The 288,358-nt window shown below is 41.8% G+C and overlaps 3 protein-coding genes across 4 annotated transcripts; 2 read left to right on the top strand and 1 right to left on the bottom strand.

Moving 5' to 3' along the window:
* Positions 1–90,873: 90,873 nt before the first annotated feature.
* On the top strand, positions 90,874–99,522 carry PSMD7 (proteasome 26S subunit, non-ATPase 7). Its single transcript, XM_058528156.1, has 7 exons — positions 90,874–91,031; positions 93,161–93,252; positions 94,164–94,256; positions 94,996–95,093; positions 95,662–95,742; positions 97,691–97,782; positions 98,538–99,522. The coding sequence occupies exons 1-7, from the start codon at positions 90,958–90,960 to the stop codon at positions 98,980–98,982; spliced, it is 975 nt and encodes a 324-aa protein (XP_058384139.1). The 5' UTR covers positions 90,874–90,957; the 3' UTR covers positions 98,983–99,522.
* Positions 99,523–111,157: 11,635 nt separating this feature from the next.
* WWP2 (WW domain containing E3 ubiquitin protein ligase 2) lies at positions 111,158–242,588 on the bottom strand. Its single transcript, XM_058528152.1, has 24 exons — positions 242,528–242,588; positions 227,233–227,317; positions 220,566–220,713; positions 220,098–220,219; positions 192,241–192,378; positions 190,305–190,401; positions 167,799–167,926; positions 154,553–154,763; positions 141,281–141,370; positions 133,663–133,837; positions 127,550–127,604; positions 123,898–123,979; positions 123,182–123,310; positions 122,726–122,801; positions 122,365–122,436; positions 122,049–122,137; positions 119,770–119,929; positions 118,272–118,405; positions 117,600–117,740; positions 116,758–116,878; positions 116,304–116,408; positions 113,879–113,975; positions 113,625–113,697; positions 111,158–113,106 (listed from the first exon to the last, which is right to left on the bottom strand). The coding sequence occupies exons 2-24, from the start codon at positions 227,300–227,302 to the stop codon at positions 113,007–113,009; spliced, it is 2,613 nt and encodes an 870-aa protein (XP_058384135.1). The 5' UTR covers positions 227,303–227,317; positions 242,528–242,588; the 3' UTR covers positions 111,158–113,006.
* A 5,179-nt stretch (positions 242,589–247,767) lies between these two features.
* On the top strand, positions 247,768–258,509 carry NOB1 (NIN1 (RPN12) binding protein 1 homolog). 2 transcript variants are annotated; one of them, XM_058528154.1, is made up of 9 exons: positions 247,768–247,852; positions 247,954–248,086; positions 249,687–249,766; positions 251,756–251,827; positions 252,036–252,164; positions 252,264–252,470; positions 253,062–253,159; positions 255,513–255,657; positions 257,756–258,509. In XM_058528154.1, the coding sequence occupies exons 1-9, from the start codon at positions 247,790–247,792 to the stop codon at positions 258,023–258,025; spliced, it is 1,197 nt and encodes a 398-aa protein (XP_058384137.1). In that variant the 5' UTR covers positions 247,768–247,789; the 3' UTR covers positions 258,026–258,509. The 2 variants fall into 2 exon arrangements, with proteins under 2 accessions (XP_058384137.1, XP_058384136.1); XM_058528153.1 differs by having other exon boundaries at positions 249,636–249,766.
* Positions 258,510–288,358: the final 29,849 nt, after the last annotated feature.

Genomic DNA, 288,358 nt, shown 5'->3' with positions numbered 1-288,358 from the left:
ATAATCTTTCACTGAAAAAGCTTAAAGAGTGAGTCTCTGCAATAAGGATGATTATCTATATCATTTGGTTCTAAATTACTTAGATCATTTATATTTTTTTTAAGTTGAGAAAACCCTCAATAATTACCCCAACTCTACTTTCCTTTGCTAAGAGAAACTGTTCAAATATCGCCTATCCCTTGTTCTCCATAGAGAAGTATTAAGTCTATGGACCTCTGCTTTTCTTTGGACACACTGAAGCTGTCAAGGAAGGAAGGAGAGGAGGAGGGAGGGAGGAAGGAAGGAACGAAGGAAGATGGATATAGATATAACTATGATTATTCACAGGCAAGCTAATTTATTTTATTGACTGGTTGATTTAATTTCCTCTATAACTGAGAGGGAAGAGGTGATCAGAAAAACTAAAGCACTGAAGTCTAGATACCCTGAGCTGCTTGAACAGAAGCACACAGAAAGGTTGATATGACACCCAAAGATAAGCTGCCTCTGACACAATATGACACATCTAAGGTTTGGCAGGAATCTTGAAGGTCTTCACCTCTAAATTGTGGGCACCATCAGAGTAGGGATCAAGGCTGGTTTTGTTCACCATTGAGAGCCCAACATCAACACTTTGCCTCGCATGTTGTAGACACTAAAGTATATTTAAAGTTATTTCTCAGCAATAAAATTAAATAATATACAAAACATGTGGATGAATTTCAAAAACATGTTGAGTGAAAGAATCCTTACACAAAAGACACATACTGGATGATTTCATTTATGTGAAGATCTAGAATGGGCAAAACTAATCTATAGTGGAAAACAATCTCAACAGTGGTTCCCTGATTGGAGGTGAGAGACGGATGTGGATTGGAGATTGCCTGGGACGGGGTGTGAGGGAACCTTCTGAGGTGATAATAAGGTTCTACATTTTCAAAGAGGTTTGGAAAACGTAAGTGCATGCATTTGTCAAAACGCATAGAATGCTACACTTAAATTTGTGCATTTCATTGTATATAAAATTTACCTCAATAGAAATGTGATTTTAAAAAGTATAGTAAAATGTTGTTAATAAGAGAAACTAGGTAGTGGGTATATGGGAGTTCACTGTAAAATTCTTTGAACTTTTTTGTATGTTTGAAAATGTTCTTAATAAAACATTTGGTAGCGGGTGGGAATCACACGTTCTAAAAACACCTTGAAATGAAATGAAACTGAATTTTCCCCCAGTCTTCTACCTGATGCCTGAATTCCTCCCATGATGTCCTTTTCATATGGTCATTTACATCAGTGATTTCCAAATGCTAGTTGATGGACCAGCTGTATCAGAATTACCTCAGGTACTGATAAAAATACAGATTCTGAGCCCCACCCAGACCTACTAAGTCAGAACCACTGGAGTACTTTCTGTTGCCAATCTTCCTCTTTTTGCTTGAGGAAGATTCACCCTGAGCTAACATCCCTGCCAGTCTTCCTATATTTTCTACGTGAGTCACCGCCACAGCATGGCCACTGATGAGTGGTATAGGCCTGCGCCTGGGAACCAAACCCCGGCTGCCAAAGCAGAGTGCACTGAACCTAACCACTAGGCCACAGGGCCAGCCCCTGGAGTATTTTTAACAAGCCTCTCTCCCAGGTTTTCAGATTTGGAAGAGACAGATCTGGATTATATACAACTGCTCCAATGATTAGAAAGTGCTCTTTGGGGTTGGCTCATTTCATTTTTGGAAAGCTCTGTTCAAATATTTTTATCCTTCCATCAAACTAGAATCTCCCTCACTGGGATGTACCACTCATCTGTTCTTCTTATTTTGGGAGCCATGAACTGAATCCCTCTTCTTCGTTACTACCATGACACTTTCATTATTAGTGCTAATTGCATTCTATTAGGTAGCATGCTACATTTGATGTGCATTATCTCACAGCAGCCTTTCAAATTTCATATACCCCCATCTTCCTTCCTTTTCCTATACACCAAGCAGTCATGGTAGCTCTGACTTTTGGGAAGTTATAACACGGCTTCTAGTCCCCTCACCATCTCTTTCAGAAAGTGGTCACAAAGTAAACCTCAGACATTTTACTCTACTGTGAATGAGTTCATCAGATCTTTTTCTGGAAGTGGGTATTGACAAAAGTGGATTCTAAGCAACATAAAAAAGAGAGTCTGGGGCTGGCCCCGTGGCTTAGTGGTTAAGTGAGCGCGCTCCACTGCTGGCGACCTGGGTTCGGATCCTGGGCTCGCACCGACGCGCTGCTTCTCTGGCCATGCTGAGGCCGCGTCCCACATACAGCAACTAGAAGGATGTGCAGCTATGACACACAACTATCTACTGGGGCTTTGGGGGGAAAAAATAAATAAATAAAATCTTTAAAAAAAAAAAAAAAAAAAAAAAAAAAAGAGAGTCTGGAACCAAATGGAAAACAACTTTTGGCTACTTCACAGTTCTGCCTGACATCAGTCCTACTTAAAGGAAGATAATGTGTTCCTCTATCCAGCTGAATAAAAGATTTCAAGTGATCTGGAAAGCACAGTTTCTACTATTTACAATTTAGACATGTTTGACTGATATTTAAAATTAATCCTTTCAGCTGCCATATTCCACGAGCTAAAAAAAATATTTGTACAATATCTCAGTGTAAAATAACGTCACCTTGAGGTCTGTTTAATTTTGCTTTTCTGAATAATATGTTCAAACATTCCTGTTAAATGTAGAACTTTAAACAAGCTGGATTGAAAGATTTTTTAATAAGATTTGGGGGATGAAATCACCAAGTTACCTGTTTTTTTCTTTAGTCCACTTTAGATTTCTCAATTTTATAATTTTTATGTGAAGTATCATTGTACTCTGCCATGAATCAGATGGACAGTTTAACTATTTTGTACCATCAGTCTAACTTTCACAAATGTTGGTATTCTTGGATGGGACACATTTTTTTCATGAATGTGATGTTCTTGTTCATGTATTCATAACATGCTTTGTTAATGTATTCATAATGTTTCTTTAATTGCTAATTTCAAAATTGGAGTGTTTTAAATTTCCAGCATATTTAGCCACTCTTAGGTTGAACCATGAAATTGCCCACTTCTGTTGACCAAAATTGTTTAATCTAATACTCACTTAATTTGGATTTTAAAAGATAAAGCAGAAGTGCTATCAATTGGCAATTTTACTCCTTTTGCCTCTCACTGGAATAACTCTCAAGCACTTTCTTCTCTACTATGAACTAACGTATAATTTTCTACTAGCGATATTTGTTTTTTATCATCTTGAAAATGTATACCTGAATCTGCCTCTAAGAGTATCTTTTTACCATTTTGACTCAGCTATTCTTGAATAGTCACCCATCCCAACTTTGAGGAAACCACAAGTTTACAAGTTTACATGACGTTCAAAGGTAGGGTGGAAATAAAGGAGTTTTATATTCTTCCAAATATTCTTTAAATTCTACTTCAAGTGGCTTTAAGAATTTTTATAAAGAAAATGCTTATAATTCTCTCTTGATTTGGCATAGAACCCTAAGGAACACAGAAAAATTCAGTACCTGCAAAGATCAGAAATTGATAGCATAGAAAGAATTTTAAAAGATAAATAAAATCTTTCCATAAAGATATATACTTTGTGAATAACATCTGGATATCAAAAAGAAGATATGGACAAAAACTGCAGAAAAGAGTTATATTTCAGGGCCAGCCCCGTGGCTTAGCAGTTAAGTGCGCGTGCTCTGCTGTTGGCGGCCCGGGTTCGGATCCCGGGCGCGCACCGACACACCGCTTCTCCCGCCATGCTGAGGCCGTGTCCCACATACAGCAACTAGAAGGATGTGCAGCTATGACATACAACTATCTACTGGGGCTTTGGGGGAAAAAAATAAATAAAAAATTAAAAAAAAAAGAGTTATATTTCTTTTGTCAATATAAAAAAAAAAGTGTTATCTAGAATAATTTACTATTAAATATTCTTTTAACCAGTGCTCATAACTTACATTTTCCAACTTGGATTAAATATATATATTTTGCATCTTTTAATGGCTAATTCCTTCCCAGACCTCGCCAATATAAAATACTTTTTGTCTTCTATTTTCCCTGCTACTACCATTCATTTGACCCTCATGCTGTTTTATCCTATTAATTAAATTTGATACATACATACATTTCATCTACTATTTGAACACTCCTTAAGGAGAGAGAATGTGTCTTAAATATCTTTGTTTATCTCTCAAAGTCTTGTAAACTGGAAACACCCTTGCATACAAGAACACCTGTCTTTTGTTTAAATCAACTGTTTTTTCCCCTTAGACCAATTTAGTTACCTTTATCTGCATCTTTCCATCTCTGCTGCTATTTCTAAAAAGGCAATGGCTAAACAACATACAGTGGTCTAGGTGCAGGCACACCATAGCTTTATGTCAAACCTATAACTCAGTTGATAAACAGATTCATGCACTTAAAGCACCTGTGTTCTGTGTAATCCCAAGACGTATATAGGTCCTGCATGAAAAATTAATTAGGCATTAGCTCAAAATACCTACCGGCCAATGGAGATACTTCAGGTCTTAATTTTAGGAAGACAAAAGTATTTAATATTGTTAATCTTTCAGAACTATGGTAATAAGGCCCATGTATGGATTAAGTCACTTCACTAGAGAAATCCATTCTCTGTGGGAAGATATAAGCCTAGGAAATTCAAATTTTTTGTACAGGACCTAAAGGAATCTCCATGAGAGATACCTTTCAAATGAGCACACAAATGTGTTCTGTCTTAATTTCTGATTATTACTTTCAAGTAGAATATGGACAGATTTTCAAGGCTAAAATCTAAGGCAATTGTCCAGATAATTAAAGTCAAAAATCACAATAACCATTTAAGTAGTTGGAATAATCTAGTTATTATCTAGATGTGGAATCAAGGGCCCAGGGTTTAATTCCTGGTTCTGTCACTACCTTAAACTGGATGAACTTAGAAGGGTCATTTAATCTCTCCAAGTGTGCTTTCTCTCATCTAGAGTGAAGAAACTTCCACTACTTGAAAGAGATATTTGAAAATTAAATTAGAGCAGGGTTTCTCAACTTGGCACTACTGACATTTTGGGCCGCATAATTCTTTGCTGCAATTCTGTACACTGTAGGATGTTTAGCAGTATGCCTGGCCTCTACCCACCAGATGCCAGTAACACACACACACCAGTTGAAACAACCAAAAGTGTCTCCAACACTGCCAAATGTCCTTTGCAGGGGGCAGGGAGAGCGGGGCAAAATCACCCCCATCCCCCATTGAGAATGAGTGACTGAATTAAATGGTTTACATAAAAGCCTTCATTTATACATTGAATACATACTGATCACCTATTATGTGCCAGACATTGTGGCCAAGTCAAGTAAGATGTGATTCATGCCCCCAAATAGTTTACAGCCTAGTAGGGTAGACAGATAAACAAATCAGTGTTGTAGCCATGGCAGTTTGGGAACCCTTTGGGGTGGGGGGAGCATAATATTTAGATATTAAAGAGTAGAAGCCACAGGAATTGGTGACCAAATGGATGTGGGGAATGAGTAAAGGGAGGAGAGCAGAACAAAATGTCAACAATGGTTAATCATTATTTATTACCTAAGTCAAAAGAGTTTTCCCACAAAAACAAGAAGATTTCCAAGAAGAAAACTCACACCATGTAAATGTTCATAAACTAAATATTGACTTCAGTGTAACAGCTTTAATTTTAACCAATGGGGGAACGCACTTAGACAAACTACTCCATTTCTTCCATCCAATTTGCACCCCTATCCCCAGAATTCCTCCACCATAACTGCACTATCGAGGTCCACAAAAATGGGAGTAATGTGGTAAGAAACAATGTGCATCGTTTATGGTTTATTTCATTCACTGAAGAACACAACATTTTAACATAATCTAAGAGTTTTATTTGATATCAACTTTGAAAGCTCAAGTCAACTGCATCTGTACCACTACCAAAGAAGTAAAACCTAAACCAGGGTCAGAAACAGCCTTCCCCCCGTGTCAGTGGAGATGTGTAGCTTTTCAGAATGTCATCTGCATGTGAGGTCCGCACAGAGGTGACTCTATTACCTCCCCTCACTGTGAACAGCAGGGCAAACAACCATCCCATCAACTCATGGCGCTTTCCAGTTTGTGTGAAACCAGGAGAGTGCATTTTGGACACACAGAGCACAGCATTCATTAGAGGAGAGCTAGTTAGAGGCTGCTAATACGGTCCTTTGGCTTCTGGTCCTGCCGAGGTATTTGGAGGAGGTCCAAATGCCTACCCACATTGATTTCAGACAAAATGTTCTTTGCAAATATGTGTTACCCAACCCCCCAAAATATATGAAAGCCTTCCAGGTTTTAGAGTTTAGAATCCCCCCTCCATGGAATTCTGTGTGGAAATATCAAAATTCAAGTAACAAAGACAATTTTTGAGAGGATCAAAAATAGAAACCATTATTGGACTATAAAAACATTTTAGTTACTTAAGAATCCACATCTCTAAGAAAAGCAGACTTATTAAGCGACGTTTGCTCAATAGGCAATTTTCCCCCATCTAATTTTCATAAATAGATCACTTTGAAATGTATTTCCCCTAACAAAGACTGCACATTAACAACAAATGATACAACATGTTCAAATTTTAATTAATGTCAAGAGCTTTATTTTGCTTCCAAGCAACTTACAGAAACATGTTATTAATACAATTTAAGGGGGTAGGCATTTGTTTTCTATTTTTAAAGAGATGGTTCTAAAATTCTGGCTCTGTCAACATCATTTAAACATTCCTGTTCCATGCCTCAATATAATAAATTAAATCAGCATTTTAATTGTACCCATGTTTTGTGGTTCCTGGCAGTACAAAAAGATTCTCTGTGAGCGCACGACTTCCCCCCAAAAAACCCCACTGAGTGATTAATTACTAGTCTGGAAGATATAAATATGTCTCTCAATAAAGACAGTATGGACTGCTTGAAGCTCTGGCCTTATACGTCTCCGTAGGGCGCCTTAACTTAGCAGACATCCTCCTAATTCAAACAAGATTCTGGCTTTGGCATTCACGAACAGCTCCACCATGATACACTGTTCCTCTACTGAACGGTATATTTATTTTAATTAGCATCATTTTGTACATGTAAAAGAATCAGAGGGAAATTGGGCTTTTTGTGTATAAATATACAGAAATTTCAAGTATCTCTGCTCCTTAAGAAAGAACTGAGAACAATGGAAAATAACCTTGAGTTTTTAAAAGCATGATGTGTATACGTAACATTTTAGGTTACACCCTGACATTACTCATGCTTCATTCTGAGGTAAAGGTTTACAGCCAAGAGACCATAACTTTATAAATGAAGACATGAACCAGCAGGTCTATTTGGCTATGACCGAATGGAGAAGCTATCATGACCACTAAAAGGGAGAGGAGCTTAGAGAAAGGACTTATTGGCCACCTCCCCTTACCTCCAAATAGTAAAAACAAGAATTGATGGCATTTCTAGAACTGTTTCTACAAGACCAAAATAAGATGAGGAATTATACCAATCATTTGAACCAGAAATTGCAAGCAAAGTCAACTAACTTCAAAATAAAGATTAACACACGAAATCAAGACTAAAAGCTGGCTCTTTTAAATTGGAGAACTGTCATGTGTAGCTCTTTTATTTAATGCTTTGCATTCATGATCACTGCATTCATTGCCAGAACTAAACAACATATCTCCTTCACCCTTTCAGTATGTTTCTTAAGAAGGAGTGGGGGCAAGATCATCATATGTCATCCTGGCCGGTTGAGAAATCCAGATATCATGTTCCTAATCATCCTATTTAAACAAGATGGAAGAAAGGTTCCCTAAAAAGCCAATACACTTTCAGCCAAGAAAAAAAGTCATGTGTTCAGACTTCTACTTTGCTGCTATTTATATTTCTACCTGGCCTTGTCAAAGATAGATTTTGAGCATGATCATCACACGTAACTACAAGGATTAAATCACTCAGCAAACATGAGTCTGAATTGGAATTCTGCAGTAGATTGAAAAATGACCACAATATTTCAGCATCTCCCATCAAGAGTATATTTTCCCACCCTCTACATCAGGGCTGGTCTTGTAGCTTTGACCAATAGAATGAACAAAAATGGTGGTATACCAATTCTGAGCCTAGGCCTCAAGAGACCTTGCAGGTGCCATTCTCAAACTCTTGGAACTCTGTGCCCACCATGGGAATAAACCCAGGGTAGGCTGTTGGAGGTTGAGAGTCCATGTGGGAAATGGCCCTAGCAATCCTGGCTGTCCCAGAAGCAGCCATCATAAACCAGTCAGCCCAGGCAGTCAGCTGCAAAGACATCAGATGCGAAGACGCCTATTAATCAAAAAATAGACACTGAAACCTTGTTTTTAATATTAAAAAATTGGAAAGCTAAATACTCATCAATACTCTCCAAGGTAAATAGTGATTCATCCATATATACAAAACTATGCAAAAATTTTAAAGAATGTGATGGATTTGTATATACTGATAAGAAAAAATCAAGAAATGTCAAGTTAAAAAGGCAGGTCACCAAAAAATAGTGTAATACCATTTTTAAAAATAATAAGTATAGAAATGCATAGGAAAAAAGCTATAATGGTACAAACTAAAATAATAGCCATGATTAGTTAACAGGAGGAAGTACGGTTAAGGGAGTGAAAGACGACAATAATTTTTTTACATACAATATTTGAATTTCCCACAAGCACAGATTTATGTGATATGCATATAATTTGTTTATAATACACATACCTGGGCAGATTCAACTAAGGAGCCAAAGAAAGACGTGTGCCTTCCTGGAGGAAGTCTCTACTTTTATCCCGGTTCAAGGCAGCAGAGTGGTCGGCACTGCACACAGACATAAGCATGGATGAGCTTTGGGTGCTCCTGTAACATGACTTCCTCAATGGCAGAGAAGAGGAGATACTGAGCAGTTAGTTGTGCTGGGAACCTCGGGTTTAGCCTCTCAGGACCACAATGGGGCATCCTCCTGGAATCTGGAATTAAGAGAAACAAGTTGAGCCTCTGAAAGTTAAACCTGAAAATCAATGCAAACTGGATCAGAGGAGAGAGATGAGGTGCCACCAAATAACAAAGCTAGCAGTTACTAATCACCAAGCAATCTCCTGTGCCAACCTCTAAGGACTTGCACACACTATATCTCACTTAATCTTCATAACCACGCTTGGTTGTTTTTATTTTATGGAAGAGGAAGTGAGCTTAGAGAAATTAATAGCAAGGGTGCCATATCTTACACGTGGCAGTGCTAGAAATTGGAACCCAGCCCTGTTTAATTCAACACCTATGTTCTTAATTAACATGGTATTCTCTCTCCCATAACAGAAGCAGAAAGGCTTCTGGGTGGCCAATACTTGACTATATCCTTGCTGTAGTATTAATGTAGCTAAGGATATAGTGGGTCAATTAAAACAAGCATTGCTTAGCCATGGAAGCACAGGACAAACGGTTTCAGAGAAGCACATGGGAACAGGGCCAATTCAAATACTTCCCGGACAACAGGGACCCCAGTCCAAGGATCCATTTGGTTCAAGTAGCAGGTTGACTGGGCCACACAATGGGTGGACAAAATCAAATTTCTTAGCCCGCCAAGATAAAGGCCAGTGAGTGGACTGTGGATTCACCAAGGCACTGTCACCCCAGGAGGCCTCTTAAAAAACAAACAGTTCCTCCATGGGCTTTACATGAGCTTTTTTTTCCTATTTGGAGTTTCAATGGTCCTTTATATATATTTCCACTATCTTTTGCTGTTTTAGGCTCGTTTTGAATTCATACAATCTAAGTGATTAACACAAGGCATTGTTGAAGAATGTATATATCACATATCTGTCACAAACCTGGGTCAATTGGACTCTCCCCAGAGTTAATATATAAAGAATTGGGGCAAGTGGGGTGGGAGAGAGGAGTTGCAGGGAAGGGTGCTGTGTCCTTAAGCTTCAGAAAGGGATTTATAGAACAATTCTGGCAGGACACACTGACAGAGAATTCATGTCCACTTTTATCCGTTTTATATATTGAGGGTCTACATGAGACTTTTTGAGGAATGGGTTTCATTGTTTTAAACAAAAAAGTTTGGGCACCAATGAAGTAGAAGGAAAGGATGGCTGATGCTCTGTTCAGTCAGGTAATGACTACTGTTTCTTTGTAAATCAATTTGCAGGCATTCGTGGCTATGGCTGATTGAGACATGTGGTTGGGAATGGATTCCGACGAGTTCTCCAAAGTGGCTCTATCCAGTGTTATCCCAAGGGTCTGACTTAGATCCATAAAAGAGCACCCTAATTAAAACTCTCACCCCAAACTCTAATCCTAAATAGATGTAGGTCTTTTAAGCATTATGATGGGCACAAAGGGAATGCAGAGTTTTCTGGAAATGCTAAGCAATCCCTTTGGAATGGAAGCCCATATCAGGAGGCAAGGGTAGTTATCAATATAGGCTCCCTACCAATATAGGCTCCAGACTTGAGCCGTCTGCATTCAAACGCCAGAGCCACCCTGTACTAGCTGTGTGGTCTTAGGGAGGTTATGTAACCTTTCCAAGCCTCAGGATTTTTATGTGGAAAACGTAAACCACATAGGACTATTGTGAGGATTAAATGCCTGTAAAGTGCTTTGTACTGAGGCTAGCACAGAGTAAGCCTCCTCAAATGTTAGTTTATATATTATCACAGTAGGAACAAAGATTTGGTGATAGAACACAAAGTGGTTTGGAGAACAGAAAGCAGTACCACACAGGGAGGGCATGAAGTAAACGGAAAGTCGGGAATGCGAAGAGGGAAGATGGAGGACTAATGGAGATTTCATGATCTGCTACGGTTTCAGCTTCACTCTATAGGGTTGTTTAGTAATTCACTTGTTCAGAAAAATATATGCTAAATGCTTTCTCTGTGCCAAGCACCATTTTAGTGGAGGGAATAAGAAGGTAGATAAGGCAAGATTCCTGCCCTCGAGCTAGTTCATTTATTAGGAGACACAGATGAATAATCACAATCCTAGGAGAAGAAGGTTATAATAAAAGTATGCACAAAGTGCTATGGGAATACAGAGGATGGAGTGATCTTCCTAAAACTATATTAACAGTTATCAGAGAGAGGGTTGCCTAAAAAATGAAGAGAAATACTTAATAAATGTACGAGGAAGAGAAGAAATATCTCCACCCACCAGGAAGTTTAGAATAGCTGAGATTCTAACCTATTTGTACCTCCAGGCATCTGGTTGAGCCTAAAGCAATGGGCCCTAAAAATCTGCTTCCTCAGAGTCCAAAGGCCTCTTAAAGATACTACAGAGAAAACAGTTCCAAATACTTAGGGAGCCACCCCTGAAAGAAGTTTGATCCCTGAAGCCGATCATAGTTTTGACTCATAAGAGGAAATCTGGAGAGGAAGTGAACAAAAATTCTCCCTCTTGTGCACTTAAGAATTTCACAGTCACTGCCAGTTAAGGATGGAATGATCTGTGCATCCACAAATGGAAAGAAACAGGATGAGGATTACGAAAATTTTATGTAGTATAATGTTGAAGGGTGTGATAGGCTGAATAATGCCCTCTTGCCCAAAATGTCCATGTGTTAATGCCCAGAACCTGTGACTATGTTATCTTACGTGGTAATGCGGACTTTGCAGATGTGATTAAGTTAAGGAACTTGAGAAGAAGGAGATGGGACAGTGGAAGCAGAGGTTGGAGTGATGCACTTTGAAGATGGAGGAAGGGGCCAGGAACCAAGGAATGCGGACAGTCTCTACAAGCTGGAAAAGACAAAGAAATAGATTCTCCCACCTGAAGCCTCCAGAAGGAACACTGTCCTGCCAACACGTTTAGCCCCATAAGACTCATTTCGGACTTCTGACCTCCGGAACAGTAAGAGAATAAATTTGTAGTAATTTGTTACAGCACCAAAAGGAAACTAATGTGGGGGGAAAGGGCTTCCTCCAAAGACCTCAAAAGCCAAGCAAATACTTTATTATTCCTCTCAACATCCTAGAGAAGAAAAATAAAATGGAGAAAGAGAGAAGTTAGAGCAAGTCATCCAAGACCAAAACAAATAAATAGAACAGGGAAGAAAATACCAAGTTTAATACCCAGAGGGAAACCATGATCCTCCCAACTCCAAAAATGCAGCTTTCTAGAGGACTCCTAAGCTTCATTTGGAGGAGAGGTTCAGATCCCGCCTTGGGGAAGCCCGTGCATTTCATTTTGATGGTTTCTCAGGATCACAGGAAAGAAGACAGTGGCCCACAGCTGGTTATCCTCACGCCGAGCAGAATGATGTTTGTGCCACAGGGATCAGTACTAATTGACTCCACAGCCAGCAGTGCCCAGCCCCACCCCAAATAAAAAGAAAGCATTATCAATATTTGCCATAGAGATGGAAAGAAGAAATTCTCTTACCCTCCCAGAGCAGTCAAAGTTTGTGCTGACGTTCATGGGAGAAAAAGGAGAAAGCAAAGTCAGGAAGAAAACATCTTCATCACTCACATCCCCAAGCAGATAAACAGACTAGAACTCTAGGGAATGCCAAATTTAGTTCTCTGCATCATTCCCAACTTGCAGATCCCTTGCAAATACATTTAAATGCTATTATCAATGACATCACCTTCTAAAATAAACATCTTTTCATTTACGAATTTTCCCCCATTTTGACCATGTAAAACCTGCAAATTAAACATACACCAGGAGACGAAGGCAAAAGGCAGACAATCTCCAGCTAAGAAATTGGGGGGGGGGGGGGGGAATATATATATATATATATATATATATATATAGGGAATAGAAAAAAAAATCAACCTTTGATGAAATAATTGCTTCTGCTGTTATTTTTTGCTACTGCTTCAGAAATGTTCTCTCTCTCCCTTCCTTTCTTGTCTCTATAGCGAGGTGCCCTGCTGCTGCACAGATGAAAGGTCCAGTCTCTTTAAAATTTCATGCAGAGCTCTTCACAACATCGAAGCTTTAAAGGCTCATGGCAAATTCAACATATTGTTACACTTGATGGAAGGAGATAAAAATTACATGCAAACTATGCTGTATATTCATTGTCTGGAAATACTATAAAGTTACAGCTTCCCATATTTTACTAAGCAGTATGGACATATATATTCTGATTTCAATATTTAGAAACACAAAAGATGTGCATGGAGTTAGTATCGTAGCAGAAATAAGAAAGAAATTCAAACCACCTAAGGCTAAATTAGGGTCCTAGGATGTGTGAATAGTTTTATTTATAGTTTTCCCAAATTGTTTTAGATATGTGAAGCATATCTAAAGGATACAAAAGGCAGAAAAAAGGTTTTTGTGTATATCATGGGGTTCTTTACCCTAAGTTTATCTTTATTTTTATATCTCGATCAGATAAATATAGGGATAACTGATTTTTTATTTTTATGTATAAAATTATCCAAAAAAAAATTAAGAGCTAGAACTGAAGATATTGAAATGGAGAGCATGGTAATCTCAAAAGCAAGTTTATTGATCATTATTTAATTATAATAGGTGAACTGCATTTTAAAGTTTATTTTAAATTCACAAGTTAAACATCATTAACTATACATCTAAATTTTAGGCTTGTGTTTTATTGTAGCCATTTTTATATGGCCCCATTTAGCCAGACTCATACATTTGTATTCACTCATTCTCTCCTTCAAACATTTATTGGACATCAACCACATGCCAGGCACTGTGCTAGGTGTTAGGAATTAAAAAAGAGGAAGATGTGGTCCCTGGTCCAGAGGGATTACAACACAGTAGAAGGAGATGAACACAGTAAAGGTAAGTATGATAAAGCTTTGGGGGTCCCATGGCCGAAGTAGGGGATATCATGGTAGTAGCACAGAGTATTTGACTGGTTCCTCCTGGAGGAAGAGAAAAAGCTGTATCTGGGAGTCAGTCCTTGACCAGAGGCTTGGAAACCATCTAGCTGCTGATGAAATAAACCAAGGTAACGGTGGTAGAATTGAGGCAGAGGAGACAGATTTCAGAAAAATCAAGAGTAAAAACTCTACGGGACTCAGCTACTGATTAGAAGTAGAAAGCAAGAGCATGAGAGGAGTGTAGGATGAATCCCAGGTTTCTAATGTTGGTATCATTCACCCATTCATTCGTGTCAACAGTTATGTACTACCTGATAGACACCAGGCACTATTCTAAATACTGGAGACACAACAAAGAACAAATCATAAAAGAATCCAACCCACAAAACTTAGGACAAATGGAAAACTAGTCAACAAATGAGTAAGTACTATTAGGATAAGTGCTCTGAAGAAAATAAAATAGGGCAGCTTCAAGGAACAGAGAGAAGGCCAAGACGGATGTGGCATGGTGAACAAGAGGAAACCACAGAGGCAGGCAAGCCAGGCGAGATCACATAGGATTTATGGACCAGGTAAGGAGTTTGGATTTTGCTGTATGTGTAACGGAAAATTCTGCAGCCTTCAAGAGAGGAGTGATAAAAGATCACTGGGGAAATAGATTAGGAAGTAAAAAGCAATCAGAGAGTTCAACTCAAAGGCCCTTGCAGTGATCTAGACTGGAGATGATGGTGACTTGGACCAGAAAGGTAGCAGTGCAGGTGAGAAATCTTGGGTACCCTCAGGGCCCCTTTCAGAGGGAGAGTTGACTGGTCTTGCTAAGGGGTTGGCTGTGCAGGGTAAGGAAAAGAGATCAAGTTGATTCCTAGGATTTGGCTTTAGGGACTAAATGGATAAAGCAGCTGAGATGGGGAAGACTCTGGAGCAGAAGCAAGATGGGTGAGGGGAATCAAAAATTGTTTGAGGCATGGTAAGTTTGAGACACCGCTAGACATCAAAGTGGAACAGTCAGTTATACGAGACTGGAACTCAGAGGAGAGATCAGGGCTGGATATGAGTTTGGGAGTCTCTCAGTATGTAGATGCAAAGTCATGGGGTTGAGTGAGATCATGGTGAGGGAATGAGAGAGACTGTCCACAGATAAGAGATCCCTGAGGATCTCCCACATTGAGAAGTCAGGCAGAAAAGAAGATCAACGTCAGCAAAAGAGACCATGAAGCCACAGCCACAGAGGTAGGAGGGAAACCAGGAGAGTGAGATGTGACAAACGCCAAAGGGACAAACAGCTATGGGAAAAGCACTTAAAAGGTCAAGGAATATGAGGACATAGAAATGATCATTGGATTGGAAATCATTAAGATTGTTGGTGAGCTTAAAGAGTGGAGTTGAGAGGAAAGCAGACCTACGACTATTTTGAGAAGGGAATGAGATATAAGGAAGTAGAAACAGCTAGCATCAACAACCTTTATGATTCAAATTTTGTTGCAAAAGGCAGCCAAAAGATGGGGCCATAGCTGAGTTGGGGAGTGGAAAGATGTGAAGTTAAGAGAAGGAAGATGCCAGAGTATGTGTTTATGTGCTGATGGCACCTATGATGATTCTGATTAGCAGCTAGATTGCGATTATCTATTGCTGAATACAAACCACTCCAAAGCTTACCGGGTTAAATCATCCACCATTTTATTTGCTCACAAATCTGTGGGTCAAGAATTTGGGTAGGACTCAGCAGAGCAGTGACTTGGCTGGGACTGCAGGATTCAAGACTGCTTCACTCACTGTTTGGGGCCTTGGTCCTGGCTGGTGGCTGGGCCTGCTCCATGTGGCCTCTCTCTCCAGCAGGATAGCTTAGACTTCTTTACATAACAGATGGGCTCCCCCTCTATGGAAACAGAAGGTATAAGGCCTGCGCTTGGAAGTCCAGAACATCACTTCCATCACATTCTATTGGTCAAAGCAGGCCATAACACCCATCCAGATTCAAGAGGTAGAGAAAGAGACTCCATTTCTTGATGGGAAGTGCAACAACATCACATTACAAAGAGGGTGTGGAGCAGGGAGGTGTAATTTACTGGGGACTTTTACTGTAACAATCTACTACAGACACCCACTTAATCAGACTACCAGATTAAATAATACAAGACCCAACTTAAATAATACAAGCTTGTGTTACACCATAATTATCTTGTCCATATGTAAATGGTTCTTCTAAAACTGTATGAAAACAATTCATTTTCTTAATTTGGAAGAGACTTGCAATTTTATGATGCTATTAATTTGCTCAATAGACCATAAACATTAAAAAAGTAAAATTCAATCTCTCCCACTGATTCCCAGTCTCCGAGACCCAGATTCAGATCACAGCCGTTCAGTAAACTGAGGGACAAGACAAGAGGTTCTAGAAGAGTCTCAGGAAGTTCTCACCAACCTCATAGACAAATGGAGAGCAGGGCTGGAATAGGGATGCTCTTCTTGTATAGAGAGAAGCCCTTCCATACTCACTCCTTCCCTCTGAGTGATGAAGAGGCCACACCTACCACCTCTTCCCCTTCAGTAACTTTTCAAAGGTTTATTAGCTGATCACCATGTCAACAGAGGTGGCCAGGCCTTCAACCAGGATCTTGAATGGGAGGAGGAGTATAGGGCCAGGACTTCCCAAAACAGAGTGATAGAGAAGACGAGAGCCACTGCTCTAGTTCTTTTCACCATTACCAGAACTTCCAAAGTAACAGAGTCTGAATTAACGTGATTCTTATTATGTGTATTTATGAGACTTTCTAAAGCATATGTGGGACAGGCACATGGGTGGCCCTGTCCAGAATGGCTCTCCAGGCATGGTCCTTACTATGGAAAAATTCTATTCATGTCAGCCATCAAAATCAAAAAGCAGTATTTGATACTACTCCTAAAGAATTATTAAGGTTATGTGCAAGACTGACCCTTTCTGTGCCTCCTGTTCACCTAGGCCCTATTCACATAAACTACCTTGTAATGGTACCCCACAGAACCGTGCAGTGTGGCAGCTCTGAGTGTCAGTGCTAGATTTTAAACCCAAGTCTACCTACCTTAAAGCCCGAGCTACTTGCACTACACAAGGCAGTGATAAAACCAAAAGTGTGACTCTCTGATCACAGAAATTGAAGAATCAATTAGCTGGGTTAGGAGGCATCTGACTTTCGCAAGGGCTCCTGAAATCACCCACAGAGGAGGAGAGAGGTAGTAGAAATTGCCTTAGAGTTCCTTGCGCTCTCTTTCTGATTGTTCTATCATGAATGAGCTGTGTGACCTTGGGCAAGTCACTTCTCTTCTCTGGGCTCCATGTCTTCCTCTGTCATGGGAGGAGTTTCTATCACAGCTGATTACTCTGAAGACCAAGACTGTATATACGTGCTCACGCGTGTTTATACAAAGAGCACTTCAATCAAATGTATACACACTTTAAAGATAGATAAATATTTGCGATGAAAACATTACCATCAATTTCAATGTACTTTAAGAGTATACACTTCATGTTTATAAGTCTTTACTTTGTCCTACTATCTTCTAAACAACACTTGACAACATATTTACTTTAGTTTCAAATATATTTTTGTTTCAAATCTATATCTTTAAATTCTTGGCATCTCAGAATTTTTTTTTAATTTCCCAATGGTACTTTAAAACTTCACTTACATTATCTACATTATGAGGTGTTTCTGCCATTTTTCTTTACTACTTTTTCACCCCTATTACAGTTAGTAGAAGGAATTAAGGAACTATCCCCAATGCCAATCAGTGGTTTTATTATGCAACAGGACAAATGATTACATCTCTATCAACATTTATAAATATTAATATCAAAGCAGTGTGTGTATTTTACTGAAAATTCCAGGTGAAAGACAATTGAATAAAAGATAAAATAATCTCTAAAGATAACTTAGATATGATCTGAAAATCCCATGAATTTACAACTGCAATAAGTAATAATAGATGCTGGCTTTTACTGAACAACTATGAGGTCCCAGGCACGGAGCTAAAGGCTTTATGTTCATCGTATACTTTTAATTCTCTCAACCAGCTTTGCCTCCTCAACTTTCCCACTACTTAGCACATACAGAAATCAATGAAGCTTGTCCCACTGCTGGAGGCCTGAGGTGACAGGGCCAAGGGGATCAACATGTCAGACCTTCTGTCTGAGAGGCGCACCAATCTGGGAGGTTCTACCTAGGAAATTGATAATTTCCCCATTTTACAGATGAGTACACTGAGACGAGGCATTAAACAACTTGTTCATGATTTCACAGCTGTGAAGGGGCAAAGCTGAGACCTGAAGCCAAGAAGTCCCCAAACCTAGATTTAATCACTATACTCCAGTGCCAGCAGTGGGAAAGTTTATCAAAAATCTTCCCAATGATTAATGAAAAATTCAAAGAACAATGACTCTTACAGTACCCAGACTTCCCTAAAATCATGCCCTTTGAGAAAGCAGGACTATCTATGTTGTTTTCGATCACTAAACTTACAAAACAGTGCTACTGCCACTTCTCCAGCTCAGGAATCAGACCAAGTTTTGAGTCTTGAGATCTGCCCCGAAATATCCTGTGGGGTCCTTCTCTGCCTAATTCTCCCAAATCTTTCTTTGTTCTATTAGGAAAATATTAACAGCTTTGCCCCATATGAAGCTAACAACAGAAAAATATTATATAACTGATAATTCTGCAAAAATAATATTCACACAAACAGCTTACAGAAAAGTATAATTAAATTAGGGGGCAACTGAATAGGTGCTATTTATTTAAAAGTCTCCTTTAAGTTAATCAGATAATAAAGAACACACACCGAAAGAATCACAGAACTAGAATGTACCCTCAAGTTATATCACAATGAGAAAAAAATCTCTCTGAATAAGAAATTCAGGTTTATTTTAGCTTAAATCAGACCAAGGGGATTTAGGTTGCTTTTTTAATCTACTTGTGCATAATGATCTCTCAGATTAATCATACTGTTTAACAGAATATAGTTATTAATTAGACATGTCATTGCTTCAGGCAGAAAATTATTGGAAAGTAAAAAGGCCTGTATTCCAAAGGCTCGTAAGAGAAAGATTTCCATTTCTACCTTTACACGTCTCTTTCAGTTCCAATTCTCAGTGGAAATTCCTCAACGAATTCAGTCCTTGTAACACTAACATTTAGAAGTGTTTCCCATTTAAAAGATAGCTGAACGAGGGTTTGCCTTGTAAGATATTTTGTGTATTATTTATAAGGCAATTACATTTTCTGAGGGAATGTTGGTTCCCAAGAAAATCCTTTAGTGTTGCCCAGATTTTTATCATCTTCCATTAGGGATCTTAGTCAGGATTGAGGCATGAAAGAGAACAATTGGGTCGTCGCTTTTACCCATCAGGCTAGCATCCTCCAAAATATTCTCATTTTCATCTGGTTGGCTCTCACAGGTACATGGCTCCCTCTTCATTCCCATAAGCCTCAACTATTGTATCTGTGCCACTCTAGCCACATAGGAAAACTCTACTGCTCCTCATATTGGCCAGGACTCCATGGGGCTCTCTAGGGAACCCTACGCCAACATTTCTTTTGCTCCCACACTATGCTACATGCAAGAAACTTGTAGAATCATATTGCTTTCCAGAACTCCAGCGTAAGACCCAGGGCATAGGTATTCTTTGCACCCAGATTCCTCCAACTTATGATTTGGTCCTGTTGTCCATCTACCTTCACCCTCCATCCTCCCTTTACCTCTAGCCTCCTCACTCTGAGCATCCAAGCAAATGACCAAGCCTCCTATCTCACAGTGGAAAGAGCCTAACAAAGCCAAACTCCTTCAACTTCTGGCATGCCTACCAATGAATTTCCCCAGCTGTACAAAGTTACTCCCTTCACTTGTGTCCCTTATCTCATCCCACCCTCCTCTTCAGGAATCTCCCTCCATCAACTGCCTTCCTCTTCTGTATCTTCATCATGTCTCCTTTGACTCTTTCCCCTCAGATTATAAAATAAATATGTGGCTGTCATAAAAATACATACACAGCATCAGCAACAAGAACTACACAAAACTCTCCCTTGATTCTTTTAACTCACATCTTCCCTTCACAGCAAAGCTTCTTCAAAAAATAGTAAGAAGAATGTTCCAGACAAAAAGAATGTGTATGTGGAATGAGATGAAAGTATGTGTGGAGGATGAAAAAGAATATGGCCGTTCTAGAAACTTGAATGTCTAGGTGGGTGGAGAATCATGAGCAGGTGGTGGGAAGATAGACAAGGGCAAGACAACACTGGCCTCACGAGTCATGACGGATCTTAACCTACATCACAGATCTGTTTTGAAGATTAAATAAGAGTATGTACATTAAGTGCCTAGAGCATGTAATAAAACGTAGCTATTACTATTTTAAAATAGATGACTGACGTTCTTCTAACTTCATTAGGGTACCTTTCAATGCTACAGGAATGAGAACAATCCTTTTGTTATTGGGCTTGAAGTCTAACTGAGTATGCAGGATAAAGAGGAAATCTCTCAACTCCACATGCAGGGCTCACTTGGAAGCATCTGGAGACAGTAATGGATACACAGAGGATATGTGTAGTACAATCAATGTGCACTACACATAAATATGCAAAATAAGAAAAAATAAAATTTGCTCTGAAGCTTCTATTCTGGCAGATGGAGGTTTGGTGTATGGAGTGAGAAACTGGACTGGAAATTGTTAATTAAAGATAACCCCATCTCGCAGGACAACTAAATCAAAAGGTGATCCTTGACTGAATCCTAGACTGGAAAAAAAAAACGTGCTAAAAAGGACACCGCTGGGAGAATTGATGAAATTGGAATATGCACTGTAGATTACATAAAAGTATTGTATCAATGTTAAACTTTCTGAATTTGATGATTATGTAAGAGAATATCTTTGTTCTTGGAAAATACACAGAGGAAGACTAAGGAGTAAAGAGGCATGATTTATGCAACTTACTCTCAAATGGTTCATAAAATAATTATATAATATATATTACAAAAATTATATATATTAAAAATAATTTTATAGAGAGAGAGAATGCTAAAGCATAGGTAGTAAATTGGTATATCTGACTAAAGGGTACAGGGGAATTCTTTGTAATTTTTTTTTTTTTTTAACGACACTGGGGTTTAAGGGCTGGACCCTGAGCTCTCCTCTGGCCATCACTGCCTTGTAGCCTCTGTGGAGATGCTTCTTTCCCTCCTAGTCACTCACCAGTGCTTCCTGCTGAAGTCCTCAGCTGGTGGAACTTGTGGTCTGTTCTCCTGGCACTGTTGGGGCCCAGTGGGTTTCCCTATCTTTGCAGATGTAGCCTCATCTCAGCCGTTGCTTCTTGCCTCTGGATAATGCAAAAGGAGCTTCGGGAAAACAGAAATCCCTTTCCTTTCCCAACAAAGCCTGACTCTCAAGTCTGCTGTCTCACTGTGACTTCCCTCAAACTTAATTTGACCCTCAAAGCTGAGCAATGACTTGGTAGTTCTCATCTTTTGCCTGTCCCCTGATGCTCTAAAACCTGTGCTTTAGTGAAGGGTACAACCCACCTTGGTTTACAGGAATCAGAGACTTGCACTTCGATTTTCATGAAGACAGCTCTTATATATATTTTCCTTTTAAACAATTTAACTAGTCCCAACCTTTATTTTCTACTTCTCTATTTATTTTCTACTTCCCTAGGTGGCAGAACCACAGTTAACACTCTGAGTATAAAAACCCTCAGATCTTGATAGTCATCAACTACATTAAAAAGTGGCTATACTAAATACAAAATGCAATGTTGAGTAAAAGAAATGGGTAAAATTTATACAGATTTTCACAACTCTATTAATAAACTAAATGATGTGGTGATTCTTTATATAGTTAAAATTTCAATTTAAAAAATATACTTTGCAGGTACTACTCATTTTCACAATAATTAAAATTTATAAGCCACAGCTATTGCACTAAAGCAAAGCATAATACTGTAGCGTGAATCTGTGGGCCACCCCTGGCTCATCTACCACCCCCAATAATGGGATCAGGATCAAAATATTCATTTTCTGCATAAACGAAGTAATCATGACAGTTATAGATATGTATAGAAATTCTCTACAATGTTCAACAATTATCAATAGCCTAGAAAGAATTGAAGGAGGTAAGATTATAAGGATGTGCATAACAAAGTTTGGCTGCACCAGGAACATCTCCAACTCCCACGGTGAAAGGTGACCTGTGAGGCTTTGATTTGTTTGGGCCCTGGTTGACTATAAAGCCACAAAAGACGCCTGGACAGCAAGAAGAGGAAGCAGGAAGATGACATCTCTTCCACACATTTAGGTTGGTCTCATCACCTCTCCAGCCCCTATTCTGATGACCATATAAAGACCAGGAATTTTTTTACGTGTCATTTTATGCTTACAAATCTCATATGCAAAGAGAAAACTAAGAAGGATTTAAAACCTTGCTATTGTGGAGTAATTAATTTTAGGGTCTTTGATTTCCCTGGAAAACTTGAGGTAAAAAAAAAAAGAGGACTTTGTTTGATTTGTGTTAGGTGTGCCATTAATGTTGCCAGAAGGGCATTTATACTTTGAAGGGCTATAGATGCTTCTAGAAAAATGAAGTTAATAAAGATATAGAAGAAATTTTTACTTTTAGGTTAACTTGAAATACTCCATGGCCTCTCTCTTTGTATCCTACTTCTATGTGCAATTTCATGTAAACTTATTGAATATTTTTCTTATGAACTACCATAAGGCCTGAATAATATTACAGAACAAGTAAAAATTCTCTTTCTCTAAAACTAATGCCCAAAGAAAGCAGCCCAGTATTTCTCCAAATAACTTTTTTTCATAAAGAGTTTGTGGAAGTTTATTGAAAAAGAATTTTTTATTATATTTTTGAGTAACTAGGAATAAAGAGTTATAAGGAAATTTTCTTGGAGCTTTAACATTATAATTTATCATGACTCTACAAACATACATCTGTATATTAAATCTATATTATACAAGATTATGTATTTTAAATTATACACAAAATAGACTCATGCACATACCCTAAGATAAATAAACTTTACAAATCTACTTATATGTATTTTCTCTTTGTTTTTCTTTTACAAAAATTCCTGTTTTTGTATTCATACTATACCTGATCACAAGGTAACCTAAAGCAAGTTTGCTTTAATAACTTTTACACATTCATAAATATTTTTAAACCCCGTAAATGTTTAACATTAGTAAAGCACATCAAAGTACTGCTCTTTTCTCTGTAAATAAATCATTTCTAATCGAAAGACAGAGGTCGGGAGGAGGTGCATAGAGTAACAAAAATCCTTCTGGCCAGTGAATCAAAAGACATTCCTAGACATTAACTTCTCTTTCCAAATATGAAAAACATATTAAATATATATCTTATAATACGATGTTTTCCTCATGTTTCCTTTGGGTAAAATCTGTTGAGTGCGTTCCTCTTCACATTGTGCTATGGAATTCTTAGTCAACTTTGTCATTTTTTTCCCTCTGCAAAGGGCTGCCCGCTGGAAGGAAGCCAGAATTGCTGTGATATCACTCACTCAACCAAGACTAACCATGTTAAGTTCAGGCAAAAATGAGTTATAATGTAAAAGAAAAATGATAAAACATATATATAAATTATACATAGATATACACATACACACCACCCATTGCACTACTTCTAAAGAAAAACAGATAACTTCCAGCGTCTGTGTTTTGAAAAGAAGATAGGCTATGAAAAAAGACACAAGGTGTTCACAGGATGAAATGAACTTTTAGGACTGCTAAATGTTCCATGGTTTAAATTTTTTTCCCCAAACCCACGTGTTCATCTGTATCTATAATTAGGAGTGAAACAATAAGGGATTTTTCAAGTAAACCTTTCCTACAGCTGCAAACTGCCATGGTACTTGGGGGAGGGGTGCCAAGTGACTTGTATGTTTCTGGGCAGCCATGTCGAAACAAACAGCGCATGTGGGTGGCCATGTTGCTTACACTTGGCAGTACGTGAGTTAGTGTTATTAGCTACACTTGCATCTCACAAGCAAAGCAAGTCCTCTTGTTACTTCTATGATACCTTTCTCACATCTTTTTGCCATGCCTATCACCAAGCTATGCCAACTCATTACGTCTGTAGCTACCATTAATTTTTCTGGATAAACATCCTCATCGAATCAATCTTTTGCCACCTGCATTGTTCCACGTCGCTTCCTTTTAGCAGCACTAACTACTTCAAGAGGACAACTGCCACGACAAACATGATACTGAAGCAATCATTTGGTTCTGTGTGCACATTTTAATTTCATGCCCTACAGGGGGGAATCACTATCGGCCTTAAACAAAAATTGAGTTTTTAATGCTTTTTTGTTTTATACAATTTATCTTTCAAATAGTCTATTAGCTCTTTAAAAAAAAAAAAAAAAAGAAAAGAAAAAATGTTCAGTTGGCACTGGGTATTTCAAGGAGCATTCATTCCCCAAATCTAAATCCTACAAATATTTCCTCAATTGTATTTTTATGAAAATAAATGGAATTTCTCAAATGTCTCCTCCTTCACGGTATATCCTGTGGTTATCCCAGCGCAGTGAGACCTAACATGTTAAGCCAACCCTGTTGTGACTGTCAGAAGCGAGAAGCATTCAGTTTTTGATATCGCAGATTTAGATGGGTTTTAGAGAATGGCCTATAATTTAAATCTCACAGAACAAAAAGGACAAAAGTGGTATGGGGGTGGGAGTCTGTGGGAAGCTGTGAAGAATACAACTTAGTATGAGCAGGAGAATGTGTGAATGTGTGTGGACGATCAGGACTGGCCTCAAACCTGTCATGTGATTTTTGTTTTCCTTTGACATGGGCATTATCTTCTCACTGGCATAAACATCTAGTGAAACGTTGCTCTTTTCCTTTCTCCTGTGTATGTATGAAGGGTCTAAAATCATGAGTCAATGAAAATGAGCTGCCCTGCTTACTGGAGACAGTAGCCTAACACCACTAAGTCTGGCAATTAGAACCTATGATTAGAATCTAGAGGAGGGAAAATTGATGGGCAGCTGAAGACTAACTGCCCAGAAGACAAGGCAAACACTAAAAATCACCCACTCGTGGAACTTTTTTTAAAAGAGAAAAAAATAAATTTTTAAAATTATGTATAGAAGGTAAAGTAAAGCACTTTTTTCCATAAAGACGTTTTTTGGGAAATTCTATTTACAGCCCAGACTTTCCTGCCCTCTTGTGGAGAAAATACAGAGCTCTCTGAAATATAAATATGATGATGGCTTCTTAAAACTCGCAGATGGCTTTTCCGTGGTATATGTGATTTACTGTCGTGGTTGGATCCCCTGATGTTTACAGAGCTCTACTAAGCTGTTAAATGTTGTACCAAAATAAAATGTAAAATCTGAATAACAAAGAACTAAATCAGGTGTTAAGACTGCAAGAAACCATTTAATTTAGGACAAAGGGAAAATTGCAATGATTTGTTTTTAATAACACTTAGATGTATAATAAATATATTTTAAATACCCAGGAGAAGAGAGAAAGAGAAAGAGAACAGACTTTTCAAAGTAGCCATCAGAAAGCTCTCGTCCTGTTTCCCTCCTCCTACTCAATGGGCCATCAGGTCTCTCTGTGGGGGCTGCCACTGCACATTGTCATCTGGGCAGGACCAGCCTGTGACACAGAACACACAAATCCCATCAGCAATTCCTGTAAAATCAGAGAATTACCAAGTGGCTTTAGGTTGCTTTTAAAGAAATTTTGTAGACGTTGGTTTAAATTGACACAAGCAGAGGGGCTGGAGGCCCTGAGCCCTACATTCAAGGCCCAACTCTAACCAACAGCCAACTTACACTGTGGTTTAGGCACAAATCTACCCGCCACGCACAAGAAGATGTTAAATTTCAGGGCCGGCCTGGTGGCATAGCGGTTAAGTTCATGCACTCCACTTTGGTGGCCCAGGGTTCACTGGTTCGGATCCTGAGTGTGGAGCTACGCACCTCTCATCAGGCCATGCTGAGGCCACGTCCCACACAGAGCAACTAAGAAGGATGTAGAACTATGACATACAACTATCTACTGGGGCTTTGGGGAGAAAAAAGGAGAAAAGGAGGAAGATTGGCAACAGATGTTAGCTCAGAGCCAATCTTCCCCCCCCCCAAAAAAAAAAGATGCTCAATTTCATTTTGTTTATCATATGTTCTAAAATTATCATATGAAAGGTGTTTCAGTAAAAATCCAAAGTTTTTTTTAAGGGTTTTATGAGTCAGGTAGAAGAAAAGAAAAATTTATAATTGAAAAATTATCATGGAAATGTCTTAAAACTTCTGAAAGGCGGCATGATCTATTGTAGATAGAACTTTTTCCCAAGTTATAGACACTCAAATGTTCACTGGGCATTCCCCAGCATGGTGCTAAGCACCAGGGCAACACAAAAGAAGCACAAATCTTGACTCTCACCTCACATCACTAGACATTTACCCAAGTACTAACAGTGTGCAACTGGTCAGTCTATCGGGGAAACCAGGTACACGCAACAGCTGGGCAACAAGGTCCAAATGGGCAAACCAGACAATAATAGATGGGCCAGAGAGGGTAGGCTGGAACATCAGGGAATTCCCGGGGAGGAAATAGGACCTGGCCAGAGAGAGGAAGTTTGAAGAGAGAAGGAAGGGAGAAATCCGCTTCCCGCAGCACAAACTGGAGATGGCTTGTAAAAAAATTGAGCATGTTGGATTTGAAAGACCTCCATGACATGTTTCTCTAGGGAAAAAGTACCTGTCACAAAAGGAGGCAAGTTAGGTTGTCCAGGTAGAATGGAACCAGATTACTCAGAGCATGGACTGCAAGGCTCAAGTCTGGATTTCATCAATGGGAAGCCATGAGTGACATCTGGGTAGGGGTTTATTGATGACATTTCTGCAGATGATTCTGAAGAGAGTGCTTCCAGCGCCCTGAGAGTGGGGATGCTCCAGGAAGGGAGGCTGTTAGGTGGTTGTTAAAGTGATTCACGCTGAGCTTGAGGGGAAGCAATGAATCCACAAGCTGTTGTTTTAAAAGATAATTAAGTATAGTGACTGGTTGACTATAAGAAAGAGAACCAAAAAATGCCTGAGGTTTAAATCCCACGGAGATGGTGGCACATGGCCTTGACACAATCAAGAAATTGGGCAAAGAGAAAATTCACATACTTTATGTTCACTGCCATCTCTCAGATCAGCCTTACATGCTACTTTATACGAGTGGAAATTTTCCCTCCAAATTGTCTTTTAAAAATAAAGTTTTTCAAACTGCCTTTTAAAAAAAGATTCAGCAGAGTCTTTGAAAAAGAGCAGTCTTTGTTTCCATGCACAGAAATTGGAAGTTCTGGATGGCATCAAAATTTACCATCCATCATAATTATATACTCACAAGATTACATTAATAATAAGAATGCCAATAATTTCTCAATTCGTCTTCATTTAAACACTTATTGATAACCTAATCTACACTCAGCACTGTGCTACATGCTACAAGTAATTAAAAAATAAGGAAATAAAACACAGTTCCTGATCCCAAGCACTTTTTAATCTATAAGAGGAATAAGACAAGTACATAAACCACTATAAAATAAAGCAGAATGTGATCAACGCTGCCTTAAACAGAGTATGAATAAAGTACATAGAAAGTCAGAGGAAATAAATCATTTCAACTAGAAATCAGGGACAGGAGTATATGTTCTGGGTCTTGAGGGGAAAGCACATTCCAGGTTGAGAGAGAAGTTGCTTTTTTTTTTTTTTTTCAGACAAGAAGGTAGGAAAGCAAAAGTTCTATTCAGGGTACAAAACTAGATGAATCCTGAAAGATGAAACTGGAAAGTGTAGGCAATGGTCATTATTGCAATGGGCTTTGACTGGCAGATAAACGATGGCTAAGTAATTCCACAGAAAGGGCAGCCACTCAAGATTTCCAACAGGATTTTGGCATGATGGGATATGACCTGTATATAATTCAGCAAATTCAATATTCTTTAGTACATTAATCTGGCAATAAGGTGCCTGGGATAGGAGAAAGACGAAAAAAAGACTAGAATAGGTGAATCAGGGGTAACAGAAACAAGGATTATCTTGAGGAATAACTCGCTTAGAACAAAAGTGATAAATAACATGGATCATCTAATATCATGCTTTTGCCCAATACCTCCCATAATCTCAGTAGTAAGTAGGAGTGATAACAGACAGACTTCCAGCAGCATTTACATAAGTAAACACAAGCAGGATGCCTCTAGGCTACAGTTTTTCATTGGAATTCCCCATTCCCAGGCTCATCTTCCAACTAAGCTGCCAAAATAAATGGATATAACCTGTTGGCAGAGTTCAAAATTGAGCTAGTGAGGCCAATCCATGCACATGTTAGTGAACTTTTATTAGTGACTATCCCAGCCCAAACTAACATTTTCATTTTTATAACAGCAATTCTTCTAGAAGAATATAAATACTACTTATTGGTTAGAATACTATTCTCTCATGCTATCTGGCATTCTTCTCTCCATCTAGGATTAAAGCCAAAACATGAAAGTCATCTACTTATTCCTGTTAGCCCATGCCCAAGTCTACCCATTCGATTCGTAATTTTAACCCCAAATCAGACTATTTCAGTCGTTAGACCCCTGGGATAGAATCAATCTACAAACTCATGATTAGTTTTTTAAATATAAATTTGCTGAATTATATACAGGTAAAATCTCGTCATAGTGAATTTAATTACAATAAAAAGATGTGGAAAAAGATCTGTGTCTCAAGAGAGGGGTGCCCTACCAATGCAATGATTTTCACAACTATGGAATTATTACTAATCTTTGACATGAAATAAACATTTCTTGTGAAGGCATTCTACCTCCTTCCAATAGAAAGGAAAGGAAGATTTTCTTTTGCTCTTTTATTCTTCCTCAAGAAATTACCCTTAAAAAATATATACTTCATATGAGATAAAGGTGGAATTGTAAATCAGTTAAAATTAAAAGCAGTTACTAATTTTTCCTATAAAATTAGCAAATATATATATATTTTAATGATAATGATCATCTTTGGGGAAGATGTAGAAGCATGAACCGGTACATACTTTCTGGAGGGCAATTTGACAATATATATATCTGAAGTGCTAAAATATGCATACTATTTGTTCAAGCAATTCCATTTCTGGAAATTTATCCTAAGAATAAAGAAATAACAGATATATGCAGAAATTTAGCTTTCAGAATGTTCACTGAAATGCTATTTATAACATAAAATTGGAAACTACAAAATAGGAATAGAAGGAAAGTACCTCAACATAATAAAGGCTATTTATGACAAACCCACAGCCAACATCATACTCAATGGAGAAAGACTGAAAGCCATTCCCCTGAGAACAGGAATGAGGCAGAGCTGCCCACTCTCACCACTCCTATTCAACATAGTACTGGAGGTTTTGGCCAGAGCAATTAGGCAAGAAAAAGGAATAAAAGGAATCCAAATAGGTAATGAAGAAGTGAAACTCTCACTATTTGCAGATGACATGATTTTATATATAGAAAACCCTAGAGAATCTGTTGGAAAACTATTAGAAATAATCAACAACTACAGCAAAGTTGCAGGGTACAAAATCAATCTATAAAAATCAGTTGCATTTCTGTATGCTAATAACGAACTAACAGAAAGAGAGCTCAAAAAGATAATACCATTTACAATTGCATCAAAAAGAATAAAATACCTAGGAATAAATATTCCCAAGGAAGTGAAAGACCTATACAATGAGAACTACAAGACATTATTGAAAGAAATTGATGATGACATACAGAAATGGAAAGATATCCCATGCACATGGATTGGAAGAATAAACATAGTTAAAATGTCTATAAAGCAATCTACAGATTCAATGAAATCTCAATCAGAATCCCAATGACATTCTTCACGGAAATAGAAAAAAGAATACTAAAATTTACATGGGGCAACAAAAGACCCCGAATAGCTAAAGCAATCCTAAGAAAAAAGAACAAAGCAGGAGGCATCACAATCCCTGACTTCAAAACATACTACAAAGCAATAGTAATCAAAACAGCATGGTACTGGTACAAAAACAGACACACAGATCAATGGAACAGAACTGAAAGCCCAGAAATAAAACCACACATATACGGACAGCTAATTTTCGACAAAGGAGCTAAGAACATACAATGGAGAAAGGAAAGTCTCTTCAATAAATGGTTTTGGGAAAACTGGACAGCCACATGCAAAATAATGAAAGTGGACCATCTGCTATCACCATTCACAAAAATTGACTCAAAATGGATCAAAGACCTGAAGGTGAGACCTGAAACTATAAAACTCATAGAAGAAAATATAGGCAACACACTATTTGACATTGGTCATAAAGGAATTTTTTTGGATGACATGCCTACCCAGATGAGGGAAACTAAAGAAAAAATAAACAAGTGGGACTTTATCAGATTAAAGAGCTTCTACAAGACAAACGAAACCGGAATCAAGATGAACAGACAACCCACCAGCTGGGAGAGAATATTTGCAAAACGTACATGTGACAAGGGGTTGATCTCCATAATATATAAAGAACTCACACAACTGAACAACAAAAAAACAAACAACCCGATCAAAAAATGGGCAGAGGAAATGAACAGACACTTCTCCAAGGAAGATATACAGATGGCCAATAGGCACATGAAAAGATGCTCAACATCACTAATCATCAGGGAAATGCAAATCAAAACAACACTAAGATACCACCTCACGCCCGTTAGAATGGCTATAATCACCAAGACAAAAAACAACAAATGTTGGAGAGGATGTGGAGAAACAGGAACCCTCATACACAGCTGGTGGGAATGCAAATTGGTGCAGCCTCTATGGAAAACGGTATGGAGATTCCTCAAAGAATTAAAAATAGAGATGCCCTATGATCCAGCCATCCCACTACTGGGAATCTATCCAACGCACCTGAAATCAACAATCCAAAGAGGCTTATGCACCCCTATGTTCATTGCAGCATTATTCACCATAGCCAAGAAGTGGAAGCAACCTAAGTGTCCCTCGACTGACGATTGGATTAAGAAAATGTGGTATATATATACAATGGAATACTACTCAGCCATAAAAAAAGACAAAATCGTCCCATTTGCAACAACATGGATGGGCCTGGAGCGTATTATGTTAAGTGAAATAAGCCAGAAAGAGAAAGACAAACACTGTATGATCTCACTCATATGTGGAATATAAACAAACACATGGACAGAGAAAACTGGACTGTGGTTACCCGGGAAGTGGGGGTGGGGGGTGGGCACAAGGGGTGAAGGGAGTCATATATGGGGTGATGGACAAACAAAAATGTACAACCCAAAATTTCACAATGTTAGAAACCATTAAAATATCAATAAAAATCAAAAAAAAATAAATAAATAAAAATAAAAAATAAAAAAAAAACATAAAAAATAAAAAAATTGGAAACTACAAAAATATTAAAAACATCTATTTAAATGAATTATAATACATCCATATAATAGAATACTATGCAGCTATTTAAAATGATGCCAAGAAAACTGTTATAATTATTGAAATACAGCAAATTACAAAACAGTACAGCGTGACTCTGCTTTTGTAAAATGTACATATTTGAATTTTTAATATAGAATAGAAGACTAAATAAAAGAAACTGAAATTACAGTGGTGGTTCTGTCTGGTGTTAGGTTCAGAAGTATTTTTTATTTTATCTTTATCCATTATTTCTAATTTTTTTCAATGAATACTTATTTTTATAATAAGAAAAATACAAAAAACTACCCTTCAGCTGCCTTTTTCCCTCCACTCCTCATATATCCTACCCCTACAGGAAAAACCCACCTGAACTCTCAAAATAACCACCAAAAAACAAAATACACAAACAAACATGCACAACAGAAATGTAACCCAACGCTATTTCTTAATTTCTCCTGCTCAATTTAGAGGACTTATCTTCATGGCTTATTCATCGCAATGTGCCTATCTTTACAGCTTCTATTGATAAGCATTGTCATCTCTAGACATGAGCTCTTCAGAACAAATCCTAATACAAAATAAAAACTTGGATTGCTTATATTCACTACCATAGAAATTGATCTTTAACATTATTTGCTTGTCAAATCTGGATAGATAGGAGATCACGACTGAACAAAAACAATGGTAACACTTTTGTAAATTTTGCCTGTCGCGTGATGGGAAACAGCAAAAAACTGAGACTGTGATTTCTTCTTTTAGAGCTTTAACCTAAAGAGTTCATCCTAATGATGCCCCTGGTGGCAGGTAACATTTAATTTTTCTCTGTGTCATCAAAAAAGAATTAGACGTAAAACTCAGGTAAGAGATTAATATTTCACACCCTGAGGCTAAATACTTCAACATGAATATTCATAAAGGCCTATTCTGAGTGAAATCTCATGTGAGTGTAGATTTTTTTTTTTTTTTTTTTTTGGTGAGGAAGATCAGCCCTGAGCTAACATCCATGCTAATCCTCCTCTTTTTGCTGAGGAAGACCGGCTCTGAGCTAACATCTATTGCCAATTCTCCTCCTTTTTTTTCCCCCAAAGCCCCAGTAGATAGTTGTACGTCATAGTTGCACATCCTTCTAGTTGCTGTATGTGGGACGCGGCCTCAGCATGGCCGGAGAAGCGGTGCGTCATTGCACGCCCGGGATCCAAATCCGGGCCACCAGTAGCGGAGCGCGTGCACTTAACTGCTAAGCCACGGAGCCGGCCCCAGTGAGTGTAGATTTTAAATGCTTGAATATTTTAAATATTCAGAGACTGGGCACTCCATAGAGAAAGGCAAGAATTCAGTCAACTATCAGACTACTAACTGCAGGTCTCAACATCGACTATGGCAAAATTCATTTCTCTCACACACACACCATATTACTACAGCCTCCTTCTGAAAGTCTGAACCTGGCTGTCTTTTTTCTGAGTCTCTTCTTATTGGTGATGAAGGTAAGTGTTGATGATCACTAGGAACAGAAAATCAGAGTTACTCCCTGAGGCTGCAGATGCCTGACTATGTTCCAAAAGGTACGTTCCAAAAGGACTCAGGAGGGCAAGGGAAGGAAAGGTGGAAAGGAAACGTAGGCAGGACAATCCTAATGCTGGTTGGATTCACGTTACTGTAGCCCCCTCCACCATGACCGTAGGATCCCCTATGGTATAGGCTCCAGGTGAATGTCCTATCTTATCCTCCCCTGTGAAAACACTGCTCTTGGTCTCTGGTAGTACTTTCCACCTTAAGGAAAAGGGATTGCTCAAAGAACTCTCTTAAGCCTCGTAGAACAAAGCCTCGTGGAACAAAAAGGGGGGAGGGGGGTGGATAATAGAAATAATAAGGGCAGAACTAAAGAGATAAAGAGGAGAAAAGTAAAAATAATGAACTGTCTGGCCAAACAACAACTGAGTCAGCTAGGGACCAATGATAATAAAAGCCTTACAGGTGTAAACAAAAGAGGAAAAAAGTTTAGTGTGGTATCCCAAGCAATGAAGTAATAGAAAGAAATTTAATTGACATAAAATGTAGGCCTACGGTAAACTTCCAACACATCTAGGATTTTTAGAATGTTTTCCCCATGCAGTAAGGTATTTTTCCCTCTGAATGACAATTAAAACATGGCAAGACAAATCGGTCAATAATACTCTTTATGGAATGATCTTGCCTTGAGTCTCATATTCAGACTGTATGACCAGATAAACAGATATACCATCTGAAGATTCCTCCCATATCTGAGACCTGAGATGTGCATTTCCTCTGTTCTCATATCTGGCAAATAAATACTCAACGCATAGCTGCTCCTCCATTAGTGTTCCTGTCCCTCCGCCATCTCATCCATGTAAAGTACTCTGTGTCACCTTACATGTAAATGTCTAAGAAATAAATTTCAGCAATTGACTGATGAGGGTCAAATGACAGAGCAAACATGTCTTCTCTCAGGAGATCTCCTTGAGATCTGTTTCCTGCAGATTCTGATGTCTCCATGGTGCACCCCACACAGAGAAGATAGACTTGTGGTTCTGGTACCATATAAGGACCTAGACTAAGAAGAATGAGATAACCTAAAAACACAAGGAAGAAAATCAAAGCACAGGGCTGAGATGGAATAGCAGGGCTTACATTCATTCAACAAACATTTACAACATATCTGCTACAGGCCATTTTTTTTTATCTTATCCCACTAGAACATAAGCTCCAAATCAGCAGGGACCTTTACTGTCTTCCATCCTCTTTTAGGGAAGGAAGAGGAAGTTCTCAATAAGCCAGTTTTGATTTCATTGTTTTTCTCTGTTTTTCTGTTTTCTATTCAATGATGTTTGCTCTTATCTTTTATTTCCTTTCTTCTGCTTAGTTTTGGTTTAATTTTCTCTCTTTTCCTTCTAAGGTGGAAGGCAGAAGTTTCCTAAGGTGAGGTCACTGAATTGAGACTTTTCTTCTTTCTTAATATAGGCATTTAGTGCCATAAATTTCCTCTACCACTCCTTCAGTTGCAGCCACAAATTGTGTTATTTTGTGCTTTCATTTTCATTCAGTTAAAAACACTTTCTAAGGTCCCTTTGCTTTCTTCTTTGACACATAGCCTACTGAGAAGTATGTTGTTTTGTCCAAATGTTTGGGAGGTTTTTCATATTTCTGTTATTAATTTCCAAGTTAATTCCACTGAAGTCAGAAAACATACTTTGCATAATTTTAATCCTTTTAAATTTATTGAGACTTGTTTTATAGACCATAATATGGTCTAGCTTGACAAATATTTCATAGTCACCTGAGAAAAACGTGTATTTTGCTGTTGTTGTGTGGAATGTTCCATAAATGACAATTATGTAAGGTTGGTTGATAAAGTTATTCAAGTCTTCTATGTCCTTCCTGAATTTTTGCTTTCTTCTTCTATCAATGATTGAGAGAAATGATAAAATCTTTAACTGTGATTGTCAATTTGCCTATGTCTCCCGCATTTCTATCAGTTTTTGCTTAATATGCCTCGAAGATCTGTTATTAGGTACATAAACATTTAGGATTGTTATATCCTCTTGATAAATTGACTCCTTTATCATTTTATTTATGAAATAATTTTTTATCCCTGGTAATCTTTTCTCAGGAATCTACTAACCATACTGACAAGGATAAAAAGAGAGAAGATACAAATTATCAGTATCAGGAATGAGAGGTGACATCACTACAGATCCTACAGATAGGAAAAGGATAATAAAAAACATAAACAATTTTATGCCAATAAATTCAACAATCTAGATGAATGAACAGATTCCTTGAGAGACACAAACTACCAAAGCTCACTCAAAAAGAAATAGATAACCTTAAAAACTCTATGCCTATTAAAGAAATAGAATTTGTAGTTAAAATCTATCCCATAAAGAACACTCAAGGCCCAGATAGTTTCACTGGTGAATTATACCAAACACTTAAGAAAGAAGTACTATGAAATCTACACAAATTCTTCCAGAAAATGGAAGAAGAGGGAATGTTTCCCAACACATTTTATAAAGCCAGCATTACCCTGATAGCAAAACCAAAGACATTACAAAAAAGAAAACTGCAAACCAACATCCTTCATAAACATAGATGCAAAAATTCTTAACAAGACTTTAACAGATTAAATCCAACAATATATAAAATGGGTAACACAGCACGACCAAGTGGGTTTAACCCACGGAATGCAAGGTTGAGTTAATATTCAAATATCAATGAATGTAATTCACCACTTTAACAAACTAAAAAAGAAAGACCTATGATCATCTCAATAGATGGAGAAAAAGTATTTGACAAAATTCAACCTCCATTCTTCATAAAACGTCTCAGCAAATGAGGAATAGAAGAGAATTTTCCCAACCTGATAAAAGACATCTATGTAAACTTATATCTGACAGCACAGTTAATGGTCAAAAACTGATGAATACTTTCTCTCTAGATCAGGAACAAGGCAAAGGCGTTCAGCTTCACCACTTCTATTCAACATTATATTGTTGGTTTTTAGCCAGTGAATAAGGCAAGGGAAAGAAAACACATCCAGATTGGAAAGTATAAGTGAAACTGTATTTATTCAGAGACAGCATTGTCATCTATGTAGGAAATCCTACAGATTCTATAAAAAAAAAAATTTTTTAACTAGAACTAATAAATGTGTTCAATATGGTAATAGAATGCAAGGTCAATATACAAAAATTAGTTATATATCTACATACTAGCAAGGAAAAAAACCAAAAAATAAAATTAAAGAAACAATAACAATTACATTAATAAAGAGTAAGAAACACGTAGGTATAAATTTGACCAAAAAAGGTATATACAGTGCTCTCTTGTATATAGAGAAAAATTAAAGACCTAAATAAGTGAAGTGATATACCAAAAGACTCAATATTGTTAAAATGTCAGGTCTCCCCCAATTGATCTATAGACTCAAGGCAATCCCAATCAAAATTCCTGCAGGCATTTTGTAGAAAGGATACAATGAAAAATAGCAAGGAACCTCCCTAGTGCCCAGATCATGGTGTTAAAACATCATTTCCTACCAAAAGAAAATAGGGCTTCTTGGAGAACTAATTGACTCTAAGACTTTGGTGGAAAATGAATAAAATGAGCCTGAACATTTTGTTATCCCACATAGCAGGAAAGCTAGGGTCATGCCAAGGACTCGGGAGCAAATTTAAACCAGGGATGATTGGCCAAACCTGGGATAACTTGAGCTTCAATAAGGATTGAAACATATTTGACAGGTTTCAATGAGTTCCTATCAACGAGTTGATAGGTTTCATGAATTCACGACAAAATAACTTAAAGAAATTTATCAGCCACCTTCAGAGCATAATAAGAAATTAATTCATTATCTTGAAAAAAGATAAGTAACAGGAACGAGTCAAGCATTCATCCTACCTTTCTTTTCTGAACCAAACAGATGAGGGGTAGTGTCTCTTAAAAATATATATATCCAAGGCCCGGCCCAGTGGTGCAGCCGTTAAGTGCACGCACTCCGCTTTGGCAGCCCACGGTTCGCGGGTGCAGATCCCGGGCGCGCACCTACACACTGCTTGTCAAGCCATGCTGTGGCAGCGTCCCATATAAAGTAGAGGAAGATGGGCACGGATGTTAGCCCAGGGCCCATCTTCCTCAGCAAAAAGAGGACTGGTATCAGATGTTAGCTCAGGGCTGATCTTCCTCTCACACACACAAAAAAGTATATCCAACTAATTAATGAATTAAACAACTAATGATCTAGATTGGGAGAGAAAACGAAACTGGAAGAAAAATATTAAATGCTAAACCAAGGGCAAAATAAGTTGAAACAGGACTAGAACAATGAAAGATTTCAAGGAAGCAGGGAATATGACTAAGTATGGGGCTGTGGTTCCAAAATATAGAGATCAGCTTTAGAAAAGAGAAAAGAAACATCTTCTGAGACTGCTAGAAAAATATAAAAGTCCTAAGGGCTATGAAACAATGTGTCAACTGTAGGATATGCAGTCCAACTAAGTAGTCTAATCTCTCATAAATTAGGAGGTCAAGCCACACTCTAAGAGAAACCATAAGTTATTTACAGCAAGTATAAATAGAAAAAAGCAGAGGGAAGAGGCCAGGACTTGGTGTATACTACTGTTGACTGCATGCCGTGGAGTCAGGATGGAGTGTGAGAGTGTGTGATAGTGTGTGTGAGTGTGTGTGTGTGTTAGAGGTGGGGAACCAGAGAGGAAAGCCTGATAAACTGCAAATGGTAAAGTATTGTAAGAGGCTGCAGAGGGCACTCTTGAGACGGATAATCATAGAATTCTACCAAATAGATTGGATGAAACCAGGAGACTAGGATGATTGGAGATGCCAGTAAACGGCAGAGAAAATCAAGACTGGCAGGTAGGACGGGCTGTGAGACAAAGGGTAAGAAAAGAGAATGAAACCCATGGTATTCATTCAACAACATTTACCAAGAGCCTTCCAACTGCCCCGTCTAGTGGAGAAGTTTCTTAGAACAACAAGGCCAGGTGTTATTGGGATGGTCTGGGGCTACAGTGGGGTGAAACTGAAGACCCTGAAAACAAAGGGGAACAGGAAGAGTGACATGACATTAACAAGGGATTTTGACGTTAAAGAGACGCACAAAGATGTACGAAAATGATTAATTTTGGCTTGTTTTTTTTTGTATTCTTCATTCCTTTAAGCTCAAAGAGACGCAGCCATATTGCCATGAGTATTAATTTCATATCTGTATTACTGATGACGCAGTAGCTTGCTATTCCGATCCAGTGCTAGGGAGGATGAGGGTTAGTGATTAGTGTATAGTTTTGCTAGTGTTATATTTCAATACTGCATTTTTAAAACCACCAAAAACACACTTAAATAGATACTCCATCTTATGATTCAGATCATCTATAAAAGAAAAGCCTACTACACCCACAGATGTGCCTACTAAAATACATCATGTCATGAGAAAAACACATTAGAAAGTACGTGAGCATTTTATTAATCATCCGAGAAAGGGATTTTTTGAAAATGCAGTAAGAGGTTGTAGTCACCTTTCTTTGAACATGTGCTGACTTCTGCTGTCTCGTGTTCTCATTTGTCAGGTTTCTTAACATTCCTCTTAATACCATGTCTTTATTTAGTTCTCCCAAAGGAATATCAGCAATTTCTGGGAGGAAGAGGAAAACTTGCTGTCAATTCTGAATAATGACCAAAACAGAGTGATTGAATCAATTAATTGAAGCTCTGTAGTTTGTAATATGATGCATATTAGGTGATGCATTAGTGAAATATGAACATTTCACTGTTCACTGTGAAAATGAAACAGTGGGTGGGTGTTCATGTAGACAGTAAGAACAGAGAACCAAGTCTTTTTTGTCTATCCGTTTGCTTTATTTCTCTGAAGCTCACATAATCCACAAGGGATTCCTCCCTCCACTTTGTAATAGTCTAAGAGTGATGGGGGGGAGGGGAAACAGACAAAATGTGACTAAAACAGGAGCACATAAAAGCCTTGCATATAGATTGAGTTTTATAATCCCATAATAATTTTTATTAGCCCACAAAATCGCCACCATTCCTGACCTCTCCTGTCGGCATCACAGCAAAGCTGCAGCTGAAGAACGTGCAACTGCAGTTATAGGATGCATGGTGCTGATGCATTAGTCAGATTTTCAAATGGGGTTACCTTGGAGGCTATCATAAAAACTCTCAGTTCCCAAGTCTATGGGTATGTATGTACCTGACTGACCAGTACAGGAAATGTCCTGATGCACCCTAAGGGATGTGGGTCAAGATCACAGCTTCAAGTCACCTACACACCTAGACGGTCACCTTGCTCTTGGCCTATGAAGAAATTATTGTATCATTTGGAAGATGCTGGGGATGAGCTTCCTGACTCTGCCTCTCCACTCTCTTTGAATCTTGATGATGCATGCTCTACTTTTTGTCATTGTTTTTATAAGCAACATCTTACACTTTGGACCTGTTCATCAATATTGTAAAAATATCAATAAAATATTTTGATAAATGATTCACTCACTTATTAATAATCAGTAGACTGTTCAATGGATAATTTCTCCCTTCTACTGCCCAGTATGTGGACATTTTGATTTTTTCCCCATCATCCAAGCCATCTATTATTTTCTATAAAATATTTGCTACCATCAAACCTTTAAGATACAACCAAGACTCTCTCTTTCAGTATAAGTCCACCAACCGGAGTATCATATTATTTTTTTTCACATAAGCTGCAACTAAGACACACTGCCTATGATTTCCAGTTTGTTTACTTCAAGTACAGCAAGGATGCAAAGACACTTACACAGCAATCTAAGAACAGAACACTTCAGGATTTGTGATATTTTCCAATGTTAAACATCTAATTTGACAGCGTTTTTAGTAGCGTGCCTTTGAGTTTTTCTAAAGTATCCAATGTAATTTTCATAGAAACAACAACTCTTTACTTATACACTCACAGTTCATCAGTTTACGTAATATTTAACTACATTGTGTAGTTTTTTATTTTATTTTAATTTTTTTTGGTGAAGAAGATTCACCCTGAGCTAACATCTGTGCTAATCTTCCTGTTTTGCATGTGGGTCGCCACCACAGCATGGCTGACAAGTGGTGTAGGTCCACACCTGGAATCTGAACCCATGAACCCAGGCCACTGAAGCAGAGCACACTGAACTTAACAACTACACCACAGGGCCAGCCCCCATTGTGTAGTTTTAATCTCAAGTAAAACTAGTATAAACAGGCTTGAGAACAGACTTGACTTGCTGTAAGTGTTTACCCCAAATGATGAGCAGAAGCGCCTAAGAATGAAGCTTACTGGTGCAAGCACAATCATGTGGCAAGCGTTGGTCAACATGCTTTACGGAGGGAATGATTACATTGGCATCGATTTTTTTTTTTTCCTGAGGAAGAATCACTTTGAGCTAACATCTGTTGCTAATCTCCCTCTATTTTGTATGTGGGTCGCCATCACAGCATGGCCACCAACAAATGGTGTAGGTCCATGCTTGGGAACCGAACCCGGGCTGCCAAAGCAGAATGCGCTGAACTTAACCACTAGGCCACCAGGCTGGCCCAGGGATTAATTTTTTATTTATTTATTTGTTTTTGGTGAGGAAGACTGGCCCTGAGCTAACATTTGTTGCCAATCTTCCTCTTTTTGTTTGAGGAAGATTGTCCCTGAGCTAACATACATGCCAATCTTCCTCTACTTTGTATGTGGGAGGCCATGACAGCATGGCTTGATGAGCAGTGTGTAGGTCCATGCCTGGGATCCGAACCTGTGAACCCCAGGCTGCCAAAGTAAAGCTCTAAACTTAACCACTATGCCACTGGGCCAGCCCTGCAGGGATCAACTTTTAATACCTTAATTACTCTTGGTAACTAAACTGTGTTTCTGTACATAGGACACTACCCCAAAACTGAGCCATGTGGTACCCCAAAATGACATTTGACGGCCTAAGTTAGTATTTGGAAGCCACTCTTAAGAATTTGGGGCCCAAGGGACAGTATCCAGGAGAACCCTGAAATAAAATACTTACCCTGGAGCTAGGCCAAGAGTGAGTTTTCACAAGAATAGGGTAGATCAACCATGTGCTGTTACAGTACTTGAAATACAACCCCACAGCGAAAGCAATTTTGGAAATGATACCAGAGTTGAAATTACAATTTGAAGGAGAATCCACGCCTTAGGACTAGATGTTTCAATAGGAGAAATAACCTATGCAATAACATGTAAGTGCACTAAATGAGGAAGTCTGAAAAGCTCCCATGTGAAGTTATAAACGCAAGACCATATTTCTTCAGAAATTTGAGTTTTTATGCATAAATAGAAATGGGAGATATCTTTCCTGTTCAGATTACTTCAAGGTTTCTGCCTTACAATAAGTTAGTATTTACAGAGCTCTATTATATGCCAGGCACTCTATTTAGTTCTTCATATGGATCTCACTTAATCCTCATAACTACCTTGGAAGTGGGTTTTCCAGATGAGAAAATAGCATTTGCCTTGATGTACACAGTTAGCAACAGGCTGGGATGGGGACTTGAGTTCAGAAGTCACGATCTTTCACTCTGCTATCCTGCCCCTCCATGACACTCCAGCCTGCTCAAAACTTCCTGCCAGCATCACCAAGGAAATCTCAAGTCACTACTGATTAACAAAATCAAAGCTGTTTGCACACATAATCAATTTCAATCATTTTCAACTTTAGAAACTTCCAAAAACTCCTTAAAGAAAAGTAATTGAGTTTGCAATGGTGGCACAATAAAAAGGCCACAAAACTAACATGCAAATGAAAACAGTTCTCTGTTCCAAATATATATATATATAAGATATTAAACAAAAGGAAAAGAAACATACATAGCAGGTAGAATCCTTACCAGCATTAATATAGCCTCTTTCCTATTTTACAGAGGTTTGAATTAACACTTATTCTTACTCATTTTCTCACCTTTTTAGACAGTAGTAATCATTGTGCTATCACCTTATACTACCACTTCTGCATCTATGGAAATTTCTAGAAATATTTATCACTTTTCTTTCTGGATCAATTAATAGAATAGTTTGGCACATAGATAAGGAGAAAAGATTAGTGGTTACTAGAGGGGAAGTGGATGGGAGGAGGGCAAAAGGGATAAAGGGGTACATATGTATGATGACGGATAAAAACTAGACTATTGGTGGTGAACACGCAGTCTATATAGAAACTGAAATATAATAATGTACACCTGAAATTTACACAATGTTATAAGTCAATATGACCTCAATAAAATAAAAAAAGTAGAATAGTTTGCAATATTCTAACACATTTTAAAAGACAAAAACTGAATTAAAGTATCAGAGAAAACTGACAAAGGAAAAAGTAGCTTTACTAGCACTTTTCCTCTAGCATTTTTTTTTTGTGAGGAAGACTGGCCCTGGGCTAACATCCATGCCCATCTTCCTCCACTTTATATGGGATGCCACCACAGCACGGCTTGCCAAGAGGTGCATCGGTGCGCACTAGGGATCGGAACCGGCGAACCCTAGGCCGCCGCAGCCGAGCGCGCACACTTAACCGCTTGCGCCACCGGGGTGGCCCCTCCAGCATTTTTTTAAATAAGAACAGAACACAAAAACACCACCCTTCACAAACCAATCCAAAATTGTTACCAAAAAGTTAATCTTTTTTTTCTTTAAAGCTAAATTCAAAGAGAAATTGTTTCTGTATTTTGGTAAGGAAAACTCACGGAGAAGATTCTTAGGTTTAAAAAACCCATGGCGGCTGATGCCATTTTATATAGAGTTAAAAAAAAAAAGTTTATATCTATATGATGGCATCTTAGGGTTCTCTCAAACGCAGATCCTGAAATAAAGCTGCAGGTGGTTGATTTGAGAAGTGGTCCCAGAAGGCACCAGTGAAGAAGTGGAAAAGAGGAAAGCCAAATAATGAGCAGGTTACCTGGCGGACCTCAGGAGCACAGTCCTGCCAGGACCCTCCGAGACGCTCTGTGGCACACACCCTAGACCTACACACCTGAGGACTTGGAGGCGGGGCATTTATCTATTAACTTCCAGCCCTCATTGGCTGAGGGTTGAGCAGAAAACCAACTCCACCCTTACAGGCTGCACCTGTGCCCAGCCCAGCTCCTGCAGAGCCAGAGAAAGCGGTGGAGGATGTTCAAGTGAGAAGCTCGGCATGCCCAGGACTGCCCTCAACTGCAGGCAAATGCAGGTGGGCTGATAGAATTTGGGTGAGGGTATCAAGAGCGCCTGCCACAGCTGGTATGAGTAGCTTTTCTTGAGCTTCCTCATCTCAAGTATGGAATCTGTTTTTCCATTGTTCATCACAGACCTGACATTGATCTACTTAAATCAGACTCCTTGCCAAGAGAACAGAATAGAAACCCTAACCCTCACACTGCAAATGACTAAAAATGCTGGGTATAATAATTTCAAATAAATCTCAAATGCATAACTGAACTGACAAGAAAATAAGGACACCCCGGAGACCAAAAGCACAGTGGAAGCGGGAATCCAGAAATATAAGCAAGCATCAAAGTTAGCTTCTGTCCTGCCAAACTCTGGTGATGCTGACCATCTGCTCTGGCTGGAACGCAATGGTGTGTGAGTAATGGGAGACCAGCCCTAGGGCCTTCCCAAGGGGAAGAGCCTAATAGAAGACACCTACCTCCACCCATAAAATTAGAACACCAAAGGACCACTCTCTCCAAGAAAGGGTGCTTAGAAATAAATTCACCACGTAGAAGAAAAATTAACTGTATTGATCTTGGTGCTGGGGGTATCTACTCAATATTTTTAAATAAACAGAACCAATTAATTAACTAATCAATTAATTAATTAAACCCTAGGAGGCCACGTAACATTTGTTGAGAACATTTAAATAATCTGTTCTACTTTAATTTTAGAAATCTTAATGAAATCCAGTTGTTCACCATCCAAGATTTACAGGGACAACCAAGAAGTTAAAATATTTTAGAGTGCAATTTTCAGAGTGCGTGCTTCAGGATATGAAAGTCTCCATTTTCCATCTTAGAAAATGATCACTCAGTCTACCACTAAATGACACAGACTCAGCATAGTCACTACCCCAGATTCTTGATCTTGAGCTCCTCGTTGTTGCACCTACATGTCCCTCGCCATGTAGACCTCTCTATGGGACTGCTTGAGTGTGCTTACAACATGGGAGCTGATTTTATCCAAAGTGAGTGACATGAGAGCCCCCATAACTTTTAGGATCTAGTCTCAGAAGTCACATACTATCACTCTGCTTTATTCTATTCATTAAATGAGAGTCACTAAGTCCAGCCCACACTCGAGAAAAGGAGGTGCTAGCTCACCTCTTGGAGACAGGAATATTAAAGAATTTGTGGGCATATTTTTGAACCCCCACACCACCTCAAATTCCAATTCCCCAGAGACCAACACGTTCAATTCTTTTAGCTCTTTCTTCTCATATCTACATCATATTTAGACTAATACACTTATCATCTATTTACTTGCCATTACGGAAAATGAGGATTTATCAACTTGATACCACTTCCCACCCACTTATCCCACCACACACACACACACACACACACACATATACACAGTTCCTCTAACCTCATCTTCCCAATATAGTTGTATCATAATTTTTGGTTAAATCAATAAGCAGTCTTTAACATGATCATGCAAATATTATTTACAACTGATCATCATGGTGTAATTTATGTCATTCCTTTTCTAGTATAACTTATGGTTTTCCCTGAAGGTAATAATTATTTTTTTAGTTGCTTAATATTCTATAGACCTATCACATTTATACCCAAATTTTCTGAAAACATTCTAAATCTCCTCTCAATATGTTGAAATAAATCAGGTAATCTATCAATTGAGGTTTTTTAATTGGAGTTGGATTTTAATCCTTTCTCTATCATTAGTTATGTGATCTTTTACAAAAGATGAAGGAACCTTTTGTCCCCTCCGTTTCTTCACCCATCAAATGAACGCAAAGGTCAAAAAAGCAACCCTTCTTGATGCAGACACTTCATCTAAGAATCAACTGAGGCCAGTGTCATTTAGAAAAGAAAATATACTTGAATTCTAAAATTCTGAAATGTCTTATTCTGAGATATAGGTCTAAAACAATTGGCTTTTTCCCCCTAGAATTCAATAGAGACAACTAGAGCTGAAGGAAGCATGAACAATATAATGCTAATCAGATGGTTTTGCCCAAGGTAATTCAGGATGAGCTCAAGGGACTTGCTTGACTAGTGAAGCTCATTAACATTAATAGCAGCTGTGAGCTCATATCCAAAAGGGCAAGTGCCTCACAGGGTAAAAATACACTAATCTATTGTATGGACTACTTTGTCACACTTTCAATATTCCAGGGGTAAGACAAACTGAGAAAGCACTAAATGTAAACATCACTTCCTTGTTAACTGAACTTCATTTCCCTACTCTCAACCTCTTTTACATGAAAGCGGGGGATTTTTAATGTAAAAATCTCCATTAAGTCTCACTATTTACAGGAGCTTATGTGGTACAAGAGGTATCTTAGGTATTTTTATAATAAAATATTTCCTCTGGAAAATAAATCCTAAGAAGTAATTTTGTTTCACCCTAAGAAAAAAAATAGTAATTCTACATTTCTGCAAAATATAATTCATCATTATTAAATTACCAGATTACATGCACAATTAAACTTATTTATTAAACAAGACATATGCCAACAACTTTGCAATAATCCTCTAAACCATAATAGCAGATTTTCAACTTTAATAACAACATCATGCAGTTAATACTCAAAGGACTAATTTTAAAAGTAAAGGCATTTGGTAATTGAAACTGAAATTATACAATTAAGCACTTGAGTAATTTAAACATGAACATAAGTGTCCTGGCTGTGCTGATCTTGGCTTTTAGTCAAATTTACTAGTGCCAGTTAGACTTTATCACTCTAATTATTTCTGTTCATATCAGATCTTGCTAAGTAGAAACTGAGAATTATTTGAAGTATTTTTTTTCTTCCCATGTCTTTTCTGCTTCAAAAATACATTACTATATTCTTCTTCTAATTAAAGCTTCACACAGATAATCAAGAATAACCCCGTGATACTTCCAAGACTCCACAGAAATTCAAAAACAGATATTTTATTTGTATACCTATTCCCAGAAAGAGGCATCAAAGAAAAAGTTTTAATATAAGAAAAAAGTTATCCAGTGAGTATATTTGCCTCATGTTTTTAAATAATCACCTCTCTCTTTCTACCCATCCTCCACTTCTTTCCATTTTCTCCACCAAATATAAAAAACCCATGTTAACCTCATCTCCTTAGCCTTAGGAACACTCTAAAATAAAATAGGCTGTCCTGTGACAATGAACATGAGAGAACAGCCTCTAACTTGGTAGAAATCATCTTTGTGATTTTTACCGTATGACTAAGACTTTTGATATTATAAAATTACAGTGAGACTTAGAAATATTACTTCTTAAGTGAATCATAAAAATCATCAAATTTTTAAAGGTAGAAGAACAGAAAACAAGAAACATTGTGATTATCCCAAAACAAGGCATAGACTTTGAAACAGGAAGAGGCAGGCAGATTGTCCCTGACCAATAGAGGGCACAGATACAATGAAAGTCAGGCACCAAGGAAAGATGGCGTCTACCATCAAGACCTCACTGCCACAACCAAGTATAGAGGCACAGAATTGGGGGAAAGGACATTTTAAGGTTAGGAAACTGCACAGGTAAAGGGACAAGGGACAAAAGAGCTGATAAGTTCCAGGATTTATGGCTGGGGTCTAGGGTACAATAGGAGGAGCTGTAATGGATGAAGCTGAGCATGTAGGTATATTCCAGATCACAAGGAACCTTGGATTCCAGGCTACGGCACTGGGATTTTATCCTGGAGGTAATGGGGAGTCACAGTGGGTTTTTTTTAAAACAGAGGACAAGCATGATCAAATCTGCATTTTAGAAAGATCATTCTGGCAGCAGGGTGAGCATTTGATTGAGACAGGCTAGAATGGAGGAAAGGAAGGATACTTGTTAGAGTAGTCCAGAAAAGCACTTTGCCATATCCCCATAGTCCAGAACAGCACTGTACCATATTACAATAGTCCAGAACAGCATGTTGCTGTATTACGATGGTCCAGCATAGCACTACTACCATATTACAGTAGGTTGGACTGCAAAGAGTAAGAACCTGAACCAAAACAGCAACCGTTGAAAAAGAGAAGAGACTAAACCTCAAGATATTTAGGAAGTAAATACTTCATTCATGGTGTCCAACTGGACGTGGCAGATGAGGGCAGGAAAGAATCTAGTTTCTGACTTAGGAGAGTCCAGAAACATATCTCTCTACGGCCTTGTGATGCTGACCCCATCACTATCTGCCTACCCAGGGCCTTGCCCATCAATTACTCCTTTTCACTCCAATGACCCTTCCACCACAGCTTATAAGATATTCAAGCTTCTCCCACTCCAGGAAGCAATGATGTGTTGGATTCTGTGGCAGTCAGTCCCGAGTTAGTTAGAGGAGTTAAGGGCAAGGTGAAATGGTTTATCCCAATGACCCCCATCCAACTTCAGGGCTGATCAAATAATATCAGGCCCTTTTAGAAAAGAAGCCTTTTTGTTTAGAAGGAGTGATGCCAGACACCTGGCATGAATGTTCTATCTGGTAAAAGATATGGCTACTGACAGATGACATGTTAGTGATCCTCTGGGGCCAGGCCATGATGCTGCAGATCATTGTCAAAGGTTCTTGCTCTAAGAAAGCCAAGGGGCCCGGTCATCTGAACAGGCTGGATGTGTCATGCAAGGGTCCCACCATGTGCTCAGGACTCAGTTCTTCATTTCATTCATTCAGCAAATATTTCTTACAGGCTTATCATATGACATGTGCTGTGCTGGGCTTTGGGGAAGAATACTGAGCAAAACAGACCTAATTCCTGCCACCATGGGACTTACAGTTTAGTTTCCACATCAAAACTTATAATTCCACCATCATAAGCAAAAGCCTGCTCCCCACAGGGGCCTCTATCTTCCTTTCCATCAGAAGCAGGAATTTATTTCTCAATAGCTCGTTTCCTCCTAAAATCTACTCATTAAAAAAGGGACCCCATGACAGTAACAGGCATTATTATTTTTGTAAAAATGGGTTGATCCTATACATGCTGTTTTGTTAATCTATTTCTTATTAGCCATAAAGATATATTTATATTAAGCCTAACATATCAAAGTTCAGAAAAAAGAAGAGACTGATTCTCAACGGCTCAAAGTTTAGTAACATTGGGAACAAAGGGTCTTCCAGTCAAGCCAACTATGACGAGCACCAGGCAAGAAAGATGAAAGATGGACAAGCAGAGTTCAGATTCTGAAATGGCACATATCGGCATTAGGAAATCAGGCACAGAGAACAGAGGGAAATGAAGATGAGATAGTAAGAACTACAAGAGACCGGATCTACACAAAGGATTTGAGAAACAAGCATGAGGACTGAACAGCCAAGAAGAGAGCATAATACCAATAAAAACGTCTTACGGAACAGCCGCCGCTGCTCAAGATCAGACTCATTCTAAGGGTGGCGGCAAGTCAGGGCCTTCAGGCAAATAGGGCACCCTTGTTGACAATAAGAAGGGAAAAAGAAAGAAAAAATTCTTTATCAAATTATGTCTTTGGACAGTCATGAGCAACCTTTTACAGCCTAGGATAATTTAAGGACCTCAAAAGGTTTATGGGTTGCTTTTTTTAAAAAATACAAAATAAAAATAGCTGTATTCAGTCCTGTGGAGGAGTAAACACAAATTCTTAAAATTCAGATTGCTTATTTTATTGAATAGAAGAATGTCAAGAAAAATGGCTGTGCTTTTTAGCCACTAAATTCTAACATTTGTGCGTATTTGAGAGGTGGAGACACAGAGGCAGTGTTCTAATCTTGCATTTTGCAGTGAGGTTAAGAGCTGAGTGGCAGAGCCGAGGAGGTCTCCTGCAGCCCAGAGTCTGCAGGTTGCCTCATCATTGCCGCAGCTACTATGCTAGGCAGTTTACACACGTTATCTCACTTAATCCTAGCATGATACTAAATATTGGTCCAGCATGCCACTGGGTAAGTATGTGAGAAAAGATAGAATACCTAGCAGTTCTATTTGTCATCTATAAACACATAATTGTTCTTCCACATAGATGAATCACTAGCTTATTTCAGATACCCCTGGTCCACCTTGCTCAGCAAATGAGCAACACCTGCTAAAATTAGCACATAAACACATGGAGTACCATGATGTTATGTTAAAAAAAAATTCCTGTGGGCATATAAACACCTCCAAAGATTTCAGATTAAATAAAAGAACTGTCCAACCAAGAGGGACTACAAGGCGCTCAAATTTATTACCAAGCAAAACTGCAGGATCACTTTCAGAGACACATTAAGGAACTAAAGTCTTCTATGATTAAATATCCTTTCAAAAAAATCCCTTCCAGGATTAACATACTGCAACATTTTCTATGGTGAAACACTAAGGAAATTAATATCTAAAGGCTTGATCCTAGCTATATGTAGAGGAGAGACCAGAGAGTTAATTTATTTTAAGCACCCAGATCAAGATCCACACAATTCGACATTCACTTCTTCTTTCAAAGGTCACTAAAAACACATACGTCAGATATCTGCTGCTTTCTTTTAAGAATGCTGAATTTTAAACCCAATACGTCTAAGTGTAGCTCTAACATAATCTACAAATGACCTTACTAAGTCTTTCTACATCCCATAAAAGTATATTAATTGTAATCATTTTATTTAAGTTCCCAACTTGCTGTGATGTATTAGCATATTGAAATTAACTCTGCAGGCTCTAATCATTTCACCTTGTGAGCCAACTTACCAGGACAAATTTGATAAAATTATAGTACCCCCTTGTGGTGTTACCTTCATACCCTACTAGGATGTTTTGCAATATTATATTTTTTAAAATCTTCCTCTAAGTTCAGTGGATAAGTAATTAACCTTTTCTGAATTCTAATAAAATCATGGGAGAATTAAAGGGGCTATTACCAGATTGTGAGGACAGATGAGACTATGTAGCATTTCACCATCAAATAACATATTTAGAGCCACATATATTATTTTTAACAGAAGGAAAACACTTTTAAGAAATATTTTCTATGGACTGATTCATATAGCCAAATTAAAGCAAACAACTGTGAAATTACTCACTGCATTTTAGTTTGCCTTGCCAGCAATTTCAAATAACTAAAAGAGAAAACAATGGCGTTTCTGAATGGTAAACCAATGTAAATTCTTCGCCAATCAGGAAGGAAAAAGAAAGTTGGTAACATTTTTTTTTTTAGAATATTACCCTGCAGTATCTTTTTTTTATTTTATTTTATTTATTTTTTCCCCCAAAGCCCCAGTAGATAGTTGTATGTCATAGCTGCACATCCTTCCAGTTGCTGTATGTGGGACACGGGCTCAGCACGGCAGGAGAAGCGGTGCGTCGGTGCACGCCCGGGATCTGAACCCGGGCCGCCAGCAGCGGAGCGCGCGCCCCCAACCGCTAAGCCACGGGGCCGGCCCTGGTAACATTTAAATGCAAAGATTTTTCTCTTATAATTCATCCAGTTTTCTTCTATCAGATCCAATTTAACTGTATATTATTGTCATTGCTTCCAAATACTCTCTATTTTAATTTTATTAAACCTTATAACATCATTTAGTAAAATGAGTAAGACTTTTGGGCATGTACTTAGATACAAAGCTTTTCCTGGCTTCATTTTATTTTTCCTATTCTTATTTGCTTGCCCATCCTCGCACTCCCCAAAAAAATCCCCTACTCTCATCTCCTAATTTCCTTACTAATTGATTTTCATCTTAGTCTAGATTGGGCTTTTGGCAATAAGGCAAGGAATCATGGAATGAATGAGTGAATGAATGAATAAGACTATCCACAATATTTTGGTGATTCCCAGAATAATTCCACTTAGGTCAGAGGATCTTATAAGATATCCTGTGATCTCACCTATGAGTTAATATTTTTAGACCCACCGTCAACAAAATGGCAATTTATTATTCATAGAATGCCCAAGTACTTTACTGAGTAACTAGAGAATAAACCAGTACATTTTTCAGATTAGTTCCACTTTGAGTTGGCAGTGAAGCAGTTTATAGCTGGTTCAAGCCAGTAACCAATTCTCGCTGATTTACAATGAAAATATCAAGAAGCTTTGTTTTAATTTAGTTCAGGTTCAATAAAATAACAGTCCTAGTTCAGTTCTGAGAATGTGAAAATATATTTACTAATTTCTGATTCACATTCCATTGGCTTCCTGATTATAATTTAAAATAAAGGACATTGAATTGTACTCATTTAGGTATTCAGGCCACATTTTTGAAGCTCTTACTATGTTTCAGGGACTGTCATGGATGTTGGAATACAAAAATGAATACAGCAAAATTCCTGCCTTAACGAATACTTTGGTCTAGCAGTCGAGTGAACAGGTGTAGCGATACAGAGAAAACTGCAGTATCCTAAGAGCTACGATAAGAATTTCTTAAAAGGGGACATCACCCTGGTTTGGAAAATGCCTTGATGAGCCCGTAAGGGTAAGGGTCCACCAAAGGGCACCCTAAAATAACTACACATGGTCATTAAACCTCCTTCTAAATCAATGGGTCCTGTTTTCCCTCTTCTGGGTTAAGCACCACTATGCAGTTGGACTAAATGGAGCAAGCCCAATTGTTCTGCAAAACAGAAAACAGCAACTGAGGGTCCTGAGGGTGCAGACAGACGTGCAAGGGAGAACACACAACTGGCCCAGGGACACAACACACAACTCCAGGGAGCAACACATACATCATATTCTATGTGAATGGCACCTCCCAGATTGTACAAGCCAGCAGCCCTGCAAAAGCCAGAGTGACTGGGCATTGCCTGGCAGTAAAAGAATCCCCAATGGCCAAGAAATTTGAGGTGAGAACAGAAATGTCTAGAAGGGATTTCTGTAGTTGTTTGCCTTAGAGTATGATGTAAACCCTTCTTCCACCTCCACTCCAAAATCAACTTTTCTCTTATGACTTCTATATAAGTGAACCTGAATTTTTACTAGTTGCTTTTGTTTCCATGTAGTGGGTGACAGTGGTGGTTATCATTTGGGGTTTTGTGGTAGTTTCAGCCACTTTAGTTTGCCAGCCCAAAGCAGAACTGAACCTCGCATCCTCGTGGGCCCAGGGCATACACTGATCGTGATGATGCTGGGCCCCAAGGATAGGAGAAAAGTTGATTTACGAGTTACACAAAGTTATAATTTAAAAAGTAATAAAAGCTAAAACAGAGGTGCTGTGAGAGAGCAGAAAAGGAAGTACCTACTTTGCCTTAGGGAAACAGAAGCATCACAGAGAAAGTGACTTTTGAACTGAGTCTTGAAGGATGAATAGCAGTTATCCAGGAAAAGAAAAATGGAGACAGGCATTCAGCAGAGACAACAGCATGAGCAAAGAAGGGGTATTTAGGGACTGCGAAGGAGCCAAGTGTGACTCGAAGAGAAGGACATTCCTGTTCCATTCCAGGCCATCAGCAGGTTTGTTCTGAAAGACTGTCAGTGAAAACTGTCAGTTACACACCATTGACATGTTTGTGGGAACAGGTGTCCTCACCTACCTACTACCCCATCTCTCTACTTCCTTTAACAAAACTTCCTGAAAAAGACTTGCTATCTCTGTAGTGGATTGTGTTATTTATCCTTGATTCTTCCTCGCCTCCCCATTCATCCCACGGCTCCCTCGTGGATGGAGTATAGTTTCCCATCCCATTAACTTTGGGCTTAGTCATGTGATCTGTTTTAAATGATGAAATGTGGACAGAAGGGAGAGTGTGCCAGTTCCAAGTTGAGGCTTTAAGAGGCATCCTGTGTTTCTGCCTCACTTAGCTGCAGGTCCCAAAATGCGGAGATACATTGATATGGGCTGAATTTTGTGTCCCCCCCATGCAATTCATATGTTGAAGTCCTAACCCCCAGTACCTCAGAATGTGACTGCATTTGGAGATAGGGTCTTCAAAGAGATGATTAAGTTAAAATGAGGCTGTTAGGGTGGGCCCTAAGCCAATCTAACTAGTGTTAGAAGAGGAAATTTAGACACACAAAGAAACACCAGGGGTACATGCACACAGATGGAAGGCCATGTGAGAACACAAGGAGATGCGGCCATCTGCAAGCCAAGGAGAGAGGCTCAGAAGAAACCTAACTTACTGACACCTTTATCTTGGATTGCTAGCCTCCGGAACTATGAGAAAATTACTCTCTGTTGCTTAGGCCACCCAATCTGTAGTATTTTGTTATGGTAACTGCAGCAAATTAATACACAGGTGGAACAGACCTAACTCATTTTGTAGCCCAAAGCAGATGCAAACCACAGATCCACAAGCAAGAAATAAGTGTTTATAATTATAAACCACTGACATCTTGGGGTTGCTTGTTATGCAGTATTATTGCAGCAAAAACCGACCAATACACTCCCATATCTCAATTCATAGCTTTTTAGCTTCTGAATATACCATTAAGTTGCTATTGCTAAAGAACATCATGTGCTGTTGGTTTGAAACAGTTAATAATAACAGAAATAAACAAAAATAGAAAAAATCAAAAATCTAAATACAACAGAGGTGACTTCTTAGTCATTATTTATTCTGATTTTTCTTCTATGGCCCCTTGGAGGCCATTTTGTATAGTCATTAAGATTGCAAGCTCTGGGGCCGGCCCCGTGGCTTAGCAGTTAAGTGTGCGTGCTCCGCTACTGGCAGCCCAGGTTCGGTTCCCGGGCGCGCACCGATGCACCGCTTGTCTGGCCATGCTGAGGTGGCATCCCACATACAGCAACTAGAAGGATGTGCAACTATGACATACAACTATCTACTGGGGCTTTGGGGTAAAAAAAGGAGGAGGATTGGCAATAGATGTTAGCTCAGAGCCAGTCTTCCTCAGCAAAAAGAGGAGGATTAGTTCCTCTTTTGTTAGCTCAAGGCTGATCTTCCTCACAAAAAAATAAAAATAAGATTGTAAGATCTAGAATCAGATTATCTAAGTTCAGATTCTTCTGGTTTTATCATTTACTAGCTTTGCAGCCTTGGGCAAATTACTTAATTTCTCTGTATCTCAATTTTCCCATGTATAAAAGGGGAGTATAATAATATCTACCTAAAGAGTTGTTGAGAAGAGTAAATGAATTCAGAAAGAGCTTGGAGCACTGTTTAAAACATAGTATGTTTTCAGTCCTGTTCACTATTAATATCACTTGTCTGACTACATTGAGGAGTATTATCTGTTAGCTCATGTTCCTCTATTGCTCTCTACCCCACTCCAAAATCTCCACCATTCCCAAAACTCCTTCCAAGGATCTGTCTCAAGCCTTTTCTCTTTTCCTTCTGAACATTCTCCAAGATGATCTTGTCCACTCTCATAGCTTCTGCTTGACCTATCCAAATCTATACCTCTATTCTAGACCTCTTTCTGAACTCCAAAACCACACCTTCTACTGCCATTAGATATCTCCAGGCTTACCCTCAGAGACTCCTGGTGAAGCCCTACATTGGTTGCAGGTGACCACCAGACAGACTATGATCCCCATAGAGAAAAATGAGACAGAATTGCATCCAAGTAAATACATTTAGGTTTCCTACAGCTTCATAAAGATAATGTGTCTTAATGAGAAGCCAAAGTCATGCTAAATTTACAAGAGGTAATAATAATATTTATGGAGATCCCTTCTATATGAGTTCTTTTCTAAATATCTTACATGTATTAATTCATTTAATCTTTATAGGAACTCTATGTGGTAAGCACTACTATTAACCCTATTTGATAAATGAGGAAACCAAGGCATAAGAAACTTATATAACTTGTGTCACAGCTGGAAACAGGGTGATCTGAAACCAGGCAGATAGTCAGACTCTAGAGTTCACCATGCTAACCACTATATTTTACTTTCTCTCAGGAATTAGGCCTGAATAATTTCTCTGACACTAAAATAAGCACAACTATTATGATTTTCAATAATAGTAATGGCTAACATTTTAGGAGCCAGGCACTACTTCAAGTGAAATGCTTTACACACATTAATTTCTTTGACCCCTCAACAACCTGATGATGTAGATCCTAGTATTGTGCCCATTCTACATATGAGGAAACAAAGGCCCAGAGATCGTAAGTAACTAGCCCAAAGTTACACAGCAATAAGAGGCAGAGATAGGGCCCAAACGCTAGCAGTCTTACACTAGCATCCATGATCTTAACCACTGTTGCCTCGAGAGAGGAGCACTAAACTGCCTCTTGACTGACTGCTGGCATTGCCTCTCCTGTGTCACCACCAGTATGGCAGATGCCACTGGAAGAAGGCTTCCCAGTTCCAGTTCCCACAAGGCCCCACCTTCAGGGACTGACACAGCCTTGCTGTCCATCTCTCTCTGGATTGCATGAGTCTTGTCACTGATTCTCTCCATGCAGCTCTGATCCAACCCCTCTAAACCCAGCTTTCTCTTACTTGTGGTTTCTGCTCCACAACTTAGCTTTCATCTGATTTTGGCTTGCCATGGTGCTGACGCAGCCCTCTACCCCACACAACCCTTTAGCTCAGCTCCCTTCAGCTAACTGGCTACAGTTTCTGTCTCTGAGTGAGATTCCAGAGAGAGAAAATTGGATTGGTCTCTGGCCGGCCAGTAGAACAGCTGACTTTGATGAGGTGTCCATCTCAATTAGCTGCATTGGATGAGGAGCTGGATTCCTGTGGTAGGGAGAATTAGAAATACTTAGCCTAGAAAAGAGAAAACTTAAGAGGAAAAGTAACAAACTATGAAGAAGTTATCACAGAAAGAGACTTTCTACTCCCTCCTTTCCTTGAATGATCAGAGCGGTGATCTCCATGCCACTAATGTGTTGAAGCAGACACATGAGGAAGGTCTAGGAAGAGATTTCTGCCTAGGTGAGGCGGTGGCTTTAGGCGATATCTAAAATCCCCAAGAATTTGTGGAAAATTAAGAATTAGTTGAAAAACGTCCCAAATGCACCTTAGATAAGTATTTTAAATGTTCTCCAAAATACTAGCTTGCAAATTGTCTGTTGAAGTTTCTCTGCCCCATCAGGAGGTGCACTTAGATGGTATTTGCAAAGGCACAAGAGGCAGAGGGAGACTGCACAGCAGAAGTAACCTCACCAATGCCACCCTTCGGTGACACTTGTCACCTTAATGGCCATGAGTCCTCCCTAATAAAATCAAATTAAACTCCACCCACTAGGAATACAATTAAATAACTAATTAATAGCTTCTGGGGGCCGGCCTGGTGGCGCACCAGTTAGGTTCACACGTTCCGCTTTGACAGCCGGGGGTTTGCCAGTTCAGATCCTGGGCGCGGACCTACTCACTGCTCATCAAGCCATGCTGAGGCAGCATCCCACATAGAAGAGCTACAACTCTACAACTATGATACACAACTACGTACTGGGGCTTTGGGGAGAAAAAAGAAAAAGAGGAAGACTGGCAACAGATGTTAGCACAGGGCCAATCTTCCTTAAAAAAAAAAGTTTCTGGACTCCTTGAATGTCTCACGTTATAAGGGATCTGCACTCACCTATGACTGAATTCCAACCACTGAAGATTTATCTCCTATCTACCCTGTGCAATTGCATTAGGTGCTATACCTGACATATGCAGGATATAAAGGTAAGAATCACAATGCCCCTAACCTCCACGGAAGAAGGGAAGGCACATTCACAAATAACCTAATAAAGAATACACTGCAGCAAATAGAGTGCTGTAGGAGAGGAGGAAGGGGAGAAGTTTATTCCACAGAAGTATCTGCAGGGATTTGGGAACTGTTCTCTGAAGTGATATGATGAGATCTGGACCTTACAGAATGCATAGGGGTTGTTGTACGAGTATGCCACGTGGACAGCATGAGCAAAGGCACACAAGATATTAGGCACTCAAGAGGCAAGATATTAGAGGGCATATTTGGAGAACAGCAAATAGTCTGGCATGGCTAGAAGATGGGGGTGTGGGGAAAAGAGAGATGGAGGAAGAAAGTCTACTGGGAATAATGGGATATATGTTTGGAAATGCAGGCTGGGAGACCTTGACGTAAAGATAATTCCAAATGAAAAGGACATCTATAGTCATAATAATGCATTTCAAAGCAAGTCTACTAAACTTTCAAGTTAAAAACACTAATGAGCAATGATGTGTCCCATATTTGATTTTAATAATAGACTCTTAAGGTCAACGAGGAAAACTCTTGAAAGATCATATCCCTGCCTTCAAGAAAGAGCACACATAGCCCTCAGGAGAAGGATGGAAATGGGGCATCCAAGGTAAAGGCAATAGGTTGAACAAATCTTTTCCTGCAGGAGCAATGTCTCTGCTTGTCAAAAATGCCTCTCAAACAACTCCACCAGTCCCACATGTGACCTGACCCCGAATAACGGGCTTTTTCTACACTCCCTTGCACAAGTAACGATAAAAATGTTGTAACGATCAACTAGCACGTTTAATTCAGCAGCAGCACTTAAATCTGCCTCTCATTTTCCTACCACTTTCCTGAAATTCCAGAGGACGGGGTTATTGTTAAACAGCAGCAAGCATTATTCTCACAGCAGTGCACATTAATAATAATTCAGTGCGGTGTCATGGAAGCCTGTAGGCTCTTAGCTGAATTTATTTGAAAAATAAAGTTTGTGTTTTTTTTCCCTGAAGATCTTTACTTAAGTCAGCATGGAACTCTTGTAAAGATAACTACCAATAAGTCACAACTACCCAAGGAGCAGTCTTGTTATTTTTTTAATTCACTGCTCACCATAACAACATAATAAACACACCTTTAGTGGCTCATACATGCCCAACTATTGAAAATGTCATAGTTCCTCCTTCATGGTGCTCCCAGGCATAAACTTCAACTCATTAGTTTATTCTCTGAAATTCTAGTAAAACACCAATTTTCAACTGCAAGCTACTATGAATAATTTTGTGATAATTTAGCAGTACAAGCCTTATTTCATAATCCACTGATAATTGCTAAGCTCCCTTTTCATTCAAAAAAAAAATAGAAAACCATCAAGCCAATACGATTGCAACATCTGTTTTTTCAGTTTTTGTTTGGAGTTCTCTTAGATGTTCCTGTATCCTTTCATAAATGACTAATAGGAAAGATACAAGACTAATAGGAAACACAACTTTATGCAACTTCATTGAAGGTTGGTTTCAGTTAACAGCTGGTCTTTAAACTACCCAACATAAAAGCATTCATTTTAGGAAAAAAATTTACCTCAAAACTGCTTCATAAAATAAACTATTTCATTTTTCAAAGCTTTAGGATTATTTGAGAGGCTAAAAAGTCCTCTAGAGTTGGGCTGGTGTTTTTTAAGAGAGAAAGTTAAAAGTTTCCACCTTTAAATATCAGAGACTAGAGATTTTACAATACAATAAGTGTCAGAAATAAAATGCAATTCCCTTCAAAGCCATATAAAAAGTAAGCCTCTGTAAAAAGTTTTTCCTTCCAACAGTGAAGGTGTTGGACCTAAAATCACAGCAAACAATTATGGCAGTCTTTCTGCAACGGTGCCCAAACATCCAGATTAGCCAAAGCTTCAGGCTTTTACATGCTCAGGCTGGTAACAATGCTTTCTCTGCTACCCAACATCTCTCCCTTTTGGTTAAGGAAATACTATCTGGACAGATGCAATCCCTTCTGAAGTGCACAGAATACACATAAAGTGCATAAAAGATGTAACTTCTTTATTCAGATGATTGCCTTTTTCTTCTCCATCCCATATCTTCTATACCAATGAATTTGTGGGGGGTTTTGGGAGGAAGAGGGACACATAACTTAGCTCTGAGAAAATGTTAGGTGGATTCAAGAAGAATGTCTAATGGTCAGTATCTCTCAGAAAATAAAAAACCATCTCTCACTGGAAGCCTCTTGTTGGGCTCATCTCTCTCTCCGAAGCCTGCCAGGTCCTCACATACCAGGGTTGGTTTGCTTTCTCTCCAACAGGGATAATGGGCTTTTCAGAACTTTTGTCAAATTACTGACAGAAGGACCTATTTCCCCTTCCGGTGAAAAGAAACTGATAGTGACAAAAGCAAGAGAATAACTTTAACCACTAAATTATACATTGCAAAGCACAGATGAATAAAGGAAACCCCCACATAATTCTGCTCCAAATTCCTTCCCAGCTAAAAGTTTATAAGAATGGCCAACAAGTCACAAAAGTGCCTGACTTGAATTTTTTTTCATGGATTTTTCACGTCCTCTGCCTTATTACTGTCTTTTGAACATATTATTTCTCATTAATACACTGGTAAGGAGCATAGTTAACGATGGTGTAATTGGTAAATGCCAGGAGATTTTACCTGAGTGTCCTTGTCTTTTTCGGAGACTAAATTAACTACATAACTTTCTCCGTTAGGAATAACATTCACAATTTAACATTTGTGTTCATTTACCATAAGTATAAACACTACCATTGTCTCTGGCTCCAAATCATTGAACTTTTTCCCAATAATCTTTGTGCCCAACACATTGTCATGCACAGGTGAGTGCTTAATAAATACTACTGGATGATGGATGTACTCAATTACAGAATATTCAAAAATGCTCCATTTTGTAAGTCTCCCAAACAGCAAAACTGTTGTAGCCTTTATGTTCAGCTTAGCTCGGAGTCTGATGAATTCATTTCAAAAGCCCACAAATGTGTAATCACTGCTCAGAGACAGCCTAAAAATGTCTTGGTGTATCAAACCTGCCTGTCTAGAACACAAAACACAAAATCAAAATCAAATACAAAGTGAATTGAAAAAATGTATACTGGAACTGGTTTTGCTTTTCAGCATCAAAATGCAGATGAGGCATTCTTTGATACAACAAGAAAATTGTGATTCAAAATCCAAATTTTTATATTCTTTACTAAACAAACAAAACCCACATTATTTAACATTCCCATCTACTCCCTTCTGAAACGAAAGCACACACACACGTGCACACGCACACACACACACACAAAGTATTGTTCAAAGTAAACTGGGGATTAATACTACAAATATGTTGGCAGCTAACTATTGTGTATTGAAGGTAAACATGTAGCATCGTTTACAGCCAAGTGTTCCAGGTGTTTCATCAATGTTTTCATGTTAACAACGTATCATTAAGTGTGGATGAGGTGGTGCCAAGTTGCCACCAGAGAAGCCTGGCATACCCAAGTTTAGAGAAGAGGGAACAGAGAATGTTTCTTGGTTATAGAACAAAAGAATTCGTTTTATCACTTGCCTTTACCGCTGCAGAAAATGGCTCCTGGTGTGCTGAACTCCATGATAAATGTGCCCCCTCTAGATCTTTATTGCCTCTGTAAATCACAGGACTGACAGCAGTTAATAAGAAAAGCTTTTGAGTGGTTTTGAAGTTTTGCTTTGTACAAATAAAGTCTCATATTAAAGATTTTGCTAGTCCTCAAGGTGTAGAAAAAGCAGCACACGTAGAAGTTCCATACGTTTAACTATTTGTCTCCTTTTTTTAATTTTCAAAATAAAAAGGAAGAAAACCTTTCAGACATGCACATTGGAAAAATAAAAGCAGATCATAGTTTAAATGGCTTATACTCACAGAGTTGCTGGTGCTATTGGAATTACAATCTCTTCTAGATTTTACAAACTGGATATTCAGATAAATACCAGAAAAGATATGTGGTGGAAAGAAGGTTGTTACAGAAGATTTATTGCTACATTTCTGACCATAATTGTATGTTTTACCTCTTTTAGCCAAAGCAAATTTTGGTTCAGTGTCGAGAAAGAGAACTCTAAATTCCACTGAATCGATCAGCTGCCAGTTCAATCATAGGTCCTAGGATCCTGAAATTCTGAAATCATATTTCAGAGCATAATTGACATTAAAAGGAATAACAAAGCTACCTCACTGAGTAGGCTTTTTCTCCAAGGAGCTCAAAATACTTTGTCACAACAGCCTTACAAAGTCCTAAAGGGCATGTTTCATTCTTTGTACTTTCTTACAGAAGAAGCTAAGGCACAAAAAGCAAGAAATGCCTTTTCCTGATTATTGCTAAGTTCTCCATAGAGCCAAAAACAGGACTAGCTGGAGTCGGTATTCTTCTCCTAAGACGTCACTTATTTCACAGTGCACAAAATAAGAATTTTGAATACATTTTACTCTGACAATATCTCCACAGCAGACTAAAGAAGGGTTAGTAATCCATACAAACTGGCTGAGTAACTATACACTAGAAACTGGCCAGTTTACAATCTGGGGCTCAACTTCGCTTTGCCCCAAGAAAAAAGGGCAAATAAAAATCGGGCTTTCAAATTATCTACTTGTGGCAGTATGCAGGTTGGTAGCATCAAGTTAAAAGGGCCAGACAAGAGTTAATTTTTTTCTTTTTTTTTTTTCTTTTTTTTTTTATTTATTTATTTTTCCCCCAAAGCCCCAGTAGATAGTTGTATGTCATAGCTGCACATCCTTCTAGTTGCTGCATGTGGGACGCGGCCTCAGCATGGCCGGAGAAGCAGTGCGTCGGTGCGCACCCGGGACCCGAACCCAGGCCGCCAGCAGCGGAGCACATGCACTTAACCGCTAAGCCATGGGGCCGGCCCAAGAGTTAATTTTAATGTAGGTTTTTAGAGCATTCTGATGAGATACATTTCATAGCAGTGTATATCCAGGACCCACCTTTACCATTAGGATTTCATTAAATGACATTTTACTGAAACAAATTAGAACTAATGTTCTGGAAGTTTTGTTTCTTTTCTACGGTTTGCTTTATCCTGGTCTAACTCTGGCTAATTCTTTCCAAAGTAAATTTTCTTAACCCATCCTCCCAAGTGAATAAGAATGAATGAGAATCTATATTCTTCCAGGCCTCCCTGTTCAGATTTCCAATCTGCACCAGTCGTCCTGGGAGTCATCTGGGGCAGTCAGGTTAGCAGAGCCTTAACAGCTCAGACTTGGTCATCAGTTCTTGAACCACTGGAGGCAAAAGGAAAATGATTGGTTCCTTCTCCACTGTCATCTCCCTACTTTCACAGATATTCCATGAGGCCCAGAACTCCACGTGTGCTATGAACTCCTATAAATTATTGAGGCGTTTCTCTGGAAGGAAAACCCAGGTTCTGTCTGGATTACCAGGGTGAATTTCCTTGAATCTCTGACTGAGTTCACCAATAGAAATCTGGCCCTGGTCCCTGAAGATAAAGGACTCATGTCGAGGAAGGCAGGTCGTCCAAATGTCATGTAGGCGTGGTCAAATGAAAGTATCTGACAAAGGGCTCCCGTAGATTTACTGCACATTTGGCATTTAAGAAACTGATAAGATAGAATGGGCACTAAGATCCATGGGTATTAACCAGATTTCCCAGGGTTTAGAACAATAAGACCTGTGCTAGGCTGTATCAGAAGGCAGCGGACCATAATCCAAAGGACCAGAGACTCTGGCGTTGGACAGAGCTGGGTGCAAATCCAAGCTTAGCCACTTTATAGTTTTGTGACCTTGCAAATAATCTAACGTGTTTGAGTCCCTTTACATCTATCTTATAGGACTGGTGTATGAGAAAGTTTATAAAGCACTTGCAAAGTGCCCCACAGAGAAGGCACCGAGTAAATCATTCATTAGTTTATTCAACAAATATGTTCCAGGAAGAGTGCTTTACATACCTTATTTCATTGAATACCCACAGCAATCGTACAATTGGCCCTTATGTAAAAGAGAGGCAGTCAAGGGGTCATTTTAAAAGAGATCCCAGTCCAAAAGGGTTAGGGTACCTCAGCATAAAGGGGCTGGAGGGCCGGTCCTGTGGCTTAGCGGTTAAGTGCGCGTGCTCCGCTACTGGTGGCCTGGATTCGGATCCCGGGCGCACACCGATGCACCGCTTCTCCGGCCATGCTGAGGCCACGTCCCACATACAGCAACTAGAAGGATGTGCAACTATGACATACAACTATCTACTGGGGATAGTAGGGGAAACAAAAAGGAGGATTGGCAATAGATGTTAGCTCAGAGCCGGTCTTCCTCAGCAAAAAGAGAAGGATTAGCATGGATGTTAGCTCAGGGCTGATCTTCCTCACAAAAAAATAAATAAATAAATAAAGAGACTGGAGATGGACCCTGGAATGCAGCCAGAGAAGAGGCACATGACCTGCAGTCTGCTCATCCCAGAGAGGGTACCCAGGAGAGTGCGTCTCAAGAGTCAGAGCTGAGCATCTGCCAAGCCCAGAGAACACCACCAGCAGATCAGGACAGGACTGCCAAGGAAGACTTTCCTGTCCCTGCCCCTCCTCCTCACCACTCTCAGCCCCTACCCTGCAAGTGGGATGGGTGGGGAGGAGAAGCTTCAGGAGGAAATAGAGAAGTCAACCCATCCCCACCTCCTACTGTGGGCTTTTCTAAGGCAGCACCAAGCTAGGCAAGAAGAGTGGCTTGAACTTTAATGAAGTTCAGAAAGTTACACTGGATTGCTCATTTTTATTACTGAAATTAGACTGTTATTATGACTAGAAGTAATCAGAGTGTATTTCCTTAAATCTAAGAGTGGCTGGAAAAGCTAAGGGAAGTGTCTGAGATTTCATCCCAATGCAGGCAAAGAACTGGCCCACAGAGTGGGTTTGAGAGGGAAGGAGAGAACACTGTACCCTAGAGAGTTCCACTTTTCAACATACCATTGCCTTTAATATAAAATTACTTCACCTATAAGTCCTATGAAACTAGAACATGAAAATGGAGGAATAAGAGCATGGCCATCAGTCAAATTCAAAACGAATTCTGAAAATACTTGTTGCTAAATTTAAAGATCATGACATGGGGCCGGCCCCGTGGCTTAGCAGTTAAGTGCGCGCGCTCCGCTACTGGCAGCCTGGGTTCGGATCCCGGGCGCACACCGACGCACCGCTTCTCCGGCCGTGCTGAGGCCGCGTCCCACATACAGCAACTAGAAGGATGTGCAACTATGACACACAACTATCTACTGGGGCTTTGGGGGAAAACAAAGGAGGAGGATTGGCAATAGATGTTAGCTTAGAGCCGGTCTTCCTCAGCAAAAAGAGGAGGGTCAGCATGGATGTTAGCTCAGGGCTGATCTTCCTCACAAAAAAAAAAAAAAAACTTAAAGATCATGACATGGAGGTCTGTATGCATGAAAATTTTGAATGAGTCTCTATAGCCAATATGTGGCTCTACCATATTGCACCGGGATTAGCATAGTCATTCAATCTGGATATACTGGGCAAGAAAAGAAAGGTCTATAAAACTCGAAGCAGAGGCTATAATTTGAATAAATCAGACTATTCCTATTTCAAATTATATTGACAGTCATTCAGGTTGTCAGGACTCTGCCTTCCTCTTCACCAAAAAAAAAACTAGCTCTCCATACAATCTGAATTCATCAGACAAACATCAACCCATTTCTTCACTTCATCTTGTATGGATCTAACCAGAGATAAGAAGAAGGGGGTTGTGGGTCTCCAGAGAGCCCAGTTTTTGTGTGCTTTGCAACTAGGTATAAGAATATTAAATAATTTGAAGTATTGGTAGGGCGGAAGGGAACAGTTGGGTAGGAACACACCAGGGCGTCATAAATATTGGTAATATTCTAATATCTCAACTGGAAGGTGAACACGTTTTATTTATCTCATTGTTCTTTATACATCACACACATATAACAGAATATTAAAGATTTCAAATTTTTTGAAAGCTTTTGTATTATGGAGACAGTAAAAAGATCAGTGATTGCCAGAGGTCGGGAGCGATGAATAGGTGGAGCACAAAGGATTTTGGGGGCAGTGAAACTATTCTGTACAATACTGTAATGGTGGATACATGTCATTATACTTTTGTCAAAACTCACAGAAAGTACACCACCAAGAGTGAACACCAATGTAAACTATGGACTTTGGGTGATAACGATGCATCAATGTAGGTTCATCAATTGTAACAAATGTATCACTTTGATGCAGGACTTTGATAGTGGGGGAGGCTGTGCACGTGTGGGGTCAGGGGGCATAGGGGAACTCTCTGTACCTCCCAGTTAATTTTGCTGTGACCCTAAAACTGCTCTAAAAAATAAAGCCTACTTTTTAAGATAAAAAAGCTTTCGTATTGCTAGTGTCTCTACTTCTGAATGCTCATCTCCAATTGTTCAAAATCTTCCTTTTTTTTTTTTTTTGTGAGGAAGATCAGCCCTGAGCTAACACCCATGCCAATCCTCCTCTTTTTGCTGAGGGAAGACTGGCCCTGAGCTAACATCCGTGCCCATCTTCCTCCACTTTATACGGGACGCCACCACAGCATGGCCTGACGCCACCACAGCATGGCCTGACAAGCGGTGCGTCGGTGCGCACCAGGGATCCGAACCCAGGCCACCAGCAGCGGAGCGCGCACACTTAACCACTACGCCACGGGGCCGGCCCCTGTTTGCAATCTATTTAAGTGAACCCACTGCTCCTCTCCACGCTGCCACAGCTCCTGGCCTCTATTCCATCTCTTCCATGGGATGTGCATTGCACATGTCCATCCACCACCCTTGCTACAGAGGGTAAGGAAGGCTACATCTTGGTGTTCTTTATTTTTCAAATACCTACAAGTGTCTTGCATATAACAGACACTCAATATAGCTTAAATTATTTCATATTATATTTATATAATTTATAAAATAATACAGAATAATCAATAATGGTACAAACGAATCTGGTTTTCAGCCTCAAATAAATTAATTCTACAAAGACGCTTCCAACATCCCCGATATATTTGAAATGACACCTATCAGCATTTTAACTAGTTTTCTTTCCTTGCCGGTGAATAATTGCCACAACTATAGATATGAGCTCATTTGAAGGAATGAAAAGAGCGCTCCCTAAGATCATTTAATAGACCTATGCATAATTATCAATTTCCTCTTGAAGCTAACATTTGCTAAAAGAAAAGAAAAGATTCTATTAATGACCAAAACACTTGACTTTCTGGACCTATTCCATTTAATGGGGAAAACTCAGTTCTCTGTTCTTGGGTTACTGCCAGGTGGTCTTTTACCGGGAATCATTCTAAACTTCTAATCACAGTTCAACAACCATCTGCCAAATCATATACAGGTATTGATATTTGCCACTCTACAGTGAAATTACATCAAATGTCAATGCAATCAACTCATTAGCGGGCTTGTATCGAGCTCCAGTGCTCACTACCCACTTCTGCACCTCTTTGATTAAGCAGTGTATGGACCATATTCCCTGTCTGTCTACCAGCTGATCAGCTCAGTAATACTGCTAATATAAAATCAAATAAGCAGAAGAAGGAAGTGGTAAAAAGCTCTGTGAGCACTCTGGTTTCCTCTTATGCAGAATATCAATATACTATAATCTAGCAAGAAAAGCAAATGAAATTTAAAAATTGCTTAGAGAATCATTTTAACCAAAAGTTGTAAGAGGTCATTAAAAAGCACTGTAATTGCTCTTGGATCACACTTCACTGTCATTCTTCCACCTTCCTTTCTACCTGAGATTTTAAATCTTTCTTGCTGATGTAAAAACCATAAGGAACCCTGAAGTGTGACTGTCACATGCAGAATCTGAATGTTAGAGGTCAACACGGCTTACTGGTATGCTGGCCCACTGCTCCAAATTTTATATCTCCTCTGTCCCTCAGTTATTGCCTGACATGATTTAACAACTGTAATTCCTTATTTAACGATGTCAAAGGTTTTTAGGAAATTGACTGTATTTCACCAACGATATATTTCTTCTTGATTACGGAGTGGTTAAAATGATTTTAAACCAAGACAGCAAAATAAAGCAGTAATAAAATCAATAAAAGGTGCTTAAAACATTCCTTCTATTAGGTAATGGCATTTAAAATATCCGTAGCTTGTAATGGCACTTAGGATATGCCCAAAAATCAATGAGCTAAATTACTTATTGAACTAGTTAATTTGAACATTGAGTTTTTTATGTATATTGATAAAATGGGCTACAGAATACTCCTGGCAAGTAGCAAAAGCCACGTTCATGGTCAGATGTCTCCCTCTGCTGGAAAAGCAAATTACACAATTTCCTCCAGTTATAGAACAAAAAGACAAAAAATTAAAAAATGTAACCTCAAAAAGTCCACCACAGACCTCTGAATCTTAAAAGGCTCCAGGAATTTGTGGGAATAGTACAAAATCATTAAGCATTAAAAAACATATGCACCTTTTAAAAACTTTGTCATTAACCTGGAACACGGTACTTTACAGTCAATATCAAATAGCAGATGAGAACCAAAACTTAATTATTTCAAAACTCCCTTCTTAATTTTCTACCCATTATCCTAGGGTTTTTTGGTATCTTAGAATAATATTCTAAAAGTCTTGAATCTTTTCTCTTTGATGTCAGAAGGGAAAGGGTTTGAATTTTAAAAGAGAAAGTATAAATCTGTGATCAAGAAGAAGTCTATATTCTTAGTAGTTTAATTTGATCAAGTTTGAACTATTTTTGCAAATGAAGGTTTTTGAGAACTCAAAGTATGAATCCACTAAACAGCGTCACATTCCTCTCCCTGCGTGGGGTGGTGTGCGAGTTTCCAATACTATTATTGCCATTATTTTTTTTCCAAACATGTACTATTTAGAATGCTAAGTACTTTATTGAAAAGACCCTTCGCTGCTTTTCAATTTCTCCCCCGGCAGCTCAGCCTAAGCAGGTGTTGGAGCTCTGAAGAGCTTGCCTCGGGACTTTTAACTCGACTGCAAAGGGGAGCTTCAGAAATTATGATAAAAGGTGTCAGGAGAGAAATGAAGGTGAAGAGGCCATCTGACACTAACCTAAAATTGTACATAGTACCTCTTGAAAAATTACAGCTACCCAGAATACACCATTTTGGTCTTGAATGGCTTTATTGATAATAGTCCATATATTTTTTCACTCACATTCCAACACTTTTCATTTACATTTGAAACAATGCACAATATATAAAATTACATGCACTGATGGGAAATTTTTAATCAAAGAGCTTTGCTCTTTCTATGTGAGTTTGGTTTGGTTTGGTTTGGTTTTTGTGTGTAGACAGACTAAACAGGAAACTACAGAGAATATTATTTTTTGCATGCTGTAAGATCACTGACCAACATATTATGGATGCACTGTATAACATACTACCCAAGTTACACAATATAGTTAACAACTGCATGACTCTTGCTGGGTGCAGATGCTAAAACACGACTAAGCTATGGTCCTGGCCCTCACACCCAACCTAGGACAGAAGAGACACATGTTAAATGAATCATTACTACCCAGCATGAGGAGCTCTATCATAGAAATACATACAAAGTGCTGTGAGGACCCAGAAGACAGAGGAACTAACAACTCCCACAGAAGAGATGACGTTCTGAGTGGAGTCCTTGAGAAAGACCTAGACATTCTGGTGCATAAGGGGTCAAGGGCAACTCAGAAAGCAGGAACTGGGAGAGCACAGAGAAAAGCAAATGGTTGGAAATAGATGAAATGGTGGGATTTTCAGGTTGGTTTGGCAAAGGGCGAGAGCAGAAGGAGATAAGGCTCTATGGGGTTGGTTGAGTCCAGGTTGGGAAGAGTCTAGGATACCTTCCGAAAGTTCAGATTTTATCTCATAGGAAAGGTTTTGAAGGATTTTAAGGAAATAACATCAGCACTTCACACTGGGGGTAAAAAACAATGCCAGCAATGTGGAAGATGGCTTGAAGGTCCTGGCTGAAGGCAGGTGAGAAGTACCTGCAATAATCTTGGTGAGAGCCAAAAAAAGGCACAGCAAATGACTACTGAATAAGGAAAAAACTGCAGATATGTGGAAGACTTGAGAAGATACCAGTGATAACGAAGCATAACCACAAACCCAGGTGAACACTGACTTCTCTCCTGACTTTCATGTCTAAAAGAGGAAAACTTCATGTGTTATATGAGCAACGCGCTGATTTTTTAAAAGACTTTTGCCCTTTCCTGTTCTTGCAGAAAGCAAATGATTACAGTTGACTGTTGACAAGCATTGCTATACTCTTAAAACATAAAGTATACCAACTTCAAATTGATTCAACTTGCTTTAAATTCCTCCTCAATCGTTTTTCTAGTTGCATTAAAACTTCAACTAAAATATGTGCGTGCATGTGTCTCAAACTGGAAGGTACACACAAAACTAAAACCAGTTGCTACATTTAAGATTAGGATTATGGTTGATTTTTTTTTCTTTCAAAAGCAGTTATTTAATATTATTGCCCCACCTTTTCAAATTAAAAATAAATGCTTCTTTGTTTTACTGTCTTGAAGAAAATAAGGAAAAAAAATATCTATCTCCTTAAAAAGATCAAAAGCTTCATCTGTCTTCAAACCTTGTACTTGTTTTGGTACTATGTTCGTAAATCTGTATTTAAAAGTCAGGTAAAACTGAGAAAAAGAAAAAAAAGATGTTTAATTTTACACAGCCATTAAGAGTGGCTCTGAAAAGAATCAGAATGGAAACAAAAGACAAAAGTGGTTTTCAAGACATTTTAAAGCAGTAAAGAGATGAAACTGGTTATTTGCTTATTCATGTTAATTTAATGAATTCTTTTTATTAAAGCTGAAAGCGTGTGTAATGTAATGAGGAGGTAAATTCAAAATACAGGTCTTGGAGGCTCAAACCAAACTAGCTCCCAGGCTGGATTTGGCCTCCTGGGTTTTCTTTTATAGTCAACTGCTGTAAGTGTTCCTGTACCAATCTTAAAGTGTCTTGTTTTAATCACAGCAGCCCCTAACACGGGTCCCAAAAGAAAATTAACTCTTCAGATGGGAGATTCCCTACAGTCAGCGCACCACGGTCTCTCTGGGCTCCATCCAAGAGAGATGAACTATGCACCATGGTGGCCTTCCTTACAGGCTTTCAAAGCACAAAGGAAAATGGTTTTCTAACATATTTGTACCATGCAAGGGTTCCTGTGGAGAGTTCTATTTCCCAGATATAAACTAGAAATTGCTGTAATTTTTTTAGTTCTTTTTAATTTTCAGTTAAATGAAATATGACAACAACAAGAGGAATAACAACCATGCAAGTATCCAGGGCCCCAACACACAGGGCTATCGCTTGTGTAAAGCATAAAACAAGGAAAATCTCTTTAAATGAATCAAGTCTTTCTGCAACAATTAGCCTTTTGAAAAATGAAAATGATCATCAGTACATTTAGAAAAAAGAACTTTAAAAAACACATTTCCATAAACTAAAAACACCTGAGGCAAAAGATAAGGATAAAGAAATATTCAGTAAATGCAAAAGACGAATTTCAACTCTTGCTCTGCCGGACTATTTAAAATACAAACACGAGGTAATAAAAATGCAAAATTCTTATAATCTGTTATAACATATAATCACGATGATGACCCTACACTCTAATGATAACCATATCTAACATCTGTTGAGTTCTATGTTCCAAGAACTGTGCTAAGCTCCTCATATCACAGGATAGACTTATTTTTGCCTGCCCAGCATTCATTCCCCTCTTCTGGTTACAACATCTCCTTTTTCTTTCCACACTCCATGTGGTCCTCCATTCCCCTGGGCACAGCAGTAGTTCAGGGATGGATCCCAGTCCTGGCAAGGCCCATCAAATTTCATAAATAAAGATTTGGAATTCAAGGTTTCCCTTCCTTTAAAGATTTAAACCTGTGACTATCTGTAGCCAACATGTTTCCCTGTCATTGGTAGGGAACTGGTCTGAAAATGGAGACAAAACACTGAAGGATGCTGAAAGGTGGAGAGAAAAACATCATATGAGCCCCTGGAAGCAGCAAGGCCCTTGAACTTGCCTGTTACATGAGATAATGAATTTCTTTTTGTGCTTCAGCTGGTTGGAGTAGGGTCCCACTACTAGCAGTCAAGAATGGTCTGGCTAGTGCATGCACCTACAGCTAGCCTATGCAATCACATGAGTACACACCAACAGCCAAGGCCCCCACAGCTGCTCATGCACCTACAGTTGGCCCTGGCCCCGGCTGCTGGCCCTGGCCCTCGCCACTGCATGTGTCTCTACAGCAGGCCCCTGTTCCCACACTCACACATGCAGCTGGCCCCTGCAGCCAACTATGTGCATACCACCAGCTCTGGCCACCACTGCTACCTGTCTTGGTCCTAGCTGCTGGACCTGGAGGCACCACTGAGGACCCCAACAGTTCTTACAGCCACTGTGGACCCCTCACAACTCTCACCAAGGATCATGCATTGGTTGATGTGGTGGACTCCAGCTCCTGAGCCAATGAGACACCACACACCCCTGAACCCAGAGCCACCAGTCGCCCACACATTTAGCACTTTACACCACTAGACTCAGGGCCATAACACACTCCAGTGTGTCCTCATCCACAGGTGAAGGTCTTTCCTTACTGAAATCAGTCCATAAAGTCTGGAAGTGGTCACTGCTTCTTCAAATGTGCAGACCTATGCAAGGCTACAAGGATCATGAAGAATCAGGGAAACATGACACCATCAAAGGAGACAGTCAACTTCCAGTACCAGACCCCAAAGAAATAGAAATCCACAAGTTGTCTGACAAATAATTCAAAATAATTGTTCTAAAGATGCTCAGAGAGGTACAAAGAACACAGATAAATAATTTAACAAAATCAGGAAAACAATACAAGAACAAAATGAGAGGTTCAACAAAGAGAAAACATAAAAAAGAACCAAACAGAAATTTTGCAGCTGATGAATATAATGACCGAACTGAAGAACTCAATAGAGAGCTTTCAACAGCAAAGTCAACCAAGCACAAGAAAGAATCAGCAAACTTGGAGACAGAGCACTTGAAATTATCCAGAAAAAGGAGCAAAAAGAAAAAAGAATGAAAAAGAGTGAAGAAACCCTACACAGATTATGGGATATCACTAAGAGAAACAATCTATGCATTATTAGAATCCCAGAAGGAGAAGAGAGGAGAGAGGGGCAGAAAACTTAAAGAAATAATGGCTGAGAACTTCCCAAATCTGGGAAGAGATTTAGCCATCCAAGTTCATGAAGCTTATTGGTCACCCCAAAATTTCAACCTAAAATAGTCCTCTCCAAGACACATTATAATAAAACTGTCAAAAATCAAAGACAAAGAGAGAACATTAAAGCAGCAAGAAGCAAAAGATTCCTCACATAGGAGGGAACTCCCATAAGGCTATCAGCAGATTTCTCAGCAGAAACATTGCAGGCAGGGATGATATATTCAAAGTGCTGAAAGAAAAGACTGCCAACCAAGAATACTTTACCTGGAAAAGTTATCCTTCAGAAATAAAGGAGATATAAAGCATTTCCCAAACAAACAAAAGCTGAGGGAGTTCATCACCACTAGACCTGCCTTACAAGAAATGCTGAAAGGAGTTCTTCAAGCTGAAATGAAAGGATGCTAATTCATAACATGAAAATACACAACACACTGGTAAAGGTAAATATATAGTCAAATTCAGAATACTGTAATATGATGATGTGTTAACCACTTAACTCTAGTATAAAGGTTAAAGGACAGAAGTATTAAAAATAACTATAGCTACAATAATTTGTTAATGGATACACAATATAAAAAGAGGTAAATTTTGACATCAAAAACATAAATGTGGGGCAACAAAAGACCCTGAATAGCTAAAGCAATCCAGAGTAAAAAAAACAAAGCTGTAGGAATCACAATCCCTGACTTCAAAACATACTACAAAGCAATAGTAATCACAACAGCATGGTACTGGTACAAAAACAGACACACAGTTCAATGGAACAGAACTGAAAGCCCAGAAATAAAAGCACATATCTATGGACAGCTAATCTTCGACAAAGGAGCTAAGAACATAGAATGGAGAAAGGAAAGTCTCTTCAAAAATGGTGCTGGGAAAACTGGAGAGCCACATGCAAAAGAATGAAAGTAGACCATCTGCTTTCGCCATTCACAAAAATTAACTCAAAATGGATCAAAGACCTGAAGGTGAGCCTGAAACTATACAACTCCAAGAAGAAAATATAGGCAATACGCTATTTGACATTGGTCATAAAGGAATCTTTTCGGATCCCATGTCTACTCAGACAAGGGAAACTAAAGAACAAATAAACAGGTGGGACTTCATCAGATTAAAGAGCTCCTACAAGGCAAAGGAAACCAGGATCAAAATGAAAAGACAGCCCACCAGCTGGGATAAAATATTTGCAAATCATATATCTGACAAGGGGTTAATCTCCATAATATATAAAGAACTCACACAACTAAACAACAAAAAAACAACCAACCCGATCAAAAAATGGGCAGAGGATATGAACAGACAATTCTCCAAGGAAGATACACAGATGACCAATAGGCACATGAAAAGATGTTCAACATCACTAATCACCAGCGAAATGCAAATCAAAACTACACTAAGATATCACCTTACACTCATTAGAATGGCTATAATCACCAAGACAAAAAACAACAAATGTTGGAGAGGTTGTGGAGAAATGGGAACCCTCATTCACTGCTGGTGGAATGCAAACTGGTGCAGCCTCTATGAAGAACAGTAAGGAGATTCCTCAAAAAATTAAAATAGAAATACCCTATGATCCAGCTATCCCACTACTGGGAATCTACCCACCGAACCTGAAATCAACAATCCAAAGAGGCTTATGCACCCCTATGTTCATTGCAGCATTATTCACTATAGCCAAGAAGTGGAAGCAACCCAAGTGTCCCTTGACTGATGACTGGATAAAGAAGATGTGGTATATATATACAATGGAATACTACTCAGCCATAAAAAAAAGACAAAATCGTCCCATTTGCAACAACGTGGATGGACCTGGAAGGTATTATGTTAAGCAAAATAAGCCAGAGAGAGAAAGACAAACACTACATGATTTCATTCATATGTGGAATATAAACTAACACACGGACAGAGAGAACTGTATGGTGGTTACCAGGGGGAAGAGAGTTGGGAGGTGGGCACATGGGGTGAAGGGAGGCATTTATATGATGACTGACAATCAATAATATACAATCAAAATTTCACAATGTTATAAACCATTAAGACATCAATAAAAAAATAAAATAAATGTGCGGGGGAGTAAAAGGGTAGTTTGCATGCAATTGAAGTTGTTGTTATCAGCTCAAATAGATGGTTATATCTATAAGACGCTTTATGTAAGCCTCATGGTAACCACAGAGCAAAAATCTACAGTAGATGCACAAAAAATTAAGAGAAGGGAATCAAAGAATGGCCTGGCTAATACAGGTATATTATAAGTGTGTTGTCATCCACTTTTACAGACAAGGAAACTGCACAGGTCTGTCTGCTTGTGGAGGCTGCATTACTAACCACTATGCTCTTCTGCCTTTGCTAATAGGACAACCCATTTTCAGTGATTTCCACTAAAAATTAATAATAATATGACTACAGAAAAATGGGAAAACATAGAACAGTAAAAAATGACATATACTACTCATTGTCACCAAAGACAAGTACTGTTAACAATTTGATGTATTTCTTTCCAGGCTTTTTTCTGAAGCATTATCTAGTAATATTTCATACTTGAGTATTCACAGAGTACTTCTTTAAACTAGTACTTCAAATTTCTTACATTTATTAAGAACCTCACATCACTGTACATTACGTAGCAAAACAAACCCCACCCTTAAAGAAGTTAAATTGTAAGCAGAGGGCAGTAGAGAAGTTGAGGGCCACGTCTGCAAACTAGCCTATATTTACACATACAGTCTTACTCAAAAGTAGGGAAACATTACAAACATTGGCAACCAACTGAAAGGTCAGCACAGTTTGCATAAGATCTCTTAGCAATACAAATGTTAATTTACCTACCTTTTGGAAAGAATCAAAAGAAAAGCACAAAATTATTAGAAGTCTCTAAAAGCATTACTGAGAATTTTACTCATTCAACAACTGTTTATTGAGTGCTATTATGTGTCTGGCACTAGCCTGGTTTGAGACACAAAGATGAACAGTACAAAATCCCTACACTCTAGGGCCCCTCATTGTACTGTGGGAGCCTGAAAATAAACAGGGACTGAATAATACAGTATGTCCAAGAACAGACCATATGTCAAATGCTTGAATCTAACTGTCCTCCGGGCCAAGGTGTTCACAAGTGTTCCTGCACTGAGACTCAAAGGATGACCTGGGGGTTTTATAAGCAGACAACAGAGGGAAGGACACTGCAGGCAGAGAGAAAACATGTACAGAGGCACCAAAGCAGAGCAAGCATGACACAGCAGAGAAATCACCACTCCAGTTGGTGTTTAGGTGGTGTTTAAAAAAGCTAGAAGAGTGGGCAGGTGCCAGAAAGTGACAGGCTCTTAAGCCATTTGCGGGACTGACTAACCAATTAGATTTCTGTGAAGAAGGAATGGAAAATTAGAATGACATCCAAGTTTCTGACTAGGCCACTTGGATGGTGGGGGCATCTGCTAAGCTCCTACAGAAGCAGCAGCAAGGTTGGGAAGAAAAATGACAAGCTCAGTTCTATCCTGCTCAATGGGAGATGCTTATAGGACATAGGACATTGGGTGGAGAGGTCCTGTAGATAGAAGGCTGTTCTGATCTGGAGTTCACGAGAGAGTTTTAGGCTTAAGGTATTTTACTAAACTGTCTATCATCATCAACCAGGTTATATATGACTGCAGAAAACCAAAAAAAATGCTTAGCAACTGTCTTGACATGAGTACAGCCATGTTTGGCTGCTCCATTGACCTACAGCCACCAGCACAAAAAGAAATACAAAGCTGCTTTCTGTGTGGTGGGAACTGGCCTTTTCCCGGGAACTGGCCTTTCTCCCACGGAGAGAGTTGCAAGTTGTAACATTTCAAGGCTCTTGGAGCGTCGTAGCCCGGAATGGACTGGCCATCTGTGCCGGGCTGGGACGATAACCAAAGAGAACAATGCACGTACACAACTACTGGGCTGGGACGTTAGCCAGGGGGCTCAGTGCACGTACGCCACTGATAACCATTTTGTGCATGGGAACGCAAAATGCTTGCTCTGCAAACTCTGTAATTGCTTACTCTGAAAATTACTGATGGTATAAAAACTGCTGGAAACTGAGCCCCGGTGAGAGTTCCACCTGTGGAAGGGACACCTTGCCCAGGACGTGTGATCTTTGCCCAGCCGCGTCGATTGACAGGGCTCTCCCGGCAGTGGGGCGTGGATGTTGTGAGTAACTGATTTGATGTGAAGTAATTGATTTGATATGAAGTAATTGATTTGATGTATTCTCTTTTCGGTCAACCTGGTGTTTCTCTTTCTGGTTGATTTGTGTCATTTCTCTTCAGCCGATGTGGGTGCTTTCCCTTTCCAGTCGGGCTGATGTTTTTTCCCTCTTAATATTTGACCTATTTGGATCTGTTTGCAGACTGTCGCCTTTACTATCCTCTATATAATAAAATATACCTTCAGTCCATTTGTTTGGAGTGGAAAGTGTCCTTTACGTCTCCGATCGAATCCCCGAACCTCTCATAACATAATTGGCGCTGTGAGCAGGATTCGATTAAGGAGATGCCTTTCCTATTCAAACGAAAGGTAACTGAAGCCAAGGTGGAAGAAATTCCAGGATGGGAGGACCCTCCCTTTTGCACTCTGGCTGGGGAGTGGGCTCGTAGGTCAGGGTTATGTGAAGCTTGGGATGCTCGTCTGCGACGATTTGAACCGTTGGATGTGACCAAAGCTTTGCAGACGGTGGAAAGGAAAGCGAAAGATGATGTTTCTTTTTTGGCACGGCGAGGTTGGTGTTTGTTGACTGCTTATCGCCGGGCTATAGAAGATAGGGATAAGATACAGAAAGAGAAGGCACTCTCGGAAAAAGAAAATTTAGATTTGCAGTCTCGCTTGGCTATGATTCAATGTCAATATCTCGCACTGGGAGATCAGGCTCGTAACTACCAAGCTATAGCAGAAAAGGCTGCTGTAAGAGTTGCCAAATATAAATATAGAAAGAGGAGAGGAAAGGTAAACGAACGAAAAGTTCATATGGCCATAGCATCGGCCGGTCCTAAGTGGGACCCGGACACATGGGATGGTGATATCTGGGATGATGATTCTGAAACTGATTATGAGGAAGAGGAAAAACCGCCCAAACGCACAGAGGCACATCCTCTTTGCCGACGGCGGATGGAAATGGATGGTAATCATCCTGTAAGGAAAGATGTGATTGAGGATTTTAACCAACAAGAAATTTCTGATATTTTAGCCCGGGCTACACAAAAGCCTGGAGAAGCCATTATAACCTGGCTTGTTCGCCTATATGATATGGGTGCTACAGGAATTAATCTGGATGCAGGAGATGCTTTTAAATTTGTAATTTTGTCCAATGATCCAGTAATACGGGGAGCTTTCAGAGACTGGAGCATGAATGCTCACCCCCCAAATGATCGTGGACAAGACATTGACGGTACAACTTTATTGGCTCTTGCAGTAAAAGGAGCTCAAGATAAATACCCCACGGATGATATGTGGCCAGACACTAATAGACCATGGTATACTTTAAAAGATTGTGTTCAAAAGATGAGAGAAGAAACCATGAAACGGGCTGTGGTGAAGCTTTAAATGAAATGACTTTAAGTGTCCAGGTGCGAAACAAGTTAATAAAAACTGCACCTCCGGCATACAAACAAATAACTACAACCCTTCTCATGAATGAAACTGAAAGCCCTATATCAACACTTGCAGATAAGATTATGCAGCTAGCAGACTTGGGAGACTGGCAGACAACTGAAAACTCTCCAAGAAGGGAAAAAAGAGAAACATTCTTTAAAAAAGATAAAATGACTCGAGGTGATATGTTTTTGGCTCTACTCCAGGCAGGAGTACCTAAAGACCAGATTGGTGGAGTTGACACTAGAGAATTATGGAAATTATATAAAGAAAAAGGGCTGAATGTAAAACAAGTGAATAGAAGGGACAGTATAGAGGATGCTTCCAACCCAGTGCCTACTGCACCTAGTGCACCACCTCCTCCCTTGGATCCTCTTCTTGCTGACTTATGTGATTGAGGGGAAGGCCAAACCTCTGTATTGATTAGTGCCACTATAAGAAAAGATATTAGACCATATGTACCAATTAAAATATTTTGGAAGAATGGATCTACAACTAGTGTGAAGGCACTTGTAGATACAGGGGCGGAGGCCACCCTTATCTATGGGAATCCAACTAAGTTTCAAGGTACACCAATTTTGATAACTGGATTGGGAGGAAAAGAAATCCAGGCAGTTACCACTAATCTTTCTATGCAAATTGGGCAACTACCCCGGCGCACACATATCTAGTTATGATTGTGCCAATACCAGCATATATAATTGGGATTGATATTCTAAAAGGATTGGCATTAAATTTGGCTGATAGACGATACCAATTTGCTATTAGAGCATTGTCTTTCCATATTAATGCCGTAATTATGGGATGTTTGCATCATGAAGTAGAAATTCCACCTGCCACGCAAGTGGTCAATCAAAGACAATATCGCATCCCTGGAGGACAACAAGAAATATCTGAGACCATAGAAGATTATTTGGCTGTAAAAGTCCTTCGCAGAGTAACTACAGCCTGGAATAATCCTATCTGGCCTGTTAAAAAAGGTGATGGGACATGGAGAATGACTGCAGATTACAGAGAGCTAAACAAAGTGACTCTGGCAATTCAAGCGGCCGTCCCTGATTTGATTACTGATATAACAGAATCTCCTGTTAAATGGGGTATCTCATATGACCAATTGACTGAAGAACAACAAAAACATACCTGGTTTATGGATGATTCTGCCAAAATGATATCAGGCTCACGGAAATGGAAAGCAGTTGCCTATAACCCATCCACCCAACAAACAATTGTCAGCACCGGAGATAATATGAGTAGCCAATATGCTGAACTTTATGCGGTGTATCAGGCACTTCAACAAGAACAGGGACAACAATGTCATATATATACTGATTCATGGGCAGTGGCACAAGGTTTGGCAATGTGGATGCCACAATGGAAAAAACATGATTGGAAAATTAATGATAAAAAAATATGGGAAAGGAAATTATGGGAAGACATATGGTTATGGTGTCAAAACACAATTGTTACTGTATTTCATGTTGATGCTCACAGTTCTTTAATTTCTGCAGAACGAAAGCATAATTCTCATGCTAATCAGCTGGTGCAGATTCGTGCAACGCACAACCCAGGCTTAGCACAATGGGTCCACAAAAAGAGTGGACACTTGGAAGAACAAGCTTCATACAGGTGGGCACAACAAAGGGGAATCCTTGTCACTCACGATGATATTGCCACTGCAGTACAACAATGTCAGTTATGCCAACAGTTAAATAAACGGGGAGTTCCACACCCCTACCAAGGTCATATCCAAAAGGGATTATTTCCCACTCATACCTGGCAAATAGATTTTATTGGACCATTGCCAAATTCTTGTGGCTACACTTATGCCTGCACTGCTGTTGATACATATTCTGGTTATTTATTGGCTATACCAGCTAAAGTGGCCACCCAACAGAGTGCCATAAAATTATTAGATATAATTAAGTTATATTATGGAACACCAAGGCAAATTCAGAGTGACAACGGTTCCCACTTTGCAGGTAAGTTGATTCAAACTTATACCAAGGAAAATTATATAGAATAGATTTATCATATACCTTATTACCCCCAAGCTGCAGGCCTCATAGAACAAATGAATGGATTGCTTAAACAACAATTGAGGAAACTTGGTCATGGCTCATTAAAGGGGTGGCCCAACCATCTAAGTACTGCTCTAAATATGTTAAATAACAGGCCACTAGGCCCTAATGAGACTCCTCTGTCAAGGTTGTTACCAGCAAAGATTACAGAAGTGGCAGCCGCCACCCATGAGCTTATGACCTTAACCTATTGGCCCCTGACTCAGTCTGCTAAACCGCCTTTTCGTGCCACGGCTGAAGCGGCTGGATTGGATTTATCTACTGTTCATTCTATTCAATTGCCCCCTAAGAAGCAGTCTATATTCCCTACTGGGATAGGGGTACAGTTTCCCAAAAATACCTTTGGCTTGTTAAAAGGACGCTCTGGACTGGCACCAAAAGGTATTAATGTACTGGGAGGAGTCATTGATCCAGATTACCAAAGAGAAATAAAATTTATATTATATAATGGTAGTGACACAGTACTAACTGTAGAGTCTGGGGAACGAGTGGGACAATTATTGGTGCTTCCCCTCCTGACTCCAAATGTGCCACAAAGACAACCTCCAAGTAAATTAACTAAAAGAAGAATGCAAGGATTTGGGTCTACAGATGGATGGAAACCTGGAGCAAAGGTGTGGGTGACACATCCACCCAATGCGGCTCCCCGTGCCGCAGAAGTAGTGGCCCAAGGGCCCACTGCAACACTCATAGTTATATATCCAGGAAATAAACAGTTATATCATGTTCCTAAAAATTCTGTTTCTTTGCGTGAATAGATACTCCTGCTGTGTTCACTATGCTGTGCTGCACTTCCATGTCTGCTGCAGACCTACACACCAACTAATGTCTCCGTAGGACAACCTTTGACCCTGCACTGCTGGACCAACTGCTCTACACCAGTGGGACCTATAACCTGGACTATGAATGGCCGAGAAATTTGGTCTCAGAAACATCAAGCAATCTCTCAGTATAAGCCTAAATCTGACCAGTCACAGAGAACTAGTTATAATTTCTCTATTACCCTGCCTTCTGCTACCCTCTGTGATGGGGGCTGGTCTGGACTTCTGCAAGCTAATTTGTTAGGCCTAAGTGTTATCTTATCTAATGTTATCTTTGATGCTGTACATGATTTGCAAGATCAAGTTAATAACATTTCATATTCTAAGGGGTTATTTGATTGGTTGCCTTGGGGTTTGGGTCCTTTATTGTGAGATAGTTTTATAATTATTGTAGTCATTGGATTTTGGATTCTTGGATGTGCCTTATGTACTTGTGTACGAAGTTCATTGTCTGTGCATATGGTGTCTTATGGTTAATGGAGACGGCCACGGCCGAATATGTCTAGACATGAGTACAGCCATGTTTGGCTGCTCCATTGACCTACAGCCACCAGCACAAAAAGAAATACAAAGCTGCTTTCTGCGTGGTGGGAACTGGCCCTTCTCCCAAGGAGAGAGTTGCAAGTTGTAACATTTCAAGGCTCTTGGAGCGTCGTAGCCCGGAATGGACTGGCCATCTGTGCCGGGCTGAGATGATAACCAAAGAGAACAATGCACGTACACAACTACTGGGCTGGGACGTTAGCCAGGGGGCTCAGTGCACGTACGCCACTGATAACCATTTGTGCATGGAAACACTAAATGCTTGCTCTGCAAACTCTGTAATTGCTTACTCTGAAAATTACTGATGGTATAAAAACTGCTGGAAACTGAGCCCCGGTGAGAGTTCCACCTGTGGAAGGGACACCTTGCCCAGGACGTGTGATCCTTGCCCAGCCGCGTCGATTGACAGGGCTCTCCCGGCAGTGGGGCGTGGATGTTGTGAGTAACTGATTTGATGTGAAGTAATTGATTTGATATGAAGTAATTGATTTGATGTATTCTCTTTTCGGTCAACCTGGTGTTTCTCTTTCTGGTTGATTTGTGTCATTTCTCTTCAGCCGATGTGGGTGCTTTCCCTTTCCAGTCGGGCTGATGTTTTTTCCCTCTTAATATTTGACCTATTTGGATCTGTTTGCAGACTGTCGCCTTTACTATCCTCTATATAATAAAATATACCTTCAGTCCATCTGTTTGGAGTGGAAAGTGTCTTTTACGTCTCCGATCGAATCCCCGAACCTCTCATAACAGCAACTCAGGGTGGTTTGCCTAAGTTTTCCACAGAAATTACAGTTTTCTCCCTCTCACCTAATATATGCTACACCTAGTTTTCACATACTGTCTTCAATGAGGAAAAGAAGATGCAGGGTTTGGGGACTATAGTACCAATTGACACGGGGGTCACAAACTTAACTCACATTTAATTTGATGCTCAAATGTGCAGGGAACCTGTACTCTCACTTTTGTCTATAACTAACCTTTCTTCACAAGCCTCCACATGCTGATTAACACGGGAAAAATAACTTTTTAAAAATTAAATGTCTGAACTGGTTTAAGTTACTCTCTTTAGTAGAGTTTCCATCACCAACTGCGTTCTCCTTACCCTCCCTTCTCTCCCTAAGAAGGATTTCTGGCATATGCGGAGAGAATAATGTGGTGTACATGACTTGGTGGCAATGGAGGAAAGGGGCCTCATTCTGGTCCTTGGATGTGCATTGGCCAGTGTCTTCCAGTCTCTGATACAACGTCTCTTATAGGCTGGTTGCTGAAGGTCTTGCTGGCCTCCAAAGTCCATTCCATGGCTGGTGCACTTGGGACCCTTTCTTATGGCTAGGCTGGGCTCTAGGAATGCTCCCAGGCCAACTGGCCTCACCTTAGCACCTCTGAGGTATAGCTGTGACTGTGGTTAGGGCCACCTTAGGCCTCCTGTGTGGTGGGATTCAGTGCAGAGCAGGGATCTCCCCACATTGTGGCCATCTCCTCTTGCTATTTGTGGGTCCTGTCCATGCCACACCAAAACCAATGGTGGCTCAGGGAGCCAAACCTGAAAGCTTTCATTCCACTTCCCTCATTGTGCTGTCAAATCACTGTGGGTGTGCCCAGGCCAATGCAGGGCAAACTAAGATTCTCCTGAGTCCCAAAGACGGCACAAGACAGGAACTCCTCCCTGCGGGCTAGTACACTCACTCATCCAACACACCTCCCGCTCTCTGACACAATGAGACAAAGCCCAAAGAAGGGAAAAAGGGAACAGTCACATCTGACCACCTTGCTTACCTTCTTCCTTCACTTTCCTGGGGAGGAAAAGGGATGGGGTTTTCTTTTACTTCTTTTACATCATATCTTCATTCGTCCTGACTCTGGCCACGCCTTAGTGGTAAGCAGGGCATTTCCTTAAACTACAGGAGGACCCTATGAACTGAGATCTCCCAGCTAGGATGGAAACAAGTAAAATAAAAAGATTTAGAAAATTATCTCTCAAGACAATCTCCGGCCTTGCAGAGGTATTAACCCACTGAATAACCCAATTTTGCATGTCAGAAGCTAAACATTACCTCTTTCTCTCTGACTTACTTCTTGACCTACCTCCTCCCCACAGATAGAAGCCTCCCCAAAATTAGAGCAAATGTTTTGTATGGGAAAGGCAAAAGACAGGAAGGACATTAATAATTTTCCAAAGATTACCTCCATTGCACATACACAATAGCCTCCATTAGAACAGACAGACAAGTTCATTATAACATAATCATAGTCCAATGCACATAGACACACATATATACCCTTACAGTGCTTTTTGCCTTTGTATATATTACTTTTAAAAATCTTACTTTTTCATTCCCTTATATTTTCCTGTATGTCATCAACTTTGATTAACAAAGCACTAGAATTTTTAAATTATTTTCTTACTTTTATTATGAGATGATAGAAAAATCTAAAGGACTCCTCTTAGGAATTTTTTTGTGTGTGTGGTGAGGAAAATTAGCCCTAAGCTAACATCTGTTGCCGATCCTCCCCTTTTTGCTGAGGAAGATTGGCGTTGGGCTAACATCTGTGCCCATCTTCCTCTACTTTATATGTGGGACATCTGCCACAGCATGGCTTGATGAGCTGTGCATAAGTCCGTGCCTGGGATCCAAACCTGCGAACCCCAGGCCACCAAAGAGCAGTGGGCAAATTTAACCACTACACCACCAGGCCAGACTCAGGAATTTTTTTTAATGACCAACAGAGGCCTTGAGCTATGTATGTAATTTGTAATAGACAGGGAGCTATTTTTAGGCAGTCTTTTTTGAATAGGTAATATCATCTTATATACACATATCATCAGTGTTTCACCAGCCACTGCATTCCACTTCTTATTGCAGGATCCCAGGACTTTACTAAGTTTCTGCCATCCCAGATATTTCTCAGAACCCCAGGGATGTTGTACATGCATACAAGCAGTGAGCCTGTGGTATCTTTGGTTTTATTTTGTCCTTCTCTGGCCTCCGTCTGTTCTATGTCTCCACATCTCCCAGGCCTGCTGACACAGCTAGATACCACCAACTCCTACAGACTCTAGTCTCCTGCCACTACCATTGCTCAAGTACTTGTTCCTCAAGGGGCCAAAACTGCAAAGTGGGGAAGAAGGCTTCTATCCACATTTTTGGGTTACACTCTGTTAGAGAAATAAGACGAGCAGTGCTACTACTTGTGCTGAAATGTCTCACTGAGCTTTCATGTAACAGCTCTTTCAATTTTCTCATAAAGCTTATATAACATACCTTTCTGAACTCAGATATAAGTCCATGATGGGCTGAACTGAGAGGCAAATCTGAGTGGCAGATTCATACTGTCTCAAGAACCACTCTTCTCCCTCCAAAGACTGAGGCTTTGTTTCTGGGTCAACTGTTCTACCTGACTCTTCTCTTAAAATGAGTTCAATTCTGGGCTTCTCAGTGACTCATGCAAGTAGAATTCTAGTAGGCCTACTCTGGTTTGCCAGACATCCCCAAGGATGTCTGAACCCCAGCCATGAATACAGCTTAGAGTGAAGGTGGTATATCTGCTATATTTTTTTTTCCAAATCTAATAAGATGACAAATAGAGGCTGAAAAGTTCAAAGTATTGCTTTCCATGCTTGCAGGACATTATTGCATATTCTGGACTTAACAAAAATAAGAACTCTTTCAAAACAATAGGGTCTGTAGAGGCTATCTCCTTAAATTGGAAGACAAAAATGCATGAGAGGGAGTGATGTGAGCAAGATGGTGGTATAGGAATTTCTAGCATTCATCCCCTCCCAAGAACATCAATTTGAACAACTATCCACATACAAAAATAGCTTCACAAGAAGCAAGAATTTCAGGTGAGCGATTCCAGCACCTGGGCAGAGTACAGAAATAAGAAAAGACACATTGAAGAAGGTAGGAAAGACAGTTTCACATTACTCCTGTCACCCCTCTCCCAAACCTGGGCAGCTCAGTGGCGGAGAGACACTCTCTCTTTGGGAGAAGGAGAGTGAAGTGAGCAGCCAACTTCACCGCAGACCCTAGCACCAGGCCTGCACCTGGGACAGGCCAACTTCTGCAAACTCAGGCTCCCAACCTATCCTAGCTCCAGCTGGCTCCCGTGGCCCTGGTGATTCCCATGACCCCAGGCTCCTGGCTGGCTCCCATGAACTCAGGCTCCAAGTGGACTCCCACGAACCCCGCCTCCTGGCCAGCCCCAGCACCAGACTGGCTCCTACAGCCCCAGGCCCCCAGCCCATCTCAGAGCCAACCTAGCTGTGAAAGCACCAGCCCCCACTGGACTTGACCAGGCTTTAGGTGAAACAGACTTAACAGACATATACAGGACATTCCATCCAACAGCAGCAGAACACACATTCTTCTCAAACACACATGGAATATTCTCCAAGACAGATCATATGTTAGGTCACAAAAAAAGCCTTAGCAAATTTAAGAAGACTGAAAGCATACTAAGTATCTCTTCTGACCACAGCAGTATAAAACTAGAAATCAATAACAGCAGGAAAACTGGAAAATTCACAAACACTGGAAATTAAACAACATACTCCAGAACAACCAATGGTTCAAAGAATAAATCAAAAGGGAAATCAAAAAATATCTTGAAACAAATGAAAATGGAAATACAACATGCCAAAACTTAAAGAATGCAGCAAAAGCAGTTCTAAGAGAGAAGTTTATAGTGATAAAGGCCTACATTAAGAAAAATGTTACAACCTAACTTTACACATCAAAGAACTAGAAAAAGAAAAACAAAGCCCAAAGTTAGCAGAAGGAAGGAAATAACAAAGATCAGAGGAGAAATAAATGAAATAGAAACCAGAAGAATAGAAAAGATCAATGAAAGTAAGAGTTGTGGGTTTTTTTGAAAAGATAAACAAAATTGACAAACCTTTAGCTAGACTAAGTAAGAAAAAAAGAGAGAAGACTCAAATAAATAAAATCAGAAATGAAAGAGGAGACATTATAACAGATACAACAGAAATATAATGAATCATAAGAGACTACTATGAACAACTGCACACCAACAAATTGGATAACCTAGAATAAATGGACAAATTCTCAGAAACATACAACCTACCAAGATTGAATCAGAAAGACATAGAAAATCTGAACAGACCAATAACAAGTAAGGAGACTGAAGCAGTAACCAAAACCTCCTAACAAAGAAAAATCCAGAACCAGACAGTTTCACTTGTGAATTCTACCAAACATTTAAAGAATTAACACCAATCGTTCTCAAACTCTTCCAAAAATTGAAGAGGAGGAAACACTCCCAAACTCATTTTAGGAGGCTAGCATTACCCTGATACCAAAGCCAGATAAGGATAACATAAGAAAACTACAGGCTAATATCCCTGATAAATATAAACGCAAAAATTCTCAACAAAATACTAGCAAACCAAATTCAATAGCACATTAAAAGTATCATATATCATGATGAAGTAGGATTTATATCTGGATGTATGGATGGTTCAACATATGCAAATCAATAAATGTGATACACTACATTAATAGAATGAAAAATTAAAACCATATGGTCATCTCAATAAATGCAGAAAAATTATTTGACAAAATTCAACATCACTTCATGATTAAAACTTGCAACAAATTGGGTATAGAAGGAACATATCTCAACATAATAAAGGCCATACATGACAAGCCCATAACTAACATCATACTCAATGGTGAAAGTTTGAAAGCTTTCCCTCCAAGATCAGGAATAAGACAAGGGTGGTCACTCTCACCACTCCTATCCAACATAGTACTGGAAGTCCTAGGCAAGAAAAAGAAATAAAAGGCATCCAAATCAGAAAAGAAGTAAAATTGTCTCTCTTTGCAGATGATATGATCTTGTATACAGAAAATGCTAACAACTCCACCAAAAAAAACTGTTAGAACTAATAAACAGATTCAGTAAAGCTGCATGATACAAAATCAGTTCTGTTTCTATACACTAACAATGAAGCATCTGAAAAAGAAATAAAGAAAACAATCCCATTTACAATAGCACCAAACACAAGAAAATACTTAGGAATAAATGTAACCAAGGAGATGAAAGATCTGTACACTGAAAATCATAAGACACTGATGAAAGAAACTGAAGAAGACACAAGTAAATGGAAAGATATCCCATGCTCATGGGTAGGAGAATTAATATTGTTAAAATATTTAATATTTTATATTATACTTTATATTATTTATTTTATTATTTTTTATTATTTATACCATTCATATTAAAATACCCCAAGACATCTAAAGATTCAATGCAATCTCTATCAAAATTTAAATGATATTTTCCACAGAAATAGAAAAAACAATCCTAAAATTCAAATGGAACCACAAAGCCCCAAATAGCCAAAGCAATCTTGAGCAAGAAGATCAAAGGTGGAGGCATCACACTTCCTGATTTCAAACTTCATTACAAAGCTATAGTAATCAAAACAGTATGGTACTAGCATAAAAACAGACCCACAGACCAATGGAACAGAAAAGAGAGACCAGAAATAAATCCACACATATATGGTCAACTAATATTTGACAAGAGAGCCAAGAATACTAAATGAGGAAAGGATATTCTCTTCAATAAACGGTGTTGGGAACATTGGATATTCACATGCAAAAGAATGAATCTGAACCCCTATCTTACACCACCCACAAAAATTAACTTAAAATGGATTAAAGACTTTAATGTAAGACCTCAAACTGTAAAACTCCTAGAAGAAAACATAAGGGAAATAGCTTCTTGACATTGGTTTTGGCAACAATTTTTTGGATATGACACCAAAAGCGTAAGTAACAAAAGCAAAAATAAATAAGTATGACTACATCAAACTAAAAAGCTTCTGCAAAGCAAAATAAATGATCAACAAAATGAAAAGGCCACCTATAGAACAGGAGAAAAAATTTGCAAACCATATATCTAATAAAGGGTTAATATCCAAAATATATAACGAACTCATATAACTCAATAGCAAAAAAACAAATAATCCAATTAAAAATGGGCAAACGACATGAACAGATATTCTTCCAAAGAAGACATACAAATGGCCAAGAGGTACATAAAAAGATGCTCACCATCACTAACCATCAGGGAAACACAAATCAAAAGAACAATGAAATAACACCTCTCTCCTGTTAGATTGACTATTATCAAAGCGACAAGAAATGGGGCCAGCCTGGTGGCATAGCGGTTAAGTTCGCCCACTCTGCTTCAGTGGCCCAGGGTTTGCAGGTTCAGATCCCAGGCGTGGACCTACACACCACTTATCAAGTGATGCTGTGGCAGGCGTCCCACATATAAAGTAGAGGAAGATGGGCACGGATGCTAGCCTAGGGCCAATCTTCCTCAGCAAAAAGAGGAGGATTGGCAACAGATGTTAGCTCAGGGCTAATCTTCTTCACCAAAAAAAAAAAAGAAGACAGGAAATAACAAGGGTTGATACGGATGTGGAGAACAGGGAACCCTTGTACACTGTTGAAGAGAATGTAAATTGCTGCAGTCACTATGGAAAAGAGTATGAAGATTCCTTAAAAAACTAAAAGTAGAACTACTATATGATCCAGTAACCCCACTTCTGGGTAAATATCCAAAGGAAATTAAATCACTATCTCAAAGAGATGTCTGCACCCCCATGTTCATTGTAGCATTATTTGCAACAGCCAAGACATAGATACAACCTAAGTGTCCATCTATGGAAGAGTGGATAAAGAAAATGTGATACAGATATATACACATATACATACATATGTATATACAGTGAAATATTATTCAGCCATAAAAAAAAGGAAATCCTGCCATTTCTGACAACATGGATGGACCCTGAGGGCCTTATGCTAAGTGAAATAAGTCAGAAAGACAAATACTGTATGACCTCACTTATATGTGAAATCTAAAAAAGCTGAACTCACAGAAACAGAGAATAGAATAGTGGTTGCCAGAGGCTGGAGGTAGGGGAAATGGAGAGATGTTGGTCAAAGGGCACAAACTTCCAGTTGTAAGATGGGGATCTAATGTACAATATGGTGACTATAGTTAATACTGTATTATATACCTCAAATTTGCTAAGAGAGTAGATCTTAAATGTTCTCACCACAAAACAAAAAAGGTAATTATGCGAGGTCATAGAGATGTTAACTAACCTTATTATGGTAATTATTTTGCAACATATACATGTATCAAATCATCACATTGTACGCCTTAAACTTACACAATGTTATATGTCAATTACATCTCAGTAAATCTGGGAAAAGAAGAATTTAACGTTAAAAAAAAGACAGAGAGGATCAAAGGAAAAGAAAATGTATTACCCTGAAGCTCTCATCAAGTCCTCTTAATGTGAAGTCCAGAATTCAATGAACAAAAGAAAGTGGATTTCTTATACCTCCTTCTGCATTCCTCTGAACGAATTCAGCTCCTAGAAGTGGCTACAATATCAGGTATGATTTCAAGTTGGCTCCACAAAAAAAAAAGAGGGGGGAGCAACATGGAAAATACCTTCCTTATGATTTCAATTCCTCTTCTTCACACTCTTTATGTATTTCAGCCCAAAAAATGCCTCCTTTAGACTTCAATTCTTAAGCCTTACTTGACACATAAGAAAAATCAAAATCAATCTTTCATCTCCTAATAGCTATTAAATCTTTAACTACTAAATTAGAGGAGGAAATCCTTCCAAGCTCTTTCTGTATCAGATACGTGTCTACCCTGTGTTGAATAGCATCATATAAGAGATGAAACAAGAATGTCTACTTCGAATCAGGCACTAAACACTGGCAAGCATGCTTTAACACGTTACACAATGACAGCTGACTTAAATTTTCTTAATCTAAAAGTTCTGTTATCTTAAGAAATAGTAGCAGTCATCTGATAGCCAAATGAAAAACACTAAAAGGAATGAGGAAAATCTAAAGCAGTGTTCCCAAAAATAAGAAGAGTACATGTAATGAAAGTAATGGAAAGGACCCAGACAGGCTATCAAAAGCTCCCTAATTACACGAAGGAGGCCAAGATTCAGAGCAAAAGTCTCCCGGTCATTCTTCAGAGAGGTCAGATCATCTGGTGATACAGGGAGGCAAAAGGTGTTTAAAGACAGGATAAACAATACGTAAATAATTCAAGCTGCTGAAGTACTGTTTTTGTGTACAGAAACAGCAACTTAAAACTAGACAACAATATAAACTTTTAAGTAATAGATTTTAAGTAATTTACCTCCTTCTGCAAATAAGCTGAAGTCTTTGTCTCTCACATTTCCCCTTTTAGTCTTCGTTTTTCTTTACTAGCTAAATATCAAAACATATTTCCTTATTGCCTTCCATCTTTTCTTCAAACTTTTTCTAAGTTTTTATTTGAAAATCACTCTGAATGGTCTGACTCTAGGCACAAATTGCGTTCTTCTAGCCCTAGTTAAATGGTATGTAACGTAAAGAGAGGCAGAAAAATATAAAGACAGGTTGATTATCTGCAAAGTGTCCATAGTAAAGATTAAGGAGAAATTCCACGACAATAAAATGAGGATAGTAAGATAAATTACCAAATCTACTTTAAGGATGTGCCCTAACGCTAGAGCTTAAAGTTAGTTCCTCTAAAATATTCTGGGAGATGCTGACTTGAAGCAAAGGCGAACATTTCTGGATGGTGGAAATATTAGTTATTACTATTTATATTTTTTCTTAGTATTTTTTCTAGTGTTCACGCAGGGGCTGGGAGAGCTGGAAAGGCACTGAGGCGAAAAGCCATCGTAGGTGACAGTGCAGGCTAAATACCAGGAGGTTAACCTTTATCGCTCTCCAGTGTCCCTTTAGCTTTCAAGACCAGGGAAACCCATACGTCGCCAGTCACCCATGCCGGATCCCGCCTTCCTCCGGCATTTCCCCTCCTCAAGATGGCGGCAGGAGCGACAGTCCGGGCACAGCGCGCACAGCACTCTGGGAGCGGAAGAAGGGCGCCTCGCGGCGGCGGCCGAGCCGGAAGAGGAGGAGCTGGGCCTGCAGGATCCCCGGGAATTGCTGCCGCTGCGGTGGTGTTTGCGGGTCGCCGGGAGCGGGGCCTGGCGGCCGGGGTGTGTCGCGATGCCGGAGTTGGCGGTGCAGAAGGTGGTGGTCCACCCCCTGGTGCTGCTCAGTGTGGTGGATCATTTCAACCGGTGAGCGGGCAGCGCAGGGCGGCCTAGCGGGGCCGGCGGCGCTGCCGCTGCTGAGTCACCGGCACGCTGGGAACGGCGCGGCCGCCGCGGGGGCGCTGATGGGTCGGGGGTGGCCGTGACTCGCGGAGGGGCCCAGACCAACCTCGGTTTACGAAGCCCAAGTCACCCAGCATCGTCCCCCGCTCCGCCGGCACTCCGGGAACTGGGCTGTCGTTCTTTCTGCCCAAGTCCGTACGGTGCCAGAGAATGGGGGGCAAGCTTCAGTTGGCCCTGATCCCCGAGGCCTCGTGCCCATCTGTCACCTCGTCCGCCCCCTTACACCCAAAAGACCCCGTGTCTCGTAGGAAAGCCCTTCAGACTCACGCTTCTGTGTCTCTCAAGGCTGTCACCGAAATTCCGGTCTCAGCGCCCTGCAGGGCTTCCTGGAAGAGCTGTGATTCTAACTTGTGAAAGTTTCTAAGTGGGAATCTGGTTTGACGGTAGCTTAAAACATAGATGAAGTGTTAAGTTTTTATTTTAAAAATGAGACCAGTTGGAGATTTTTGGCATAAATGAGTAAAATAAGAAAACATCCCGCCGATGTTTCTCAGCCTTCCCTTGCTTGTTTTCGAGCTGTTTATCTCGCTGGACCTGTTAAACGTGTTCATAAGTTTTACAAGATAATTACTTGACTTGGCAAATGTAAAGACCCAGTTGGGAGCATCTGCTGTAAAGTCATAGCTGCTGAGTGCCCATTCTCTTGCAACTTGCTTGGTACAACTCCTAATTCAACCAGAGCCAAAAACAAACTCGAGAGTCCGTAAGGTTTAGGGTCCCCAGTTCAGTCCCATTGCTTTGTAGGACCCTCAGCCTAACAGGATATATAGGCTTACCCACTGTACAGCAGTTCCTATTTTTCTCCCATACAATACTAGAGGTGCAATGGGGTAAGGCACCATTTCAGTTCTATAGGGTAAATTCAACAAACACTGGGTAAGGACATAGTGCAGGCAGACACTGTGAGCTGCTGTGTCAGATAACAAATGTAGGTTTTTAAAAAAACTCTAATGGATTTTTGTAGACCAAAAGAAAAGCCCACAAGTGTGGAAGTTTCCTTTGAAGTGTAGAAGCTCAATACCTAAGATTTCCCAAAAAATTAGAACCACCAGGAACACAGAATCCTTAACTTTGATCCAAACCCCAAATTTAGTAAACATTTATAAATATGCGACACCATGTGATTAGGTAAATAATACTGTGAAACCAGTGACTTTTAAGGAATTATAGTTCATTTCACAGCTTTCCTTTGAACACAGAATTATATTATTTCTATATCTCACATTTGCTGTGGTTAAAGGAGAATTCTACATGAAGACCAGTGAAATGGGACTGTATAAGTGAAATACTTGTAGCTCTTTAGGACACCAATCGCTGGGGAGGTTTGATATGGAGATAGAAATTCTGAAGTAAGGTCTTCACTCATTCAGCCCGCCTCTCAGTGTGATTAGTCACCAGCTTACTTCTGACTTCTGCGTAATTAAGCCATTCAGAGAGAGCACAAATGGCACACACGGGCCTCTGGGTCAGAATTGCTTTCTGAGCCCCTAGACAGCACAAAGAATTATAACATCTAGTGGGGCTTATGGACATGAATAGATGTTCCAGAGAAGAGTTGGCAAGCTGGACCATAAAACTGGTTCTACTTTAGTATCTTTATCCCTGAGATTTTAGGATAGAGGAGATAGGGAAAATTTAAAGGAGAAAGGTAAGCTGCAAGGGAAAAAATAAAGTTAAATGTGATAACATAACTTAAATGTGTTTTTCAAACACCAACCATATAGCATTTTAAAACCCTAAGATCTGGAGAGTTTTCATTTTCTCCATTTTAAATTTCTGTAAAGTTTGAGACTTTTTTCCAAGCATGTATTACTTTGCAGTCAACAGTGAGTAAAAAGTGCCAGAGTACAAAGTTCATGAATTACCCATTATATTTATTAGAATTTAATATTAAGGACTAACCTAACTATTACATTTGGTTAGTAGGATTAGTTCCCTACTAAGCTAAATTGTATTTCCTGTTGAATATCTACTTGTTGGGTCCACACCTCTCTGTGTGCCTATCCAGACTGACCTTCTGTTTTCTCATTCAGAATAGGCAAGGTTGGAAACCAGAAGCGTGTTGTTGGTGTGCTTTTGGGGTCATGGCAAAAGAAAGTACTCGATGTATCCAACAGTTTTGCAGGTAAAAGACAAATTTTAGTCCATTATACCTCAATTTTTAAAATAAATACAAAGACAAATTTTACATCTTTCTGAGCATGGTTAAGATGTCAATTAACTTTAAAAAAAGAAAGAAAGCAACTTCTGTGGTTTCCTTTTTTTTTTTCACTACAACCAAGAGAGTCTATTTCAGAATTGCTCAAGTATAGAAAAGCGAGGCAAAAGGCTACACACTGAACTAGATAGTAAATATTTTAAGCTTGCAGACCGTACAGTCTCCCTTGGAACTGCTCAGCTCTGCTGTTGTGGCAGAAAGGCAACTACATATAGACAATATGTAGACAAACGAGTAGCTGTATTGTAGTAAAACTTTGTAAAATCAGGTAGCTGGTGTAGTTTGTAAACCCCTGCACTAGAGTATTAACCATGGTTATGGGTAAGCAAGGGGGAGATAACGACCATTACCTTTTACTGTTTCATCAGTCTTTACAGGAATATATCCATGTATTTTATGATTAAAGCAACAACAGTAAAGAGGAACAAAATAATTGCTGGCATGACCTCTGGACTAGAGGTCACCACTCCACCATCTAAAAGGACCAGGCAGTAATGTAATTTGCCAAAGGGGAAATATGAGGAAGTGATGGAGCTCTTAGCAAACTAAAGAGCATGCGTCCTTTTTAAAGGGGGCAGCCTCTAGCTGGCTCTCGCCAGTTGTTGCCAGGTCCTTCGATTTTCCAAGAGAACCTGGAAGTCTGGATTTTTATGTGAAATCTCCCAGTTTTTAACAAGAACAGTTAAAAAATAATTTTAATGCTGTGTTGGACAAACCAAACACGTGGGTCACATCTGGCCTAGCGTCTCCAGTTGTGACCTGTGCTCTAGCGTTCCATCTAGCACCCTAAACTAAACTTTATTTTTTTTTCTCTTTAGTCCCTTTTGATGAAGATGACAAAGATGATTCTGTCTGGTTTTTAGACCATGATTATTTGGAAAACATGTATGGAATGTTTAAGAAGGTCAATGGTATGTCTTGATTTTTTTAAGAAGGCATTGTGGCATTGATGTGTGTGTACGTGTGTGTGTGTGTGTGTGTGTGTGTGTACATACACACACGCGCCCCAAATATTTTTTCTAAGTATTCCCTTTTCTTTGTTTAATGTCAGAGGTCCTTTCACTTAGCTAGACTTAAAGTAAGACTAGTGGTAGTAGAGGAATGAGATAGAATAAATGAGAAACTAGAGTGGCAGTTTAAGGCCAGGTAGACCACCTAGGTTTCAGGGGAGAGAGCTAGCCCTCTGCAACAGAAAAGCAAAGAACTATCAAATAAAATCCACCTGCCCCTAGAGCTTTAGTACCACCAGGGTAAATATATCTCTCTATCACATGTATCATTTTCATTTTATATCATTACAGCAACCACATTGCTTTGGAAATGTTTATTCCCACAACACTCCCAGGTGCAATCTGTGTGACATGAACTTGCATTTGTTTATATATTGCCTTGGAATTGTTTTCTGGTTGTTTCATGTATGAATGGTCTCCTAAACTAGTCTGAATTATGGATGTCTCTGGATTTCCCTTGCTCCTTATTTTCTGAGAATTCTGTTTTTTGACTTTTAGATTTCCTAAGTATGTTAGAGTTTAGGTATCTTGAATTTTGAAAAAGGTAGAGAACATAATTACTGGAGTTCTAACCACTTTTGAGGGAATTATGTAGCTCTTCAGGTAACAATTCAAACCCACTAATTTTTTTCTTTCCCAGCCAGAGAAAGAATAGTTGGGTGGTACCACACAGGCCCTAAACTACACAAGAATGACATCGCTATCAATGAACTCATGAAAAGATACTGCCCTAATTCTGTAAGTGCACTCTGTCTTTAAAACTCTTGAATGTTGTTCTTTGCTAGCAACTCAAGTAAGAGCAGCCTGGGAAGGATTTGGGTAGCAAATAACTTTACCACTTTTTCTCTGTAAGCTTGTCACTTGTAGTGTTTTCTGTAGTATGCAGTAACGCAATGTATTTAGTAAGTTACAGTAAACATCTGCTAAGTGTCAGATATATAAGTTACCTTCCTGAATCCTCTCAATAACTGTATGGGGTTGTTATCCTCTTTCAGTGAGAAAACTGATGTTAGGAATGGTTAGTGAGGTCTTGTAAGTGGTGGGCCAGGATTAAAATGTTGACTGTCTTGACTCTAATTTCCTTGTGCTTGATAACCACACTGTACTACCTCTCAGCTTATTAATGGATGGGGGTGAAGAGCAGAGCAAATGATGAGATAATTTGAAATGTAAACTCATTTTTCCTGAAAATTCTGACTCATGTCTATTTGAGTAAATGAAAAAGCTTCAGTAATCAGAAGAATGCTGTAGTTACTCCTTAGGTTCTCAGTGTGGGCAGGTTTGCTAAGATGTGTTTTTCTGCCAGGTATTGGTCATTATTGACGTGAAGCCAAAGGATCTGGGACTGCCCACAGAAGCATATATTTCAGTGGAAGAAGTTCATGATGTAAGTCATCTTGCTATGAGTCTAGGAGATTCGATTTGCTACTTGTTGGGTGTTTGGGGTGTTTTTTCCATTTTCAAGTCATCAAGTCAACAAATCCTTTATTTCTCTATAACAGAAAGTTGTTGGTTTCTGTCAGCAGTTTGATACTATGTGTTTTTACCCTTGAGTGATTCTAAAATCACCAAATTTTAGAAATAGAGAGGACCGTAGAAATCTAAAGTCCCCTTTTACAAATGAAATTGAGGCCCAGAGTAATCAAATGCCCAGAGGTGTGCACAGCAAAGTAAATGCAGAGTCTGGTGAGCTGAGTCTTAGTCTAATGTGATTTGTACTGTCGGGCCCCCTCTGGGCTATATTCCTTTCTCCTTGAAGAATTTTAATCCCTATGGACTAGATCATAGGTTTTCAGAGAGAGTAAGTCAGAGCTGCCCGGAGCTAGATGGCAAGACCCATCTGTGTGATTTTACAGCTGAATACTCAGCTCCACGGCATCCAGTACCTGCTGTGGGGTTCGTAGCTTGTGCTTTGGGTATAGACAGGAAGAGCTGCCGGGATAGCTTTTTTTCTATTTCCAGGAAAATTGAACTCAGATTCTAGGATAGGATTTGAGATGAAACTCTCTATGAGTTTTGTTCTGAGCATAAAATATTTGCACTTAGGGTGTGCAGAGAGCTCAGTGTTGAATTTCCAAAGTCAAAAGTCTGAGGAGTAGATTAAAGTCTGTCTTTAGCCTTATATTTATTGTTATATTCAGTTTTAAAACGTGGAAAAAGATATTTTAGGTTAGCTCCCTGCCACTGTTTCTTGCACTGAGCTCTGCCCTCCTGTTTCTCTTTTTGCCTTGCTACCAGGGAGCTTAGATCCAAATATGTTGCCTCGTTTCAATAAGGCTTTCGTCCCTGGTCTTGATAACAGTTGTTTTCTGGTTAATTTTTACGCTGCCTCTTTCAAAAAGAAATTTGAGGCTGCTTGACACACATGTGCATGTGCGCACACCCCCCAATGAAACAAGATTTTTTAATAGGGGATAGAGGGGACATAAGGGTCATATTATAAGATGAAGCTAAGGAAAAATTAGTACCTAAAAAAGCATGCCATGAAGTCCTGCAAGATTGTTAAAGGCTCTGACCCTCCTAGCATACAAAGCCAAGAGGAGAATGCCATATGCCGAATTCACACTGTCCTGGAAAGATAATAACAGCTAATGTTTATACCACTTAGTGTAAGTTAAGGGACTTTCCCAAGATCTTGCAGCCCCCTTATCACTTACGTGGCAGAGCCAGACTTGGAACCCAGGCAGTCTGGCTACAGAGTCTGTGCTCTCACTGCTGTGTGTCCCGCCTTGCAAACATTTCATAGCTTTTACAGGAGATGTACAACTTGTTCTGGCACTAGATCTAAGAAAAGTTCCTCCTGAGTCCTGAAGTCACTAGGTGATACAGTGAACTACATCCACTGGTGGGTCCTTTGATTAATTCAGGCCACGAGAAAGCCAGTTATTCTGACTGCATTGTTTTGGTGCTCTGATATCATTTGATCTAAGAAACAATAGATGATTAAAAGTTATATTTTCTGACATCAGCTTGCTTCAAGTGCAGGTATTCTATATATTTCCTGTTCTAGAAAGAATTATATTCCTTAAAATTCAGCCTAGTTGAGAGTTCTGAGTATCCATCCCCACTGTGGGCTTGAGAGAATATCAAGATTTTCCTCAGAAACAAGCTAGTGATGATGCTGCAGCAGACCTCGTCACTGAACAGGACTACTCTGATTTTAGCTTAGAAGACTAAGCTTTGAAAGCAAACTTGACCCACCTTTGCCATGGAAAACCCAGTAATGCACCCATGAAGTGATTTGACTTAGAGCAGAAGAATCAAGGTGTGAAAAGGAACATGTGCCAGTTTGTTTGTTTATAAGCAAATAACTATAGTTAAGTCTCCTCTTCCAGGATGGAACTCCAACCTCAAAAACATTTGAACATGTAACCAGTGAAATTGGAGCAGAGGAAGCTGAGGAAGTCGGAGTGGAACACTTGTTACGGTGAGGCTTGGGATGCATCAGCGTCATAAGCAGCCCCAGAGGCTGCTCGGTGAAAGGAAGAGATCCATATCAGGAGTGTGGAGACCTGGGTTCTAGTCCTAGGTCATCTCTAAAGCGTCTTGAGTTAGGGTTTATGACTGTGGATAGGACACGTTGTCTGGAAACTGTAATGCTGACTGTGACAGGAGCAGATGTGTGAAGGAAAGGCAAGCGTGGGCTCTTCCCGTGTACATCCTTTCCAGTGAATGTGGCTAGCCAGTGTTCTGCAGAGAATCTACATCTTGGGATGGGTTTTATTTTACAATACTCTACTTACGTAACTCTGACTTATCAAAAAGGTCATAGTTTTTCTCAAACAATAAGATTCCTTCCAGTTCAAAAAGTTTCTGCTGACTGATTTAAGCTTCTCACAACATCATATAGATGCAGGTGGAGAAAATGCCACCCTTTTTAGGAACAGGGAAGTTGAAGTAGAGAGCTTTTCTTTTTAAGTGAAAATGGTTTCATTTTAGCTCTCTCTTTTCTTTTGAAAAATGTCTTGTGATGACAAAGATAAAACATATGCCTTCAAATGAAAGCAAAGTTAAGGCAGTTTATACTCAAATCTTTATCAAATGGAGAAGTAACCCTTTTTCTTTTGAAAAACTTGCCCCTCCCCACAAAGCTGGGTGTTTCCTTAGAATGTGAGAGCCTGTGTGTGATAGTGCAGTTCACTGATGCTCTTTCCTGCCTTTTCTGGTTGTTGTTTACTACAGAGACATCAAAGACACTACGGTAGGCACTCTTTCCCAGCGGATCACAAACCAGGTCCATGGTTTGAAGGGACTCAACTCCAAGCTTCTGGATATCAGGAGCTACCTGGAGAAAGTGGCCACAGGCAAGCTGCCCATCAACCACCAGATCATCTACCAGCTGCAGGACGTCTTCAACCTGCTGCCAGACGTCAGCCTGCAGGAGTTTGTCAAGGCCTTTTACCTGAAGACCAATGACCAGATGGTAGTGGTGTATTTGGCTTCGCTGATCCGTTCTGTGGTTGCCCTGCACAACCTCATCAACAACAAAATCGCCAACCGGGATGCAGAGAAGAAGGAAGGGCAGGAAAAAGAAGAGAGCAAAAAGGATAGAAAAGATGACAAAGAGAAAGAAAAAGATAAGGAAAAGAGTGATGTAAAGAAAGAAGAGAAAAAGGAGAAAAAATGAAACATGTAGCTTTTTAATTTGTAAATTAAAATCTTATAAACTAACTCAGTGTGCCACCGGAGGGTTCTTTTCACTTTAAGTGCTTGTCAAACAGCTGTATGGATGAGAGCTCTCCTCCTCAGTCACTGTTGCTGTGGTATTACATGGAAGTGAACGGAGAGAGGGACTGATCTCGAACCTAAACTGCAGTTTAGGCTGCTGTGAGTTGGGGATATAATAGCTCAGGCTTCAGATTGTGTGAGAAAAGTGAAGAGAAGTAAACGTAACATTTTTGGTACTCTTCATTCTTTTATCTATAAAAGCAGGAGTTGAATTTTCCCCATCTCAAAAGATCCTTGGGGTCTGTTTCTGGCAGTTTGCAAAATGGAATGCATGAATGCCATAAGTGCTCTGCCTGGGAACACCTCTGACCCTCCTGAACTCTGTTGAGAATACTGCACCACAGGACTCTTTGGACCCGTAGCTCTGCATTTTCAGGCGTTGGGATCCAGTTCCATATGTTGTTTACCTTCAAAGACAATTAAATGGCTTGATTTTTAAGTCTGTGTTCTAGTCGTTTTTGACTCTGGGAGTGGCGATCCGTTATTTTCAGAAGCAGCCAAGAGAGTCTTTAATTGAAGCTGCCTTAAAGAATTCTTTAGACTTGGACTCTTTTATGAAAGAGAGAGAGTCTCATTCCTTTAAAAACAGCTGTAGTGAGGAGAGCTCTCAAGTGAGCCCAGAAGACCTAGGTCCTAGATTGTGCCTCAGATTCCTCATCTGTGAAGTCCCTAGAGCAGTTTTTCATAATGGACACATTCAGTCACTTCTGCGGTAATAGATGTAAGTACATCAGACCATAAGGTTAGTGTGTATGTTACTGGGGATGGAACAAAGTTCCCCAAAGGAAGTGCTCAAGGCTCCTCTCGGAACAAATCAGGTACTCAGTTGTTTGACATAACAGTCGTTACGTGGATATTAATTTCCTTTCTTGAGCGGTTATGACCTCTTTAAGAGTTCGCTAATGTACCGTATTATTGGATTATTATGGATTATCAATGTTCAAAGACTAAACAATACAGTAAAATAGCACTAAAACTAAGTCACCTGAATCTCAGAAACCACTTCCTAATGTTATAATGCCTCAAAGTTACCAGAAGCACCATTTTTATTCCACAGACCTGCCAAAGAGCTAGTTAGTGGAAGTTTGGGGGTTGATAGTATGATTATAGCTGAGCTTTGATCCTACATAAGTGGAAGCATGCCCACATCAGGGGTTACTTCAAGGTTCATTAAGATTCTGAGACAAAAAGGAATGGTAAAGGAAAAATACTACAGAGAACCAAGTTTTACTTGTCTATTGCTGGAGTCACAAGTCAGGTGGTTGTTGCATCTAATTGAATAAAAGCAATCTGAAATAAATCGTTCAAAGCCTGAGATGTGTTTAAAACGACAGGAGTGTGTTGAAGCGCTTGAGATTCAGTTGCCATGTACAGAACACGCTGATAGAAAGGGAACCTGGAATGGTAACCTCCAGGGAATGGGCAGGAAAGAGCCAGGATGCAATGGTTCTGAGACCAGGCAGGGGAATGAAGAGATCATCCCAGGAGTGGGTCTCTTATGTAAGGGGCAGGGGGCAACTTGAGACCACACAGGATTCAGGTCCACATTCAATAGTATAATCTGGACTTAAAAAGCTTTCCCAGGGTCTAATAAAATAGTACAATGCCACAGGCTTTTAAGCTTGTCTGCATTTGATACATTGAGATGTTTACAGAGCATCTAAGAACTTGGGAATACCCCAGCCTTGTTATATTTAATAGTTTGACCCACATAGGGACAAAATTGACTTCTGCCTTCCTAACAGGATCCTCAATTCATCTACTTCTAACAAAATAGTCTGTAGCCTCTGGAGTCACTTAGGCTCTTTTCTAAGGCAAAATTGCTGCCATCGTATATAAGAGGGTGAGCCACATAAGGCTATTGATGAAGTCTTGCTTGTACAAACAGCAGCTGACTTGACTGCAAACCCCATGGCCCTCACCTAAAATAAAGCTATGTGTTTGTATAGCCTGGCAGTCTCGAGATGAGATTTCTAAACTACTTGTGTTCTTTTTTAAAACATTAAAAAAGTATCCTGGAAAAAGTTTGACCCTGAGTCTGCATCTCATATCCATAGTTTTAACGTTACTTTCACTTTCATTTCCAAACATTTCATAACGATTCCTTAGAGTTCAGGCTGCTCCTGCTACACACGTTTCAGAGAGGATGGTATTTATTCCTTACTGGTTTTCTATTTGATAACTACCATCTGAAATATCCCTGAACTTATAGGTTAGTTATCCTTAATAGATGGAAACGATCAGAGTGGATCAACAGCTTTGGGCCAACGTTCAATATTCTTTAATTTTGCTCAAATCATCAATCACTAAAGGGACAAAGGGAAGTAATTTTGATCGAGGGGCTACCTTGTTACTTCATCAACATGCAAGATGTAAAGTCAGCCTTTCCAGCAGGAATTAGCAACCCAGAATACTTCAATTTCTAGAGGACCCTGCAGCTAGGAGAACTCAACCATATACAATTTTTTTTTTAATATTTTTATTTTTATTTATTTATTTTTTCCCCCAAAGCCCCAGGAGATAGTTGTATGTCATAGGTGCACATCCTTCTAGTTGCTGTATGTGGGACGCAGCCTCAGCATGGCCGGAGAAGTGGTGCGTCGGTGTGCGCCCGGGATCCGAACCCGGGCCGCCAGCAGCGGAGCGCACGCACTTTAACCGCTAAGCCACCGGGCTGGCCCTCAACCATATACAATTACTTTCACTTCAAATAAAAGACTTCACACAGGTCCTCATAAAAGAATGAAATATCCCATTCACTGGGAAGTTATGAACAGGCCTTTTCTTCTACCATTTTCCTACAAAAATATCTATAAAGTAGAAATAAGACTTGGGAATGAATTAGGACTGTTTGTTACACTACAACACGCTAACAAAACGACTTCATCTGCCCCTATCCCGGGAAATGGGAAGGACATGGGGCATATTGCAAAGGCAGAAAAACATTTGTTTTATGTGACCCACAAGAGATCTCTACAGCTTCCCTAAACAAATTCATTCCAAATTATACATAATATAGGCAAGTACTGATTTGCGTATCTCTATGCCATTCAACTCGGCATTATCTGGTTTTACCTGGGAGCAACAGTGAGTTCAGATCTTTCAAAAAAAAATTAATGGCTATTCTTGTTGGGGAAGTAAGTAGAAAGTAACTCAGAAAGTAAGGAAATGGAATTAGGGAAAGAAAATAGGGGGAAAAAAGGAAGAAGAAACTATGGAAGTTAATATGCTTCCACGGCCTAAATCAAGAGAAATCTTTCTATGCATTCCTCTTTGGACCCAATCCGTTCCTCGACACTAGATGGCACCATTGACTCTCTCTGCTCTTGGCCAGAGACATTTGATTGCCAGTTCAGCACAGAATTGGGAACCTTCCCCAAAGTTGCTTCCCTTCACTTTTGCTTTTGGCTGCAACCACCCAGGCAAGATTTGGAAGGAATCTGGAGAGTGTATGGGTGCAAAATAGATTGAGTCAAGTTGCCACACCTCCACCCTTGCTGCCCACACTACTGCTCGGGCAATGAATATACAAGGTTTTCTCTGCCCTTCAGATGGTTCACATTTTGATTTTCCTCACTGCCGATACCACTCCTGATTTAAGGACCATATTCAGTGGTGTGCTGGTAAATGTGTAACAACCAGTTCTCCAAAAAAGAGGAGGAGGGGTGTTGATTGGTAGCCTTTGCCAATTTCCCTGGCGTAAATACTCCCACAACTGCTGATGTCAAGACACCAACATGAGTTGGGAAGAGATGCACAGAAGCACAGCATTATATAGTATCACCTAAATACAGATACAACAGACAAAAATAACCTCAAGAACACACATGATAGTAAAATAATTAGAATATGATGCATTTTGAATATATATTACCTTTTTAGATATAATTTATTTCATTGTGAATTTATACAATTTACCTAATGCATTAGAATCTTTGGGAATCTGTGTTTTTAAGATGCCCTCCATGTGGTTCCTGCACACATGGAAGTTAGAGAATCTTTATTTTGATGTAGACAAACAATCAACTTTTTGCCTTATGGTTAGCACTCTGTGGATCATATTTTAAAAAGTCCTTTCCCAGCTCAAGATCTCCTCTCATACATACATGTCTATTACACTCCATGAAGTGTCTTCCTTTTCTGCACCTAGACATGCATGTCAACCTCTATCTGTACACTATAGCTCAAGACTGAGCAATAATAACAGTGTGGCTAATCTTTTAACCAAAATAACCAACTCAGATCCTTAGTTCATCTATTCTCCTTTATTTCCTCATTTTCAACCCTGGCTTTATCCCAACCTCTTACCCCTTAGCATATAAACACTCAATTCTCTCTCATCTCAGAGACACAGACACACACACACCTGCTTTCTGCATCCTCCACTGTAGCCCTTTCTCTGTCCTTCTTTTCACAGTTAACTTCAGCAAATAGCTGTTTATGTTTGTTGCTTTCTCTTCATCTTCCAGGCATTTCTTTAATCTTAAGCAATCTGGCTTTCATCCCCACCACTCCACTAACAACCCTCACCAAAGTCACCAATGGCTTCCACTTTGCCAATCCAGTAGACCCTTCTCAGCCCTGACCTCGCTTGACTTGACCTCCGTAAGCTCCTATCTTGGCTCTCTTCTCTGCTTTCTTTGGACCCTCATGGGCCCCTTTTGCTCAGTTTTCTCAAGAGCTTCATCTTACTCAACCTATCACTTACATATTTTTTAAAATCCTCAATCTATCTGATGCCTCTGATTCCAGTACTTGTTCCTCATCTTTAATCCATATCCTGGCTGGTCACCCACTCACCCAGAATTTGGGAGTCATACTGGTCACTCTGCTCACCTTCAGCCTCTGCATTCAGCCACCTGTTGGTCCTACCACGTGGACCATCTCTGACATCTGCCCTCTTCACTCCCACTGCCCCCGCCTATGTTCAAACGTTCATCTGTCTCTTCTGTTCTGTTGCTAGGACTGCCTACCTGCAACTCCTGCTTACCTCCTCACCTTCCCTCTCCGCCATATTCTATCCTCATGCCAGGGTCAACCTGGCTGGAAGACGAACCTCAGATGGAGAGAGCTGCTTGCATCTTACTCCTCAGTTCCTGACTCACTAGCATCATCATCACTTTTAAGGCCCTTCTCTTGCTTGATTTTTTTTTACCTTTATCTGATTTCTGCTATCATTCTAAGCCCCCCTCACACACATACACACAATTGATAGACACTTAAATGTGTTTGATAAATGTCCTTAGGTATGGATGGATCCTGAAAGAATATGCAGTGTAATGTTGTATGTGCATGTATCATATATATATTGCTCCCTTTCAATCTCGTTCTTTCTTACCTTTTTTATTCAAAACAATATTTTAAAGATCTATCCTCACTGCTGTATGGATAGACCCATCTAGTTCATAACTTTTAACTGCTTGTCACAAAGGAATACTGTGTATTCCTCAAATCCCATTTCATCTTCCTCATTCCTGACACACTACAAACTATACTTATCACCCATTTTGCTGTTAGAGAGGGCCGTGAGGTTACTCTGAAAATGAAGAGATGTGAGCGGGCAGAGGCCGCTTCCTCTGCCTTGGCAATAGAGGAAGGACATGGTAAGACCCACCCTAACCTGCCAATCTCATCTCACACCCTTCCTGCTCACCCATCTGTGCTCAGCCACATCAGCCTTCTACCCATTCCTGGAACATGCCAGTCTCTTTCCCACTCAGGCCACTTTACCTGATGGGCCCAACCCTGGATGTGGCTCTTTGCTTGACTGGCTCTTTCTTATCTTTCAGGTCTCCAGGCTGAAACACGTCTTTTGAGATGCTTTCCCTAAAGTCCCATCTAAAGTAGACCCTTTCACCCCATCCCACTTTCCCACATTCTTCTCTGTCATATTATCCAGGGTACAGCATGGTAACTGTAGTCAACAATACTGTATTGTATGCTTGAATGTTGCTAAGAGAGTAAATCTTAAATGTTCTCAACAACAACAAAATGGTAATTATGTAAGGTGGTGGATGTGTTAACTAACGTTGTTGTGGTAATCATTTTGCAATATATACATGTTTCAAATCATCACCTTGTATACCTTAAACTTATGTTTATGTTATATGTCAATTATACCTCAATAAAGCTGGAAAAAATACTTAGCCAGGGGCTTCCTGTACCCCACGGCAGACAGCTGATGCACCAGGAGATCAGGGATGGGATAAGAGTCAAAGTTTAATTCATGAGCTACTCCTCCCCACCCCATATATATACTCCACGTTTTAAACAATTACAAGGAGTTAGCAAACAACCATGACCATAAAATGCAAAAGTTCAAGGGTCAAATGAATTCCCTCCTGGAAGAAACAATGTTTCCAAACTCACAGCCCACCAGGGCCCAGATGCTCGGGATGGAGGCCACTATTGAGGCAGGAGATGTGTCCCTTGAGCCAACCACAGTGGGAGTCCTGGAGCTGCAAAGGGCCATCCTTCAGGCCAGTTTACTGCTGTAATGGTATCACCTACCCTGCTACTCACTCTGTAATTACACAGGAAACAGACCCAAAATTGTCCTTGAGAGACTGGACACAACTCTTGCCGACTGGGTTTGTCTGGAAGCCCAGATAAGCACTAACGACACCCATAGGCAGAGTGCCACAGTTGCAGGCGGGCCAGACCCCGGGCCTCTGGGACCATCAGTGCTGCCCGGCAAATGTCAGGCCATGGGCTGGGGGCAGAGATTGAAATTACTCCCGCTTCCCAGGATTTTCTTTCCCCAAGAAAAGGAAGAAGAGTGATACTGGTACCTTTTGTGCCTGTATTCCTGGTTACAGGAATCTCCATACCATGGCTCTTTCATTTGTTAAAAATCATGGCCACATTCAGGACCCAGGGCATGGAAGAGATGCTAATCCAAGGACATTTAATCTGACCTAGGATGGTAATATTAGTTATCTATTGCTGCAAAACAAATTACCATAAACGTTAGCAACTTAAAATAACACACATTATTATCTCACAGTTTCTGTGGGTCAGGCGGCCTGGTACAACCTAGCTGGGTCCTCTGCTCAGGGATGCTCACAGGCGGCAATCAAGGTGTTGGTGGGCTGCAGCCACCTCGAGGTTGCAAGCAAATGTGGTTGTTGGCAGAATTCAATTCCTCCAGGCTGTCGGACTGAGGGGCTCAGTTCCTCACTGGCTGTTGACATGAAGCTGTCCTCGGTCCCTTGCCACATGGGCTTCTCCAACACAGGAGCTTGCTTCATCAAAGCACACAAGCCAAGAAGGCAATGGAGAGCCAGCTAGCAAGAAGTCGGTCACAATTCTTTGTAATTTAATCACAGAAGAGACAGCCCATCACCTTTGCTGTATCCTAGTGGTTAGAAGCAAGTCACTAGACCAGCTCCACTCAAGGGGAGGGGCTAACACCAGGAGGATGTGAATATCAGGACCGGGTCATGGCGGGGCCACCTAAGAAATCTGCCTCCCACAGACAGGTACAGGAATTAACCAGGGTAATCCACAATCGCCTACAGTGGGGTTTTCATTTTTAATTTCAGTGTCTGATTAATGTCTTAGAATGAAGATAATGTTAGTAGAAAATGCAGAAGTCAAACATCCCTCTTGTTTATAAGCAGGACTACCTATTGCCACCATTGGCCATGGAGATAACAAAACAAAACAAAACAAACTCCCAGTGTTCATAACCAAGTCAGTCCTTTTAGAGAGGGGAGGCGCAAAATCATGGCTGATTTGCAAAAATTCAATTCTGACATGTATTTACCTTTTCTCCCTCCTAAGACCCCATTAAAATGATAGTGAATGAATGTTAAACATTTCCCATTTTGCCCTGGCCATTTGGCCCAATTTGGAATGTAGCATCTGAGAGGTGGACAGGGGACTTCAACACATTTCTGGGAAGGAGAAACACAGGAGCAGTGGGAGCCCCAGCCACGATTTCACGTGGAAGGAGCTTAGCCAAGGAGGGTTCTGGGGAGCCTCGCAGAACCCAGAACGGCTTAGGCCCGAGAGAGGTCCCAGTTAGTGCCATGAGGGTAAACACAGCAGACTAGTTGAAAGTCAACATAACGAAACAGTCAAGCCCCCTTCGGGACCTCTGCACATAGGTTGGCAGTTGTAAGCTGTGCCCCCCGGCAGACCTATCAAAGGAAAGAAGGTTAACTGAGGTAGCAGATAAACCATCTCTTCTCCCTCTCCAGCCTAGCCAAAATGACAGCGAAGAAAGCTTTATGAAAGTCTTAATCCACAAGGGCAAAGAGAACGTAAGAGCCACGGCCCAGGATGTTCAACAAAGTGTTCAAGAGTGGAAAACAGGTGAAGTACTGACAGAGCAGAGGTCTTAACCAGACAGCACCGAGGAAGACGCAGACGAGAAATGAGCGAGTCCCGGAGAGACTCAGGACTTGAGGGCAGCAGGAAAACGGGAGAAGAGCTGAAAACTGCAGTAGTTAAAAGTTTCTTTACAGAAGGGTGGGACACCCAGGGCCTCCCCAGGCCCCACATGGCCTGGCTACATCCCCTCTGCCAGCTGCAGAAGACCAGAGGTAGAGTGAGGCCCCAGGCCTGGGGACCCGAGTCAGAGCAGAAGGCTGGGGGGAGGCACGGGGCTCAAAAGAGAGAGAAAAGGTCAAGCCAGCGGTGGGACTCTGAGCGCCTTGGCTCCTTCCTACTCCTTGTTCCTGGAAGCCTACAGGCAGGTGTACCTGCCTCAGGTATAGTCTTCCCCTCAGGCAGGGAGCAGAGGATTCATCTCTGGAGAACCTGGTCACCCCAGAGAAAAGACCCCTGAACAGTAACTTTTAGGGCCCCACTTGCCAGCTAATCCCCTTACAGCAAAGACCAGCAGGTGAGAGACCACCCATGAGTGTTTGCCGCTGAAATATGGAGCCAAAAATTTTGAGTAAGGAGTTGTTCCTTCGCTCCTTCTCTATCTGGGCTCACTCTGTCCCATCTAATGGTTTTGCTGCTGCCTCCTCCTGTCCTACTGGGCATCCGTTCTTGAGACTGATCTTTGAATGGCAGCCTGGGGCCCTGGCCTGGGGTGACCGAGGAGTATCACAGATCCAGGCCAGAACCAGTGGGATGGTTTGGCTTGGTGAGTTTCTGCCTCCTGAGGCCTCCATCTTTCTCAAAGCCGTAGCCAGGTGCACAGCAGCGGCAGCTTGGTTTTGTGGCAGTTTGCTGGTTGGGGGGGAGCAGCGAGCTGGTGCCCATCCCCTGTCTATACTGGAGCACATTCAGACCGCTTGCCCCACAGCAGCTGACTCGCAGCCACCACTGCCAGGCTCTACGTGCAGCAGACCCGCAGCTTCAATCTTGCTCAACGTTTTGCATTTTTGTTCTATTTCTGACCTGTGGAATTATTTGTCTTGTTTTTGAACCAGCCTTTTTGTTTTCTCTCTTGATATTCCGCATATCTTTATTACACATTTAGAGCAGAGAAGCTGATCAAGTCATGAATTCACTGTGCCATCCTAATGGAACCCCATATATGGTTTCTAGTATGACTTTACACCAAAAAGAACCAGGGCTCCTAGTGGAGTAGTTGATTCTGTGTTTGGGCAAGAGAATCAAATTTGGGAAGAGAATATCATGTAGATCATTAAAGATATCCAGAGGGGTGACAATAGAGTCAAACTGAAGGTGACAAAATTGTGTCAAGCATCAAAAAGAAAACAATGATTATTGTCACTGGGACCAACTGAGTTGGAGTTAGGCCCTGGGTCCACGATGATGTTGGAAAGATACAAATAATAGAAAGCATGCCAAAGACAAGTCACATGCTCTGACTTGAGTCCATTAATTGGTGCTTAACTTGTATGGCATGGACTACGGGAAAGTGGGCTTGTGACTGTGGTACTTGAACCAGCCTCAGAATCAGAGGGACCTGGATAAAAGTGTATTTAAAATTAGATTCAGGGGGGAGACTGTAGGGAAATGAGCTGAGAGCACTGACTCAGTTTCCTTCCCCAGGATGAGGCTAGGGCCTTTTTGATGCTGAGTTTGCCTCAAGAACCAGGCAAGCCTGCTATCTGTAAGCATTTCTCTAAATGGAAGCACAAAGATCTTTAGGGTAAATTTTTCTAGAAGGGTGATGTGAACCCCAATACAGAAGGGCAGTGGGGCAGCAAGAACTGAGCTTCCAGATCCAGTGAGGTCCCACTTCATGTAAAGTCTTTCTGGCACCTGGGAGCCCCACTGGGGACCTTGGGTGACAAAGGGAGTCCTATCTGCTCTTCACTTCCGAAATAATTTTGTAGCTTTGGCTAATTTTATCAGGAACTTATTACAGCATGTGGTGGGGGGGGCCTTCCTGCCTACCTAATTTTACTTGAAACACTTCAGGGTAAGAAAAAAATTGAGGATGTAATAAAAGCAAAGATCAGTAATTAGCACCCCCAGGGTGACAGAGCGGTACGAGGAAGAAATAGCTGTACTCCGTTATACTATTTAGTTCTGGAGTAAACAGCATTTATATGGTCATAGTAATGTAAACATTCTTGCTGCTTTTCAGCTTGTTGAATAAACCTTTAGAAAAAGTACAGATTTCATTATGGTCACACAACAGAACGTGTTAAAAAAATACTTTGATCGTGTAAAAGTTATAGGTCAGATTTAGGAGATGGGAAAGGGAAAGAAGAGCAGGAGAGACAGGCGGGGGAGTCCCAGATTCAGTTCACAAAAGGGGGTGGCTAGGGCCCCTGTCCATCACTCAGGCTGATGAAACGAGAACCTTTTTGAAGGGCAATTGGGCAAAATCTGTTGAGATTTTTAGAGTATATCTGAAAGGATCCAAAAGAAACCAGCAATGACAGCTGCCTCTAGAAAGTGATCAGAGTGGCTGAGGAACAAAAGAGTAAGCAGGGCCTTTCACTGGAGACTCTTCCTGTCTTTGAATTTTAAACTTTTTTAGCATTTTTAAATAAAAATAAAGGTGCATCACCACAATCCAACTTCCAGGACTGCGCCCTCCGGGAAGAACAGCACCGGGGCACGAGGCCCGCCTGAGGGCATTCACCGAACCTTTGCAGCCACGAGAAAACTGCTGGACACTGTCTCCACGACCGTTAGGACGGAGATGGGTGTATTATAGAACCACCACAACACGGAACATCACACAGTAAAGAATTCATTAGACTCATGTGGACGAACATGGAAAAGGGTCCCTAATACCTCATTTAATGAGACAAGCAAGTTGCTCAGCATGCATAGGATCCCATTTTTGGTATATTTAAAAATTGTATGTATGTATGATCTGCATATGCACACAAAATAGTCTAGAAGGACCACAGGAAACTGAACAGCGGTTACTTCTGGGATAAGAGTGAGGAGGACAATTTCAACTCGAGAATGTCTTATCTGAATTTATTATGAGACGTCTGCACAACGTGTGGACTTCTGTCAATAATTTTCTCAAAGTATAGTGTGGCCCTGTCAAGTGAGAAAAGGCTTTGGGGGTAGTGAATTCAGCTGATAAACTCCAGGGAGGAGCTGCTCTGAACATCTCTGCCTCCCTCGAGAGGAGGCAAGGCTTGATCCGTGACAGTCATTTCTGTGTCAAATGTATCAAGACCCATCAGCGTGGTGATCTGTGCCATCTGAACCCGTAAGTATTCAAAAAAGTGTGTGGCAAGCCCTTGTATGACCATGAGCTCAAGATCAGGGAGTCCCTCTATCATCACGGTACTCGAGAAACCCCAGGAAATGTTTCTTAAATGAATGAATGCTCAGAACACTGTCCCCAGGAGCTGGTTTCCAAAGCCAGCCCAACCTGCAGCCTCAGCTGTTTTGGCCCCACAACTGCTCTAAGAAACCCAGGCCTGTCAGGGGGAGGCTGAGGGTGCCCGGGGGCAGTGAGGCAACTGACCAAGGGCTGAAGCCAGTGATCCCTGGACAAGGACTCAGCTGCCCATCAGAAGTGTGGCTGTCTCGGTTAATGACGCACACACTTCTCAAAACCAACAAGACTGTGGAACTTCCATCCCTCTCCGGGCCTGGAGGGTCTGTGGGGCCCAGAGGCCCCTGGTCTGCAGGACAGTGATTTCGGAGACATCCACGCCAACACCACCCACAGCTGCTGATTGTTTATTGCACGAGAAACTGGCAATACCGAGGCAAGGGGGCGGGCATTACAAAATAATCTGGTGACCAACCCAGAGCTACTGAAGGGCATTCCGTACAGACACCTGTTATTTACACACACGCACATGAACACACTCTGAACACCCGTGAGCCTGAGGCTTCCAAACCCTGCACAGCAGCTTGCACCCCAACCTCCAACACGGTGAGATGTTGCAGGGAAGCACAGCAAACGACCAAGGGAAGAAGAAAGGTTGAACTGCGGTGAGCTGAGCCGCTCCAGTCAGTCACGCAGCACAGCAGACACAAGCTCTACTTCCATGGGTGGGAGGCAGGAGGATGAGGATCTGGGAACATGGGACTGTCCTCAGAAGGCCCTGTCACCAGTCTGAGGGCCTGCCTGGGGTCCCAGGAAGCCCGAGCTAGCCTGCAGCTGGTGCTCGGCACTAGAACCCTGGGGGCCTAGACTGGGAATTTGCGCCCATCACCACTCCAGCATCGCAGAGGAGTGTGTTAACCTTGCAGATCTCAAAGCATAGCAGAATGCCCACAGCGGAGGCTGGCAAAGCTCCAGGAATCAAGTCAGGCTGTGTGCAGCAGCTCAGGGCCCTTCTGCTGGTTTCTAAGAGTATCGTTTCCTGTGTGCAGATAAAGCCTCGCTTCTAGGCAGAATGAACACGCTCTAGGGTGGCCAGGATGCACTTCATTCTCAGAAGGGGACTAAGGGGGCTGCCTGGAGTTGCAGGGGCTGGCAGGGAGGGACAGCGTCAGCCCCATGTGCCCCATGACTTGGGACTGCCTGGCGACTATCTCTAGCAAAGGGAGTTCTTCTCTATCGAAGGTGGCAAGGTTGGGTGGCACTCCGGACACCACCCCCTCGCTTCTCTGTCAAGGCTCGGGCCGCTGTGAAGCTGAGCGCCGGGTTAGGCCTGCCTAAGCTCTCAGAACTGCTAAGCGGGTTCCTAAAGAGGAGCAGCTGTTTGGGGAATTCTTGAACCGATGATGCTGGGTCTCTCCGGGTCCCAGCCACACCTGGTGCATCAGCTCCTTGACAGAAAGTGACAGCAGCACACCAACAAGACACAAAGCAACCCTACACACAAAACGCTTCAAGTTTATGTAAAAGGGAAAAGCAAGTCTGAGGGAGTCTGCTGTTTCCACCTCACCGACACCCAAGCAGCTGGCACAACCCTTCATTTGCTGCAAAGAATGAACTGGCCAGCACTGAGTGGAGAGCGGGGCCTTGCCGCTCAGCCTCCAGGGTGGAGCCTGCCAGGGAAGGAAACGAGACAGCCTTGATCCAGAGCTCTGGGTGTGGGAAGGGCTCCTCTCCCGCAGACCTTCACTTTATACAGATCACTGGGAAAGTTCTACAGAAAACAGAACCTCTTCTACTGGCAAAGACCCTGGGCTTTCTCAGCCCAGAACAGCTGTCCTGAGTGGCCAGTCTCCTTCTCGCCTAAGTAGCCCATGAGGCCCAGGGCTTCTTCTGCAGTCCTTCAGCACAAGGCACCACCCTTGCACACTCGCGCACACCTAGGGTTGGTCTCAGGGGAGAAGGAGGGGGAGCTTTGCAGACAGGGTCAGGCCTCCAGACTTTGCAATGGGCAAAGGTGACATGGGGGCTTTATTCCAGACTGCCACCAGTGGGTAGAGGGGAGTGGGGTGGGCAGGGCCTCTTGAGATCAGGCTCTGCTGCCACGGGCTTGATGACAGTGTGGTCCCACACAGGGCCACCATCTGTGGGGCCTCCTGGGTGCTGCATGGCCAGCGGCCTCTCGGGCAGGCAGGACTCCTGACTACATGTGCGCTGAGGGGTGTGGGAGGAGGCAGCCTCAGTTACTCCTGTCCGAAGCCCTCGGTCTCCTCGATGGCATACAGCAGCTTCTCCTTCAGCTGCTCGTAGCTCTTGTATGGTGGGAGATCCAGACGGTTGAAACTGTTGAGAGAGGAGAGCAGAACAGTCAGCATGGGGAGGTCAGGGCTCCAACAGCCCAGCCCCAGCCTGGCTGCAGGGGAGTCAAAATAGTCCACAGGCCTGTGGCTTGACCAAAATGCCACATGGCCAGGGCCCTGCTGTGTCAGGCCTTAGCACTTCAGGTCCCTAGACCACGGAGGGGCAGGGGAGCGGGCATGGCAGCTGGGGAAATGGGGAATTCCTCAGGAGGGCATGCAGGGCAGCAGCTCTTTGCCTACTAGAATAGAAATGTTTCAGTATCTAACACCTGGTATGGCCACCAGGGTGCATACCTGCTGCTGCAACTCCCAAACGAGCACAGGCCCGGGCAGAGGCAGCCCAGGCACATCACAGACCTTCCTTTCTAACCCAACACCCCAGAGCCATGCAAAAGTTGCCGGGCTCAAGGCCCCAAAGCCACCTCGCCCACTGGGCTGCCCTTAGGAGCTCATCTGGTCTCTGAGGTTCTGGCCACCTCCCACTAAAGGCAGCACGCTCACCAGGTGTGGCTTCTGGGCAGCCAAGTTTCCTTGCCAACCTTGTCGATGCAAAACTTCTGTGGTCCATTGCTACCTGTCATCCAAAGAAAAATACACCATATATAACAGCACTGTCCCTTCCTAAGGCAGGACCCTCCAGCCCCACCAGACGGCTCAGCCCCCTTCCACTGACTTGCTAGGACACTACGTCCACCATCCCGTTGAGCTGTCCTCGTGCCCACCCAAGGGCACCAGCAGGGCAAGGGAAAGCGTACCAATGAGTTCAGCAAATCCCCCAACAGGCAGGCGGCAGGTCCCGGTAACAAACTGCAGCAGCCGGATCCTCTTTTCGTTGTCCATCTCCTTCACCACCTGGAACTCCGCAAGTCAAGGCAGAGCCACGTGACCCCCCGGGGCCCAGCACTTCACCCTAACCCGTCACTCTCCAGTCAGCTCGGGCCCTTCCTGGGGCTGAGAACACACAGCCCAGGTGGGACGGAGGGGTGACAGCCAGCACCCGAGAAACCCCAAAACCACTCTCTGTAAGAGGCTGGGTTTGTAGAACGCTGCCACCAGTCTACGTGCCCTCTCTTGGTCTCAGGGACAACTCGGGCCAGGTATTCTCTTTTCATCCAAGTTCTGCTTTTCAAAATATGCTACAGATGGGAGTGACTACTTAATGTGTACAGGGTTTCTTTTTAGGGGAGATGAAATGTTCTGGAATTAAATAGTGGCGATGGTTGCACAACACTGTGAAAAGCCACTGTAAAAGCCACTGAATTGTATATATTAAAATGCTTAACATGGTGAATTTTATGGTATGTGAATTTCACCTCCACAAAAAAATTTATATATACTTATTCTCTTTTTTGTGTGTGTGAGGAAGACTAGCCCTGAGCTAACATCCATTGCCAATCCTCCTCCTTTTTTTTTTTTTTTTTTTTTTTTTTTTTTGTGAGGAGATCAGCCCTGAGCTAACATCCGCCAATCCTCCTCTTTTTTTTGCTGAGGAAGACGGCCCTGGGCTAACATCTGTGCCCATCTTCCTCCACTTTATATGGGACGCCACCACAGCATGGCTTACCAAGCAGTGTGTCGGTGCGCGCCCGGGATCCGAACCAGCGAACCCCGGGCCGCCGCAGCGGAGCGCGCGCACTTAACCGCTTGCGCCACCGGGCCGGCCCCCCCCTCCTCCTTTTTTTTTGCTGAGGAAGATTGGCCCTGGGCTAACATCCATGCCCATCTTCCTCTACTTTATATGGGACGCTGCCACAGCATGGCTGGACAAGCAGTGCACCGGTCTGCACCCGGAATCCAAATCTGTGAACCCTGGTCCGCCAAAGTGAAGGGCACAAACTTAACCACTGCACCACCAGGTCGGCCCCAATATACTTATTCTTTCTATCTATCTATCTATCTATCTATCTATCTATCTATCTATCTATCTATTTTTTGTGAGGAAGATCAGCTCTGAGCTAACATCCATGCCAATCCTGTTTTTGCTGAGGAAGATTGGCCCTGGGCTAACATCCATGCCCATCTTCCTCTACTTTATATGGGACGCTGCCACAGCATGGCTGGACAAGCAGTGCACCGGTCTGCACCTGGAATCCAAATCTGTGAACCCTGGTCCGCCAAAGTGAAGGGCACAAACTTAACCACTGCACCACCAGGTCGGCCCCAATATACTTATTCTTTCTTTCTATCTATCTATCTATCTATCTATCTATCTATCTATCTATCTATCTATCTATCTGTCTATTTTTTGTGAGGAAGATCAGCTCTGAGCTAACATCCATGCCAATCCTGTTTTTGCTGAGGAAGACTGGCCCTGGGCTAACATCCGTGCCCATCTTCCTCCACTTTATGTAGGATGCCGAAACAGCATGGCCTGGCAAGCGGTGCGTCAGTGCGCACCCGGGATCTGAACCCAGGCCGCCAGCAGCGGAGCACGCGCACTTAACCGCTAGACCATGGGGCTGGACCTCTACTTATTCTTTTTTTTTTTTTTTTTTTTTTTGTGAGGAGATCAGCCCTGTGCTAACATCCGCCAATCCTCCTCTTTTTTTGCTGAGGAAGACGGCCCTGGGCTAACATCTGTGCCCATCTTCCTCCACTTTATATGGGACGCCGCCACAGCATGGCTCGCCAAGCAGTGCGTCGGTGCGTGCCCGGGATCCGAACCAGCGAACCCCGGGCCGCCGCAGCAGAGCACGCGCACTTAACCGCTTGCGCCACCAGGCCAGCACCTCTACTTATTCTTTTTAATGTATGCTATCCCTCATAATGACAAGAAGACAACCTATACATATAAAGGAATTAATTCATTGTATCCAGCACAATGAGCCCATTCAGTTTCTCTGGAGCCAAGGGCATGCTTTCCCATCTGCAAGGAAACCACATGATCTACGGGAGCCTTCCTTCCTGCGTGTAGGCTCCCCCCACATCCCAGTGTTTAAAGCTGGCCCGAGGCCGACCACTGACACCTCCTGTCAAATGCCCTGGCCACAATCCAGCTGCAACAGCTCCATTTGTCCCAAGGTTGGGTTTCTCATCTCCTTTTGCAAGGAGGGGGAGGTGGAGAGAGTGTCAAAGATGAGAGAGGTGATAACACAACAAGCGTCCTTGAGCTTGAGGTCTAATCAGGTCTCATTTCCAGGACCCCCGCCTGACCCAGTGGGGACCAGTCCCAGGACCCACCTGCCAGAACCACTGGATCTGCTTGCTGTTCTTGGTGTAGTGCCGGTAGATGGTGTTCTTCTGCCAGTCGCTCATGTCTACCTCCTGCATGCCGCACAGCATCAGCTTCAGCGGGAAAGAAGGGACATCGGCGACTCAGTGGCAGGCCCCTCCCCACCAGCGCACAGTGCCTCGTCCACTCACTAGCAGATGAAACCATCCTGAACATTTTCAACTACTTCTGCTGGCAGTTTTAATAATATGGATAACACAGTGTTGAACACAGACTCCCTCAAAACAAGGGCCCAGGCGTGGGGGGTGTGAGGACCCAAATCAAAACTATTAGCCCGGCTGCCTCGGTCCTGCTGGAGCGTGGGGTTTACTGGCGAGTTTCTGTGGGTCCACGGTGAGGCTATCCAAGAGCAGCGTCGCCCCAGAGGCAGGGGCTCCAGGCCCCAACAACCTTAGTGCTCACCTCCAGCTCTTTCTCGTCAAAGTAGCGCAACCACTCCAGGGGGGCCACCTCGTTGAAGCCGTCCAGGAAAGCTTTGGTCTGGTCTTCCACACCCCGGGTGAAACGCCAGTCGGTCAGCAGCCTAAAACCCAAGGCCGGCCGTCGGTGCAGCCCGAGACCCACCGCTCAGGCGCAGCTCAGGGCCCGCCCGTGAGGCGGCTGTCACACAGCCACAGGGAATCAGCTGAGGGAATCAGCTGAGCAGACTTCCGGCACGCTGACACCCCGGCTGCTGCTGCTGGGCCCCGAGCACAGCCTGTTAAACCTCACGGTACCCCAGAGATATCTGAATCTCTGACACTGCTACCACTTCCTCCCGCCATCGCTGACTGAGCCTCAGAAGTGTGGTGGTTAAAAGACTTGACCAAGAGACCTGAAGAATGAGCACGGGCGAATCCACGCTCAAACACACATGAGATAGTGGATTGAAGCATGCAGGACACAGAAACCGTTTCAGTTAGGAGAAAGAAGAGGGAGAAGTCTAAGTCTCATGGCTTTTCAAAGAAGTTCAGCCCTACAGTCTTGAAGCCCACCATGTGGGAAAAACGAGAGCAGACAGAAGCTGTGACAGAGGCCTTGGGCTCCGGCTCCCCCAGCTCTGGTCAGCACGTGACTGGCCATCGGCAGCCATTCAAGGCCCATGCAAAATGGGAGGTTCCTGCCATCCCTGGTGAGCTGCGGGCCACGTGTGGGGCCCAGCTGAAGAGCGCGTCCCAGAGGCAAGAGCGGGAAACCCTTTCTCTGCGATGGCTGTCTCTGCTCCCCTCTCCCCTGGCCCCATCTCCCCAGCACTTGAGACTCACATGATGTACTCTTCCTTGTTCTCCTCTGTCACTCGGATGCTCTCTCCACCTTCCTTCAGCTCGTGCGTTGTCACCTTGCCCAGGATCTCCATGTCCTGGATGAAGTACAGCTCAAGGCCACACTCTTCCAGGTTGTTCTCTCTGGGGGCACGAGAAACCAGCAGGGAAGAGGTCTATCTTAGAAGGGTCTTCCCTTGATCCTGCTCTGTCACTCACTTTTCTTTTCTTTTCTTCTTTTTTTTTTTTTGTGAGGAAGATTGGCCCTGGGCTAACATCCGTGCCCATCTTCCTCTACTTTATATGGGACGCTGCCATAGCATGGCTTGACAAGCGGTGCATCGGTGCACACCTGGGATCCAAACCTGCGAACCCCGGGCCGCCAAAGCAGAGTGCATGCACTTTAACCACTACGCCACTGAGCCAGCCCCTCTGTCACTCAATTTTAGTGCCCATGGGACACAAGGACTCACAGGTATGGGCCCTCTCCCTGATACAAGGAGAGAATTCTGGAGCTTCCCTACGGGGGACCTAGGAGTTGCGTGTCTCCACACACACTTACATAGCCTAGAAGAGCTCAGGGGCCACTCTGGCAGAGAAAACAAAGGCCATTGGTACCTACTCCCCAACCAGAGACCCCTGTCCTCCCAGTGCAGGGCAAGGGAGGGGACTTACTTGATCCAGAGGATAGAGTTGTAGAATTCGGGGTCAATGGATTCCAGGTCTTTCAGGGTTGGTCTCTTGCTGAGCATTCGCTTGTAGAAAGGGAGGGTGAAGCCTGTGTCAATGAACTTTCCATGGTACAGAGCCTGAGGAAGGAAGAGAAACAGCAAAGAGGCTTGGTCTTCCCAGGACACCACCCGAGGCAGACTCTTAGAGGCTCTGTATCAAAGCCTGGCTCCTGCCACCTGCCCTCCATCCACAATAGCACCCGAGCATCCAGCTACCCGGGGGCCCAAAGGGAGAGTCTGAGAAAAAAGCGACGCTCTTTGTCCTGGCTGGGACCTTGGGACAGACTCTCATGGCACCTGCAGACCACAGGGCCCCAGCAGAGCTGGCCTTCTCAGGAACCCACCTCTGGGACCACTGCCTGCCCAGTACGCCTGCCTGCCGGCTCCCTGCTCCAACCAGAGCTCTGCCCTCGCTCACAGAGAAAACTTGTTCAGCACAGCTCCAGGTGGCAGCCCTGACTCATTGACGCTCAGAGCTGGGCGGCAGAAGCAGCCAAAAATAATGCAGACGCGGTCAACAGTGAGAGCTGGCGGGCCAGTGGTGAGTAATAGTCTAGGGTTTTACTGGTCTGTCCTGTTGGCTGCTGGGCCAGGCGGGTCTCTAGATCTGGGAAGAATGTGCCCACTTCCTGCGCCCAGCACCTTGGCCAAAAACTTCCAGACAAGGGGAAGGGACATATTTAGTCACGGGCTCTCAGGTCCTCATGAGAGGGGAGCAGGCAGAGCGCTCAGGAAGTCAGGAAGAAGCAAAGGGAAGTTAGCAGTGAAACATCTCAAACTCCCAAATACAGCAGCATGACTGTGGCTCCCATGGGCTCCCCCTTCTCAATCCTGGTTCTCCACGTGCATGAGACACTCAACACGATGCGTGTGACACGACCCCTCTCCATATTCATACTGTGTTCCTATTTCTAGATAAATAGATTCTGCGACTCTACCTTCCCCACTATTCACTCACCTCCTGATGGGTGCTCCTACATCTTGCACCAACCTACCAGGGTGCTGCTCTAAATCCCCTTCCGGAAAGCCCGAGTGCCTCAGTAGGACACTCCCCAATGCTCCCACCCAGCCAGTGATAGACAGTGGCATCTCCCACCCCAGACGGGCAGCAGGTGGGCAGCGCCCACCATCCCAATGCCCTCAACAGGGGTGCGTTGAATGTTAAGTGAAGCCGGAGACCCAGGGACCCAGGGCTTTTGCTTGACAAGTCCTGCACGAGTCAACACGTGGAAACCCTCTTGACGGCCCTGGGGTGGCCACTGAGAGAGCTCTGACCTATCTCCAGAACCACCTTAGCTTCATGCATTTTTAGTCAGGAGGTCTGTGAGGATGACGGTGGGGCCCAGAGAGGGGGTGCCCGTCCTCAGGGTTGCTGTGGGTGTGAAGGGTCTGGCCTCCCTGGCTGCCGCCCTCCCTGGAGGTCTCACGGCAATGACTCTTACCATGGCGATGAACCTGCCAATAAAGCGGAAGTAGGTGAGGTGGTCAGGGTTGATGGAGGAGGCGGGGTTGATCTGCAGGCAGTAGTTGTTCTTCCCAGCGTATTCAAATAAACAGTACATGGGGTTGAGCACCTCGTGGGACAGGAGGAAAAACCACTCTCTGTGAGGGAAGAGAGAGAAAAACAAGACTAATGGATCCCTCCGTGCACATCCCTCGCACTGGAGGTGCAGCTCTCCTCTGCCATCCCATTTCAGCTCCTCTGGAGACTCACGTCCTGGGGAGTTGAGCCCCAGTGAGATCAGCACCTGGGCCAACTTCTATTAATACCTGGTCAGAGAGCAGGGTGGGATCAGACCCCTTAGGGTGAACCAAGATGACAACTGCACTTAGGATGATGCTGGGAAAGCCTGCGTGTGTGTGTGTCGGCTCCCAGGTGGTATATTCCAGGACTTTACATCCGATATCCAGAGTGTCTAAGGGCAAAGGGGCTCCTTGTACCTGGGGGCCACCATGCACAGTTGTGTAGGCTGTGCACTGCACAACAACACTATTTCAAAATATTATTGGGGGCCAGCCCGGTGGCCAAGTGGTTAAAGTTGCACATGCTCCACCTCGGCGGCCTGGGTTCGTGGGTTCGGGTCCCGGGCATGGACCTACTCCACTCATCAGCCATGCTGTGGCCGCGTCCCACGTACAAAATAGAGGAAGACTGGTACAGATGTTAGCTCAGAGCTAATCTTTCTCAAGCAAAAAAAAAAGAGGAAGCTTGCCAATCGCTCAGGGCAAATCTTCCTCATCAAAAAAAATAAATAAAATATTATAGATTTGTACATTTCTTACAACAATTTTCCTACAAATAGTAGTCAAGCTATTTTTTTCTGATAAAACCGGACTAGCATGATCATTTTCCAACATGGAAGTGTCTGCAAAACGGCATCTTTTTCTAAATCTTGCCAAGTTGCTGTATGGATAGCAGCCACCCTGCATCCACCCTGCACAGGCCGCACAATATGAACACGTGGTAATAAGTTCCTGACACCTAACGCATGAAAACTCCGTAGTCCATGCTGCCTCTGGATCATAAATCTCACTCCCACCAGATATCTCGCTTCCCTTGCACTTTGCCCTCTCCTCACCCCAGACCCCGTCACCACACCCTTTCCCGTACTTCCATGCATTCATCTGAACCAACACTCATGCCTTCGTGTCTCTTTGCGCCCTAGGTATAAGCCTCAAGCCAGAATTCAGGGTCCTTTGGGGCTTGAGCTAAGCCAGCAGGGGGATGTCGCAAGAGGCCAGCCCCTGGCTGCTGGGCTGTTTGTGGCCAGGCAGATGAAGAGTCCTTCGATGCAGAGGGTGCCCCGGTATCCTGTCCGTGGTTCTACCCTGTGGTAGAACAGCATGACGTAACCTACCATAGGGTAAAACCACTGGCAGGACACAGAGAGACAGACACACAGGGGCGGGAGCCACACCACCAAGCAGAGCCTGGAGAGGAGGTCACCACAGAAAAAAGAGCAATCGATCCACGGGGGCCAACACAAGGGGCAGTGCCACCAGCGAACAGAGGACCAGAAGCAAGTTAACCCAACACCGAGCGAGAAGTCGTCCCCACACCACGAGAGGTCAGCGAGCTGAGTGGTCACCAGAGGCCAAGACGCTCCTTCTCTCTGCTGGGGACCTTCAGGCCCATCGTCCAAGGCAACGCTTTGCCAGAGAGTCTGCTAACCTTTGCAGGTGGACTGGGGTGAGGGCAAGACAATGCTTCAGGCTCTTCTTAGGGTTACATCAGCTGTTTTAATTCTATTGACTCTGTGCACATGACACGCAGCTGAGTATTGACCAAGGTCCTTGGATGACACACGCCAGGGACACACTGAGACACTCGACTTAACCCGCTCTGGCTGCCTCTAGAGGAAGAGAGGCCCAGGTCGATTTTAATGGACAACCAGGTGGCACTGATATTTAGCTACTGCCCACTGATTCAAGTACAGAAATAATGACATATTGGTTGGTAAAACAGCCATTGTGCTAAGTCCCTCCCTCAGCAGCCCCCAGCCTCCTCATGACCCAATAACGAAAGGGTTAAGGCCTAGCCCAGCAGGGGACCCCAAGACCCTGCTCCAGCACCCATTCAGACGGGCCATGCCCACACCCAACCTGAAGATGCGAGAGAGCTGTGGGAATCAATCTGAGCAAGGAGGAGGCAGCTTTCCTGCCATGGGCCCTGCAGCCTGGGAAATGGGTGTGGTGCAGCCTTCCAGGACGCCCAGCTCACCTGGCGATGCCTCCGTAGTCCAGCCCCTCCTCGCCGCGCATGATGATGTAGAGCCGGCGGCGCAGGTCATAGGGCTTCATGTTCATGATCTGGGGAGACAGAGCGTTATGGCCAGCCTGCCACTCTTGCTTCCACAGAGGCTGGGGGTCGGGGGCAGGGGATTCAAAGGCCTGCTCTTCAGCAGAAGCTTGTCACCAAGGCCCACGCCTTGGGAACTCTATCTTGTGGGTTTAACATGCCACATGATAGAAGATGGGGTGGTGGGAGGGAACCTACTGCCTGCCCCTGGTCTTAGATACCACGATTATTCTCTAACCTGTTGGAAAGAATCCTCAAAAAGGGTCTGCCTGGAAACGCTGATCTTCACGTGGCTGGGGAGGGCATTTGACTGAAAAGAAAAGAAAAAAAAAAAACCTCAAATCAGGGCCTTGGTGGTAACCATCCAGTTTGGTCTCCTGCCTGTATGAACAGGCTTCCCCATCCCCCTGGGCCGGTAGCGGACAGCCTGGTCCCCAGGAAATGGAAGCTGGCTTCCTGGAGACAACATCTGACAACTGCTTGGGATTATACAAGTGACCAGTCCCCACCTAGGACACAGGTATTCCAGGGCATGCTGGCGGCCTGGGAGATAGTGCTGAAATAACTCAATACCCCAACCTCCCAGAACCAGAACTCACATGGCAGAGGAAACGGAACTGGTGAAACTTCCACCGAAAACTTCGGTCATACGCACCAGGGGAACCTTGCTTTGCCCTGGGAAGAACAGATATTCTGGAATCCATGTGATTTCTCAAAAATTAGCAACTTGCCTTGTTAGCCCTAAGGAAAGCTGATGCTAAAAGGCATAAAGGAAAGGCATAAAGGAGTAAAATAAGGCATAAAGGAAAGGAAGTGACTGCCATTAAGATCGTCTACAGATTTGAGGAGTAAAAAGAAAAACTAGAAATAAAGCCAGACCTCTTGCTTTTAGAGATAGACCACTGTGTTATTCTGAATAAATAGGGAGCCCCATCCCTCCCCATTCCCGCTAATGTGACATCAAAATTGGCCACTGGAGGGCAGCGAGAGCAGCAGGACAAGGATAATCTGGCCTGTGCTAACAGATACTGATGTCACCTGTGAAAAGTCCTTACCCAGACTCGAACCCCGGGCGAGGATCCTTAAAGGTGGTCGTGCGGGTATTGTGGTCCACAAAGTAGCGTACCCCCTCGCTGGTGTACTTCATCTCCCACCCCGGGGGCAGAGCCGGTTCCTGGATCATCCTGGAAACACGAGAAGAGAGTGGTTAAGGGCTGGCCTCACCTTTTGGCCTCAGTGCTTAGGAGGCTGGGGTCCCCAAAGTGCCGCTTTCTCTGCAGAGCGCTTGAGGGTGGGCCTTGGGAAATGCACCTGGCACCACCCAAGCTCAGAAGACAGTTCTGCAGCAGAGAGAGGTCATTTAGTATCTCAAGGCCAAAGAACCAGCCCAGGGTGGATGGCCGTGGCCTGAGTGGCCACCAACAATCCTGAGGCACCAAGTGCCCCAGTCCCAGACTAGCTTCTGGCGGCTGGGAGGTATAGGGTGTTGGGGGGTTCCCTCAACCCTTTTGAAATCACATTATCAGCAGCCTTCACAATTTGCACAGAGACCGGTAACACCTGCCAGCCAGGCCATTCCCCATCCACCAGGAAGGTCAATTTAAGAAGCCACTTTCAAGCTCTCATTAGGCCAACACTACACGGTGAAGGTCTCAGGGAAACCTGTGTGTGGCCAAAGGTCCCAGAGGACCAATGTGGTCCAAGGCCACTCAGCCAACGCTGGAGCTGCCCGGGGGCCCAACCCGGCTCCCCTCCCAGCCCGAGTCCTTACCCCTGTGTGCGAGGGTCCTCCCACTGGGTAGTGCGTGTGTTATGGTTCACGTAATACACCCGTCCATTGTCCTGTCTCTTCTCTGCCAGGGGAGAAGAAAGAAAAGAGGACAGTCAAATTGAGACATCTTGAGCCCACATCCTCTCCCCTCTGGTTCCCACGTCCTGGGTGCTAGGTCTGAATTTCTGCCCCTGTTCTCAACCCGTCAGAGAAGTTTACGGGCAAAAGCCTGGCTCACTCCCATCTGTCACCAGCAAAAAGACAAAGAGAATCTTTCCCTTTGGAGGAGTGGGGGAGGGATATACACATTTTCAACTCAAGATCAAGTACTGTCTTCGGTTGGCTGGAGGGAAGGGGGCGGTGTGGCAACACGGAGGGGGAGCAGCCCAGCTGAAACCAGAGGCCTAATTACAACCAGCTGTGCACAAAGTGGAGGCATGGCCAGCCTCCCCTCAGCCCTGGTTCCCACCCCAGTCCGTCATGGCCAGTCTCTGGTCCTGCACTGCTCATCCACAGGATGCAGCCGACCCAGGCGCCTCTGTCTCACAGGCAGGGTCATTGTGGGGTGGCTGCATTTTCCCTCATACCTCCCTGATCAGCACTCTGCACCAGAGGACCTACCCACGCTCCATCACATCTCTTTTCTCCTGCTTAAAGGCAAAGTTTCATTCCAAAACTCTCACATCCCAGCAAAACATGTATGTTGTATGTGTGCAGATAAACACCTGTAGGTAGCTGTGCGCACTCACAATGCCTGTCTTGTTCTTACACCTAAGCATGTGCTCTGAGACAGGGTGGAGTTGGGGAGCTCAGACACACTCTCTCTCTCCTCTAGGCAATCTTTACTCTCTTACCCTTTCTTGGTGCACTGATGATGCTCTGGGGTGCTCTAGGGAGGAAGTCTGGGCTTCAGGAGCAGACCCAACTCTAGCTGATGATTCTGGACTTTGAGAGGGGTTGACAAGGGGCACCCCACCAGCTCCAGGTGGATGGCAGGCAAGACTAGGGGTAAGGCTCCAAACGTGAGAGAAGTCACCCTTCCCAGGAAGTTCCTGAGCCTTCAAATCTGTTTCTGTCCCAAAAACAAATGATGCTAATGGCTGTCCCTCTTTTACAACAACAGAGTGAAATTAAACAAATAAAAATAATCAGTTCCAGAGGCTACAGGGAAACCAAAAGCTGAAGAAGGTGCAGAACTGAGGAGCCTACTCCTCCCCTCAAGGATCAGGCTGCACCGTTCCCAGGATCAACGCAGGGGCTTGGTCTCTCTCTGCCTTACCTGGTACCCATAACTCGACAGAAATTTTAAAAACACCAACGGAAAGCAAGAAAAGAAGGTGCCCAGGATTGCTACAGAGCTACCACCACCTCAGAACAGCTTGTGGGACCATCCCACAGAAGGCAGGCTTCCCGAGAGGGTTCTGAGGGGAGGGAAGGGCCGCTCCAGCCTAGCAGCTTCTGCTTTAAACTAGATCCTCCGTGTCTGCTCTGCCAAGGGCCAAAGCCACCACTAACCGCCGGGCAGGAGGATCTGTCCAGCCGGTCTGGGGCCTGCGCCCTTGTCTCTGGCACTGCTCGCAGAGCACGGGGCCTCCTGGGGCCACTGGAACTGCTTCGCTGCATACAATTTCATACTTTGGGGGCTGGGAACGTCCTTAAGTGAGCACCTAGCGCGACCCCATTTAGGAAGAAATGGACCTGGGATCATTCAGTCACGTGCCCAGGGTCAGGGCAGCTGAGGAGATACAGATCTAAACCTGAAGTGTCCTGACTCAGGGCCGGTGCACAGAGAGAAGCACAGGGTCTCTCCTGGGGGAACAGAAAGGGACCCAGGACAGAGCGCAGGAAAACAGAAGACTTGACAGTAGGCTCGCACTAAATGCAATTCTCGTTTGGTTTTGCTGCTCTTTCTGTTCACTCTTAACTCTCCCTGGGGAGGTGGTCCTGCCACAGCCCTGGGGAAGCCAACACAAAGCCCCAAGGATTTGTGATTAAGCAGGTTCCCTGGCCCTTGGCCAGATGTTCTTTTCTCTTAGTTTCACACCACTACTGTCTCGTGTGTTTTCCGTATCATTTGTAAACAGCATTGACTCCGACCCTGGCTCCTAGCCCCATCTCGAATATTCACACTTGGCTTCTTGAAGCTGTTTTCAAGTCCCCACAGCTGCTCTTACTTGGTGAGCATCATTTAGCAGAACTGGTACAGAAATAAATCACCTGACTCTACAGAGCCAGGACAACTCCAGGTCCCCAGCCCTGGGTCACGGTGTCTACTGTGCCTGCCAAACAGCATTACGGATTCTTGTTTAATCCAATGAGTTTTCCCCTGCCTAAGCAGGGATCCTAAGTGTTTGACACTCTCACGTTTCACTTGCTGCCAATCTCAGAGATACCAATGACCTGTCGTCGGCTCAGGGAGCCAGGTGGATCATCTGCATGCATAAGAGATTCCCTAGCAAAAAATCAAGAACTGTGTGGAAGCCCCCCTAACTGATATATCCCACTAGCCAGACAAGAAGGTCCATCCAGTGCTCTGCAATGCAGCCGTAATTCACTAAGTGATACCCTGCAGGTCCAAGGGGTTGATGCAACCTCATAAATTACTACCAGGGAGTAGTTGTGTCTGCACCAAGAGGATCCAGCTCGAAGGCTGCACTCTTCCAGGCAGATGCTCGTCCCGCTGTGGTCAGCTTCTCCATCTTTGTTGGGGAGCGTACCCCGGCCCAACTTAATATCATCTGTGAACACCACCAAACCAGCATTTACTGTCTTCTGCTGGCCTAACCAATAAATTAAACTTGACACACGCTGATTCTTGCAAAAACTGCCTTCTTCAGCTCTTAGGGACTCTTGCCATATAGAACAAAACCCTGAGCTAGCTCAGAGAGCTACAGAATGCGCTGAGTCTCGCCATCTCTAATGACCACTTTTTGCACGGCCACTCCTTCCCAAAACAGGCATAAAGCCCGGAATCTTTCTCAAGTCACAGATGTTCATCCCTCTAACTCATTCTTGGCAAATCATACCAAGGACGTGGAACAGGTAAGAGGCAACTACCAATGACAAGGAGAATCCACTATGGCGTTAATAACTAGCAACGATGCACTTTCATAGAGTCGCCACCCAGCATGCAACTCGCTTCCCTCTGGTCTCCTTCACAGCTGTGTTGCAAATAAAAAGGTAGCTTCCATTAACCAAAATTAGGCTGAGGTCCCCCAACATCTCAGCTGCAAAGAGAAGTTTGTTAAGGTGGCTCTTTCCAATCATATGGTCACAGACCTGAAACAAATGCATCTGGGAATCAGCCAGCATTAAAATATCCTAGTCAGTGATAGGGTAGATTCTTGAGGAGACACCTTGAAAGTCAGAACCAAAACCCAACAGTCCCAGGGCTGCTCAGGGACTTCTTTCATAGAGTCACCCTCCTTTAGCTATGGTGGGTGAATGTTACTGGGCACAGGGGAACTCAGTTACTTTCCCAACCTTCCAAATCCATTGCCTGTAAGTGCTCCAGCCAGGCACCCCCATAGGGTGTGCTGGAGAGAAGCGAAACAGGAAACCGAGGGATGGGAGTGAGGAAGACGTGCAGAGAAAGAGGACAAAGCGTGGTGGAGCGTCAGTTGAGGGCGTAATGGTAGAACTCAGTACTTACCCCAGCCAGGAGGGAGGGGGCCCAGTGGGTCATGGTCAGTCGAAGCACTCGAAGACTAAACACAAGAAACATAGCAGAACACAGATGTTAAAAAAAAAAAGCCGCCAGTGAAAAATAAATCATTCGATAAAAATGCCGACAACTTATTTCCACTTTGTAGAGGATATAGTGGGGCCTTAGATGGCATCTGCTCCTCCCAAAAGTCTTCTTCAAAAAAGAAAAACTGAAAAAGAACCCAGCACACTGAGGGCCCTGATAGGTTCTGGAGAGGGTGGAGCGAGGGGGAGGAAGAGGTGCGCAGATGAAGGTGGGCCAGGGTGGCGGAGAGCGGGCCGGCCCCAGGCATGGCAGGAGCGGGACTGCCCGGCGAGCTGGGCCGAGTGCCTCTGCTCAGCTCCTGCTCGAGGCGTCCAAGTCGACTGAAATCACCACCACCTCCAACTTTCTCCAAGAACCACACACAGGAGGGGAAAAAATATCGCAGGCCTTTCCAATGAAATCATTCCCACAAGCCTTGCCCACGCCCAGAGCTTCCTGGCTGGGGGCTGGGCCCTCCTCCCTCCACCTCCCTCCTGGGTGCGCTGGGAGAGGGAGCAGCGGTGTGCACCAGCAGCCCAGACTGAGGGCACATTCATGCCCCAGGCCCCTCACCTCCCCCAGGAATGTTTTGCTTCCCTTCACAAAGCACCTTTATTCTCCTCTGGCCTGAACCTGAAGTTCCTCAGTGTTCTGTGTGTGCCTGTCTGGGGAGGTGGGGCTGGAGGCGAGGTGGCAAGAGAGAAGGGGGCGACAGGAGAGAGAAGGGGGAGCTGACTCTAGGACTTCAGGGTTATTGTTTACATTAGAGCCCCCCACCCCCAGCCTGATTCTGCTGCGAGGTCCCTGGGGCCAGGCTGCAGTGGACCAAGAGGTCTCATATCCTGCGGGGAAGCGGGCGCTGTCAAAAACTCTTCATAGTTAAATAAAACAAGGATTGTTCCACACTTGTTGCTTTCCCCATTTTTTTTTTTTGCTGAAGCATTTTTATTTCACTTACTAAAATTTAACCGTTACATGAGGGGATCAAGTTCTCAATGCAGACTTCGGGCTGCCTGGCCGGCCCCGTCTGGGGGTGACGGAGCCACACACGGGCAGGGGGATGAATGGAGCTCAGTCTCGGCTTGAGAAAACATTGGTGGAACTCAACTGCCAGCGAACCCCCTTTCACAGCCCTCCCTCCACCCCCAGCTGAAAGGACAGAGAAACTTTCTTTCCAAGGTGGCAGCACAAGCAACTCTTCCAAAGCAAGGTCCAACAAAGACGTTTAAGTCTTGAAACCATAGGTTCCTTGATGGGACAGAGGCCCCTTTCAGCAAAGGGCCTCCTACCAGGCCGAATGAAACTGCAGGATGGTGCGGGAAGCTGGGCTGTCCTCAATGTAGGGCACGTTGCCGTCAACCTCGAGGACGTGCCTAAAGTCTCCACCACAATTCAGATTTGTCTGATGATTACTGAAAAAAATCGCCCAAATTCACAGAGGGCATTTTGGTGGTGGGGGAGGGGAGCAGCATCTCATAAAATCCAAGTTCCTCCAACTTGGTTTTGTAGTTAAAGTACAAGAACAGGTGCAATAGCAGCTTTCAGCAACAGAAGGAATCGTCACGTGAGACATGCATGCGTTTCAGCTAATGACGCTAAATGGAACACAGTGGGTAAGTACTGAGCTGTAGCAGTGTCCCTGCAAAAGGGAAGAACCACAGAAAAGGGCAGTTAAGAAATTGAAACCATCAGCCCTTAGCGCAAAATTGTTTTGCTGCTTCAGGTCTTTTTTCAGAATGAGTGGATAACCCATAAAGCATTCAGGGGCTCCAATGGGAAATGAGCTCCCAACTGGTACCAACTGGGCTCAGAGGGCTTAGTTATCCTTTGCTTATCTCTACAAATCAACAGACCAAAAGGTCTTTACTGACAGCCTCCGTGACCCGCACTAAACTGGAAACAAAATATATTTATCAGCCTGTTTCTTAATCTTTGCTTTTTTTTTAATGTCACAAACTTCATACAATGTTGGCTTTCTTTCATTAAAGTGGTTTTTTAAAAATTTCTTTGGCGTCCTCCTATTCTCATCCTATCAGATCCACACCTTCCAAAACCCCTAAGAAGGAGAGGGGAGAGGAAGCAGAGAGGAAAGGGAGAGAGACCAGAGACTGAGAAACATGAACAACACATGAAATGGAGTCAATGCAAGCTGACGCTCATCACGATTTTACCTCTTATAGTTAAAGCAAAGCACTTGACTATTTTGGATATTTCTTCCCTAATGTATACAGCACAACTTGAAAAATAATAAAAGGAAATGAACAGAAGCCAAGGAGAAACAAAAAATAAAAGCTACGTATCATGGCCAGAAAAACAAAACCCCAAAAGCCCACATGGCCAATGAGCCAACCAACAAGCCCTTCTCTTCTACCGCACTTCTCCCCCGAATGAGAGACCCCAAAATGTTACCTGGAGCACGGCCAGATAAGCACAGAGAAAGGGGTACGGGGGAGTGACGGTCAGAAGAGAGATCCTGGAATGTGCAGGTGACTCTGACAGGGCAGTTTCCTTAATTACTGTGAACAGGAAGGAACGCTATAGAGTAATTTTCCTGGTAACTGTCCCTAGCTTGGGAGATCTGGGGTGCAGGCCACGAGCCAGAGAGCTCACGTGAGTTCAAGTCTCTCAGGGACTAAGCACTAAGTTCAAGTAATATTTTAAGATACAAACTCAGAAATAAAGAATGTCTAGCAAATAGAGCCGGGGGCGAGGAAGGCTCTGGGAAGGGCATAAAGGTTACAGTGTGGAAGGCAGGCTCCTTTTTTGTAAAGGATGCACCCAGTGGGCACAAAACAAAATCCAGGTGCTTGAGAATTCAACCCAAGGGGCTCTCTGCAGAGTAAGAAACATGTTATCTGTTTCTGGATGATGCAACTTGGTGTCCATACTTTAGGAGCCACAGAATGACTTGTTTTGTCCAGTAGACCCTGGCTACCTCCTAGTTATTAAGGGAGGAACAGGGCAGGAGGAAAGGAAGAGGTGCCACAGAAGTAGTGGCGGGCCGTGAGCCGGGTCCTGTCGCAATACACAACTTGCACGGCCGCGCCAAGCATCCCCAGTGGACCACAGCAGGAAATCAGAGCAAAGCGAGACTGCAAGTGTGAGACACAAGCACGTGTGTGATGATCAGAAGCAATAGAGGCACACCAGGCGTCAGGAAAGGGAAGCGTGTCAGAACTAAGGAACAATAACAGAGAGACCGAAAAAGGTGTGCGCTGAGGCAGACAGCAGGAAGGAACTGCGGGAGACTGCGGTCTGGGATTCCCTTGATTTCCACCTTGAACTGTATTTCGTGTTCTCTGCAGGGCAGCGAAGAAGGTCTCGGTTTCAGCCCCGCAGGAGGAGGAGGAGGAGAAGCCACTGGTGTGGTATCAGCTCTTAAGTCTTCCAAGTCAAACCCTGGGCTGAGGCCAAACCCCAGAATAACTCTATGAAAGCAACTCTTCTTACTTGTAACCAGGACGTGGCAGCACAGCAAACACGAGGGGCAAACCAAATCCAGAGGGGGAGGGAAATCAACAGAGAGACACTGAAAGCTGACCCAAAAAAGATTCCTACCACGCTTTTCAATATGAGGCTTGTTTAACAGGGAAAAGGGAACCATCGCCTCCATCCAGAACCCCCCTGAATCCCCAGCCAAGCTGAGAAGACCATTTTAGAGTACTCAGAAAATTTTTTAGCATTTAATTTTTACTTCCAGGGGACCCTCCAAGTCAAAGTTCTGCCTCTGCAGGCCCAGAATGATGTTGCTAAAATGAGAGGCAGGCAGGAGGAATAAATGCTCCAAAAGACCAAGCAATGTGAGCTCCAGAATCTTCCCTTTCACACACCAAACATCTTAGTCAACATCCGAACCTACTCGGTGCATGGTAGGGAAGAAAAAAAGATCCTTTTAATGAATTTTCTTTTTAATTAGAGAAGTTGAATAAGCATGGAGACAAAACCATGTGAGACTCCTAAAATGTGTTCTTGTCTCTAAGTCAAAGGACAAAGATACCCTCCCAGTTTTGTGGCCAAGACTACCCAAGAAGATAGCAGGTAAAGTCTTTGGGGTCCAGCTCAAGAGGAACAATTTCTGAAATGCAGAGAATGACCAGATTCCAGCCAATTTTAAAAATGCAGAACTGGGGGCTGGCCTGGTGTGTAGTGGTTAAGTTCACGCACTCCACTTTGGCAGCCTGGGGCTCACGGATTTGTATCCCGGGCACAGACCTACACATGGCTTATCAAGTCATGCTGTGGCAGCGTCCCACATACAAAATAGAAGAAGACTGGCACAGATGTTAGCTCAGGGACAATCTTTCTCAGGCAAAAGGAGGAAGATTGGTAACAGATGTTAGCTCAAAGCCAATCTTCCTCACCAAAAAAAAAAATGCAGAACTGGACGCCAGGCATGTGTCAAAGGAGTTGTGGGGTGGAAAGCGAGGCACAAGAGTATATGCAGGGCTGCTCCAGGCAGACTACCAGGGCATGGGCTGTAGACAGACACTACGGTTGACCTTGGAGGCAACTTAACGTGACCAACACTGTGCTTCCTGCTCATCCACACTAAGGAAACTGGCGTTCCTCACCAGTTTCCTCACTGTATGATGAGCAATCAACCCCCACAGACAGAAGAAGGGACAAGCCAGCCCAGGGAGAGGCTACCATGGCTTATGGTTGCTGGTGCAGCTCCTGCTTTGTGTGTGCCAATGAAGGCAAAGCTGCTAAGAAATGCTACTTAATTAAACAGAATTAAAGATTTTCTGAGCATCTAACCAGGCTAGTATCCAATTTAGAAATGGGTTGTGGGGTTAAAGTTCATTTCAAATAGAAACAGTGTGGATTAAACACAGTGATTAAATGTCATGGACCAGCTCAAAAAATTTCCAGCCTCCAATACACCACATCCTATGTGGGTTCTACTGCAAATCCCAAGCTTCATGTTCAAGGTTCTCTGAGAAAATGCAATCAGAGTTCCAGCTTGGGAATCCCACCTCTCCCTGCCAAAGAGGCTGTGTGGCTGGGCTCCCCGTAGCTTCAGGCTCTAATGGGATGGAAACTCAGGAAGGTGGGGCTGGGAGAGTTCCTAAAGAGACAGTCTGGACACCATTAGACAGTTAATTTGGGGCCACTGTACCCTAAATTCTGGACTAGAAAGCTTAAATGTTATTATTTAGGTAATGATCACGGAAGGTTTTGAACCAGTAAAGTGATGAAAAGACAGTGATATATGAAGATTATTCTGGTGGGAACAGGGAATACAGGCTGGAGGAGAAAGAATGCTGCAGAGAGAACAATTCAGAGGCTGCCCTAACCATTCAGTTGGGAGGGGCATAGGAAAATCAGGACTCAGACAGAAAGAGGTTGATCTAGACCAAGGATCAATAAACTACTTCTCTAAAAGGGCAAGATAGTAAATATTTTAGGCTTTATGGACTATACAGTCTCTGTTGTGACCACTCAACTCAGCCACTGTAGCGTGGAAGCAGCCACAGCCAATACCTAAACTACTGCGCGTGCTTGTGTTAATAAACTTTGTTGACAAAACCAGGCATAGGCCAGTTTGGCCCATGGGCCATAGTTTGCCAACTCCTGATCTAGACGAACTTTAAAGGTACCTCCATCCCCGAGAATCTGTCACATAATAAAGATGTAAAGAAATACGGTAGCAGCAATGAAAAGAGAAGGACTGCTTTGACTTGAAAGGGTGAGGCATGGGAGAGGTCACAGCTGGCCTTCAGGTTTCAAGTTAGAGTAAATGGACGTGAATGGAGGGGCCAGAAGAGAAAACCAGTCTTGGAAGAAAGAAGGAGAATTCCATTTCAGACATATTGAGTCCTTAAACACAGAGGCTGGACATAGAGATGTTAAGTTAGAAACACTGGAATTTGAGGAATTTCACTGTGATGAGTAAAATCTCCAGGGTCAGAGCACTGATGTTTCTGGCCACCGTTTTACTGCTCACCAAACAGGTCAACAGAGAATGTGCGAAGCTGCATACTCTCAAGTGCAGGGAGGCTCCCCTCTCTCGAGGCAAGCCCCTGACTTCTCACCTGGTAGAGGAATCTTTGGCTGAAGTGCTGCATGGCGCCCTGGAGCTGATTCCGCTGTGATTGCCACTGTTCGTAGTTCCGCACATACTCCGCGGTGGGGCGCTGCCAGGTGGTGGTCCGCGTGTTGTGATCCACATAGTAGAACCTGCCTCGGGGGTCTGTGCGTTTCTCCCAGCTGGAAACATTAAGCTCAGAATGAATATAGTGACCACCCCACCCATACCCTCAAATTTTAGAGGAATCTCAGGGTGGCTGGCAAGGAGAGACAGAGGGAGGGCGAAGTGTGGTGTCTGGCACAGGAGCCTGGCTGCTCCTGGGAGGCACAGTCAGGCAGGCCCCAATCACAGAGGCTTCTGGAGCTCAGATGATTACAGCAGACGTTTGTGGTTGCCTCTGCAGCAACCAATCCCTCCTTACCATTAGCTCCTGATTTCCATTTAGGGGATCCATGTGGTTCTGGGGAAGCTGACTCTACTCCCAACCCAAGTTGACCTGTTGACTGGACTAGAAGTGGGCATGTGACCTATGGTGGGCCTATCAAGGTGAATCTCAGGACTTTTGCTAGCAACTCTGGGGAAAACATAGTCTCTCTTCCTTGCCGGATATGACTGAGAAAGCATGCAGTCCTAGGAGCCACTGGCTGCCATCTTGACCCCAAATACAATATGAAGTTGACCCAGTGGATGGCAGAGCAGAAAAATGAGAAAAAAAGCCAGCCCCTTGGTGATACTGTTGGGCCACTAGATCAAGCATCACTTGAAACCAGGATCTACATCTAGAATTTTCAGTTACATGAGCCAGTAAATTATCTTCATTATTTAAGCCAATTTGGATCCAAATTTTTGTTATTTGCAACTGAAATTATCCTGAAATGGGTGCCAGTGAAAACATGTTGCATGGTCATGGGAAGAAGAGCCTGTGCAAACAACAGCAGGACTCTCCACATTATCTTTAGTGAAGAAGCAACCTTTCCAAAGTTGGTCCTAAAACACCCAGGGGCAAGGCAGGGCTGGAACTGAGGGTAAAAATCCTCAGCTGTGCTTGGTAGGTGTCACTTGATTTCCACACACACAGGGAAGAAGTGACCAAAAGAGAGCAAGAGAGGGAACTGTGTAGGGTAATGGAAATCTTTTATATTTTGATGGGGTGTAGATTACATGAATGTATGCATTTGTCAAAACTCAGCGATCCGTACACCTGAGTCTGTATATCTCAATGTATGTAAATTATACTTCAATTTTAAAAAGTGAATTTGAATCCAATCAAGCCTCCATATCTAATTACAGTTTATAGCAAAGATAAGGGATAGGGGAGCATGTTACACAACACCACAGAGTCACAATCAGCCACAGCCAAAATATGAGAAATTCTATGAGACAAATGCCAAGGATCTTCAACAAATAAGTGGCCTGAAAAAATAAGAAAGGGCAGAGGAACTTATAGATGAAGAGAGACTTCTGAGACATATCAGCCAAAAGCAATGTGTTGATCTTGAGTTTAGATTCGATTCAAACAAATTAAGGGTAAATACATTTTTAAGACAATTGGGGGAAATGGAACACCCACTGTATATGACACCAAATAATTAAATACTGTTAATTCTGTTGGGTGGGTTAATGGTATTTTGGTTATGTTCTTTAAAAAAAGAAACCACCTCATATCTTAGAGACATATGTGATGTATTTATGGATCAAAGGATATGATGTCTGGGATTTGCTTTAAAATTCATTGGCCCCCTCCCCTGAAAAGAAGGAGGTCAGATTAAATAAAATGTTAATTGTTAGAACCAGGCAATGGTTACAAGAGATTCATTGTCCCATTGTCTCGAATTTGGTGTATGCTTGAAATTCTCCATTATAAGTTTGAAATGGGGAGGAGAAAAAGGGGTTTTAAAAAAGATGAGAGATAGCACTGAAGAAAATAGGATTAACCCACTGCAAAGGGACCCCAATATGGATTATATTGTATGATTCCAAAGTGTTGGAGAGTCCCTGTTCCCTAACCACCTTCTCATTTCATCTTCTCTGAATTCTTATCTCACTCACGTGACTATTATGCTTCAGTTTGGGTACCTTCCTCAATTTTTAGGGTTAGCCTACTAGCTGACTTTTTTTTGCCATCCCTTCAGTGATTCTTTTAAACTCAGAGCCACCCTAAAAATGGCTTCTCCTCAAGCAGTTCCCAATCCCTGGGGCCAGCTCCCAACTCGTGTCTGGACTCCGCCTGCGAGACTGCCTTGCCTTCATGACCTGCTGTCACTTTGGATTTAACTCAACACCACAGCTCTCTCCCCAACCCTGAGTCTTTCCTGGTCTTCCTCACGTTATCCTCCTCTCAGGGATGAAACCACACCACCATTTCCGGCTCTTCCTTTCCTGCTGACGTCAGTAAACCACTCAGCCCAAGGGCTTCTTTTTTTGTTGTTTCCATGCCCTTGACTTTCCATTTCTATGTCCAACTATCCCAGAACCAGTCTCCCCACTCCGATCCAGCCTATAATCTGCCACCAAGGTAACCATACCAGGTTGACTCCTTATGTCATGCTCCTGTTCAAAATTTCATTTAGTAGACTCCCCACTGCCCTTGAGTCAAACCCTTTAGGTAGTAGTCAAGGCTCTCAATAATCTGGAACCTTCCCACTTCCTCATAAGTCCTCTCAACTAGTGATTTTAACTTACTTTTATTCATTATCAAAGAAATCACGTATCTATAGTTTAAAAACACAAATAGAATTACAGGGGATACAATGAAAAATAGTGCCTCCCACCCGACCTCTCCCCATTGCTGCTTCCTGTTCCTCAGAAGCAATTACTTTCAACTCTTGACTGATTCTATTTATAGCCATATTATAAATAACATGCTTATTCCATTATTCTTGATTTCTGCCATATTAGATATTACTTATAGACTTTCTGCTATCAAAGCTGAGAATTTAGTTATTGTATTCCCCCCATCACACACAATGCCCTCTCCTCCCCCATCCTCCCAATTTAGAAAATCATTATTAAATCAACATACAGAGTTTGTATTATGACTTTGCAAAATACTATAAATATATTTCCTTACTTGTATAACTTCTTCTTTTTTTCTGGAGTTAAGAATTCTATGTTTCATTCTGCTTGGTTTTCAAGAACCTATCACTAATTCAGCCCCAGACTCTGACAAGGCAGGTGGCCTCTAAGTGTCATTATCTCTCAGCCACCCTTCGCCCAGTGTGGACAGTTCTCCAGGCCTGCTCTACATTATGTGTCTTGAGTCATCTTCCCTCGCCTTCCTCTTAGGAATGTCTTTGGCCCATGAATTGAGTCCCCTGTGTCCTGCATCTCATGACTTCTTTCTTGGTTTCCTCTCATCTGGTGGAATAAATCATCTAGTACCTTCTGAGAAAGGATGCACCAAAGTTAATTTTTCGAAACCCTGCATGTCTAAAGATGCCTTTATTTTAACTCTCACACTTGAGTGTTAAAATGACTAAAAGTTGATTTCTAGACAGGAAATAATTTTCCACCAGAATTTTGAGGGTCCTACTCCATAGCTGCTGTTGAGAAGAAGGATGGCATTCTTGATTCCTGATCCTTGATATTTACCCTGTTTTTTCCCCTCTCGAAGCTTTTGAGATGTTCTCTTGGCATTCTGAAATTCCATTTGGACGTACCTTGGGGTGGGGCTCTTTGCATTCTCTGGGTTGGGCATTTGGTAGGCCCTTTGAATTCGGATACTTTATCCTGCTGTTCTGGCAATTTCCTTTTATTCTTTCTTTGATAATTTCCTATCCTCTATTTCTCTGTTCTTTCTTGCTAGAACTACTTTACAGATGTTAGATCACCTACACTCATCTTCTAATTTTCTTACCTTCAACTTTATCTTTCAATCTTCTATTTAATTTTTTTATTTCTGCTGTCATATATCAATTTCTAAAAGCTCTTCTTGTTTTATGCCCAGTTCGTTTTACGGTCTCCTCTTCTTCTGGCAAAGACGCCATATTTTCTGCCAAATCTTTGAGGATATGAATTATAATCCGGTTGTACTTTTTCAAGTTTTTTTCAGCTCCCTACATTGTTTTCACCAAGTTCCTTTTTCTCTGTCTGCTGGTCCTTGGCTGTTCATTCACATTCAAAAGTGAGCCACTTAACAGGCTGACTGGAAGCTCTGGGTACCCAGGAGGGGGCTGGCTGACCAGTGGCTTCACTCAGCTGTCTCACTAGAAGATCCCCAAATATCACAATCCATAGTTCTCTCCCCTTAGACTGGTCACTTTCCCCAGCAAAAAACTTTCCAACCTTTAGCTTGAGGACAGCATCCTCACTTAATTCCTCTCTTCTGACTTCATCTCTGCCTTCAGCTATGGCTGTGTCCTCCTAGCAGCTTCTCACACTAGCGGCAGTCACATGGCTATGTGTGTGTATGTGGGTGTGAACGTGTGTGTATATGTGTGCATGCATGTATGTGGCAGAGGGATGGGAGTGATGATTGAGAACCTGGGAATCTAACTTCTCTCTGTACAAATTTTAAACTTACTTCAGGTTTTTAGTCTCATTACACACACGCACGCACACATACACACACATGTCTCTGATCACTGAGGCTTTCCAGGGTGCAAACTGGCTGGCTTCCTGGTGGATACACCACACTGTGAGCTTGCTTTCAGCTTTCTCAGCTCTGCCATTTATCTATCAGCAACGAAATTTCGATTAGCATCTGCCATATGCTGTTCCTCCTCTTCCACTCCTTTATCATTATACTTTTCTATACCTTTATTGCCATTTTAGCGGGTTTTCAGGAAGGAATGGAAAAAAGCACATGTTTAGTCCACATGTTTAACCAGAAGTCCTCTGCACTGGTGAATTTCAAGCTTCTAGGCAGCATGACCCAACCCTTGATTTCAGGTGAAATCTTACGCAGAATCGTAATCTATAAAAACAGAGGAGTGGCTGCAGGCCAGTCAGCCTTTTCATGCTCTTTGGTTGCAGTGGGCATCTCCACCAAACCCAGGGGCCTTGCTGGACACACTTTGAGCATTTTTGGTTCACACAAACCTTCCACTCCATCAAAACTGCTCCATGCATCATTCCCTAAACCTGTTCCCCCAAACTAAATTGCCTTCTTCTTTTTATTTAAGTCCACCTCCAGCCTTTCCTGCAAGACCGAGTCTGATCCACCTCCCTCTGTGAGGCCTCCTCTACACCAAGCTCTGTGGTGATCACTCACTCTACTCACCTCTAGTCTGAGCATCGCCTAAGAGTGACTAAAGAGAAAATTACTACATTCATTCTTAGCTACCAGGTCCAGTACTTTTTGCTCCTGGATGAAATGACCAGTCCTCATACAGTGTCCCATGGGTCTGACAGAAGGGGATGGCTGCAAGAAAGTGAATCCTTTTGCTCAATCTGGCTCCTAGGTGACTAGGTCTGCTGAGATAATGGCTCCATCTGTAGTTTCAGACTGCTCTCACCACGGTGATACTTCCCTGGGACGGAAATTCTCCCATTACTTAGCGATGAAAGTTTAGCATTCTATTCTCTCTGGGTTCCCCATTACAGAGTGGAAGTAAGAGCCAGGGGCTCAAAGGTCTGGGCCTAAAACTCAGGAAGAACTAATAGGCTATGTAGGGTGTAGAGCTGAGCCATCTCCCAATAAAACACTAAAAATATCCTGAAAATAAGAAAGTTGGATCTAGTGTCCCACCTCAGTACTTAAAGAAGAATAAATCTTCAGCCATCCTTAGAAGACGCCATTAAATATCTTCATTTAGATTCCATCCAAATGTTCACTAGGTCAAGGCCTACATAACTTAAAGACGAGAGAGGTTCAGAGGCAGCAACCAGCACCCTTCCAGAGTTACCACTGCTTTTAAATATACATGCTGGAAATACATAAAGGGTAAGTGTGCAACGCATTCTGTTAAAAGCCAATGATTAATTTGCAAGACAATGGAGAAATTTGACTAGTGACTGGGTATTTGATGATAATAAGGAAATACTGTTAACAATATAGTGATTTTATTTTTAATGAGAGAACATTTTTTAGAAATATATACTGAAATATGGATAAAATGATATGATATCTGGGATTTGCTTCAAAATAATCTAGGACGGGGGTATGAAGGGGCGAGTGAGGATTACAGATTAGGAGTTGGCAAACTTTGTCTATAAAGGACCACAAAGTAAATATTTTAGGCTTTGCAGGCCATATAGTCTCTGTCACAATTATTCAACTCGGTCATTGAACACAAAAGCAGCCATAGACAATAAGGAAATAAATGAGTGTGGCTGTGTTCCGATAAAACTTTATTTACAAAAACAGGTGAAGGGCTGGATTTTGTCCACAGGTTCATAGTTTGCCAACCCCTAGTAGAAATGAAACAAAACTGGCCGTGAGTTGATAATTATTGAAGCTAAGTGTTGAGTATGCTATTTTGTGCATATTTGAAATTTTCCATAATAATATGAAAATTTCCATAATTTCCATAATAAAATGTTCAGTCTTTTTCTAAGAAGTCAATGTTTAACTTTGGTAACTTCACTGGACTTAAAGTCAAAGTAGAAAACAGTGAGGACTAATAATGACACATTATGAGTTTCATTTCCAGAAGGGTAAGGAAAACACAAGCATTCTACTGGAAAACTGAAACTAAAAGCAGCCTGTCCACAGAAATTTGTAGGACCAGAAGGTGAGGTAGCGCTTGCCTGGCACATGCCTGACAGCTGAACCAAACAGCACAGGAGTTCTCCCAATACTGTCCACCTCTGACATCCTCTCCCTCGGCAAGTTTAGGCTGGAGAAGTGTTCATATTTCATGCCTTTCATGGTTGCTTTACTGGGAGGTGATTCTTTCCTCAGAGCAGAATACATTCCCTTTCAAAAGTTCTCAGGACGAGGAGACACATGTGGAAAGAACTTTCTGTCCCTGGCAGACAAGGAACCAAACCCCTTCTCCTTGAACTTGGACAGTCTCCCTTCACTTGGAAGCCTCACTCATCCTCTGGTTTTGGAGAACTGAGCTGCGTTCTCACAAAGCCCAGCTAAACGAGAAGCACACTGTCATCAGGGGCTGGTTGGGCACAGGGGGCTGTGAAATGCATCAATACCCTTTCTATCTTGGCTTCCGCATGCACTTTTTTCCCAAGATGCTCTAAAAAGCCTGGTATATCCTAAGAAATGAGAGCAGAATTAAGGTAAGTGAATAGGAAAAACAATCAAGTGACCTGGGATAAATGTCCCTGTACTTTGCTTCCTCCACAGAGAGACTGAAAACCTGGCTCTAATAAGATATCTCTGTAGGTGAAATGACTGAGGGCATCGAGACACCAATGGCCCAGAAGGCCTCTCCAGACTTCCTTCCTCTAGGACCCAACAGCCATGGTAGCTCTAAATACCACTTAATAAAGCCCACGGCCATCAGTTATGGTCAATACAACGTATGTGTGGAGAAGGGAAAATAGAAAGAGAGAGGAAAGAATGTAGAAGGAGAAGACAATGGGAGGAGGGGAAACAAGAGAGAGAGAGGAGAGGGTGGGGGAAAATAAAGAGATGGCTATGGCAGCCAGTGGTGGAGAAGCCACAGGGTGACTCTTGATGCCAGTTCTAGAGTCTCAGGGCTGGTCGGTCCATGCCTTACCCTGGAGGAAGAGGCCGCTCCCAGGTGGTGGTCTTGGTATTGTGGTCAACATAATAGACACGCCCGTTGGGCAGCTCTCGCTGCTCCCATCTGAAAAATAAAGTAAAGAACCATGATATACACAGTTGAAAGGCATAAGCCCTTGTTCGAAAGGGAGCCCTTCACTGCTGATATAGCTAATTTGAGAGGAAACATCAAAGATGACGTGCAACAGCCAACACCGTGTCAAAACCACTCCACGCTGTCACTGATGGCAGCACCCAGGACTGCTTCTTGAGAAAACTATAATAGCTCCCTTTATGGACTCAGTGTACTAGGACATGCCCTAGATTGCTCTAAATGCCCCTGAATAACCCATATGAGTCTACATTTCATGGATTTTTCTAAATCAGTGTTCCTTGGCCATTTGGGGATCAAAGATCTCTTTAGGAATGTGATTTCCCTTCCTCTTTCCTTCCAAAGTGCACTTACCAACAGAAATTTATATGCAATTTCTGGGGTTCATGGGCCTCACCTAATACTTATCTATGGATCCTCCAGCCTTTTTAGCCTACATTACCTCTTAAAGTCACAAATTATATATGACTGCCTCTGTTCTCCTAGCATCATATATATTCATGATCACATTTCTTTTTAAAATACAGGACTTATTTACAGAGGATCTTTAAAAGAGATCTGGGGGGGCCGGCCTGGCGGCGCAGCAGTTAAGTGCGTGCGCTCTGCTTCGGCGGCCCAGGGTTTGCAGGTTCGGATCCCAGGCGTGCACCGATGCACCGCTTGTCAAGCCATGCTGTGGTGGTGTCCCATATAAAGTAGAGGAAGACAAGCACGGATGTTAGCCCAGGGCCCATCTTCCTCAGCCAAAAAGAGGAGTATTGGCAGTGGATGTTGGCTCAGAGCTGGTCTTCCTCATAAATAAATAAATAAATAAATAAATAAATAAATAAATAAATAAATAAAAAGAGATTTGGGTGAATCGAGAAACATAGCATACTGTTATTTATTGACTGCTCTACCCTTAAGTCTGTAAGTTAATATGAGATCACGGTGTTGAGGGTGGCTCATCTGTGCTAATGGAAGAATGACAAGGTAGCAGATGATGCAAAGAGATATAATCCACAAGCAAAATCACTACAAAATACAGCCAAGGACCACCCACCCTCACACTCCCGTTATTCCCACACTCAACACAATCTTACAGTAATTTCACTTACCCAGAATACAGTAACCTATATATAATGGATGCAAAATTTTCATTTATAAAATGATTACTTTATAAAGGATGTTAACAGTCCCATTAGCCTTTATGTTTCACATTGATTTTATTGACTTCTACTTTTGAGTACTGCCTAGGGAAGGTGACCTTTTCCGGGAAGCTAATAAAGTCAGTTATGCAGAAACGCTTGTTTTGAAAACACCAATCTATTCCAATGTGATTGATACATGAGGGAACAATGTGAGCATAATGTGAATTTTGTGTTTGCTTGTGCGTGATTTTGCCTTTGAGAAGCACTAAAGGAACACAGAAGACTTCCCCTAGCTAAACTCAGTCACGTAAGAATACACAAAACCTACACGCATCTACCAGCTACCTCAGCTGACCACATGGTATATGCCATACCCACCCACATCTGCTGTTACAACTCCCATCTGGTTGCAGACAACCCTCCTTGCACTTCACGACAACTCACAAATTCCAACCCTTCTGACATCTGCTTCCACAAGCAACTGTCAGGTCTCCTCAAGGAAACATGCCATATCCACTGTAGTGATATGTATCTCAGTCATTTAACATGTGTAAAACTGTGCTACCATCCTTAATAGGTTCCCATTTTTTGTGGGTGTCATTGACAAATTTTGGAGTGTTATGCCCCTAACCCATTTTTTCCCATAAGCTCTGTAGTTTTTATTGCATGATTTTGCATAGCATAGTGACTTTTAGGAACACATATGTTATAGCAGAGCTGACTGTACACTGAAATAAATGTCCTAACTTTTATTACCAAGCCTGATGTGTCTACTCCAATAGACATTAGCTTTACTCAATATCGTTTCTCATTTAAACCAGGATGTCTGATCAGCAGACTGCATTGATCAGCCCCTTCAAGGTTCGTTCAGATACAGATATACATGAGGTTTTTAAGGCAAGGAAGGGAAGGCGGCGCCATCACCCACTAGCATCTACAATGAGCTACGGGCTCAAGTCTTACCTCGTGCAGTCCTTGCCTCTATCTTTTAAGGTGTGAAAAGCCATCACCATGACGAAACTGAGGCTTAGAGAAGCTAAGTAACTCTTACGTGACATTCAAACTCAGCTCTGACTCCCTAGCTCATGAGTTTTACCATGTCATGTTGAAAGGAAGACAGGAGGAAAAAAAAGGTCAACTGGAATTTACAGAGAACCTACTACCCAGCAGACAAGGTGCCAGGCACCTTCCCAATCCTCATCTCGAAGTGAGCAACTTTCCTTAGCACTGGAGTCCAGGTAGGGGGCCCTGAGGAATCAAGATGACTGGGGAGGAATTACAGTGGGTTTCTAGGCTCCAGTTTATTCACAACCCTCTGCTCAGATCCGGAAGATCTGCATCTACCGGAAGAGGCTGCACATTTTGCACCACTGGGAGGGTTAGCCCTGGGAGCAGCGAGCTCCAGTGGTTCCACACTCTCACCTCTCAAAAGGGATCAACTATTGGGTTGAGGACCAGAGTGCTACAAACACTATTAAAATGAGCTTGAGCACATTTTCTGTCCTGGGTATTTTTGCTCAAGGCTCTGGTTGAAGCAGATACTGGTGATTTGAGCCAGGTGCCCTGGCCCCTCCCACTGCAAAGGGAAGATCCTCACACTTCATTCAGTAATTTATCAAAAGGGCAGAATCTTCTGGCAAAAGTGTCAAGATGAAAATGCACACCAGGTAAAGTTAAAGATCTTCTCCTGCCGGACACCTTTCTGAACTAAAGACAAAACAGTAACAAATACTGCCAGCTCAAGAGGCTGTGGTCCCATCTGTGGGGATCTGGTGCGGACCTTTCAGCGAGCATGGCAGGCTGACATACTGTGGCTTCACACCAGCTCTCAAAATTCCTCCTGTCTGTTCGGTAATAGACCAGCAAATCCAATACCCTCTGTATTCATCTGAATTTGGAAATGAGGAAAGTCTTGAGAAAGATACTTGGCTGAAGGGTAAGCACTGAAACATGGAAGCTCCTCAAGGCAATGGCAGCAAACCACTCTTTCATAACCTTTGCTCCTAATAAGACTTGAGTAGCTGAGAGCTTCCCAGCATTCCCTGGGAAGTTAACTATATCCTTCCCTTCCTTGGCAATTTTGTGGCACAAATCACTAACAAAATTAGTTTGCTCATGTTGCAGTCACTATTTGGGAAACTGTCCATAACGTGTGGGTGGCGCTATCCCTTTAATAAAGACAAAGTATTTGTTGTAGCGATTGGCGATAAAATGCACTAAACACATTTCTCTTTATTCTGATAATTCTTTTGTTAAAATTTTAATCTTATAAGCAGTCTCTACTTTTGCCTTCTTTTATATTTCATTTCAGTTAAGGAGAAAATTGGTTTTATTATACTTTGGCTAACATCTTAATTTGAAGATGGGGTAATACTTAAAATTCCACGAAGTAAATGCCTTTAATTGACACAATGGTGTTCCCACACACTGCCAGAAAGGAAATCAGTGTGAAGTGCTCTTCACTTCTATTCAAGAGCTACAGTGGCTCTTTCCCAGCCTAGACAAGAGATCTGTCCATCCTGTCTTTGATCCCAGCTGATCCTAGAAATGAAACTCTCTCTTTCAGGGACTGTTATTGTCCGGCAAATCTCAATGTCCTTCTGTGAACCCTCTCAACAGGCTTAGCTAGAAAAACAGTTTCCAGAGGAGCAAGACCTTTCTTCCATTACCTTTCTTGATATCTACCTTTTTCCTTTTAAAATTGAACTCCTGCTCAGATTAAATGTCCATGTGGGTCCTCCCTGATCCATGACCTGGCCTTGCTGCTTTTCTTAGAGAACTCTCAACTCCTCCCTTACCTGCATGGCTCCTCAGAATTCATACATCTCTCTTCCCTTCACTCATGCAGCACAGTCGGTCAATTCTATTGTCAATCAAACGAGCTTCCCCATCCTCATTTCTCCTCAGGAGCCGCTGACCCACATAAATTAAGCCTTCCAATGTCTTGGTTTGGTCTCCCCATGCCAAGAAAGTGATACTGGCAGCGACCTTTCATCAGCACATCCCTGTCAGGGGTTAGGTTTCTGTCCCTTATAAGCATCTTCTTGATGCTGAGATTAAAAGGCTTTTCAATCAAACTACCTATGGGTCTCAATACTGCATCCTGGTCACGTGGGTCATATCCTCTCCCATTGAATAGCTTTCTTTGATGCTCTCAGAAACAGTGTTCAAAGCAGCAAGCCTGTTTCAGGTCCCTTCCCAACACATTGCTCCTTGGCCTTCAATGAGTAACATTCAGTTGGACCATGGACTACACAGAGTCTCTGTATTTGAAAGTACTTAAAAAGTAGTCTCTAATTTCCATTAACCTTGGGTACTTTTTTAACCTAAATTACCTTTGCTCCTATGGATTTTAACTGCCCTTTACTCAATTGTATATATTCCATGCCCATGCCCCAATCACCCCACCATCACGATTATTAAAAGACTAAAGGCTAAAAATCCCATTATTAGGATGACATCCAATCATTTCTCTCCTATGTTATCTGAAAGGAAATTGTCTGGTCACCGGAACCACATTTTCTTGTGGAAGATTTCCTAAAAGGTCTTCAGGAAATCAATTCTCAATTACCTGCCATTACAGTATGTATTCAACCATCCTGATCAACATACTTCTTGGTCACATTCCCCTGTGTTTGAATGGAATCACAGTTTCACCAAGAGTTGGATTAAATTGGGAAGAGATTAAAGCTGGGTGAGGGTTTCAGGTTAGTAACACACACGATATCAACATGTTCAAAAATTCTTAGTAAGAACCTTATTAACTTGTATTATTGATTAATTTGCTCTCTTATTAACACAGGCACTGGGCATTAATACAGCCGACTTTCAATCAAAATTCACTCTCTCCACTAGAAAAACAAAGTCACACCAGAACCCTTACATACCCCAAAGAAAAGATGCTTTGCTGGTTACTTAGACAAAAACTAAACTTCATAAAAAGACATCAAAAGTATTCAAGTATTCTTAAAGCTGCCTATGTAGAAGTTCAACTCCCCACAGGCAAAGATATATGGAATTCATATTTTCTTATTTTATGTTCCTATAATAAGTGACTCTGAACCAGCTCCTAATCCCCAAGCTTTGGCCACTTCCTAGGCAAACCATAAGATTTATTTCCCCTGCAGGGACGCCTTCAGACTGTTTGATGAGTCAGAAATCTGTGCGCAATGGAACACATCTCCTGCTCACTGTCTGCATCGCTTCAGTAGGTCCTTTGTAACCTGAGCAGGAAATGTGTTCAACTCCGTCCCTCCCCCAAGAACCCTTCCTGAGAAACGGAGCTTTCCCTTAAATCTGAGCATACTAACCCCGTTTCAAAAACTATCCACAACCAGCACGTTATGCCCTTTAAGCACAGGATGGCACAGAGCAGCTGCTGGGGCTTCTGAATTAGTCTCTTTCTTCTTCTTCAACCATTCCATTTTCTTTGCCTTGGAAAAGTTTCCAAAGCTCTTCAGTGGAAGTTGACGACATTAAAATATATGCTTTCATAGACAGGCAAGACAATTCCTGGAGATGGTATCTATAAAAAAATTTTTTTTTAACATTTTTGCAGATAAAAGATTTTGCAGACGTATTTGGCAATGCAAGGAAATAGTCACTCTTTAAAAAAATAGTTGATGGGAGCAAAAATGGGTATGATCTTTCCAAAGGGCAATTTGGCATCTTGGTCAAAAACCTTTCCTATGTGAATATCCTTTGACTCAGCAACTCTGCTTGTAGGACAGATCCTGAGGAAATAATTATGTGTCAAAGACTTAGCTGTAAGTGCATCTGTCACAGCATGTTACAGCATGTTACAGAAAAACTGGAAACAACCAAAATGCCCCAAAATGGGGGATTAGTAAGATAAATTGTTATTCTATAACAGGTATTCAGTCATTGAAATTAACATTGTAGATAATATTGACTCGCTCTGATGATTACCATACATTGGGTGGAAAAAGCAAGTTAAAAAATAATATGCATGGGGCTGGCCCGCTGGCGCAAGCGGTTAAGTGAGCACGCTCCGCTTCCGCAGCCCACAGTACGCAGGTTCGGATCCCGGGCCCACACCAACACACCACTTGTTAAGCCAGGCTGTGGTGGCGTCCCATATAAAGTAGAGGAAGATGGCACAGATGTTAGCTCAGGGCCAATCTTCCTCAAGAAAAAAGGGGAGGATTGGCATCAGATGTTATCTCAGGGCTAGTCCTCCTCACACACACACACAAAAAAATAATAATAATATGCATAAGATAATCAAAACTTTGTTTAAAAATTATATAAATGTACTGTTTTTCATAAATCTAAAATGCCATCAATTGTAAGATGATTTAACATATCACTAAGAAAGAAAAAGACACTGCCAATTAAACTATGACACTCTGAAGCTTGTAAATCACATCTTGATTTTAAAGAAGTTAAAATAAGAAGTAACACACACATCAAAATCAACAAGACATGGGTGTGTATGTATGTAAAATTTTTACAATTTCAGAGCAAGGAAGAATTTTAGACAAGAGACAAAAGCCTATGAAGAAGATTAACAAATTTGACTATGTAAAATTTTGAACTATTGTACAATAAAAGGCAACATAAAAAAGTGAAAATAGGGGCTGGCCCTGTGGCGTGGCAGTTAAGTTCACGCACTCTGCTTCGGCAGCCCAGGGTTCGCGGGTTCAAATCCTGGGCGCAGACCTACGCACCACTCATCAAGCCATGCTGTGGCAGCGTCCCATATGCAAAACAGAGGAAGATGGGCATGGATGTTAGCTCACGGCCAATCTTCCTCACCAAAAAAAGAAAAGTGAAAATAAAAACCACAGGCCAGGAGAAAATATTTGTATGCACATAATTGAGAAACCATTAGTAACTACCATATATTAAGAAATCCTGCAGATTAAAGAGAAAAAAGGCAAATAGTCAGGGGCCAGCCCGGTGGCGCAGCGGTTAAGTGCGCGCACTCTGCTGCGGCAGCTCTGGTGGCCTGGACTTCGGATTCCGGGCACACACCGATGTACTGCTTGTCAAACCATGCTGTGGTGGCGTCCCACATAAAGTGGAGGAAGATGGGCACGGATGTTAGCCCAGGGCCAGTCTTCCTCAGCAAAAAGAGGAGGATTGGCAACAGATGTTAGCTCAAGGCTGATCTTCCTCACAAAAAAAAAAGAAAAAGAAAAGAAAAGACAAATAGCCAAACAGAAAAATGGACAAAAATATATGAATAGGCAATTCACAAAAAAGGAAACCAAAGAACCAAATAAAAAACATGTATAAAGAGGTTCAATCTCAACGGTAATTAAGGAAATTCAAATTAAAACCACAAAGAGATACCATTCACACCCATCAGACTGCCCAAAGCAAAAAAAAAATCCGACAATACTAAGTTTTAGCAGGAATGCTTATGCATGTTCATGGGAGTGTGAATTGATGAGCTGACTCGAGAAAGCAATTTGATAGTATCTACTAAAACTGAAGATCTTCACCCACTACAATGAAGAAATTCCAGTTCCAGTACATGCCTTAAAGAAACATTTACACAAAAAGTCATGCACAGAAAATCTTCATTGAAGCATTGTTTATAATTGCGAAGAGATAATTCTAGTATAAATAAATATAAGGTACATATTATATTTTCTATTTTAAATTTATGATATATAATATATAAATATCGTAAATATAAATAAATTTTAATTATAACAAATAAATTTTTACCTATTCATACAACAGAATACCATACAGTAAATTTAATGAATGTACCAAATTCCATGTTATCTCTGCATATAAGGAATGGGATCAGGGAAGGGTTCACAGGGACTTTCAATCATATTGATAATATCTTCATCAAGAAGTTAAAAAAGGGGGAGGTCTGCAGCAAACGCAGCATAATGCTCAAGCTTGATAAAGCTGAGTGGTGAGCCCACAGGCATTTCTTATATTACTCTCCTGTCTTATCTGCATGCTTAAATATTTTACAACAAAAAAGTAAATTTTAAAAGCGCATACCATAAGATTATCAAACTTTGGTAGATGTGTGTTTAGGTGTCTGTGTCCGTACCTGTGGTCTCGGGCAAACTGCTTAAGGTTTTCTCATTTGCCAAACAAGGATAAAAGTAGCTCCCACATGGTGTTGTGAAGACTGCGTGAAATAATCCACATAGGAAACTTTGCCCTCCCCAACACACTGGAAACGTTTAGCAGACGTTAGCTGTTATTAACGGTCAGGAAAAAAATAGACCCAAGGTACATGAAAACACTAACAGTTAAATCTGGGTGTTTATTTGTTATTGTTGTTTTTCTTCTTCTCTCCTCTCCTATTTATTTTTCTAATTAAAAAAGAAAAAACTTTAAAAATTTTAAGTGCTACTGAGAATGAAATCATTTATTTTTCCTGTCATTCGACAAACACTTCTCCATTTCCCTACAAGCCAAGTATTATGCTAGGTGCTGGGGATACAAAGATGGACACAGTGCTCCCTGCTCTTGAGGAGCTCTCAAGAAAGTGTAGTAAAAATGAAAATTCATAATTACACAAGAATACACACATATGGTAGGTGAGAATGTTTCACGGGCCAGCCTCTAACAACAGTAGAATTTGGAAATAAGGCTTTCGTTTTGAGAGGAGGAGGAGGAAGCCAGAACACGTACCGTTCGGCATTACCTAAGCATGTAATAATCCTTGCAGAGTCAAGAACTAAACTGTATTCTGCAAAAAGACACAGATTCTCCTGGCACAATCCTTTAATCCAGTGCTGATCAAACTATGGTCCACGGCCCAAACTCTTTGTTACTGCTCAGTGACCAGAAAAGTAGAGAACTTTCTAAGCATTTGGAAATTTTGTACCAATTTAACATTGCCACGACATCCAAATAATGTGATCAGCAGATTCATCTCATTGAACACGGTAGAGAACAAAAATAAGCATTTCTAACAGATTGAAAATTAAAAAATTAAAACAAACAAACAAAAACCAACAGAAAAAAAAAAAGGATTGGTTCTCCACAGATAGTTTGAGAAACGCTGTTTTAAAACTCCTTGGGTAAGGATCTTCGGCTAGTGCCAAAAATGAGTTTGGAATGAAATTCAATGGCAGCGGCTGGTTTATAACTTAGCAGGGAAGCTCCAACTTCCATCATCTCTTAAAGTGTCTCTATAAACAGAACATCAGAACTCTCACAAGGTTGTCATCCTTGATAGTGTCTCAAAGACCACCTGGAGAAAGGGCCTCTGGATCTCCACAATTGGGCATGGGGGTAGGGGAGATGCAGATCCAAAAGATCTAGAAAACACCCTCCTCAATTAATTCTACTCTGAGGCAGGAAACGGACAGGGCAGCCAATGACTGCAGGAGAAAAAGGATGGTGTGAAACGGCAGTGCTGAGGTAAGTTGGTAAGTCGGCAGTCCAGACACAACGGCCTCTCTTATGTAAGAAACCACAGCAGAGAGCGGGCTGCCAAGGTGAAATAATGTGCCTCTGTGTGCGAGGGACTGAGTGAGCTGCAGAGCCTGGGACACTCTGGGAGTTTATCTAAGCCATGTACACACAGTCTGTTAATGAGCATTCAGTCCCCAAAGTGGGCTCGGTACTGATAAAAACCAGATGCAGGGCCAGCGATCAAAGTGTCCTCACTCCCCACTGCCCACTGCCTGGACCACTATCTCCCCATGTCTCCTGAGCTTTCCCGAAACCCTTCCTTTAATGGGTATTTGCAAACTGATAACGCCACACCCTTCCAGCTGGTTTGTTTCATGTTAATTAAATTAAAAGGCACAGAAAGCAGGAGGGTTGAGACCGAGAGAGAGAAGAGGGATGAGGGGTGTTCTATTTGGACTTCTGCAGCCCAGCTGCTGGTAGCCCTCAGTCCTTAGAACGTACAGCCGAGTGTGACCTCTTTATGACCAGTCTCGTCTTCTGCAAATTTCAGAAGGGCAATGCAGCAACTGGAAAAATAGGTCCTTGGGATCCCCAAGTGAACCCTGCTCGATTGCTCAGTAAAGGAGACTGAAGAGGTTGAGAAGATGAAGTTGGAAAGAGACTAAGTCAGCTGGATGCCTTGAAAAAGAAATCTGGTATGGCTCAGAAATGCCTTAGCAAAGAGGAGACATGCTCCACAGTATCTCCCAGTGCATGAGGACCCCTAGTGAGCAGGGAAGAGCATCTTCGATCCTGTGACAGATGCATATTTGAATACAAAGCCAGTCAACCCAGGGGATGACAGCATTAGGCTCTTTCTCTTGGGAAGAAAATCTAATATTCCTGTCATAGTTGCTCTTTATCTGAGGCCTCAAAGCAGCAGAAAACATTCATCCAGGTGGAGGAAAAAAAAAAAGAAGTCATTTAAATTTATTCATTACAAATATGTCTTGGAGTCCTACATTGTGCCAGGCTCCCTGCCATCTTGGTGTTTAGAGCCTAGCAGGGCAGAGCGACTCGAAACAATCAATTACACGAGGGAGAAGAGTTACTGTACACAGGTGGTTTAGCTTTGTCTACCAGGGATCAAGGAAGGATTCCCAGAGGAAGCGCTGATTAAGCTGAGACTTGAAGATGGACAAGAATTAATGGACAAAGTGTCAGGAAGCTTTCAGAAAGAGCGACCAGCATGGTAGAGGGTCACAAGTGCAGAGAAAGGGTGGTACATTTGTCAAACTAAAATAAGCTATTCTGGCTAAAGCTTAGAGAGCGAAGCGGAGTGTCTTCTATGGAAGGCTTGAGGGGTAGGTATGGTCATATCACCCAGGGCCTTTTTGACCTAATTAAGGATTTGAGAATTTATCCCTGTAGACAATAGGCAGTGACTGCAGCCTTCTAAGTGGTGAAATGTCATGCTCTGAGTTTTATTCAAAAAGATTAAACATGGTTCCCTGACTCCTGAAGCCAAGATACCAAGAATGAGAGAATAACCCATCTTGTCTGGATGTCCTAAACTTGTAAATAAGCTGGGGTGGGGATGGTGACTCTGTGAATTGGAAGGGTTACTGTAGAAAGTGTGCCCTTTCTGTCTTGCCATCACAGAGCAGCAAACTGACTGCCTGCCGTCCTCACTGCCACGCACTTAGCAGTGCTGGTGGCAATCTCCCATTAGGGAGCTGATGATCTCCAGGCCAGAAAAGTACCAGAGCTTCCAGCTGGCTTAGGGATGGGCACCTGGAAGCCCATCTAGGCTGGAAAACTGGATCCCAATACCCTTCTCTGGAGCATCACATGTGTTAAAGTAGGGAGCAGCCTCCCCAGACCTGCACACCGGCCTCCTCACGTTCCAAATGCTCTAAGGAAAAGATGCTGTTCAAACCCTACCTCAAAAAAGTGTTTGAGCCTCTGGCGGGGTGGGGGAGGAGAATCGGCTTCCCTGGGCTGCTCCCTCCGCCAAACTTAGAATAAAGAGCGTTTTCAGGGCCTGGAGTTTTCCAGCTGCCTGGAAACAGGAAGAGCCCAATCCCAGAGAACAGTAACCCTCACACACACCCTACATAAAGACACGTTGAGCCATTAGACCTAATTGCCTGTGACTGACACAGGAGTGAGGCCGGCCTTCCAGGCATTTGCTCAGCGGAAAGAAAACAAACAGCTCACAGGGGACACAGACAGCCATTTTCTCTCCTTCCTGCCAAAATGATTCTGCTCTGTTCCCCCCAAATTATAGCATACAGACTTGAAATTATAAACCAAACAAAAGTCTTTCGAGTATTCCTTACCACATACGAAAGAGAAAAGAAATCTCTGTGGGGAGGAATTGGACACAAGCAATTAGTTATTAATCTTTTCACAAAATCAAAAACTTTTCAGAGCTGCCTCTCAATACTCCCAATTCTCTCCAGGTCTGAGGTATTAAGAACTATTTGCAATACTTTTCATTTGTTCATCATAACTTATTAAGAAATATGAGTTAGGTAGTGTGCCAAATGCTAAGGATGAGATATGTATGTGGTAAAAATCATATATGCTTTCAGGTTTAGGATTTTTGTTTTAATAACTGGGTTTTCCAAACTGGCTTAAGAACAATACAGCATATTATACATCAAGCAAGAAATTGTCCATCCTTCCCTTTTCCTTTATGAATTACAAGGACCCGCCCACACTCCACCACCACGACCACCACTGGCCAGACCACAGTGACTATGGCAATATGGACATTGATTTCCCCGGTACCAAACTGATAACCAGGATGGATAGTGGGACCCCAACAGGACTGGCCCTGACTATAACTGGTAGTCCTGAGATATGACTTCATTTCCCAGTTTGGAAACATTCCCTTCCTTTATGGTTCCTTCACAACCACTTCAAAAATATCACTGACCAGGTGTAACACCCAGCAATGGGTGAGTGCTTCACATAGCCATCTTATTTGAGCCCCTTAACTTCCTGGGGAGATATGCCTGATTATTACCCTACACCTTGCTGAGAGGGTAAGTCACCAGAGCAAGGTCACATAGGGTCAGGTGGGGATTCAAACCCAGATCTATTTGATTCCCAGGTCCATGCTCTTAATCTCTGCTCACTATATAGCCAAATTTGAACTTCCCTTTGGCTTACTGGGGCCATCTTCTTATCATCCAAGGTCTTTACCATCAGATTTAATTCTGAACTTAAAGGACGGCAAGAAAACTAGTAGCCTATGTTAATATCAGCCCTGGTGATGAGAACATCATAAGTAATATTCAGAGCCTAAAGTCCTCCATAGGGTGTTAAGATAAAATTCAAGAGAGAAAAGTTGTTTTCTAAGTAGGATCTAGGCAAACACCTTCTAATGACTTAGGAAGGAAAAATGAGCTCCTTGTTCCATAAAAGCTGCACTCTGAGTCAAGCTGTTCATTTCAAGTCATGGTATAAGGTAGCATTGATTCTGTTCCAGATGATTTAGATTCTTTTTCAGATTTATGTAGAACAAGCAGTTCTTCCACACCTCCCTTGCTCCTATGCATGGCAGATTCTCCAGAGTCTACCACTAGGTAATAAATAACCACATTATTCCTGCCCGGGTGAAGGAGCCTCAGTCTTTGCTGCGGGAAGCGCTGTAGTGGGACAGAAGGCTACTCACCCAGCGGGCAGAGCATCGGGGGCCTGGGCAGCCGCTGGCAGCTGCTGTGTGCCCGAAGTGCTGGGCTCCTCTCCTTCAGCCGCTGTGGCCGGAGCAGGGAGAGACGCTGCAGTGGCGTTCGGGGTCACACTCGATGTTGCAGCAGGTGGGGATGTCACACCAACAACAGAGGGTTCTTCGGGATCAGTGCCTGCAGCGGGTTCATCACTCACTGCAAATACAGAAATCCTATTTTAGAGATCCACTCAGACTTGTATTCACATTCACCAGGTTTTTCACTTAATTTGATAACACAGTAACTACAATGTTGCCATGCATGTCTCCGTGACAGCAAAAAGTTTTATAAAATATAACTTGGCAAATTACAGCAAGTCAATAATGGCCTGTTTGAAGAAAATCAGGAGACGGATCTGAAATAAATAGATTAAATATTACCTCTTTTATATAACTTTATTAAATTTTTCTAACATACTGTGGTTACACGTATTGCAATAAAAGAGTAGCAAGAAAGATGAGGATAATAGGGAAGTGTGTTGGTGCTAAATGAAGCAAGGCCAATGCCAAGTTTATAGGGTCATATACTTTTCTTCAAACTTGTCCTTTGTCTGCTAGGCATGAATAGCACCTTCCTTCAAAAAGCTCCATACACTCTAAGAGGCAGAAAACTTCCAATAATGTGCATGTTCTTTTAAAGACTCATGCTCAAAGCAGGGAGCAAGAATTAACACTCTAGATGAAAAAGATGGGGCTCTGAAGACAAGGGACTTGTCTCCAAGGTAACAATAGACAAAGAGACAGAAGTGAAATAAGCTGGTTCCTAAGTCTCCTTATTTCTCCATTTCTTCATGTCTTTGATGATCACTCATGTTCACAAGAACCCCAAGGCACTAAAATATCCTCTCACTCAAAAAGGGATCAAACAAGGTTTCAAAGAAATAGAAGTCTTTGAAAATAGATAAGACACACGTAGGGAATTTTCTACACGTGTGATCGCATATGTACATTTATACTAGAATTTCATAACAAAACCCCTTAGCCGTCATTTTGCCTCATCTTTCTAATTCAAAAATTCTTTTTGCAGTTTCCCTGAAAAATAGCTATGCAGATTCTTTTCTTGAACATTTCCTCTGACAAGGAGCTCGCTACAGAGCCATTCCACTGTTGAACAGATATATCTGCCAGAAAAGTTTTTCTTATGTTAAGCTGAATTCCCCTAGCTGGTCTTAGCCCCCACCCAGCCCCCAGCCCCATTCAATACAAAATAAGTATCAGACCATCCTGTTTCTCATTCACTTTCTCTTTTCCAGTAAAAAGGGCTACTATTTCTTTAATGTTACTAGGCTACCACCTTCTTACCACCTGGCTGCCCTCTTCTAGGCATCTTCTTCTACTGCCTCTCCTAAATAACGATATCAGGAACTGAACCTAATAAATCAGATACCACTGGACCAGCAGAATCAGATTTCCAATATAAATGATATTAGTTAACATTTACAGAACACGAGTATGCGCCAGGCAAAGTGCAAAGCATTTTGGATTATCTCATTTAAGCCTCACAAGCAACCCCATGAGTTAGGTACAATTAATATCCCCTCATTTTACAGTTGAGGAAAATGAGGCGCAAAGAGGTTAAATAACCTGCCAAGGTCACAGGGCACCTAATTCATTCCCCTGCTGTCTGTTTCCAGAGCCAGAACCACTCACACACTACGTTCTACTTCTCCGTCGCCACACATCCTCTAACGCGATCCAGGATTATAGACTCTAAAGCAACCACATGATCCTATCGGCTAACATGAGACTGGTGGCCAGAAGAAACTAAAATTTCTTCAAACATAATGTGATGCTAAGCTTGATCTTAACATATGGATAAGAGCCTAGGGACTACCTATGATTAATTCATTTGCTTTCTCTCCAGTATATGAAATACTGTCTGGCACATAGACTAAATTAGCTGTTTAATAAATGACTACATCTTGTGCAACTGATGTTTCCCCAACATAAATGCAAGACTTTATATTTATATTCTTATATTATGTCAGACGAGTTAGTAAAACACAACAGATGGCAATTCTCTTTAAGCAAATCTATAAATTTTACTCAATTCCAAGAAAAAAACCATCATGACTCTTTTGAGAACTAAATAAACTCATTTTAAAATTTATCAGGAAAACTAAATACAGAAGAATAGCCATTAAAACTCTAAAGATGAAGAGTGTTGTGTGTATGTGTAAGGAGGGGTTCATTCTCTAAAGTATTAACACATATTATAAAGCTACAACAGTTAAAACAGTGTGGCACTGATACATGAATAGGCAGATGTCGATTAAATAAACAAGAAAGTTTAGAAACAGAATTAAATATACATTGGACTTTAGTATATGGTAAAGGTGGCATTTAGATGACTGCAGAAAAGACAGATTATTTAATAAACGGTACTGTGACAACTGGGTAGTGTATTGGACAAAAATTGAGTTACATTCCTACCTGACTCCTTATATAAAAAAAATTCCAGATGGATCAGAGATTTTGATATAACAAATGAAACTACAGAGGAACTAAAAAAAAGAGGAGAATATTTTTATAATCTTTTTTTTTTTTTTTTGTGAGGAAGATCAGCCCTGAGCTAACATCCGTGCTAATCTTCCTCTTTTTGCTGAGGAAGACCGGCTCTGAGCTAACATCTATTCCCAATCCTCCTCCTTTTTTTCTTCCCCAAAGCCCCAGTAGATAGTTGTATGTCATAGTTGCACATCCTTCTAGTTGCCGTATGTGGGACATGGCCTCAGCATGGCCGGAGAAGCGGTGCGTTGGCGCGCGCCCGGGATCCGAACCTGGGCCTTCAGTAGTGGAGCGCGCGCACTTAACCGCCAAGCCACTGGGCCGGCCGATATTTTTATAATCTTAAAGTGGAAAAGACTTTTTTAAGTATCACACGAAACCTAGAAGTCATAAAAGATTGATGAATTCAACTACATTAAATTTTTTAAAAATCTAAATGGCAAAAAGAAAACCATCATAAGCAAAACCAAAATCAAAAGAAAAACAACAAACTGGGAAAAATTATCAACTCACATTACAGACCAATGACTAATTTCTTTGATATGAAAAGAACCTCTACAAATCAGTAAGAAAAAGACCAAAGATATGCCAACTTCGCAGTTAAGGAAATACAAGTTACCCCTAAACACATGAAAAGATGCTCAATCTCAATTATGAGACAAGAAATGCAATTTAAGACTATAATGAAATACTATTTTCTTCTATTTATTTTTCCTTTTTTTATTGTGAAATTTTTGTCGCACATTATTGTTTATCAGTCACCATATAAATGCCTCCCTCCACTCCTTGTGCCCATCCCCACCTCCCTCGCCCCTGGTAACCACCAACAGTTCTATCTGTCCATGTGTTGGTTTATCTTCCACATATGAGTAAAATCATGCAGTGTTTATCTTTCTCTTTCTGGCTTAATGAAATACCATTTTTTAACCTATCAGATTGGCAAGAGAGAAAATATTTAATCACACACTGATAAGAGTGTTAAGAAAAACTGGCATTTTCATATACTGCTGGTAGGAGTAGAAATTGCTAGGTCCTCTATGGACACTGTTGGGCAATATCAAAAATTTAAATGCAATCATTGGTAGGTAGGAGGGGAGTGGGAGTGAGTGTGGAGAAGTGGGGAGTGGGGCTGTAGACAAAATTAAAATGGCCATGAGTCAAATAGCTGAAGCCGGTTGACGGGTGCGTTTTAATATTCTTTTTTACTTTTGTATATATCCAGTGTTTGTGGCACAGATGGAGTGGTGTACTTCCATCAAGAGCCACATAACGTCTGGTTGTCTCTCTTTTGCGATGTTAGCAGTCATTGATGATTTTTTTTTTTAAAGATTTTATTTATTTATTTATTTTCCCCCCAAAGCCCCAGCAGATAGTTGTATGTCATAGCTGCACATCCTTCTAGTTGCTGTATGTGGGACGCGGCCCCAGCATGGCCAGAGAAGAGGTGCATCGGTATGTGTGGGATCCGAACCCGGGGCGCCAGCAGCGGAGCGCGCTCACTTAACCACTAAGCCAGGGGGCCGGCCCACATTGATGATTACTGCCTAAATCCATTAATTGGTTCGAGACTGCAAAATACTAATATTCTAATTCTATCATACCTACAAAGAGAAACTTTCCCTTAGGAACTATTTGGCTACCTTGAAGTTCAGTTTGTAAAGAAAAGACAAGAGAAATGCTTGAGTCTTTCCTTTCACAGTAATGCGCTGCATAAAATGACAGACGCATATACAACAGTGGTCCATAAGATTAGTACCATATAGCCTAGGTGTGTAGTAGGCTATACTATCCAGGTTTGTGTAAGTACACTCTAGGACGTTCGCATAACGACGAAATTGCCTAACGACACATTTCTCAGAACATATCCCCGTCGTTAAGTGACGCATGACTGTGTGTACCAGTTTTCAGAATAATGAGTCGATTTCCTCGCATCCTCCAAAAATGAACAATGACATTGTGTTTTCTTTTTTTTTCTATAATTTTATTTATTTATTTTTCCCCCAAAGCCCCAGTAGATAGTTGTATGTCATAGCTGCACATCCTTCTAGTTGCTGTATGTGGGACGCGGCCTCAGCATGGCTGGAGAAGCGGTGCGTCGGTGCGCGCCCAGGATCCGAACCCGGGCTGCCAGTAGCGGAGCGCACACACTCAACCGCTAAGCCACGGGGCTGGCCCATGACATTGTGTTTTCTTTAAAAATCACTATGAGCTCTTGGATTTAAATATATTTAAAATATTTCAATCCACTGAGATTATTGTTCTCATAGGTACTAAAATTGTCCCCATCTTTGGCCAGGGTTAGCAGGAGAGGGAAGGGGCAAAGCTCTTCATGTTGGCTTCAAATTCCACAGAAAAATTTCTAAGATAATTATTAAGTGTTAAGGCGCAGAAAAGCATACATATTGTGCTACTGTTTGTGTGTGTGTTCAAAGGATACAAAGCATATGCCTGCATATTCAAAGAATATCTTGGAAAGAATCATAAGAAACACAACAGCGACTACCTCTGGGGAGGAAGTGGAGGCTGGAGGACTGGAATAGGAAGGAGACTTTCTTTACACTGTTTAAGCTTTTATATTTTCTTTTCTTGTTTTTTTTTTTAGTGGGGAAGATCAGCCCTGAGCTAACATGCGTGCTAATCCTCCTCTTTTTGCTGAGGAAGACCGGCTAACATCTATTGCCAAGCCTCCTCCTTTTTCTTTCCCCAAAGCCCCGGTAGATAGTTGTATGTCACAGTTGCACATCCTTCTAGTTGCTGTATGTGGGACGTGGCCTCAGCATGGCTGGAGAAGCGGTGCGTCGGTGCACGCCCGGGATCCGAACCTGGGCCACCAGTAGCGGAGCGCGCGCATTTAACCACTGAGCCACGGGGCCGGCCCATAAGCTTTTATATTTTCAAAGTGATGATAACGTATATGTACTACCTATTACAAATAATTATTATGAAAAGAACAAAAGCAGAGCCCTGTGGCACACCCATGGAAAAGACCCTCTAATCAACACTACTTGGATCTGACTGTTCACGCAGCTGCAAATCTAGTTAGAAGGGTTCCCACCAGGACTGTATCTGTCCACAGACCTATCCAAGAGCCTCTGATTCACCAGTGTAGCTCATCTGGTTAAGACTTTTGTGATACACCTCGAGTTCAGATTTGGAAATAGAATATGAAAGCCAAATATCCTAGCATTGACAAATTTTCTGTCCATGCTCATATGCTTCTGCTCTCAAAGAGTGCTGTATATGTATATATACATACATTCCTAGAACACGAGAGCTTAAAAGAACCTCAGAGGTAAATCCACCCCATCCCAGTTTATAGTCAGAAGAAACTAAAGCTCGGACAATTAAGTCACTGGCCTACGGTCACCCTGGTAAACCAGTGACAGATCACCATACCCAAACCAGGATGTGGCTTCAAGCAGAGAGAAAAACTGGATTGTCAAGACAAGGAGTTAAAATTTTTCATGCCTTAGAAAACTGCTGTATTTCACATTTTAGCTCTATTCAATATAGCTAATGTTCTCTATTCATCCTAATTACTTGATGTATATAACTTATCTCTCCCAAAAGGCAGAACCCTTCTGGAGAATGAGGGCAAATTTGTTTCCTTCATTTCTTACTCCTTCCACTCTCACCTCCTATGTTCTTGCCTCCGTCTCTTTGCTCGCCTCAGGCCCCCTGCCTGGAGGCTCTCCCCACTTCAGCCCAGACTGAGGCCCCTTGTGGAGCCCACAGCACCTGTGGTCTCAGCGATTCAACCACACAGTCCCTGTGACATCTGCTGTGTTGGCTGACTTGTCACTTGGTTGACAGGGTCTTTTAGCTTCTGTTCCTGAAATAGATTACAGGGCAGACGCCTTATTTTATACTTCTTTACATTGTCCGTAATGCTTAGCAAAATGGCATTCAATAAATATTTGTTCAAGAAACCTTGTTCAATAAACCTAATAATCCAGCAAAAGATATGTGAAATAAAACCACCTTACATTTGGGTGAACTATCATTTGCAAAGCAGGTTCTTTTTAAAATTCTTTAATTTTGGAATAATTTATAGAAAAGTTACAATGATAGTACACCATTTACCCAGTTTCCCCTAATATTACTAACTTACTTAACCATAGCACATTTGTCAATGCTAAAAAATGAACATCAGTACATTACTACTAACTAAACTCCAGACTTTATTTGGATTTCACTGGCTTTTCCACTAATGTCCTTTTAATGTCCAAGACCCAATCCAGGATCCTGCGTTGCTTTTAGCCAATTCACTTTCATTAGGTCATTTATCCTCCCAATAGCACCATGAGGAAGACATTACTATTCTCATTTTACTGAAGACAAAACTGAGGCTAACAGAGGTACCATTCAGAGAGGTGCCATGCAGTCAGCAAGGAGCAGAACCAGTACTCAAATCCAGAACACCATTAAGAAAAAACAACAGTAGGGGTGGAGGGAGGAACCATGAAGATGGCTCGGATGGCTTTTCTGTATGGGAAGAAAGCTGGGTACTAGGATGATAGGCTAAATGGGTAAGTAGGTAAAATGGCAGTTGAATGGCCTCTGGTTTCCGCAACTTGTGGGTATTTCACAAGGTTCCCTCTGATGTTAGTTAAACATTCTAACTTTATGAAGCAGATATTCATTCAGGACTAAGACATACTCTAGTCACAGCTAGCCAAAAAAAGATCGGGAACTGTAAATTCTTTTTCTTAATCCTAGACATGCTGCCAGCTCACTGTGTGTTCTAAGATACTTAGGTGTGCGCGGTGTAGCACAGGTTCTCGGTTTACACACAATCTTTTCAGCCCCCACAGTTGGGTATGGAGAAGGCAATCGCCAACAATGGAAGCTTTTGAAACTGAAGATCAGCTCCTAACATATGAGCCACAGTAAAGCAGTCAATATCTCTCTGTGAAACACAAGTGATGCAAATGATCACTCAGCTCTTCACAAAAGCAACCAAAACTAGAAAAATAGTTCATAATTAGATGACACAGGGTGGGTGAGACTTATATAAAGAAAAACAATTAAATTAGATGGAAAAAGGAAGAAAAACTTAAAAATGGACAAAGCCATACCTTGTTACCTGACGGGAAAGTTCAATCCTTCCCTGGCTAGTACATATATAGACTCATGCAATTTCCATTTACCTTCTACCATGCTTCTAAAAATTCAGTACGAAATTTGTTTTGAAAATGTATAAACTATCAAAGAATATCATGAGAAAAAAGTAATAAGGCAGGACTAGCCCTTCCAGACATTAGAAAAACAGACTATAACACGTCAATAATCAAAATCACATGAGAATGGCTCAAAACTGGAAATAAATGGAATGAGTAAAGAGTCCAGAGAGGAATTCTCACCGCATATAATAATGTGGTTAAGTGATAAACACTAAGTAAAACCCCAGTGAGAAAAAAAACTATTTGATTAATTTTTATAGGATAATGTTTCCCAACATAGGGAAAAATTAATTTAGACCCAGCTCTCATTATATTTATATATGTATAGATATACCACTATAAATTCCAACGGGATACTTATTTTTTAACGTTTAACAGATTAAAACAGAATATTTATACTATCTAAAGACAAGAGGGAATCTTTTCACTATTGAAGCAAAAGGTGAAATTACAAACATTAAAAAAAATGATCAGGGAGCCTGCCCGGTGGTGTAGTGGTTAAGTGCGCGCGCTCTGCTTCAGCAGCCCGGGGTTCGCAGGTTCGGATCCCAGGCACGCGCTGATGCACCGCTTGTCAGGCCATGCTGTGGCAGCGTCCCATATAAAGTAGAGGAAGATAGGCACAGATGTTAGCCCACTGCCAATCTTCCTCAGCAAAAAGAGGAGGATTGGCATCAGACGTTAGCTCAGGGCTAATCTTCCTCACAAAAAAAAAAAAAAAAAAGCTCAGATAATTATTTTTTAAATTTTAACTCCTTTTCTACAAAAGCCACAGAAAAAGAGATAAAAGGCAAAACTATGATATAGAAGGAAAACTTATAGGGAGCGGGCCCCGTGGCTTAGCAGTTAAGTGCGTGCGCTCCGCTGCTGGCGGCCTGGGTTCGGATCCCGGGCGAGCACCGACGCACCGCTTCTCCGGCCATGCTGAGGCAGCATCCCACATACAGCAACTAGAAGGATGTGCAACTATGACATGCAGCTGTCTACCGGGGCTTTGGAGAAAAGAGGGAGGAGGATTGGCAACAGATATTAGCTCAGAGCCAGTCTTCCTCAGCAAAAAAAAAAAAAAAAGGGAGGAGGAAGATTGGCACGGATGTTAGCTCAGGGCTGATCTTACTCAAAAAAAAAAGAAAAAAAGAAGGAAAACTTATAAACATAACACATAGCATAAAACTTGTACCTAGATGCTTCATACCCATTAAGATAGCTATCAAAAATAAAAGGAAAAAAACAAGTGTTGGCAAAGATGTAGAAAACCTGGAACCCTCACTCATTGGTGGTGGGAATGGAAAACAGTGCAGCTGCTATGGAAAACAGTTTGAAGGTTCCTCAAAAAGTTAAACACAGAATTACCATATGACCTATCAACTCTACTCCTAGGTACATCACCCAGAGAATTGAAAGCAGGGACTCAGACAGATACTTGCATATCCACGTTCACAGCAGCACTTTCTACAACAGTCAAGAGGTGGACACAATCCAAATGCCTATTGATATATGAATGGATAAATAAAATGTGGTATATACACATACAGTGGAGAATTATTCAGCCATAAAAAGGAACGAAATTCTGATACAAGCTACAACGGAGATGAATCTTGAAAACATTAGGCTAAGTGAAATAAGCCAGAGACAAAAGGACAAACTATTCCACTCATAATTTGAGGTACCTAGAATAAACCAATCCATAGAGACATAAAGTAGAATAGAGGTCACCGGGGCTGGGGCTGGGGTGAGAGGAGAGGAAAATGTTACCGCTTCAAGGGTACAGAGTTCCCGTCTGGCACGAAGGGAAAGTTCTGAAAGTGGACAGTGGTATAGTTGCACAACACTGAATGTACTTAATGTCACTGAATCATACATTTAAGAATGGTATAAATGGTAAATTTTGTTATGTATATTTCACATAATTTAAAAAAAAAGCGTACCTAGAATATATAAATCTTTAAAATAAACTTCCAAATCTCCAAAGGACAAATAATCAAACACTCTGAAAAAAGTCACACAAGAGAAAAGAAACAGTCGCGCAACTAATAATTGAAGAAATGCAATGAGGTTAAACAATGAGGTGACACTAAACACCTGTTAGCAAAATGATAAACCGGTATGTACAAGGCTGCAGGAAACAATAAACCTCATACACCACTTGAGGAAAATTTTATACTCCCTTGGGACCTATGATTGCTTCTAGTAATATACGTTAGATCTCACTTTTAAAAATTCATATCCTTTGACTCAAGAACTTCATTCGAGAAGAAACAAACCTGTGTGCAAGGATGTTTACATCAGGATTTTGTTTTACAAGAGAGAAATACACAAGAATTAAGGAATGGTTAAACCAATTATGGTGTATTAACTGTGAGATAGCACGAGGCCACCAAAAAAAGGTAAACGAGAAGACCAGAAAGATACATGGAAGCGTGTAGAAAAAATAATGAAGTGCGGGGCCGGCCCCGTGGCTTAGCGGTTAAGTGCGCGCACTCCGCTACTGGCGGCTCGGGTTCGGATCCCGGGCGCGCATCTACACATCGCTTGTCCGGCCATGCTGAGGCAGCGTCCCACATACAGCAACTAGAAGGATGTGCAACTATGACATACAACTATCTACTGGGGCTTTGGGGAGAAAAAGGATTGGCAATAGATGTTAGCTCAGGGCCGGTCTTCCTCAGCAAAAAGAGGAGGATTGGCATGGATGTTAGCTCAGGGCTGATCTTCCTCAAAAAAAAAAAAAAAATGAAGTAAAAACCAGAATATCTAGCCATGCTGTGTAATTATAACTTATGAAATTATTCATAAAGATAAAAGCTGACTTTGATTAAGAGCTTAATGTGTCCCAGGCACCAGGCCAGACACTCCCCTCTACAGACACCCTACCATGCAAGTCACTGGGCCTTATACACACACTACATGCAGGGGATCAGAATCCGACTGCAGCCAGTGTGACTCCTGACCTATGTGCATGGAAATCTCATTTAAGGAGGAGTGAGAGATGTAATTTGCGGGGTAAAGTTTTCAATACAAAATTAGAAAGTAAATCATTCCACACAAGTCTCAACGAAGTGTTACACCATTAGTCTACTTCTCGATTCCACCACTTCTAAAACTTAGAAATAGAATATTTATATAGACAGGTTGCCACTCACTTTCATTTTATAAAAATGGATACTTTACAGTTGTGACAACATGAAAAAACCACCTGGAACTCGGCTCCATTTTTGCCCCAAATGTCTTTTTCATGCATAACGGCAAGAACACAGCCAAAACGGCTTGCTAAATAAATCTTGTGTGTCTGTGGAAACATTTCCTGGAGGCATGGCTCACTATCACCACCATTTTGGAACGGGTCCTCACAGTTCTAACAGCAGCATATTGAAGGATGGAGATGTCCTCATTCATATCCTCAAACCCCTTTCTAGTCTTGTGCTACCATAGAGGGAGGCTTCTGTCTGCTTCCCAAAGGAAAGGAGATCTTTCTGTACCCCTTGGATAGACATTAAAGAGCCTACAAAGTCCAGGCTGGCTGTGCGGCAAAGGCGAACTGTCATCCCAGCTGAAAGGGGAGAGACGAGACAGAGGCCAAGGACTTAGTACTTTAACAGGCAGAAATCCCTAAAATGCAATGACTGTCCTTCACAGACAGGTTTGGGGAACAGTGTGGGCATTCACATGCACCACCATAAAACATTCCCAAGGCAGTTTGGGGTTACAGATATTTGGCTTTATGAAGATACGGCTGGCACCTGCCTTGTCTGCTGAAACATAATGTCCCTGGAGATAAGGACAATATGCAAGGTACCTAAAAATAAATGTAGGGGACATACAGATCTGCTTAAGTGGCTAAGAAGAGCAACTCAAAGACCATCACCATATAAAACTATTTATCAATAGTTTTCATAAGAAAAGCAAAGGTGGCTGAGGGAAACCAGTGTCAGAAAAATGTAGGGCCCTGAAGAACAAAGTGGTTGGTAGCACAGCCATGGCCTCCAGGAAGCAACTGCTTCCAAAAAGCCAGTTCCCCTCTCCCGTTTGTACACACTGGTCCTCCTCCATGAGTGACTTATTTTTCTAAGAGAAGCATGTTTACTGGTGCTCATGGAGCTGCATACGGTTTTCTATAAGACAGTCCATGGCCGCCACCTCGCTGTCCCCTTCACACAGACAGGAAGCCAGGCCACCCTTGGCTTCTCTGACTGGATGTTCCAGCACTCAGATATGGTGGATGGCACAGGAGCACCAGGTAGGCTGAGATAGCAACCCCTTGTGCTCCTCACCACCACTTCATCCTTGTTCTCAAGGCTCAGGGCAAGCTAGCTAACTCAATTCCTTAAGGAAAGTCCCAGATTCCAGGGAGAAAGACAGGCCATCGCCCACACATTGAGCCCTGCAGGACACAGACCACTCTGCCTTGCAGCCCACTGCCAACAACAGAATAACCAAACAACGTTAAGTTATCCGAGGGACTCTGCAGCCCTCATACGGTGCTGCCAGAGAACTGAAAGTCATTAGAAAGTAACCCAAATCGATTTCTCCTACTTAATAAGTTTGTCACACAAAGGGCAGTAATAGTGCCATGACAACACTTTATGTGAAGAAGCTATGCTGCTCCGGATCCCTTGCCCTCCATGCCACACTTCTGTTATCACAAGCATCTACAAAATAATTTCAGTGTCACTTACCAATTTAAACACCTGTATCTCCCCCACCTACAGTTTATCAGAGTAAATATCCATGTCCCTTCCCAACTGCCCCAATTTAAGACAAATTACCAAATGACCAGGAGTCACTAAAGATTTGATAACCTGCAAGAGGTTTAGAAAAATTAATGATTTTTTTTCCTTTTTAATTTCTATACTGTCCCAATGAGACAGGAGGAAAGCATGACAAAAACTGGTTTGTTTTGAAATAGGTCCTTCCCTTCCCACTTACGGGGAAGCAGAGTCAAGTGCAGAGGCGTTCTATGTGGGTGTGGAAAGGCTGTCTCCTCTCAAATGGGACAAACGCTCTCACTGGAACAGCCACACACAATGCCCCCCGAGTGGCAGCTTGGCTTTGCCCCCGGTCAGTGGCCCAACCTGTGCACCAGTGCTGCCGTCTTCTCTCACCCAGCTCTTATCAACATTCAGCCCTCTTTCTCCCTAGTCTGATCATTTCCCTAAATTCAGGAAATAAGCAATGTGTTACGTATAAGTAAAATAGCTCCCCTCAATGAAATCCAATGTTGATAAGAAATGAATAGAAAAATCAATACTTTTTATTTCTCTGCAAAGGAATATTTTAGAAGAGAGCAGTGATATGGAGAATAACCTTGGCTATACAGAATATGCCAGAGAGAAAAGAAGACAAGTCAATGGAAAGACTGAAGGATTCAAATTCATCTTAGTATTGAAGCCTTCTCTCGCCCACCCTATACTCCGACACGATAGGCAGAGTCCCGACTCCAAGCAAAAATAGGTTAGAGGCCACTGCTGTAGTCCAGGCTGGCATTCTAGGCTGTCACTCACCTGTGCCATTCGCCAAGCCACTGTGGCTTGGGTTCTTGACGGGCTGGCGGTGCCGGGTGCTAGTACCAGGGCTCTGCTCACCGGCTGCTGTGGTTGTTCTGGCTGAACCACCTGAATGTCTGTGCGTCCTGGGGATTCAAAGTATAAAGCAGACAGATATAAGTCACTGTGAAAAAGAAAGAGGTGTATCCCACCTAAGTCACCGTATTCCCTCTCTCACTATTTATTGGAAATAAGACCTTTAATAGCCCCTCTAGTCTTTGACTCAACGGAAGCTGGCTCCAAACAGAGAGACCCAGGTAAGCTTCCTTCTTGGTAAAAGCCCAGAAGGCAACTTCGGGTAAACTTTTCCACTTGAAGTAAACACATCCAGAGTGAATTGCCCCCACATCTGAAATAACTGGCAAAATATCCTGTGACCATCATATTATTTTTATTGGGTTCGAATGTAAGAAATAAACAAGAATCATTGGATACGCTACAGATGACATATTTCTCCCATTAGGCGAAAAGAGCCCGAAATTTAACCAAATCCATTTGCTCTATAGCTAGAAACAGGCTTCCCTTGGGAACAGAAATCAAAGAGCATTAGACGACTTCAGCCAAGGCATATGCTGACATGTTTTATCTAGAAAAGATGACTCAACGGTCCATCCAAGTAAATGAAGAACAATGCAGAAAGGGATCTATATCACAAGGACAATGGTGACAGAACCAATCTGACATCTTCAGAAAACACGAGGCCACAGGCAGCATGCATTCTCAGGGTCCTGTTGTAGCTTGACCTCATTCACTCAGTGAAAACGTCTAAGCCTCCCTGCCCTTCAGTTCAGCTGTTTTGTCAAAGGAGATCATTCTACTACTTAGTCATTATATGCTACTTTTCAACAGTGAGATGATTTAAATATTATCCAATGAAGAAAAGACCACTCCTGTCCAGGCAGAGAAACAGAGGTCCAGAGAACAATCTATATCACATGACATGAAGCAGTGAGAACGAGTTTATTATGCCCATTTTACAGATAAGAAAACAGACACAGAGAAAGTAAACAACAGAGCAAAGACTCAAATCTGGACGGTCTAAGGTCAAGAGACCATGCTGTTGGGTTGGAGGCTGGGGGTGGGAGGCCTGGACTTAAGGTAACTCTCTCCCAGGCTATTCTTTCACTGGTCACTTGGCCAATGGAGAGATGAAGAGATCTAATAGACAGTTCCTTCACTGGGAGGCTCCATACCCACCAGAACACCTGTGCTGGTGAGACTCTCTAGTCCAGTGTGTTGGGACAAGCCTGCAGCACAGCAAACTCGGAGGTTCCTCAGGGAACAACTATCGACCCCACCGACTACATTCTCTAGCACAAGAAACGGATTTTTCCAACAAGATGGGCATAAACCAAAACGTTAACAGTGGTTATCTTTGGACACTGGGAATATGGATGCCTTTAGCTTTTCCCTCTGTGCTTAACCAGATTTTTCCAGTTTTCTTCATTGAAAAAAATGAAGATATACAAATCATCTTCATTCTGGTATACTTTTGAGTAAGGAAAGAACACAATGTTTTAAAAAGGGGAAAAAAAGGTTTTTCTTGGGCCAAAACTACAACAACAACAAGAAAAGAAGAAACCTAGCAAACCCCGGAGTCCTTTATACCTAAAGACAGTGTGTCAGTTAAAAATGGATGGAGAGGGCACCACTGAGCTATGGAAATAAAGATTTAATTTGGACTCTCTTTTTCCACCTTATTTTTCCCTGAGCTAATTTCATAAATCAAAAGCTGTCAACCACACCTCAGTCAAGAAAAATATTTCAAAGTCCCCACTTCGTGGGAAGAAATGTCAGTATTGAGCATTTTACCACAACCCCTCATTGAAAGGAGAATGAGTGCAGACTAGTTCCAAAGGGAAAGATGGTCTCTAGCCACTGGTGAATGTGTGGATATGTGTTGAGGGCAGAGAGCTTAAGAGAGATAAAATTGGTTAATAGAAGGTTTATTTCAGCCAAGAATCCCCTTAAAAGGACAAAAAAGCCTCTCTGATTTGGTACTCACAGCTCACAGCAGAGGGCCGTATCCCTCAAGGAGGAGCAGGCCACGTGGGCGGCATAGAAAATGCAACATCAGTCCTGTCACACACTTGGGCTCTGACAAGCCCACGATTTTTTCTAGGGGCCCGGGCTTCTTGTCTCTCTGCTGAGCAGCTGGGCATGACAACAGGGTGGGTCCCATTACTCTCCTGGCTCCTCCCTCCCTTCCCCGAAAGGGCATGTGGTCAGAGTTGAGAGAGAAGACTTTCAGAAATGTTTAACCACTAATGATAGCAGCTTACCCTGGATGACAGGCTGGAGTGAAGCCGGGATTAGCCTGTAAACCAGGGGCAGCTGGGACCACTTTGCGTGAATTGCTGCCTCCCTGCCCATGGCCCACCGCCACTCCTGCTGCCCCCCCCACACCCACACATAAATACCCTTCCCCTAGATTCTTCCCTTGCCCTAAATCTGGAGCTTCCACTTTTTTCCTCTCGAATTACCTTTAAAATAAGACTCTCAGAAGGAAGAGAAGGCCTCAACATTTGAGGAAAATCTTCTCTCCAGCAGTTTCCTCTCTTGGAGGACTCAACTCTTAAAAGACGGGATTGTGTTGTGATTTAAAGCTGGCCCAAATGCTGAAACTACACACCAGAAGCCAAAATCGTATCAGGACAAAAGCGGGGCAACGGGGTGGGGATGAGCTGGGCTCCACCACAGACAGCCTGGCTTCAGCTCTGCCAATGACTTCAACCTTGGCCTGATCCCTCCACCATTTGGCGGGGTGGGGGGACGGGGAGAGTTATGCAGCCCCGGGGCAGTCAGAAGAATGTGGAACAGCTAAACTCCACAAGTGCTTTCAAGTCACCTAGTTAGAGAAATTCAGCTCTCATTACAGCATATGCTTCTGAGAATGCTGGCATATCCTCACCTCAGTTCCTCCCTCAGAAACTGAGGCCTCCCTGAGGAAAGCCAGTGAAGGCCAGGGCCCTGGGATTCCGAGAGATCCCCAGGAGGGGGCTCTCGCATATCCCTTGTCATTCAAACTTTACCATTTACAGCGTTGGCCTCAGTCCTCAGCCTGAGAGCCAGAGCCTTGGATGCCTTGTGACACCTTGCCTCACCCTTCATGGAGGCCACTGAATTGCATTCAATCATTATTTTCTGAGCACTAGGCTCTGTTCTAGGGCTAGCACCCAAACAGAAAGAGTCTCTGACCTCAAGGAGCTTGCATCTTAGTGGAAGTGCAGTGATCTTGCTCAGACACATTTGCATCACACCCTACAATGCTGACATGTGGGAGCCACTTGGCCAGTGAGTGAGCCTGGCTGACAACATGGCATTGTCACCCGGTGAAGCTTTGCTGACCGTCGTCACATCCACAGTAGTTTATGTGGAGTAATTAAAACAAAACTTTGTTTCTTTGGTTAAAAAAAAAGGAAGCCAGCCCTAGCATTGGTAATATAAATGAAAATAAAACAAAGAGTCCAAGAAAGTGATGGCTCACAAGCCAGAACATAAAACCTTTTGTTAAATTGACAAGTGGAATTCAAAATTTGGCAATGACTCAGAATTTGAGATTGATGTCTATCATAGCCCGTATGTGGAAATTGATTTTAAAAAGCAGTTGATGGCTTAATCAAAATTCAAAACTCCTGCTCTTCCGAAGACACTGTCAAGAAAATGAAAAGACAATCCATAGACTGGGAAAAAATATTTGTAAAATACATATCTGATGAAGGACTTATATCCAGAATACCTAATGGACTCTCAAAACTCAGTAAGAAAACAACAAATCAAAATAAAAAATAATCAAAAGATTTTAACAGATACTTCACCAGAGAAGATCTACAGATGGCAAATAAGCACAAGAAAGATGCTTGACATCATTAGTGAAATGCAAATTAAAACCACAATGAGATACCATTACATACCTATTAGAATGGACAAAGTAAAAAAAAAAAGCTGACAGGAACAAGTGCTAGCAGGTACACAAAGTAACTGGAATTCACAAACACTGCTGGAGGGAAAGCAACATGATACAGCCACTTTGGAAAACAGTTTGGCAGTGTGTTATAAAGTTAAACATGCACTTAGCATACAAACCAGCAATCCTACACCTAGGTATTTACCTGAGAGAAAAGAAAACATATGTTTACACAAAACCTGTAGGCAAATTTTTATAGTGACTTTATTCATAAGTTCCAAAATTATAAACAACCCCAAGTCCTTCAACTGGTGAATGGACAGACTGTGGTACACCCATTCAGTGGAATACTACTTAGCAAATAAAAGGAACAAACTAAGGATACATGCAACAACATAGATGAATCATGAATACATTATGTGAACTGGAAGACAAACTCAAAAGGCTACCTAGTGGGGCCGGCCCCGTGGCTTAGCGGTTGAGTGCGCCCGCTCCGCTGTTGGCGGCCCGGGTTCGGATCCCGGGCGCGCACCAACGCACCTCTTCTCCAGCCATGCTGAGGCCGCGTCCCACATACAGCAACTAGAAGGAAGTGCAGCTATGACATACAACTATCTACTGGGGCTTCGGGGGAAAAAATAAATAAATAAAATTATAAAAAAAAAAAAAAGGCTACCTAGTATACTATTCCATTTTCATGACATTCAAGAAGAGGTAAAACTGTAGGGAAAGAATACAGAATAGTGTGTGCCAGTGGCTGGGGGTAGAAGGAGAGGCTGACTACAAAGAGGCAAGAGGGAACTTTCCAGGGAGATAAGTTTTTCTATATCTTGATTATGATAGTGGTTACCAGGCTACAGTTATGCGTTGCATAACGATGTTTTGGTGGACAATGGTGGTCCCATAAGATTAGCACCATACAGTCTAAGTGTGTAGTAGGCTGTACCATCTAGGTTTGTTAAGTACACTCTATGATGTTTACACAACAACGAAAGCACCTTAAAACGTATCCCCCTCGTTAAGTGACGCATGACTGGATATGCTTTTGTCAAAATTCATAGAACTGTACACTGTAAAGGGTGAATTTTACTATATGTAAGTTACATCTCAATAAACTTAATTTTAAAAAGCAATTTGTGTGTTTCAGCCACTGCAAAAATGGCTCCTCAAGTAAGAAAAAATAAAAGTGAGTAAAAGTTTTAAAAGGCAGGTAATTTTATGGTGTGAGGACATGCTCAAAAAAACAGAAAACAGGAGCTTTCATGGGAATGTGACTTAGGAAATACCCAGGACTCTCCAAACACTGTATTAATGTGGGGATTCTTCAAAGCCTAGAGACATCTCTCCCAAATGTCAAGAATTCACGGCTGATCGGACACCGGGTGCCGAGCATATTTTTCTATCTTGGTAAAAGAGGCCCAGAATACTAAAGGGAGGTTCTTTGACCTCAGACTCAGGCCCCTTAGCATTCCAGCTCAGTAAAAGAGAAGTTTTAGGGTATAACAACCGATAGAGGTTCTTCCTCTATTTAAAAAAAAAATGGGCGCAGAAGTTAAAATTGCCTAATAAACTTAAAACTTACACATTCCAATCTGGGGAATCAATATTTGCCTGGATGACCAGAACCAAGAGGGCAGCTGTCCGCCCTTCCTCTGAGTCCTCTTAACTGGGCATTGTCTTTTAATAGCAGCATGGAAACAAAACCAAGTGAGGTTGGGCCAGTTTCCAGCAAGACAGAACCAGCAAAAAACAGGCACTTAAAATAGAAACATGGAGAAAAAATGGGAGGCGGTGATGGGAAAAGAAATGGTTTCCACCATTCAGAGAGGCGTCAATAAGCAAACCTACTCCCATCTCCACCCTCCTCAATTCTTCCTCCTCGTTCAAACATGGATTAGGGGAGGAAAAAATAGGGAGGGAATAAAAAAGAGAGGTGAAAAGGGAAAGGCACAATTAGAGTTAAAATGGGACCATTCTAGTCATTCCAAGGGTAATTTACGGCTCCATTCCACACCCTACCTCTAGCTGCCAGCCTCAGAAATGACAGGAAAGGTAAAAATAAAGTCCATTCTACATTACAGAAAGACAAATGATTTACTTCTGCCCAACCCGGAGTACAAAGCAATCCTCTCGACAGTTTTATGAGACTGAAAAATTCATCTTAAGAGAAAAGATACAATAAATTTTGACTCATCTAATCTAATTCCAGGTTGTACGCTGGGCCTAACTGAAAAGAATGCTCAAACACCCTCTCAAACTTGAAAGAGAGCTGAAGTGGAGGGGAAGTGTTCACTGTCTCATTCTACACCTAGCTCGGGGCAGTAGTCAATGACTTGAAGTTCCTTGAACACGGAATGCAGCCCACGATTTATTTGTCCCATAGCCTGAGATCATCTGAATCCTAAATTACAAGGGCATGGGATGCTCTCACAGCGTAGGAGACAGAGGAGGAATCCACGTGGGGCGGACCCTGAAAGGAATGCGGAGCTCCAGCTTGTACAGGTGGGCTAGAAGAGTGTCTGTACAGAACAGTGTCTGTACAGGGGGCCAGAAGAGTGTCTGTACAGAACAGTGTCTGTACAGGTGGGCCAGAAGAGTGTCTCCACCTTCTCCTGCTGCCATCGCATCTTGTGTGCATCTGGCCCAGCCCCGAGCGTCCCTGTGCTACTGCCAGAGACCTGACAGGACTGCATGGAACCCTGAGGCACTGGGGACGACAGTATATCACGGGGTTATTTCTAAGTGTTCTGACACGACAAATCACAAAGGCAGGAATTCAGCAGGAGTAAGGTAGCTCCAAAAAGAATATGTTCAATGGACAGTTCTCAAAACATCCCTCTAAACAACTCCTTAGGAAAATTCAGAGCCTTTATTGATCTACTTGCCTGGCATACTCTTTTCTGGACTCTTGATCCATCTGGCTCCTAATCCACATCTTGCTCCAAATGTCCCTCATCTCCCAAGCTACAGTAAATTCCTTTGCACTCTCTGGCATGGCATTCTAATCTTTCCCTTTATGGCACTTCTATTTGTAATTATATATTTGTTTGTGTGTTTATTTATTTAATGTCTGTCTCCAATAAGGTCCGTGAAGGCAGGGGACCATGCCTGTTTTGCATACACCCAGCACGTGCCTGGCCCTACAACAGGCATATAAAAATATTTGCTGAATGGATAAAAGCAAGTTATCAAGTTCAAAAGCACTCTTTGGCCTGTAATCTCTAGTACTTCCTACGTTCTTTGCAATCCAGTCACTCATCATCTCCCCATCTCCTGCCACCCCTTTAAGGAGTGGAATCCATGCCAAAGAATGCAATCAAGGGTATACCAGGTACTGAGAAGTGTCAGAGCTACCGTCTTCCAGAAAGACTAGCCCTAAGTGTCATGTGAAAACATTCTCTAGTATCAGGGTCTAGAAGTAAAAATCATTTCATTAGACTCATTTCATGCCCACACACATATATTAAAATTGCAAGACAATCTCCAAATCCAACCAGACTTTATTTGGCATAGGCTTTTTTAATTCTAGATGTAATTTTCAAGCACACTCCAACAGGTAAAGACTAGGCAATGATTACACATGGGAATTAAGAGAAAGACCTTCTGTGGTAGGCAGAACTTCTAAAATGACCCCTCCTCCCAAAGATACCCTACCCTAAAACGCCTAAAACCAGTGATGATGACAAGATATTGCACCCTTGATTATGTTACATTACACAGCACAGCTGACCTTAAGAAAGGGCAATCATCCAGGCAGGCCTGATCTAATTACATAACCTAAAAAGCAGAGCGCTTTCTCCAGCAGGTGTCAGAAGTGGAGGGCAGAAGGGAAAATCAGAGAGATGCAAAGCACAAGGGAGATTTGACATACCCTTGCTGGCTTGAAGATGGTGGGGGGACACATGAGAAGGAATGTGGGTGGCCTTAATTAGCTGACAGAGACCCTGATTGATAGCCAGCAAGGAACTGGGGACCTTAGTGCTACAACTGCAAGTAACTGAATTTAGCCAATGACCTGAATGAGCCTTGAAGCAAATTCTTCCTTAGAGTTTGCAGATAAGCACACAGCCTTGCTGATGCCTAGATTTTGGCCTTGTGAGACCCTGAGCAGACAATCAGCCAGCTATGCTGCTCTGGACTTCTGACCTACAGAACTGTGAGATAATCAATGGTGTTAAGTCCTAAGTTTGTGGTGATTTGTTACACAGCCATAGAAAACTAATACATCCTCTCAATACAAATAAATGTCAATTTCCACAGAAGATACTAACTTTCAAATATATGGTTAGGTAATAGCCTCAGCCCAAATTCTTTTTCTTTTCTTTCTTTTTATTTTATTTTATTTTATTTTATTTTTTTTGCTGAGGAAGACTGGCCCTGAGCTAAGATCTATTGCCAATCCTCCTCCTTTTTTTTTTTCCCTTTTTCTCCCCAAGGCCCCAGTAGATAGCTGTATGTCGCAGTTGCACATCCTTCTGGTTGCTGCATGTGGGACGCAGCCTCAGCATGGCTGGAGAAGCGGTGCGTCACTGCGCACCCGGGATCCGAACCCGGACCACCAGTAGCGGAGTGTGTGCACTTAACCGCTGAGCCACAGGGCCGGCCCCTCAGCCCAAATTCTTGCTGCTCACCCTCCCTCAATCTAATTTCAGAGGGCCTTATACAGGAATGGCACTGCTCTGTGGAAACAGTGCTCATCTCAGAAACAGTACTGTAGTGATCCAAATGTCCTTTCTAAGACACACATTTCTAAGAGTCAACAATCACTTGGGAATTTGAACAGCTATATATAAGTGAGATATTACTGTTCTTAGAGGGTGAATAAATGACATTCTTTTCTGGTAGAGTTCAGGTACATGGACTTCACACATTCTTTTTCCAAACAAGATGCATTTATGTGTCAACTTCTCTCTGATTCCAATGTTAACCTTAAAAGTGGCAAGGATTTGAAAAGAACAGTCCATGAAAAGGATTCAACATGGAAATATCAATTATGAAGAAAAAAACAGACAAAACAGGACAGAATGAGTAGGCCGTGGGAACCCCCTACACTCTTGGCAGTTAGGCTAAGCCCTGGAAAGCACAAGGCAGTTCTGATAAAAAGCCTCCCCTACACCCTGCACCCCTGAACCCATCACTTCTCAGGAGTCAGGGCGCCAAGGAATGTAAACCAGTAGCAAGACCCACCCCGAAGTTCTGGCAAACAAGGAGGAGGAACACAAGACTCTTTCAACTCAACAAATATTTATTGAGCTGCTGTTACGTGCAGCAAGGCAGTATTCCAGGCCCTGCTAGGGACACAGAGATGAATGAGGCACAGACGCCTTGACGTGGTGTTTGGCCTAGAACTCAGAATCACTCCACCCCTGCACCCCTTCCTGGAAAAACAAAAAAAACTAGATGGAAGAGGAAGAAGTAACTCCTCAGGAGTCCCCAACTCATCATTCTTTTCTAAGTGTAAAGCAAAATTGTATGATCTGATGTAAAATAAAACTTTTACCTTTTTCAAGGTAAAATCTTAAAGAAAAAGAACAAAACCCACCTGGTCCTAATCTGTTTCACAAAATAACAATTATTTGCACCATATCCTACTCTGGATTTTCACAAATCTCATTTAAAAAGTTTTTTGTCATTTTGTCATTATAAGGTTGTACCTTCAAAAGCCACGTGCAAGCATGCAAAGTAGACCCAGCACACACACATGCTAGAAAACTCCAAGTAAAGCTACACAGAAAGTCTTCAGATGGGAAGCCAGTGAAGCTCTTGTTCCCTTTACACTGATAGATGCAGAATTTCACACTCCATTATCAAATACTCAGCGAGCCAAAGATAACCTTCCACTCATCAAGACAAAGAAAAGGCAGGCCAAATGCAGGCTTGCCATGGAAAGTTAGTCTAGAGATGCGGAACAAAGAAGGCAGGACAGACAGAAATTAAAAGACAAGAGGATCAAAATGCCAAACATATCAAGAATCACAAGAAACATAAACGGACTAATAATGACAGCGTAAAGATAGAAGTTATCACATCGGTATTTAAAAAATCCAGTTAAATGCTGTTGCAACACCACCTAAAATATAAGGACCAAAGAGGTTGAAACTAAATAGATGGGGAAAAAACATTCCAAGCAAATACAAAACAAAAGGAAGTTGGGGTAGCTATGCTAACGTCAAACCAAACAGATTTTTTTTAATTTTTAAAATTCAGGCATAATTTACATATAGTAAAATTCACCCTTTTTAAGGATACAGGTTAATGAGTTCTAACAAATGTATACAATCATGTTACCACCACCATAATTAAGACATGGAACACTTCCACTGCCCTCAAACATTTCTTGGTGCCCCTTTGCAGTTAGTTAATCCCTCTCCTCAATTCCCAGCAACTGCTAATTGGATTACTGTCCCTATCATTTTGCCTTCTCTAGAATGTTATATAAATGGAATCATACAGAATGTAGCCTTTTGTGTCTGGCTTCTTGCGCTTAGCATAATGCTTTTGAGACTCATTCATGTTGTTGTAAATAAATTTTAAGGGATAAATTTTAAGAGAAAAAGCACTAAAAAAAGAGAGGATCGCAAGATAAGCATAAAAAGTTCAATTTGCCCATAAGACATATTTCAAATTCATACTGTGGGCCCAATAAAATAACCTTGAAATATATAAAGCAGAAATTCACAGACATCATCTGGCCCTGCCCATGACTGCTGTCATCTCCTCCTATTTTCCCATCGCTCCTTCCACTCCAGCCACACTGGCCTCCCCACCGCTCCTTAAACTCCAAAGGCAGGCTCCTAATCTTTGTTCCTTTACAACAGCCATTCCTCTGCCCAAACATTCTTCCCCCAGATAGCCTCAAGGTTAAACCTCTCACCTTCTTCAGCTCTTTGCCTAAAGGCCACCTTCTTAGTGACGCCTCTCTTGACTGCCATATTTAATACCGCATCCTGCTCTTATGTAATACACTCATACAGATTTTTGCATGGATCAAATTTATTTTTAAAATAATAAAGATCAATAAAACCAAAAAGAGGAACACTCTGGGATTCTGCATTATTATGGAAGCCAAGGTACAGAACATTTCCAGAAAGAACTAGTCCACCAAGTTAATTAAACCTGCAGATAGCTCAGGTGGGCCTCTGTGGCTGTAATTTTGGCAGAATGATCGAGGCAGATGCCAGAATGAAGTGAACTAATACATAAGTGGAAATAAGGATGACAGCCCCAAAGAGTATTGAGACCAATATCTTCACCATATTTTCAATAAGTTAAGGGTACATAATAATTTCAGGAAACCCTGTGATATATAAAGCATAAAGCAATATAAATTCTGTGTTTCCATTCTGTAACTATTTTTATCCAACGCAAAATGAAAAACCTAAATATAGAATTATTTCAGTGGTTGAAAGAAGTCACCCTATTTAGGCTAGGGAGTATGTCATCATAAAGACAGTCACTAAACCAAACCTCAAATCTCCACCTCCACAAAACTTGGTGCTTTTGAAAGGAGCCATCCAGTGCCAACAGAATCATCCTGAAGGAAAAGTCTAACCTCATTACACCAAACCACAGCCACAAACACCACGGCTTAAGCAACCCCTTTCCCCACCATCAACATCTGTCCAAAGCATCTGCAGCCAGTTCTATTCTGGTCTTCCAGCATCACATACCCAAGCTCCCTAAGCTCCCATGACTAAACAGTCATTTCTCCAAGACCCATACTCTTTGTATTGGCTTCTCTCTAAACTCCTTCCCTTACAATCACAATTTTCCAGGACTGAGAAGTCCTAGAATCCAGATACAGATCCGATTAAAGTAGAAATTTCACCCCTGTGCCCTAAATTGCGGTAACCCTTATACTGGCCCTGTTGTTCAGTGTCAGGAACATATTTTGTTTTGCTCTATTTCTCTTAAGTTTGGTTTGTGTTCTCCTCCTATGGATACACTTTCAGAGGAAGGACTCTGCCCCAGAGCCACACAGTACTACTGTCCCATAGAGCCTGCTAAACACCAATCCCAACCACTGTAGGGAATGCCATTTTAGAGTGACAGCTTCATAAGCTCCTCCTTTCCTGCATTTCTTATTTCCATGAATGACATCACAAACCCAGAGCCTGGGAGTCCTCTCTACTTCTCATCCTCTACTCTGTCAGTCACACAGTCCTGCTCAATGATTACCTCCTCAGTGCTTCTAGATATTTCTCCTGTCTCCTCTCTAATCTGCCACTGCCCAAGACTAGTCATCAACTCCTATCTCACCAGTTCCTACAACAGGCCTCTTATTGGTCCCTCTGTCTAGTCTCAACCTCCACTGTGTCAGACATTCCCACCCTCTTCTATTCCACATGCCTCCCTTCTCTTGCCCCCTCACTGCAGGGGCTTGAAGACTCTCAGACTCCCTTGCAGCTAGGTTCTGGAAGTGTTTAGATTGCACCAATGAGAAGCTCTTGCAGGAGATTTGGAAAGCAGAAGGAAGAGAGAGACCATTCTTCTTGTGGTGGTGATGACTGGCAGGGGCTCTGGTAGACTCCATGCTTCACTGCCAGGACACCAGCTTCATGCATGTGAGGGGTAGCAGCACTTTCCTGCATCTGGATTGCAGCTGCAGGGCTGTGACCTTGAAACCAAGGATGGGGAGGGGCTCACTTCTATTCCTCTGGCCCATCCAATGACTTTTATAAATGCCTAATTCCCATATTAAATCCCTTTCTGCTCAAAATACCGCAAGTGTTTTCTGTTTCCTGCTATGAATCCTAACTGAGACAGCTTCAAACGCATCCATCAGATACTTTCCTGAATAATTTACCACAGAACTAGCACATCATATCCTTGCTCAAAATTCAGTGGTTCCCCACCTCCAAAGAATAAAATCTAAAGTCCTCAGTAAAGCACAAAATGCCCTTTGTGAACTGGTCTGACCTTCTTACCATCTCCTACAGCAGAGATCAGCAAACTTTGTGTAAATGGACAGATAGTGAATATTTTAGGCTTTACAGACCATATAGTCTCTGTCATAACTACTTAACTCTGCCATTGTAGCATGAAAGTAGCCATAGATGACATGTCAATGAATGAGTACAGCTGTATTCAAATAAAATTTTATTTACAAAAACAGGTGGTCACGAGAATAAGAGGAAAAGCTACCCATTGGGAGAAAATATTTGCAAAAGCTATATCTGATAAAGGATTGTTATCCAAAATATATGAAGAACTCTTAAAACTCAACAATAAGAAAAAGAACAACCTGATGAAAAAATGAGCAAAGACCTGAACGGACACCTCACCAAAGAAGATATACAGATGGCAAATAAGCATATGAAAAGATGCTCCACATCATATGTCATCAGGAAGTACAAATTAAAACAGCAATGAGATACCACTACGTGCCTCTTAGAATGGCCAAAATCTGCAACACTGACAACACCAAATGCTGGTGAGGATGTGGAGCAACAGGAACTCTCATTCACTGCTGGTGGGGATGCAAAACGGTACAGCCACTTTGGAAGACAGTTTGGCAATTTCTTACAAAACTAAACATACTCTTACTATACAACCCAGCAATTGCTCTCCTTGATATTTACCCAAAGGAGTTGAAAACATGTCCACAGAAAAACCTGCACACTAATGTTTATAGCAGCTTTATTCATAATTGTCAAAACTTGGAAGCAACCAATATGCCCTTCAGTAGGTGAACTGATAAATAATAAACTGTGGTACATCCAGAAAATGGAATATTATTCAGCACTAAAAACAAATGAGCTATCAAGCCATGAAAAGACATGGAAGAAACTTAAATGTATATTACCAAGTAAAAGAAGCCAATCTGAGCTACAAACTTTATGATTCTATTTATAGAAAGTGCAAAACTATGGAGACAGTTGCCAGGAATTAGGAGGGAGGGAGGGATGAACAGGCAAAGCACAGAGGATTTTTAGGGCAGTGAAACTACTCTGTATGGTACTATAATAGTGGATACATGTCATTCATTATACATTTGTCAAAACCCACAGTGTACACCACCACAAGTGAATGCTAATGTAAACTATAGACTTCGGGGGATAATGATGTGTCAATGTAGGTTCATCAGTTGTAACAAATGTACCACTCTAGTGTGGGATGTTGACAGTAGCAGAGGCTGTATGTATGTAGGAGCAGGGGATATATGGGAAATCTCTGTACCTTCCACTTCGTTTTGCTATGAATCCAAGACTGCTCTAAAAAAAAAAAAAAAAACAGGTGGCAGCCTGGATTTGGCCTGCAAACCATAGTTTGCTACAGCTATCATCCTGAATATCGTACATGTCAACATTACCAAATGACTAACATTTTCTCAAATATGCCAAGTTCTCTTATTCTCCCTTGCCTCTGCCGATGCTGTTCCCTCTGCTTGGAGTCACTTCCTTACCCCTACTTCACTGCTCTGCAAACTCCTACAAAGTACAGCTCAAACGTGTGAGGTTTTCCCCAGATCCCCCAGGTGGATTTAGGTAAACTTTCCACTATCCTCCTCTTGTATGGGTACTCACCACCACTATGGGGTCCCTTGTACTGAACGATAATTGTCACCTGTGTATCTGTCTCCTACTAGATGCCACAGTTCTTGATGTCAGAGACCATGACTTTTCATCTTTTTATCACCACGACATAGCTCAGAGATGGGCGTTCACATCTGTGGAATGAATATTGCTTTCAATTGCAGATTTTTGCCTTACTTTCTCCCAGTTCATAAGACATCCCTAACTAGCTTTCTGGTACACGTCACACCTCTCTAGGCTCATAGAGGAGAAAAGCCCAATAAAAACCTATGAAATTCAATCTGAACCAATAAATGTATAATAATGTATAATGCATATATTTAATTAGTGAAAAATTAATAAATTAATGTATAAATGAATGTGTAATTAATCTCCATGATTACTTTCTGATGTCTGGCTTTGAGAATGTAGTGGGGCTCTTGTCCACAGTCTCAATCCTATTCCAGATACACCAACTGCTCAGAAGAGAGCCCTGCAAGCTTCTTGAGAGCAGGGACTGTGTCTGAGTTGTCAGTGAATGAATAAATGAATTACACTTATTCTTTTTCTTACTCCTTTCTCTTCCCCAGCAATCGTAATGAGTCTATAGCCAGATTTCAAGTAAGAGTTGTTGGGTGGGAACGCTGAATGGAAACTGTGAAGGTGCTCATTCAGTTTCATGCTGACAAGGTGACATCTCCAAATAACCACAGTTCCAAATCAAGTAGCCTTTAGTCATCTCAATTGATGGAGAGGTGGCAGTGGCCAACAATGACTGAGAGAATGGCCCAGTGCCCAAACTCAGCTCCCATCCCTCTTTCCTTGTTAGCTTTGCTTCCCAATCCCCCTGGCCCTCCCAAGACTCCCAGCAGTGTTCCCAGCAGCCTCACTCCGGGGTGAGTTTATTTTTCTTTCCTTTCTGGGCCAGGCTGTCTGCAGACACAGCTGATGAGCTATTTAGAGCTCACCAGAGACCTTGGGGCTTTGTAAGCCTCCGAGATTATAGCTCTTTTAAATCTTCAGAGGTCATTAATGCCAAGCAAGGGAGTCAATAAATTTGATATGTTTTCATCAAAGCAGGACTAAAACAGAAAGAGGAAAAAAGGGTGGATGAAAACTCTATCATAAGAGGTTCTGAAACTTTTGCATGTAAAAGAACCACAGGGGGAGCTTGTAAAATGCAGATTCTGACCAACATGGGCCAATACTGCTGAGGGACACAGGCAAATTCAAGGCCTCCAGCCCTTCACACCAAATACACACACACACACACACACACACACACACACACACACACACACACACACTCATATATACTCTTAAACAAAATAACTTAAATACATACATACACAATAAAGGAAAATTAACTGTTTAAGCCCCTATATACAGCTTCTTCACCAAGATCCCTTTCACAGTTTTGAGGCCTATTAATAAAAAACTTTATAAACCTAAAAGCAAATTCAATGCATTCTTCCATTTTTCTGGTACCATTTCCCTGTATGACTATGGAAAATCTACAGAGATTCTAGACTGAGGAGCTAGTTATTCAACTCAGAAGAAATCTTAAGGCTGTGCTTGGAGCAGCAGCATCGCTCAAAGACAGTCCTAAGGGTTTCATCCATTAGTTGATATCACCTTAACTCCCGGATTTCATGTAATAGCTGGAGAGGGGAGAAAAACAAAATCACAGGTGACAAAGAATCAGTAAACCACAGAGGAACTCAGATATCCTGGCTTTCCACTCTTCAGTCTCGAATTTCACAACCATTTCTAACCTAACAGTAACTCTGAAGAGAGCTGCCAGGACCAGCGTGGATCCCCTCCGCTCGGTTCTTTTTCCCTCCACGTACACCCTATTGTTAGCTTCTCTAGTTCACTAGTTAGCCCCCTCAACTAGTCAGTCCCTAAGATACTGTAGTGAACCGTTGGACAACTAACAACAGTCTCTCTGCAAACTCCCACCCCACTCTCTCCTCAGTCTTTCCCTCTCCACGCACTGATTTCTTCTCCCTCTGAGCTTCCCAAAGCGCTCAGTTTTACTTGCCTGTTTCATATACATCTCGTATATCACGAGGACCGTGAACTCACTGTGGAAAGTAGAGGCCGTGCTTCTGGCAAGGCCTGTGCAATGTGTGCACAATACCAGGCACACATGAGATCTTCAAAACCTGAATTGACTTAGGCACGGTTCCCAAAGCCAGCCCTCATTCCAGAAAACAAAATAAACACTGGGGGACTATTAAAGGGTGTGGTAGGTACTCCCTGTGCCAACTAGCACACACTCCCAGGGGGCGCCATAATGTCCCAGGCACTCTTCACTAATCTGGAATAAGGAACGCTGGCTGAGGACACAGGGCAGGATGGCACACTGACAGACAGAATCCTGGGCACACCACGTCATTGTCCCCACTCCAATCAAATACCAAATGGTGTTAGTCTAGCCCTCTCAGGCCACCACGATTAGTGCTATTCTGACACATTATCTGGCAGTGACCAGCTTTCATCTGGAACCCCTTCCCTCAACTCCCAAAATAAATTCTCGGGCCTGAGATTTCTAAGTGACAGGAGTGCGACTTATGAGGCCAATGTGGAACATCGACTTAGAATCACTGGCTGGCCCGCCAAATAGATACACTTGGCAGAATAGAAACAAGCGTTCATTACTGAGCCTGGAAAAAGTTCTGAAATCTGTCGGCCTCAATAGCAGACAATAATTTATCCAACCTAATACCACTGCTGTTCAGTTTTCTTAAGTTGGTGGATGACACTTTTTTTTAATCATGAAATATACCATGTAAACAAAAGAATACATTAAATACATATTCAATTTAAAAAAGAATAATAAAATGAACACCCAGGGACCCACTGCCCAGGCTAAGAAATAACAGTCCTGGTACATACAAGCTTTCTTTGTGCTTTTCCTCTGTCCCTGCAATGATAACCATTCTCCTCAATTCAGGGTTAATTAATCCCTTCCATTTTTTATAGTTTTACTACCCATGAAGGTATCCATAAAAAATATATGGTTTAGTTTTACATTTTTTAACTTTATATAAATTACTTCATACTATATATTTTTTTCTGTGACCTGCTTCTCTTGTCCAACATTATGTTTCTGAGATTCCACCATATTGATGTAACTATCTTTCACCCATTTTTACTATGGGACAATATTTCATTGTAGGACTATACAACAATTTATGATATTAACTCTTTCTGTACTCAACTGGACCCACTGACTGCATACTAACACCATGTGTCCGCAAATAATTTATGCCCATGAATTGTTGATGGTGATCCCATGCTGACTTCCATGTGGCAGACCAGATGATAAAACAACTAGACATGTTTCACCCAATTATTCTTAAAGACTGGGCAAGACCCCACTAAGAGATGGAGCTTTGAGACCTTGCTTAGCAAGCAAATGGTAGCTCTGCTGGATGAACTTAAGTAGATGAACCCTTAAGAAAAAACTCTCACACGGTTCCGGTTCCATGGCAAGAAAGCAGGGGAAAGGAGAAGAAAAGGCTGCCTTGACATTGCAATCCTCACTTTCATGGGCACGTCAGAGCACCTTTGATCATGGTGAACAGCACCCAAGTCCAAGAAAAACCTACCCTTCAGACAGCGAAAGCTAAATATTTAGTCTGGGAGGCAGCAGGCAGAAGCCCATCATTCTCTCTGCCCCAGGAAACCAAGGACAGCAGAGGATTGTCCTTGAATCTTGAAGGTTTGATTCACCCTCCTAACTACTACTCTGTGAACTATTAAGTTTCACAGATGCGAATGCATCAGTAATGCCATACTTCCCAGGTTTGGGGGTGGGGAAGGGGGTGAAACAGACAGTCTCCAGAGCAAAGAAACCCCCCACCACCTTCACTGAGCACTCTCATTGTGCAAGGCCCTCAGGTTGACACACCTCATTTCAGTTAATTCCTACAACAAACGTGTGAGGCAAGTGATAAAACTGACGCACCGAGAAGTTTCGTGACTTGTCCAATATCACAGACAAGTAAATAAATAACAGGTCAGCATTCAATCTACATCTTCTGATTGCCAAGCCGCGCACTCTTATCCAGTCGACAACCCTGCTACCACCTGCGTGTGCACACTGACCTTCGTAAACGCAGCAGCAACAGGGAAAAGGGGTTCTTAGGGACACAGAAGATACTGCCTTTGGGTGATACTTTCAAAAGTGTTTGCTGCTGAATGGCAGCAGGTTCCATGTGAACACATAATAAATACTTAGATGGCAGAGGCGTGTGACAAATCAGAGAAAATGCTCAATGTGGAAAATGCTGCAGTAGTTAGGCAGACCAGGGAGGACTCCCACATGACTTAAACTATCTGGAAGGCACTTTGCCCACCCATAATTAACTAGCATTGAATGTCTTACCACGTGTTATGGGCAAAAATGCATCTGATTTTCTGTTGACGTCTAGCTGATGCTGTAACAGTCAACAACCCTCAACACAAATGACAACAAAGAAGAGATATCGAGATTTATGAATTTCAAGGTCTATCAACTACAGAACTTCAGAGAGCAATAAATAGGTCAAGAACTTAAGTCTAAACTTGTCAAGAGCCTACAGCAAGAGCATAGACGAAGCTCGAGTTCTTAGGAAAGGTCTTGTCTGTGTTTGGCTTTGGCAAACAGGCTAGCTGCACATGGCTTCGTGGCTCCTAACAGCTCTTGGCCTCAGAGTGGGAACTCAAGTGATTGTGATCCAGTGGGATTAAGCCTTCAGTTACTTATGACAGGCCATTGGAAGACGTCAGCCTCATTGCTTCAAAGCAGATTTTAAAGTTTACTTACTGATTTGTATATAAAACTGGCACTTTACACACACACACACACAAAAAAGAACTCTGGGGCCAGCCTCATGGCCCAGTGGTTAAGTCTGGCACACTCCGCTTCGGTGGCCCAGGTTCAGTTCCTGGGCACGGACCTACACCACTCATCAGCGGCCATGCTGTGGTGGTGACCCACACACAAAACAGAGGAAGACTGGCACAGATGCTAATTCAGGGACAATCTTCCTCAAGCAAAAAGAGGAAGATTGGCAACAGATGTTAGCTCAGGGCCAATCTTCCTCAGTAAAAAAAATAAAATTAAAAAAGCTGAAATCTGCCTTCCAGACCGAAACTAAACAACATCAGTTGTGTTTGACACAAAATTTCCAAGTCAGCTAAAAGACCAAGATGGCAGCTACCGGCACCAAAGCTAAGAAGGCATCATTCTCAGAGAGTAAAATGCTGAGGTGTCCTCTCCGCCAGCTACTCGCCACTGAAGAGATTCTGTTTTCTCTAGTTCTGGGTGCCTATCATGCCTCTATTGATACAAGATTTTCCGTCTGTCCTTACTCTGTGAGACTCAATAATTTATCCCAACTTGTAAATCATGGAGAAGCACAACTGGTCTTCAGGGTGTGAGGTAACACCTTTGCAGATGCTTGGAGAAAAGAAGAGAGAGAAATGGCACCTCTGCATCTAACGACACAATAGACAAAAGATCAAAACATCCACCCTCTCTGCTTCTGACACCTGCCAGGCACCGAAAACTCACAAACCCGCAAAACAACCAAATCTGGACAGGCTGACAGCTGTCCTTGGAGGGAATCTTTCAAGATGCTGTGGGTATTGGCTGAAATCATATTCTGTTTCTCAAAGCATTATTCTCCACTTCCTGGGATTTGTTTGGGAAGATTTTTACTAGTTATTCACCTACTCTCTGCAGATAATAAAGATTTATAAACTACATTCATATGATTCTTTTCCTTAAAATTTCCTTAAAATGCCTGGGGATTTTGTACATTGTATTAACAACAAATATAGATTCTCGATGCCCTCTCCCCATCTCTCTGATACACTTAAAGCAATCCTCCTGCCTGGGAATTCAGTTGCCATAGAAATGAGTCTGCACTATTAACACAGGTATAAAATTAAAATTAAGTCATTGTAATATGTAGAACAAGTATAATATAACTCAGACGCTAAGTGCAGAAGGTCTAACCAACACTCAAAAGGTAACCATGGATCACCCCCAAAAATAGAAATGCACAGACAGAAAATTTCATATACAAAGAACCACTGCTCTAAGGGTTTCTGTGTGTATCCTGGAAGGAAACCGTGGCCATTGCACCTGACGTATAAAAAGCAGTCAAGTTCTGATGCACATGGATTGGAAGACTAAACATAGTTAAAATGTCCATACTACCTAAAGCAATCTACAGATTCAATGCAATTCCAATCAGAATCCCAATGACATTCTTCATGGAAATAGAACAAAGAATCCTAAAATTCATATGGGGGAACAAAAGACCCCGAATAGCTAAAGCAATCCTGAGAAAAAAGAACAAAGCTAGAAGCATCACAATCCCTGACTTCAAAATATACTACAAAGCTATAATAATCAAAACAGCATGGTACTGGTACAAAAACAGACATATAAAACAATGGAACAGAATTGAAAGCCCAGAAATAAAACCACACATCTACGGACAGCTAATCGTCAACAAAGGAGCTAAGAACATAGAATGGAGAAAGGAAAGTCTCTTCAATAAATGGTGCTGGGAAAACTGGACAGACACATGCAAAAGAATGAAAGTAGACCATTATCTTTCGCCATACACAAAACTTAACTTAAAATGGATCAAAGACTTGAAGGTGAGACCTGAAACTATAAAATTCCTAGAAGAAAATATAGGCAGTACACTATTTGACATCAGTCTTAGAGGGATGTTTTTGAATTCCATGTCTACTTGGATAAGGGAAACCAAAGAAAAAATAAACAAGTGGGACTTCATCAGACTAAACAGCTTCTGCAAGGCAAAAGAAACCAGGATCAAAATGAAAAGACAACCCACCAGCTGGGAGAAAATATTTGCAAATCATATATCCAACAAGGGGTTAATCTCCATAATATAAAAAGAACTCACACAACTCAACAACAAAAAAACAAATGACCTGATCAAAAAATGGGCAGAGGATATGAAGAGACATTTTTCCAAGGAAGATATACAGATGGCCAATAGGCACATGAAAAGATGTTCAACATCACTAATCATCAGGGAAATGCAAATCAAAACTAGACTAAGATATCATCTTATACTCGTGAGAATGGCTATAATCAGCAAGACAAAAAATAACAAATATTGGAGAGGATGTGGAGAAAAGAGAACCCTCATTCACTGCTGGTGGGAATGCAAATTGGTGCAGCCTCTATGGAGAACAGTATGGAGAGTCCTCAAAAAATTAAAAATAGAAATACCTTATGATCCAGCTAAAATAGAAATACCTTATGATCCAGCTATCCCACTTCTGGGTATTTATCCAAAGAACTTGAAATCAACAATCCAAAGAGGCTTATGCACCCCTATGTTCATCAGTGCATTATTCACTATAGCCAAGAAGTGGAAGCAAGCCAAGTGTCCATTGACAGATGATTGGATAAAGAAGATGTGGTATATATATATACAATGGAATACTACTCAGCCATAAAAAAGACAAAATCATCCCATTTGCAACAACATGGATGGACACGTAGGATATTATGTTAAGTGAAATAAGCCAGACAGAGAAAGACAAACACTGTATGACCTCACTAATATGTGGAAGATAAACTAACACACGGACAGAGAGAACAGTATGGTGGTTACCAGGGGGAAGGGGGTTGGGGGGTGGGCACAAGGAGTGAGGGGATACATTTATATGGTGACTGACAAATAAGAACGTACAACTGGAATCTCACAATGTTATAAACTATTATGACATCAATAAAAAAATTTTTCTAATAAAAAATAAAGCAGTCAAGTTCTGTTCAACAGTTCCTCTTATCCAAATAACCAACTTAGCCAGTCCCAATCTTTGTCAAGGAACCCTTGACCCTTCCAAGAATCCTGAGTCTTGTACTCCTCTCTGAGCCTCCTTAACATACTAAGTCAGTTATAAGCTCTCTGGAAATTTCCTCGCCAGTTCCCAACGTGTTTTCAATAGCTCTAAGCATCTTCCCAGCTCCTCCTCATCCACAACGAGGGGTCTTACCGGGATCTCCCACCAAAGCAGTTTGTGCTGGGGGGCTGGTGCCGGTTCTCTGGAGCAACAGCTGTCCCACCGGGTTCTCTCGCAGGCGGCTGTGATCCTAGAAAGGGGATCCATCATAAGAAAAGACAGAAACATTGAGAAGCTCAGACCTTGTTTGAGATGTGGCTACAGGAACAGAGCTTGCTCCGTGCTTTAGAGTTATCCTCCACGGTGGGATATGGACAGTCTAGCACGCTGCAGCCACCAGCATGAGAAGAAATAGGGACAGCCAGGTGAGATCTGATCGGGGCCAGGGAACAGAGGGGCTCAAACCTGGGAAAACAGCTCTTCTCCACGACCTTCAAGAATGTCTAAGGGTCTTACAAGCACGTTGCCGTATACATTAAATGAACTTCAGCCACACCAACGTGAGACAGAGAACAGATGCTAACCACGCAAAGTAGGGGCAAGGAATTGGAGCATTTCTCCATATCACAACCTGAGAGCTGTTTAAAAAGCCAAATCAGATTCAATTCAAATCAAATCATGATACTCTTCTACTAAAACCCCTTTAACAGCTTCCTGCTCCTTAGGATAGGGTTCAAAATCCTTACCAAGGCTTTTGAGGCTGCGTGATCTGAGCCGACCTGCCTCTCCGGCCTCACCTCCCATCACTCTCCTTCCTGCTCCCTATGATCCAGCCCCGCTGGCCGCCTCTGTTCCCACGGCAGGCCAAGCTCACTCCCACCTCAGAGCCTATGCACAGGCAACCCTTCTACCTCTTACTCAGCCATCTCTTTACCCCAACACCCCCACCTTGGCCTGTCTAAACTCCTCATACTCTGGCAGGTCTCACCTTCCTCAGAGAAACCTTCCCAACCCCTTAATTTAGAAGAGATCCCTCTAAAGTACAGGAATCTCATACCACCCAGTAGTTTTCCTTCATAGCTCTTGCCACAATTACAGTTATATAATAATTTGTGCATTTACTCGTTTGACATCTAACATCCTCTGCCCCTGCCAAGTGGATTACAAGCTCCAGGGAGTAGAGACCATATGAATTTTGCCCACTGCCATCTGGCCGGCACCTGGTCCAAGATCTGCTACATTCCAGGTGCTCAGTTATGGATGTATGTGCTGAATGAGTGAGTGAGGCATGTTTTCCTCCACGTACACAAGTACCCAAGTGCCACTGAGCCCAGCTGAGGGAGGGTTCTCAGCAATCGAGGCCCATCCAATCACTGGGATTCTACCCAACTGCCCTGGAGTTAGAATGCAAATTTCACCCCCTCGAAGCTACAAAAAGCCTGCTTGGGGCCTGGAGAGCACCCGAGTTACATCACATTTAACGAGAAAAATTATGGAGAAACCCAACCCATTTCAGACTTCAGACTTCATGAAATAATTTCCTGCGAGATCCAAAGGTGACTAATTTCAGACTAGATCAAAAGAAACAAAATGCCCACATTCAGCACAGGGCGGGAGACACTCTCCAATTTCCCTGCTTCTGTCTGTATTTTGCAAGTGTGAATCTCTAAGACATACAGTTCTCTTTCCCAACTAATACCATCTCATAAAAGCCACCCTCAACCTCCCCAGGAAGCTTAACTGTATCAGGAAGAAGAAAAATGGGCCCAAGTGACGTTTAATAAAGATGCTTTATTTTCTAAAGTCTACATGGGATGAAAAGATGTTTTTCTCTGTTCTCAAACCAAACAACAACACACTTACAAAGACTTGACATTTATTTTGGTCCATTATCAGAAAGCAGTCCTCAAAAAATCTTGTCATGGTTTTGATCCAGGATGCTAAGAAGAGTGATAGCTAGCCATCGGCCAGGGCTGGCCGAGCGGTACCCAAACCCAGATTCCTGGTAGAGAGCCAAGCTCTGGGCACCTCCTCCTACCCCTGCCCCGCCCCGTCCCGGCACAGCCCTGGGGAGCAGGGCGGCACTCACCGTCTGTCACGGCACTGCCATTAGGCACGCTTCCCAGATCAACAGTCGGCCCGTCCAGGAAAATTGTCAGCTCACCGCCCGAGACAACACCGCCTTTGTTCTCTGTCTGCAGGTTCAGGGTCAGCTGCGTGTTCTCCACTGTTGAATACAAAAGGCAACACAGATGGACTAAAGCAAACGCACCCCGAGTTAAGATTCTCTAAGTTATAAGCTCCCATGTCAACTACTGTGGCGTTCTTGGCAGCACTTTTCTGCATCTTCAAATTTGTCTCGTGGCAAGGAAAAAAGAATGGGAAGGAACATGTCTAATTGTCGTCATTGTTGTATTAGGCTGGTGGGAAAGGCTGTACTCTTTCTCTTCTAAACATTTATGTCACTAGGTTAGCTATATAATTTCTACATTACCTATGTTTGCTTATACTTGAGGACTATAAGAATGGAGTAGAGATATTGATGGCATACAGAGGAAGAAAGTAGTTACAAGCAGCATGCACCCTCCCCATACAAAGAATGGCGGCAAAAAGAACAGGTCAGGAGACCCTAAGGACATGTCACCAGGGGGCATCTCTAGATAAGGGAATGCAGGGGGTTATTCTTTTCTTATTTGTGTTAAAAAGTGTTTTGTTCTGTTTTTTTTCATTTTCAATCCTGAAAATTTTTCACTTTGAAACAAGGAAAAAATATTAAAGCAATAAAAGTTCAACACGGGCAAGTCAGCCCCACAGTCACATGGCCCTGGGTTGTCCCGTAAGGAGAGACCAGTCAACACCTGGCTCTACGACTGAGGTGAGAAGGAAGCTCAGAGTTACCCTGCCCCAGAATATTAAGCAAAGTCAGCCCTGTGGGCAAACAGAAGAGTCGGGAAACCACGGTGGAAAAACAGAACACACTGACGAGAGGCAGAAGCACAAACCAGAGGCAGGCTGGTACGTACTGCACACACACCCCCAACCCCACCACCAAGCTGGGCCATACTGAGAAGCTCAGCTACTGGTCAGGAGCTACAACCTCCAGTTCAGGGCCATTTGATAATTACCAAGAGAAAACCAGCTTTTATGAGGATTTCCAAAGGGTATGCAGTCCTTCCAGGCCTCCCCACATCTTACAAAGCCAGACCAGGAATGTGCCACATACTCCAACCTCCCTTTCCACCCCTGCCAAACCGCCACGTCATTTTATCTCTTAATTGCTACTGTATTAAATATAAGCTATCTCACTGGTTTTCTAGAACAAGGCAGGGTATGTATAAATATCTCTATGAACACTTCCTAGAGACAACCCCTACCCCACACCAAAAAAGCCTGTCCCAAATCTCTCAAAAAAACATAAATAGTCCTTTAAAATTTTAGCAAAAGAAAGTCTGAATCAATTGAGAATCTATTATAATAAGGTAGAAATCAGTTACCCTTCAGGTTTTCGAATTTTCTTAAACCTTCCCTTAATCTCTCTTCCCTGTAACGGATCTCTCCAAATTCTTCTGAGTGTGTTGCTATTTTGAGTCAGTTTCACTGAGGGGCTGGGAGAGTTCTAAATATTTCTATAAAATAATACTTGTAATCTGAAAACTAGTTCCTTCAAAAGGCCAGGGGTGGCGAAAAGAACAGAGGCCTTTTGACCACCAGCACCACTTGCCAGCCGTGCAAATGAGCCACCTTGGAAGTGGATCCTCCAGCCCCAGGCTAGCCTTCAGATGACTGCAGCCCAGCCAGCTGAGCAATTGCAACCTCATGAGAAATCCCAGGCCAGACTGCCCAGCTAAGCAGCTCCCAAATCCTGACCCACTGAAACTATGAGATAACAAATGTTTATTACTGTTTAAAAAAAAAGTCAAGGAGTATCTCCCTACTCTGTCAGGCTGAGATCCAGTGTGTAAGTCCCTAGCAGGCAGTACAGCACAGAGGTGGGTACCAGTCAGACAGACTGGGTTCAAATCTCAGTTCTGCTACCCAGTATCTGTGCAGCATGATGCAAATTACTTAACCTGAGCATTGGTCCCCCACCTGCAAACAGCAGCAATAAGAGCACACTTTCCAGAATTAAATGGCACCTAGTGAGCTCCTAAGAGGCTGTCATTTTCATTATCTCCCTGTTGACGTTCCTGTTTTTAGACTGAAGAGTCTCGATTTCTCTTGATCTAACTTGTTCAGCGTATAGTCCCTCTTCTCTTGACCTTTCCGAGCATTTTCAGGTTGCGGCAAGAAACTCCACAAAATCTTCCAAGAGAAGCCACATACACATCACAAGGACGAATGATCTTCTTGTCTTGTTTCTAGGACCTTCCTAAAGGTGCTCAGTCTTTTGGATTCAGTACAGCACCGTTGGAAATGTGCTAGGATCAGCATTCTAGAAGGGCTCCTTGATTCCTTTCTTGATATCTCAAAGGCTGTCATTTTACAAGTGGAGTGTGGGCAGGTTTTTCCCTCCTTCATGAAGAGATGACGATGTTCAACAGGAAGGTAGAACCCAAGGCCTCTCACTGCTAATTTCAACCTCCTGACAGTCACACTGCCATGGTCCTCCAACAGAAGCCAGAGGCATAACCTGAATTTTTCTCTCCATAGTCTCATCTCCAGGCTCCAACTTAGCCCTTCTGTCTAGTTTGCCCACTAATTGTGTCCAGCAGAATCATTATATACTTGTAGGCTCAGAAGTTACTTTGCAACCCTAAGATACACTTACCTTCAAAAAGAGCCATGGAGGTGGAAGGTCTTTTTATTTTAAATGAAACTTTTGAGAACATAACCCTCCACTGTTCTATTTACTAACAAGAAAGAGAGTCAGAAAGCCCCCTGGCCATCGCCATCATAACATAACAAAGTAATCAAACTGAGCATTGCTAAGAGCATGACACCCAAATGGTTCCTGATGTGATATAGTATGAAGTATACAACATCACTTTTAAAGTTTTCTCACTAAAAGCATTCAAATTGAATCCAATCAAGCCTCTAAATGTCCTTCCCAGTGTACATGAAATAAGGGATAGAGAAACAAATTCAATAATACCATGATGAAATAATCAGACAAATCCAGAATATGTGACATCTATATGGTAATGGTCTCAGACTCTTCAAAAAGTCAATATCATTAAAGACATTTCTTGTTTTTTAAAAAGTGGGCAGGAAGGAGACTATTCTGGATTTAAAGAAACATAATCTCTAAATGCCATGCGTAAATTTTTTTTTTTTTTGGTAAGGAAGATTGGCCCTGAGCTAACATCTGCTGCCAATCTTCCTCTTTTGGCTTGAGGAAAATTAGCCCTGAGCTATCTGTGCCAATCTTCCTCTATTTTCTATGTGGGACGCCATAGCATGGCTTGATGAGTGGTGTGTAGGTCCATGCCTGGGATCTGAACCCACAAACCCTGGGCCACCAAAGAGGAGCAGGCAAACCCAACCACTATGCCAACGGGCTGGCCCCCATGCGTGAATTTTTTTTTTTTTTTTTTTTTTTTATTTTCCCCCAAAGCCCCAGTAGATAGTTGTATGTCATAGCTGCACCTCCTTCTAGTTGCTGTATGTGGGACGCGGCCTCAGCATGGCCAGTGAAGTGGTGCGTCAGTGCACGTCCGGGATCCAAACCCGGGCCGCCAGCAGCACAGCGCACGCACTTAAACGCTAAGCCACGGGGATCCCACACGTGAATTTTGACTAAATCTTCGTTTGAAAAAAATATTCTTGGGACAACTGGAGAAATTTGCATCCAGACTGGATATCAGATGATGTCTGAAATTATTGTTGATTTTCTTAGGCTCTTTAACAGTACCATGGTTTCATACAAGAATGTTCTCATTCTTGGGAGATGCGAGAGAAGATTATGAGGATATCTGCATTTATTCTCAAATGGTTTTACAGGAGGATAGGCTGAAGTTTTTAGGAGTTATGATATCTGCAATTTACCTCAAAATGGTTCAGCAAAAAAAATGCACACACCCACAGGCTCACACATATAGATAAAACAAATGCAGAGAAATGTTACCAAGTGTTGAATCTAGGTGGAGGGCATTTAAGTGTTCATTGTGTTACCCTTTCAATTCTTTTGTATGTTTGAAAATTTTGAAAATGATAAAAAGCTGGAAAAAGTTTTTTTAAATTGGCGAGGCTATTAAAAAATTAAACCTCTGAGAACAGAACACCCCATTATTCTCTTTAAAAAATACCTGAGCCAGGGGAGCCCTACAATGCATAATGGGACTAAAGAAACCATTAGCTAACTGAGTGACAGACTTGAGCATACAGGAGAGGCTGAAAGGAGTAAGTGTGGCTGGAAAACCTATACTGGAATCTCAGCTATAAACAGCAGCGTTAGCCCCCTCGCCTCTGGGGCCCTCGGTGTTCACTACAGGCACACTGACAGCTCTACAAAGGGCCTTTCTCTTCCAGCATGGCTTCCTACTGCCTTTGAGGCACTGCTCAAAACTCAAGAAACTGATGAAAAATGGGTATAGTAAGTTGATTTCCATAACTAGGCAGGTTCACCATGGGAAGCTCACCAGCGACTCTCAGCCTCATCTGGCCCTGCTCTGTCTGTGGTCATGCAATTCACACGTGTAGTGAGCACTCACTAGTCTAGTCACTGAGATGCAACAGGAACAAAACACAAAACTCTGTGCTTCCGGGTGTTTATTTTCTAGCTGGGGGAAACAGACAATGAACAATTTTTTTTAAGTAAATTGCATAATCTGAAAAATGAAATGAGGAAAGGGGATGGAGAGTGCCAGAGGTGGGAGGAGGTCCTGGGGTGGTGGGAAAGTCTCACTGGGAAGGTGAAAATCGAGCAAAGACTGAAAGTAGGACTGGGCAGGGGAGCCATGTAGGTATCTGGAGGAAGAATATTCTAGGCAGAGAGAAAAGGAAGCACAGAGGCCCCAGGTGGGAGCATGCCTAGCATGTCTGAGGAACGGCAGGGAGGCCGATGTGACTGGAGTGGATGACGGAAGAGAGGAGCAGGAGACGAGGGCAGCAGGTAACCGGAGGCTGCAAGGGACGTCTTGGAGCTCTTACAAGATCTCTGGCGTTTACTCTCGGTGAGACTGGGAGCCATTAGAGGGTTTTGAGCGAGGAAGAGACACAACCCCTGTTGTAGCGCAATCACTCTGGCCACAGGAGGAGCAGGGGCTGAAGCAGACAAGACCAGACAGGAGGTCACTGCAATATTCCGGGCGGGAGCACGTGGTGGCTTGGGCGACGGTGACGGCAGGGTCTTCTGGGAACACAGTGCCTAAGGGAGACTTTATCTTGGCCTCCCCCCAGCATGTGTTAGGAAAGACCCATGACTCCCCACCGAGCACACCAGCCGGGCCCCACAGGGCCACCAGTTTCTTGGAATCAAAGCTCTGGGCAAATCATAGGCAGGGGCTACAAAAAGCGCCAACTTGGAGCATGGATGGAGGAAGTCAGACTCAACTGCAACCAAATGGAACATATATAATGAAAATATTTCGCTAGCAAGAGACTTTAGCTCCTCTGAGAAAGCCACAGTCCTGAGCTCGTGCTAACTTCGGCAAACAGCAAAGGCACTTCTTCGGTTATGGGACTGTGCCCTTCTGTTCTGTTCTAAGCACCCACTGGTTACCCAGCCCTTGTAACGCTACTTTATGGAGGTCTACAGACAGCGGGAGGGCTGGATATTAGAATCCACAGGCAAAGAACTTGGAAAATCTCAAGGACCGCGCCAGGAGAACCCCTCCAAAGCTGGCACACTAAGAGAGACGAGCAGACATTACGTGCTTCCTGATGGAAGCACATGCTACCTCATCAAAAAGTAAAAAGAAAGAACCCAGATCAGATCTACCTATGAGTTTACAGGAAACACAGAGAGACAGAGGAACACGTTAAACCACTCTTCAGGGACAAAACAGCAAAACCCACAATGTGGGAAACTACAGGATAAAACATCCAGTTTCTTCAACAACAAATTGTAAGGGGTAAAAAGAGGAAGGAGAACCTATCAGTTAAAAGAGACTTAGAAGACATGTCAATCTTGTTTGGATCCTGACTCAAACAAACCAATGGTAGAAAAAAAAATTTTATAAGACAACCAGGGAAATATAAAACCTGACTGGATATTTGATGATATTAAATAATTACCATTTAGTTTTTTAAGTATGAAATTGGTGTTATAGGGCCGGCCCCGTGGCTTAGCAGTTAGGTGCATGCGCTCCGCTACTGGCGGCCCGGGTTTGGATCCCGGGCGTGCACCAACGTACCGCTTGTCAGGCCATGCTGAGGCGGCGTCCCACATACAGCAACTAGAAGGATGTCCAACTATGACATACAACTATCTACTGGGGCTTCGGGGAGAAAAAAGGGAAAAAGAAAAAAGGAGGAGGATTGGCAATAGATGTTAGCCCAGGGCCAGTCTTCCTCAGCAAAAAGAGAAGGATTGGCATGGATGTTAGCTCAGGGCTGATCTTCCTCACAAAAAATAAAAAATAAATTAAAAAATTAAGGGCCAGCCCCGTGGCTTAGCGGTTAAGTGTGTGCGCTCCGATGCAGGCTGCCCGGGTTCGGATCCCGGGCGCGCACAGACGCACTGCTTCTCCAGCCATGCTGAGGCCGCGTCCCACATACAGCAACTAGAAGAATGTGCAACTATGACATACAACTATCGCCTGGGGCTTTAGGGGAAAAATAAATAAATTAAAAAAAAAATTTTTTTTTAAAGAAATTGGTGTTATAGTTTTTAAGAATCCTTATCTTTTAGAGATATACGCGGAAATAGCTGTAGATAAAATATGACTGAGATTTATGTAAAAATAACCCAGTGGAGGGTCGGCTGGGAAGTTAGATGAAACAGAAATGGCCATTCGTAGATGGCTGTGGAGCTGGGTGACAGGCACGTAGGGATTCATGGACTATTCTTTATACTTTTTTGTATGCTTGATATTTTCTATAGTAGTTTTTTTTCAAGCCAACATACCTAAGGCACAAACAGTGACTGTAAACTAACTCAAAAACTTGCAAGAATTCAACATTATGCCTACAGTTTGAAATACAAAAAGGCAGAAAATACACAATCAAGCTGCTTAGGGAATAACTCCTCCTCTTGTTTTTCCTTACTTCAAAGCTTCAGATTTGCAAGTGGCTTCAGTTAATAATTTCCTACTGGGAAGAAGAGTTGTTATGTGCAACAAGGATGAGTAATATTTTTCTAAGAGTTACTTTTTCCCTTTCTTGACTTGGACTTTTGAATATGCTTTTTGCTCATGGTACTAATCAGTATAGATAAATAGCGCATGGAAATTGCCTTCCATATTCCAACAAAAGAAGAAACTACGAAAACCAGAACTGCCAAACTCGGCCACTACAATGCAATTCAATTGTGAAACCCAGAAGTCCTCCTTGGACAGTTTCACTGTAGTATACAAAGGAACTTTCTATTTTAGCATCTTCTATCATCACTGTCCCTCCCTGCTCCCACACCACAAAGATGTATGTGCATGTGCACACTTTCATCTTTTAAAAGGAAAAATCTTTTGTTTTCTTTTGCTTCCCAACTCAAAATACAAATGTAAGGATTTACCTGGAAATTTGAGAAAAATAAAACAGGACACAAAAGTAGGATACTTATGAGGGAGACCAAGTATTCTTAGGTCAAGAGTCTCGGAAGCCCAATGAAGATGTGACTGATTTGGCCTTAACAGAGCCGCTCGGTGGAACAAACAGACCTTCTTCCTGGCTCCCTCTGCCCTCAATCCCATAGGCCCATCAAAAGAAAGTGAAAATAAGCAGGGCATTCATTAACAGATCAGTGTTCATTCTACACACAGCTGTGAAACACTGGTGCACAGAGGAACGGAACCAGAGGAAATTCCAGAAGGGCAGAGAGTAAACAGTCTCTGTTGCACTCCCTGGCTCCCCATAACTCAGACACACACAGGCTGCAGTCTACCCCAGGCTTAAAGAGAACACTCTTTCACGTTCCCTTTGCAGTAAAGGAAGCCAGAGGCTTCCAGGATTTACCGTTACGATGTCTCTTTGGCTTCCAACCTTAGCCAGAGTCTAACAAGAGAAAGTCTTTTCTACCAAGCTAGCATCAGGTTGTAAACACTGGAATCCTTTTGGGGTACCAGTGTTGACTCTGCTTTATCCCACCTCCCCTCGGCCCCCATCACTCACACCTTGGCAGGGTCTTCCCAGAAAACAGGGTATAAGGAAGAGTCTACCTTGGCGTTGAAGCCTCTTCTGTGGTTGCTGCTGCTGGGGGTCCACCCTTAATCATCTCTAAATTAAAGTTCTGGTCTACTGGAAGTTCCATTAACTCCTCTAAAAATGAAAATAGCTTCATTTTACGAAGGCAGTTGATAAACTTTTCTTTTTCTTTCTTTCTCGTTCATCCATTCAAGAAGTATTTTCTTGGTACCCACTATCTGCCTGAAACTGTGCTAGAAGCTGAATTACATTGAAGAATGAAAATAGACATAGTCTCTGCTTTTAGGAACCTCACGAGTGAGTGGGAGAAATAGAAGCACCTAAATAATCTCACAAAGAAATGTAAAGTTGCAACTTGAAACAGATTTCATGTAAGAGATCTATGGTCCCACGAGCGCTGGACATTTGGCTTGGTGAGGCTACCAGGAAAAGTTTCCTGAGGAACTGACAACTCAACTGTGATCTGACGTTTCAGGCAGACAGCTAGCAGGTTGGGAGGTAGGGTAGAGTAGGGAGAAAGACCATTCCAGGCAAAGGAAATACCATGTGCAAAGGCCCTGTGGCACAATTAGCTGCATGTATTCAGGAAACTGAACAACGGGGCTGAAATGAGACGTGATCCAAATGGAGCAGGAGATGGCACAGGAGTAGGTGGTGGCCAGACATTGGAGACGATGACTTGTGGGCCCGCCATGTTGCAGAGTTTTTCTCTACCCTAAGAGCAGCCATATGGTACTGAAGGGTTTTTAATCAAAGTGTGACAAGATCAGCTTTACAAGTTCAAAAATCATTCTGTCTGCAGTATGGAAAACAGACTGGAGGGAAGTAAGGGTAGATACAGACAGAGCAGACAGGAGGCCACAGGAAAGGACCAGGGGAATCAAGGTGGAGATGAAAGACGTAGACAGACTCGTAAAGGTAAAAACCAAGAGAACCTGAAAATAAATTAGCAACAGGAGTGGGCAAGACCGGTGTTGGTATCAAAGACAACTCCTGGGTTTCTAACTTACTTACCCAGGCAAATGGAGCACCTATACATTGAGATATGCAACAGTGGAAGAAGACCAAGTTGGGGGAAGAGGTGATGAGTTCAGATTTGGGCACGTTGATTTTGAGGTGCTTCTGATCTATGCACAAGGAGAAGCAAGACGGTAGTCAGATATGTGGTATGGAGCTCAGAGGAGAGGTCTAGGCCGGAGATTTAAACCTGTGGGTCACGTGCACATGGTGGTTATGCATAAAGAAGAGGTATGGACTGGAATGCGATCACAGAAGATGATGGAATGGCAGGAAACTCACAGTTAACAGTCAGACAGATGCAGATGACCTTGCAAGGGAGACAGAGAAGAACAGTCGGAGAGGCAGGAGAAAAATCAGGAAGGATTCCTGAGAAGGCAAGAAAGGGTGGGCTCAAAGCACGGAGAGAAGTAAGAGGGACAGCTGCCCTCCTACCACAGGGAAAAGGGAGGGGTGATCAGGCACACCCAACCTCATTTCGGTACACGACAGATTCGTCAACCCTAATCATCCTTACTTTTCTTAATTCACAGTCCCAGTATTCTGCAGCTAAAGCCCATGCAGCTACACAGGCTTTTCTTTACTCACAGAAAAAAAGCGCACATGCATATACACTTCAGAATTGGTTACTCGTCACAGTCATCCATCTAATAAGGTACATCATAGGCAAAGAGTCTCTCTTGAACCAACCAAAGGTCCCTTTAACACAAGATAGAAAAGGTCTCAGCCGTCTTGGTAAATCTTACTGTTTGTCAAGCTGTAGTATATTTTTAAAATTTTTAAGCCATTTTGGGGAAATAAATACATATCCAGGAAAGTTAAGTCTTTAGAATAAACTGTGAGTTCACATCAGTTACTGCTGCCTCGTCAATAGAGCTCCTCTTCCCCACCAGGAGGGAAAGTCCTCATCCTTCGTCCTGCACCCCCCCCCCCGCCCCCCGTTCCTAGACGGGCCCACTTAACAGCGCATCCATTCTCGGTGCCCTCAGGGAACCCCAGCCCTACACCACCTCTCCCTGTAGCACAGGATCAAAGCCATGTTTATAAACACGGTAGAGGCCCACTTTGAATGAACAAACCTCCTTTTCAATGGTCTTTGAATAGCAAAATATAGGAGCCCAGCCATAGGAGGACTTTTATGGTTAAGATTTTGCTTTCAAAAAAATCAGCAGAGTGGAGGAATTGGATGAAGGTAGTCAAAAGATACAAACTCTCAGATAATAAGGACTGGGGATTTAATGTACAGCACGGTGACTACAGTTAACACTGCTGTATGGTCTATTTGCAAGTTGCTAAGACAGTAAATCCTAAAAGTTCCCATCACAAGGATAAAAACATTGTTTTCTGTTTTCTTTTTGGATCTATTTGAGAGGATGAATGTTAACTTATTGTGGTAATCATTTTACAATAAAAAAAATTCCCCTTTTTAAAAAATGGCTTTTTAAAAATTACAATTTCAGATGAGTGAAATATTATGCCACAATCAAGATTTGGATTAATGATTACGAAGAGTGTATAAGAACATGCGAAATTATTCATACTAAAACGTTAAGTTAAAAAAAAGAACATGAAGTTATAGAATGCATGCTATTATTAAATCCCTGTAAAAATAAATATGCAAAGAAGCAAAGAAATAAATGAGCTAGAGAAAAATAATAAGTTGTGTTTGAAGAGTAAGATTATGAAATAAAGGTTTTATTCTTTTAATTTCCATTATCTGCATAGTGGATACATTTTCTTCTTAATTTCCACATCAGTTAGACATGTGTACAGAGGTGTTTACAAACGAAATGACATGATGTCTAAGATTTGCTTTCAAATACTCCCCAAAAAACTGGGGGCCAGAGATGAAAGACAACTGGACATGTGCTGATCATTGTTAAAATGGGTAATGGGTTGTGACATCATGGATGGACATTGAGGGTATAATGCAAAGTGAAATAAGTCAGAGGGAGAAGGTCAAATACCGTATGATTTCCTTCATTAAGTAGTAGATAATAACAACAATAAACAAACACATAGGGACAGAGATTGGATTGGTGGTTACCAGAGGGGAAGGGGGGAGGGAGGAAGGTGAAAGGGATAATTCGGTACATGTGTGTGGTGATGGGTTGTAATGAGTATTTTGGTGGTGAACATGATGTAATCTATGCAGCAATAGAAGTACAATGATGTACACCTGAAATTTTTACAATGTTATAAACCAATGTTACTGCAATAAACAAAAAATTAAAAAAAGAAAAAAAAATGGGTAATGGGTACAGGATGGTTCATTATACTATTCTCTCTACTTTTATTTATGTTTGAAACTTTCCATAATTAAAAGTTTAAAATTTTTTTCCTGTTTATGCTATATACTATTGTCTTCACAATAAATAATAACTTAAAAAATTACAGAAACATGCTTATTATAAAAAATTCAAATACAGAAAGCCAAAATATGACACCTACCCCATAAACATACACATTCCAAATCCCTTCCCCATGACATAACTCACCACCGTCAACCCTGTATGAAGTCGTCGGACCTGCAAACACTAGCACAAATACACATATATAAACTACATGTGCAAAATTGACTTCATTCTAGACCTAAAAGGTGTGCCCTTTGATTTTTCACTTAATCCATTCTATGAATCTTTAAAAATATACACAAAAGCAATCTATTCATGGAGGAGGGTTTTAGGATGGCAGAAGGGTCATGTTCAAGGTGAATTCACCCTTTACTGCCATGTCTCCCCCTCCAAGAGAATGAATTCGTGTAATATATGTGTAAATAAACATTAATTAATTAATTGAGGGAGGGAAGATACAAACATCACATTCCGAGAAACGTGAGCCTTGTGGTCCTCTACATAATAACAGCCTCCCCCAGGTTGGGTCTGACACTAAGGTGAAAGTCCCTGCCCTCTACCTAAAGTGGTGCTAACCACACCACTCGTGTGACCGTGGCATTCTTACTCTGGTCTAGGATCGCTTTCCCTCCCGACATACCACTCTCCTACAAGAATAAATCTCTTACTCTAAGAAAAATACTCCTAGAATCCTGGAAGACAGAAGGAAAAGGGAAAATAAAGCAGTCAAACGAGATAAATGAGGTTTGATCTTAATACTATTCCAGCAGCCGCAGCGTCTCCTCTGGGAGAACCTGGGAGCCTGGAATGGACAATCGGGCGGAAGCCTCTCTCACTTAACTGGCGCAAAGCAGAGGCCCAAACATCACATGAAATGTTTCAGGGTTTTTCTTGGCAAGGGGAAGGAAACAGCTCATATCCAGGCAACAGTCTCATTTTCCTATCACCATTCTGCGCTCTGTGCAAGGCCACCATTTCATGCCTTTAACAGCTGTTAGTTCAGAAGCTGAATGCTATGCAGCTGATTAGAAACAGCACGCGTCCTCTAGGAGATGGCAGGACACCTCTGCGGGACAGGCTTAAGAGGAATGGAAGAAGTTTCTAGAACTGTAGAAACAGTACAGTCCTACACTAACAACCCGAGTTAGAAGTTTCCCAAGTCTGCCTTGACTAACTTAACCTCTGAGAGACCTGCACTTGTGGGGCCACAAGCCACATATGGCCACTGAGCACCAGAAACATGGACGGTCCAGATGGAGATGTGCTGTGAGTGTATACGACATGCTGGATTTCAAAGACATGATACAAAAAAAAGAACGTAAAAATCTCTCATTAAGAGCCTTCTTTACTTTGGTTACATATGAAAATGATGACATTTTCAATATATTGGGCTACATAAAATACATTAAAATTAATTTCACCTGTTTTTGTTTTTCCTTTTTTTAACGTGGCCACTAGGAAATTTTAAATTACTATGTGGCTCACATTATATTTCTGTTGGACAGCGCTGCTCGAGCACTTCCTCCCTGCCATTTTTGGTCATAATCTTGAGCAGCTCTCTCACCAGGCCGGGCTGGCCCCAGGGCCCTTCTCTGTGTACCCTGACTGCACCAAGCTCATTAGCTTCCCACACACTATTCTCTCAGTCTGGAAGGCTTTCCTCCTGTTGGCCTGGGCAATTCCTTCTCATCCTTCTGGAGTCCTGCTGTCACTTCCTCAGGGAGGCCTTCCTTGACACCCCACCACCCCAGCTTAGGTCAAGTCCTCAGTGATACGTTCCCAGAGCATCCTGCACTTTCCTCCACCATACCTGTCACAACTGGAACAGTTTACAGCTATCTGTTTAACGCCTGTCCATTTTCCTCTCTAGATCCTGAATTCCAGGAGGACGGTCATGCTGTCTGCCTTGGTCAGTGCTGCATCTCTAGCATCTAGCCAGTGCTCAAAGGGATTTACCGTGTGAATGCTGGTAAATAAACTTCATACCCTTCCCCTGCTCCAGGCAGGCCTCACAATCCTAAGAAAATGTCCTATAGAGAAGAAGAAAATTTCCTCTCACACAAAACCCTGATCCAACATCAAGAAATTCTTACGTCTAAAAAGGAAAAAAAGAAAAGAGGGAAAAAATGTCTTGACCACCTACTACGAACTAAAATGCAACAGGTCACAATATACCTCTAGAAAAAGAGGAATAGCCCCATTGGCACTCATGTTTTGAGGGATGGACTCACTCTTTGCTCAAATATGCATTCCCACGAGGTTGAGCGACTTAAAGCTGATACGCTTACAGAACACTCTAGAGGCGGCGGTAAACCACCGGCTACGCTGAGGCAGCCACGTACAGGGGCAGAGACTCCTGACAGAAAGCTTTTCTTCTCTCTTCAAGTGAGGTTACACAAAGGCAGCCTCTCAGCCGGTGACACAGAGAGCAGGTCTGTTTTAACATTCGTTGCAGGGCCCTGTGTGTTTGCTTTTGAGACGACTCCTGGCTAAAAGGACCTTTTCTTTTAAACAGCTCTCCACTGACACCGTAGCCACGAACTGGGTCCCGCTGTAACTCTGAGAAGCTGGGGGGTGTGGGGTCGGGGGAGGGGGTTGCTTTTGGCTTCTTCGAGAATTCCTTGAGGTTCTGGCTTGGCCATATCTGCCTGAGGTGCAGGATGATGGAAAGCAACACACAGAGAGCTTTTCAGAGACTATTAAAGATGGTTTTAAATCCCAACGCCTGGCATCTGGTGCCAATCAAGAAAACAGTAGTCACTGATGTAACTGCAACCGGATAAGGCGAAATGAAACAAAGGCTTGCATTTGGGGGCTGGGGATGCATTCAGCTGGATGCCTCCCCAGAGTGGGCACCCAGCTCTCCCCTGGCTCCACCTCTGCCTCAGAGGCGAGCCACGACACTGGCCACAAAAACCTAAGTCACAAGAAAAGACGTTCACCCTGACTAATCTCATTAAATACATATATATTATATATATCATTTCATATATAAAATATATCTTTATATTATGTAACATATATCCATATATTCGTGTCTTCTTTCTGTTCTAGGCACGGGGTGGAGGGATGCACACGAGTGAACAAAAATCAAACAATGCCTGTCCCCACGGAGCTTACATTCTACTTGTAGAGGACAAGAAGTGAGATAAAGAAACAAAATACATAGTGTTATATAGGGATACTGCTCAAAAGAAAATACAGCAAGAAAAGGAAATAGGGATTATTGAGTAGGGAGGAGTCACAATTAAGATAGTCTCTGATCAAGACCACATACTGTATGATCCCATTTGTATGAAATATCCAGAAAAAGCAAATCTACAGAGACAGGAAGCAGACTGGTGGTTGCCAGAGGCTGGGTGTGGGGATGGGAACTAACAGTAAATGAGCATGAAGAATCTTATTGGGGTGATGGAAAGTTCATGGGGATGTTGTACAACTTGGTAAATTTTTTTTAAATCATTGAATTGTATACTTTTTCAAAAGACAGAATGGTCAGGGAAGGCCTCACTGAGGTGACATCTGAGTAGACTGGAAGGGGGTGAGGGAGCAAGCCATGAGGACACACGAAGAAGAGTACTTCAGGAAGAAGGTAAGGCCAGTGCAAAGGCCCTGAGGCAAGAGCAGCAGTGGGCTGGAGGAACAGAAAGGAGGCCTGTAGGCCTGAAGCAGGTTTGGTGAGGGCAGGATGGGTGAGATGAGGTAACAGAGAGGTGACAGGAAGATCAGTGAGGGCCTTTTAGGCAATCAGGGAAGGACTTCAGTTTTTACTCTCAATGTGATGGGCAACCACTGGAGGTTGATATGATCTGACTTATGGTTTGTATTATTCTGGCTGCTAGGTTCAAAAATGTACTGTAGGGAGACAAAGGCAGATGCAGGGAGACCAGCGGGGGGGTCTGCCTCCTAACAGTTGAGAAGTGACAGTGAGTTGGACACAGGCGATGGCAGCAGTCATGGTGAGAAATGGTCAGATCCTCCAATGTACCTCGAAGATAACTCAGACAGAACATGCTGATGGACTAGATGTGGGTTGTAACCAAAAAAGTGACATCAAGGAGGACACCAAGGTTTTTAGTCTGAGCAATAGAGAATCGCCATTTCCTGAGATGGAGGAAGCCATGGGAAAGTAGCAGCTCAGTTTTTACCATGTTAATTCAAGGATGTTAATGAGACATCTGGAAACACTGCCTTGGGATGCCAGGGGAGAGACCAGGCTGCGAGTCATAGGTGTACAGACCAAATTTAAAGCCGTGAGGTTGGATGAGATCATGAAAGGATGGGGTATAAATTAATAAGTAGATGCAGGACCAAACCAACTTGGGGTATCCCAGTGTTTCCAGACTGGCAAGCAGGAAACCAGCAAAGGAGACTGAAGAAGAGTGATCAGAAAGGTAAACAGAAAGCCAGTCAGGTGTGGTGTCCTGAAAACAAAGTGAAAAAAGTTGTCAAGGAAGAGGGATCGACTCATTGTATCCAATCTGCAGGCAAGTGAGTTGGAGGTGAGAAATGACCACTGGATTTAGCAACATGGAGGTGACTGGTGACCTTGGTACAAGCACTTACAGCGGGGCAGTGAGGGCAAAAGGCTATCTGGAAGCTTCTCAAGAGGAAAAGTGAGGGGAGAAATTGTCACCGACCAGGTGCCTGGAGAAACTCAAACATGGGTTTGGAAGCAATTAACTGTTTTTCCAAGTTGTTTCTTTTCCTTTTGTGTGTTAAGGAGATGTAACCAGCAACCATCCTGAAACTGACCAAGCCACACCACAAGAGCTGTGTCCATGACCTTTGCCTTATCTGTAATGCAAAGATCTCTCCAGGAGGAGCTGATGCCTTATTATGTGGATGTTCTCAAACTGAGCCTGTGCAAGGGAATACCCGCCTCTCCCTTTTGAATATTCATTCCCCAACCAAATAAAAGTTCCTGCTTTCCTTTGTTCAGGGACGCCACGACTTTGGAAATGACTCCTCATGGGCTCCTATTTACTACAAATACACTTTACTTTGTGAGACAGCTTTCACTGGTGTCGAGTCACCAGGAGGCGAGCCACTTGGTTCAGTATCAAAATGATAAGAGATGCAAATTAAAATAACAGAAATCACTTTCCACCTAACAGACTGGCAGAGTTTAAAAAGACTGGCAATGCCCAGTGCCCTTGAGGGTAAGGGAGCAGGTCCACAGGCCCACGCATGTCGAGCGTGTGAACTGGTCCAGGCTTTGCGGCAGACAAGGCCACAGGCATCAAAAATCTTGAAACATACCCTGCCTTTTTACCCAGCAACTGCGTGCCTAGGAATTTACTCCCCTAAGAGTACAATGATCTTTACAAGAATTTACTGAAAAGTCTCGTTTAGAACAGTAAAGAAGTAGAAATAGCCAACAATAAAAGACTGGTTAAACTATGGTGCATGCATGCATAAAAACGCTATTGCAGCCATTAAAAATGATCTAGTTTCACTGAGGTGGAAAAAGGCAAGTTACAAAGCAATATGGATAGTGAGTTCCCATTTTGGAAAAAAAGATATACATACATACATATATGATTTAGAGACCCAAAAAAAGCTTAGTGGATATATAACAAAAGATTAACAGGGTTAGCTCTGAATACCAGAATTTCAAGTGATTTTAACCTTCTCCTTCATTGGAAGGCAGGAAATGCAGAGGTTATAGGCAATACTCTGGGACCAAAAGGCCTGGATTAAATCCCAAATCTGCCATCACCTACTGCGGGGCCTTGGGCAAGTTATATAACATCTGCCTATTTTCTCAGCCTCATCAAAGGGGATGGCAATACAATATACCTCATAGGGATGTAGGAGAACCAAGTAAGTGTATATAGATATAGATGTAGATACAGATATAATTCAGAATAATGGCTGATACATACTAAGCACTCAGAATGGTTTTTGTCTTTTTTTCAATAAGCATGAAATAACAACAATAATAAAAGTAATATTATTTTCAGTTTTAGGAGCATGTGTTGCTTTTATAAAATCAAAAAAAAATATTAATAATATTTTCAATTTTGGGAGCAAGAGAAAATTTCTCAGAAATTTCCTGTAAGCATTCCACGAGATAGAAATAACTAGGTCTTGTGGTTTACCAGGTTCATAAAAATAACTAATTGGCTCTGCAGCACTGGTTTGGCCATGTCTACCATCAGGCCTATTCAAGGCACTGGAGTTTGCTGCTATGTCCTAAATAACGCCTCCCTATCAGTTTACAGACTGTCACATACTGCCTTTCACTTTTGTTCCTTGCCCAGCTCCTCCCCAGCTGAAGAAATCGTGAACAATTTTTAAAATTTAAATTTAAAATTATTTTTAACTGTAGAGCAATTTTTTTTTTCATTTACGCTCTTCTCCCTCTGACTCAAGTTCCAAGGATCAGTAGTTTTATTTATCTTTCAGTTGAAAAACTGGAAAAACAGCACTGTGTTTACTTTAAAATAAATGCATGCACTGTCTGTCAGACGTGCCTCCTTGAGACGTGCAGCCCACCCACCAGAACACTCCGTCCTTATGGAAGTGCATGGGAGGGTGCACCCCTCATGACTGGCCTATCTGTTCTTGGAACGTAAAGTACTGTTAACAACCCTCTGCTTATAAGATTTTTAAATAAATAGAGAGTTGTTTGCTTTCTTTCTTTTTCTTTTTTTTTTATCTGGAAGACACACATGGGGAAAGAAAAGAGACATACATAGAAAAGGGAGAGCATAAGCAAGGAGCTTTTCGAAGTCTACTTCATTTTTCATAGTGGTATGGGTACAGCAATTCTTCTGTATATTGTAGAATTGAGGAAATGAGTAAATATATGGATGATGCTGCGAGCCAGAGTCCTCACATGGAAAGGAGGAAGGTTAGGAAGAATCCTTTGGGGTTCAATTAGAATTGGAGGTTTCAGTACGAACTCATGGTGTTTAATGTATAGACACTGAAATAGATATTTACATGTCTGCGTGTGTGTGACGTGTGTGTGCGTGTACATGTACATAGATAGATAGAGAGAGAGAGAGAGAGAGAGAGATATGGATAGAGAGACAGATAGATAGACAGGTATATAGTCTGTCAGGAAAAACGAAGGCTCAAGAGCCAAGAAAGTTTTGAAGAAGAGCAGTGAGAAGAGATATGTCCAACCTGATGTTGACACTCCGTCTCCAATGAAAAGTGAGAATGTGTAAAACCCACTCGGAAAAAAATACATCTAGATCCTTATCCCACATCATATACCAAAATAAACTTCAGATTGATTCAAGAGGTAAATGTTTAAAAACTAAATAAGAAAATCATCACAAGTGTTGGTGTAAGGAAGGTATCTAACTTTATTTTTGCCCAAGTGGTAGCTTGGTGGTTCTCGGACTTGAGCGTGCATCAGAAACCCCTGGAGGGTTTATTAAAACAGACTGCTGGGCCCACCCCCAGAGATTCTGATTCTGCAGGTCTGGGATAGGGCCTCAGAGTTTACATTTCTAACATGTTTCCAGGTGATGCTCTTGCTGCCGGTCTGGGGAGCACACTTCGAAAACCACTGGGTTAGCAGATGGCCCTAATGCCATATGTTCATCTTTCTTTACTGATTTTAAATGCCACCTTTATCATATAGTAAATTCTATCTATATTAGATGACATCTGGAAAAAAATACAGGATGGGGACATGTCAAAAGGATAGAGGAGCAAGCTTGAAGAGGCACCCACTGGCCAAACCAGGGATAATTTGAACATCAAAATAATGTCAGTAATAAACAATAACCCACTGAATAAAATAAGAATCCATGAGTTAAGACTGATAATATACACACATGCATACATAAATGAAAAGGTCTTTCCTGTAGTAGTATGCCAACCGATAAATGTAGAAGGAATGATAAAATTGGGAAAAAAATTTTTGCAACCATCACAGTAATAACTGATTCAGACAAAAGTCATTCATGAACATTAATAAATGCAAAAATTAGTTCGTGAAGTTGTGATGAGGAACAGATATTCACATAGTCTCAAAGTATCTCCCCATAAATTATTTTTTAATTATAAAGAGAAAACAGTAATTTTATAGTGGAGAAATCTGGCAGACACCACCTTAACCAAATGATTGACGTTAACATCACCAATAATGAAACAAGCCAAGTCATGTGCCTCCTGATATGATGCACTGAGAAGGACACAACATCACTTTTGGAGTGTTCCTGCAAAAAAAAAAATGCACTCCCTGAATCTAATCACGATGAAACATCAGATGAAGCCAAATTGAGGGGATTCTACAAAAAGACTGGCCTTGTACACTTCAACAATGAGTGTCATGTAAGACAAAAAACAGGCTTTGGATCTGACCCCTGATTTAAGGAGCCATGACAACTAAATGCAACGTATAATCTTACATGGGCTCTTGGACCAGGAGAAAAAATTCACTTTAAGGGCATTATTGCAACAACCGGAAAAATCTGAGTTAAACAACAATATTGTAAAAATTTTAAACTTCTTGATTTGGTGAATTGTACAGTGGTTAGTAAGAAAATATTCTTCTTAAAAAACAGACGCGAATGTTTGGGGATAAAGAAGTACAAGGGTCTTCTTGTACTTCTTCATAGAAAAGTTAGAAAATTATTCATTCATGTATGTATAGAAAATTATTATCCATGTATGTATAGACAGAAACAATGTTAAAGCAAACGTGTCAAAATATTAACACTTGGGTAAATGGTATAGGGGAGTTCTTTGTCCTTTTCTTGTCTCTAAATTTGAAATTATTTTTTTCAAAAGAAGTTTTTAAAAAAATCTACTTCAAGCTACATTTCCCTCCTTGAAAGTAGGACAATCTGGTTGCGCCAAGGTCTGTAGTTTAATGAGGCCAGCTGCAGCAGAGGAACACTACAAGAGGAAATTGAGTCTTGGGTCCTACCTGCTACCAATTTAGAAAGGAATCAAGATCATCCAGTGGGCGGGTACAGATGAAACATATGCTCATAACTTTTGAAGCTGGGTGAGGGAGATTATATTTGAAAACTCCCCTAATAATATTAAAGTTTTTAAAAATCGACATTCAACCTCAAAATCTGGCTTCCACACAGAGATGACAAGAGCTATCCTTAAGAGCCAGACCAGCATTTGGTCAAGTCCTCTCTGCAGCCATAGCCAGGTCAATGTCCTCGCAGAAAGTCAGCCAAGGCTGACCATTATGCAATTACAGGACTTGAGTAAAACCCTCCACCATAGCCTGCCTCTGACAGGCGGAGGCAGAAAAACAGCCAGCTGAGTTTCCCAGTCAACTAAGTCCACCCAGGGGAAAACAAGGGAGCGACTGAAAGAAGGAATTATGTCTCGTGGAGCAGAAAAATGCCAGGTAGGGCAACCGCTGCCCATCAGGCCCTTTCCCAGGAAAAGGGGTTTCAGGAAGAGCAGGCTACAATGAGAGGACCCACTGTGACCCACTACCCTACGTAACCGTATTCATACTCAGACACCACTCTGGAAACATTTCCAGCCCAGCAGCTCCCCGAGGAGAGCAGGCCCCAAGACTATGGTGCTGAAATGTCCCACGTTAACAACAGCCTTCCCACTCCACACCCCCAGAGATTTTGCATCTGTCCATCTTGGAATTCCCTCTTGGAACAACCTCAGGGCTGCCTCCCATTTACGCAAGGAGGTCCCGCATCAGGAAACAGGATCTCTGTTGTCCATCTCTGGCATTCGAACCTCCCAATCTTCAGGAAGAAAGCTACCAGAGGAGAAAGAATTACCACTACTACTACTACAGGTATTTATATAGTACTTACATGTGTCAGGTACTGTTGGTAGCTCATTTAATCTCAAAACAGTACTTTACAGATAAAGGAAACAGAAGCACAGAGAGGTTACGTGACTGTCCAATGTCACACAACTGGTGGAACAAGGATTCAAACCTAGGTACTCTGACTCCAAAGTCTATGTGTTCTTACCCACTTCTCAATATGACAGATTTGTAATCACCAGAAACAGCCTTGCTCTAAATAGAAGGCTTTATGAAACATGGCCGGAATATTCTATACATCGGCTATGCCTTTGTCATCCTAGAAGATTTGCTTTTCTAAGAAAAAGCAGCCCACTGACCTATTACAATCCACATTTTCCATCAGATTTGGATCCATTGTGCTTCACTACTCAACCTAGCCACAGACTCAAAGTGCTAAAGCTGGCGTGAGCCAGAGCAGCAGGAGCCAAGGCCACTGCCACAAACAACATAAGCCCTATAAAACACAGGAAACATCCTCCTGAATCACTCTGGGCTCAAAGAGAAAATCACAACAGCAATTACAAACAATGAGCAGAATACAGCAAAACGTACGGGATGGCACACTGGCTCACCACTAGAAAACTATCTGACAGTCTCTACTGGAGCTAAACATACATCCACCCTATGAACCAAGGCCCCTAGATATGTATACACCCAATAGAAATGCACACGTGTGTCCTCTAAAATACACGTATAAGAATGCTCATAGCAGCTTTGCTCATCATGGCCAAAAACTGGAAACAACCCAAATGTCCACCAAGAAGAATGAACAAATAAACTGTAGTATATTCATATAATAGGATACTATACCCCCTCAAAAAGACACACTATTGTTACATGCAAAAGCATGGATGAATCCCACAGATGTGACAATAAGCCAGGTACAAGAAAACATACCATATGATTTCATTGATACAAAATTCAAGAAAAGGCAAAATTAATCAATAGTGATAGAAGTCGGAATAGTGGTTTATCTCAGAGTGAGGCAAGGGGATATTGACTGGAAGGGACACAGGGAACCTTCTGGGGCCCTGGAAATGTTCTCTCTCTTGACCTGAGTGGTGATTACACAGATGTGATATATGTAAATATGCATTGAGCTGTATCACTTACGGTTTGTGCATTTTTCTTTGAAAGAAAAAAATATGAATACCCAAGGAAAAAAAAATCAAAGACCAGTTCAAAGCAAGAATGTTTTCATCGTTAAACAAGAAAGGAAAATAAATGCACTAAGCTTTCAACTCAAAAAGCTATAAATGACTGAATGAATGAATAAATAAATAAAACAGACCTAAGGGCAAATAGTTGAAAAAAGTTAATAAATTTAAAAGAGGAAACTAACATTTAAAAACCCGGCATAATTGATAAATAAATCCAAGAAGTTGTCTTGTGAAAAATAAATTAAAAACCAAAATTTAAAAGAAAAATGTTTATGCTACTCAAGAAAAAATTTAAGAAAAAACACACATACCAAAAATTTTAAGCGAGAAAATTAGAAACATTTTTTAAAAATGAGAATGCTATTTAAAATCTTTATACTAAGAAATTTGAAAAATCTCATGAAACAATTATCTCAGAAAATATGAATTAACAAAACTGATGCAAGATGAAAAGCAGAAAAGCTGAACAAACCAATCGCTAAGGGGAAAAAAACTAAAAAAGTCATCAAAGAATTATTTCAAAGAAAGCAGCCAGACCCAGTTGGTTTTACGGGTGAGCTTTTTCCTGCACTCATGGAACAGATAATTCCCATGTTATAGAGTCTGTTCCCCAAGTTGGAAAGTGCTTCAATTTACTTTATAAAATTAGCTTAGCCTCGATTTCAAAGTTGACAAAAATAGTACAAAACTACAGACAAATGTCACTTATGAATATAGATGGAAAATCCTCAAATAAAATATTACAAGGAATTCTAACAAAATTTTCAAGGAATAATCTAACATGAGCAATTAGGTATATTCTAGAAATTCTAAGATTGTTACTACGAGAAATAAATATAATAAATTGAAAGAAGAAAAATCATTTAATTAATAATGGTTGCTTAAAAGATGTTTGATAAAGACTCAACACCCTTCTTGATTTTTTAAAAAAACAACAATGGTTAATAAACCAAGAAGACAGGTTACTAACACCCAACTTTACACTTAGAGAAAAGTCACCAGAAGCCTGGTTATTAGACAGGGCATGCTGCCTACTTCATCACCACTAAAACAGGAAGTTGTATGCAAACCAACTAACGAGAAAAAGAAGTGTAACTATCTCCTAATAGGAGCAAAATTATCAATTTTAGAAACCACATAAATGTCTACCAAGAAAACCCAAAAGAAACTACTGAAAAACCTATACTAAGAATTCAGCGGATGGAAACTAGACTTCCGGTGGTGAACACGATGCAGTCTATATAGAAGCCGAAATATAATGATGTACACCTGAAATTTACATAATGTTATAAACCAACGTGACCTCAACAACAACAAAAAAATTCAGCAACTGACTGATTATAAAAGAAAATGCAGAAACTAATAGTCGTATACCAAAAACACTAAGTTAGAAAACACAATAGGAAAAGATCCCACTGAAAAGAATATCAAAACTATTTTAAAAATTAAAAGAATCTATCTAAAGATAACTTCAAAATGATTTGAATGAATTTAGAGACATTCCATGTTCCGGGTAGGAAGAATAAGTATGAAAATTCCCCATAATGGAACTTTACATATGATAGGATTCCAATAAAATCTCAAGGGATTGGGGGGAGGAGAGTAGGAAGAGGAGAGAACCTGACAAAATAACTTACAGTTCGTGTGATGATGTCATACATGCAAAGAAAAGAGGGAGGAAGACTGTGAAAAGAAGAGAAACTTGGGGCTGGCCAGGTGGCATAGCGGTTAAGTGCGCGCGCTCTGCTTCAGTGGCCCAGGGTTCGCAGGTTCAGATCCCGGGTGTGCATTGACGCACCGCTTGTCAAGCCATACTGTGGCGGTGTCCCATATAAAGTAGAGGAAGATGGGCAAGGACGTTAGCCCAGGGCCGGTCTTCCCCAGCAAAAAAGAGGAGGATTGGCATCGGATGTTAGCTCAGGGCTGATCTTCCTCCCAAAAAAAAAAAAAAAAGAAGAAGAAGAAGAGAAACTTGAACTGTCAGATATTAAAACACATTGTAACATTGCAATGGCTAAGAGAGAGTGATTTGAAAAGGCTAATAAAACAACAGAGGAAATGGAAAGTCCCCAAACAGGCTCAAGTATACATATGTTTTTAACATGTGCTGAAGGTAGTAATTCAAATCACTGAGGGTATAGATGGGTTATTCAATAAGTAGTGCTAAAGCAATTGGGAAAATTAAATTAGATTTGGGAAAATTAAATTAGTTTCCTACTCACACTGTACACAAAAATAAATTTGTTTGGATGAAGAATTAAATGTTAAAAATAAAATCACAATGAAGTAGGAAAAAATAGAGGTGACTATTTATCTGATCTCCGAATAGGGAAAGCCTTTCAAAGCATAAAAGAAAAGAATGAAAGTATAAAGGGTGACAGATTTGACTACAAAAAGTTAAAATATCTGTTTGGAAAAAAGGGAAAAAAGCCTACAAAATTAAAATGCAAATGAAAAACTGGAAAAACATTTACAAATTATAAGACAAAGAACAATAACCTTAACATATAAAGAGCTCTTTCAAAACCAAGAGAAAAATGTACATTTCAATATAAAAAATGAGCAAAGAACATTAATTAGGCAATAAACACACTTTAAAAACATTCAATCTCCTTCAATAAATCACAGCATAAAAAAAGGAGGTGGGGGTGGGGGTACTTTAGAGACACAACAACCAAATGTAATGAGTGGACCTTTTCCGAATCCAGGTTCAAGCAAACCAACTGTAAAACAACACTTTGAGACAAATGGTGAAACTGAATATGAACTGAGTATTAGGTGATAATAAGGAATTCACGTTAATATTGCTAGGAGTAATAATGGTAGTGTAGTTCTGTAAGAAAATGTCCTTTTTTTAACCAGATGCATGCTGAAGAATCTAGGATAAAATGTTGAGACATCTGTAATTTACTTTAAAATACTATGGCCAAAAAAGAAATAGATGAAGCAAATCTGGCATAATGTTAATTATCAAATGGGCAAAAAAATATGTATTTTTACAAGTAAATTCAATAAATGCCAAGGTGCAATACACACCAGCAATCTCAGCCAGTATTGATGGGACGGCAAATTGGCAGAACTTTTCTAGAGGGTAATCTGGCAATATGTGTCAAAAACCTCGAAAAATGTTTAAACTCAGCAAGTCTATGTTCAATAATTTATCGCAAGTAAATTTTCAACAACAGGCACAAAGATTTATAAGTTTACCACAGTATTATTTGTGACTGTGAAACACTGAAAACTACCCAAATGTTCAACCTTAAATTTTCACCCAGCCATCTGACAGACTACTACCAGGCAGTCATCAAAAACTGAATTTTGGAAGCACAATTAAAGCTATATTTATATATTTAATGGTGCAGCAGCTATGGAAAACAATATGGCGGTTCCTCAAAAATTAAAAATTACCATATGATCCAGCAATTCTAATTCTGGGTATATATCTGAAAGGATTGCAAGCAGGGACTTGAAGAGATATTTGTACACCCGTGTTCCTAACAGCACTGTTCACAACGGGCAAAAGGCAGAAGCAACCCAAGTGTCCCTGACGGCTGAATGTATAAACAAAATGTGGTACTATATCCATGCAATGGAATATTATTCAGCCTTTAAAAAGATGGAGATTCTGATACATGCTACAACATGAACGAGACTTGAGGACATTATGCTGAGTGAAATAAGCCAGACTTAAAAGGACAAATACTGTATGATTCCACTTACGTGAGATACCTAGAGTAGTCAGAGTCATAGGGACAGAAAGTTGAATGGTGGGAGATTAAGGGAAGGGAGGGACTGGGGAATTGTTGTTTAATGGGTACAGAGTTTGAGTTTGGGAAGATGAAAAAGTTCTGAAGATGGATGGTGGTGGTGATGGTTGTACAACAATGTGAATGTACTTAATGCCACTGACCTGTACACTAAAAAAATGGTTAAGATGGTAAAATTGATGTTATGTATATTTTATCACAATTTTAAAAAATAAATAAATAAAGATAGATTGATACATTTTAAAGAGAAAAAGGCAAGTTGCAAAATAATATGTTCATGTATGATCTCAATTTTCTTTTGTTGACGTCTTAAATATTAATATACATTTGCACACAGGGAAAAAAGCTCAGAAGGGTATATATCAAAATGTTAATAATTATCACTAGGTACTGTGCTTACAGGAGAATTTTATTGTCTTTGTGTGCTTTTCTGTAATTTATAATTTTTCTACAATTACTTTTATTATCAAAAGCAAAAGTATATGGACTGGACAAATGAAGAAGGAAAGAAAAGGACATTCATGTTGGCAGCTGATCCTAATGTGAGAATGCCCACAAGTATATTTCCAAATGACATAACAAATATCATCCTCCTTGAGAGTCAAATCATAAAAGGTGGGCTAGAGTTTGGGGAAATAAAGACCGACTCAGAAGACAGAGCATCGGGGAGTTCCCTGCAGAATTAAAATAGAGGCATATCCCTGGTTTTAAACGATTCCCGAGAAAACACGGTGGATTCACCACATCTCTCTGTGCCCAGAAGAAAGGAAAAGACCAGGGGAGCCTCAAACACCAGACGTCAGAAAGGACAGGCTCGAATCAATGCAGCACTCTCCCTAGGACTCAACACTCCCCACCCCCACATCTCTCTTAAGCTAAATCCACTTACAAAAAATATTTTCTAGACAGCAGACATCAAGAAAAAAAGGGGCCTTTCTTTCTATGACATTCCCTCACCACATATGGTACTGCTCTGAATAGAGGCTTTATGAGGGAGGGTCCAGATACCACGGCCACGGTTATGCCACTGACCACAAACAGCAATAAATAGACGTTAGGATTTAGATTTCCATACAGCAGAAGCACCCTGAATACTCATGACAGAGCTTCCATCACATTTCAACATCCAGCAAATGTTTACTGAGCGCCTACTAAGCACAGGGCACTGTTTGTAACACCATCCCACACACACACACACACACACACACACACAGCTCCTCTGTTCTGTTCAAGGGCTCAGACCAGGAAAGTTAATGATTTAGGATGGAAGCATCTGACAGTTTGATTCTACATGTCACATGTCTCCTGGATCGGGAAAAGAGGGGCAGAGGCAGAGGGAAAGTATTCATCCCTGAGGAAGGATCAAGGCGACATGTCACTGCATCCCATCGCCAGAGCCCCTGGACAAAGGGGACTGAATTCCGTAGTGGAGGCAGGCAGTTTTAGGCAGGAGTTTTAGGCTCCTCAGCCTTCCTAAAACTCCACAGACAGCATCCCCAGGGGCAGAGTCACTGCAGCCCCTGGTCCTGGAAGAAACTGCAACACCAGGTCTATCCATACTGGTGGAGGGAAATCCATGCCTTCAAATTCTTCTCCCCACCCCCGCAAATGAACCAAGTTAGCCACCCCTTCATCGTACGTACTTTTGCCCCCATTGTTCTTCAGGACATTGGAGAGGTTGACAGAGGCAGTGCCTAGCAGTTCATTTCTCAAGGTATGGCAGCTCCAGACCTTCAAATCTAAATGACTCTGGGCCGTGACATTCCTGGAAAACAAATACTTGATTCATCACATCCACACAGACCAGTCGCTCCTATAACTTAGAAGAAAACAGATAAACTATACTGCTGACATCTTGGGGTGGGGAAAAACCCCAAACAGGAAGACTCACACACACCCTTTCCCCCACAGGGCTGACCCTGTAACCATCTAGCTAACAATGAACTCTCTGTGAGCTCAATGATGCAGATAGCCTGAAGAGAAGTGCCTCAGGTACCAAAGGCAGAAGAGTCAGAGGCTTCACAGGAAACCTGGTCTCCCACAACCCCCTTGGAGCGCCTTCTCTCTTTCCCCCACGTTGCTGCATTCAAAGAGAAGGGACTTGCTCTTACAAAATGATGATCTCATTCCAGAGAAGCTCGGAGCTCCCAATTCGCTTCCCAGTCTTCTTGGTCTCACTGGGGAGTCCATCCACAGCCACTTCCACAAATGAGTTAATTCTATGTTGACGATTATGCACCTTGGGCTTTGCTGACACCACTGGACAGGAAAGAAAGAAATAGTCAAGGATGAGTCAGAGGGCTCCCAGACGCCCCCCTGTGGGTGATGTTCTCGCTCCTTTTTGTTGTTTCTTTTAAAAAACACATTTGTTTTCTACCGATTCTAAAAGAAACTTGTTTTTAAAAAATGTGAGGATATAAAAAAAATATGAAGCATAGGAAAAAAAAAACCACTCCTAACCTGAAAACATTGGGATAATTTTCGTTAAGATCTTGGTAAATCCAGACTTTCCAGATTTTCATCTTTTATGTCCCTAATTCTTTCAAAATTCTTCTCCCCCAAATCAATTTTAAATTCCTACAATATAAGCCCATTGTATAGATATGCCATAATTTAGTTAACTGTTCTTTCATTGTTGAATAGAGTGCTCTCAATTTTTTGCTCTGGGAAAATTACCACAAATGTATATATTTGCATGCATTTCTGAGCATTCTTCCAAAAGATATGAACTTTTTTTTCTTTTTTGGTGAGGGAGGATCAGCCCTGAGCTAACATCCGTGCTAATCCTCCTCTTTTTGCTGAGGAAGACCAGCTCTGAGCTAACATCTATTGCCAATCCTCCTCCATTTTTTTTTTTTTTTCTTCCCCAAAGCCCCAGTAGATAGTTGTATGTCCTAGTTGCACATCCTTCTAGTTGCTGTATGTGGGACGCAGCCTCAGCATGGCCGGAGAAGCGGTGCGTCGGTGCGCGCCCGGGATCCGAACTCGGGCCGCCAGTAGCGGAGCGCGTGCACTTAACCGCTAAGCCATGGGGCTGGCCCGATATGAACGTTTTTTAAAGTTCTTAAAACTGCTTAATTCCTTTCAAAAAAGGTAAACCCATATAGACGCCCATCAGCACTACAGGAATATATCCATTTCACCAAACACTGCATAGCACTGAGTACTATATCTTTTCACTCTTTGTAAATCATATAGGTAAAAAAAAAATAGTATAAAGATAATAGCTAAGATTTCATGAGCACTTATTACAGACACTATGCTAGGCACACATTATCTAACTGAATCCTCACAACAAGCCCACGAGGCAGGGAATACATCATCACCCCATTTTACCAAGGAGGAACTAGGCTTGGGGAAGCTAGGTCATTGCCCCAGGCTACACAACCAGGGAGCTTCGAGCCAGGATATGTGCCCAGGCAGCCTGACTCCACACGATGCTGTATGTCATTACCAGACTTGGCTTATTTGTTCTAATGCTTTTCTTCAATTACCAGTGAGGGTGAATATTTTTTCCATGTGCTTGTTAACCATCTGCCTTTCCTCTTCTGTTCATATCCTTCACGTGGCAGTATTCGTGATGTTCATTTGGCACCAGCAAGCATAGGCCCAGGGCTAGACAAGCATCTCTCTGCTATAGCATATAGCAGCCATGGTGCAAAATCCAGGTCACTAGGATGAAACACATCTAGACATCTTCTGTCCTATGCCTCAAAGCGGAGCACTTGACCGGCGTTTCTTACCCATGATGACAAGACTGTCTGAGCCTGAGCTCCCTTCTGTCAAGAGTTAGCAAACCTCTCCCTCCCAGACCCTTCTGAGAGGTGACAGTCCTATATATGGGTCCATAACTTGGCAAAGGGCAAACCCACCTCCAGATGGTTTTTAGCAATACCTGTCTTCTCCAGGCCCAGAGGAACGGTAAGGAGAAAGTCAAAGAACAACAACAGTTGTGACTAAGATTCAGAAGCAACAAGGGATGGTACCAGAAAGAAAGGTCGTAGTGCTGGGGGACATGTGGCCCAGAGTAGAAAAACGAAATACTTCACATAGACCAAGGTTAACTGAGGCCACCTGGTGGTGTGAGACTAGCCCTGCATGCAGACCTCTAACAATAAAAAAAAAAAATAGGGACTAGTTATAATCAGAGTCCTATCATTTTGAGCTAGACAGTTTCTTTGAAATTAACAAGTCCAAACTCTTTCTTTAATAAGTGGGCCAACTAAGATCCAGGTGAAATAACATCCAAAATCATAGAGCTGGTCAGAGGCAGAGCTAAGCCTGGAACCGAGTCTCCCAGCTCCCAGGCCAAGTCTTTGAACTTGATGCAATTCTTTGCCATGATGTTTCCTTTTTGTCCTCTAGCTTTTTTCCCTAGGTTTTATTTTTTCTTTTTTTAATTCTGACATAAGTTTAGAAAAGTTTTTGGAAAAGTTGCAAGATTAATACAAAGAATTCCTATAAACCCTTCACCCAGAGTCACCAAATATTAACTTTTTACTGTATTTGCTTTATGATTCTCTTTCTCTCCCGACTCTCTCTCATACACATACGCATTTTTTTCCTGAAACTTTGAGAGTGAGTTGCAGACATTGTGCCTCTTTACTCCTAACGCTTCAGTGTATGTTTCTAAGAACAAACACATTTTCTAACATAACCATAGTGTAATTATCAAAATCAGGAAATTTAACATTCTTTAATACTATTATCTAATGTACAGACCTTATTCAAATTTTGCCAATTGTCCTATCAATGTTCATCATAACAAAAGAGAAAAGAAAATTTTTTCTGGTTCAGGACCCAATCTACAATCACATGTTGCAGTTACTAGTCTTATTTTGAGGTTTTCAATTTATAGAAAAGCTGTCAGAATAGAAAACAAATAATTGTATACTCTTCACCAATTGTTATTATTTTGCCACATTTGCTTTTTTTCTATCTACATGTGTGTTTATATCAGTGCTATTCAAGAGAACTTCTGTGATAAGGAAAATGTTCTACACCAGTGCTGCCCAGTGCATTGCCATGAGATACACGTGGCTATTGAGCTTGAAATACGGCGAGTGAGACTGAGGATTTGAATTTTAAATTGTATTTAATTAATTTTAATGTACCTAGTTCTATGTGGCTATAGTGGCTACTCTATTGGACAGCACAGGATATAAATATACGATATCCATGTCTATATGTGCATGTATCTATATTTTTTTTTCCTGTGGTAAAGCATTTGAAAGTAAATTGTAGACATCATGACTTTCCCTAAAAACTTGCAGAATGCAACTCCTGAGGATAAGGACATTCTCCCACCTAACTGCACCACCATTATTATACCTAAAAAGATTTACAGTCATTCCCTCTATCATTTGCTATCCATTCCATATTCAAATTTATCCAACTATTTCAAATATATCTTTAGAGTTGTTTTTCTCCCAGTCAAGGATCTAATCAAAATGAACAAACTGCATTTGGTTATTATCTCCTTAATCTTTCAAAATCTAGACTACTCTCCCTTCTTTTCCCATGACAACAATTTTTAAAGACTTCCACCAGCTGTCTTAGAGAATGCACCAAATTCTGCATTCTTCTGATTGTTTCCTCATGATTAGATTCACATTGAACATTTTTGTCAAGACTGCATAGGTTATGTTGTATACTTCTTATTGTACACACCAGGTTGTCCTCCTATTGGGGATGCTAGGTTTGATCCCTTGGTTAATGTGGGGTCTGCCAGGTCTCTCCTCTGTAAAGATACATTTTCCCCTCTGCAATTTATAATTAATCAGTGGGGTGATATTTTGAATGCTTCTTATTCTTAAAAGACAAGCCAAAATAAAGGCCTCAAGTTTATCTAGAAAGTTTACTTACTGTTTGATGAAATATAAATGCCAGTTTCTTATACATGGAGTCACATCTTCACATAGGATTTAACTTTTTAAGTCAATAAATAATGCAAAAATCACACATGGCCAAAATTACACCTTTGAAAAGCTCTTAGGAAAGCACCAGAATGGAGCCTGGCATATTGTCTTTCAATAGCTTCCGAACTGCCAGTTTTTTGCTTTGTTGTGCTGTGTTTTTCAGTGTTTCTAGAGTTAAATACATAAAATAGTGGCTTCTGTTTAAGGGCCTTGATGTTTTAAAAAAGTGTATCTTAAGGGTCTAGGATTGCACTACAGAGAGGCACAAGGGAACTGAGGCAAAGAGAGGGAACAGCATAGTAACATCTCCCAAATTACTCTACAGGCTCTATCCATGAAACACACTGGAAGAAGAACCACCCATACTATTTAACTTGTTATTGCTCTCATTCTCTTTCTCCCTTACCATTTTCCTGGATGGTATTATCGAATCTCTATAGGTTAAATGCATATATAAAGAGATGCACCTGTATTATCAAGTTAGCTCTTTCCACACTAGTAAGAAAATTCACATCAAGGAAAGGCAACAGAAAAATCTTTAGAAGTCAATGCGTGTTCCTGAATAACATGACCCCAAAACAGAGACCTCAAGATATCACCAGGTTCCACGGGCAGGCTTCTGTTTTGACCTAGGCTTGCTAATTATTAGATAAGGTAGTAAAGGCAGTAGTCCCAAGTTCAAAACCCTATCAGTTGACTCTAATCCTTTTCCCTTCTCAAGGGCTGGAGTAGCCATGAGATGCCAAGAAAAATAATTAAAATGTTTCAAGACTATTAAAAAAAAAATCAATAACTCAATAAGAAACAGGCAAAGAATACAAACAGGCAATCCACAGAAAAAGAAACACAAATTTCCCTTAAACATATGATAAGATGCTAAACATCACTATTATTAAAGAAATACAAAATAAAACTATGCTGAGAAAATTTTTTACCAATTAGACTGAAAAAGATAAAAGAAAGTGTGACAACACATTGTGTTGGCAAAGATGTGGGGGAACAGGCACTCGCAGACACTGCTGGAAAAGTATTCCTTACAAGGAAGGTGACCTGGCTCTCAAAATTGCAAAAATACATCCCCTTTGATGTATCTTTGAAGGGACACACAAGAAACTGATAATATTGGTTTCCTCCAAGCGGGGGCACTGAGGGCTGGAGGAAAGAAAGAATTATTTAGATTCCAAAAATAATAATGAAAAATATTGACAAGAGAAACAATTTTTCCTCCAGATAACCATGTTGAGAGGCCTGAGCTCAGATGCCGAGTGTTGTTCCCCTGTCTCCGGGCATCTCTCAGTCCTATGACTCTTCTGTGGACCTAAAGCGACCGAAGCAGCATTCTTTCATTCAAGCAATATTTATTGAGGGCCCACTATGTGTCAGGCACTGTTCTAGTCGTTGGAGTATCTATGGTAACTAAAACAGACAAAAATTCCTGTTATCGTGGTGCTTACATTCTATCAAAGGAGACAGTCAATAAATTAAATAGATAAAAATATGTAGTATGTTAAATAGTGACAAGGGCTGAGAAGAAAAATATAAAGTCAGAAGGGGACAGACATGAGGAAGTCGGGGCAGTGGGGAGGCTTTACATGGGGAGATCAGGAAGGCCTGGTTGGGGGCCGGCCCAGTGGCGCAAGCGGTTAAGTGCTCGCGCTCAGCTGCGGCAGCTGCGGCGGCCCGGGGTTCACCGGCTCGGATCCGGGGAGTGCACCGATGCACCGCTTAAGCCATGCTGTGGCGGCGTCTCATATAAAGTGGAGGAAGATGGGCATGGATGTTAGCCCAGGGCCAGTCTTCCTCAGCAAAAAGAGGAGGATTGGCCACAGATGTTAGCTCAGGGCTGGTCTTCCTCACAAAAAAAAAAAAAAAAAAAGGAAGGCCTGGTTGAAGAGGGCGACTTGTGAGTAAAGACCTAAAGAAAGCAGGAAAGTAAGCCAGGCGTATATCTGGGCCAAAAGCATTTCACTCAGAGGGAACAGCAAGTGCAAAGGCCCAGAGTGGGGGGTGTGCCTGGTGCAGTTCATGTACAGCAAGGAGGCCCACGTGGCTGGAGAGGAGCAAATGCGGAAGAGCGACAGGAGCTGGGAAATGTGGGGGCGCACGACGTGGGATCTTCAGCTTTTACTCTGGGAGAGATGGAGAGCCCTTGGTGTTTGAGCAGAGGAGCGACAAGAGCTAGCTGACAGTTGAACGAGATCACTGGCTGCTGTGTGACCAACGGAACGAAGGAGGGCAAAGGGCAGAAGCAGGGAGACAAGTCAGGGGGCTATCGCCTTAACCTAGGGGTGGAGATGACGGCAGTTTGTGCGGCGGCGGGGGTGGTGAGAAGTGGCTGAGTGCTGGATACGTCTTGAAGACAGACACAACCAGATTTGCTGATTGGTTGAACACAGGACATGAGAAGAAAAATCAGTAGCTCAGTTCCAGACATATCACATTTTAGATGTTTACTAAACATTCAAGTGGAGGTGACAAGCGGGCTATTGATATACAAACCCGGAGTTCAGAGGAAAGGCCCAAGCTAGAGATACAAATTTGGCAGTTATCTTATATCAGCATTTAAAGCCATGAGGTTGGATGAGATCACCTAAGGAACGAGTGTAAATAGAAAAGAGTCCTGGGAAGGCATGAAGAAATCACCAGTTCAGACAATTTTTGCCAAGTGTTCATTTTTTTTCCTTCTTCTTCAAGAATTTCAGCTACAATATGACAACTCTATGAGAACGAATAGTTACACTCTTAACCCATTTCACAAGATTTGGCTCTCCACACCAAGGTGTAGGATAATCCCACCTCTTCTGTCTGCATAGCCTGGGCTGGACCTCAACTGACAAACGCTTCACACAGCGCCACTCACCTTTCAAAGTAAGCTGAGACTTCTCAAAAGGCAGGGCCACTCCTGCCCGGCTGGAGCTGGCAGATGCCATGTCATCACCAGGAAACTGCAAGACAAACACAGCGGTAGGTTTAAAGAACATCTGATAAGAGTTTGAGGAACTGGACCTAATGTTAATACAGTCGTGTACCGTATAACGACGTTTTGGTCAATGATGGACTCTATATACCACAGTGGTCCCATAACATTAGTACCATAGAGCCCAGGTGTTTAGTAGGCTATACCATCTAGGTTTGTGTAAGTACACTGTGTAATGTTCACACAACGATGAAAGTGCTCAATGACGCATTTCTCAGAATGTATCCCCGTCATTAAGCAACACATGACTGTATTTGAGTTTAAGATACAGAAGCTAGAAAATATAAACATCCAAGCAACCGTGGCCATGCCACTTCCAGTACAGTGGTGTTTGTCTGTCTTGTAATGATTATTGAACCTGGATATAGGTCTTGGATGGCCTAAGAAGGACATAGCACTGTTATATCAAAGTCTGGAGGAGGGAGAGCCTAATATAATATTTCCAAAAAGAAAGTCGCAGTTCAACAATAAAAAAAAAATCCAATTTTTTAAATGGGCAAAAGATCTGAATAAATATTTCTCCAAAGAAGATATACACACGGCCAATAAGCACATGAAAAGATGCTCAACATCATTAGCCACCAGTCAGCCCTGTCATTCCATTTTAGCTAGAAGCAGAAGTCTATCTTGCACTTTGAATGGATCTTTACTCATATGAGTTTGTAACATTCTCATTTGTCATTTGGAAAATGTTGGTTCACTGAGTTATATAGATATTCCAAATGTTGACACATTTCATTATACTACAATATCAAAAAAAATTACATTTGTGAAAGTCACCACCGATCTTATCAGACAAGTCTTTAAATACCAGGAAGCTGTCAAGCTCTTGGTGGTAGATGTAAGTATTCCAAAATTCTAATTTTCACTTTAAAACTCATATTTTATCATTGGCAACAAACACTGTCAGTTGTTCTCCTTGAAGTGTCAGCTCACTTCATTCATTTTCAAGAAAATACTGCTAAATACCCAAATCTAGTAACTTTAGTTTGCCTGTTAGTTTTTTTAGTTAAAATCGTATTTCAAGAGGGGCCGGCCCGGTGGCGCAAGCGGTTAAGTGCGCGCGCTCCGCTGCAGCGGCCCGGGGTTTGCTGGTTCGGATCCCGGGCGCGCACCGACGCACTGCTTGGTAAGCCATGCTGTGGCGGCGTCCCATATAAAGTAGAGGAAGATAGGCACCGATGTTAGCCCAGGGCCGTCTTCCTCAGCAAAAAAGGAGGAGGATTGGCGGATGTTAGCTCAGGGCTGATCTCCTCACAAAAAAAAAAAAAAATCGTATTTCAAGAAAAAAGTAACTAGTTCAGCTCTCAATTCAAACAGTCGTACGAGTGCTTTTTCTCAACACAACCATTATATTCGGTATGCAGCAGAAGTGCGTTAGGGTATTTCCCATTTCATCACACAGAATATTAAAAAGACATGTGCACAAGGGTCAAGGCTTAATAAAATTAATAATTTGTAAACTACGCTTCATCAAGCACATTCTTAAGTGAAACTGGCTTTTTCTTTTCCTTTCACGAGTGGGCTGTGGTGAGGAATACAATGAGAACAGCACAGATTGGTGGCACTGCCCTGATTCATGCTATAGCACCAATAGTTCCACTCACCTTTGCTTTTGCACCATCAGTGCAAATGTGATCACAGTGAAAAAGGAAAATAAAATTATTATGAAAATAGCTTTGATCTTGCAAAACCCTAAAAGTCTTGAGGGTCCACTAGGGGTCTGAGGACCACACTTGAGAACTTCTGCTATAAAGACACTATAAAGTTCCTACTGTATTCAACATCATTAATACCTTCTTTTATTCTATTTGTATCTGATCTTTCCTCCTAACTTCCTATTCTGAAGAGCTGTTTAGCCATAAAGCGTAGTTATTAACTCATCGTATTATCCTAAGAATGGAAGCGCTTGAGCTGAGAATTAAATGCAGCTACAGCTAAATCACATTGATTTTGATATTTTCCATAGCTCAAGTCAAACAACTCGATGCTTCAAGATTTTAGCCAAAACAATTTGCCTTATTTATAAGATATAGTCAGTCCAAAAAAATTTAAGTGACTAGTTTTTTCTGGACTAGTCCATAACAGGCACTTTACTTCTAACATACGGAGTAACAGTGGAAACCTCTGACATGTTACAGGTAACATATAGGAATATAATACTGGAGTAAAGGAATTAGGAATACTAGAATATAGGAATACAAGAATACTGAAACTATTCTCATCAAGAGCTCGAGAGACCAGACCTCCATGGTATTAAATCCAATAGTGAATTCTCAGTCCTTGTCTTATATGACCTATTGGCAGTATCTGACGCAATGGATCACTCTTTCTTCCTTGAAATGCTTTCTTCCCTGGCTTCCAGGACACCACACCTGCCTGATTTTCCTCCTGCCTCTCAGGCTGCTCTTTCTCGGCCTTCTTTGTTGACTCCTTCTCCCCTCCTCAACCTCTAACCATCAGTGTCCCACAGCTCAGGCCTTGCACATCTTCTCTTGGTTATCTCATTTTGTTTCATGGCTTTAAATACCATCTATTTTGTTGACAATCCCAAATTGGTGTGTCCAGTAGGAACCTCACTCTCAAACCTCAGATCCTCTTTGTGCATTGACACAACTGAGCTTTTTATATTCTCCCTCAAACCTGTTCCTCAGCCTTCTACATCTCAGTTAATGACGACTCCTTCCATCCAGTGGCTCAGGCCAAAATTCTGGGGCTCATTCCAGCTTCTGCTTTCTCTCTCACACGCCACATACTATCTGTAAATAAATCCTATTGGAAATATTTTAAAGGTAGAACCAAATCCAAACACTTCTCTCCACCTCTACTGTCACTGCCTTGGTTCAAAGCACCACCATCTCTTATCTGGATTATTGTTTTTTCTGCTTCTGCCCTCCCCACCCTTCAATCTAATCTCTACATTCAGCAGTGATTTTTTTTTTTAATATGTAAATCAGATCATATCACTCTGCTATCCAAAAGCATCCAGTGGCTTCCCATCTAACTCAGAGTCAAAGTCAAAGTCCTCAAAATGACCTACGTGATACACTACCCCCATCACAACACACCTCTCTGACTCATCTCCCATTTCTTCCCCCACCTCCTTCTCCCACAGCTATATGCGCCTTCTTGTTCCTTGAACATGCCAGACATGCTCCCCCATCAGACTTCTACCCCTCCGTCCAGAATGTTCTTTCCTCAGTTGTCCACATATATGGCTTATTCCCTCACTGCCTTCAGGCATTTACTCAAATGTCACTTTCTTAAGGGGTCTTCCCTGACCACCCTATCAACCTCATCTCTCCACACACATTAGTACCATCGTTCCTGATTTTACTTGTTCTCCTTAGCATTTATCACTGACATGATTCATATTGTATTTATTGATTGTGTGTACTGTCTCTCTCCCTCTTCTAGAACGTAAGCTCCAGAAGGGCTGAGATGTATGTCCCATCTCTTGCTCGGTAGCACTAGTGTCTAGAATGGTGCCGGGCTCTTAGTAGGAACTCCATAAAAATATACCAAATGAATGAATTTGAGCATCAATTTTCTGAAATTCAAAAGGATGATGTTTTGACTCCCTTAGATAAAATTTGTTTTGGTAAAGCAATAAAAAAGATCAACTCTCTTTCTACCCATCAGATTAGTAAGAGATTAGAAGTCTGACAAGTGTCTGTGAGAAGCCTCATACACTTCTGGAGGCAGTGCAAACTAGATGGTACCTGGCAACCTCCAGTACAGTTAAAGATGCACATATTGTGGGGGCTGGCCCTGTGGCGTAGTGGTTAAGTTTGGCGCACTCTGCTTCGGCAGCCTGGGTTCACGGGTTCAGATCCCGGGCGCAGACTTACACCACTCGTCAGCCATGCTATGGTGGTGACCCATATGCAAAATAGAGGAAGACTGGCACAGATGTTAGCTCAGGGCGAATCTTCCTCAAGCAAAAAACAACAACAAAAAAAGATGTATACATTTTATCTCCCAGGATTCCACCACTCCTAGTTATTTGCTGGGGAAAAATCTTCCAACACATGCCACGTTCAAAGATGTTCATCACAGCAGTATCTATAACAGCAAAAATCTCTAAATAACCTAAATGCTCATCAGTGAGGGAATGGATAAATTGTGATATATTTATAAAATAGAATGCTATATAGTACTTGAAATATGTGAATTCAATCTACATGTACAAATCCCAAACTATAAGGCTAAACAACAACAAAAAAAGCAAGCGGCAGCCTAAGTACAGCATGATGCCATTGGTATACACTTGAACTTACACAAAACAATTGTATATATTGTTGTAAACACACATAAATAGAATAAAAGTATAGAAGCACGGCTAGGAAGGAACCACACCAAGTTCAGAACAGAAGTCACCTCTGGGGTAGCGGAGGAGGGAGCAGGCGAAGTGGAGTGAGGAGAGAGACCAAGGGAACTTCAACTGTATTTGCAACATTTTACTTTTTAAAGAAAAAAGTTCTGAAGCAAATACGGCAAAATGTTAATACTCATTAAATCCAGATGGTGGTTTTTATGACTGCTTGTTATCTTATTCTCTGAACCATTTCATATGTTTGATCTTTTTCATAATTTAACAATAATTTTAAGGGGAAAAAAGATCATATCTTGAGTAATGAAGGAAAGATTAATGATTATAAATTAAGCCTCAGGGCTTTTAGTAACAGAGGTTAAAGCACTAAAAGCTGGAAATGCATTATTTATAGATTTTAAAAATGAAAGAATATTTTAAAAATCTTTATATCTATTGGGACTCTTTCCTTCCTAAGGCAACTCGACTGAGGATAGTTTTTAAACTAGATTGTTCTCCCTGAGCTTTAGCTGTTTTTAGCCTTTGGTCTGAACTCGAGAGAATTCAGGAGAACGAAACTTGAAGCCCCCACATGGCCTATTAAATGGGAGAAAGACCAAACCTCTTGATCTATACTTCATGGCCCCAAAACAAAATCAATCAGATATATTCTAAAGAAGGTTCAGAACAAAAGTAACTGGGAAAGCAAGAGAAACAAAGTAGAAAACACTACCATGTTTTCTTTCTCCAATGTCTTTCCTAATTACAGTCCACTGTTTACTAACAATAATCCATGTTATTATGTGGAGCTTTGTCTGTCTTTTCAGATCCAATTAGCAAGATACCACCCTGACACTACAAGGTAGATATCTTGAATTGGAAAACCTTTCCAATCCATGTATAAAGAAAAATAGCCATTACTGTAGAAGGGAAGTCAGATCTCACTCCAGTCAAAGTATTTTCAACCTATTAGCTTCTACCTCAAGCCCCATATTGGACACGGCTCCCAATAGGCATGAAATCCAAACCCCCACCACCTACGACTACAGGAAGCTTATGAAACGTGAGACCCAGGAAAATGATATGTCAGGAACTTGTATCTACATAGAAAAGAAGAGCATGGGAGAAGGAATAAACAAAGCTCCACCCACTGGCTTCTCGATCAAGTCAGCCCTCTGTATCCACAGGTTCCATAACCACGGATTCTGCATCCACCGATTTAATCAACCAGGAATTAAAAGGCCTACGATGGTTGCATCTGTACTGAACATGTACAGACATTTTTTCTTGTCATTATTCCCTAAACCATACAGTTTAGGGAGAGGGTTAGGGAGTTGCAGCGACTGTTGATGGGTACAAGTTTTCTTTTGGGATGATGAAAATGCTCTGGAATTAGACAGTGGTGTTGGTTGCACAACTGTGAAAATACTAAAAGCCACTGAACTGCATAAAAGGTATGTGAATTATATCTCAAGTTTTAAAAAAACTCACAGTCAAATGAAACAGAGGTCAAAGAAAACCACAAAACAAATCAGAGAGATAAGAGAAAATATCACACCCATGAAACAAGAACAGACTGTAATTTGAAAGAAAGAAAGAAGGGAAGGAAAGAAGATAGGTTGGTTGATTCAGAAAATAAGAAAGCGCTCTTGGAAAGGACAGCTCTGATAGCAGAAGCCGATAAATAAAGTGAAGACATATACTAAAAAGTAAAGCCAAAAGAAAAAGATGGTAAATAGGAGAGAAAAGGCTTTTTAAAAATAGTAGATTCATTTAAAACGTCCAATGTCCAACTTATAGTAAGTCTAGAAATAGAAAAGAGAAAAAAAAGAAAAAGAAATTAATAAAAAAAGTTACAAAAGATTTTTCTTAAGCTGATGGATATACATTTCTAAATAGAAAGGACCCAACTGGGTGCCTAGAACAATGAATGAAAAAAGAACCATGCTAAAGCACAACGTCATGAAATTTCAGAACATAAGAACAAAGAGCATACAAGCTTCCAGTCACATTTACAGAGAACAGAAATCAGAATGGCATCAGGCTTCTCAACAGTAAAAATACTGAATGCTGGAAGACAACGCAATGCTTTCAAATTTTAGATAAAATTATGTTTAGTCTGGAATTCTATAACAAAGAATACCACGCATCAAGTATGACAGGAAAACAGTGATGTTGGCAGATTTGCAAAGTCTCCAAAAAGTTGCTTCCAAAAGCTGCTTTCTCAGGAAGCTACTGAAAAATGCGCTCCAGGGGAGTAAATGAGAAAGATGAGCATAGTGGGTACTCACGTGGGAGAGACAAAAGAAATTCCCAGAACGGTGATGAAGAGAAATCCCAAAGCATTACTGCGCAATAGCCTAGAGAGCAACCAGTCCAGATTGGAGAGTTTAGAGGAAGTGTCATCTCAAGATGAAGGAAAGAAAATGGAAGAAATAGATTACATGATGAATCTGACCACACTGAAAGAAGTATTCATTTAGCTCTATCAGAATGTTTGGGCTGAACTAATGATAGGTAAACAGAAAATTATGCAAATGAAAAAATCAGAAAATATGTAACTCTAGTAAAAACAAAAGCTGCACGAGATAGGAAATGTAATCCTAATATACTACATGGCTTGGCTGTGAATATTTATCATCATAATAGCATAAATAATTTAATCAAAACTTGTGATATATTGTAATCAGAAGATGGAGGTAGAAGCGTGTTTGTGGAGACTGAAAGAGAGCTAAATCCTCATCTTCAATGGTTAAAAGACAATAAATAAAACTGACAAGCTGGGAAATAACAGTATAAGGATGTCATTTAGAAATGCAAAAGTCAATATCAGAAAAGAGCTAAAGACTTAAAAGTCATTGACTCTACGGAACAAGAATCAAGAATGAAAAGGAGTGAAGTAAGGCACTGCTATTGCATTATAAGCCTTGTAATGAATGCTATTTGACTTTTTAAACTATGTGCATGCATTATTTGGGCATAAATAAAATTTAAATTCAAGAAAGGAAAAGGCTTCTCTTCAAATCAGGTCAGAGGATGATGTCCTTATTTAATTTTAATAAAAGCAACCCATCCACATTCAATTAGTGTATAGTAGGTTTAATTGTGGCCCCCAAAAAGATATGTCTAAGTGCTAACCCCCTTGGAATCTATGAATGTGACTTTATTAGGAAATACGGCCTTTGCCGATGTAATTAAGTTCAAGATCTCGAGATGAGATCACCCTGGATTTAGGATGGGTCCAGTGTCCTTTCAGGAGACAGAGGGAAGAACAGACACAGAGGAGAGCCCATGTGAAGACTGAGGCAGAGACTGGAGTCACGCAGCCCCAAGCCAACAAATGCCTAGAGCCACTAGAAGAGGCAGAGGATTCTCCCCTAGAGCCTAGAGGGATCACATTGTCCTGTTGACACTGTTGACACTTTGATTTTGGTCTTCTGGCCTCCAGAATTGTAAAGGAATAAACTTCTATTGTTTTAAACCATCAAGCTTGTGGTAATTTGTTACACAGATTAGGAATAGGAAACTAATACAATTAGCGACAAAGGCTTTACAAGTTGTGGATTTCAAATGACATCAGGCTGAAGCTGGAAGTCTTCTGCACATCAGCAACACATCCTTGGGGTGCCCAACTCCCATCTCGACCTAGACCCAGACCCCACAGTAACTTCCCTTAGAAATAACCCCTGCAGTCACAGGCAGCGTGGTCTTGCTGAAATTGTTTCTTAATTGTGATTCCAGTACAAAACAGAATCCTAAATGTATCATGTTTTATTTCATTACTTAAAAAAAGAGTATTTATCATGCTCTGTTCAAAACAATTCGTTGATGCCACTACTACAACACAACAATTGCTTAGCTTTTGAGAATTTGAGAACAATATATATTTTAATGGCAAGTGAAGAAACAATCAAGAAGGGCTACATTAGAAGAGTAACAGGCAGCCTATCTCTGGTCTTCACACCAAAGCTTCACCATCTTCCTTCTTCTTCTCACCTCTCTTTTCTTCCCTACTTTGCTAGGCCCTTCCTCCCCTCCAATTTCTTCCTTTTCCCTCCTATGACACAGGCACATCCCAGGCTCTGCAGGGGTATCACTGTTGGGCTCACAACCAAAAGGGCAGCTACCCCTGGCTCAGATTAGCCTGTGATACAACCTGAACTACCATCTTCCGAGGGTTTATCAGCTCTACCCTGAAGGGAGCAAATACACCTTACACCTTTAATTTTAAATAAGAAACCTAAAAAAAAAAAAAAATCCAGCTTTCTTGGCCTATAATCCCCCGGCTGTTAAAAGAAAAAAACTTGGGGCCGGCCCAGTGGTGTAGTGGTTGAGTTTGCACGCTCTGCTTCAGCGGCCCGTGGTTCGCTTTGACGGCATCCCACATACAAAACAGAGGAAGATGGGCAGAGATGCTAGCTCAGGGCCAATCTTTCTCAGCAAAAAGAGGAAGACTGGCAATAGATGTGAGCTCAGGGCCAATCTTCCTCACTGAAAAAAAACACAAACACACACAAAAAAATGAAAAGAAACTATTATCTAGGGTAGTAATTCCTGAGTCCTTCTTATTAGCCAAATTAAGCAATGTCAAGGGTCCACCTACTGGTTCAGAGTTTCCAGAGACATCCAGAAAGACAACAAAGATCTATCATCGTCCTTTTTGGTTAAAACACTTGAAGTACCTAAGATCAAAAAAGCAGGGAGAACATTATTTAACATATTCAACAGGGAACTTCAGAAGAAGCTGAATAACATGTGGTGTCCCGGCACCGGAAGATGCAGGATAGTGGCTGCTATTGCCTGCACTAAAATCTTAACTTGACCTCAATAGAACATAGAGCGTGCATTCAAAACAGGACGGGTTGATTCTTTTTTTCTTGAAATATAATTCACTTACTATAAATTCACCCTTTTAAAGAATACCACTTGGTGACTTTTAGTATATTCAGAGTTGTGCAACCATCACCACTATCTAATTCCAGAACATTTTCATCACCCCAAAAGAAAACCCCATAATCATTAGCAGTCACTTCTCATTTCTCTCTGCCCCACAGCCCCTAATAACTACTATCTGCTTTCTGTCTCTATGGATCTGCCTATTCTGGACATTTCAGATAAATGGAATCGTACAATATGTAGTCTTTTGTGTCTGGCTTCTTTTACTTAGCGTAATGTTTTCAAGGTTCACCCATGTTGTAGGACGTACCAGTATTCCACCCCTTTTTATGGCTGAATAATATTTCATGGTATGGATACCACATTTTGCTTATCCACTCACTCATCAGCTGATGGACAACTCAAAATTTGGGTTGTTAGGATATGTTGATTCTTGAAGCCAGGGGACTATAATGGTCAAAGACACCTGCGGCAGGAAGGCAGCCAGCCAGCCTTCTGATTATGCCTCTTCCAGGCCGCTTTTATTCACCCTGTCTAGTCCTGAGCCAGGGTCAGCCGTTCATCAGATGCTCACAGATGCCACTCTGTGCCAGGCCCTGGCGAATGTCATGGCACCCCTGCCCTCTGGGAGCTCAGACATCTCACTCTGAGAGATCTTCATTAAATAAATCCTCGAAGAGCTTTTGGCAGGAGAAAGCAACCACACATCAGTCAGCAAGTGCTAGCTCTTGCAATATCTGAAGCACCTGATCATTCTTATCACCCAACTTCAGCAAGAACCTTTCAAAGCAGTCAATCTTTCAGAGGCAAATAGGTTTAACCACTCACTAGCCTCTGAGTGATATTGGACAAGTTACCCTCTCTAAATCTCAATTCCTCATCTGTGAAACGAACCTAATAATAGTGCTCTATTGGAGCACAAGGTAAGTGCTCCTCCAGCATTAACTACAAGCTAAACTAGTTCTTGATGCTGAAATTCTAGGCTCTCGGGATTCCTGAAATTCTTGACCCAGCTTTGAGTCAAGAAACCACTGACCACTGATCTTGAGATGAAAGGACCTGTGTAGCAGATGAGCCAGCAAAGAGCAAAACTACTCACTAGCACCAAGATTTTATTTTTAATTAGCCAGCTGTAGAAACAGGCAGAGCTTCTTATTTCTAACCATAGAACCACCCTGTATCCACTTCTTGGAAGACGTGGAAGAAAAGGGTCTGTTCAAAAGATTCCTCCTTTCCTTCACACTCTCATGCTTTTCCAGTTCTTTCCAACACTAATGCTTCTTTCTTGGCCTCTTTCCTCTGGCCGGTATTGAGTTACCTTCCATTCTCCCAAGGTCCATATTGAAAAACAATCAAAACGAATTGAACTTTGCCAAATGACATCTGTACAAAGACCAAGCACATAAAAAGAGATAGAAGGAGGGACAGGGGAGGTCATATCATCGTAAGCACAGTGGAATTATAGGCTAGGAATAAAAGAGGCTGGAAAGCAGATCTCGTGACAAAACAGGAAGCAAAAGGCATGGGTGACACAGAGGAAGAGGATCTGCCCCAGTTCAGGACTGCCAAGTCTTGGTATTTGGTATTTTCCTAGAAGTAGTTATTAACACTTGACTTAAATCACCAAATGTTTGTTTATAAGCTGGCGGGGAGGGGCAGGAGCAGGGGACTGGCAACCTTCTAGAAAAGATTCAGTTGGTTCTCTTTAAGGGAAATAAGATCTTCCCTTTTGTTCCTACCTCTCAGAAATTCCAGTCTACAGTAGTCCAACGTGACTCAAAATCACTCAAAAGCAGCTCACTGATTTGATTCCAATGAGAGCTGATGTTCATGCATCCACTACACTGATGGAAGCATCAGATCTGGACTCAGAAGACCAGGATTCAAATCCCAGCTCTTCCACATCTTAGCTACATGACCTCATGCAGGTCACTTCACCTCAGTGAGGTTCTGTTTGTTTTAAATCTATAAAACAGCAGGATGTCTGACAAACAACATGCATTCAGTACACGTTAGCGAAAACCAATATTTTAAACATTAAAAACTCATTACCCATCTTTCCAGGCTGTCTCTTTCCCATCCTTCTTGGAGGTCTCTAAATTGGTTAGCAACCCAGAAACCCAGACTAATTCCAGAAATTGGCACTCAAATTGATTTCAGCGGCACTACAAAGACGCACACTTGGAAGAGTAGCCTCCTCAAGAAAAAAGAAACCCATTAGCTTGTGGTTTTCAAAAGGGTCTTTAAATGAAAAGTGAAAGGGAGAGAAAATCAAGTTCCCCGAGATATACTACAATGTTCCACCATGCTTAAAATACCTACTAGTATAATAGTACAAACTGAGATTTTATTTCGAAATTTAACTTCCGGCAAGAAGCATTCCTCTTGGATATGTACCCATGCTATTCCATAAGTGACTTCACCCAGTGTCTCAACTCTAAATACTGTCCACACGGTAACCGCTTCCACATGCACATCTCCAGCCCAGGCCTGTCTCCAGACTTCCCTATCGAACTGCCCACAACACCTTCAGTTGTATTTCTATAGGGATTTTACAATCAACGTGAACAAAACTGAGCCCCAATCCCATTCCTCCTATGGTCTTCCCCATTTCGGCCAATGACGATTCCATTCTTCTAGTTGTTCATGCCAAAGACCGTGGAGTCGCCCTTGACTCTTTTCTTCCTCTCACAATCCACATCCACAAACCCAATGGTTTCAAAATATACCCATCACCAGACTGCTCCTTGCCACCTCCATCACTACCACCTGGTCCATCCTTCACCCGGATCATGGCAATAGCCTCCAAACTTGTCTCCCTGCTTCTAGCCTTGCTCCTCTCGACTCGTTCTCCACAATGGCAACCAGAGTGAGCCTGTGGAAAGGCAGGATGGATTCGTGTCTACCCCACTGCTCAAGACCCTCCAATGGCCCCAACTCACTCTGAGCAAAAACCAACACCCTTACAATGACCTGCAAGGCCCCCACGACCTGCCCATCTCTCCCCTTAGCCCCCTCACCTCTCTGACCTCATCCTTCCACACCCCCCTTGCTCAGGCCCCTGCAGCCACACTGGCCTCCCTGGCTGGTTCCAAACCTGCCAGGGTTGCTTCTTCATTAGGGCTTTTAACTTGCTGTGCCCTGTGCCTGGACCACTGTGTCCCCATTCAGCCACACAGCTCCTTCCCTCACACAGCTCCTTCCCTCACTTCCATGACCTTTCCACGAAGGCTTTTTGTGTGTGTGTGTGAGGAAGATCGGCCCTGAGCTAACATCTGCGCCAATCCTCCTCTTTTTGCTGAGGAAGACTGGCCCTGTGCTAATATCTGTGCCCATCTTCCTCCACTTTATGTGGGACGCCACCACAGCATGGCTTGACAAGCAGTGCATTGGTGTGTGCCCAGGATCCGAACCCGGGCCGCCAACAACGGAGCACGAGCACTTAACCACTATGCCACAGGGCCGGCCCCTCCACGAAGGCTTTTCTAAGGACCCTATTCAAAATTGCAACCCTGGCCAACACTCCACATCCCGCTTCCCTCCTTTATTACAATATAATGTGCAATTGACTTGGTTATTTTGTTTACCGTGCCTTTTCCCACTAAAATGTAAGACCCACAAGGGCAGAGATTTTTGCCTTTCCTGTATGCTATATTCCCAGCGTTTAGAACAGCACTGTCCAATATAATTTTTAATTTTCTAGGAAACACATTTTAAAAAGTAAAAAGAAACAGGTGAAATTAACTTCAATTATATTGCATTTAACCTAATTAACTTAAAATGTTATTTATAGCATAGATATTATATTAATATTATACTTATTATAATATAAAAATATCAATGAGATATTTTATCTTTTCCTCATACTCAGTCTTCAAAGTCTGGTGTATATTTTATACTCATAGCTTATCTCCAGTGCTCAACAGCCCCATGTGTCTGGTGGCCACTATACTGGACAGTGTGATTCTGGAACAATGTCTGGCATAGAATAGGCTCTTATAAATATTCATTGAATGAAAGAACGTTTTTCCCAGGAAGAGGCAGCTATGGTATAGTACAGAGTTTTCTAAACTTCTATTGCATTTTACATTCACTATTCTTGCTGTGATCTATATACTATTTTTTCCTTAAAATGTCATACTTCTTATACTTGAAAAAATATTTAAAAATAAAACTTTATATTGCTTCTATAAATGGAAAAGAATGGGTCTAGGGATAAAAGGCCTGGGCTCGAGTCCCTACTCAGTCATTCACTAGCTCTGGAATCCAAAGCAAGGACTTCACTAAGCCTCAGTTTCTTCATGTGTAGAATAGGGACAATACTGACCTTCACAGGATCATGGTGACGATTACATGAGATGTGGGTATAAACTCTTTGTAAATGGGAGAGTTGTAAGTAAAAGACACTGAAAAGCCAACCCAAGCCTTTTTCCCATACCTATGGTTTTCATATGGACAATAACACAGAAAATGGCAAGCTTGTCTGACAAGAGAAGAGATAGGATTTGGGCTCAAATCCCTTGTCCTCCACTTAACAGCTATGTGACCTTCAGATACTCATTTATTCACCAAACATTTACCAAGTGCCCATAACATGCCAGGCACTAGGCTAGTAGCCAAATATGACAAATAAGATATGAACCCTGCCCCCGAAGGATGTGCAGCCTAGCAGAGAGAAAGAAATCAGTAAACAAGAGAGAGCAATAAACTGTTAAAAAAATCAAGTCATCTCTCTTAGGTCTGTTTGTTCATCAAATGGGAATAACACTTTCCCAACTAACTCACAGGACTGCTACAAAAATTAATGTTTAAATGCTCGTCAAGTAGCCCAAAAACTTTAACTCATAATACTCTACATTAGCAAAGCCCTTTTTTTCCTACTTGTAACCCAAAATGACTCTGGCTCCCATGAATGTCCAGTTCAAACAGTCACTCCAGTTACACCGCATCTATGAAATTCATTTCACTTTGGCAAATTTTGGTTAACATGAAGAAAAAAAGGATGAACGGCTTTAACACAGGTATTTAATCTCAAAATCATGATCCAGGTCACGGTTCTAAGGAACACAACACAGATCTCTCAGGCACCCCACCTAGTTACAGTTTGTCAAGCAGTCACATGGTAAGGAGAGCTGAATAATTTAAAGTGAAGAGGAAAAGCCATAAAGCTGTAAAGGTAGACGCTCTGTCCAAGATTTCTGCAGCGGCTATGTTGCTGAGGTAATGCCGGGCGCCAGGTCGTGGCCAACAGTTTAGGCTAAAAGCCATTTTATGGCCAGAGCAAAGCGCCCACACTGTTTTTTTAAGCCTCGAAGCTGATCTGATCTGGGAAAATCTCAAAGAAAGATGATTTGAAGGGCTAGGTTCCCAAGAATTGGAAACCTTATCCAAGTGGGTGTGACGAACGCAAGATGACCAAGATTCTGTGATCCCTCTAGAAGTTTAAAAACTGAATGGGACCGAAATCAAGGTCTCGGGTAACAACCATTTCCAAAGAGGAGGGAAGGAAGAGACTCTCTGCTGGGGTTCAGTCAGCTGCTTCTTCCTGATTTCTCCTTTCCCTCCATGTCATACGCCCATTCTCAGGCGCCCCTGCCAACTCAGTCCCACGTCGCCCGTTCCTCCTGTCCCGATCCCTCCACAAAGGTCACTCCTCTCCATCCCTGGCACCCAAGCTCCTTTCCCCTTCCGGAAGGACTCGCTGGCCGCCGCACCTACCGCGGCCACCGCGCCCACCCCGGAGCAGCCCCCGCGCACGGCCCGCGGCGCGCCCACCCTGCTCGGGCGGGAGCCGGGACACCCCTCCTCAGAGGCCGGAACCGCCGCGCCAGGCCCCTCCCACAGGAAGCCACCGCCCCCCGGCGCCCGGGCCGCGCCGCCCCCGGCACACCCCGCGCCTCCCGCCGCCGCTGGTCAGACCCGCGCCCCCTGCCCGCCGGCCTTCCGCGCCCCCGCGCCGGCGCTCGCTACCTGCCGCGGCCAGAGAAGGGGCGCCCCACTCCTCTCCCACTTCCGCCTTCCACCGCCCGCACTCGGGCCGGGTCACGTGACCGCGCGCGGTCACCTGACCCGGAAGAGGCTGGCCGGGCCCGCAGGTGTGGGCAACCTAGGCCTGGCCCGGGAGCCTTTGGCCGGGAGAATGCTGTCTTATCCTTCGCATCTTTAAAAGTGGAAGGGCTTTTCCACTCCCTGGATGGTCCCCGAACTATCAGATAAATTGAGGGCTCCCTGAGTGCCAGGCGAAGTTTCGTTTACTCCTCCCATCAACCCCGGAGGCGGGTCTAACATTAGCCCCATTTTACAGGTGAGAAGAGGCCAGGCAATCAACTAAGTCAATAAATATTCATTGAGCTCCTTAGGGTTACCAGATAAAATACAGGATGCCCAGTTAAATTTGAATTTCAGATAAATAACCATGTCGTGTGTAGGTAGGTGCCAAATACTGCATGGGGCATATTTATGCCAAGAAAGTATTTGTTGTTTATCTGAAAATCAAATTTAATTGGGCATCTTGTATTTTTATTTGATGTATCTGGCAACCCTATGCTTGCTATGCACCAGGCACTGTTCTAGGCTCTAGAAACACAAAAGTAGCCTTTGTGAAGCGTCTGTTCTTGTGACATAAAGCAAAGGTAGAAAAGCTTCAAAACCCCTGCTTGGGTCTATAAAATACCCCACCACACCAAGCTAACCCCCATTCCCTTAGTTTACAGAATAGATAGAACTTTATGAATTAGAAAAAACATTTAGGGGCTGGCCCAGTGGCACAAGCTGTTAAGTGTGCGCTCTGCTGCAGCAGCCCGGGGTTCCCGGGGTTCAGCTCCTGGGCGTGCATGATGCACGGCTTGGCAAGCCATGCTGTGGCAGCATCCCACATAAAGTGGAGGAAGATGGGCGTGGATGTTAGCGCAGGGCCGGTCTTCCTCAGCACAAAAAAAAAAAAGGAGGAGGATTGGCAGATGTTAGCGCAGGGCTGATCTTCCTCACAAAAAAAAAAAAAAAGAAATAAAAAACATTTAAAATCAACCTTCTTTACTGATGGTCTCGACCTTCAGCTTTGACAAGTTGAATGAGGGCTCAATTTTTCACTTTTAATTACCATTAACTAAAATTAATACTAATCACCTAATTAGCCTTAAGCACTCTATGTATTAATTATTCCGTCATTTTTGAGTCTTCAAGTTTATATGGATCCTGTCATGCATACAAATTAAATTGGTTGAGCACTTAGTCTCTACTTTTCCTATTCCCATTCCAAATCCAGGAGATGGCCTTTCAAGGAGACATAGCCCTCTCTTAATACTTTAAACCCTACATTAGTCTCATCTATAAAACTACTAAAACTTCTCTAGTTCCATTGATGGGAGTTTTACTAATTCTATTCTAAAGGAATTAGGGGAGACCTCTTTGATTTGGTGGCATTTGAGTAGGTGTTTTTCAAAAGGAAGAAGGGACTAGGCAAGCATGCTGGAACTGTGCATTAAAGACTTAAAAACTAAAGTATATTCTGTGACCTCTAAAGCCATGCCTCTCCTTTCTACACCTCTCCTTTCTCTCATCTCATCTCACAGCACTCTTCTCCCCAATATTCTGCTTCAGCCACCATGGCCTCAGGGCCTTTGGACTTGCTTTTCCCTCTGCCTGGAAAGTTCTTTCCCCAGGTAGTCAGAAGGCTCACCCTTGATCTCTTTCAGATGTTTGCTCAACTGTCTCAGTGAAGCCTTTCCTAATCACACATTTAAACTGCAACTGAGCTCTTCCCCTCCTACCAGCCCCCTTATTTTTTCCTCTGTATTTCCTCTATACTTATCACTATCTGAGTTTTGTATAAATATATGTATATATAATATGTAATATATATACAATATCCATTTCCCACTACAAGAATTATGAAGACAGGAGCTATGTCCCAACTCCTAAAGTAATGCCTGGCCTAGAGGAGCCTCTTTAAATAATTTGGTAAGTGACTAGATTTCATCAACATTTATTGAACACTGAACTCATTGCTGTAGGTCCTATAATATAGGAGATTTTTTTAAAAGACACATAAAAAATCTGAACTATGTCATCATAAAAGTGCCCCCCAAAAGTTAAAAAGTCAATTGAAATGTTCATTTAAGTAAAAAGACCCCTAAAACACAGTCCCAGACCTCCGACCTACTTAAAGAAGTAAGACACACAATTAACAACACAAAGCAGAAATAACAACTGCTCATTGACAGAACTGAAATGTCTTAAGTGTGGTGAGAAAGAAGAGTTCAGATCGGTCCTTGGGGAAAAATCTGATCTGGGTGATCAGGAGCTGCTGCTTGGAGACTAAGCAGTGATTGGCTGGCAGAATTTTCAGGCAGAGGAAAAAACAAGGGCAAAGGAAGAGACAAGAAAGTCCAGGACTCTCCCAGGAAAGTCCAGAAGAATTCTAGGGATATTGACTTCACATAGTGTTTTTTCTGCGTCAAGTTTTTCTCTCCCCGAGCCCACTGCTAAGCATAGAATTCTGTAGCCTCTACATTTTCCAGTCCTGGAAATAAACGCAGATCTTTACTGGCACACAAGCAAGACCCTGCTCTTTCCTAAAGGGCCTCACACGGAAAAATTCACATTATCTCCAAATGAGTTATCCATTGAGTCCTCCTACTTTCAAAAATGTGTTTGAAAGTGTTAATTTGTTAATGTAAGCTGTTTACAGTGAGCACAAGTTTCATAATAATGTTTTAGATTTTTATGACTTTTAAAAAAACATGGGCTTCAAAAAACTGAAGTGTGTCAGGGCTCACTTTGCCTCTGAGAGACCCTGTCCCCAGACACCCTGTGTTACCACAGGCACCACCCTCAATTTCCTGAACACCCCTTGGACTTGCACACCTCGATGCCTTTGCCCTACTTGTCCTTCAAGTTCTAGCTCCAAAGTCATAAAGTCTGAAGATGCCCCTAGACGCTATGCAAAATATCATTTTGTTCATAGCTATTATATCACCCAACCCCTGGTGGTTTAACTTAGCTCTCAATACCTATTTGTTGAATAAATGAGAGTCCTAAGGCTTTAGGGGGCTTGGAGACTAATGTTACAGGGGAAGAGAAAAGGGATTAAAATACTATAAAAAATGCCAAAAGCTACAATGTGTCAAGAAACCTTTTATAGTAGTAAGAATTCTTAGTGTTTACTAGATAATGAATGGCTCAAAATCTAATCTTTCTTTTCCCGACTATTGCCCCCTAAATCAGTGGTTCTCCAGTGTGTGCTCCAGGTCAGCACCATCAGCATCACCTGGAAGTTATTAAAAAAGCAAATTCTCAGGCCCTGCCCAGACCTACAAATCAGAAACTGAGGATGAGGCCCAGCAATCTGTTTTTGCAAGCTCTCCAGGTGATTCTGGATCAAAATCCAGAATCCAGTGTGCCTGGATGCACACTCAAGTTTGAGAACCACTGATCTAAATCATTCTTCTTCATCTTAAGGTTTAGTGAATTATTGCCGCCAACTTCAATAAACCTCTTTTATTATGGAGTCCAGTTCCTCCATCCTCCTTCCCTTTTTAGGCAACAAGGGCAAATCAGCTGAAGAAAAAGAAATTGGAATACTAGTGTGGAGTGGATTACCCTTTCTAGGCATGAGATAAAAACTTGATTAGAGTAAAGGGAATGAAGGTAGAGGGGACCCAGGCACCCCAAACATTTCAGAAGTAGCATCAAGAGGAATATGGGTTGAGAGTAAGGGTGGAAATGATGATGACTCAGAGATTCTTACCTTGAATGCCTTTGTTAGTGGTAATGCCATTAGTAAAAATAGGCACTCTAACGAGTGAAGAAAGTTTAAGCAGGGGCGGGAGAGATAATTACCTCCGTTTTAACCTTCCTCCTGAGTGAAGATCCCAAAAGTTTAAAGATGGATGTTTCCAGGATAGGCTGGAAAATAAACGGGGCATTCAGGTTTGGGAGGCATTCCTATAATGTGACAATTGAAGCCTTGAGAATAGACAGTATTGCTGAAGGAAAGAACTTAGACAAAGGGACCAAGACGGATCTGCAGAGGGTGTCTTGTGTACAAGGCAGAAGAGTCCAGTGAAGGAGAGTGAGAAGCCATCAGAGAGGCAGGGAAACCAGAATCATGAAGTATCACCAAAGTCAGGCAAGGAGAGACAGTCCAGAAAGGAGAGATAGTCAGCAATGTCAAATTCTGCAGAGAAACTGAGAAAGCTGAGAAATAAAAACAAAAAAATTGGTATGATGAACTAGAAAATTAGAAGCAGCCTTCACCCCTGCTACTTCAGGCAGGGCAGGTGGGGCAGGAACCATTGACTCTGGAGGCTGAAGAGACTGACCTGAAGGGTAAGAAAAGTTGAGACAGATGTTTGGGGAAAGAAAAGGGATTTGGGCAACTGCTGAAGGAGACCCTTAGGGCACTGAAGGATTTTTGGAGGTAGGATGGATAAATTACAATCGAGGGATAATGTTGGAGTGAAGACTTGACAGTGGTTCGGAATAATTCAACATCGCTGAAGACGAATGAATGAAAACTCATGTCAGCATTCAGCCAAAATCGCAAGCATGAATTTGTAATAGGCCAGATCTCATAATTATGGAAGCTCAGATTTGAAGAATTTAGAAGTCATCTGAAACCCCTTCGGTTCGATTCAGCAAGGAATTATTTGCTAGCAAATTATGTGCCTAGCTTAGGGGAGGGGGGAGAAGGATATCAAGGTACATAAGCCATAGACCCTGGCCCCAAGTTACTCAAAATGAAGTGGGTGTACGTAAGCAACGGTCGGTATAGCATAATAAAGAAGCAAGAGGCTCTTGTTACAATCACTTACTAGCCAGCCACCTTAGCAGGACCTAGCTTCTTGAGTAGCTATCCTTTGCCTGTAAAATAGCACCTATCTCATAAGCTGGATGTGATCATTAAATTAGGTTATCTGTTTAATTGACTTTTAACACTGACAATAGATACAAGTTTCACATCTAAAAGTAAAGAAGGCGCTAAGGAGCGGACGCTGAAGCCTGTTTCCTCACGTGTCCGCCAAGGTTTGACGCCGCCTACGTCTCTACGGCTGGGGAGCCGGTGACGTCGCGCATGCGCGCGGGTAGCCCTCAGGCGGGAGATGCCGGCGCGGCCGCCAGGAGGCGCCGCTAAGTCGCAGCTTCTCTTCCTGATTCCCAGAGGCCGGGATTGGGGTGCCGGGGTCGGCGCAAGCTCCCTGCGCATGCGCGGTCCGGGCTCGTTCGGCCAAGATGGCGCCGGTGGAGCACGTTGTGGCGGATGCCGGGGCCTTCCTGCGGGACGCGGCTCTACAGGTACAGGGAGCTCCGGTGGAGAGGAGCGGGGTCTGGGCTGGCGGCCCCTGCAGGAGCGCGGGAAATCGGTCGGGTGTGAGCTGGACCTCTGGTCTCTGCAGGACATCGGGAAGAACATCTACACCATCCGGGATGTGGTCAGCGAGATTCGGGATAAGGCCACGCGCAGGCGGCTTGCTGTCCTGCCCTACGAGCTGCGTTTCAAAGAGCCCTGCCCGGAGTACGTGCGGCTGGGTGAGTGCTTCTGCCGCTGTGTTGATGGGAAAGCTGGGTCCCAGGGTGCACATGGAACGGCTCGGGTGCGGGTTGGGGTCTGGCTACTTGATCAGCAGTGGACTTAGAAACAGCACGTTCTAGGAGATCGTGGTGGGAGAGAGGCTTCCTGGGAAAGGAGTCAGCCAGGCCATGCCAGTTACTAGCTGTGTACCCGTGGGTAGATCACGCAGACTCTCTAGGCCTCGGTTGCCTCATCTGTAAAATGGGAATAATAATAGCACCTACCTCAGAGGTTGCTGGGAGCATTAGGTGGGGAATGTGTCACTCAGCGTAGTGTCTAGCGCTTTGTAAGCATTCAATAAATTTGTTTGGATTAAAAATAGAAGAACCTAGATATCTTACTCTGGCCCATTTCTTTTCAGTAGATCAGAGTGATGACTGTTTTGGATATGGAGGCCAGCCTCAAGTCAGAAAAAGGGATGACTCTTAGGCTTTAGTCCTGAAAGAAAGCTAAACAGTTTATCACTTGGCTTAGGAGTCAGCCTTGTTCTCTCGTTAGGGATCAAGGAGGTGATGTCCAGGGAAGGTCCTAGGTTGTTGGAAGTGTTTTAGGGTTTAGAGGCTGATAATGGATATATTGTCACCTATTGTTAGTAGTTTGTGACTTCTGTAGCTTTCTCCACCAACTTACCAGCTGTGTGATCTTTGACAAGTTATGCAGTCTTTCTGAGGAAATACTAATAGTATTTACTTCATAGGATTTGGCTGATGGATGAAATGAAAAGCTTTTAACCCAATGCCTGGTACATAGTAAGTGCCTAATAAATTTTAGCTGGTGTTAATTAATATCTGCCTTTTAGGAAATGTGAGCAATATACATTGCTTACATTGGTTCCTTGTGCCAGTGTAGAAGACAACATCTTTCATTTCTGTTAATGTGTCAGAAAATCTTATTGTACGGGTCTATTTTTGGTGTCTCAGGAGAATAACAGTAATGACAGCTGGCATTTACTGTGTGTTAACCAGGAACATGGGTGGGGTTTTTTTTGTTTTTTTATGCACAAAAGCTGTCTGATATTTGTCACCAAGCAACCCAATATTTTTATTTCATCGTAGACTACAACAGTTATAGGTTGAATTAACTTTCCATCCCATTTTGGAATCTGATCATCCATTCTATTAATCTGAATTGTTACTTAGAATCAAAGAATTTTAGAGCTAGGAGAGAAGAGACCTTTTATTCTAATATAATCCCAAAGCCTAGATAAGGAACTCTACTCATTTGAAAGTATTATGCTTTCTGTGATGACCTTCTGTTAACTTTGTTCTCCTGTTCCTTGATCTGCACTTGATAAGGATGTCACAGTAAACCTAACTGGCATGAATCTTGATGATAGAGAATACAAATGTCTCAACTCTGAGTAGAAAAAGATTAGGAAGTGGATGAAAGTGTTAAGAGGTTTTTCTTGGGCAATTGATCTTAAGTTCTTATCCTACTTCCATGATGATTATCCAAGGTTATATGGCTTTTTGCCTCTAACTGAGGTTGGGAATCTCGTGTTTACAGTTACTGAGTTTTCTAAGAAGACTGGAGACTATCCCAGCCTCTCTGCCACAGATATCCAAGTGCTGGCACTTACCTACCAGTTGGAAGCAGAGTTTGTTGGAGTGTCTCACCTAAAACAAGAACCAGAAAAGGTAAATCAGGAGGATTGTTAGTTTTATTTTAACTTTTTGTTTTAAGTTTTAGCTTTTTTATTATGGCAACTATCAGATATACAAAAGTAGAGGGAATAGTAGCATGGACCCGGTGTCCCCATCCTTCTGTCTCCACAGTAATCAGGTCATGATCTATCTGTTTTCATCTCTACTGACCCCCAGCCCTGAGTATTTTGAACTCAGACATCGTATTTCACTGATAGATATTTCTTGGTGTGTCTCTAAAGATAAAGATAAGGTGTGTCTCTTTTAAAAAATAACCACAAGGGCCGGCCTGGTGGCATAACGGTTAAGCTTGTGCACTCCGCTTCGGCGGCCCAGGGTTTGCAGGTTCGGATCCCGGCGCGGACTGACGCACCACTGCTTGTCAAGCCATGCCGTGGCGGTGGCGGTGTCCCATATAAAGTAGAGGAAGATGGGCACAGATGTTAGTCCAGGGCCGATCTTCCTCAGCAAAAAGAGGAGGATTGGCAACAGATGTTAGCTCAGGGCTAATCTTCCTCACCAAAAAAATAAAAATAACCACAAAAGCATCATTACACCTATACAAAATTAATAGTAATTCTCTAGTATCATCAAATATGCAGTTAATGTTCACATTTTCCATTTATTTTATAAATTTTTTAATAGTTTATTTGTTTGGATCAGGTTCCAAATAAGGTTCATACGTTGCAATTAGCGAATGTGTCTCAGTCTCTTTTAATCTATAGGTTCTTGGGAAGAGTTGGTTAAATTTTAAAAATGCATAAAGAGAGTAAAAAGCAACTATATTCTCATTATTTTTTTTTAAATAGAAAGAATTCTTTCCAGAAGCAAGCAAGAAGGAATGCTAAGTACTTGCTGGGTTTTTTTGTTTTTTTCTGTGAGGAAGATCGGCCCTGAGCTAACATCTGCCAATCTGCCTCTTTTTGCTGAGGAAGACTGGCCCTGGGCTAACATCCATGCCCATCTTCCTCCACTTTTTATGGGACGCCACCACAGCATGGCTTGACAAGCGGTGCGTAGGTGCGTGCCCAGGGTTTCGAACCCGTGAACCCCGGGCCGCCACAGTGGAGCGCACGCACTTAACCGCTTGTGCCACTGGGCCGGCCCCTCTGGGTTTTTTCTTAACCTTTGCTACCATCAAAATTCTGGGTTCCTGTTGCACTTTTAGGGACTGACCCTCCTTAACTAGGTTGAAGAGACCAGTGGATTTGTGTCTGGGCCCAAATTTCCAGGCCAGAGGATTTTGGAATCCAAATAATTAACTTTTATAATAATTTATTTCAAACAGTGTTGACAGAGAATTGCTTGATATTCTCTGCCTAAAGTCATCAAAACTTTGGTGGACTCACATTCCTATACTAGTTAGAACTGCCCTCACTTGTTTTCAACCAGGTATAGAGTCCTCCAATCCAAAAAGTAAAAAAGTGATGCCTAAATACAGACTTTTGCATGTCACCAGACTGTTTTGGGAGGATAGGGATGAAGGGCATAGTTTTGTGTAAACTCTGACTCTGTGACTGGTAGCTGAGTTTCCACTTGGGATCCATCAATTTGTGATTCCTAAAGATTGCCCTTTCTTACAGCCTTTGGGCAGGAGTTAGATATTTTCTATCAGAAGCTTTAAAACAGCATAATATATTTGACCCAGCAATTCTGCTCTTAGGCATTTATCCTAAGGATATAATCAAAGATGCTTCCAAGTTTTACAGATAGTGGTGTTCATTACAGCTTTATGTATGAGGACAAAAAGAAATGTCCCAAAGTGGTTATTTGGTGGTAATGGAATCACTGAATAATTCTTTATATGTATTTTTATGTTTTCCAATTTTATTAAGACATTGAATATCTTTTATTTCAGTAACTAGGGGGGAAATATTTTGTTTTCTTTTTTTTTTTTTAATTATTCTTCCATGTTGAATTTTCAAACTATATTTCTTTGCTTAGGGCTGTCACTTTTTTCTTTTCTTTTCTTTATTTTTAAAGATTAAAGTGAGTTCATCGAATCAGCACCCAGAAACTCCTCTACACATTTCTGGTTTCCATCTGCCCTCAAAGGTAATTTCTTAGACGAGCTATGCTCTTCATGCTCTTTTCGGCTTCATGTCATATCTCCACAAATTGTCTGTTTACAGCAAACTAGATTTACCTAGACTAATGTCACAGTTTCTCCAGCCCTGTCTGATCTGACTTGTATGTCATAAATCACTTCATCTATAACCCTCTCAGTTTTCAGGTTTTAAAATTATTGTTCTTTTAACCTCAGCCTAAACCCCTACGAGAAACAGTAGAGCATGCACACCCAGCCGGTGCGCCTGAGGACCTAGAATTCAGTTCCTTCATGTTCTGGAAAAACCCTTTGCCCAATATTGATCGTGAGCTGCAGGAGCTGCTGGTGAGGCCCTGATTTGTGATCTCCTCCTGATGACAACCCTGTAGCTTCTCCTTGCTGCTCCTGTGGGCTGGGAGCCTGTAAATTCTGTTAATGTTTCAGATTGATGAAAGCGAGGAGGTTGCAAGTGAGGAGGAGGGGGAGAAGGAAGAGAATGGATTTGAAGAAAGGAAAGAACAAGATAGTGATGACGATGGGGGTGGGTGGATAACCCCCAGCAACATCAAGCAGATCCAGCGGGAGATGGAGCAGTGCGCCGTCCCGAAGGATGTGCAGGTTGGCTGTGTGACTACGGACTTCGCCATGCAGGTGAGTGGAATGGGCATCCGCTAGCCCTGGACTTTGTGTCATACCTGTTGTGGGCAGCGGTCTCTCGGAGGTTCAGGGGTATGTACAGAGCTGTTGTGTGATGCTGCTTTTCCTGATTCTAGAAACTTTACCTGTGCTGTTTGGCGGTTTTCAGTTTGGCTTGGAGGCTAGCGAATCATAATACACTGACAAGATTTATATAGTATGTTAGATTTTTAATATTTAATATTCTTGGTCTGTTAATGCTTTTCTTTCAGTGTGTATAATGTTGTGTGCTCAGTTAAGTACTTGGAGAAAGTAGAGAAGGTTTCCAGCCCAGGACTGAGTATATTTGCTCTGACAAAATATAAGTCTCTGGGGGGCCTTGGCAAAATGAGGAGCACGGACCGCAGCACTGGGGATAAGAGAAATCTGGGTCCTCCTCCAGAGTCTACATGTCTTAAGAGGCATCGTAAGCTTGCTTTTCCTTAGCAAAAGCCCTTTATGAGCCAAACCAGGTTCTGTGAAGTTCTTTTATATGTAATTATACAAATGTTAAAGGAAAATTTGGTTTTGCTCTGGTTCAGTTCCGCTTTAACTTGTTGGTTGCAGAATGTCCTGCTTCAGATGGGGCTGCACGTTCTGGCGGTGAACGGCATGCTGATCCGGGAGGCCCGTAGCTATATCTTACGCTGCCACGGCTGTTTCAAGTACGTAGCCAGTAACCAGGACCCAGTGCCCCTCTGTTGAACACTCTCCTCTCTTCCTAGCCCTTCTATAAACTTCTTGAAGGAAAACCTTGCATTGTATACAGGTACTCCCCCCACCTGCACCTCGTCGTTCCTAGGTGGGTTGGGTTCTGCCCCAACCAGGGCACTGAAACCCCTGGACAGAGATGGCTAGTGACATCCCACCTGACAAATGCAGGGAGGATGTTTTTAGTCCTTATCTTAGTGGCATAAGATTAAGGGTGTGGGTTCTGGAGCAAAGAGCCCTCATCATTTAGCAATAAGTACTAAAATGTTTATGGATGGAATGATGTCTGGGGTTTGCTTTGAAGTAATACACAAAGTGGAAGGAGTGGGTGGGGTAGGGGTGATGAAGCAAGATGGCCACAAATTGATAGTTGTTGAAGCTGGGTGATGGGTCTCTGGCAGTTCATTGTGCTCTTTGGTCTACTTTATGTTTGAAATTTTCTATTTAAAAAAAAATAGACTCTTGGGCCGGCCCCATGGCTTAGCGGTTAAGTGCGCGCACTCCGCTGCTGGCAGCCCAGGTTCGGATCCCGGGCGCGCACCGACACACTGCTTCTCCAGCCGTGCTGAGGCCGCGTCCCACATACAGCAACTGGAAGGATGTGCAACTATGACATACAACTATCTACTGGGGCTTGGGGAGAAAAATTAATTAATTAATTAAATTAAAAAAAAAAAAAGTAGACTGGATCTGGACTACATGGGTTCAAATCCAGATTCCGTCTCCTAATAGTTGTGTGACTTTCCAAAAGTTGTTAACTCCTCTGTGCTTCAGAGTCTTCTTACATAAAATTGAAAAGATTGTTGTGAGGAACTAAGGAGATAATCACATAAGAGTGTGGTAGCTGGCACATGGGAAGTGCTTCGTTCAGGTGAACTGTTAGTTCGTCACCCTTGCCCTTCTCTCCATCTCTTTTCGATTCTTGAATTGGTTTTTCTTGTGGGGGCTGGTGTTCTATGGCGAGGCCCCAGGACCCCAGAGAGCCGATTGAAGTGAAAGAAACTGTGCTACAGCCCTGCTGTTGGTGCGTGACCCTGGAAACCTACACCGCCGCGGCTTCCGGCCATCCCGTAGATTCGGTGGCCGTCGTGTGGATCCTCTGCTGGAGCCCTTCTTGTGGAGGCCTGTGTGGAAGTTTTCTGAAGCAGCAGGGTGTCTCTCGCTGGGCCCCCGGTGCTGTTCCACTGAGGGTGGAATTGCCTGGTTGGAGCCTTGTTCCCCTATTGGCTTAAAAACAGCCAGTCACTCATCGCTTAGGGGCCCTGCCCTGCCATCCCCTGCAGGCCTGCCCGTGATTCCTCAACGCTGCGTCTGCCTTCTTCTGAATCTTTAGTGCATAAATGTACCAGGCTCATGACAGTAAAGCACCTTGATTCATGAAATTTCATTTCTGCCATTGTCCTTTATTACAAAAGCCCTAAGTTCCCTAAATTAACACTTATTCTTAGATACGCTTGGAAATGGGGGAGAGTAGCCCCAATGACTGGACAGTTTCTTGTACAGGATAATTAGTTCGCAGCACCTGTTGAGAGGTGCCTCGTTCACTCTGGGAGACTTGCAGGTGAAGGACTTGGCTTCTCTAGCAGTTGCACATAGCTCCTGACCACTGGGCATTGAGGGAACATTCCTCAAGGACGGACACCATGATCTGCCATTGGGGCTTGAGCGGATAGGAGAGAGGCAAGGCCTTGGGGTCTGCCTTCCACACCCACATCCATTCAACCAGAGCAGCTGTTACAGTGTTTCTGTATAATTCATTAATAAATTCTTGGTACCTGCAGAGCTACCTCCTGGCTTAATGCCCAAGCTGACATTTGGGGACAAAGTACTTAATAATATTATGCCTCTTGAGAAAGTTTGGTAATGTTCAGAGCATTGATTCTGGAGCCAGATTCCTTGGGTTTATATCTGCCACTTACCAGTTCTGGGACCTTGGGCAAGCTACATTACCTTGCCTCAGTTTCCTCACCTGTAAAGTGAAGATATACAGCCTTGTAGGATTGTTTTGATGTTAAACTTGTAGAATATTGCCTGACAAAGTTCGGAAAGAATTCATTATTATTGTAACGACATTCTGCTCAATTTTCATACTTACTTACTGGCTACTTGTATCATTTGCCTTTTCCCTCTTGCTGACGATGTCAGCATGAGGCCAGGTGGCCTTGGTCTGTGACGTGTACAGTGTGGTTCAGCCATTCCCCATTTATTGTCGTTACCTCCTCTGAGGCCCGTGACTCACCTTGTGCTCCGGGGATGGGGTTTGCCGCCCGTGGCTCCAGTGCCGTGTGTCTCCTTTTGTGTCTCCAGGACGACGTCTGACATGAGCCGGGTGTTCTGTTCACACTGTGGAAACAAAACCCTGAAGAAGGTGTCTGTGACCATCAGCGACAACGGAACCCTGCATATGCACTTCTCCCGCAACCCTAAGGTGCTGAATCCTCGGGGCCTCCGGGTGAGTGGTGTGTGTCCCACCCCCCTAATAGCAGGGCCAAAGGTTGGGAAAGTCAGACCTCTTAGCACCAGGATTGAAACGAACAGAGAGGACACAAAAACCTCGTGGTTTCTACAAGATAGTTATAGAAAGCTTTAATCCAGGTGCCAAGACAGATGGGGGGAAAGTACACGACACAGCCTCCACATGAGGTTTTTGAGGAGTTTGCAGTCTAATGAGAAATAACAAGTAATTCCAGGCAGCAAACAATAAGGGCCAAATGCCTGTGGGGTCAGAAAGAGGAAGATCATTTGCAACATGGTGGAGGTTAGATTTGTACCGGAGTTTGAGGATGGGCAGAATTTCCAGAAGCTTCTCGAACCAGAGGGGAAAGGGTATGTAAATGCTCAGCACAACAGGGGGACTTGGGCTGGATTTGCTTCAAGGAATCGACGAGAAGGTTGGGAGACAAGTGAGTATGAGAGTGTAGCAGACCTGGCACTGAGTTCTCCTTGTGTGGTGAGTGCTGCAAATGCACGAGAAGAATTTTGTTTAACTTTCTATTTTGAAATAATTTTAGAGTTATAGGAAAGTTGTAAAAATTGGTACAAATATTTACTGTTTACCCTTTACTTAGATTTCCCAGTTTAATCTTTTATTACATTTGCTTTATCATTTTATATATATATTTTTTTCCCCTAAACCATCTGACAGTAAATTGTACATGATTCCCTTTTGCCCATAGTACTTTAGTATGTATTTCCTGAAACAAGGACTTTGTCTCATGTAACCACGATGTAATTATCAATATCAAGAAGGTGATATTGCTACAGTACTACTATCTAACCTACAGACTGTATTCAGACTTTGCCACAAATATCCTTTATGGCAAAAGAAGGGGGTTTCTTGGTCCAGAATCCAATCTAGGATGACACAGTGTGTTTAATTGTCATGTCTCCTTAGTCTCTTTTACACTGAAGTAGTTTCTCACGTCTTTCGTCTTTCATGACCTTGACATTTTGAAGAGTACAGCCAGGTACTTTGTAGAATGTCCCTTACTGTGGGTTTGTCTGGTATTTCCTCGTGGTTAGATTCAAGCTGTGCCTTTTTGGCAGCAACATCCAGAAGTGATGCTTGTCCTTCTCAGTGCCCCTTGTCAAGGTAAATGATAACTAGTTGTCCAATTTACTGGTGATAGTAACTTTGATCACTTGATTAAGGCGGTTTCTTATGTAACCACAATATAATTAGCGAAACCAAGAGGTTAACATTACTGCAAACTACTGTCTAATCTATGGACCATATTCAAACTTTGCCACAAATTTTCTATAAAGTTTTATTTGTAATTAATAAGTAATTTGTGGAAAGATGCTCTGATACTGTGTAAATATATCAAACTTTAACTCACTAATTAAAGTTGCGTGACTCAGTTTTTACAGTGATGGTTGCCAAATGGTGATTGTCCACTTCCATCATTCCTTCTGTATTTATTACTTGGCATTCAGCTGTAAAGAGGAACTTTCCCCCTTTATCCCATTTATTTATTTATATGAGTGTGGTCTCATGGACCTTTGTTTTAGTCTGTAAGCTGTGATCCCATTACTATCATATGTTTGTGTGTATAAATGCACACGTCAGTATTTTGTATTTCGGTGTCTGTATTAAAAATTGAATTTATAACTTCAATTTCAGCTCAACACTACAGAGTTCCTTCTAGCCCTCCCTCCTCATCATGTTCGTAACACCCTTATTAACACCGTTTTCCATAATTGTTGGTTTATTTGCTCAACCCTAGAATGTATATTGTTGTTTCAGAATTGGTAACCTAAACCATTGTGAAAATGGTACCTGCTTACTAGAGTTCTGTGTTTATATATAATTCCTTCTGTCTTTAGCTGAGGGTATGTAGTCAAAATACCGTGTTGGGTTTTCCGTCTGTGAGTTGAGGTGAGGATCAAGTGGGAAGCTGAATGTCATGACTTAGCACATAATTGGCAGTGAGTGATAGACTCCATTGATGTCGTCATCCAGAGCTGTCAGGTAAGCTTTACCTTACAGGATCTGAGTGCATGGATATGGGTCCCCGTCCTTCTAATGGCCTTTCCCGTCTTATTTGCAGTATTCGCTTCCCACTCCCAAAGGAGGCAAATATGCCATCAACCCCCATCTGACTGAGGACCAGCGCTTCCCTCAGCTGCGACTGTCCCGAAAGGCCAGGCAGAAAACCGATGTATTTGCCCCTGACTACATAGCTGGGGTGTCTCCCTTTGCAGAGAACGACATCTCCAGCCGGTCAGCTACCCTGCAGGTCCGAGACAACACCTTGGGAGCCGGGAGGAGACGGTTAAATCCCAATGCTTCCAGAAAGAAGTTTGTGAAGAAAAGGTGAAATCAAGCTCCACAGGCAAACTGGATTGCTGCTGCAGCTGCCAAGGAGTTCTGGTGTCTCGTTTCCCCAGCTGTGCCAGCTCCAGAGCCATCTGGATGGAAAGAATAGGCCCAGCTTACGCAGTGCTGCTTCACAACTCACCGTGGTGTGTTGGGTTGGGTTTGTGGTGGAATTCAGCCATCCCTTGGCCGGTGAGCATCCAGGGAGCCAGGGTTCCTGCCACGTTGAGGGGAATTTGATGAAAACAGAAAGAACAGTGCCCTGGAACAAATCTTCAACCTTTAAAGACTTCCAAATGATGATATTTTTCTATTAAATGTGGTTGCAAGCTTCTGTGCATTTCCATTATAGACCAAATTTTTGCTTCTTAGGTAATTTAAATACACCTTTATACTTGAGGTGTACTCCCAAGGGTCAGGCATTTAGATTTATCTTTTTGCAAGAAAATATACAAAATTTGTTATAATAAAACTAAGAACTACCATTTTCTCTTTATTTTTTTTTTACTTATTTTGAAATGTTTCACTCATCCTGTAAAGTTCAATATAGTGAACTCCCATACAGCCTTTTACCTAAATTCACCCATTGTTAACATCTCATTCATTTGCTTTTTCTCTTTCTACACAGGTACACAAAGTATCTCCTAGGAATAGGATGTTCTTTCACATAATCACAGTCCAGTGGTCAAATTTAGGAAATTTATTATTGATACATGACTATTATCTGACAATTCAGATTTCACCAAATTGTCCCAGTACTGTTCGTCACTAGCATTCCCCCCCCAATTCTGAACAGTTTCTTAGCCTTTGTGTTTTGTGAAGTTGACATTTTTTAATAGTACAAGCCAGGTTTTTAGAATGTCCCTCCATTTGGGTTTAACGGATTCTTTCCTCATGACTAGTTTGAGGTTTTACACACTTTGGGCAGGAGTGCTGCCTCAGTGATCGTTAGGTCCTCCCTGCATAAAACTGAGTGATGGTAACTTTGTTTACTTGGTGGACAAAGCTGCTGAGTACAAAATTTCTTCCAAGTTCTTTATATCAATAGTATATACACAGAGTGCTGTCTTCGAAAGTTCCTTAAATTAGTTTTTTTCCTGCATGGTTACGTTATCCATTTGATATACAGTTCAAGTTAATTGTTTTTGGTTTAAATTCAATATAAGATTTTTCCTATCTGATTTTTTTGTGTATTTATTTATTTAGTGAGGAAGATTAGCCCTGAGCTAACGTCTGATGCCAGTCCTCCTCTTTTTGCTGAGGAAGGTTGGCCCTGGGCTAACATCAGTGCCCATCTTCCTCTACTTTATATGGGACGCTGCCACAGCATGGCTTAAGAAGCGGTGCGTTGGTGCACACCCAGGATCCAAACCCATGAACCGCAGCAGAGCTCGAACACTTAACCACTACGCCACCTGGCCCGCCCCCCTATTTTTTTAAATGTCCAAAACATGTCCAAAAGTGAAAACTAAGTATAAAGTCACAACAAAAAGGTATTCTTACAACTAGATGCCATTCCCCCCACCGCCCCGACTTTCCCCTTAAGCTCTAATCAGTTTCATTTGTTTCTGATTTATCCTTGTGTTTTCTTTCACAAAAAGAAGTATGTGTGTGTGTTACATTCCCTTGTTTCTTCTGCTAAAGGTAGTATACTATATTTTCCCTACTGGAAATCACTCCCTATCAGTTCACAGAGATCTTGATTTTTATCAGCTGCCTAGTACTCTGTTGTGAAAAGCTACCGATTCAAGCTCTTAACCATATTGCAGGCTGTATGTTAAGTACGTAATCTACATTAGCTTATTTAATCCATAGGTCATTGTTATGAGGTACGGGTACTGTTATCTCCAGCAGTCTTGCACTACAAAAGGTTAAATGACTCATCCAAAGTCAGATAGCTTATGAGTGTCCAGGCTAAGATTTCAGCTTAGTCCGTCTGTGCTTTTATGCAACAAATGTACCAGTGGAAATCATAGAAAACAGGCTGAAAGCTTTGTGTCTCCCCTGCCCCTATCTTTGTGAAACTCATGCTTTTGAGTGCCAGCTGATGGGCTGAGACGCAGCTAGAACTCAGGGTGCTGGAGGAGAAGAGAGGAGTGATTAGACCTGGTAAGAGTCTACTGCCCTTTCCATTTTTCCTACTCTTCATATTCTATTCTATCAAATACACAGAAAAGTAGGGAATAGTATAACACCCATGTACGCAACACCCAGCCTTGTCAAGTCTTGACATTTCACTATGTTTGCTTCAAATTAAAGTATTTCAGATAACAAAGATGTCTGATTTGTAAAGGAAAAAAATCAGTTTCTGTTGCAACGACCCAAGTCTGCCGCACAAAAGCACAAAAGCAACCCCAGACAACATGTAAATGAAAGATCTGTGGTGACACAGCTAGTAAATGCTCCAATAAAACTTTTTTTATTAAAACGGTTGGCCAGGGGGCTGGCCCAGTGGCGTAGTGGTTAAGTTTGTGCTCTCCACTTTGGCTGTCCGGGGTTCGCAGGTTCAGATCCTGGGTGTGGACCTGTGCACCATTTATCAGGCCATGCTGTGGCGGCATCCCACATGTAAAGTAGAGGAAGATGGGTGCGGATGTTAGCCCAGGGCCAATCTTCCTCAGCAAAAAGAGGAGGATTGGCGAAAGATGTTAGCTCGGGGCTAATCTTGCTCACAAAAAAAAAAACTGGGCCAGATTAGGCACCTGGCCTATAGTGTGCCAACCCCTGCATTATGTGATCTGGCTATTTCTCCTCCTGCCCAAACTCCACATCTCTCCTTCCCCACTCCCCACTTTCTTCCTAGCACCATTTGCAATATTATTTGTTGCCTTTCTGGTTATGGCTGCATAAACATTACCCTGAAACTTAGTGGTGGGAAACAACCATTTATTATGCATACAGATTCTGTGGGTCAAAGCCAGCTTGTGTCATGATGTCTGAGGCCTCAGCTGGAAGACTTGAAATCTGGGGGGCTAGATTCATCTGAAGTCTCATTCACTCAAATGTCTATAGACTGAGACCTTAGCTGGAGCTGTCAGTCATAACACTGCAAGTGGCCTCTTCCTGTAGCTTGGGCTTCCTCACAGCATGGTTGCTGGGTTCCCAGGGCAAGCATCCCGACAGAGATCCAGGCAGAGTTCTTTCACATGACCTAGTGTTGGAAGTCACACAGCATCACTTCTGCTGCATTCTGTGGGTTGAAGCAGTTACAAAGTCTTGCCTATATTAAAGGGAAGGGGAATTCAACTCCACGTTTTGATAGAAGTGTCAAGGTTTTGGAAGAGCAGGTGAGACTGAAAATACTGCTGTGGCAATTTTTGGAAAAGACAGTCTGCCACACGGCCCATCTCCTACTATTAGAATGTCAGCTCCGGGCTGGCCCCGTGGCTTGGCAGTTAAGTGCGCGCGCTCCGCTGCTGGCGGCCCGGGTTCGGATCCCGGGCGCGCACCGACGCACCGCTTGTCGGGCCATGCTGAGGCCGTGTCCCACATACAGCAACTAGAAGGATGTGCAACTACGACATACAACTATCCACTGGGGCTTTGGGGGAAAAAATAAATAAATAAAATTATAAAAAAAAAAAAAAAGAATGTCAGCTCCTCGAGGGCGGGGCTTTATTCTGTTCTCTGCTCTATCCTCACCACGTAGAACAGTGCCTGAGATATGCTAGGTACGCAATAAATATTTGTTGTTGAATATATTTGGCATTTAATATTAACTTTTTGAAAGGTAATATACAGTCATGCATCGCTTAATGACGGGGATACATTCTGAGAAATGCATCATTAGGCGATTTTGTCATGAGAACATCACAGAGTGTACTTACACAAACCTAGATGGTAGAGCCTACTACACACCTAGGCTATATGGTGCTAATCTTATGGGACCACCATCACATATGCAGTCCATCGTTGACAAACCATTGACAAAACATCGTGATGCCACGCACAACTGTATATAACAACTCCACCTGCTGCATCAAAGTGTTTTGACTAGCTGGCTGTGAAGCACAATTTTCTACCAACTGATTTGAGAACTCCATTTTGAGTTATTGAAGACAGAGCCAGAATGCTAGCTTGGTTGTAGAGAAATTTTAGGGTTGCTTTTAAACTTAGAATAGATTTTTTTTTTAATTTTTTGTTTATTGCAGTAACATTGGTTAATAACATTGTATAAATTTCAGGTGTACATCATTATACTTCTATTTCTGCATAGATTACATCATGTTCACCACCCAAATACTAATTACAACCCATCACCAAACACATGTGCTGAATTATCCCTTTCGCCCTCCTCCCTCCCCCCTTCCCCTCTGGTAACCACCAATCCAATCTCTGTCTCTGTGTGTTTGTTTATTGTTGTTGTTATCTACTACTTAATGAAGGAAATCATATGGTATTTGACCTTCTCCCTCTGACTTATTTCACTTTGCATAATACCCTCAATGTCCATCCATGTTGTCACAAATGGCTGGATTTCATCGTTTCTTATGGCTGAGTAGTATTCCATTGTGTATATATACCACATCTTCTTTATCCATTCGTCCCTTGATGGGCACTTAGGTTTCTTCCAAGTCTTGGCTATTGTGAATAACGCTGCAATGAACACAGGGGTGCATGTATCTTTACGCATTGGTGTTTTCAAGTTCTTTGGATAAATACCCAGCAGTGGAATAGCTGGATCATATGGTAGTTCTATCCTTGATTTTTTGAGGAATCTCCATACTGTTTTCCATAGTGGCTGCACCAGTTTGCACTCCCACCAGCAGTGTATGAGAGTTCCCTTCTCTCCACATCCTCTCCAACACATGTTGTTTCCTGTCTTGTTAATTATAGCCATTCTGATGGGCGTGAGGTGATATCTCATTGTAGCTTTGATTTGCATTTCCCTGATAGTTAATGATTTTGAACATCTTTTTATGTGCCTGTTGGCCATCTGTATATCTTCTTTGGAAAAATGTCTGTTCAGGTCTTTTGCCCATTTTTTAATTTGGTTTTTAGTTTTTTTGTTGTTGAGATGCATCAGTTCTTTGTATATTTTGGACATTAAGCCCTTATCAGATATAGAATAGATTTTTATAAGTCATACATTTCCGGTCCTGGCCAAGATGAAGTGAAAGGGATCACATTTACCCTCCCACCCGAAACAACTTAAAAACCAAATAAAACGTATGAAACAACAGTTTTCAGCCTTTGGAGGACAGGCAGGGCAGTATGGTGACCCCTGAGGGGGAAACAAATGAGGTGAGTGCCACAGTTGCACTGGTTTCACGTCTAGAGAGAATTTCCAGAAGGAAGAGGTGGAAACCAGAATCTCCTTGAGTTAAAGCAACGGATTTGGGAGTCCAGGGAGGCCAAGATGGCTAGAATTTGCGGGACAGAGTATTGAAGAGGAGAGAGCACTGCAGAGAGACGGGGAGGGGGGTGGAGGGGGGCTCTGCAGAGGGGGACCTTTGAGTCCTCAGCTAAGCACTGATCAACATATCATGTGAAGAGCTTCCCGAGGAATGAAAATACCTCAAAGAAACACCCCAAAAAAGCACAGGAAGTAATCCTCAGACCTCACACAAGGCCAAGAATAGTTCATGCTCCCACTAAGGAGAGTGGAAAACAATTTACAGGCATCAGGCAAGCACTCAGGAGTGGGAAACAATTATCTCTAGACCCAGGCTGCTCTGTGTCCTGCCCAACAAAGCAATTACCCTGCTCATAGTTCAGTGACCAGAACTAGTCCCGTGGCTCCACCCAACCACACGGACCAAAAAATTCAATCCCAGTGTCTGGAAGGCTCAGCGCTAGAAATACTTGGCAAACAGCATTAGCGACAAACACATTGCAGAGATGCATACACGTCGCTTTCTAACGAACTTGTGAATAGGAACATGGTGATAAAGAGGGTTATAAATGCATGCATAGCAAATTGCTAATTCCAGTTTTTCAGTCATTGTGACTAGAATTTTTAAAAGCTTAGAAACTTCCAAATGATTGCTTTCTTTCACATGCTGATAGCTGCTACTGTGCAGAAGGGGAGGCAGCTGTCTCCTCATCCCCAGAGCTGGGCTGCAGGGTTCATTTATACTGATTGGGAATGAGCTAAGGCAAAGCAAACACAGTTCTCATCTAATCCTGGAAAGAATAAGAGCCTCCAAAGTAAGGAGAAGCAGAAGAGCACTTCATCAAGAAGATGAAAAGAACAAAAGGGCCTCTGGAGTCTACCCTGGGAACACAGGAAATCAGAAACTCCCTGATTACGGCAATGGCAGCAAGGTGATGGTCACACAGCAGACCAATGACCCACATACCCCAAATGCATTCACTTGTCTGTTCCTCCAGACAAACCATCTATTTCACTTACCTGCAAAGAAGCAAAACTCATACTAGAATGGTGTAAATATTATTAAAAAGAGAAATATAGGGAGCTTTGTTTATACCTATGCCAAAACTGGGCTTGCCTTGACACCAAAGGACACAGGCAAATTCAAGTCCACTGACCTCTGTGAGAAACACATATGAAAACAAATAAGAAAAGATAAATTTTGCTTTATAGGGATATAATAGAAAGATAGCAATCTGCTTGCCCCCACAAAAAAAAAACCTAAATTAATCATCTAGACAGGAATGAACACACAGAAATAAACAGATTGTTTTATATTTTGTAGCCATGTTTGAAAATAAGGATAATCTTTTAACTAAAATATACATAGGGCTGGACCTGTGGCATAGTGGTTAAGTTCACACGCTCTGCTTCAGTGGCCCAGGTTAATGGGTTTGGATCCTGAGCACAGACCTACAACACTCGTCAGCCATGCTGTGGTGGCGACCCACACACAAAATAGAGGAAGACTGGCACAGACATTAGCTCAGGGCTAATCTTCCTCAAGCAAAAAAAAAAACACCACAACTGCTAAATAGAAAAAGAAGATGTGGTATATATATACAATGGAATACTACTCAGCTATAAAAAAAGACAAAATCATCCCATTTGCAACAATATGGATGGATCTGGAGGGTATCATGTTAAGCAAAAGCCAGAGAGAAAAAGACGAACACTGCATGATTTCACTTATATGTGGAAGATAAATTAACACACAGACAGAGAGAACTGTTTCGTGGTTACCAGGGGCAAGGGGGTTGGGGGGTGGGCACAAGGGGTGAAGGGAGGCATTTATATGATGACTGACAAATGATATTGTACAACCAAAATTTCACAATGTTATAAACTATTAAGACATCAATAAAAAAAAAAAAGAAGAGGAAAGGAGACCACAGCTCTCTCTCTCTCTCCACGATGTTAAGACATAGCAAGAAAGTGGCCATCAGCTAGCCAGGGAAAGTGTGCTCACCAGGAACTGAATCTGCCAGCACCTTGACCTCAGATTTCCCAGCCTCCAGCACTGTGAGAAATAACTGTTGTTTAAGTCACTCAGTCTATGGTATTTTGTTATGGCAGCCCCATATGACTAAGACATACCTAAATATCTAAATTAACACCTCTTTAATTATACTTTGGGATGTCACAAATTTCAGCAAATAGAGTGCATAATTATATATAATAATATATATACATTTCAATAATATAAAAGCTGTAAAATATTTTCTAAGCTTTGCCTTCTCTACATTAAACTGTAAATCAATGGGAAAAGAAGAGGAAGATTGGCAAGAGATATCAGCTCAGGGCGAATCTTCTTCAGCAAATAAATAAAATAAAATAATAAAAATTTAAAATTAAAAAATCCAAAATTTTAGTACATGATTATTTTAATTAAATGTGACAAATGATGGATATTATTTGGCTGAAACTAAATCTTTGATTTGAGGTTTAACAGTAGAAAGAGAGAAACTCTGATGAAGTTCTGTATTTAACTTGATTTTGAGAATACTGATGTAGGGAACGCTTGTTTATACAAGTAAGTTGTACTTGAAAACTTTCATTGGTAGTTCAGGATATTTGGAACTCATATTTAACCCAAATTCTACTGGCAAACATGCCTTGATGGATGCCTTTAATGAGGTGATAAATCTGTACTGCTGTCTTCTTTAATACAAGATACGGTTAATAGCACAGTGTTATTGACATTTCCGAAACACCCCCCAAGGGAGCAGAACCATCCTGATCCACAACCAAGCAGCATATACAAAACTCTGGAACATTTAGAAGTATAACCCCCACATTATTAGCTATTTTTACCCTAGTACATATGCCAGGAAGAAATCTAGAGTGGAAATGTTGAGCATGTCTAGATCACTGTGTTGGTGTGTTCATATATTTGGAGATAAATTCTCACAAATGAAACCCTTTTGCATAATTACGACAATGATGAGAACCAGCCCTGATGGCCTAGTGGTTAAGGTTCAGCACTCTCACTGCTTCGGCGGCCCGGGTTCAGTTCCTGGTCACAGAACCACACTACCCGTGTGTTAGTAGCCATGCTGTGGTGATGGCTCACATGGAAGAACTAGCAGGACTTACAACTAGAATATACAACTATGTACTGAGGCATTGCGGAGGGGAAAAAAAAGAGGAAGGTTGGCAACGGATATTAGCTCAGGGCGAATCTTTCCCCAAAACAACAAAACAAAAGACAATGATGAGGCTAATTCTATGAGCCACAATAACGAGGAATTGTGGGGCACATTTACTAACAGCTGCTTAGACCTCTTCAAATGCTAGGAACTGGGTGTTTACCTTTCTGCACCCTTCCTGAAGCTCAGTGTGTGGATCTTGAAGGATGTTTAATAAATGGTGGAATTGAATACATGACGCAGACCAGTTTGGAGAAAATAGTCATGAGGCAGGAAATGCTTTTTCCTTACTTTTCTTTTAGTTTGCTCTTAGAAATTACAAATGAGTTCCCCATCCCTGGAGGTGTTCATACAAAAGCTGAAGAGCTACTAGTAGGACAAAAGGCTCAAGCACTGAAAATGGGTCCATTCTATACCTTAAATTCTGTGATCTACCAATACTCGATTTGCTACTTCAGATAAAATCTCTTCACAACAAATGCATGCAATTTCAAGAGAAATTTCCATTTAACCAGAGTGATCTACGCCAACAGAGGATGACCTGCTTTACACAATATGTAACATGACAAAATTCCAGCAGAACATGCAGGAACATGAGAAGCCCAACATAACAGTGTGTGTTGTGTTCAGTAGTGATCGTGGCAGTGGGACAGGAAGGCAGGATGGGATGGGGTCTACAGTAGAAGGGTCATTTCTCCCCTAATACCAAGGACTTGGTCCCTCCAGGGATACTTGGCTGGTCCCACGGGAACCACTGAGGAAAACAGATGCCCAGGTCCCCAGACAGGCCCGAGCATGGCTCTGAGCTATCGTGCTACATCCATCATCCACAGCTCAGAGAAAAGCAAGAGGGCTGCGGGGACTTCTTGTGCAGAGAAGCAGCCACACATGTGGACGTGGTGCCTTAGCAGGTGACTAATGAGGCTGTTTGTGTCCTTTCATCAGGAGGAGGATGGGGGACTCCTGAGGATTCTCCCACCCCTGCTTTTTATTTCTAGATTATGAAGACAATCAACAAGGCTTCCTACAGCTCCATGGTGCTGGCCTGCTCCCTGGGGATGTGGGGAGGCCTTGAGGACACTGTTTTCAGTCAACACAGATGCCCAGTACATACATACTCCTGGGACAGAGGCAGGCTCCGAGAAGACCATGGGAATTGTACTTAAATCTTAAACTGACAGCAAATTAAAGCTGGAGGGACCTTTAAGACAATGCAGCCCAAACCCATATTTTTACAGATGGATATAAACAAGACTCAGAGAGAAGAGCCTTAGCAGGTGACCTGGAGCTAGACTCAAGAATTCTGACTCTAACTCTGATAGCAAGTAGGAGCTGGGAGCTGCCTCTGGAGTCTGAGGTCCTGAGTTCAAATTCTGGACTACACCACTGAGTAACTGTATCCCATGGACAAGCCACATAACCACGTGGTGCCTCAATTTCCTAATCTGTACAATGGGAGTTTTATTCCCTACACCTTACATCATACACAAAAATTACTTCAAAGTGGATCATAGACCTGAATGTAAGAGCTAAAACTGTAAGACTCTTAGAAGAAATTATAGGTCTAAATCTTCATGATCTTGGGTTAGGCAATGATTTCTTACATATGACACCAAAAGCACATATGATAAAACAGAAGCTTGATAAGTTAGACTTCATCAAAATTAAAAACTTATGATTCAAAAGACACCAATGAGAAAGTGAAAAGACAACCCAAAGAATGGGAGAAAATATTTGCAAACCATATATCTGTAAGGGTTATATAAAGAACACTTACAACTCAATAATAAAAAGACAAATAACCCAATTTAAAAATGTGCAAAGGATTTGAATAAACTCTTCTTCGAAGAAGATATATGAATGGCCAACAATCACATGAAAAGATGTTCAATATCACTAGTCAGTACGGAAATGCAACTCAAAACCACGGTGAGATACCACTTCACACACACTAGGATGTCTATAATAAGACAGACAATAACAAGTGTTGGTGAGGAGAAATTATAACCTTCCTACATTGCTGGTAGAAATATAAAATGATGCAGCTACCTTGGAAAGTAGTTTGGCAGTTTATCAAATGTTAAACATCATAGTATTACCAGCAATTCTACTCCTAGATATCTAACCAAGAGAAATGAAAACATACATCCACACAAAAACTTGTATACAAATGTTCATCACAGCAGCATTATTCATAATAGCCCAAAGTGGAAACAACCCAATGTCCATCAACTGATGAGTGGATAGAAAAAATGTGGTTAATCCATATGATGGAATATTATTCAGTCATAAAAAGGAATGAAGTACTGATACATGCTACAACCTGGATGAACCTTGAAAACACTATGCTAAGTGAAAGATGTCAGTCACGAAAGACCACATAATGTATGACACCATATATATGAGATACCTGGAATGGGCAAATCCATAGAGACAGAAAGTAGATTAGTAATTCCCTAGGACCAGATGGAGGGGACACGACGGGTTTGGAGAAAGAATGGGGCATGGAGAGTGATTGCTAATGGGTACACAGTTTCTTTTGGGGGTGATAAAAATGTTCTAAAATTAGATTATTATGATCATTACAAAACTCTATACATATGCTAAGTCTATTGTATTGTCCACTTTAAATGGGCAAGTTTTATGGCTTGTGTATCTCAATAAAGCTGTTTAAAAAATGAGTTATAGAGAGTGACATCAGCATCATGGCAGAGTGAGCTCTTCCCTTAGTCTCTCTCCCCTAGGGCACAATGAAAAGGACATTCATAAACCAACAGATGACATTCACACAACACAACAGATGTCTCAGAGATCCACACAGCCATACATCTGAAGGTGGGGATGCTGGACCCCCCGGGAGGCAGTGGAAGGAGGAAAGGGGATCTCTTCTCCTTCCTGAATGGCAGCAATCTAGGGCATGGGACCTCGTACAGCAGCCAGAGCGTGATTCTGAGAGGAGAGGGGGGAAAGGGCAGCCCTCCATGGGAACACCTTCACTTTGGAGTTGCCTCCCAGCCCATGGGAATGCTCCACACTGAGGAGGCTAAGCAATCATGGGGGCATCTTCACTAAGCTGAGCAGCCCAGGAGAGCAGAGAGTGGGAGTACCCAGGATAGCACACACAAAAGAAAGCACCTCTTCCCCCATCCCACCTGGAGCACCAGCTCGGCCGGTCAGCCAGAGCAGGGGACCCCCATTGCAGTGCCTACGCACCTATGTGTGTAAAGTAGCAGCAGCCAGTGGACAAATGCAGATGGGCCCTGTTGACACAGCTTCCAACAGATAGGCACAGCTGCCAGGGATCATGGTAGGCACAGAACACACAGTTCCTGCCCCTCACAAGTGGTGGCAGGTGGAATCTGCAACCAGATACTACTACTATGCGACGGCACAAGTCCACCCCATCAAATAGCATGAAGAGGTATAATAACACTCCAGATCAGAAAGAAAATGACAAGTACCCAGAAATCAATCCTGAAGTCACAGAAATTTACAATCTAAATGACAGATAATTCAAAAGAGTTATCATAAAGAAACACAAAGAGTTACAAGAAAACTCAGAAAGACAGTTCGAAATCAGGAATAAAATTAGTGAACAGAGGGAATTCTTCACAAAAGAGATTGAAACTATAAAAAAAAAACAACACCAATCAGAAATCTTGGAGATGAAAAACACAATAAATGAGATAAAGAAAAATCTAGAACCCTTAAATAACAGAGCTGATATTATGGAGGACAGAATTAGTAATTTAGAGGACAGAAATCTAGAAATGCTTCACATGGAGGAGGAGAGAGAACTAAGACTAAAAGAAATGAAAAATTCTCCAAGAAATATCCGACTCAATTAGGAAATGCAACATAAGGATTATAGATATTCGGGGGGGGGGGAGCGGAGGAGCAGAGATCTTGTTTAAAGAAATAATAGCTGAGAACTTCCCAAACCTGGAGAAGGAGCTGGAATTACATGTAAAGGAAGCTAATAGAACTCCTAATTATATCAATGTAAAAAGACCTTTTCCAAGGCATATATTAGTAAAACTCCAAGACAAAAGTCAATGACAAAGAAAAAATATTAAGAGCAGCAAGGCAGAAGAAAATAACCTGAAAAGAAACCCCTATCAAGCTTTCAGCAGATTTCTCAGCAGAAACCTTACAGGCTAGGAGAGAGTGGAAATGATATATTCAAATTCTGAAAGACAAAAACTTTTACCCAAGAATATTCTATCCAGTGAAAATATCCTTCAGATATGATGGAGAAATAAAAACTTTCCCAGACAAACAAAAGCTGAGGAAGTTCATTGCCACAAGACCCCAACCCCCCACAAGAAATAATCAAGAAGGCCCTCATACCTGAAAAAAAAAAAAAAGAGTTTACAAAGCCTTGAGGAAGGAGATAAATAGACAGAAAAAAATCATAAAATTGCAGCTCTCTGTCAGAACAGGTTAGCAAACACTTAATTGTAACGTTAAAGATAAAGGGAAGGAAAACATCAAAAATAACTGTAGTCAATTCATTTTAATCACAAACTCACAACACAAAACAGAATAAGTTGTGACAACAATAACTTAAACAGGGAAGAGGAAAGGGATGGAACCTGCTTAGACTAAGGAAATAAGAGGCTATCAGAAAATCTCATCTACAAGATCTTTTATACATCTCTCATGGTAACCACTAAATGAAAAATCAGAACAGACAGACAAATGATAAATAAAGAGAAAACTGAGAAAACTGTCATAGAGAACCACCAAACTGAATTGGGAGTCCGAAATACATAGGATGAGAAACAAGGGAAATACAGAACCAGAAAACAAGTGATAAAATGGCAGTATTAAGCCCTCCTATATCAATAATCACTCTAAATGTAAATGGATTGAATTCTCCAATCAAAAGACACAGAGTGGCTGGATAGATTAAAAAACAAGACCCAACAATGTGCTGCCTCCAGGAAACACATCTCAGCTCTAAAGACAAACATAGGCTCAGAGTGAAGGGATGGAAGATGATACTCCAAGCTAATGGCAAACAAAAGAAAGCAGGTGTTGCCATACTTATATCAGACAAAGTAGACTTCAAGATAAAAAAGGCAATGAGAGACAAAGAGGGGCAGTATATAATTATAAAAAGGATACTCTACCAAGAGGACATAACACTTATAAATATATATGCACCTAACACAGGATTACCAAAGTACATAAAGCAACTATTAACAGATCTAAAAGGAGAAATTAACAGCAACACAATAATAGTAGGGGACCTTAACACCCCACTTACATCAATGGGAGGATCATCCAGACATTCAACAAGGAAATAGTGAAATTAAATGAAAAACTAGAGCAGATGGACTTAATAGATATATATAGAACACTCCATCCAAAAACAGCAGAACGCACATTCTTCTCAAGTGCACATGGAACATTCTCAAAGATAGACCATATATTGGGAAACAAGGCAAGCCTCAATAAATTTAAGAAGACTGAAATCATACCAAGCATCTTTTCCAACCATAATGCTGTGAAACTAGAAATCAGCTACAAGAAAAAAGCTGGGAGAGTCACAAATATGTGGAGACTAAACAACATGCCACTGAACAATCAATGGATCAATGAAGAAATTAAAGGAGAAATCAAAAAATATCTGGAGACAAATGAAAATGAAAATACACCATACCAACTCATATAGGATGCAGCAAAAGCAGTCCTATGAGGGAAATTCATAGCAGTACAGGCCCACCTTAACAAACAAGAAAAATCTCAAATAAGCGATCTTAAATGACACCTAACAGAACTAGAAAAAGAACAAACAAAGCCCAAAGTTAGCAGAAGGAGGGAAATAATAAAAATTAGAGCAGAAATAAATGAAATTGAAACAAACAAGCAAAAAAACAGTGGAAAGGATCAATGAAACAAAGAGCTGGTTCTTTGAGAAGATAAACAAAATTCACAAACCCTTAGCCAGACTCATTAAGAAAAAAAGAGAGAAGGCTCCAATAAATAAAATTAGTACTGAAAGAGGAGAAATTACAATGGATACCACAGAAATACAAAGGATTATAAGAGAATACTATGAAAAACTATATGCCAACAAATTGGAGAATCTAGAAGAAATGGATAAATGATTAGACTCATACAACCTCCCAAAACTGAATCAAGAGAAAGAGAGAATCTGAATAGACCAATCACAAGTAAAGAGATTGAAACAGTAATCAAAAACCTCCCAAAAAATAAAAGTCCAGAACCAGATGGCTACTCAAGAGGATTCTACCAAACGTTCAAAGAAGATTTAATACCTATACTTCTCAAACTATTCCAAAAAATTGAAGAAGATGGAACACTTCCAAACACATTTTATGAGGCCAACAACACCCTGATCCCAAAGTGAGACAAGGATAACACAAAGAAGGAAAATTAAGGCCAATATCACTGATGAACATAGATGAAAAATCCTCAACAAAACATTGGCAAACCAAATACAGCAATACATTAATCATTAATACATTAATACACCATGATCAAGTGGGATTTATACCAGGGACACAGGGATGGTTCAACCACTGCAAATCAATCAACATGATACACCACATTAACAAAATGAGGAATAAAAACCACATGATCATCTCAATAGATATAGAGAAAGCATTTGACAAGATTCAACATCATTAGTGATAAAAACTCTCAATGAAATGGGTATAGAAGGAAAGTACCTCAACGTAATAAAGGCCTTATATGACGAACCCACAGCAGACATCATACTCAACAGGAAAAACTGAAAGCCATTCCTCTGAGAACAGAAACAAGACAAGGGTGTCCACTCTCACCACTCTTATTCAACATAGTACTGGAAGTTTTGGCCAGAGCAATTAGGCAAGAAAAAGAAATAAAAGGTATCCAAATTGGCAGTGAAGAAGTGATACTCTCACTGTTTTCAGATGGGATGACTCTATATATAGAAAACCCTAAACAATCCCTTGGAAAACTATTAGAAATAATCAACAACTACAGCAAAGTTGCAGGGTACAAAGTCAAACTTAGAAAAATCAGTTGCATTTCTATACTCTAATAACAAACTAACAGAAAGACAACTCAAGAATACAATCCCATTTTCATTTGCAACAAAAAGGATAAAATATCTAGTAATAAATTTAACCAAGGAGGTGAAAGACCTATACAATGAAAACTATAAGACATTATTGAAAGAAATTTATGATGACATAAAGAAATGGAAAGATATCCCATGCACATGGATTAGAAGAATAAGCATAGATAAAACGTCTATACTACCTAAAGCAATCTACAGATTCAATGCAATCCCAATCAGAATCCCAATGACATTCTTCATGGAAATAGAACAAAGAATCCTAAAATTCATATGGGGCAACAAAAGACACCGAATAGCTAAAGCAATTCTGAGAAAAAAGAACAAAGCTGGAGGCATCACAATCCCTTATAGTGCCACAATCAAAATATACTACAAAGCTACAGTAATCAAAACAACATGGTACTGGTACAAAAATAGACACACAGGTCAATGGAACAGAATTGAAAGCCCAGAAATAAAACCACACATCTACAAACAGCTAATCTCCACAAAGGAGCCAAGAACACACAATGGAGAAAGCAAAGTCTCTTCAATAAATGGTGTTGGGAAAACCAGACAGCCACAGGCAAAAGAATGAAAGTAGACCATTATCTTTCACCATACACAAAAATTAACTCAAAATGGATTAAAGACTTGAAGGTGAGATGTGAAACCATAAACTCCTAGGAGAATATATAGGCAGTACACTCTTTGACATCACTCTTAGAAGGATCTTTTTGAATACCATATCTACTCAGGCAAGTGAAACAAAAGAAAAAATAAACAAATGGGACCACATCAGACTAAAGAGCTTCTGCAAGGTGAAGGAAATCAGGAACAAAACGAAAAGACAACCCACTAGCTGGGAGAAAATATTTGCAAATCATGTATCCGACAAGGGGTTAATCTCCATAATATATAAAGAACTCATACAACTCAACAACAAAAAAACAAACAACCTGCTCAAAAAATGGGCAGAGGATATGAACAGACATTTTTCCAGGGAAGATATACAAATGGCCAACAGGCACATGAAAAGATGTTTAACATCACTAACCATTAGGGAAATGCAAATCAAAACTACAGTGAGATATCACCTTACACCTGTCAGAATGGCTATAATCACCAAGACAAAAAATAACAAATATTGGAGAGGATGTGGAGAAAAGGGAACCCTCATACACTGCTGGTGGGAATGCAAACTGGTGCAGCCACTGTGGAAAACAGTATGCAGATTTCTCAAAAAATTAAAAATAGAAATATCATATGACCCAGCTATCCTACTAGTGGGTATTTATCCAAAGAACTTGAAATCAATGATTCAAAGAGACTCATGCATCCCTATGTTCACTGCAGCATTATTCACAATAGCCAAGACATGGAAGCAACCCAAGCGCCCAACAACTGATGAATGGATAAAGAAGACGTGGAATATATATAAATGGAATACTACTCAGCCATTAAAAAAAGACAAAATTGTCCCAATTGCAACAACATGGATAGACTTTGAAGATATTATGTTAAGTGAAATAAGCCAGACAGAGAAAGACAAACACCATATGATTTCACTCATATGTGGAAGATTAAAAAAAAACACATGGACATTGGCCGGCCCCGTGGCTTAGCGGTTAAGTGCACGTGCTCCGCTGCTGGCGGCCCGGGTTCGGATCCCGGGCACGCACCGTCGCACCGCTTCTCCAGCCGTGCTGAGGCCGCGTCCCACATACAGCAACTAGAAGGATGTGCAGCTATGACATACAACTATCTACTGGGGCTTTGGGGGGGAAATAAATAAATAAATACAATCTTAAAAAAAAAAACAACAAAAACCACATGGACAAAGAGAAGAGACTAGCGGTTACCGGAGGGGAAGGGGGTTGGGGGGTGGGCATAAAGGGTAAAGGGGCACATACATATGGTGACTGATAAATAATAATGTACAACTGAAATCTCACGATGTTGTAAATTATTATGACCTCAATTAAAAAAAAAGAGAGTTACAATAGCACCTCCCTCAAAGGATTGTCCTGGGGATTAACATGAGTTAATACATATAAATGTATTTAGAACAGCTCTTGCTGCACAATAAGTCTTCAATAAGTTAGTGATCATTATTTCCCACTCTGCAAGGAAGGAGGAATAAATTCTGTTGACTTTTCTTACATGAAGGGATAATAAAGTTAGAAGAATTGTCCGTTGGTAAGTATATCATGATATATTTTGATCATTTAGAAAAGCACAAATTAATACAATATGATTTCCACAGAAGTACATAAATGTACTAGGTCATATCGGGGTTACCTTTGTAATGTTCCTCAGGACAAAATTTCAGAACACTTGGAATAAAAAAATCTCAGGCGTTTATGAAACCAAGGACAAAGGAGTTCAAGTTTCCCTGGATTAGGATGAAACCGCGCCGGTATCCACAAGGTTAATGTGGGAAACAAGGTAACCAAAGTTTCTGAGATCGCCTTGCAGAACAGCAGGAGGACTGCTGATAAGAGAGTAGCTTGCTGGCAGTCCTCGGCCTGACTAAGAATCATGCAGGAGCATTGAGAAGCTAAAATGACCAATTGTAAGCTTTACATAGACTAAAGCTCCACCACATGCAACACAGAGAATCCCCCCGAATTTGCATGGGCGGCCTATGAAGAAATATGAAATACAGTCGCCCCTGCACAGAGGACTCTTAGAACTTCCGCCTCCAAGGTCACATGCTCCCCTCCCCATCTTATTCTCACAATATGCTTAGAACTGTACGTAGGCACAGTAACCAGTAGAAAAAATAACTGGCAGCAGAAAATTTATGTCCACTGCCCAAACTATTCCTTCTGTCCCAGATAACGAAGGAACTGAGGTTTTCTTAAGATTCCTCAGGAATGTTGCATTCAGCAGATCCGCTACGGAGAGGCGCCCAGCGTTCTGCAATCATCCATCGATGACATTTCTGAGCCCCCTCCCCAACCCCATTGCCTTATGTAAGTCATTTCCAAATCAGGTCCTTTAAGATGGGTTTTCTAGGACGATAGTCCACCATCTTCAGATATGCTAGTTTATCGCTTATTAGAGTTCTTTCTCTACTACCACCTGCTTGGCCTTTTATCTTGCCGCGAGCAGATTGAGCTCTTGCTCAGTATCACTTACAGAGAAAAAAGCAGGTCACATCCAAAAGATCAGGCAGCTGATGATATATTCTCCACAACAAGCATAGGATTCTACATACAACCAAATGGTCAGATATGCAATGTATCAAAAAACTTACCTTCCATTCATCCTTTCTTAGGAAACTATTGGAGAATGTAATTCAGCAAAAAAAAAAAAAAAAAAAAAAAAAGGGAGGAAACCAAAGAGGAATACATGGGATTCAACAGAGGAGAGAGGTAAAAAGAATCCTAGAAAGACAGCTGTGCAGCAAACCTCAGAGTGATCAGCTCAGACTGGAACAGAGGACTTCCAGGATGACTTTTTCCATAAGAATAGAACTGATAAGAAACCTGATGAGTCTGACCAAGTGAAAAATAGCATTCATAGTGTGCTTACTTATTTGTTTTTGTTTGTTTGTTTGTTTTGTGAGCAAGAGTAGCCCTGAGCTAACATCTGTCGCCAATCCTCCTCTGTTTTGCTGAGGAAGATTGGCCCTGGGCTAACATCCATGCCCATCTTCCTCTACTTTATATGGGACGCCGCCACAGCATGGCCTGACAAGCAGTACGTCGGTGCGCGCCCAGGATCCGAACCGGCGAACCCCAGGCCGCCAAACCAGAGTGTGCGAACTTAACCACTACGCCACTGGGCCGGCCCCTCATTTATTTGTTTTTTACAAATTAGATGGAAGGTTTGGAAACAATTTGGAAAGAAGTGCTTGCCGTATAGAATACTAATGAGTAAAAGGAGGCAATTATTAACTCTAGGAAAACAAAAAGTTGTAGAAGAAAGGAAATGTAATCATAATTCACTGCTCGTTTCATAATAGCATAAACCCTAAGTATTTATTTAGCCAAAATTTTTGATATTGTTATCTTGGGAGAATAGAGGGAGAAAGGGTGGGGTTGGCGGGTAGTGTCAAAGTGCTCAACCTCATCTTTCATAATAGCAAGCCAATAGATAATGTCTTAAAGTGATAAATCATAAAACAGCACATTACTTAGAAATGTAGCATACCACAAGGTAGCACTAAAAAGACTTTGGGAAAAGGGACTCAAGTCAGGAAGGGTGGAATGGGGGGCTGCTGTTTACCATAAGCTTTAGGAAACTATTTTACTTTTAAAATTCTGCACAAGTATTAGATTAAAATATAAATATTATTTTAAAATATAATGTATTACTTCAGTAATTAAAATTAATGGTTAAAAAACCCAATGCAATCCACATTCTCCTTTTACAGATGAGAAAACCAAGACTCAGTGAGCCTAAAATCAGTAGTTTAGTCAATTTCTTAGTTTTGACAAATGTACTGTGGTTAGGTAAAATGGGAAAGCCATAGTGTCTTTGCTACTTTTCTGTAAATCTTGAACTATTCCAAAATAAAATGTTTATTTAAGAACTTCAAGGGCGGGCCTGGCGGCATAGTGGTTGAGCGTGAGTGCTCCACTGCAGGGGTCCAGGGTTCACAGGTTCGGATCCCGGGCATGCAGCGACACACCACTTGTCACTCATGCTGCGGCGGCGTCCCATATAAAGTGGAGGAAGATGGGCACGGATATTAGCCCAGGGCCAACATTCCTCAGCAAAAAGAGGAGGATTGGTGACAGATGTTAGCTCAGGGCTAATATTCTTCACACACACACAAAAAAGAGTCTGAGCTGAATATCATTACAATAAATTAAAAAAAAAAACCCACCTTAAAAAAAAAAGAACTTCAAACAGCTCAGTTGCTTTTTATTTTTGTAAAACCTTCTATTATGGAAAATTTCAAAGATATGCAAAATCAAGTACAGGATAATGAATCCCCATGTACCCAACACTCAGTTTCAATACTTAACCAATTTTGCCAATCTTGTTTTTAAACTGGTGGACAGTTCAACACCAATGATTAGGTAGCTAGTAACTAAAGGTTTTTTTTAGGCAGTTATTAACTGTAGCTTTTACTTGTTTGCCCACTCATTGTTTGTTGTATTGCTTAGGTAATATATTACCCCCGACTCCCATTAGGTTCCTCATAGATAACATCCCTGATGCCTGGGTCACCATAGTAATGGATGCTTGACCCCTGTCAAGAGTCGACCTCTTTCCAGTTCAGTCTGGTTGAGATCACCAACCACCAACTGAGTCTGTGCAGGTGTCCAACAAGTGAACTCCTGATGTCAGAGAACTAAAAACTCCAGCCTCAGATCATGCCAACACTACCATTTTGTGAACATGCATCCTATGAAGAGCCATGAAGTTTGCCTACGCTTGTGCAGATCATCAATTACCTCACTCTTCCTTACCTCCAATCATTTATCCCCACAGTTCAGACCACCTTGTCTCTCTACCCCATAAATATCCCTAGTCTCCTTTTTCAGGGAAGCAGATTTGAGTTTTGTTCTCCCATCTCCTTGCTTGGCTGCCTTTTTTGTGTGTGTGTGAGGAAGATCAGCCCTGAGCTAACATCCATGCCAATTCTCCTCTTTTTTTTGCTGAGGAAGACCGGCTCTGAGCTAACATCTGTTGCCAATCTTCCTCCTTTTTTTTTCCTCAAAGCCCCAGTAGATGGTTGTATGTCATAGTTGCACATCCTTCTAGTTGCTGTATGTGGGACACGGCCTCAGCATGGAGGGAAAACCAGTGCCTCGGTGCGCGCCCGGGATCCGAACCCCCGGCCACCTGTAGCAGAGTGTGCGCACTTAATCGCTAAGCCACGGGGCCGGCCCCTTGGCTGCCTTTTAAATAAACCCTTCCTCTGCTGCAAATTTTTCATCTCAGTGATTGGCTTTTCATGCAATGAGTGAAATGAATCTAGGTCAGTAACAATTTGGTGAGCTAGACAGGATGAAAGTACAGATGGACCTTTTGCCCATGGTTTGTTGGCCGCTTGCCTGTGTGGAGAGCCTGTGGATGAGTTTGAGCAGCTGCTGGGACCACTCGTCCCAGGGACTGTTCTGGGATGATTCCCTGGCTCAGTGCTCCCAACTCTGGCATGTAATTTCAGTTTTTTTGCAATAGAGAAATTGTTTCTGGTTTGGAAGACATGTTTTTGGTGAGTAACTTCAGTATAAGTGACTGGATTCTTATTTCTTCCTCCTTCTGGTTTGGCTTTTATTGTGAGGGTCTTGGTTTCAGGGATGCCAATATTAAGGAAGAATTGGGAGATCCACTCACAGAAGTTCTCTTTGTTTTTTTTTTTGGTTCTTTGAGATCTGGTTCTAGCTGCAGCATAAATATACTTTTCACCAGCTGTGTCTAAATTCTGAAACAATGGGAAATGCTAATTTGATCTCCACATGTAGCCCCCTGTGCTGCATTCTCCAAAATTGGGCAACTTTTAGTTATGAGCCCATGAAAAGGAAAATCTTAATCTTTAAAGAGTGGAGCAGGGGCCAGCCCAGTGGCACAGCAGTTAAGTGCACGCACTCCGCTTTGGTGACCCAGGGTTCCCAGGTTCAGATCCCGGGCGTGCACCAATGCACTGCTTGTCAAGCCATGCTGTGGTGGCGCCCCATATAAAGTAGAGGAAGATGGGCATGGATGTTAGCCCAGGGCCAATCTTCCTCAGCAAAAAAAAAAAAAAAAAGAGGAGGATTGGCATAGATGTTAGCTCAGGGCTGATCTTCCATGAGAAAGAAAGAAAAGAAAGGAAGAAAGGAAGAAAGAAAGAAAGGAGGGAGGGAGGGAGGGAGGGGAAGGGGAAGGGGAAGGGAAGGGAAGGGAGAAAGACAGAGAAAGAAAGGAAGGAAGGAAGGAAGGAAGGAAGGAAGGAAGAAGGAAAGAAAGAAAGAAAGAAATGTAGATTGGAGCATGCTACCTTCCGGCACAATTGCTCAAAACCTAAAGGTTCTGGAAGCTGTAAATATTTACAAACAGCAAGATCTTACTAAGCTTATTTTGTGTCCTGAGGGCTTGGCTTAATAATCATCAGGTTGGGGTCCCAAAATACAGTCAGACAAAAATGCAGTTGCACCCCATTTTATGGTCAGAAATGGTCGGACAGAAATGTTGGTTGCACTCCTTTTGCAGCTAAGGGTCCTACCGAACTGCAATCAGCCTCAAGGGATTATGCTGGCCATTAGAAGGAATGTTTCAATTAGATAATATCATTTAAGAAGTTTGCTTAAAAGCAAAAGCTTCAAATTTCCAAAGTAATCTTACTGAAAGTTTTATTGCAAAAGGAAAAAATTAAGTTATAAAAGTACCTAAAAGACTAATATTAATAGAAAAGACTAATATCAAAACAAAATTTGGATTCATAACTAATGAACTTTGTATTACTATACCTGATTCATGGCAGTAATTTTAAAACAATAACTGTGGAGTCTCTGTGTATGTGTGTCTATGGTACATATGTGTGATATTTTTACCTCCAGATGATATAATTTCTAAAGGAGCTCTATTCAATTGGCTTAAAGTAAGTGCCTATATAAATGTAGTAGAAACTAACCCAAATGTTTTTCAAGCTAACATGATATAAAATAATCTTTGGTAAATGAAAGCTTATTTAAGTTTGTCGGTTTGATTGAAATAGGAATGTGAGTTATCAACATTGGATATTGTGGGGGATCAGGATTGGCCACCTCAAAATGTGTCTCTTTGGCTTGCTTATTTTTAAGAACAAAAGACTCTGAAAGAAACTTGGACCTTCCCCCTAATTGCCTAAAAGAATTTAAGATAGAAGGCCTGTTCCAGGAAGGAGTTAATAACATAAGATAATATTGTCTATAGCTGGCCCAGCAAACACTTGTTAAACAAACATTTGCATTTTCATCTCTGTGTAAGTTGTCTTCCTCCCCTTTGAAGCCCCAAACCACTACCCCCAACATCCTCCTTTGTCTTTAGCTGAAAATGGTATTTAAGGTGGCGGCTTTGGCCATTCTGGCGAATTGCTCAGTTTTCCTGGGTTTCTCCCAAGTATACATGTTCTAAAGCTTTGTTTGACTTTCTCCTTTTTCTCCGTTATTCTGTCTCATGTCAATTGAATTCACAGACCAGCCAGAGGACCTAGAGGGCAGAGGAATTGTCTTCCTCCCCTACAATATGAAATAGTCATGCAGCCTTTATTCTACCTGGGTTTATTGGTCAAATAAGCTTATGTTATCTCTGTTACAAAACTTGTTAGCAAAAATAATAACTTTGAATGATAGCTAATTTCATCTAATCTCACATGAAGTTTTGTAGGCAATCTAAATAATTATGGGGAACAAGTAAACTAAATAGATGTAAAAAGATAAAAGTGTTGGGTGAACTTTTTAACATTAATTATGTGTTATATTGTATGTACCTAAATTCAAAAACTTTTGGTAACTCGAAACCTTAGAGTTTTGCTAAGTTAAATGAAAAATTTATTGAGTATCTAGATCATTTTCACATAAGACATAATATTAGATGTTAATTACTAAACATAGATTTATCTACCTTTGGCTTCTTATTACAGAAAAACTAGAAAAATACTTGGGTTTATTGATAATCATGTTTTGTGCCGTGCTGAGAAATTTTCTACAACAAAGCACGTGTTTCTAGAGAGTATTTGTAGATCTGCCAATCCACAGGATGCCAATACAAAAATTAAGAAAAGTAAACTATATTTTTTCAGTAAAGAAGATCTAAGAAATGGAGATATTTTTGTTTTGTTAAAGAAAGATAAATTTGTCCTAAAGTACTAGGAGGGAAGAAAGAAGGCATGGGACAAATTCTGAATGTAAAAAGAAAATTATACAAGGTTTGTGGAAGAGGAAAGAATTTTGTGCATGGTCAAGTTGGCTAAGATTAAAATAAATTTAATTAAATAAATGAGTTTTAATATCAAAAGTAAGCCGGTGCAAAATTGAAATTTGTTTTTTTCTCTCTCTTAAAAGGATAATTTTCTTTAACTTTTAGTCTGCTGTTAATACAGAGATTATAAAAGGTTTTTCTTTGCCTTTGAGTAAGTCTACCTAAAAGACAGAAAATCTACGTTTTGTTAAAATAATTTCCTATGTTCAAAAAGGCCGAAATCTCTCTATTAAGAGAACTAAGGTTTTTTTTTTTGTTTCACAGTAAGCTATGATCCTATTTGACCAAGTGTTTTTTAAAACCATTTGATATTTTTGACAAACTTCCCCAAAATTCAAGTCCTAAACAAAGTCTTTCTTTTGACCTGAAAGTAATTTTGAAAACTTACAATGGACCCCTGAGAGTTCTCAAAGAATCTGTTCTCTTTTCCTATAAAGAAGGAGATATTAAACTAATTAGGCTTATTTGGTATGTTAAGTCACGTGGCAAACATTGTCAAATAAATGATGATAAACCTCCTTAGGTTATATTGTGTGAGCCAATGTTATTTATATAAGTGTTTTAAAAATTATATAACATTCTTAAAATTCTGATCTGTACTAGTTGTCAGTCATAATTCTAGTTATCTTAAAGTGTTGTATGTCACAGAAATAGCCAAGTTTCTTTATCAATTGTCATTTTTTAGTCTTTTGCCATTTGTAGACAGTTGTTATTTATTTATTTTTTTAAAGATTTTATTTATTTATTTCCCTTCCCCTCAAAGCCCCAGTAGATAGTTATATATCATAGCTCCACATCCTTCTAGCTGCTGTATGTGGGACGCTGCCTCAGCATGGCCGGAGAAGTGGTGCATCGATGCACGCCCGGGATCCGAACCCAGGCCGCCAGCAGCGGAGCGCACGCACTTAACCGCTAAGCCACGGGGTCGGCCAAGACAGTTGTTATTTTACTCTGGTGTCTTTGCAGATGTGTTTCATTTTCAGAAAGATTCATGAAAAGGATCCTGACACTTCCTCTACAATGCAGGTTTCTGATAAACTTTCAGATTATGAGACTGAGCTAGGTAAGAAATTACAGAACTCTAATGAAGAAACTCATGATCTCATAAAACTGCTAACAGAAGATCAAGATCAAACATTGATTACATGGGACTAAATAAACTGATGAGGATGATTATAATTTTTATGACTTTTCATTTGAAATATTGCTGATTTTTTAATGTTTTATTTTTACAGATTTAAGGAAAACTTTTTCCCTTTTCCCTTAAACTAATTATGACTTATAGCAATTTGGTAAATTATACCTTTGCAAGCATAATTGAACATTTATCTTTTTCTCCCTAACTGATTCCTCCAGAATTTGGAAACTCTTGATGAATGAGTATTCTTATTTTCATGGCAATATATTTATTTGCATAAGTTCAATAAGAATCTGTTTTCCTTCTAACAGGACACAACTGGAAACATTGGTTATGTTGCCAATGCTTTGACTGGAATGTCATATTTGAGAGAAAAATGCATAGACTCAGATGTGACCAAACAGTTTTAAGGAACAAAGGTTGACTTTAGAACAAATAAAGCCACTTTGAAATAGGCCTGCTATCTTGATTAGTGGGTTCCCAGCAACCTTACTAGCTGAGTAAAGAAAGCTACTCCCTGGAAGGTGCTTCCAGGATATTTTGGGGAACCTTAAGAAAAGTAGAATCCACCTGAATCTATAGGTATTGCAGGTGGAGTCTGATGACAAAGTCCTTGGCTTGGCTTTCCTGGCCTTGAGAGGCCTTTAAAGTTCAATCTGAGATTCCTTACTAAAAATTCCAGCAAAGCAGATTTAAAAGAGCCTATTTGATCAATTGCTATTCTCCCTGTACTTATGTAAATAATTGGGCCAGACATTGACTTCTCCAAATGGACAAGTGAACCCCTGACAGACCTCAAGTTGCTGTTCAGAAGACAGTCTCCTAAAGATAAGTAATGAATGACTCCTAGGTTCTTACCTTACTTGTTAGACTATTTGCTTGTCTTTTCTTAATTTTCTACTTGCTTATGATATGTTGTGTACTACCTGAAGGGCTAAAAGACATCCTTTGTAAACCTAATCAATAGTTTCTATTATAGCTTCAGTGAGATAAAGGCCACAAATTGGACTATAAACATGATTGCCCTTTTCTTTTTCTGTTATGCTTCTTTGTTCACTTTGACCCTCCAAGCCTGGAAGGACAATTCGACGATTAAAATTTATCAAATGTTGGCAAAGGCGGGTAATCTTTCTAGATGTTGGATATGTCATCCCAAACCATATTCAGTGCATGACCATGGGGACCCCTTGATAATTCTGGTTTACAATGTCACCGGACTCTCCCCCTTAAAAATTAAAAATGTAACCTATAAACATATCACAGACAGAGTCTAGCTGGGCCACCTACCCAATCAGACAACAAGCTATCTGGGTACAACAAGTATCCCCACAGGTGCCAGGTCCAAACTGGTTTTCAGGACTATTCTCTTGGATTCCCCAAGGGATTATATCTATTCTTCAGGGACTATTAAAATTTGGGTTGCCTATACTTCTTATCCTTCTGGTTGGATACTTGATTATAAAATGTGCCTTTAGATATTGTACCAAAACTGTTGAACGGCAAACAAAAATTCTAATATAACGCAAAATGTCAACCTGAAGTCGGGAATAAGAGAATATTTCCAAATGAGTGCTAAACAGTTCCATTCCTCTAACCCAGGTCTACACTCCAATTCAGCAGGAAGTAGCTGGATCAGTCATCACCCTGAATCCCTCAAGAATGAGGAATGGCCAAAGAATAGGGAGGACTGAAACCAGTGGACAGTTAGCCATTAACAATTAGGTAGCTAGTAACTAAATTTTTTTTTTAGGCAGTTATTAATTGTAGCTTTTAGTTGTTCACTCATCCATTGTTGGTTGTGCTCATTAGGCAATATGTTATCTGACTCTCACTAGGTTCCTCACAGATAACATCCCTGACACCTAGGTCACCATGGTAACAGATGCTTGAGTTGTTTTCTCAGGAACTAAGAGTTGACCCCTGTTCAGTTCAGGTCAGTTAAGACCACCAACCCACCAACTAAGCCTATGCAGCTGTCCAGTAGGTGAACTCCTGACATCAGAGAACTAAAAACTCCAGGCTCAGATCATGCCAATACCACCATTTTGTGAACACATTTCCTATGAAGAGCCATGAAGTTTGACTACGCTTGCACAGATCATCAATTGCCTCATTCCTCCTTACCTCCAATTATCTATCCCCACACTTCAGACCACCTTGCCCCTGTACCCCATAAATATCCCTAGTCCTCCTTTTTGGGGAGGCGGATTTGAGGTTTGTTCTCCCATCTCCTCGCTTGGCTGCCTTGTGAATAGACCCTTTCCCTGCTGCAAACTTTTCATCTCAGTGATTGGCTTTTCGTGCAACAGGCAAAACGAATCTGGTTTGGTAGCAGTTTCATCTTTCTGACGCTTTTGTGGCTGTTGTTGTTGGAGTATTTCAAGGCAAAGCCAAGACATTGTGTCCCATGAGAGTTGGGACCACTGACACGAGCTGCTCTCTTCCAGGGCAGGGAGTGGAGGTGGAACACCTTCTCCCTCCTCCTGCTCTCTAAACTCTTGCAGATACCTCCCATTGGCTAGACACATCTGGAAGCCAGAGAGCAAGGATGCCCCAGTGATGCCACCTGCAGAGTCAGCCTCCAGAGGCATAGAGGAGTCAGAGAAGGGTGGAGAATGGAAACACAGAGGAGACAGCATAGCCAGCACACTGTGACTCCTCAAGCTATGACACCCAGCTCAGATCTTTCTGCACACTCTAGACTTGTGCTGTGCACAGTAGATATTTAAATTAATTAAAATGAAAACCTAACTTCCTCAGTTGCACTGACCACACTTCAAGTGCTCAGTAGCCACATGTAGCTTGTGGCTACCTTATTTGGGCAGCCCAGATATAGAAAGTTCTACTGGACAGTGCTGCCTAGATCTTTTTAAAAATGTTCTTTTATACTGTTTTAAAGTTGGCTTTATACCACTTTAAAAATGGCCCAGCTGAAATTTTTATGTCCCCCCAAAAAACTCTTACTGACCAGTGAATTCTCCACTGAACTTCTATACACCCTAAAGCACGGTTTTAATTCTTAAATACATGTAAATAATAGTCATCTCCCGTCATTTTCCACTCCTAGAAGAAATGAAGCCAGGTACCTGAGGGGTACTGTAGATATTAAACCAATCTGCTATTTTTCCTGCTTAACTTGAGGGGTGACTCAGGAGCTTTGAGGATCTGTGAGCTTCTTTTGCAGAAGAAAGAGAATGCCTTCCGGGAGGTTGCCATCACTGAATGGCCAGCCCACAGCAGCATTGAAACTCAGAAGTCAGAATGCCCAGGGGCTTATCCGGAGTGACCCCTTTGTTTCCCTGAAGCTCCTCCTGTCAAGCCCCTTAGCTCTATAAACCCCCTGCTTTCTGTTCTCGGGGATGCCGATTTGAGCGAACCCAGGCTCCCGCCTACTTGTTTTGGCCAATTTAAATAAATCTTTCCCCATCTCCAAGCACCGATGTCTCGGTGTTTGGCTTGCTATACATGGGGCACACGAACTTGAGATTAAGAGGTTCGGTATCAGAAACACTTAAAAACATTGTGTTAATGGTTCCAGTGGTTACTACATTCTAATAATGTGCTTTTGCCTCTATTTCTTGACTTATCAACTTTAGAATCAATATACTTTGTATTCTGAAAAAACAGATTTAGTTTATTTACAGGCAAGGCTAGGATTAGGATGAGAAGGTATGAAGCACTTGCCCCAGGCACAAAACTAAAGGAGATGCCAGAAAACTCAGTAATCAAGATATTTTAATGCAATATTTTTGAAAGTCAAAAGTAATGAAGAAAAAACGTCTAGGATGAAAAAATATTAATATATTAAATTGTCAAAAACAAGACAACAGGCCCAAAATGGAGTGGCTGGTGCCAAGCCCCACATCACCAAACCAGGACTTAATTACTTTCAGCTCTCCCAGAAATGGAATCTTAAACCAACCAATTAGGAATTGCCTGATCAGCACTAGTTAGGTAATCTGCCTGATAGACCCCTGCCATCCCCTAAAGGAAAGTAACCTTGCAATAACCAATCCTTTTTGTCTAGTATAACTTCCTTGTTCCCACGCCCTTCTGTCTATAAGAGTCTTTCATTTTGTATGGCTCCTTGGAGCTCCTTTCTCTCTGCTAGATTGAGGTTGCCTGATTCATGAATTGTTGAATAAAGCCAATTAGATCTCTAACATTTACTTAGTTGAATTTTGTTTTTTAACGAAGTCAAGGATCAGTATTAACTGATTTCTCCTTTGGCTTTAGGCTCAATGTGGTTGGCACTGCTACTGACCCTGTCTCTAACATTTTTGTATTTTGTCTATCATGACTTTTTGTCTGTGTCCAAATTGATATATTTTTTAAACCACATTAAAGTGTTATTTATCTGGATGACTGAGTTTTCTGGCACCTCTTTAAATTTTGCCCCTGGGGTACCTCACAGTAAGGGTGTAATTCCCACCTTCCTTCTCTCTGAATTTTCTTAGTTATCATTTGTAATTTTTCTGATGGTGAACTTTAAAGTTCTATTTCTTTTTCCTTCGCTTTTTGATAGTATGTCTCCTTTCTGTTCTGTAGAATGAAGACTTTACTATAACTTTTACTTTTGTCAAAATTGACTAAAGTGGAGCCATTTTAAAAGGCAGTGGGAGCTGCCTTCCAGAAGAACTGCTTTGCTGTCTTGAAGCTCAGACTGGGCCAAACTTTTGGACTGGGTCACACTA

This window comes from Diceros bicornis, chromosome 32 (assembly GCF_020826845.1).
Source record: "Diceros bicornis minor isolate mBicDic1 chromosome 32, mDicBic1.mat.cur, whole genome shotgun sequence".
NCBI lineage: Eukaryota > Metazoa > Chordata > Mammalia > Perissodactyla > Rhinocerotidae > Diceros > Diceros bicornis.
Note: the sequence above shows the minus strand (reverse complement) of the source record. Positions and strands in the feature narration are given on the sequence as shown.

What these genes read in the sequence shown, in the direction of transcription:
- PSMD7 (XM_058528156.1), top strand. Translation starts at nt 90,958, where the DNA reads ATGCCGGAGTTGGCGGTGCAGAAGGTGGTGGTCCACCCCCTGGTGCTG. An exon ending in GTGGTGGATCATTTCAACCG is followed by an intron (nt 91,032 to 93,160) that starts GTGAGCGGGCAG and finishes TTTCTCATTCAG; the next exon opens with AATAGGCAAGGTTGGAAACC. An exon ending in CAGTGGAAGAAGTTCATGAT is followed by an intron (nt 95,743 to 97,690) that starts GTAAGTCATCTT and finishes CTCCTCTTCCAG; the next exon opens with GATGGAACTCCAACCTCAAA.
- WWP2 (XM_058528152.1), bottom strand. Translation starts at nt 227,302, where the DNA reads ATGGCATCTGCCAGCTCCAGCCGGGCAGGAGTGGCCCTGCCTTTTGAG. An exon ending in TGGAATGAGATCATCATTTT is followed by an intron (nt 220,220 to 220,565) that starts GTAAGAGCAAGT and finishes TTTGTTTTCCAG; the next exon opens with GAATGTCACGGCCCAGAGTC. An exon ending in GGGATTTGCTGAACTCATTG is followed by an intron (nt 113,698 to 113,878) that starts GTACGCTTTCCC and finishes TTTGGATGACAG; the next exon opens with GTAGCAATGGACCACAGAAG.
- NOB1 (XM_058528153.1), top strand. Translation starts at nt 247,790, where the DNA reads ATGGCGCCGGTGGAGCACGTTGTGGCGGATGCCGGGGCCTTCCTGCGG. An exon ending in GTGAGCTGCAGGAGCTGCTG is followed by an intron (nt 252,165 to 252,263) that starts GTGAGGCCCTGA and finishes TTAATGTTTCAG; the next exon opens with ATTGATGAAAGCGAGGAGGT. An exon ending in CGCTGCCACGGCTGTTTCAA is followed by an intron (nt 253,160 to 255,512) that starts GTACGTAGCCAG and finishes TTGTGTCTCCAG; the next exon opens with GACGACGTCTGACATGAGCC.